Genomic DNA, 264,553 nt, shown 5'->3' on the forward strand with positions numbered 1-264,553 from the left:
GAGTTTATGCTAGAATAAATGTGTTAGTTTTTAAGGTGCTGCAAGACCCTTGGTTGTTTAATTTTAAATCAGTATCTAGCAGCTACGTCTTTCCCCCCTTTTTTCTTTACTCTAGAGTAGGTGCAGGGGAAGGCCCCCAATCTGGATCCTAATAGCAACTTACCCCCCCCCCCCCCCGATGCTAGAGTCCCAATCGCCTTGCACCTACTTCAGAGCAAAAATTAGAAAAGACAAAGTTGCGAAACATGGATGTAAAGTAATGTCTGTTTTGGCCCAGAATCTTGTCCTGATACCTAGAATTCTCTGTAGAGGCTCAAGTTCCCTCCCTACCTCTACCGCACTGCTTGCATCTGGAAAAACAACTATCACCAGCATCTCTTTCTCAACTTCAGCACACCTTTTCCTATTCAAAAGGCTATAATCATATTCCTGTTATCCAATTACTGTAGAGCAGGTGCTCACAGTCAACGTGGAATTTGCATGATGTGTTCCACTCTGTGGAAGTGTGTGTGTGTGTTAGCATTTATTTATCACTACATTTTTATTCCACTTTTCCTCCAAGGAGCTGCATGGTTCTACCCTACCTTACAACAAACCTGTGAGGTAGGTTCGGTTGAGAGATATGTTACTAATCCATGGACTGCTTCCAGATAAAGGGTTCCTAGCACTACCCATTGGAAAGCATTGTGCAGCTATTCCAATTTTTTTCTTAACAATTTTTTTGTGATAAGAAAAAAATGGGAGAAGTAGTGCGAAAAAACAAGGAGGGTTACAAGTGGAAGGCTGTATTGTCTGAAGCCAGTACAAAGAGCCAGTGTGGTGTGGTGGCTAGAGTTTCAGACTAGGAGTCGTGAGATCTGTGTTCTAGACTCCACTCAGCCATGGAAGCTCAACGGGTGAATTTGGGTCAGTCACAGACTCTCAGCCCAACCTACCTCACAGGGCTGTTATTGTGAGGATAAAAATGGAGAGGAGGATAATTATATCCACCACCTTGGGTTCCTTGGAGGAAAAAAAGCAGGATATAAATGTAATAAATAAACTTCCATGAATGAGGCAGAGCGATGGCACAATAAACCTCATCTGGAAGCACTCAGGACCACCCAGTTAACTTCATGTCTGAGTGGGTAATCGAACCTGGGTCTCTCGAGTACTAGTCTGACATTCTAACCATGGAGAAGGCCATGCATCTACTCTTTAGACAGTAACCTGTGAGCACGATATGTATGTTATTTTTAATTTCTGTACTGTGGCTAGTAGTACTTTTAGGCATAACAAAATCAACAACCAGAAGAAGCTGTAAAGCTGTCTTCTTGGGCCTTTGCAAAATGTACAGTACACTTGACAATACAGACCCCAGACCCTTCACACAAAACATGCAATTTAGCCTGAACAAACATGTTAGGCTAAGTGTTCCAACTATAATGTTATGGGGGGGGGGGGAACTCTGCAGTTCCTGCTTTGAGATTTTTAACAGAAATGCCACGCTCCAACCTCAAGGTTTGTGCTGACTTGCTGAACAATAAATTACTAAATTGCTATCATAGAGAAGTGGAATTGTAAACATTAACAGACCACAAGAAAGAAAACCCGGCATATACTGTTTAGATAAAACATAGGGGAAAGGAGCACTAAACATCTCTCTCTTTTTCATCTCAGGATTGTTGCATAGTGTTAATAATGTAATCTGTACCTCTTTACAGTAAATTCCAAGCTCCCCACCCCGATCACCCTCAACACTCAAAATGTAAAATGTGCCCACCAGCCCAAAATGGTTCAAGCTTCTGCTCTTGACATCAAAAACATTACCAGTTGGGAGGAGTTCTGTGAAAAAATAAAGTTGAACGCACACCCAGGTTCTATTTATTGGTCCTCACCATTACTGCAAAGTATTAGAGCCCATCTATTTGTGCACAGGATTTCACAGATATTAACTTGCTGAGCACAGCTTTCATGCTTGCCAACAGCCTGTAACCTTTGAAATGGAAATCCAGCTGAGGTCATGCTTCACAATGAAACAGCAGCCTCTGTTCTTCCTACTATTGGGCTATATTCGATTTCTAGAACAGTTATGATGCGTCCAGTGCAGTGAATGGCATTTGGTTCCAGCATTTCTCAGGATTTTGCAAGAGAACTGAATGATGTGCATGATGTAAGGGCTCCTGCAGAAGGAGAGTGCTTTGAAGTGTTGTGTGGATGCTTAAAAAGTAAGTGGGCAACTCTCTGGTTTTTGTTGCGTTTTGCGCTCCAGCATAGAAACAAGCTAGGAAGATCATGTCAGGAAACACCTGTTCTCTAACTTCTGTTGGCTAGAAAATAGCTAACAGAAAACAAACAAATGAGATAAGCACAGAAAACAAACAGGAGCTAGTGCCAGAATAATTTAAGAGCGCGTCATGATTGTTGCAGGGCTCCTGACGGACTTTTGAAAAACAGGCTGAAGATTACAAAGTATTTTTTCTTCTGTTGCAATGCAATGCTTTGCACAACAGTTGCTCTCCCACCTACTAAAATGTTACTACTTCAGTGGTATTGAACTTTGGGGTGTGACAGACTGAGAATGAAAGAATAGGTGTGAATGAAAGTCCCACAAACTCCATCACCAAATGCAACCCCCAGCTCAATGAAATTAGAACTATAGAGGCTTAGACACGAGAGCTGAGTAGGGGGAGAAAGAACTACCTGGATTATTTCTGGCCTCAAAATTGGGATGGGGGAGAGATGGGGACAGGTAAAGGAACCTCATAGAAAAGAATCCATCAATGACATGTCTGCTGCTGCTCTGTGCATTTCCCAACTATGGACATCTTCTCATCAGAGCTGTTTCCTGCTTTTCTGCCATACATAAATTACAGGAGACATGGCTGATTATGATTAGAAGAATCACATTGAAGGGAACTTGAATCAAAGCCAAGAAGAAGACTATTCCAAAGAGTGCCTAAATTGCGAAATGCTTCACATGGAGTATAAAACAAATCCAGAGGCCATTTGACTCAGTTGTACTAAATCGATGCGCTCAGCTGACGGGGAGGGCTCCTTTTAGTTAACCTTTACAGCTGGCATCTGAACTTGTGTGTGATGTCATAATACTAGCTCAGCCCATGGCTTGGGGAAGGGTGAGACATGATCACTGTGTGCCAGATATGGCAGAGGGCAGTTTCAGGGTCTCACAGATCTCATGCAAGCAGCAGGAGACCCAGTGTGTGCATCTCTCTGCTGGGATGTTGAACTCATGGAGCAATGGAATGAGACAAAGGAGCACGCAAGGGCAAATAAATCACCCAGGACTGAAGTATGTTGGGGGGGGGGAGTGGTGTGGTATTTATTCCTACCCAAGGAGGGCATTATTTATTTGTCAAATTTATGTCCTGCTTCTCAACTTGAGTTTCTGAGGTAACTGACAATATAATTGGTGACAGGAGTACATGGCTCCCCCATTTGGGCCACATGGAAGGCCTTCGAGAATCTGGCGGTCTCTGGTTTTTAGTTGGATCACCTTTCCAATTGTGTACATTCCACACATTGCCGAACTATTGCTCTTTCTCGGAAACTCAAGTATTTGCAGAAAACCAAGGACAGACTTCAGGTGTGTCTCTTGCATCCATGGAATTTTACAGCCACATTCCAGAACTCTGACTTGCTAACCTTTGTTGCCAAGAGTAACAATAAGGTGCTTACAACCAAGCATGGATTCAAGTACTGGCAGAAGATGACAATCCTCCTATATGCAATTATGCATCTGATGGACTCTATATATGCATTCTTGTCTGTATACTCCCAGTCTTCTCACTCATTTCCAGGTTTTTGCCCCTATCATGATAGCCCCCCTTCAGGCTTGCTTTGGACTCTTCAAACACTCCATCAAATAACATTTATTGGAGAAAAAGGCAACCTCTGGCCTGCAGGCCTAATCTGGACAACGGAGGTTCCCAATTTGGCCAATGGAAGGGTGGGCACCCTCCATGGACCACTACCAATGACCAGGCTCCACCCACTAGCCTAGAGGCTTAGGGAGGAAGCAGGGAAGAGGAATGCCCATGCTATCTCTGATCAGAGATTGGAGATAACATGAGGATTCCCCTGAACTTTGCAGGCTCTTGCAGAGGCTGGTTCTCTAAGCCCCAGCTGAGTCCCTTCCCACACAGCTTGTGCTCCAATTCAGACACAGACAGCACAGGAAGATGGCACCCAGCAAATATTATTGTATATCCCATGAGCCAGCTTTCTAGCAGCAACTGCAAATGCTACGCTATGCATTATCAGCAAGCAGGCTACAAATTATTTCTTTTGCTGGCCAAACATCTTATATGAAGGAGAGAGTTTATGACTCTCTGTCTATAACTGTAATTCAGAGAACACTATAGAACTGTGTACAATGTCCTAGCAGTTCCCAATCTATCTTTTGCCCACATTTAGTCTGTGACCCTGTTCAGATAACATGCTAAGCCATGGTGGCTTAGCATTTTGAGCTAAATACTGAAAGTATTTTGGGCTAAACATTATGGTTTAGTGTGTTGTGTGAACCATGACTTAGTGTATCATGTGAACCATTCCTTACCGTGGGGGCTACATAACCACAATTTAAACATGCTCACTAACCATTTACTACAAAAGGGTTAGCAGCAGCCTAACCATGGCTTAGCATGTGGTCTGAACAGTCCTTAGATTGTTGCACTCTCGGGGATTGAATGTCCACTGAATATGAATCCAGTCTGAATTCACACACACACACACACAGAATGTCTGCAAGCGGTAGCAAGCACTCCCCACCACAATTCAATATTTCATGCTACCCTGTTTGCTCCCTGAGCTTTCAATCACAGTATATTAATTTCCTATAATGCAGAGGTGTTGAATCTCTTTCAGCCTGGGAGCTGAATTCAGTTTTGAAGCAGCTCTCAGGGGCTGTGTCCCAGTAGTGGGCATGGCTAGACAAAAGGGGTGGAGCCAAAATGCAAACTTTTTTTAGCTTAAAGCTCTCACTGCTGGTAATTAAGCCTTAGGTGAGGTATTTCATCCTTTTAGGATGGGGGTGGGGTTGAGAATACGTGCAAATGGGGAAAATCACCAAACTATCTGTTGTCAACAGAGAGATGGTGTGGCCAGATGGGTGCAGAAGGCGACATGGAATCCCAAGTAGGCCGCATGAACTCCTGAGGGCCACATGGAATCCCAGGTGGGCCAGATTTCACCCACAAGTCTGAAGGTTGACACCCTTGCTATATACCATGGATGAAATACCTTTGCTCTCCCACACAAATTCAACATCTGCCTGAATTGTCCAGCTCAGTGCAGGCAGGAGCAATATCAGTTTTGGGCACCCATAACTGAGGCACCAGGGGGCTTCTCCTACATATGTTATGGCTGGCTGCGTTGTTTAGCAATTTCAGATGGTCCTACTCCACAGCAAAGCACTGCAGAAGGACTCCATTTTTCCTTGCACGGCGCACCCAATGCCGAAATAGTCATTGTGACGTTAACCAGTAGAGGGCGCCTTGGATACGCCTGTTCAAAGTGGAGCTGTGTTTTTGGCCGACTCAGTACCAAAACCTTATGATTGGCTAATTCGAAATAACTGTTGGAAGAGTGAATAAGGAATGACAGACTAGACTGGCAGTTGAAAGATTATATATTATGAAGGAGGAAGACTTCATTCCCAAGCTTGAATGCAGGGCTTTATGTTTGACCGATGACCTTAACATTACATTTAAGATTCCTTATCTCTATGTGACAATAAACTTAACGTTGCTTTTATGACTATTAACTTGTGCTATTAGAGCAGCATAAGTCACTGAGTGAAGGAATTCCCGCTCGAAACTTATAATTTGTATTTTTTTAATGCTTCTCCCTCGTTTTACAGAATCTTGTTCATTTTAATTTATTTTTATCTAGCTTGATCGTGTGGAATATAATGCGTGACATTTGCTAACTGGATTGATTAAACAGCAATAATTTAAAACACACACACACACAAAGCAATCTTTGTATTTATGAGATCTGGCAGAATAATATTTTATGTACAACTATAAAAAGTAAAAAGACTTAGATTTATATCCTTACTGATTTTATTTCGCTTTATTTTAAAGCAAGCAAACAGCTCTTTCCTGTTCTGAACCATTGTTTTCTACTAGAGCAAACTTCATATCGGGGTACGTAACGGTTTTTTTCCCCAAAACGGGTTAGCAGTTCCGTAACAGCAGCTCATTCCTACAGCAATTAGTCTATACAGCGACGTAAAAGATGGTTTCAAGGTTTTCAACAAACATTTGGGTAATTGAGGGAAAAAACTTCTTTGGAGAATGCGGGCATCGATCCCGCTACCTCTCGCATGCTAAGCGAGCGCTCTACCATTTGAGCTAATTCCCCTCCATGAGAATACTATTTCTTCTCAGCTCCTATATACAGTATTACTCAGCAATATGTCTAAGTTGGATTCCTTACCGCCGTGTTAACCCGTTGAGGGGAAATGAATTCTCTCTCCCAATTTAAGATTCCCGATAACAAAACAAGGCACGGGAGTGAGTGCGGGACGGAGAAAAGTCACCATCCTTTGGACACCCCACAAAGAGAGCGGGGTGGGTGGGGACTACATTTCCCATGAAGCTTTACGACACGCATACGTCACACTGTTCCACGCGAGCGCGCGTTCGAGGGCGCGAGGGGACGAGGGCGGGGGGAGAGATTGAGAGAAGAGGGCCGGCTCGAGGCGCAGTTGACGGCGGCGGGTTCCTCCTGCGTGGGGGCTGCTTCGCATTGTGCGAGGCGGGGACTGTTTGGGCCGCCGCTGCCCTTCGGAGACAGCGGCAACATCATCAGTCAAGGGAGGATGAAGAGTGTGGACGAGGAGGAGGAAGGGATTCCAGCCCCTTCAGCGCGCGCCCACCGCACTGCTCTGAGGTAAAAAGAGGAGAGCAGGCGTCGGTTGGCCAGTCGGTGCTGGGGGTGTTGTTGCTGCTGCTGCTGCTCCCCCCCCCCCCCCCGCGGTCCCCGAAAGGGGCACAGGCAGGAGCCGCCGCCGCCCAACGGGCTCGGACAGAAGACGGCGGGGGTTGTGTGTTCTTGCGAAGGGCTGCCTGGGAGGCAAAGGGGACGGACGAGGGCAACCGACTGCCTGGCGGCGTGCCGGGTGTCTGTCTGCTGTGTGCGAGAGAAGGGACTTATCGGCTAATTACATTTCTTGGGTGTATGGAAAGGGGCCGGCCGGCGAGGGGAGGGGAGGCTGAACTATGCGGGAAGGGGGCTGCTGACTGTCGCCGCTGCCTGGGTCGGTGAGCGGTGCTGGGGCTCAAAAGAACAGCGAAAAGCGCTCTCTGTGTTTTAGTTGTGTCGGTTGAGGAGGGCGTGTGGTTACGGGTCTGCGTGGGCGAGACTGGGTGATTGTGTGTATGCGAGGGCAGGAGGGTGTGTGCTTAGTAGTGGGAGTACGGAATTTGTTGTATCTATTATCTAGATGTTGGCGTACTTGGGGGGAGGAGAGGGTGTGTGGTGCCATTGTGTCCGTGTGTATGCGCTGTGGTTTGAGAGCTTTTGTGGGATTCTGGGTAGATCCCATCTGGCTTGGGCTCTGAAGAATGGAAAGCCCGAGGAGGGGGAAGTAAACGGGAGGGGAGCCGGGGGTGGGGTGGGGTGGGGGGTAAAGCGACTGGAATGAATGTAAGTTCATGGTATGATCAAGGTAGAGTAGATGTATCGAAGACAGATGATGTACAGGAGTGCGCTGCGCGTTTCTGATCTGTTACATGGAACCACTTTCAATGTGAGTGAGGACGTAGCTCGAGGGACTCTAGTGAACACAGTAGTTGTTCTCAAGTTGTGCATTTTCTTTGCTGTAGGCATTTTGAGAAAAGGGTGAAATTGTATCTGCGGGTTGTATTGTGGATGTTATATTCCTACCACTGAAATAATTTGTCAGGAGTAAAGAAGAAAGCAGAGCATCATAATGTGCTGACGTTACCTTTGTGAGAAGACACATTAGAGAAGGGAATGCAATACTTTCTTTCCATAAGAAAATTGGCGGTGGGGGTTACAGGAAATAATTTAGTGTCAGCCCCTATCATCCTGAAGGAGTTCACAGTTCAGCTCAAAGCATGTTGTTACCACCTTCTGTAGATGAATTGTGTCTGCAGCTTGTTACCTTTTTACAGAGACCTGCAAACAGCAACGGGCAATTCAAATTCAAACCTCCTGCTATGTTAGAGGGGTTAGTCCAGGTGTTTGTCTTAGTGCCAGAAAAGTCTGTAGCAGTATGAATACATACATTCACACAGTGGAAACTTTAGAACAGCTCATCATCTGTTCTCATGCTTAGTGGGATTTTTAGTTCTTCCTCTGACTAATAGTATGGTTTGTCTTTTCTTCAGACAAGAATGATAATTCAGGATTGCTAAACAGTTCAGTGTATATGATACAGCTATTTTTCTTCTCTGGTTGGAATAACTAGAGATGTGAAAGGTTGGGGGGGGAACAGAAAACTTCAGTACAACCCCCCCCCCATTTTTCCCAAAATCAGAAGGAGATGGAAAACACTTTTTTAAAAAAAGAATTCTGTCCCATCCTCCACATCTTTTCTGTGCTCTTTTTTCCTAGGCATTCACATCTCTAGGAAGAAAAGCACAGAAAAGCTAAACAAAAAAAGAGACCTAGCCATTGTAAACTATTTTTACACAAGGAACTGTTGCACTGTGTTCTAAAACAATTTGATTTTATAAAGCAGGATGAACAAAACTTGCACATTGGAAAATAAAATCAGTGAGCACATTTAAGAGAGCATTTACTGTCTGAAAGTCACATTTATTTTATGGGTACATAAGTCTGTTTCATGCGTTCCTACTTTCATTGTGGAGATTTAATAAACAATCTAGTTACGATGGGAAAAGTATCTCATGAACCAAGATTTATGTGTGAATGAAATCCATTGAATGCTATCCACAAAAAGCTTGGTGTACCTAATTGTTGCTTTATACTTTGGCCCAATCTTGTAAATGTTGGGTGTGCATAAGTTCTATTGAAATCTGTGGGACAAGTTAGGTGCATCAATCTCATGCGTTTTCACATGAAATTTCATTGATTTCATACATTTTGAGGTGTTCTTTGAATCAGGATCTTCATGTTTTAAATGTGTGAAGCTGTCCTTAGGTATACACTTAGCCCTTTACATTCATACATAGCTCTTTGCTCATAAAGTCATAAATATATTTACCCTAATGTAATTGTTTCCAAACAATTGTGTGGTCACATGCCTTGTAGTAGTGCATATAAATAGGTATATTTATTTCATATTACTATCAGCTACTCAAGCATTCCCCACAGTTGTGGAATAGTAACATTATAACACACCCCTTGTATAGGGTGTTTAAAAACAATAAAGAATAAAGCTTGTGTCAGCAATTTGGTGAAGCATCAATCCTCTTGTTAAGGCCTGTGCAACTGGTAATCCACTAAGTGGCAATCCACCAGCCTTGTAAAATGAACCATCTGCTTTCACTACCTGCATGGGACTGCAAAAGATAGTGGAGTGGGGGTGAGAGATTGTCAAGTAACAGGATAAATCACAGTGCATGGCTGATGGACTATTCAGCTTGGTGGGCCACAATTTGTGAAGCCTGTCATAGCTGGTCATCAGCATGTATCATCAATCTTGGGAACTGAAAGCCTCCTTAGAATGGCTTGGTTTAGACAACGTGATAACTTATACTCAAGGGTTGAGTGTTGGATAAGTGTAAGTTGTTGTTAAACTGTGGGTTGTTGGAATGAAGGTTATCATGTTGTCTGAATCCAGCTATTTTAACAAACCATGGTCTGTTAACCACGAACAACCCACAATTCACAACCCAAGAACAACCCATGGGTTAATGGCAACCCATGCTCAACCCTTGAGTGTGGTTTATCTTGTAGTTTGAACCCAGTCATTGTAACTCAAGATACATTAATGTGTTTCTCATTTTGATTTTTTAGTCTTTCCAATACTTTCTGGATTAGTGTATTCTAACTTAATAACTGTATTCTAACTTAAACATATGAGATTGCCTTCCAATATACACCTATCTGTTTCAAGGTAGCTTATGCAGTGGGACTAATAATCTATCCACTGGAAAGAAATTGTTACTCACTCTGGATAAGTAACACAAAGCTGTATTCCAAGAGGAATGTTATCAAAACATGTGGGTGGAGGCATTTCAAAATTTAATCCTATAAGGAAAGCCTTCATATAAACAAGATATAGTTTAAAATATTTTATGTTTTGAAAATTAATCATAGGACACGTTCTTTGTGGTGTTTTTAAAGGTAACTCTTACTCACATCAGGCTAGCCAAGGGTCAAGAGCATTGCTCTTTGTGCTTTCCTTGCCCTTTACTCATTACTTATTATCCTCAGAGAGCCTGCATTTAATCTGTTTCTCTAGTGCTGAAATATTCTTCCCTGCTGAAATATTCTTGCTCAATTTTCTACTGAAAAATTGAGTAGACCTTATTTCCTCAGTGTCCTTGCAATCTCCTTATTTCTTTTTATCTTCTAACCCTGTGGAAGATCTTATAGATTTACTTGCAGACCTCTTTCTTCTGATGCATCAGAGCAATCTGCACATCTTTACTTTTTACATTATACATGGGTGATGTTTCTCTGTTGGTTTTCAAAAATAGGGAATTAGCTTTTCAGTTGAATGGGTTTAATGGAGGAATTCTTTGAGTTCTAAGAAGTCATGAGCACTTGGGATGCATTTTGCTCAGACAATATTAAATTAGGGTGTTTTAAGATAATTACTGTATAATCTGTGTTTTCTATTGCTGTGAGTTCTGCTGAAGTCAAAACTGGTTATATGAAGTGTAAATGTGGCAGGGGACTGAGGCTGTTGCTTCTGTAGCATGTATGACAAGCCTCTGCCTCTGGACTTTTAGTATCCCTTTGGATGATGATGTAACTTCATGCTTAATTTATGGGGTATTTATAGAAAAAGGAGATATAAAATGCAAAATATGTCTGACTGTGCTAGGCTTATATTAATAATTTAGGGTGCAATCCTATGCATTTTTAGACAAAAAAAGTCCTAAAAGTCCTGGTATTCCCCAGCCAGCATGCCTGGCTGGGGAATGTTGAGAGTTGTAGCACTTTTTTCCTATCTAAGCATGCATAAGATTAGTTCTTAAGGGCTGTATCTGACTATGTATGTCCACCAGCAGAATGAATTCCCTATCCCCTCCAGCTCTCCATGCGCCCCCCCCATCGGCGCCAGAGACTTAGGTGGACACCTCAGAGTAGATTTGAGGGGTGCAGGGGAACGCAGGAGAGAAGAGAGAAAAGGGGGAAGTCCCATAGTGCAATTGAAAGTTTGGATGTCATCCTAAATTGGTCTCTCCCTTCCAGTTTCTTTTTTCCTTCTCTCTATGTTGTGTTCCGTAATAATTCAAGCAGTTCTTGTGTGGGATTTGAAACTTGAAAAAAGTAAACAAGTGGTGGTCTTTTTTTCTGTGGGTTGGCACCTTTATTAAGTATTGTTTTATTAAGCAATTATATGAGAAATGGCATAATTCAGGTCTTTCTGATTATTGTAACTCTGGAAGATACCAAATGTGCAAAGTGTAACTTCTTGCATAGCTAACATTAATAGATTAAAATATATGATATGTTGCATGCTTTTTCTGCCAGCATATATGGTCATATTTGTAAAAATGCCATCCTTAGGCATTTTATATTGTTCCCCAGAACAATATAGAAGCATTTTTTAATTTAACTGTAACTGAAGCCCTGAAGCCTTGGTTCTTCTATTCTCTTGAAGATTTGATTTGATTGGACACTGTGGACAGTGGTGAAATTTCTTTATTAAACTTTAAGTATCAGTATAATGTGGAAGTTCCAGGAAAAAAACATACACTGCACCTTTATTCTCTGTATCTACTTCAACTCCAGAGTCTTGTTGCAAACTGTGTTACATGCAATAGAAAAAACAGCATTATTAAATAATATTGGCAAGAGTTATCTTTTAGTAGAACCCTGTAGTTTGGTTCAGAAGTGCACAACTGAAGAAAAATCCACAGATGGGAATCATCTGAGGTTTTTTTCTGTTTGTATGAGATCACGTGGAGTAATTTCAGTTGGAAGGCTACACATACAAACAACCTTAAGCCATTTTTTTCTGATTGAATTTATGTTGCTGCAAAATGTGTCCCATATATTGTGGAAATGGCTCTAGACAATTTTCATGTACAATCCATTTCTTGTTGAGGCGCTTTCACTTGCAATGTGAAGAGAAAACGCGACTCAAATTATATTTTACAGCGAAAGATAATGGGGTATGTGGCTATTGAGATTGGTGTGCTTGATAATATGCTGAGCTGTGAATTTTGTGAGCTGAGAAAAGCAAACAGAATTTTGATGTTATAATCTTCCAGGTACACCATTGACTTGATAAGTTTTACTCTTGCAATTAAGCTGCTTGTTGATAGAAGTTGCCTTTTATAACACTGTGCATTGTTTTGCGCACACACATAGGCAAGAACAAGGGTTGTCCTGGAAATAGTCCCGTCTCTGAGCTTCTGACATAGTCCTGATGACTAAATGCTTTACTAGCCTGTTACTAACCTCCATTGTTAAAAACTGAATGAGGCCTCTAAAAATCATTAGCTTATTAGTTCTGGGAAAAAAAGATTGGTCTCAGAGTATGTGTATGCAAAATAGATATATGATCAGCATCTGATAGTGAAAGGTTGTAACCTCTCAATACTAGATACTACCTTATTAAAAGGCAATGTATTTTGTTATAGGTGAGAGATGCATTTACTTTTTAATTTCAGGATTGTTGGTGACCTTGAGCAGATCACCTTTAATGGTTTTTTTAATCTAGAAAAGGAAGGGTTTACAAACCAAGAATTAATCATGTGCCCCTCTGACCACCTTCTGTGTGCATAGTGAGAATGGCAGTGCTCTTGAAGAGGTGGACCCCTTGCAGTCTTGCATTTCTGATGTCTGAATCTGGCCCAGCTTGGCTTCTTCATGTTTCCAATATATAAATCAATTACTGTTTTTTGTCCACTGTTTTGTAGAACCGCTAATGCTATCAATCAGCTTCTTGCTGTTCATTGCTAAGAGCTTCTAAAGATGCTAACATTTCAGATATGTGGGAGCTTTCTTGTCCTCTAATTGGGCAGGATATGCATGTTGGGTTTTTCCTTCTTTCTGTTGTATGATCATCACTGGCATAAGGTGGTGATTTTTTGTTTCTTGTTTTTTTACAGTGTCTTAGGAGGCACTTACTGAGATCAGAAACAAACTTCTCAAACACAACTAGCACTGTTGAACAGAAAGGTGTATTATATGATCCTGCTACTGTCACCTATTGGCAATGGTTTGGGCATCATCGGTGATGAGCAACCCACTTCCCACTCTCCCATGTCAAGCATCATTTTAGAACCATTTGAGCTTTTGTTTTAGTACGATAATAGTTGAGTGCTTGTTTTTATCATCTTTTTATAGCATGTAATGATTCTTTATCTGTACTGTATATTACAGATGGAATTGGATTGGTACATAAATAAGATTACTTGCCAGTTATTTATTCCTAAAGATGTTTGGAGGACTTTGATAGAACTTGGTTTTGTTTCCTTTGCTTCGGCCCTGGATTTAAAGTTGGATTAAAGCTACCCAGAAAACTACTACCTCCAGATATGTCGTACTGCAGCTTCCAGCATTCCTCAACCAGCTATGCTGGGAGTTGTAGTCCAACATATTTGGAGAGTACCAGATTGGGGAAGGCTGACCCAGGAGAATAAGGGATGGTAAGGACATGAATGTAGTGGCACTAAATATTGGCATAAAGTGCTAAATCTAAACATCACAAAAATGCCTGCTAATCTATTAATGATAGTGCAGTCTGCGTGATATGAGACTAATTACAAGGTAAAATTAAAACTTGGATTTAAACTAAGATTTGTGAGGTTTGGATGATATGCAGGGGGAAAAAGCCACAGTGGCTTCTTTTCCCTGCCCTGTCCATGCCACTCACGTTCCCGCCATTTCCCTAATTACCCTCGCTGCAGCGCAGGTTGCTGTGTCATCCAAATCTGGCAAGGTGCACAGGGAGGTTGACTTCCAAACCACCATGTAACCCATACAACAAGCTTTGGGTTGTGGAGTGGTTTGGAAGCTACCACCACTGTGACAGTGCCAAGATTAGACGACATGGTAACCCTTGCTGTGGTAAGGGTAATTAGGGAAATGGCAGGTGCACAAGTGGCACATGCAGGGTGGGGGAAAGGAGCCACAGTGGCTTCTTTTCCTCCACTGATCGTCCAAACCTAGTCATTGTTTATGTGTTTATGCTCTGATGCTAAAAGAGAGTAACTGTAAGCAGAATTTGTCTAAATCTGACTTTTGGTGTAAATGTTAGTTATGAGAAAATGCTGGCATTGACTTCATTACAAATTCACTGTTCATTCAGTAATAATTCTTAGCAAAGCAAAAGTGGGTTTTTGAATTCTGAGGAATCAGGAAATGAAATGCATGATTATGTACTAATGTCTAGCATATATTTAAAGGAATGGCTTAAAGAAAGTATCAGTTGAGGAAATGTCTGTCTTGGATTTATTGTGTTGTCTGTGTATCCTTGTTAAGGATTCAAGATCCTTTAAAGGTGTTTTTTGCATAAAATAAATAGGGCATGATTCAGCAAAAGTTAAACATTTTAGAATAAGAGGGCATAAGCCAATGCTTAACTTTCAATTTAATAAATAAATGAGATTTAAAGGTGATACATTTAAGCTGGATTTTACCCATAATAAACAGGAGATAATGACTAGGTTCAGACAGCAGAATAGCCAACAGTGGTTTAAATAATCGACAGTTGGCTATTTGACCCACTGTGAGTTATTGTGTTGCATAGAGGGAATTTTTAAACCAACAGTTGGTTATTTGGCTGAAGTAGCCCACACAGAGAACCAACATGTGCAGAGCTGGCTATTTTAATGACTGTTGGTTATCGTGTTGTGTCGCAGGCATTGTTGGTTATTTTGTAGGCCAGTGTTGGTTATTTCGTCAGCCACTGAGTCACAAGGCAAGATTAGTCAAAGCGGTGGCTGCTTCTCTAGTCCATCAGGCAAGGTCATTTTTTGACAGCATTGGCTGATGGAATACCAGTGAGAAGACTGAGGAGGGGAGAGAGGGCGGGGGATAAGTGAATCAACTCGGCATGGACTAATAGTGAACTCAACACTGATCTTAAACCACATCACGGTTGATAATTGTCATGTGGGAAATACCCCCGAGATAAACAACTGTCGATTGATTATTACCCCACCATTGACTTTAGTGTTGTCTGAACACAGCCACTGACATACAGCAGAATTACGCATCTTTCCACTTTTTATTTGTAACTACTGGTATTTTGTGGCAATTTGACAACTTTGTAGGAGTAAGGAAATTTTGGATTGCAAAGGACTGTCTCAGTGCTGGAAATAAGAGCAGAGCATCCTTTTCATAATGAGCAACATGTTGAAAACTTCATTCTAGCCCTTTTGTAACCCATTGCTATAAATCCTTCATTTGAAGAAAATATGTAAGACTTGAGAAGGACTTATATATAAAGCAGCAGTACTCTCCACTGTTGAACACTCATCTCCTTTAGTGCAGTACACACTTTTTTCTTCTTTTGGATGTTACTTGGCGCTAAGCCAGGGGAAATCTCCATGAGGCATGTGGTATCCATTGCAAGAGGCCCAAAGGCTATATTAATCCCAGATGGAATTAATTCTCCACAAATTGTTTAGGTGGATAATGCAAGGGATGTAGACTTGGCTGTGGTTCTGGATAGGTAGAACTCAACCATGTTTTTCTTGGGCCAGTTCTTGATGTTTGCATCACACGTTTGGCTACTGCTGAATCTTCTTCTATATAATCCTCTGCAAATTCTAGCTCATTTTGGTGTTGTTCGTACCCTCTGGTTCTTTCAGAATGGAAAACTCCTAATTCTACCCCCCCCATGCGTTTCCTGTTTCACATTATGAAGCTACTCCTTAGAAAATCAGGGTACAAGAGGCACAGAATTGACAGAAGACATACATTTCTGTTATATCCTGAACAAATGGACCATTTACACCACTTTCCAACTGCTGAAGCTCTCTCACTGGGTCTAATTTGAGTTGTAGTTAGAACCTGGCATGTGGAAGCTGTTCAGTTTCTTCCTTTTAAAGTACAGTCTGTTATACAAATGTTGCATTCATAGAGTGCCAGGGCTAATGCCAACATGCTGCTCACATACCATTTTTTTTAAAGCCCTAGTTTTGTGGTGGTGGTGGTGATGGTGGTGCCAGTTAGATGTTTCTTCCTCCTGGATGGAAGACTTATTTAGTCAGTAAGGTGGAGAAATACTCTCACTAAATTAATAACTGAGGTAGGTGCAGGAACTCCAGTTTCTTCCTGCGTGAGAAGAGATAACTGTGCTTAGGGTGCATTCTGGTCCCACTTCTCAACCTGTCAGTGGGTAATTTAATTTGCGCACACTGACAGCTTTCAAATTGAGGAAAGGGGATCAGATTGCACCCTTAGCAACCAGAAATCCCCAAGACTGTGTGGAACTTTCCCTTGTGGATCCCCCACTTCCATCCCACCCCATTTTTGGAGATCTCTGTTTACTCCAAAAATAGGGTGGATCCTGGATCACACTTAAAACCAGTTGGAGGAGACTTGAAGAGGGGTGAAATGTAAGGGGGGACCCCAAGGGCAAATCCCACACTTTAAAACTTAAGGATAGCTTTGCTAAGAGGAGGATCTGGTCCCTTCCCTCCTTTGACATTTCAATGGTCAACGGCTGTCAAAGTAGCCTATATGCAAATGTGTCTTGTCAGTTACCTTGTATGTTTCCTAGTACACTTTGTTCCCTTGATAGCTAAAATATATAAGGTAATAGACAAGGCAAAGCTATATACTGTTTGACAGCCACAATTGTGCACCTCTGAATTGCGAAAACCTGATCCTCCAAAACAAATTACAAAGACATTTGTGCACATCCCCAGGACCCCCAAAATAATTTTTTCAGACAATTTTGTGCAAGGTGGGTTGTCGTGTTATGCAAACTCACCCACTGACTGGGTTTGTATGATCAGCAGGCAATTAACAAGCCATGGTGGCTTTTTAATTAAGCTGTGTGTGTCAGTCAAATGCCAGGGGGATTTGCATAATTACCCTCAACAGCATGGTTTGTTGTTTCGTATGAACCTGGCCAGGATGCCTTGTTGCCATGGGTAAGAAGCCACCCTGGCCAGTTTTACGTAACACAACAAGCTGTGGTGCCAAGGGTAATTATGCTGATCCTCCCAGCATGTGATTGGCATGTACGGTGGAGGAATAAGGCAAATAAGTGGTTTTATTTCCCCAGCTGCTACTGTGTGAATTGGGCCAGTGGCTTGCTCACAACTAAAAAAAACTGTTCAGCATCTTCAGGAAGCTTTGGAAGACCAGTAGTTTGTGATGTTATTTAGTGGCTATGGCTAAGTGTAAGGTTTAGTTTTGTCTGATTTTATTTATGTCAGTTGAGCAGTAATAATTGCAAAAATGTATCCAGTTCTTAACATTTTTGAAGGCATGCAATTAAATGGATTTCTTCTTTTTTCTCCTTGGAAACCAGATGTTTTGCAGGAATAAAAACAATGGCCATAGTTATTTTCAGGATTTTATTATAAGCATGCCCAGCCTGCTCTTCCCCCATCCCCACCCCAATTCCGATTTGTTGCAGAGTATTGACTGACAGGAGGCTAATAACATTGTCCTTTTGACTGTCTAAGCTTGCTGTATAAATCCTCAATACAGAGTCTGGAGGTCATGAACTATGGATTGCCAAACTATGTAGAGCACGGACAGCAATGAAGAACACTTAGCATGCCATTTGTTCAGTCCTACATGCCTTCAATGCACTTCTGCCAGTTCATCAGAGGCACAGGTTTAGTTGTTGAGCTTGGGGCTTAAAGTTTTGGAAGCAGGTTTTTAGAGGGCTGCAGGACTTGAAGCATCTTAATTTGCAAAATGGGCAATTAGTCATGCTTACATCACATGTTACATCCTTCATACCATAGAAAGTTGTAGTAGAAATATCTGGATAAATACCTGATAAAAAAGTTGCTGTAAGTGCTAAGGCTATTTAAACTGCAGCTCTGGAGGTTTAACTTCTCAAGATTAAATTTAGCTAGTTCCCCATTTCTTCTTCTTTTATTCTTTTTTTAAAAAAACCAAATGTTATACCAAGGTACAACTCTTTTCTATATAAATCTATTTGCTGAAGCTTTTAAATGAAAGGTCACTGGCTTGACAGAGCAAAAATATTAAACTACAAAATTTTATGCTGAACAATGTGATGGGGCACTCTTAAATCTCACATAAATTCAGGATTAAGACCAAGCCTGCATAATGAATTTTCTACAAGTACCACTATGCTTTTGATATTTTGTAAGTTAGAGGTACATTAGTATGATCAACCCAATCAATTAGAAATGGAAGCTCCTACCAGGGGATGGTTGTGGTCAAACCCCTTCTGCTCACATGCTAAATATTTATATGGATCTCTTAGTTTTTGAGGGGCATTGTTAAATCTTGAAGTTCCTTCTGCTTATGGCCTGTTGCACAGAAAGAAGGAACCATGAATGACTATATTTGTTATATCACAGTTTTACATCCATTAAAAGAAATCATGTTTACTGTATCTCTTTTTATGTGTGCCTGTGACAGTAACTGCATTATTGACAGTCTTTATTATCTTAGACAAGTGAGGGTTTCCCATTGTTATCTTGACTAATTATTAAACTTCACTTTTCATTGAAAAAATCTCTTCTGTATGCAATATAGACAATAACAGAGAAGAAAAACATTGTCACAGAAAAGCATATATAGTTTTAAATGTTCATAGAACTAGAGATATACAATTTCTGGAAATTTTGAAGCCATGGGAACTCTCCTTCCCCCCTGTTTATTTCCATTTTTTTCAAGGGGAAATTGATATTTTTGGAAAAATGGAAATAATGCAATATTAGCACTTTTTACAGATTGAAAATCTCTTTGTAACTTTAGGAAGATAAAATATAATTATGTACAAGTTGGTATGGCATAAAATTAACACATTTAGTATATTAAAAGTTCAGTGTATTCAAACAATTATTACAAATTGAATTTTCTTTTTTAATTTTTTACCTTTTTTAGGTAACAAGTGGAGCTACAATCTCCTGAATTGTAAGGTACACCTGAACTGTAAGGAACCTCTTTGGTTTTGCCAGTTTATGAGGAGCATGCAAAAAACATTTTTTTAAAAATCAGTAGAATCCATCAATATTAGTAACAAAGAAAATTATTTATGTCTCCGCTAGTTCTCCACAGTGTCAAGCAGACATAAAGCACCCATTCCCATAAAAACTGAGAAAAGGGGGGAGGGACCAAGTTTCAATGAATATGCATGAAATTTAATCAGACTCATTTTCTGAGCTATCAGTTTCAGTCTCAGTTTGTAACCTAGGACTTGCTTTTCCTTGGTGCACAGAAATTGTAATCTGATACTGGACATAGTTTTTAGAAATCGCTTAGAGAAGTAAATATATTAACACCTTGCCTTAAACATTTTATTCATGGGGGGCGGAGCTTGGCAGCCTGAGCGATGGCGGGTTTCTTCTGAGGCTCTGAACGGCGCTTGCCGGAAAAGGCAATTATCTCTCTTCTAATGGGCATAAATCTTTGAGCAACTGACAGAAAATGATTATAAAACCAACAGGAGCTGGGAAAGTGGAGAGATTTGAACAAGGGAGGTGAGATGAGCTATGATTAATGCAATGTCTGTCTAAACGGCAACTCTATCAAAAGTGAAAGTAAAGTAAACGCTGACTGACGCAGTTTAAAAAGAAGGAATTTACGCTTGCTGGACATTGATTTGTGTTATAACCTTTCATCTTTATCTCACATGGGAACGATTGAAATGCTGGCTTTCTAAGGTGGAAGTGGTTGATTGGATTTATTGGCGTGGCGAGAAGGGGGGGTGAAGGGGCGAAAAAAGCTGCATTTGGCATTCGGTGAGGGAGATGTGGGATGCTGAGAGACTGTGAATGATTAAATCTGATCCCCTCTAGTGAATGCTGTTGTGAACTGGATATTTCCCCCCTCCTCGTGAAGAAGGAGCTGTGAGTGCTATATAATAGAGAAGCCAGCATAAGTTGCTAAGGAAGAGAGTTGGACTCTAAGATTTATGCCCTACCCAGAAGGGACCCATGCCCAACGTTAAAAAAAAAAAGATCAAAAGTTGGGAAAAGCTTAATATACAAAAAAAGAAACCTTCAAATCATAATTTGGCTTACCTCTCCTTCCTGGAAAGTACAGCCCCTGGAGTTGAACAGGAAGAGGAAGATATAGACCCAGTCTCTTTGGATACAATACCAAATAAAGAAAAAAACATGGCTGAAGGGGGAAAAGAAAGTGGTAGTAACCCTCCCTCTTTAATGGAAATCAAGGCTATTATAGCAGAAAATAACATTATTATTTTTAAAAAAATGGATCAGCATATGAGTGAATTCAGAAAACAAATGCGTACTATTGCGGATAAAGCGATGGAAAATTCGGATAAGATCAAAGAGATAGAGGCTAAAGCGGATCTGGACCAGAAGAAACAAGAGGCTTTCGAAAAATCAATTAATATACAATTTAAAGAATGGGAATTGCGTTTGATTGCCTTGGAAGATCAATCTCGTAGATCTTCGCTTCGAATAAAGCAGCTGAAGGAGACGCAAGGAGAAGATCTTAGAGAAATTATCGTGAACTGGTTCAAGGAGCTGATGCCTGACATACCAATAGATGGATCGGATCTGGACCGAGTCCACCGTGTGGGGGGGCAAAACTACAAAGGGACTAGAGACGTATTGGTGAAATTTGGTAACTATTACAAAAAAGAGCAAATTATGAAAGAATTGAGATCTAAGGTTCAGATACAGTGTAAAGGCAGACCAGTGCAAATTTACAATGATCTTTCTCAATGCACATTAAATTGGAGACGTAGTCTTAAACCAATAACGGAAACATTAATGAAGAATAAAATTCCTTATGCATGGGGTTACCCGGTTTTTTTAAGATTTACATATGGGAGGAGGGAACACAGAGTAACCTCATTGGATCAAGGTAAAGATTTGCTGAAGAGGCTGGGTCTGGATGGGGAAGCAGATGGGGCTGGAGTGGGTGGGGGAGGGAATGAGGCTGGGACATCTGGAGAGTAAGAGAATGGTTAATTATGTTTGGAGATAATTGCAAATAAAAATGTTAATATAGAAACCTGCCGGCCAGGCACAGCACTGCCTCCCCCCTCCCCCTTTAAAGTAGATGGCTGGAGTACTAGACTCACGGGGATATGGGGGGGGGATTAGAGTGGGGGGGTGGGGAGGGGGGGAAGGTAAGGGAGGAGGGATTGGGGTAGGAGGGTGGGGGTTTTATGTATGGAGTTTGTGTTTTTATGTAAGCAAGTTTGAATTGCTGAGCACAAGGGATCGGAAGAGATTTCAAAAGGGTGATTATGGATAAAAAGATAAAGGTATCAACACTCAATGTTAAAGGTTTAGGGGCAGTCGTGAAAAGGAAGAGAATAGAACAAATGCTTAATAAAGAGGGATCAGATATTATAATGATCCAAGAGACACACCAAGGCTCCGAGAATTCGAATATGATAAAATTAAAGTGGTTAGCCTATTATGAAAAGTCATTAGGGACATCAAAAAAAAATGGAGTGGCCACTTTGATTTAAAAAAAAAGTGGGTTTACATTAGAAGAGGTAAAAAAGGATGATAAGGGTAGATATCTTATGTTAAAAGGTAAAATTGAGGGAAAGGTCTATACTTTGATTAATGTTTATGCCCCAAATGAGAGGCATAGAGAGTTTTTTATAAAGTTGTTTAAAGAAATAGAAGAATTTAAGGAGGGGTATGCTATATTAGCTGGGGATTTTAATATGGTTATGGATAATAAAAGGGACAGGTCAAATCCCACTAATGCTGAAAAGAGGAACAATATGACTATATTGAATAAGTTAGTAAAAGAAAATGATTATTTAGATTCGTGGCGCTTACTTAACGGGAATAGGCCTGGATTTTCATACTTTTCCCCAGTTCATCATACATACTCCAGGATAGATCATATATTTGTTTCAAAAGACTTTGCAACGAGGATTTGTAAAATGGAAATGGGGGTAATAAAAGTAACTGATCATGCCTTGTTAAGTTTAGAATTTACAGTTAAGAAAGATTATAAAGAGGCATATAGATGGAAGTTGAACACAAAGATATTGAAATACAATAAAATAGTAGATAAAATTCGGAAGGAACTGTCGGAGTCATGGGAAATTAATGAAAAAGGAGGAACAGCTGGGTCAGTCATTTGGGACACCATGAAGGCTGTAGCAAGAGGAATCTGTATTAGAGAAACATGTAGTTTAAAAAGACAACAACGTGCAGAACAGGAAAAGTTAGAGATAGAAATTAAAAACTTGGAGGAAAGATATTGGCGAAGTAAAGATAAATATAAATTAGTGGAAATACAAGCTAAGAAGAAACAATTAGAAAACTTAAATATAGAAGAGATTCAAAAGAATTTAATGTATATGAAAAGGGAATATTTTGAAAACAGTGATAAGAACTCGAGGTTGCTTGCCAAGCTCACACAAAAAGAAAAAGGGAGGAATGGGATAGAAACGTTGAAAGATAGCCGAGGGAATTATTGTCATGCAATGAAAGCTAAAATAAAAAATTTTCAGGAATTTTATCAGGAATTGTACAAGGGTAAAGAAATTCAACAAGAAAAGGTGGAGGAGTATATTGGAAGGTTTATAAAGAAGGAAATAAAATCAGAATATAAGGAGTTAATGGAGTCAGTAATAACTCAAAGAGAAGTTGAAGAGGTTATTGATAAGTTAAAAGTGGGTAAATCACCAGGAGCAGATGGTTTGGGTCCAGAATATTATAAGGTCTTCAAAGATTGTTTAGTTCCAAAATTAATGGAACTTTATAATAGGATATTATCAGGAGAGAAGATACCTGAATCATGGGAACATTCAGTGATAATTCTGATCCCAAAACCAGATAAAGATTTGACTAATCCCGATTCTTATAGACCTATTTCTTTAATAAATCAGGATGCTAAAATTTTTACATCTATTATGGCCAAACGACTAAATAAATTTTTGGCAGAATATATAGGAGCAGATCAATGTGGGTTTGTGGTAGGAAGACATATGCATAATTTAGTGGGTAGAGTTTTAAATGTAATAAATGTAATAAAAAAAGCAAATATTAAGGCAGGTATTATGGCATTAGATATTTTTAAAGCTTTTGATTGTGTGAGCTGGCAGGCACTAAAGAGTATTATAGATAAATTGGGATTTGGAAATAAATTTAAAAATGTAATAGAACAGCTATATTCCCAAAATACGGCGGTAGTGGTGGTAAATGACGGACTTACTGAAAAGATACGACTAGCCAGAGGAACAAGACAAGGATGTCCGCTCTCGCCGGTCCTTTTTGTAATGGTTATGGAAGTTTTGGCGAAGGCACTAAGGGAGGATAAAGAATTAGAAGGAATTGGAGAGGTAAGGGAAATAAAGCTAAACATGTTTGCGGATGATACTTTATTGACCATTAAGAATCCATTAAGAAAATTAGAAAGAATTAAATATCAGTTGAGGGAATTTGAGGAAATTACAGGGTTAAAAATAAATTGGTCTAAATCAGAGATGATGTTGTTTAACTATACTAAGAAGGAAGAAAAGGATTGGGAATTTAAGGGAATGGAATTGAAAGTTAAGAATGAGATTAAATATTTGGGAATTAAAATTACAAAAAATCTAGAGAATCTAGAAAGGGAAAATTTAACGAGGTTAAAGAAGGAGGTACTAGAGAAATTGGAGAAATATAAAAGATTAAATTTATCTTGGTTTGGGAGAATAGCTTTGATAAAAATGAAGATATTAGCTAAAATTAATTTTGTATTTAGGATGCTACCTATAAAAATATCAGAAACCGAGATAAAAAGTTGGCAAAATATTATTAATAAATATTGTAATGGAGAAAAGAGAGCAAGAGTGAATAAAAATAATTGGTACCTAAGCCAAAAAAAGGGGGGAATGGGTCTCCCAAACATAAAATTATACTACGTAGCAAATAGATTAAGACATGTTGTAGAAGCAATTATGGGAGTAGGAGATTTATATTGGATGGAAGAAAAAATCATAAGTAAGGTAGAGATGAATCTGGAGAATGTTTTTTTTAAAGATGGAGGAAGAAAGTGGGTTGGAAGTATAGATAATCCACTCCTGAGGACTCAATGGGAAATTTGGAGTAAATTTAAAGGGAAGCTGCTTCCGAGCAACTCTCCCTTAGCACCGATAATAATGTTAAAGAATTTCCCAGAGGATCTAAAGGGCAGAGTATGTAAAATATTAAAAGAGAAAAATAAAATAAAATTAAAGGATTGGGTAAGAGATATTAAAACAAGAGAGGATATGGAAAATTTGTTAAAGGAGAAGAAGCTATCTTGGTTAGAATATGGTCAATTAGAACAATGGAATAAAAAGTGGATTAAAGATAATAGAATGTGCAGAAAGATGACGAGGTTTGAAGAATTAGTAGTAAGTAAGGAGAAAGGAAAAGGAGGTAGTATAGTTTCAAAAGGATTAATGAGTGAAATATATAAAATATTGTTAGAGAAGGAGTTTAGAGAGAATACAGAGAAAATGATTTGGGAATCAGATTTGAAGATACAAATAGGGCGACAGAGCTGGGAGGGACTATGGAAACAAAGAGTGTTGAGAAGTTTATCAGTAAGAATAAAGGAGAATTATTTTAAAATTTTATGGAGGTGGTACCTAACCCCGGTTAGATTGAATAAGATAAGTGATCAACATTCAGCAAATTGTTGGAGAGGATGTGGGGAAAAAGGAACGTATTTACATATGTGGTGGCAATGCAAATATGTACAAAGATTATGGAAGATGGTGTTCTCAGAAATTGAAGAAATAGTGGGAATGAAAATAGAACAAACACCAAAAATAGCATTGCTGTCACTATTTGAAGATATAAAGTGTGGAAAAGGAACTATAGAGCTGATATCGAGTTTGTTGGTTGCAGCACGATTGATGATAGCTAGGAACTGGAAGATCCAAGGGGAATATTCTATTGAGGAATGGTATAAAGTAGTATGGGACATAGCCATTAATGATAAACTGACATGCAATATTAAGTGGAGAAAAGGCGTAACTAAAATAAATGAGTTCGAAGGAATCTGGAAACAGTTCCTAGTGTTCGTGTTTACTAAGGGAAGTGGGAAACCACCAGCAGAAGAAATGATTAGATTTTGGACTCAAGAATGATCCCGAGGTGGGGGGTGCACTTTTATGTTAAGAATGAAGATGTTGTAGTGTGATAAGGCATATGTAATAGTTTTTGATATTTGTACTCAACAATTATTCAATATGTATGCAGCAGATATTTGATGTATTTTTTTTTCTTATTGTGTTTGTTTCAGTTATATTTTGGAAATGTTTATCTATGTTTATATAGTGTTGAAAATGAATAAAAATTATTATAAAAAAAAAAAAAAAAAAAAACCAAGCATGGATTCAAGTACTGGCAGAAGATGACAATCCTCCTATATGCAATTATGCATCTGATGGACTCTATATATGCATTCTTGTCTGTATACTCCCAGTCTTCTCACTCATTTCCAGGTTTTTGCCCCTATCATGATAGCCCTCCTTCAGGCTTGCTTTGGACTCTTCAAACACTCCATCAAATAACATTTATTGGAGAAAAAGGCAACCTCTGGCCTGCAGGCCTAATCTGGACAACGGAGGTTCCCAATTTGGCCAATGGAAGGGTGGGCACCCTCCATGGACCACTACCAATGACCAGGCTCCACCCACTAGCCTAGAGGCTTAGGGAGGAAGCAGGGAAGAGGAATGCCCATGCTATCTCTGATCAGAGATTGGAGATAACATGAGGATTCCCCTGAACTTTGCAGGCTCTTGCAGAGGCTGGTCCTCCAAGCCCCAGCTGAGTCCCTTCCCATACAGCTTGTGCTCCAATTCAGACACAGACAGCACAGGAAGATGGCACCCAGCAAATATTATTGTATATCCCATGAGCCAGCTTTCTAGCATTATCAGCAAGCAGGCTACAAATTATTTCTTTTGCTGGCCAAACATCTTATATGAAGGAGAGAGTTTATGACTCTCTGTCTATAACTGTAATTCAGAGAACACTATAGAACTGTGTACAATGTCCTAGCAGTTCCCAATCTATCTTTTGCCCACATTTAGTCTGTGACCCTGTTCAGACAACATGCTAAGCCATGGTGGCTTAGCATTTTGAGCTAAATACTGAAAGTATTTTCGGCTAAACATTATGGTTTAGTGTGTTGTGTGAACCATGACTTAGTGTATCATGTGAACCATTCCTTACCGTGGGGGCTACATAACCACAATTTAAACATGCTCACTAACCATTTACTACAAAAGGGTTAGCAGCAGCCTAACCATGGCTTAGCATGTGGTCTGAACAGTCCTTAGATTGTTGCACTCTCAGGGATTGAATGTCCACTGAATATGAATCCAGTCTGAATTCACACACACACACACACACAGAATGTCTGCAAGCGGTAGCAAGCACTCCCCACCACAATTCAATATTTCATGCTACCCTGTTTGCTCCCTGAGCTTTCAATCACAGTATATTAATTTCCTATAATGCAGAGGTGTTGAATCTCTTTCAGCCTGGGAGCTGAATTCAGTTTTGAAGCAGCTCTCAGGGGCTGTGTCCCAGTAGTGGGCATGGCTAGACAAAAGGGGTGGAGCCAAAATGCAAACTTTTTTTAGCTTAAAGCTCTCACTGCTGGTAATTAAGCCTTAGGTGAGGTATTTCATCCTTTTAGGATGGGGGTGGGGTTGAGAATACGTGCAAATGGGGAAAATCACCAAACTATCTGTTGTCAACAGAGAGATGGTGTGGCCAGATGGGTGCAGAAGGCGACATGGAATCCCAAGTAGGCCGCATGAACTCCTGAGGGCCACATGGAATCCCAGGTGGGCCAGATTTCACCCACAAGTCTGAAGGTTGACACCCTTGCTATATACCATGGATGAAATACCTTTGCTCTCCCACACAAATTCAACATCTGCCTGAATTGTCCAGCTCAGTGCAGGCAGGAGCAATATCAGTTTTGGGCACCCATAACTGAGGCACCAGGGGGCTTCTCCTACATATGTTATATTTTACAGCCACATTCCAGAACTCTGACTTGCTAACCTTTGTTGCCAAGAGTAACAATAAGGTGCTTACAACCAAGTAAATTTAAAGGGAAGCTGCTTCCGAGCAACTCTCCCTTAGCACCGATAATAATGTTAAAGAATTTCCCAGAGGATCTAAAGGGCAGAGTATGTAAAATATTAAAAGAGAAAAATAAAATAAAATTAAAGGATTGGGTAAGAGATATTAAAACAAGAGAGGATATGGAAAATTTGTTAAAGGAGAAGAAGCTATCTTGGTTAGAATATGGTCAATTAGAACAATGGAATAAAAAGTGGATTAAAGATAATAGAATGTGCAGAAAGATGACGAGGTTTGAAGAATTAGTAGTAAGTAAGGAGAAAGGAAAAGGAGGTAGTATAGTTTCAAAAGGATTAATGAGTGAAATATATAAAATATTGTTAGAGAAGGAGTTTAGAGAGAATACAGAGAAAATGATTTGGGAATCAGATTTGAAGATACAAATAGGGCGACAGAGCTGGGAGGGACTATGGAAACAAAGAGTGTTGAGAAGTTTATCAGTAAGAATAAAGGAGAATTATTTTAAAATTTTATGGAGGTGGTACCTAACCCCGGTTAGATTGAATAAGATAAGTGATCAACATTCAGCAAATTGTTGGAGAGGATGTGGGGAAAAAGGAACGTATTTACATATGTGGTGGCAATGCAAATATGTACAAAGATTATGGAAGATGGTGTTCTCAGAAATTGAAGAAATAGTGGGAATGAAAATAGAACAAACACCAAAAATAGCATTGCTGTCACTATTTGAAGATATAAAGTGTGGAAAAGGAACTATAGAGCTGATATCGAGTTTGTTGGTTGCAGCACGATTGATGATAGCTAGGAACTGGAAGATCCAAGGGGAATATTCTATTGAGGAATGGTATAAAGTAGTATGGGACATAGCCATTAATGATAAACTGACATGCAATATTAAGTGGAGAAAAGGCGTAACTAAAATAAATGAGTTCGAAGGAATCTGGAAACAGTTCCTAGTGTTCGTGTTTACTAAGGGAAGTGGGAAACCACCAGCAGAAGAAATGATTAGATTTTGGACTCAAGAATGATCCCGAGGTGGGGGGTGCACTTTTATGTTAAGAATGAAGATGTTGTAGTGTGATAAGGCATATGTAATAGTTTTTGATATTTGTACTCAACAATTATTCAATATGTATGCAGCAGATATTTGATGTATTTTTTTTTCTTATTGTGTTTGTTTCAGTTATATTTTGGAAATGTTTATCTATGTTTATATAGTGTTGAAAATGAATAAAAATTATTATAAAAAAAAACAAAAACATTTTATTCATAATGCTAAAATAAAACATTCCAAAATCCATTTTTCTTCATTTCACCCCCAATTTTTTGGAAAAAAAACAAAAAAGGTTTCAGGGGAAAAAATGGGGAAAACATTTTTTTCCAAATTTTTCTGTTTTTCCCCAAGGCGTTCACATCTTTACATAGAACTGACCAGTGCCATACTTGGCTGGCTGAAGTAGTCATCCTTCAATATAAAAGTACAATTTAGCATAAATTGAATTTGTATATTAGTTTTCTCATTATTAAGAATGTAAGAGTCATGCTGGATCAGAATGAACTAGTTAATCATTCTGTTCCCACAGTGGCAGCCAGACACCTATGGGAAGCTCTTTTTTTACATTGCTTCCCAGCAACTTGTATTGGGCTGCATACTGCCTCTGATACTGGAGGTAATATATAGCCTTAATCATTACTAGTACTCATTGACAGCCTTTTCCTCCAGGAATTTGTCCATGAATTTTAAAGCTGTCCAGGTTGGTGGCCATCACCTCATCTTTGGTATCATTGGCTTCCACAGTGATCCTGTAGAGCAGTCAGCCTCTTTTAAGGTTTCTAGTTTGACACTATGCTGTCTTTGATATACAGAATGGCACCCCCTTCCCCAAGTATGCCCTTCCTAGAAAACAAGCATGGGAATGTCCAGTCCATCTGCTTTTTTTTCCAAACCATGCTCTTTTCCAGGCCCTGTTCTCCTGGCAGGAAAAAGCTCTTACCTCCAATCAATAGCTGATAAGAACTTTTCCCTGCTAAGTACCAAAAAAGGTTCCCTTTCTCAGCTCTTTTTGTTTTTTAAATAAAATGAAACAAGTAAGGGGTGTGTGGCTCAACTACTGGGCTGCACTAGACTCCAGTGAATAGAAATCTAGGTTAGTTGAGCTCCCTGGGAATTTTTATCAGGAAAATGGACAGTGGGTATGGGATTAAGGAGAGGGTGTAGTCTCTGTGTTGTGCCTTTGTTTTGGTTTCAGCTGATGATAATAAATTAAATGATTACTTATCTCAATTAAGTAAATGAGTAGCTCTTAACTTCTCTTTACATGGGTGCTTAACTCACTTATATGCTTAACTTCTCTCTACCTTGAAGCTATGTAAATAGAGCTGAGATGCTTCGTCACTGGTGCTCCTTCTCACACTTGGTGATAAAATGTATTATTTTTATCCCCTCCTCTTTCAAGGAGATCTGGGTGGCATTTATAACTCCCAAATCCCTTTTTCTAAAAATAATAATAATCACGACAAGTCTGTGAGGAAGGTGAGGCTGAGAGAGTGATTAGCTGAAAGTTTTCCAGGGAGCTTCATGGTTGAACAGATAGTTGAACCTGTTTCTCTCTTCTGCCTTTGCCCACCACCCAATCCTAAATTAAAAACTCTATTATACCGGCTTTACTAACCATATAGAGCAGGTGTAGCTATAGCAAGATTGTTGCTTTTTCCAGAAAATGACTGGTAGCATGTTACAGGTTGACTTTTTAAAAGCATTCCACTAAAACCAGCGAAGTACTGTATATTTGGCAGCAGAAATTATTGTTGCCCTTGCCCACTGTTACTAAGTGATTCTTCATCTGCTGAGGTGGGGTGGGGGAAGGTTGTGGAATTTTGCCTCTTGATGCCAAAAAACAGTCAAAACTGCTACTTATGATTATGGATTACAAAGTACAGTACTTAGGCCCAGCTAATATAAACGTGCAAATATTTGAGGTGCTTAATCATGTGGCAAAGTAATTCTTAGGCTGCTTTCACAGAAAATATTGGCAAATCACTTTAAGTACCCTTACAGAATTTATCCAAGCATAATTACTTCTTTCCTGCACTGTTCATACACAGAGGAGTGAATACAGATGAACAAAGAATGGGTCCATTTGAACTGTGCTTTCCTTTAGTTAACAGTAAAGGAGATAAAGTTGCTAATATGTTCAGAGTATATGTGTGAATGTACCATAAGTTAACATAACTCAGGGTGATGTGTGGAATATTATTTGGGTCACTGTAAATAAAGTAGGTGAACAGAGCTGCACATAATTTGGAAAAAGATGTATATTAGAATATGGAGACATTTCTCCAGAGTAAGAGAGATCCATTTTATGATATCAGCTTCACAGGTTTTGAATTTGCCTTTTGCGAATCAGAGGAAGTAACATATATTTGCTATTGCAACGTCCTCTCGATCTGAAAGCACATATGTACTGCTTCAGTTGCTTGAGACTAGAAGTGTTAACCAGTTTTAAGAAGCTTTTTCTAAGACCGTGTGCAAAGGGAAGGGTTTACTTCTTTAAAAGATATTTGACTATAATATTTACACCCTTGCAAAATAAAGTTTAAAGCACTTCCCTTCTTGGGCAGGCTTCTTTCTATGAGAACTCCCTCTTTCTGCTTTTTTCCTAATGTAGTTGGAAATCTGGTCCTGGGCACAAGAGAAACAGGCACTCTGTTATATAGTTAGACTTTAATTTTTCTGTAAACAATATACTGCTCTAAGGCTCACATTTCCAAAATGTGGAATGAATGAATGTTTCTACATTCAAACTTGAGCTCTGTAAAGGCAACAGAGAGATTCATTTCACTGACACAGAAAAATTGATTTTCTGCAAGACAATAAATAATTTGCCACTGAAGTGGCTGGGTGAACACATTAGATTTGTCATTCTATTATTTTCATGTTCACTGTGTACATGTGTGCTTGACTGATTCACTGAAGAGTGAACATTCTTACTTCAGAATGTCCAGTTGTGATTTTCTAATGGAAAAAAAGGGCTGGGATAGCCCTTTCTGACTGCTTTCTGCAAGTCTAATTCTTTTTTTAGCAAGGCTGGTAATTTAGAGCAGAAAGAGGAAAGATGGTAAATTATAGTGGAAAGTTTGCTCATAACTCTTGCATCCTGTAGCTTTCCATACTTTTTAAACTAATCTATGAGAGAGTGATACATTCAATATGTCTATAATACATAAACATTTAATTTGGGGAGGTAGTTTCTCTCTGCCACTGCAAGAACTGAATGGAATAAGTTTTTGATGTACAGTCTTTGGCTTAGATCTTAAAAGACTGGTGAAAGGTGACTTCCTTGCTCCCCTCAGTCCCCCAAAATTCTCTCCTGAGGTCAGGGATCCTACTGATTGGGGTGGTCATAAGGGGGGAAGGGGATGTCACCAAATATTGCAAGCTACTTCAAGTGAGCAGAGCTCAGTTTCTCTTGAGAAAGCCAAGAACAGATATGATATTGACAAGAGGGTAAGCTTATCTGCCATGAAACACTTCTGGGTACTATATCTGGGTGTTTTTATGGGGCAGAGGAACAATGTGAAGGGAAAACAGTGGTGATAGATTTTAGATCTGCTGTTTAAAAAAATAACTCTATTGACTAAGCTGAGCCTCAATTCCCAAATAATGTTGAAAAACAGCATTCATGTGTTCCTTACATTAAGGGTGGGCAGAAAGTAGATCTCCAGATGTTTTGAGCGTCAATATCCAGCATTCCAGATCATTGGCCATACTGGTAGGGCTTATGGGAGTTGAAGTCCAAAACAACTGGAGATCTTCCTTCTGCCTGCCCTTGCCTTGCATAGTGGAATTTTAATATCCACTTCCTTAAATAACAACTGAAATAGCCTGACTATTCTGACATAACTTTCTTCTGAAAAATATCATTCAAGTGCTGACTTCCACAGCTTTGTTTATCATGTAATAATTGCTACTTTCCTATGACAAACTGGCTGTTGTGGGTAATATGAACATGGTTATTTAGAGGCAAATTTCTTGAATCTAGTTTATTTATAAACCAGTTTGTTTATTTATTTATAAACCACTTATATCTAAAGATTTCAAAGTGGTGTACACAAATCCTAAAACATACAACATAAAACAATGCCAAAAATAAACTTCTCTACCCCAGCATGTGCTACATGTGTGACCGCCATTGTATAATCTCCCGCGACGCAGTATGGTTTGGCATGTTGCACAAACTGGCATTAGGTGCAGTGGGGGTGGCCTCATACCTGCCATACAACCCACAATGTACAGTAGAGGTTGTGGGGTGACTAGAAAGCTACCCCTGTTGTACCCCACTCCAGGTTTGCATGACATGCCAAGCTGCGCTACATTGCAGGGGATTATGCAAATGGTGGTTGCATGTGCAGCATTCACAGGGCTAGGGAGAAACCATGATGGCTTCTTTCCCCAATACTTCAGCCCAGGATATCTGAGCCAATTCCAACATTTGAAACCTGGCAACCCTGTATATGTGGTAGGGCAGCACCACATGTGTGTGATTCCTCTATTCTTTTTTCAGTATCACAAAGTCAGATATATACATGTATCCAGGTATGCATGTCCTATCTCACCTCTTCATTCAGTGTGTGGTGGAGAGCACACCCAACTATTCATATGTACATTAGGGCTAGATATCATATATTTGAAGTGATTCTTTGTTCTGTTTACTAAGCCTTTGAATTTTTCCCCAGTCCCCCACCATGTGATATTATTTGACACTATGTAGCACTTTTAAGTGTCTCCTTATATTACAGTTAAGGAATGTTTTCTAATATGCAAAGAAGAGGTTTTTGCTTGGTTTTTAGCCTTTTGACTACACTTCTGTGGTTTTGTATACTTTGAACAGGATGTAGCAACTGAACTGATGCAGCATCGGATGAAGTAGAGAAATACCCACAAATAGAATACACTTTTGCATACAGAGTATGCAGTTTGAACAAATAGTAAAGTGAAACAAATGGTATAGATGTCACAGTTGCCTTGTCTGGAGGTAGCAGGAAATGGTTGTTCAGCAAGTGACTAAAAGAAGTTTGGTCTCTTTGCATATGAAGTGTGATTGTTGTTGATTACTGAAAATCCTAGTGCTATTCCAGTTTCACTGCATCTCGTGCCAAAGTCATCACACAACCCAGCCTTTCTGTTTAAATTCTTGTGCACATGTTGTGTTTGACTGTCAGACTGAAAGGTCTAAACAAATTACTGTGCTGCTCATCATATCTGCATGGATATTTTGAGGCAGATTTCCATTTGCCCTTTTAATACTCTAGTATTTTTCATTCAAATGGCTGGCTATAATGTTAAATAATAAAGAAAACTATCCACCCACCATGTGGGACATAAGTAACTGCCTTAAACCACATCAAACTATTTGGTCATCTAGCCCAATATTGTCTACTCTGATTGGTAGTGGCTCTCCGCGATTTGGGGCAGAGTAGAGGTCTTTTACATTACCTGGTACATGATGTCAGGGAGTGAACCTGGCACCTTTTGCATGTAAAACATGTTCTGTACCACTGAGTTACAGGTCTTCCATAAAGCTATGTATCAGAGCCTTATATGTAGGCTAAGATGTACTTGTCAACTTCAGGATGTACCATTTGGCTAAATCTCAAATTACTGGGATGGAAGATGCTCAGAATGGCTGTAATATCAACACATTCTTGTTCATATCTCATTATTTTAGAGGGTGTGTAGTTGGTAGATGGCTTATCCACCCATCACTCTAGGTAGAAGTCCAGAAAACTGAAGATGAGTGCTTTCAAAGGAAGATCTGGGGAAAATATAGAGATTACTTAATTTGTTGCTTTACTTCCTAAAGAGCAGTTACTTCCTCACAGAAGTTGTTATAGGACAGCTTCATTTTCAGTTTACCAGTATTGCCAGTTTACTAACAAATGATGTGTTACTGCAGTGAATTTGTGAAATGGAGCACATCCATTCCATCTTCTCACTCTGGGTATTTTAAATGAATGGATTCAAGTGATGGAGATAGAGGAAGAGAGGTTCTCATTGGCTCCAACGTATGTAGTCTGGCTGCTTAATGTTGTGTGGGGAAAAATTCCATACAGCATGGAATTTTCTAATGCTATATAAATGCTCCCTAAAGCAAATGATGATGATTAAATTAAGCAATATTTCTTGTAAACCTGGTTTGACTAGAAATGGTGTAGTGCACTGAAATTTGTTTTGTTGCAATTTCATATGAGGTGTAGGAGCAGGGTGTGGCTGTTCTCACTTAATTTTTAATGTGATTCATTATTCTGCATCATTCTTAAGCTTGGATGTGTGCTGAGAGCAGAATCAGTTGGAATCTGAAAATGGCTTGAAGAAATATTCTATTTGGGTAAACCTGAAAAGAGAGGCGGGGAGGAAAGTCATGCATTTGTGAGTTCTTTGAGGTGTATTCAAGTTGAGAACAACAGTGGAAAGAAAATCAAAAGAGAGAAGTGAATATTTTATCTAGGTGTTAACGTTAACTTGAGTTCTTGTTGAAATTGTATTGTGCTTCATTCTTTCTTTCTTACCTATATAGCGTAATTTGCTTAGGTGTAGTGCCACCTCTTGTGAAGGAATGATTGGCTTTTAAAATTTGGCTTCTTGTAATTCAGATATATATTATTTATTTTATTTATATATGGCCCCCCAAAAATGGTAGAACTGGAGCATCTCAGATATGCCATAGTTGCCAAGTTTGTCATTGCTTTGTTTTAATAATTCCTGTAAGCTGTCTTCTAAAGTAGCTAGAGATAATTCAGTAGAATGTACCAGGAGTAACTGAATCCTGCCTTTAGGATACTATGGGGACCAGCTATTGGTAACCAGCTTAAAGCAAATGTTCCAAAATGTATTGTCTTTAGGTCATAGGCACCTTTTATGGTGGCAGGTTGGTATCAGGCAGAGTGGCAGGACTGGTGAGGAAAGATGTGGCATAGTTTTTAGTATCTAATAATATCAACAGGCACTACTCACACACACAATTTACAGATCAGTGGAGAGGAAAAATACCCTCAAGTAGCATGTTTGTTTAATAATACTTAAGTGACTGTCAAAACTGCACATTAATTTTAATATTGGACAGGACTTCAGAACATTGGCTAGCTGAAAATGAATTATGCTTTGGATAGGGTGGATGGGAAACCCTAGTTGTGGAGGGAAGGTTTACATTTAATTTCTGGTCATAAGTATCTCGTTGTGAAACTGCATCTTCTTAAAAACAAAAAATGTACATTTAACATGAGAGTACTGGATTCCATGGGATTCACTTCTGTGTAGATTTATATTGGATTATATTGTATGATGCTTAAAAGCAACTTGAAACTTTTTCTCATATGTCCAGTCATGTTTCCTGTCCATGTGTCTTAGTGTAAATTATTTGTAACTTGGGAGACAGTTGTGTGTGGAAACTGTAGGAAAGATACTTGTGTGAAACACTTGTGAATTCTGGATACTTTCTTTCTCTTTTAGAATGTTGGTTAATCATGTTAACTGTTTCTTTTTGCAATCAAAACTGTGCTGTCCTGACCGTGCATGGCTACATATTTACAATGCATTGTTCAAAGAGTGCCAATTAGATGGATCAGCAAGGGACCACTGAAACCAAGAGAGAGGGAAAATTCTTGTTCACACCTAGGGTGAGTTTGCACATCGCGCTAAGCCACCCTCAGAATAAAGCACCATGGATCGGTGGTTTGCTTGCTAACCTGACGGATGATCAGGTGCTCTGCAGCTTGCTGTGGCTTATCCCCACCACCACACACACAGTCCTCCTGCCAGCTCCTGGCATGTATCTCAGGCACCTTTTCAGCAGAAATTCTCATTTCCTTGGTCCCCACATCAGCACCCTTTCTGCAGTTGGTCCACTGGCTAATGAGGCAAACCCCACCTCTGCATCAGATCATCAAATGGAATTAATTCTTGGAGCCCTTATGAATATGGAAACACATTTGCAATTTTTAAAAATCATTTTTTCTGGGTCTTAGACAAGTGATTGCCTGTCCACTATTTAGCCAAGCATACCGATATCCCCCCTTTGTCAATGTCCTTGTCATTGTCCCCTTGTGTGGTTGCTTTGTTAGTGAACACCTCTTTTTTTTTAAGTCTGTTTCACCTACTCCTGAAATAAGCACATTCACCAAAACCAATCCTTCTCCTGCAGCTGCTGGACACTTTTGGTTCCTCCCACACACCTGCTTTCCTCCATTGGCCTCTGTTGTTAGCTGTCAGCTGTTACCCATACATGTGAGTAACAGAGCAGTGAGGTAGGTTGGTAAACATACACAAATTTCAAGGCAGAGCAGTGAAGGGGATTGGTAAATATATACAAATTTCAAGGCAGAACAGTAAAGCTGAGCGGAAAATTATGCAAATTTCGTTGTGATTTGCGCAAGACCAAAATATTTTTTACAAAGGTTGCAAGCATGTTCAGGACACTCTCTAGTGTCCTTTCTCCTTGATTTTTAGGAACATCGCCCCATCTAGACATGCCCTTGGATAAGAATACATGCACTCTCTCACCTACCCTGCCGAGATATGATGTTCAGCATAGGGTTGGAAAGATATGCCAGAATTCCCTTCTGCTTCATACAGTAATTATTTTCTATAGAGATCAGAGACACCCTTAGAAGGGGTTGCAAGTTTTATTACAGCAACATTTTCATGACAAAGAGTTTATCAATACAGAATACTTTTTTTTAAAAAATTGAATGAGAATTCCTACTCCATCCTCTTTCATTCACTTGAAGAACATTCGGTGCTTCTTAGAAGTCGTTCAGCATTTACTGTTTTTGCAGTGCTTTCTTTCACTCAGGGCCAAGCTACACATTATGCAGAGTTCCACGGAACTTTTCTCTGACTCTTTTTCTTCCTTTCTTTTAATGAGAAGCAGCCTCTGGAGGCAGGGTTAGTGGGCCAGCAAGGGAGTTTAACCCTTTCCCTGCTTTTTCCTCTCAGTTGTTCCCAAATTGCTTTTTTCCTCTGTCGGGGAAAATATAGAGGGTGTACAAATTACCAGCAGGGGAAGAGCAGGTGGGGAGGGGCACTTAATTCTTTCTCTTCTCTTAATTGCAGCCTCAAACTTTTCATTTAAAAGAAAATGTTGCTTAAAAATCCTTTTCTTCTAAATGAAATTTACATAGAACTCTGTATAACATGTAGTTTGGTTCTTAACTTTATGGATTACTTTTTGTTAACATCGTATTTGCTAGAAGTGTGTTGGGGGGGCATCTCAGAATCTGCTACTGAGCTTGTTCCCTCTTTCATTCCTTTTTCATTCATAGCAGGAGTTAAAGATAACTAAAGGGGTTTTGACTGAAGTACTAGAGGTTAGAAAGAGAAGTCATTTTCAGATAATTGAACTTTGATCTCTTAACCTTTTCCTCTTTAGCTACATTTTCTAAATGTAACCTAAAGAGAAAAAACACCACAAGTTTCTCTTCATCCAAGGTAAGTTCTCTTAAGTTGGATTTTTCTTTCATCCAAATCATTGGTTTAAATTAAGGCCATACTAGATGTGACATTAATTGTGTGGATGCAATTACTGTGTAGGTGTTTTGTTTTTTAAAAATGTCAACTACAGGGCAAGGAAAGGAAGAGTTTAACTCTTCACCGCAGCACTGTGGTCCCTATGAAAATCACCTCACTGAAACTGCATCAGGAATGCCCAATGCAAATAGCAGCTTCAGGCTGGTGATTTTCATTGGGACCATGGTGGGGTAAGTTATTTCACTGAAGCATTACTCCAAGATTTTTTTAAAAAAACTTTAAATATTGTTACTCAGAGTAGAAGATTAATCAAAACCGAAAGACACTAAAAGCAGCAAATAGCAGGGAAGAAGCTGTTTTCAGATGTGCCAAAATTTATTCAAGCCTGATGCGTTTCAGAAAACAAAATTTCCTTCCTCAGGGCAATTGGCAACTTGAAAAAGTAAACCCCTTGGCTCTCTCATTACTGAAGCAAACTGGCTTGATTGAACTGAGAACAGTTTCTCCCCTGCTCATTTGTAGGAGATGTAAACAGCATAATTTCTTTGCTTATAGTTAGGGTCAGCCCAAGACTTTTTGTTGCCTGTGGCAATGGACATTATGTTTTCCCCTCCCATTCCATTTACAGAAGCAGCTGACTAGACTGGCAGTTGAATCTTATTACACCCCTGATGACAGGATAGTCAGGGCCGGGCAAAGCTGGTAATAGGCCCAGGCCAGATGGGAAATGTAGGCCCCATTTCAAACTGCTCATTAAGTATTTTTTAATCAGTTCTAAATCCATATGAACTAGAACGATTTATAAAAAAGGTAATGGCAATCACTTTTATTCAAGATGTATACAAGACATCTTTGCTTCTACCAGGGGGACTCAGAGTAAGCCCCCTCAAAATCATAGACCCATGCCAACTGGCCCCACTGCCCCCCCTCTGCCCAGCCCTGAGGATAGTGTATTCCAGCAGGCTAGATTAGGGGGCATAAGGGAGCTCATATGGTACATATGGTTTTGTCCACCAACATCCTGGCACTGTTGCATCATTGCCATCTCTGAAGGCCACATCACTAAACCTAATGGACAGGCAGGCTATGCTTATAGTCGTTGCTTTTTCTACATTCTGTAAATAGAAAATTTTACTGTAAATCTGTAATCCCAAAATATTTGACAATAACTATTGCACCATAGCTTCTTCAATAGAAGAGTAAAGCTTACTATTTTTGATTAGAACATTTAAAATGTGTATTTAAATGTCCACAATTACCCTTTCCAACTCTATCAGGTCCATGCTTCCCCCTCTTTGCTCTAACGGGAGTTAGTCTTTCAAGTGTAGAGGCAGGTATGGGTGAATGTTCATTTGAAGCCATACTAGCTTCAGCTGCTAGATTTTTTCCTTCACCAGTCTCATTATCTTCCAATCCCAGGGGAATTCCTGGGCATTTAAGAAAGCAGAAAAGGTAATTTGGGTTCTGGGACACATTGAACTACTTACGTTAATTAGAAACTCACAGGATGGATGAACCTAAGTGCGTGCAGCAACTCGATGTGTAATTGGCTGGAGAACTGAAAACTCTTCCATGGAATTCTCAATGATATAAAAACTCCACTCCTGTCTAAATTCTAGGAAAGAATTTCTCATGTTAATTTTGTGTGTATGTTTAGTAATTTACACATTGCCTTTTGCTTTGTGCTTTCATATCCCAATTTGGTTACAGTTTTTTGGCACAAGTATAATGCCATATTGCTAAGGGAAAGCGTTGTCAACATCATCAGCTCAGCCAAGAAAAGAGGACTCTCCTCCACTCCTGGCAAGCAGGCATACATTCATTCATTTCCTGTTTTCAGTCTCACTTGGTCCTAAGCAGAGGCAGCATTGAAGTGTAATGCCAGTCAAGCTACTTTTCCTCTTGTTTCTTTTTGTCTGCATGCACAAATCCTACAGAGAGGGTTGGCTATTATAGCCTTTGGAAAGCTTCTGTTTAGAACTGTTACTGGTAGTACGGCATACTATCCAGTATGCTAGCCTGTACATTTCACCCTAGATAGCAAAATGGTAAAATCAGCTGTGGAATTGCTCCATGGTTTAATTGGGTAGTATAATGGATACATGGCCCAAAGGTGTTTTTCAAAACCTTTTATTTCATTAAATAACTTGTGAGTCCCTTTTAAGGACTGAGTCCCTTGATCACTTTCCTTAGTTCTTCTGTATTAAGTATCAGTGGCTACTTGTCATGTTGGCTCTATATGGGTCTGATTCATCATGGTTTTTTATGCTCTTAAAGGGGCAAAAGGGGCAAAAAAGTCATATTTTCATGATATTTAACATTTAATTGAATACTCGATTAGGTTTCTACTAAATCACAGGATTGACTTACCAATGTTGAACTGTGTTTCCTACAGCACAGGGTTGAATAAAAAGTTGTTAGGTTGATCCAGCCTTCTAGAAGATTAAATTTACACATTTCATAATATCAGTGATGTTTCTTGAGAATTCTGAATGAAAAGGGCAGTTTATTAAATGGTGTATATTAAGTTCAATTCTTGAAAAATATTGGCTGAGACCCAAAGAGCTATTTTATGCGTGCCAAATGGCCTTCACACAATATGATTTTTTAAAACTGAGCCTTCCATGACCTATGACAATCTGCTTTTGAAAATTCATTAAGTTCTAAAATCAGTTGCTATGTGGCTGATCAAGGAACCCAAGGTTACAGTTGCTGTGCCACACATAATTAATTGCACATGTTTTGTGGGATGAGTGGATTCTGGTCATAATTTGTAAAGTAAGCTAAATCCGAATCCAAAATTAAATATAAGTTCCAGCTTTATACATAAAAGCACTCTTAAGATGATTTTATCTGCCTCCATTCCATGTGTTCTTATAAGAGAATCCATACTAGTTTCACCCTGAAAAGCTGTTGATGCACTAGATTGGAATACAGACTGGAAAAAAGCCATCTTTGAGTTTTTCTAATTGAATATGGTGTATAAATAAATGTTGGATGCAGCATATGCATGTGACTTGCATGGTGATACTGTACATATATGTAGAATCAGAAATTGTGGAGTATTTGATTGTTGTCAGCCCTACAGATTAATTGGAGAGAAGGGAGATTTGAATCTGCAATTGATATTAACTGAAGAAAGGCAGTTTATAAATAAACAAATAGATTTAGTTGATTGATTTCAGTGGTGAAAGTTTGCAGTCCACTGACAGAGCAGTAGCATCTTAATCCTTTATTGTTCTTTTACTCACCTACCTCAGAAATGGTGGTCTAGAATTATATTTGTATGCCTGACTCTCAGAAGGCTTTTCTTAAAGCTGTAGTGACTTGACAGGTCAGGAAGTAGGATTTAACTAATGATACAGCTGGTTCAAGTAGCTGTCTGAGAAGATACTTCTGCACCAAAAAATTCTACTCCCATTTAATTAAACTTGAAAAGCAGTTGGTGAATGAAGTGGAGGTGGGGGAGGCTGCATAAGGAAGACATGTTTCAATAATGTCTGATGGGGACAGTATTTGTGAATATGTGCAATTATGTTAGCTGTGTAATGACTGACCTTTATACCCTGTCATGCCATCTTAATTTCATAAACAGGACATTGTTCAAAGGATCATTACAGTGTCCAGACAAGCCTCCTATTCTGTATAGGCTAAATACTGAGGCCATTTCCTGAATTAAAAATCAAAATACTTATTACATTTTAGGAACCATTATAGATTTTCAGCGGAGCATCTGTTTTTCTTTAACTAAACATTAAATCAGAAAATAGCAATTGCTTGGATATTATTCTTTGCTTATTTGATTTTTGTTCCTTTTAGCTAATCATATTATATTAGGAAACATGCCTTTTCACTATTGGGAATCTCTTCCATGTGTTTAAGATTCTACATCATACTAGGACTAGAATACATGTATTTATCTCAGTAATAATTTGTCTGACTCCCAGAGCTGTTTCCAGCATTTTGCGTCTTAGGTTATATTCTCTCTGAAAGTGTGCATACATTGTTTTTAAAAGCATTTCTATTGATAACATACCCAAGATGGCTAACAAAACAATAAACACACCGATTCAGTGAAGAGATAATAAAATTAGCAATAAATAAAAAGCATAAAAAAGTAAAACACACAATAGCAAAATGATTTAAAACAGTGAATAGCAGCAGACGGACTACATATGCAGCAGCAGGAAGTAACAGGCAGCTGAGGTAGCATATTTCCAAAAGCCTTTAAGAATAATAATTCTAAGAGTCTTTCCTCCTCCATTAGAACATTAGTAGAGAGATAAACGAGTCTTCTGGGGAGAAAATTTCAAAGCCTGGGGGCAATTTTAGAGAGCCCAGTCCTGCCCCATCTCTGACTAGGAATGTTGGAGGAATCTGTTTTGGGGGTGGAGCTTGGCAAGTTTATGCCATCTTGGCACCCTCCCACCACTAACGTCAGCTCGCAGTACCCTGAGCTGGCTTGACTCAGTGTGCACTGAGTTGGGCAAACAACAGATGCCCACATTTTTGTGTGTGTGCAAATTTGCAGCTGAGAACTTTTACCAAAATCGGGATTGGTGCAAAATCGTGGCCATAGATAGTTCAATTTGTGCAACAATGCAGGTGTGCATGGTCCTTGACACCTTCATTTTTCCACAAATTGTACTTTTTATGGATGCAATTTTGCACAAATCATGATTTCAGTAAATATTTCCAGCTGCCAATTTGCATATATCACAACTCATGGACAAAAAGACGCGAGCTCTCACCAGGCACCCATGGACTGTATGGCAGCCCACCCCACATGCATGCCAGGGTCAGGTAACTGATGGGAGTCCGGTGGACAGAGCACGAACAGGTCTCAGAAGAGTTCGCCCATCCCTGTTGAGGGCTGGGAAGGATGGAATTAAATCTCTGACGGTGACCTGAGTTATTGACAGGCTCGTATTTCAGGAGGCAATCCTTCAAATCTCCTGGGCCCAAGCCATTTAAGGCCATCAGCTCTTTGAATTGAGCATAGATATAAATTGGAAGCCTTTGGAGACATTAAAGAACTGGAGCTTTATGGCCCATGGAACAGGTCCCAATAAGGACCCTCGCTCTTACATTTTGGACTAACTTCAAGATTCTGAACATGCTTCAAAAGCAGCCCAAAAACCATTTTACGCTAATCCAATTTGGACATCACCAAGGCACATGAAGTTGTGCCTAAATTGAACCTCTCCAGGAAAGAGCTCAGCTGGCATATCAACCTTTTGGGAAAAGCACTTCTAGCTGGTGTTGCCACCTGTACATTTAGAAGAAGTGCTAGATTTAGGAGCATTCCCAATCAAAGAACCTGTTTTCAAGGAGGAATGTAACCTCACCCCAAACAGGCTGAACACTTAAACTTAGATGGCTCTTGTTAACAGCAACATTTTGGATTCTTTGGATTAAACCTCATTTTGTCTCCATCCAATCCTACACTTACCTCAGAAATTATTTTGTTTCTCAAGATCACTAGGCTGGGGGAGAGGCTTTAACCTTGCCCCCATTGAAGGGGCTTCGGTGGCAACAGCAAGGGGCGAGTACAACAGGCTTTAGGGGTCCATGGGTTATGCACTTCTGATTTAGGACCTGCCTTCCAGAGATAGAATGGAAATCTTTTATTTCAAAGAAAAGCCTAGCTTGTGTGGTTTTATTTCTTTTGGCTTCTGCTATCCAACCATGTCTGTTAACTATGCTACAGTAAAGGGGGTTAGGAAAAAATATCCCATTGTTTTTAGTCCAGAGGGATTCTCAAGAACTGAATCTTTGGCCCATAGTCAGGTAGAGCTGATCCCAAAGCTGGAAATATGAGAGAAGACACTCCCTGAAATGAGAACTCAGGCTATTTAGGGTGTTTCAGTTGTGTTTCAGTTTTTTCAGATTCTGTTTCAGTGTTTTTCCCCTTGTCCAGTCTACAACTGATCTCAGACGTTTGTTCAGGAGAGTCACTGACACACTTTGAACTGATAAAAATGAGAATTATATTATAGGTCAAGTGGAGGTATGAAGTACAGACAGTCCTGGAAATAGATTATTATAAAGATTCCCTGAAATGTTCTGCATAGTTTGTATCAGGAAAGGAACACTTAGCCTGGTATTGTGTATATTTGTGACTATCATGTAAATATTTATTTATTTATTTTTATTTATTTATCATATTTATACCCCACTCCTCAGCCAAAAAAGGCTCTCTTGAACTAGGGCTTCTGGAACATATAGCCTTAGGTGTTTTGGGGGATGGGGAAACAGTCCTATTTACTGCCATGTGCAACTTGTATGTCCAGCAAAAATCAAAACAACTGCCCCCCCCCATCCTCTGGAGAGAATTTTTGATCTCCTATATAAAAGACTCACTACTGTGCCACATGTAGACTCCATGTGCCACATAGTGTGTGTATATTCACCATTTCACATGAAAATGAAAATTCTTTATTGTACTCAAAGTTGGAGTTCTAAGAATTGTATGCATTTGTATTGATGTTCTTTTGAAACAAGGACTGCTAATCCAGCTCCAGGCCAAAGTTTTTCCCTAACTGAAGCCAAGAAGATGAGATCGTTAAACTGAGGCATGTTCTCCATAACTATTGGCATGATAGCTGGAATGTTAAAGTGCTTTACTTTTTCTTTTTTCTTTTTTGTGCTGAACAGGCGAAAATTCACAACAGTGAAGCTTTAAAGGAAAAAAACCAAAAATGTTTCTACTGTGGAATAGTGGACCATTAATATGTTGTGCATGTTTGGGAGAAAGGGTATCTGTTGTTGTGTTCGATTAGCATTATAGAGTTTTCTAAAGATCCTATTTCTAGATGCATGTTAATAAGGGTTTCAGTCTGATTTTGGTACTGAAACTGCCTTGGTTGTCTTGTGAGATAACCTTTGTCAAGAGAGACACAAGGTGAGTATGAACCTGTTGATTCTCCTGGATCCAACAGTGACTTTTGACAACATGCAGGTAGTTATGCTCATATCTGCACAGCCATTTCCAAAAGGTGGAGCTGGGGGAATTAATGTTTGACTCTGTGGTATCTGTGCTTTGACACAGGTTTGATAAACATTGATTTCATTTTACTTTTAAAGATTTTTAAATTTAAAATTGGATTTTTAATTTGTTTTATAAAATTGTAAATTCCAAGGCTCTGTGAAATAATGATGCTAATATTAAAACTGGATATAAATTACAGTTAATCTTTAATCTGAATCAATGCCTCTACCAGATCCTACTCTTTTCTTTTAAAAATGATATCAAGATTTATTTATTTATTTATTGCATTTCTATACTGCCCAATAGCCAAAGCTTTCTGGGCGGTTTACAAAATTAAGACAATTCAAAACAAAAGAACAGTATAAAAACATAATATAAAATACAATATAAAAGCACAACTAAGATAAAAACAGCAGCAATGCAAAAATACAAATTTAAAATACAAATTTAAAACAGCAAAGTTAAAATTAATTTATAGACTGTTAAAATACTGAGAGAATAAAAAGGTCTTCACCTGGTGTCTAAAAGAATATAATGTAGGTGCCAAGCGAACCTCCTTAGGGAGTTCATTCCACAGCCGGGGTGCCACAGCAGAGAAGGCCCTTCTCCTGGTAGCCACCTGCCTCACTTCCTTTGCATCTTTTTATTGTGGTCTTTTAAATTGTTTTTAGTAATGTTACTGTTTGTAATACTTTTAATGAAGGACTAGCTGATATACCCGCATTGCTCCGGCCCCCTAAGATATGTGTGAGGTAATCATCTTAACGTAAGAGTCCAGTGCTAAGCCTCTGAGTTCACTTTTAAATGAATTAAATTAGTTTTTCCCCTCCTCTCTCAACCCGACGTAGGCCAGGGATGCCTTGCAGCTGCAGCTCTCCATGGCCTGCTTGACCATCTTCTCCTTGGGCTCTTGGCAGGAGTCAGGAAGCCTCCAAGGGCAGCTGGGTCAAAGGCCTGTGTCTGCCTTGGCCTGCACTTCTTGCCCACCAAGTGCCCCAGCAGGAGGCTATACTGAAGCACCAGGGCTGGGCCAGGCACTTCCCCCCTTCATTGGGTCTGTTTCTGGCCATGTGCAGAGTGACTCCCATTCCTCCCTTCCTCTTAAGAGTGAAGGCTACGCGCTTGCTTCCCCCAGATTCTGAGAAAACAGCAATATCAGGACAGAGTGCCTTTGAGCATGTTTGGCCCCTCAAAGTCACACTGTTGTATCTAGTTACAATTTTAAAACCACACCAGAGGGTGGGAGGAGGCATCGCAAATGGATACAACCCATTTATGTGGGTTGTTTCCTTTTATGTAGAATTGGGTTGCCTGCTCAAGTCCAACCTTAGGAGTCGGAGTTGTGAAAGACATGCAGCGGCAACCTGCCCATGCACTCACAATAGTGAGTCAGTAAGTCTGGCCTTCTGCCCAAGGCATGCTGGGAGTTGTAGGCATAAGCTAGAAATAAAACAAATATTCATAAACTTCTCAATCACAAAGTACCAAAGCAGCTCAAATCAACTGTTCCAGACTGATTGGGACTTCACCAGTGTGGTATAATATCCCTGGTTCAGGTGAGGCTGTGGTGATCATAGTAGGAGCTTGCTTTGTTAGCTGTACTTGCTTCAATTGGGAGCTGGGAGGGCAGAACAGAATAAGCAGCAGCTGGAGGTAATTTCCTAGTCTCCAGTATAGAATCCTTGTGCTGCCACTATTATTTGTAGACTTCTCAGCCACAAAGAACCAAAGCAGCTGATGTCAACTATTGCAGACCAACTGGGACTTGCCTCCACTATGAACTTTTTAGGTAAGGTACCATCTCTAACTTCACTCCCCTTCCCCGTCTGTGATTTGGAGATTATAATACTGACTGCTTTATTATTGTGTTGATTACTGAGATAATGTATAGGTACTGGTTTGACTACTCTAAAGTCATATACTAAGCAATAATGAATTTTTTACTCCCTGCTTCCTGTACCATCCTCTCAGCAAGAGATGTGAAATCAAGTCTGGCACTCTCCAGGGTGTAGGAGAGAGGGGAGAAGTTCCTTATTTTTTACAAAAAAAAATTCTAGTCATCCGGTACCAAGCCTTACAAAGTTACTAGCCTTACAACCCTTATTGATACTCCACTCCAATACTCTACCTATGCCTGATAACGTGAAGATGAATTTCAGCTTAAATAGAGTAGCTACCATATTCATTTGTAAATGTAATTGCTAACATGTTGTGTTTCTAAGAAACAAAAATTGTGGTTTTGTTGTGCTAACAGTGTTCGATCCCTTGAGGCTGTGCTGTTGAAAGGAACAGATCTGTATATGACAGGCTAATAAGTATGCAGTAGAGAAAACAGACAGAAAAACACAGGAACTTGAGTCATCATTGAAGTAGCTTGGAAAACCAGAATGAGCAGAGATGAGTGTATCCCCCTTTAAAGCTTTTAACCTGATCTAGTTATCATGGATATGTATAGGGAAAGAAGAAAAAGGAAGAAGCCACTGGTAGGTAATGACATTAATTGGATTTTGCAAGTAATTCCTGGGAAGAGGATCCAAGGAGTAGAAAAGAACAACATATTTTGAGGACTCCAGTAAACAGTGTCTGAAGTTGGTTTAGCAAAAACTTTGGTTTCACTTATCAAGAACCAGGGGCTGGCTTGTGGGATGTTTAAGTTGGGGTTGATGTTGCAAATGAATAACCACATTTTGGGTGTATTTACATAGAGTTTGCACCATATCTTCAGGACCCCTAGTACACCATGGGTAGAAGAAAAGTAGAAAGCTCATCAGTTTCCTGACCTTCCTCCCGCAAACTCACAATTTGCCATGACCCTGTGCACTTGGAAGTGTGTTCTCCAAGTCTGTGCTAGCATAGAGAATGGGAAGAAGGGGTGCGGTGCTTCTCTCCTTCTAGCTCAGCTTTTCCAACCTGGTACCCCCAAATACGTTGGATTACAATTCCCATCATTCCCAGCTAGCATAGTTACTGGTTATGTTGGCTGTGAATTAAGGTGTTGTAATTCAACATATCTAGAGGGCACCAGATTGGAGAAGTCTGCTCTAGCTCAAGGCTGTGGTTAGGACAAGGTGTGTGTTTGGTCTTCTGCCGAAAGGCAAACTCTTTCATATACTTTCTGTAGAGATTCTTTAGCATTGCTTAGGAAGTTTGTAAACATTGAGATTACAACTGATGCAAAGAAAAAGTTTCTGATCGTTATACAGCTCTTGTCCTTTTGGTGAAATACCAATCAGTGATATGCCCGTTTGAATATTAATGATTGAGGTTTGGCATAGAGAAGAGATAGCATAAAGAAGCACCTTTTTTACAGTCCTTAAGGCACAGCTTGCATTTGCATTATAATGAACAGGGCATGTGCTGGTAGAGTCCCTTGAGCACTGGAACATTAGAGCAAATCCAGATGTTACCCAAACAGCTGCTTCCTCAATTTCAAAGTGTGTTTGTGTATGACTTGTTTGATACTGTCCACATGTTTGAATAATTTTTAATCATATGAGCTGGGGAGAGGAGAAAGCTGTGCAAGGAGACATGCATGAACGCACATGTATGATAATTGGAGAATTTGCAGTTGTGATTGAAATATTGTTCAAATGATACTGTTTCACACAATTACTTACCTATACAGGTGCCTAGGATAACATAAGTATGGCCTTATGACCTATAGAATACATAACATAGGAAAAACATAACGTAGGAAAAACATAACATAGAAAAAACAAAGATGGGACTAATTAATGGAAATTAGACATATTTTATATTTTGTAAAAGTAACACAATCCATCAAAATATCCAGCATTATCTAAATAGTTAGATGGAAAAATTTGAGTAATTAGCTTAATTTAAGCAAGACATGATTAAGGTCAGTTCATAGTCCAGTCAGGAAATTATGTGACCATGGACTGCTGTTGCTAGTTTATCTTTGTCCAAACATGGCCATAGCTACTGAACCAACTGTAGGCTTATGGTCAGCAAAGGTTGGTTTGCAAGTTACAGCGCCAATTGTGACAATAATATATTCCCAGTTGGACTATTGCAATGCTCTCTATGTGGGGCTTCCCTTGAAGTTCTGAGACCTGCAGCTGGTGCAGAATGCTACTGCATGTGTATTTATTTATTTATTACGTTTTTATACCGCCCAATAGCCGAAGCTCTCTGGGCTGTTCACAAAAAATTATCCACTCGCAAGCGGCATCTATATACCACTTGTTCAAATGTTGATAACATTCTTAAGTCCTCAATCCATTGCATTATGGGAGGTGAACATTTATACTTCCGTGTAATAATATCACTCTTTTAGCTGTCTTAAGGGCTTGGAAAATCCATTTGCAGTGACCATATGTTAACTTCCAAGAAACCAGTAGGTAGTTTAGGAGGACATGCACCACCTCTCAAAAGCGGGCAACTATTGGGCATTGCCAAAACATATCAATAAAAGAAGCATTTGGTGTGTCACATCTCCAACAATTTACAAATTAGGTAGACCCTTATTAAGGAGGCATTGTGGAATCTAGTAAAACCAAAACATTTTTTTTTGCTGAATAAGGCATACCCTTAAGATCAGTTGAAACTTCAGATACAGACACTAAGACAACAATCCATTGATTAGGCAAAATAATTTGTCTAATCAATGGACACTCCAATTCTCTATTCCATTCCTGTCTTAGACCTTTATATAAGGATCGTAGGCATGTCGTTGTCGACATGCCTGTTCAACAACTATAAGTGTTTCCAACCGTAATGAAGTCTCTGAAGCTGTAAAAGTGGCCGGACCAAACCTAGATTCCAGCAGGTGTTGCAGTTGCAAGTATTGCCATTCATCCATAGTAGTTAAATTATATTTAATATGTAAATCAGAAAATGACAAGAACTCATCATCCAGACCTAATAATTGATCCAATGTAAAAATCATCCTATCTGTCCATGTTCTCCACAAGAACACTTTCTTTCCAATTCTTAGGTCTGGATTTTCCCATAAAGTCAATTTTGCATGAGAGAATGGATCGAACTGTAATTGATGTGATACTATACACCACATCTCTCTAGTTACAATTTTAATATTTATGTGGTGTACTCTGTTCTCTATAGGCTGTTAGCTGCCCTTGGGTGGGACAGGATATAAATTAAATCAAATAAAAATTAAATTATAATTATATATTTTCCCTTAAATTTAATGTTTTGTATGTTCCTTTCTCTGAATTTTAATACCAAGGAGAGCTAATATGTTCATTTTTGTATATATGCTCATCTTTATTAATTATGACAAGAGTATATGTATTACTTTAAAATTTATTCTGCAACCAACTGTGCAAAAGGGCATGATTGTATAATGGTAAAGGGTCCTGGCATGGATGTGTCTTAAAATTCAGAATTGTAAAAAAAAAGTTGCATGGCTGCTAAATTTGATCTTTAAGGCTGCAATCCTATAGTTCTTCTTCGTGGTCTCTATGCATCACACATATGGGCTTTGCGCCTGCGCAGAGACCAGACCGGAACCTACTATAGCTGAGTGGAACGTTTTTGGCGGGAACCCCTCCCCCACGCTACCGCGCATGTCCAACGGGGTTCCCGCCCTTACCTCAGTTCTTCGTCGTCCGCCATTGTGCATAGACATAGAACCAACCTGCTTAGCGTTTTCTCTATTAAAAACCTTTTTTTCTTCATTCTTCTTCTTACCTTCGCTCCTCACTTTAACTTGCCTTTCTCAGCCTCTATTCTATCTAAAAAAAAAAATAAAAAATTTTGTAGTTAGATTTTCCTCAGCGACTTCGGTCGCGTGAGGCCTTTATGGCAATCAAAGCACCATTTAGAAAGTGCGTCAAGTGTGGAGCAAAGCTTCCTCCGTCGGACGGACATTCTTTGTGTATTATTTGTTTGGGAGAGGGGCATGTGGTAGAGACCTGCCACCATTGTATGTCCTTTACCAAACAGACCAGAAAGAACCGGGCAGACCGACTCCGTTCGATACTCTGGGAAAAGGCTCTTAAGGCCACGGAGGCCCCTTCGATGGAAAGAGCTGCGGTTCAAAAGTCCGTTGCCCATAAAACGGCAGTTACAAAGACTGTTACGGGAAAACCGCCAGACCGCAGCACTGAAGTGCAGGCCAGAGCAAATAGGGCTGAGATACCCCTCACGCCTGGTCGGTCTTTATCGAGTTCGATGGCTAAAGAGGTTTCTAAGAAAGCCAGAACTCTGATACCTTCTTCTGAAATGGAGAAGAAAAAGAAGAAGAAGAAAAAGAGGGACGCGGAGAAATCCACTATAGCGTCACCTCGACAGCGGGAATCGGCCAGGAGCCATTCCACCCCTCCTGCCGCGCCGACTACTTCGATACCGAGGTCACCTTCGGTATCGAGATCGATGTCGGTACCGACGGCCACGGTACCGACATGCCCTCCAAGTTTGTCCGAGGGTGAAATTCGAGATTCCGTGTCGGTAGCCTCCGCTCGGCAACCTATGAGGCCGCAAGAACTGGTACAACCTTCTCCAAGGCGGGCCTCAAGAAGCGATTGGGACAGAGTATCGCAGTATTCTGATTCCCAGCCTAGATACAGTACTTATGACTGGGAAAGATACCGTCCTCAACAATATTTTCAAGGGGATCAAGGATACTACCAGCATGAAGGTTATTATGCTCAACCTCCTCCAACAACAAGAGTCTGCCAGTTGCCTCTGCCTTCTCCTTCAGCTCAGTTAATGTCGACGGTATCGACGCCTCGACACCGTGTACAGCACGCAGTACCATCTGCTGCATCCGCTACTGTGCTGCCGCAAGACGAACAACATGATTTGCAAGTGGTGACGTTATCATCACCAGAGGATAACTATCCTTCTGATTCTGAATCTCAACATTCAGTTGCCCCAGCTGCTCCTTCACCAGACGATGCAATCGAAGATGCAGATCCGTCCTCGCCTTCGGACGATATGGTACGTTTTTCGGACCATATGCTTAGGATGTCCAAAGCATTGGGACTTGACATACAGGAAACAGATGAATCGGTAGTCGACCCAATCTATGATGTGTTTCAGTCGACAACGAACCAACGTTTGGCCATTCCTGTTCCTCAAGCCTTGAAACAAACGGCTCAACTGTCATGGAAAACCCCTGCAGTAACACAGGCAACATCAAAGAGATTGGAGACACTCTATAAAGTTAAGGAAGAGGATGCACAATTTTTGCTTCAGCATCCTAAGCCGAATTCCATTGTAGTGGAATCGGCACAGGGACAGTCACAAAAGACTCATTCCGCACCTGTCGACAGGGAGGGGAGAAAATTGGACCAAACTGGCAGAAGAGTTTACTCGTCCTCATCCTTGGGCATCAGAGCGTCGGCGTATGAGGCAACTATGGCGAGATACCAGATTTTCCTTTGGGAAAAGATGGGTTCCCTATGCGAGCATCTTCCTGAGGATAAAAAGGAGCTCGCAAGAGTCTTTCAAAACGAAGCGACGGCCATAGCAAGGCAGCAATTGTCTACCGCTCGACACCAGGTGGATTGCCACTCAAAATCAATGATGGGGGCCATTTCTTTGAGGAGGCACGCTTGGCTCAGATCAGCCAATCTTACTCAGGAAACAAAGTGGAGGATAGAAAGTATGCCTTTCGATGGCGAAGGTCTATTTAATACAAAGACCGACGAGACGCTGGACTCTATCTACAAGGCGAGAACAACAGCCAAAAAGATGGGGTTTACTGCTCCTCCTCCGCAGACTCAATACAGGCAGAAAAGATGGACAAGGCCCCCGATGCAGCAACAGCATCGACCACAATATCAGCCTCAACCTCGGCAGCAGCAACAACAGCTGCAGAGGAAGAGGCCTTACCAAAGCCGATTCCAGCTGGACAAGAGGCAACCTGACTTCAGTAAGAAGCAGCGTGTTTGACTCTTCGGCCCCAGATCCACTCCCTTTTGCGAACCGCCTAGCACCCCATTACCATCAATGGGAGTCAATAACAACAGACTCCTGGGTGCTCACTATCATCAACTCGGGCTATGCCATCGAGCTCGATGCCCTTCCTCCTTTTTCCGGCGTGAAAGTAACGACTCCATCCCTTCCTCTGCTGCTCGAGGTACAGACCTTACTATCGAAGGGAGCCGTCTCTCCCGTACCTGCAGAGGAAATCATCCAGGGATTTTTCTCCCGATACTTCACGGTCCCGAAGAAAGATGGAGGTCTTCGACCGATCATGGACTTAAGACAATTGAACAAGTTCATCACCCCGAGGAAGTTCCGTATGATAACGGTTACTTCGATTCTGCAACTTCTACAGAAAGGAGTTTGGTTCGCAGTGGTGGATCTGAAGGATGCGTACTTCCATATTTCCATCAGGAAGTCGCATCAAGCTTACCTTCGGTTTTCGATCGGTACATCCCAGTACCAATTCACCGTTCTTCCGTTTGGGTTGGCCACGGCACCGAGGGTCTTCACGAAGGTCATGGCGGTGGTGTGCGCCCACCTAAGGCAAAAAGGCATTTATGTTTATCCATACCTGGACGATTGGCTCCTCGTAGCGGACAACAGCGAGGCGCTCCAGTTAGACATATTAACCACCCTCAACCTGTTGGACTCGTTGGGGCTGTGGGTCAACCACGAAAAGTCCATTTTGACTCCACAGCAGAGATTGGACTTCATAGGGGTAACCCTATCCTCTCGAGACGGGAGGGCATACTTACCGTCAACCAGGGCGAACACCTTACAGCAGTTAGCCATCGATACCGAGAGCCGCCGAAAGGTTTCGGCATGGACAGTCCAGAGACTATTAGGTCTGATGGCGGCTACTACGGCAGTCATCAGATTTGCAAGACTCAGAATGAGGGTATTGCAACCCTGGTTTTTGAGGACTTTCGACCTCAGGCACAATGCTCGACGAACTTACCTTTCGATACCGAAACAAGTGAGAGCATCTCTGAAATGGTGGTTCTCGATGTCGACTCTTCTCGAAGGCGTTCCATTCCAACAAGACGCGCCTTCGGTAACGATCACAACGGATGCATCCCTAGAAGGATGGGGAGCCCATTGCAACTCCCTCACCTCTCAAGGTCGTTGGTCTCTATCCCAAAGAGAACATCACATCAATCACCTCGAACTCCTGGCAGTAGAAAATGCAGTAAAAGCATTTGCACAGATGATCGAGGGCAAGAATGTCTTGATCGCGACGGACAATACCACCGTAGTGGCATACATCAACAGGCAGGGTGGAACAAGATCACACCCTCTGAACCGTTCTGCACTCAGGGTATGGAACTGGTGCATAAAGAGAAGGACTTACCTGACTGCGATCCATGTAGCCGGCAAGGAGAACGTCTTTGCGGACTCTCTCAGCAGGTCCTTCCATGTCGACCACGAGTGGGAGCTCGATGTCGAAGTGCGAGAAAGTCTTTTTCGGTACTGGGGCCGTCCTGTTGTCGATGTCTTCGCTACCGAAGACAACGCAATTTGCGCCAAGTATTGCAGCAGGGCAGGAAGAGGAAAGCGCTCTCTAGGAGACGCCTTTACCAGGACTTGGAGAGGAGATCTCCTGTACATGTTTCCTCCCTTCCCACTGTTGACAAGGGTGTTAGCCAAGATCCAGATAGACAACTCCAACTGCATCCTCATCACACCGTGGTGGCCTCGACAGACGTGGTTCTCTCATGCCCTTCGGTTATCGAGAGGGGATTACATCAGGCTCCCGTCGACACCGAAGCTACTGTCCCGACACCAAGGCAAGGTTCGACACGCAGATCTGTCGACCCTCAAGATGACTGCATGGAGAATACCAACCATTCCTCTGCTAGAACCGGAGTTTTAACTGTGGACCATATTATGTTGGCAGCACTAAAGCCTTCCACGAGGAAGGCTTATGCAGCAAAGTGGCAAAGATTTCAGAACTTTGCATCGGAAAACGACCAAACACCAGAGTCTTGCCATTTATTATTAATTCTCAATTATTTATTGACACTTTTCAAGCAGGGACTTAAGCTCGCATCTATCAGGGTTCACCTTGCTGCGATTACATCTTTTCATCGGGGTGTGGATGGTTTTACACCTTTTACCCATCCAACAACCAAGAAATTTTTGAAAGGTTTGAAGAACACGATACCGACTGTGAAGAGTATCGTGCCGCCATGGAGCCTGTCAGTTGTGCTGCAAGTACTGACACGCAAACCTTTCGAGCCCATGGCTTCGACAGACCTTAGGCTTCTTACTTTAAAGACTGTCTTTTTAGTAGCCATCACATCGGCAAGACGAGCAAGTGAGCTTAAAGCTCTTAGAATAGATGTCCCGTACACTATTTTTCATAAGGATAAGGTTGTGCTACGCACAGATCCAGCCTTCCTACCTAAGGTAGTGTCAACTTTTCATCTGTCCCAGCACATTACTTTGCCTGCTTTCTTTCCCAATCCGACTACACCTCTTGAGTCTTCCTTGCACACTCTCGATGTAAGAAGAGCTCTTGCTTTTTATAAAGACAGGACAGAGACATTTAGAAAAACAAAACAATTGTTTATTTGTTATGGTGAGCCTTCTAAGGGACTCCCTGTCTCTTGCCAGCGGTTGTCACGCTGGATAGTGGAGACGATTGAATTGGCCTACTCTATCTCTAAATTAGAGTTAGTGAAACCTGTGACAGCTCATTCCACCAGAGCTGTCTCAACTTCGGTGGCCTTCACCAGAGGTGTTCCCTTGGCAGAAGTCTGTAGAGCCGCAACGTGGTCCACTCCATCCACGTTTGTCAAGCACTACAGTTTGGACACCCGTGCGAGGCAGGACTGCTCATTTGGGAGGACAGTGCTCTCCGAGATCTTCAGATGATGCACCAACCCACCTCCAAAGGTATGTCAGCTTGCTACTCGCCCATATGTGTGATGCATAGAGACCACGAAGAAGAAATGCAGGTTGCTTACCTGTAACTGTAGTTCTTCGAGTGGTCATCTATGCATTCACACAACCCACCCACCATCCCCACTTGGTGGTGTGAGATTTATAAATGACACTGTCATATTGTGGAATGTACTTTATTTATTTACGCTTATGTTTATGGGGGGCACAATGTCGGACTCCTGTAAACTGAGGTAAGGGCAGGAACCCCGTTGGACATGCGCGGTAGCGTGGGGGAGGGGTTCCCGCCAAAAACGTTCCACTCAGCTATAGTAGGTTCCGGTCTGGTCTCTGCGCAGGCGCAAAGCCCATATGTGTGAATGCATAGATGACCACTCGAAGAACTACAGTTACAGGTAAGCAACCTGCATTTCCTGTGAGGGCATCCTCTGACCTCACAAGCCTCCTCCATCCAGAGCTGGTGCTTCTCCATTGGAACTCCTACATGAAGAACACAAAAGGAAGATGCTTGGACAGAGCTTGTAGATCTACAAAATCCAAAGCCTTCTTGTGCTCTTAATATACACCTGGAGAAGAACTATATCAGCCCTGGAACTGGTATAGTCCATTTTCCTCCAATTGGAATCAATGAGAGTGAAAAGTAAAAAAGAATTCAGTCAAATAAAAAGGGGAAAAAAGCTCTCCACCTACCCTTCTAGTGTGAAACATCAGGGCATTGGAAATGACAGTTCTTCTGCTTCTGTTCCCCAGTCTCCCTTCTTTATAGCAGTGATCTTCAGCTGTTGGGCTGCGAACCAAAAGTGGGTCACGAGATCAGTCCAGGTGGGTCGCTACACAGCTGTTGCCGCCATATTGGACATGGAGAAAATTGTGAAAGTGAGTCCCATGTTGCAGGTTGGGAGTCGAAGGTGACTCTCAGGTCTGGACCAGTTGAAGACCACTGCCCTATAGGGTTGATCTGCCCATAGATTCTTTATTTCTATGGTTAGATTTAGAAACCACCATTTATGATTTTGTCCATAACAAATTCCATAACTTCCTCCATACTGCTAGGGTTCTATTTGCATTATGGATGCCCCTAAATTCAGATACTATTACCATGACACCAAAGAACTCCATTTTAAGATATTTGCTCTATCCAAACCTAACTGGACTTGACTGAATGGAAGGTTCCTGGGACAGCTGTAAGGGTCTTCCTGCCAATCATGCATTCACTGTGTTGCTAAAGTGACTTTTAGCACTATACCTCTCCCTTGGGACAATGCCTTATGTCTAATCCTATCTGTGTCTTTTAGAGGTGCTGCTTCTAGCAGGCAGATATTGGGCTGCAGCAAAAACATTTGGGGACTTAATAGGAACCATCAGGGAGAGGATAGGGAATTGCATATAGCTTCCAAACCCAAGGATACAGTTTCCTAGTATTTATGTTGGGATTTACTTGGAATCTTCTGATACGTATTAGTAATTAAAGTAAAAACCTTCCCATGGGCAAAGTAGCTTTGAGATAGCTTTTAAGTTTTGCTCTGATGTGGTTGTTGTATGATGTCTAAAGAATGGATGATCCATTGGTACCATGACTCCTCAAAGAATCCACAAAGAGACTGCATTTGCAGCATAAAGTGTGAAGTCACAGAGAGATGGTTATCTGAATCCCCTATAACTGAAAAATATCCCACAGTTAACAGAATAGCCAGTCTACCAGACATTAATTAAGAACAAAGAGGCTCAGTGGTTTGCTTACAACAATTCAGATGGGTTAAAAAAAAAGAAAACATCTGTTACACACTGTGTAACAGGATAGAAAACACCAAAGCTAATCCAGGGCTTAAATGGTCTGGTTGCCTGCTATTATGCCAGAGTCTTATGCATTGGGCAGCTTGCTAGCTATACCTGTGTAAAGTACACAGGAAAGAATGAAATGGATGTGTCTTGAGAACCTTGCTTACAATTGCTGAGCTTTTCATGGGTTAACATATCATCCACACGTGTTAAGCTCAGATCACCAGCAGCAAGAAAACCATGATTATCTGGACCTTCTTAGGGACGTGCACACACGCAAATATCTTAGATTGATGGCTGTCTATCTTGTATAAATGCTGGTGTGCTATATTCCTTCTTTACAATCCCATGGAGACAGTAAAGAGCTCTATGAATCAGGTGGCTCCTGATGTAATAAGAGAAAATAGAAGCCTATTGCATTCTTCTATGAGAAATATATCTATCAGGGCCATCCCATGAAATAAAAGCTGGCACTATATAAAATGTCCTCAGGCTTGGATGCTTACCAGTAAGCTTCTCCACTTGAATAAAGCTGTGGCTGCACTAGGGATATGTGAGAAATACACGCCACTTAATTTTTTGTTTGGTGGGGTGGGGTTGGATTTCTCCAATAGCACCCAGAAATGGACATGCACAATTTATGTCTGGAAAGCTGTACATTTCCAGATTTGCAATGCATTCTGCTAGCTAGGAAAAAAGTGTCTAAAATGTTTATGTCTAACAGTGTACAAAAGCAGGCTTTAGTAAATGGGTAGTTGCATGCCAGAAATACACACAATTTAGAAAATCCACACATTAAAAAATGCACAGATTTCCCCTGAAAAACCACACTATCTGCACAGAAACAGCGTAGAACAGACTTGAAGATGGGAAAAGAAGGTACACCCCGTGGAAATGAACTTGACATATCTGCCCATTGCTACTTTGCACTAGCTGATTTATGTAGCCTTATACCAATAGCAATCCCCATCAGTCCTGCTGGGTATCCACTGAACTATATAACACATCCTGCCTGCATCTGTCTTGGCTTGTCTGTACAGTTGCAACTACATAGATTCTCTCCACTTCAATTAACCTTAGGAACCCTAGAAGCAAGCACAATCAAGTCCGAACAATTCTGTAAACCGCCCAGAGAGCTCTAGCTATGGGGGTGGTATATAAGTGTAATAAATTAAATAAATATAAATAAATAAATCCTAGCACACACCTTGAGAAGTTTCCCTTTGCCAGAAGAGATTAACAGAAACATTAGAGCCGGTGTGGTGGTTAGAGTGTTGGACTAGCCTTGGAGGATCCAGTTTCTAGTCTCAACTTGGCCATAAAGGTCACTGGGTGACTTTGGGCCAATCACTGACTCTCAGCCTAAACTTACAGGTTTGTTGTGGGAATGATACGGAGAAAAGGAAAACCATATAAGCCACCTTGGATTCCTTGCAAGAGGAAAAAAGGCAGGACATGATGATGATGATGATGATGATAAAAATATGGCAAAGATTCAAAGCAAGCCCAGATTTAATGTGTTTTTCAAATTGTATGATATGAAGGATTGGGTCATGGGTCAAGATGCTTCCAACTTATAGTTAACCATTCCAGCGTAAAACCTGATGCCCAAAATATGGCACCCTACTACGGGGCTCCTGTTGCTAGCTGTGAGTTGGAACATTTTAGAGGAATGGACATACAGATGGTTTGACTGACAGTATCCTTGTCCTAATACCAGATAACTTTATGCTTGCACAGTAAGGGGCGTGGGGAGACAGAAGGAAGTCTGATTTCAAATAGTGCTTATAGCATTTGTTCTGTGGAGACTTTTTTCATTTGTTCATTAGGATAAATTAAAATCTGTGTAAATAAATAACTAAAATCTCCCACCATCTCATAGATGTGGAAGAGCAATACTTGAGCCAGCAACATGTCCTGGACCTGGGGTTGTCAGGAAAGAAGTCAGCCAGTGTCACCACCCACTTTTGGTTTAAGGGGGAACTGCAGAAAGATGAGTCAGATCACTAAGGAAACTTCTTAACAAAAAAAGGGCCGGAATGAGTCAGGTGTTAACTTCCTGAGCCCCTATAAAGGCTTCTAAGTCAGGCTTACTCACTAGTATGAGCAGGTTGGCAACTCTACTGCTGCTGACTATAAATCTCCTGTGTCCGTTTAGCCTTCTGTCCATTCTTAACTTTGCCTCACTTTGCCCCTCCTCCCTGGCATCTCTCTCACACACATGCACACATACCTTGATTGGATCTGGATCTGACATTTATTGATGGTGTTGTTGTTTTAAAGATGAGTGGCAGTAAATGCAAAATGTGTCTTACCTTTTAGCATAAATCTAGATTTTAAGGGTGGTTTGGGATTTTCAACAAAGCAATGTTGATATTTTACATACATATTAAAGCAGAGTAACAGGGTGGGAGATGGGACTATTTTCATGCATATGTGTTTCCTTAACAGCTATAGAATAAAGCAAATTAAAAAAATGAGGGAAAAACAGCACTGATGTTTTAAGCGTGTGCCAAAATATTGAGTACTCCTTATAAAGAAAAGTTTGTTTGATCTGCCAGCATGAAATACTGCCAGCGCATGGAGTTATAGCATACAGCACAGACTGCTTGTATTGGCTCTTCTGTCAGCTCTCATTTTCACACAGCTCAGAGACCATGAATAAACAGATCCCACTGACAGGATGTCCTGGTTTTAACAGTTTCAGATGGAAGATTTGTCTGCCCTGGAGCATAAGATGCTTTGCATATTGTGCCTTTGCAATAGGATGAGCAGATCCTGTTGTATGGAGGGGATTCTGTTAGCTCCATTTAATGCCCCCTCCTTATATGCCTTTATTCTAAACCTTTAGACAATTTGTGCTTATGGTTTGGCATTTGTATGCCTGTTTGTAATTCCCTCCCCACATCCACTGGTCCAGTGCAATTCAAAAATTCCAACTAGGTTTCCCCCCACCCACCCCCTTAGCCCTTTGCTTCTTGGTGTAGCCTCAGAGACCAGCCAGTGGAAATCAATCAAAGGGATTTGGTTTTGCCCATTATACTGAACTGCCTATGTGCAGCCCTGTGTGTTAAATAGTAAAAAAGAAAAGAAAAAAAAATATTATTCTCTGACCTGGGGGCTGAGATTTACTCAGTGATATGGATTTTCTGGATTTTTTTGTATTGTCCTAAATCAATGGAAATCTGATTTAGCATTTTTATTTGACTTGCAGTAAGTAAAACTAAAATATGCTGTTGATTTTACATGCTAAATAAATTTCCCAAAAATATTTTTTTTTAATTAGTCAGAAGTAGTTGAAGGGAGGGGGAATGAGTTTCACTAAACAAGCCTGTACAACTTGTGTTGCTTGCCAAGCTGAATACAGCCATGCGTGGTGGCCCACTAACCTCTCAATGTTGGTGATTGACTGAATGTGCAAAAATGGACAGAGGATTGTCAAGTATCTAGCACACCATGATACATGGTTGGTAGGTTATGTTTGACTTGGTGGGTTGCAAGATGAGACCAAGTGGTTTAGGCAGATCCCATTGGGAGGGCTAGGTACAGTAGCTTACTCTTGTTTAGCCAACATATTTGGAAAAAGAGAAGCAAAATCGTTTGTGTATATATTCTCTGGTTATGGAGTTGGTATTTCAGATGTGGGCATGATTTCTTTTCTTTTTTTAACTATAGTTCATAATCACAGGAGTCCGCTTTCATTTAAACCTGTGTGGTCAGCATGACAATTCATATTTCTTCTTCTTCGTGGTCTCTGTGCATCACACATGTGGACTCTGCACCTGTGTGGAGCTTCGATTCAGGAACCTTCCATAGCTGAGAATTTTGGCGGGAACCCTTCCCCACCATCCTACTGTGCAAGTACCAGGAGGGCTCCTGCCCAATCCCTCAGTTCTTCTTTGGCCGCCATTCCGGCTGCTTCATTGGAGACATGGTCATCTTCAGACTGCTTTTTTGGATAGCTGAGTCAAACAAACTACATTCTTTTAGTCAAACTTTATCTTTGTTTGTTTTTCTGCCTTTTAAATTTTTGGGGGGAAGGGGTTAATTTGGCGATCTCTGCGATTGCATTCCATGTGGGGGGGTGCATGGCCCTTAGAGCTCCCTTCAGAAAATGCACCCGGTGTGGGAGCAAATTACCGCAGTCTGAAGGGCATACTCTCTGCTTACGTTGCTTGGGAGAAGGACATGAAGTAGAGGCTTGCCAAAGTTGCCAAGCCTTTTCTAAACAAACATTGCATGGATTGACTTAGAGCCCTTGAGGCAGTTGAAGTTGGGAGCCACACCCGGAGTGTGCACTGAGGAGGTAGGTGGGGCTCCGGCATAAAAGTTTGTTTGGCTCTAGAATGTTTCAAATGACTGTTCTGCACAGGTGCTTAAGCCATACATGTGAGTTCACAAATGAACACTCAAAGAACCACAGTTATAGGTAAGCAGCCTTTCCTTTGTGGTGAGGAATTGTCACCAGCAGCCCTTGAGAAGGGTCAATGGCATACTAGCCCCAATCTTCAGAGCATTCTAAGTGAGAAGAGCAGGCAGCAGGATCCTGCCGCCCTACTCATGGATCCAATGTGAGAAGAGAGCTACAGGGGAGAAGGAGCTCAGTTGTTAAGCAGTGGGGAAATGACTGGAATAATGTGATGTGAAATTTTAATATCAGGCAGTCAAGGGGTTTAATATGAAAACTTTGTGTGTACGCTGCAAACTCACTTTCTTCTATATCGTTCAGTGTTGATGTATTGAATTTTGAGCCTAAAATTTTGATATCTTCTTATCTGCTTCTTCCTATATTAAAGCGAATTTAGGCAAATTGTTGAATTTGCACTGGTCATGGAATTCACCACAAACACAGAAGAATTCCTATTCACTAATCTGTAGGAATTGAGAGAACCAAAGCTCCTTGTATGGAAGACTTTTACACTGTTTGTAAAATAGAAAGTGTCCTTCAAGGACACTCTCTTATCAGCAGATCTCTGGTGTAAATCATCTTGCTTGAGTGTATACTTTTCTGTATAAATTTAAGCTGTCTCACTTAATTGGTTCTGAAAAAACAAATTACTATGTTGGGGTTAGCTTGTAAAATTGGCATCAAATTTGAGAACTTCCTTTTCTCATATAATCCTTGCAAAGGCAATCAACACTAATGCAAATTAAAGACAAGTTTGAAGACAAGACTTTCCCCCCTGAAAAATAAAATGGAATCTGTGATATTCCTAATTTTGGTAATCACTTCATAAAAATACTGACAACTTTCACAATTTTTTTTAACAATCCTACCTTAGACTGCCAAATCCTTAGTTTGAAAGACTTAGCTGCTAAGTACTGCTATCTGCATTGTGTAGGCTATGATGAGCTTTTTATGGTTTGGGATATTAAGCAAAGTGATGACATAGTGGAAAATCTAGCCACTGTAACTCAGAGCTAAGTTCCCACAGGAAATCTAGAAAGGTCCTTGACTATATAAATACTGAGCCCAGAAATTGACTGTGTTTCTTCACCACATAGATAGATAGATGAATATTGAAATTTCATAGTTGTATAGCTTCCTACCCCCCTCACTGCCCCCTAGTTTTTGCAGTACAGTTCTGAAGAACTGTAGAGGTAGAATCTGTGCTTGTAAAATATAAATCATTTGTTAAGGTTAAGGTTAACCCTTTTATAAATGAATTGATCTAATGCTGGTTTTTAGCCTCATTCACACAACACTAAGAGCTCCATTAGATGAGTGTTTTATTGCTTGCTCATTACTGGGCACTCACAGATTTTTGCGGGTCCCTGTCATGACGTCGTCTGCCTCCCGCCCCTTCTAGTCTTCTTCACGCAACAGAAAAACACCCCAGTAAGTCTGACTTCTTTTTTGAGGCAAAACTTGCCACTATCTCCTGCTGTGTGCAGGAGAAGCGGCACGATAAAGACGCCCCCTGAATGGGCTATGTGCACTTTTTTTACTTCCTCTTTCCTCTCCCTTGAGAATGAAGAAGTAATGAGGGACAAATGCACAGGCGGAGAATGTGATTTTCCTCTAAGCCTCAGCTTCTGTACTCCCCCACCCACCCCTCATTCCACTTACATCTTCTCCTCCAGGGCAACTACAAGGTTGAGTTTGGAGGTATCTGCTTCCATTTCCAACTAACTAAGGTTTGTCGTAATGTCTGAACCTGGACAACCTGTGAATAGTGTTAACTTCAGTTTATTGAAACAAGTTTGGATCATAAACCATGGCTTGACGTTGGTGTATTTCAATAAACCATAGTTAATACTAACCACTGTTTCTCAGGGCTAATACAGAATGACAAACTGCAGTTAATTGAAAATGGAAGCAAATGCTTTGCATCTCCTCATTGCGGGGGGATGGGACCACATCAGCCTGATGTGCACATAATCCTAAATCAGCCTTCACCTTCCAGATATATTGGATTACAATCCACATAATCTCCAGACAGCATGGTAACTGGCACTGGTAATGCTGAGTGGAGATGATGGGAACTGTAGCCCAGCACATCTGGAAGGTGCCATGTTGGGAAAGACTGCATCAAACCATGGTTTAGCATTACATGCAAACAGAGTCATTGATCTGGTTTGCATGACATGTCACTGCTCATAGTTTATTTAAACCACAGTGAGCCATGGTGTTCATGGGTGCCCTTTTGCATTTGCAACCCCTAATTGGGGATCATCATGTTATCCAAACCGGCCACTGGGGCTTATGCGAAAGTTGTTTAACCCTCAGCTTGTTATAGGATTATGTGAGGGTTGTTTAGCCCTCACATGACCCCCAATTAGCAGTTGCATATTCAAAATAGCTAACATGAACCGCAGCTCCTCAAGGGTTAATTAACCCAAGATGGGCTGTTATATCATGTGAACTGGTCCAAATTCTCCTTTTATACAATGGTTATTAAGTTGTTTTCCTAAAATTGTTTTGCTATACTATTTATCTTGGAACCAATGATAGATCGTGTGCATGTATAATTCAGAACTACCTCACTCCCTAAGACAATGCTTTTGTCTTTTTGTTTGTTTGTTAAGGCAAAGCTCAAGTACATCTGCTTTCCAGCTTTGGAACTATTAATTTTTTTTGCTCCTTTTCTTTCTCAGTCTTTTCTACATGGCATAGACATGTAATCTGTATACCAAACCAATTAGAAAAAAACCTATATAACTGAATTTTACTGCTGTTGCATTCAGCTGGCACTGGTTTCTGAGTGTTCATTCATTGGAGTATAGCCTAAAGCAGGTTTTAACAACCCCTGGAAATTACATGCATTATTGATATCGTACAGCTAGCCATCTGTGTTTTGAGTCATATATGCTTTGTTCTTGCTGATATCATTTACCTTTTAAAGCTCGGTATTACCAATTCAGAGAGATCTTGCAAACATAATGGATGGCATCCTGCAAAGTTCAGGTCAAAATGAGGCATTTATTAAACTAGCAAATAAATATTATTGGGGATTAATAGGAATGTGAGATTAAATAATACATGAGGTGGGATGCTCTATCCTGATGTGGTAGGGTTTCCCTAATACCTTTGAAATGCAAGTGGAAAGGAAGATGTTGTAGGGAATGGAGTGTACGGATAATGTTGTATGTTGCTAAAGCTTACTGAAGTGTCCATATATGTCATGGAGACTGGATGCTGAATTGTGGACGTAGAGGTAATATGGATGTTTTTGTCTACATTAAGAAGGAAATCCCTATGTTGAAATTGGTTTTTATGTTTCATGGGACTCCAGAGAAGATGGCATTTGCAGAATTCAACATGAGAATAGCTCCAAGGATTATACAAAAAGCATAGTCTGCAGTTATTGTAAAAGTTGGCAAGAAATGTGTTTTTCTCCCCAGATGAATAAATTGGAATTCCAGCTTCTTGGCTTTTAATATGTGGCTTTATATTTTAAAATTATATCCTGTCTTTCGTAAGAAACTCAAACAAGCTAACAACTATCAAATAAAAGGCTGCCACTGTCCTGTACTGGTTGTTCATAGCTAAGGCTGCTTGTTCAGAGGTACATTCCTATTATATATCTGTGCCATGACAGACATGATCATCAGCTGTGCAAGTATTTACAGCCAGAGCTGGTTAATTCATGCTTTATTTTACTTGTACTGATCTATCTGTCTCTAGGAAAAACTGTTCAACAGTTCCTAATTGGAAGGTCTCATTTAAACTGCAAAGTAAAGGGTGATTTGGCTGTGAAGATCTGACTACAGAAGCATTTAAATTAGATTAGTCTGTGTCAGGCACTTTTGGTGACAAGTGAAACAAATTCCTCTTCTGAAATGCCAACAATGAACTAATGTCTCAAATGAATTATTTGCATTCAGTGCCTTCTACTGTCTCTGTGCAGATTGTCAGTGTCTCCCCCCTCCTTCATAATTAATTATAGAAATATATTGCTTCTGGGGTTCAACACAGTCTCTCCAGATGCCAAGGCGCCAATCCAGCTTCTATGCCAAAAGTGACACAATTTGATAGCCTAGAGCAGTATACTTGTAGAGAAATGCTGAAGGTAATAATAGCTCATTAACTTCCAGCTTAGTTTCCCCATTCTGCTTCCCCCCCACCCCCTAAAGCAACAGGAAGTTTGTTTAGCTACTTCCTATGTTAGAGAATCACTGAGCGGGGTCATCAAGTCCAACTGCACATTCACCACCCTTACTGAGTAATCTCCTTTCTGGTTTCCAGACCATAGTGACAATGCACATATTTAGTAATATATAGTGATAATGCATTATTCTATTCTCTAAATTTTTGTACTTACTTCTTCAGCCCAATCCCTTGTGTAGCTGGGAAATACACTAGATAATATACTGTGGGTTTATCTTCTGCTGCTACAAGAGTGAGACCTAGTCCACTAGTAGTCATACACGGATTACTTCCATTTTAGACTACTGCAGTGTGCTCTATTGGGTCTGCCTCTGAAGACAGACTGGAAACTTGTGTAGAATGCGGCAGTCTGCCTGTTGATGAGTGCAGACTGACATTCTCATGTACCACCAATTTGAGGCAACTCTGTTGGCTGCTAATTAATTCCTGGGCCTAAAGGTGCTTGAACTCCCTTCCAAGAGAAGTTCAGTCAGCTGCCTCTTTGCTTTATTTCTGGAGGTTGATACACTCTTCTTTTTTCACAAAGCCATTGGGAGCTGCTGATAACAGACTGTTGTATTCTATGATCTACTTAAAATACAGTTACTACTGTTGCTGGATTGCTTTCTGTGCTGAACTAGTCTAGCTATGTTTTTGTTTGGAAATGAAGTAGTAACTATGAAACCTAGCAATAATGTAGGCCTGATCTAATGAAAAATCAGAACAATGAAAGTTGTGGGAAATGTAATTTCCCTGTATTTTCCCCGCTTTTATCTTCTATTCCTATGTGCTCTTCCTGATCATAATAAGGTCTCCCTTGGTAAAGTAAGATTTGTACAAAACCTTGTACAAAACCTTGTAAACGATTATACAAAATAGTGTACAAACATATCCTTATTTGGATTAATCCATTACTAGGTAAGGGTGGAGGCACAAACACACACTTACACACACATCTATCCAGTTGCATATTGCTATTTAGAATGGTGTGTGATAATTTAGCAAGCCAATACTTGCCATGCCTTAGCTCATCAGTCAGTGACAATCAGGGCTGGGGTGGGATATATTATGCTAAAAAGTGAAATTTTTGCCCCAAATTTTGCCCCCTTATCAATGGAAACCTTTTTGAGACTTTTCCGGTTTCTGAGCCTTCACAAGACGCTTTCAAGCGTATCCATGATTACCAAGGGGTAAGAAATTTGCTTTTTCAAAAATTAAATCTTATTTATATATTTATTCTTCATTAAGATCTTTATAAACCACCCTTCACAGCAAAAGATATCGGAGTGGTGAACAATAATGTAACAAATAAGTTCATACAACCATAAATCGCAATAGAAACAATAAAATTCAGCACAATTAAAAATAAAAATACAATATGACAGACTGACCAGCTGGCTATCTTATATTTCAAGTATGTTGAATTCATGCTCAGTACCAAATTCCATGCTTTTATTGCATTTCCTTGGAACTGTGGAATACACAGAGTCCTAACTGCACTGTAAGGCTTGTTTGTTACATTTGTTTTTCAGGGCTGAAGTAAACATTATACACACAGAGATGTACATGCAATTTGCCCCCAACAGCTATTTCACCCCCAAAAAGGAACTTTGGGAAAAGCTGAGAAGCAGAGAAGCACCATGGTGTGTTTGAATGCCTAACCCTTTCCTTGCCCACCGTCTTTCTTCACTAAATCACTCCCGGGATGCTTCTAAATGCATGTTTTGAGGAGGTTCCAAGGCCTGTATGCACGCTTTTATACTGCCTGGCAGAAGGCTGTTTTCTAGGAGATGGAGGAAGAAACTGGATGGACTCAATGCTGTGCTATTAGCACAGAATAAAAGCAGTAGGAGAAGAGAAGTGGGACATCTCCCCCTAAATAATTACTTGGAAGGCTTCAGTGGAAGGATATGTTTGAAGCTTGGATTGCATTATCTCCACTTTATTAGAGCTTGTATATGATTGCATTATCTGTCTTCCATTACTTTTGAAAATATTATCAAGCTGCATATTTGTGCCTCCACCTTGTTACAAATTCTATGTAAACTTCAGTCTTTGTTTCACTTCCCCTTATTTCTTTATGGCTGTTGTATATGGAAATATTCCCGTAAATCTTTAAGAAAGATAAACACAAACTGATCTTTGCTGTATGCTTAATATGGTTAATCTAATGCTGCCTTTGCTAAATGGCTGACTTTTTTTTCAAATAATGTGTTTAGGATTAGTGTATATCCCATCAGTTTCAATGGCACTGCCAAGCACTGTGATGTCAGAGGCTTATTTTACAGTGCACTAAAACTATTTTCTTTATATTAAGTATGCCACAATATTTACAATCCAGTACACTCCTCTACACGAGGCATAGGAATGCATTGTGTTACTTTCTCTCGGGTCACACAAGCTGTTTAGTAACAGTTTGTATCCTGAGAAGGGTTCTCTGCTTTCATAAACAATAGTACACAAAGCAGTAGAGTTCTATAAGATATTTGATCAGTTTCTGCTCTAAAAATACCATAAAAGGCTGTGTCCTTAAAAATTGGGCATGTGATTTTTTCCCACCCACATTATTGCAGCATGATTCATTTGGCTGCTGGAGCAGTTTCTCTTCTCTGGTGGATATCCCATTAGCCATAAGAATATACTGGGTTATGTGGGTGAAAAGGGAGAAAGGAATAATTCAGAAGAAGTGGTCATAGGACACTAAAAATACTTCTATAAAATTCATCTTAAAATGGTTGTTTTTTTCCATCTAACCCCACCCTGAGGGGGAAAAAACCACCTCTTGGCAATAGCTCCTAGTGCAAGAGAGCAACAGAATTTTATCTTCTACTATATGAAATATTAAAAAGACTTTCTCTTTTGGAAAATGTAACTATTTTTATTCAAATGTGCTCCCCTTTAACCATCTTTGAATAGTAGTTAAAATAAGTTCTTGTTTGGGTTCTTGTCTTTCTGTCTGCCCCGCCCCGTATCAAGCCCCTTAAAATAGACCATTTCTTCCCTTTTAAAAATGCCCCTTTCTGTTTTATTTGGATGCTGGTTCAGTTTTTATGGTACAGTCTGATAATCTGAGATTAGTTGCACATGTATTTTGTTTCTCTGTGTATGTGTTAGGTAGATTTGGCTTTCGAGATAGATTTCACCGAGGATGAAATGTCTGGTTCTTGGGCGTGAGAATTTTGTCACAGGGGAAGTCAACTGCAGTATTTCCTTAAATGGGAGGGGAGATTACTCTAACTAGAAAAAGCATGGGGAATATTGAAATGAATATTTCAACAAGAGATATAGTTTTATGTCTGCTAGTCTCAAATTCCTTTTGTATGAAATAAGCTGTAATTGTAATTATAGGAAACATTTTGTCATGGGAATTTTAAATGCTGCAGAACTTTTGTCTAATGGTCATTTTATCTTAGCATTCATAGGAATTGATCTGTGTAATACTGATACTGTCATCTGATGTGGGCAAAGCATCAAAAAGGGAAAAGGCAGACCAGGGTTTTATGAATTCAGCAAAACCACTCAACACATTCTGCATACTGTTTTATAAAGTGGTAACAAAAAACTTGTGGTCTCTATGATAAAAAGCTCATGCTCACAATAGCATGAAATAAGTATAGTTGAACTGGAAACAAGTATGACTTTCTTATCTGTGATAGTGAATCCACTATTTTGACATATTCTTCTATGGATAATTCATTTATCTATAATTAGATTTTTAGGCTGTTTCTTGGTCACAGCCCCTGCAAAACTGCTTCCAGCAATAATGAAAACTGTGTAGCAGCCATTATATATATAACTTGAGAAAGAATCTAGACAAGCTCATGTGCCCCACAGATAACAACCTCACCTCTGGCCTTTTTGCTTACTTTTTGCATTATACACTATTTGTTGCATTATACACTGATCGTCAAGATTGCAGACTCCTATTGTATAGTTAAGAAGAACATTGTAGTCTTGTTGATCAGAGTGAATGAGACAGAGATAGTAATGCAGTAGATGTAACCAAAAGTTCACCTTGCAGAATAGTGTAGCTCAGGAACTGCACTCTGGAGTCCAAAGACTTTTCTATATTAACAAGCAGAAATTGGTCTGCCTGGCTCATGGACCATTAGAAACTTCTCTCTCGCTCTTTAAATACTTTTACTCCATATAAAACCATATAGGGGTGGTCCCTTAATTTTTCTGTATAACGTTATCTGCTTTCTTGTGTCCCCTTCTTCAAATAGTGTGTAAACAAAGTATACCTTTGTTTTACTTAATCATATTACATGCAAAGGAGGGTAATGCCAGCTTCACTATGTTTTGGACTTCAACTCCTATCAGCCACAGCCAGCATGGCTAATAACTAGGAATGCAGGAAGATGTAACCCAAAACAGGGCAGCTTCTCAGTGGTTGCCCCCCGACTGTGGAATGATCTTCCTGATGAGGCTCGCCTGGCGCCAACGTTGTTATCTTTTCGGCGCCAGGTCAAGACTTTTCTCTTCTCCCAGGCATTTTAACATAATTTAACAACGTTAAGTTTGTTTTTAATGGACCCCAGAATTGTTGTTTTTAAATGGATACTGTTGTTTTTATACTGTTTTATGTTTTTTAATTTTTGTATACTTTTAATGTTTACTATTTTTAATTGTTGTAAACCGCCCAGAGAGCTTCGGCTATGGGGCGGTATATAAATGTAATAAATAAATAAATAAATAAATAAATAAATAAATGCTACTCTAGCCATTGTTAGTCTGCAAAGTAGTGTAGATAGACAGGTACAGTTCCCAAATGATGATTTGCTGAAATGACATGGCTAGCAAACAGATTCCTGTATATAGCTTTTGATATGATTCCCTATATGTTTCCCCATCACAGTTAATAGCTGCCTTAGAAGGCTATTTGTATCAGAAAGGGGGGGAGTTGAATCCCCCACCACACTGCAGTCCCAATCAAACTGTCTCTACCCACTGGTGGCTTTTGGGATAAGAAAAAGATACGAGAGCTCCAATCACAGAACTTTGCATTCCACTCTAGCTTGGCCCTAAGTGTCTACTCAACTGTTAAGTTGCTATGCCTCCCTTTTTTTCTTTAGGAATATGAATAATAATCAGATTGTGGGTAGCAGATTTGGGTGCTAAATATCTTGTGAATAAGCGGTGATTAAATAGCTTTTCTAAGTTAGTGTAGTGAATGAACAAATACAAATGATCTCAGACTTCATTCATATGATGTCAACCCGCCTCTTCCCTTCCCCTCATACTAGCTTCTGGTTTTTACTCTTATGCTATGAGCTGTCAGTAGATGAGCCCTGTTCTTATCAGTTTGTGGTTATTTAACAGGAAATGGTTGTACTTCAAATATAAAAGTAAACCCAGCTTAATAACTTCTATTTTTAAATCCTCCTGTGTTTTAGTAGTGTAGTACTGTTAAGTTTCCATTAAGTTTCCATGCTGAGTTTTTAACTGACAGAGTTTAAATGGATATTGTTTTTTTAATACTTTTTGTGGTTTTAAATTTTGTATATCTGTTTTTAATGTTCATTGTTTTTAACTTTTGTAAACCGCCCAGAGAGCTTCAGCTATGGGGCGGTATATAAATATAATAATAAATAAATAGGTTGTATACTGCAGCTTACTCTTGAGCAGCAGATCAACTTTAAAAGCTTGAGCTCATGCATATTTGGTATTGCTACCTTAAAATGAAAGCGTATTGGATGGATATTGGGTACATTAAACATATAGCAGGACATGCTATTCCAATGAATCCAGGAAAATTACTACAAAGCTTATATTAAAGTCAAACTATCACTCACTTGAGAATATTAACTATAAAAAAATATTGCAGTTAAATAAAAATTGGACATGGTATCTTTGATCAGTGAATGGTTTAATAAAATATAGCACATCACAAATATTTTTTTAAAATGTGCCAAATAGGTGCAAGAGAAGAAAGTAACTTCTTTATAAGTTTTGGGGGAAAGCAGCATAACCCCAGAGCACCAGCCCCTCCTGGATCTTGTAAACCGCCCAGAGAGCTTCGGCTATGGGGCAGTATATAAATGCAATAAATAAATAGTAATTCTAAGTAAAGAGATGTATCTGTGGTGAGGTTTTTTAATGGTGTTATGAATAGTACATCTTGTTAAACTCTTCCAGGAATAAGAGGTTCTTTATGACGTACAAGTTTACAAAGTCTAAAAATCAATGGTCAGGATGCAAAGAACCATTAAACAGATTTTGTGACACCAAAGAGGCTTTAGATCAGGAAAAGTGAATCTGTGGGTCTCCTGACATTGCTGTACACCAACTTCCATCATTCCTGACCATTGGCCATGTTGACTGAGGTTGATGAGAGTTGGAGTCCAACATCATCTGGAGGGCCACAAGTTTAGAAGTTGTATTTTCTTAAACTTCAGATCTTCCCATTGTAAAGCACTGGGGGCGTCTCAAACAACACCTTACACCCTTGCAGTAGAGGGAACTATTGGCCTAATTGCTGCTGCTCTGGAGCGCTATTGCAGTAGCTCACTAGAGAATGTACTGCTGCTTTCAAACCCAACTGGTTCAGATGATCTGAAGACCCAAAAACATCCCACCTGGGCTTGTAGAACACCTGTCCCTGGCCTGGCTCCAGGCTGCCATTCAGTGCAGGTAGAACTCCTAACAATCTGCATGTAAACTCTACCAAACCACCTACCAGCCCCATGTCCAGCTGCCTTTGAAACTGAGAGAGTTTGAAAATGTTAGAAAAATAGTATGAGGATAAGCTGTTCAAAGGGAAGAGAAAGTTCAAAAGTGCTGCTGGCATATCCCCCTGTATGAGCCTAAATAGTTCATTGGATCCTAGCCATTGTATGTATAGGGAACTTTATGCTGTGTATTTTTGATGCAAAACATTCTAATATTTATTTTAAGGTATGTGAATCCTGATCTTGTGTTTGTGGTTAACAGGAAATAGTTGTACCTAGAACAGAAAAGTTAAAATTAACCTTAATAACTTAGGTACAGGTGCCTTTATTTTTAAATGCAGGGCACCAGAGGTGCTGCACACCAGGCTGGGGAAGGGGGCAGATGATTGGGCATGGGGAGAAACAGGAGAGAGAAGGTACAGCTGCCTCACCCTCCAGTGTAACAAGGAATTTACAGGTTGTGCACTGATCTCTGGGTTGTGACCTAGCATGCCAAATAAAGAATGTGCCCTTTAATTCCTGTCTCTTTCCCTCCCTCAATTGGCAGGATTAGGGAGATATAGGACAATATGCTCTGTCCTATTAAATAGCTTTACTCTGACTAGAAGTTCTAAATTTTGATTTTAGATGTGCAGCTATATAATACAGTGGTGGCTAACTTTCACAAATGGCACTTTGATTATTATGTGTCTTGCATTCTCATATTGAATGTCAAAAGTATAAGTATGTACTTTGGATTTTCTTTCTTTTTCTTAAATCTGTTTTCTATCCTGAATGAATAACATTCACAAGTATTGCATTTTTCATGAGACTAAGGGCAAGACAGACAAGAAGTCCCATTGCCCCTTATAGATGTACAAATGTATTATTATGGCATACGCTTTTATGGGCTAGAGGCCATTTCATCAGATGCTTGAAGTGTTATCCTAAGTTGGCAGGTATATTATGCCTATAGTGTTGTTTTTTTGGGGTGGGTGTGTAAGCAGTGAAATGCAAAAGAGGTTCAGAGTGCTGTGAAAGTGTGATAGCCAGGATGGTGTGGTTAGATTCTCAGACTAGGATTGGGAGACCCAGGATCAAATCTCCATTCAGCCATGAAGTCTACTGAATTACCTTTGCCAGTCACTATCCCTCAACCTAACCTGTCTCACAGGATTGTTTGGGTAAAATGGAGAAGCATGTATGCTCTCTTGAACTCCTTGGAAGAAAGGTGGGGCATCAATTATACAGATGAAATGAACGAATCAATACAAATTTTAATGTATGTGGGTCTATAGCATGTTAACTAATCAACAATAGTCTGCTAAAGACTCTAGCCGCTCTGTTGCTTCATTCTCCCTGTGTTGGAACAAAGCATCCTGGAGCTAGTTTCCTGAGATAGGAGGAGGTTACAGCTGTAGGGCCCTTTTCCAGATGCAGCAAGTGGGAACAGAGGAAGGGAGCATTTGAGGAGGTAGCTCCCTAGACTTCCCCATTCCTACAGCTGCTACTACTGTTCCTTAGAAGAAAACATCTCCTTTCTTAGGGAATAGGCTGGAGGGGCAATGGAGCAGCCAGGTGTAGCAGACCACAGCACTGGATTCACTGGTGTGCTACAGATGCACACACATTTTTTTAAAAAAGAGCTCAAAACACGTTCACAGCATGTCTGAGTTTCTCTTGGATTTATGTTAGTATTGGCTATAAAAGGCATTTGAGAAAATGCCCTTAGTGGCACATCTTAAATCTACAATGTCTACATTCTTTCACTCATCATCACTGTACACAACTGAGCTAAAAGTCTTGTCTGTGCTAATAAAGTTTAGGAATAGCATGGGCATTGCCTCCCCACTCCCCGTCATGTTTTATGAGATTTGAGTAACTCTGTTTAGAAGTCTCCTCCAAGCACATTCTTACCAGTACTATAAAGAACAAAGTGGCTTTCATTTTCAATCTCCATGGGTGTTTTTCCTGCCCCTGATGCTTTCTGATGTGCCCACGGAACTTAAAAAAAACTCTTCAGTCATACTTCAAAGCTTAGACTGTTTCTCTTAATACAAAACACATTTTGTCCTCAGTTTAATTTTTTTTAAGCTAGTGCTTTCTTTCAGGTTGCTAAGCAAAATCCCACCTATTGTAACCAGTCACTTCACTTGCTTGGTAGCTATGGTCATATCAGGCACTCTGAAGCTACTTTGCAATCTTTAGTTTGGAAAGTGAAGATCCTGGAAACTGGCAATAATTAGAATAAACCAAATAGGAGATCCTAATTAATGTCAGTAGGCTACAAATGTAACTCAGGTGATTGTCCATGGAGGCATTTCCAAGGGCAAATCAGTTGTTCCAAAATGGCAAAGAGAAAAGCACTACTCCCTCCTTTTCCCCACACCCATAGTGGAGAGCAACTTCAGATAGCTCTCTTCAGCTAGAAAATGTGTCTTAATTATTAATTACAAAAGAACATTTGGTGTTGTTTTGATGGGGCATCTAGTTATTCTACTAGGCAAACTCTTGTTCCCAATTTGTGATTTCCTACATTTATTAGAGCAGTAAGAGGGACAAGGAGGGTAGTCTATCTTACACCATATATGACCAAGTAGAATACCACTTGCCTCTAGGTGACATTTTTCAGCTTGCCATAAGATGCATGTTTTCCCTATGTCTCACTGTTGGAATTTCCCTTTTCTATTTCTATATTCATCTCAGTGCTTGAATTATGGAAGAAAAGTTAGGAAGGTTTTTAGTTAACTCCACATGTTCCATCCCCCAATCCTTAATTTTAGCTTCCCCCCACCCTGTAGTCTTCCAAAAATAAATGGTAGCAAGGGGTCCAGGGCCCTTCTGGGCCTCTGCAATTCAAGCACTGGTTTGTTCAAATATTTAAATATTTTCTATATTGAGCAATTGCGTGAATGGAAGGTCTACTTTTACGTTAAGTAGAAAAGGCTAGTGCTGCTCTACTTCTTCCATCATGCAGTTTGAAGTTTATTTAGTTGCCCTTTTCCTCAGGAGGCAATTGAACATGCCATTTTATAGAAGCTGAATAAACAGCCATATGCTCTGTTTGTACACTTTCGTGATTTCTCCTCTTTTGTGTTTTGGATGTTTGGAGTTCTAAATACAATTTCATCTTAGGGACTTTTCCTGTGTTCATAAGCAAATTTTTATGTTCCTTCTATGATGTTGACTATGCAGTGTAAAAATACAAGGAAGTTAAATATGGGCTCCTTAAGACAGGGAAATCTCTTATCTGAATAAGTGCACCTTGTTTTATGTGGCTGACTCCCCTACTGTTCTCCCATTGCACTGATTTTATCCAATACTTATGATTCATGAATATTTTAGTAATGTAAGATAATCTCAGAATAAGGAATGTTGAAATAAAAATCAGTCCTCCAACTCCTGATCATTCTTGGCTCAGTTTTTTCTACATAATAAATAGTGTCCCAACCACATTTTATCTTTAATGAGTTTTTTCTGTTAGCCAATGGTATGCGATTCCAACTTCATATAATGATGTGGAGGAGGGTTTTGTTTGTTATTCATCCACTTCTTGGGGATAGGCCTTGGCGAACAGTCTAGTGCTGGGTTTGCATAGCTCCAATTAAATGGATTTATAATAATAAAATAATTTTAAAATTCACAAACTGACATTAGTCAGGGGGTAAGGGGAGAATCACTAATGCTGCAATCACAATACATCACTAACATTTCAATCAATATCCTGTTACGTTCCAGAACATACTAAGCCACATTCTGTGTGACAATCAGAATAGCAATGGATGTCAGTGTGGGACAGGTGCAAAGTGTGGTGTTACTTTAAGGGGCAAATTAAGAGTTTTCGTCCTTGCTAACTGCAGTTTGCACACTGTTTGTCCTTGGAGAGACAGATGAAATACATTATAATGCTTGTTATCCTGAGCTCAAATGCATGCATGTACACGCGCATACACACACACCCCTACCCACCTCTCTACCTGCAGGGAACCTAAAGGATGTTTGGTAAGAAGACCCAACTAAAAATTGCCAACAAGTGGAATATATATGAAGTCAATTTAACTGGGTTTGGTTAAGGGTTGGGAAGGGTTGAAGTCCTGTTTGACTGTGGAGCTCAGTGTAGTGGTTTTGGAAAAGTCATATTTCTGTCTAATCAACTTTGCAAGATGGTTGGAAGGATAAAATGTGATTAAGATATAACCTGTCCTCAGCCCTTAGGTTAGGGTGGAGAAGAAGAATAAAGTTATGTGCCTCTGATGTACATAGACAAAGACAGGCCAAGCCGAAAGGGCATCACTGGAAGATAGGCCAGCAAACCTCTTGTAATACATGTGTTCAGTTGTAGTACCTTTACAATACAGTTGTGCAAAGTAAAAACTAATTTTCTCAGTACCTCCTGTTCTAAAAAACAGCTCAAAGACACTCTTGAGCTTCTATTCCCCAGGGGTTGGCTTCAGAGAGTCTCAAACCCTTGTTAATTCCCAGTCTTTTATTTAAATGCAATTAGTGAATAATTTATACCTGGCAAGCATAGATGGCATTTCTTCCAGTGTGTGCTGTCCTATGGGGGGCTTCCTTTCCTTTTGACCATCTTAACTGATAATATTTGTGGAATGAGATGTGTTACTTTCCTTTGCCGTGTGGCTGCTTAGTATTTGGCAACAGTCTGTAGCTAAGTATTTTGTGAGAGCAGTTCAGAGAAATAGACTGGGTTTGAACGACATGATAACCAAGGATGAGTTTAATAGTCAATGGTGGGTTAAACAGTCAGCAGTTGGTTATTGTGTCACCTGTCAGGACTTTGTCACACCACAGTTGGTTATTTGGCTGAAATAACCAACTAAATAACCAACGCTATGCAGAGTTGATTATTGGAACAACTGTTGGTTATCATGTCATGTGTCGGGCACCGTTGACTATTTCGTTACACACTGTTATTTTCTGCAACTACAGAGACCCCTGGCAAGAGCAACCTAAGTGACAGCTGCCACTCTAGTCCAGCTGGCAGAACTCACAATGGCTGATGGGATACCAGCGGGAGGACTGGGGGGGAGGGGGGGATGTGTCAATCAAACATGCCCTTCACTAATAGTCAGTTTGATGCTGGCCTTAATCTACACCATGGTTGATTATAATCATGTCATGTGGGGAGTACCCCCTCGATAATCAACCATGGAGTTGACCATTAACCCACCATTGACTGTTAAGACAGCAAGAAAGATGTGATCTTGTATCTTAGGGGCATTGAAACCTTTTAAGCACAGGCTTCTCCCCAAAATAATAATCTGTGAGTTACTGAACATTTGGGATCCTTAGCTAACTGTAATCAAGATACTATCAACATTATTAATCTTATGGAAAAAGCTACTACAGTTTTTGTTCTTTAATTTCAAAAGTGCTTCTAGCAGCTTAATTATTCCAGTTGACTCATAAACACCCAAGTAAACTGAAGGAAAAAGTTGTTAACAACTTTGGAACAATACAGTTTTTTGCGTTTATGAAACACTTCCAAGGGAAATTTACATTTATTTGATCCTTGTTGCACTTAATGTATATAGTACAGAATGATGAATTGACTTGTAAAATTTGTAAGAAGAAGGGCTTAAGGAATATTTGTGTTCTTCAAATATTTTTCTTGAATTTTCTGCTTTTTTCAGTATGGTTTGTATATGTTAATATGGGTCAAGCAAAGGGATTTTAGTGAGTTTTGTTTTTAAACTGAGCCTAAAAAAGAAACTTGTGTATCTTGAACTTCCATCATCTGGCAAATGAGTTCCAGGCTAAAACAAAACAAATGTTTGTCTTAATTATGCTTTCCAAGGCCTAAAAATAGCAGATGTTGAAGAATTGTTGCAGAAGTCTTGAAAGAATATGTTAACACTGAAAAATTAGTTTCTATTTAAAGTAGCTTGCCTCCCCCAATATCGCACCTACATTTTAAGCTGCTTTTTTCTCCATTTTCAACTAATGCAATATACGCTTCTAATATGTTGAAGCAACACTAAGCTTCCCAACAAAGCATAGAAAATAGGAGTAGGAGTGTAGCCATATTGGTGACTAATCCCAAGTAGCTGCCATGACTCTGTCACATTTATAATTGGGCTGGGAGGGGTGGCAGGTTAGCCCTAAAAAAGGAGTGCACCTGGAACATCATAATTAATGAGTGGACATAACAGCTTGGAACCTGGTTATATGAAGGATCACCTTCACCCATACAATCTACTAAGATCTATCTCAGGGGGTGGGGGAGTGTCATTCTGAAGTGCCCACTGTTAAGATCAATGAGTTTGGTGTGCCCTAGAGACAGGGCCATCTTAGTGGTGGCCCTAGTCTTTGAACAGAAGAAAATGAATGCTGAGGCCATACTGTATGGCCATTATCTTGATTGTGAGTGTCTAGTTTGTTTACCTACCTACTTAGGTGCCATTTTTGGCAGAAAGGAGGAATATAAATTTAATAAATAACTAAAACTTAGTACAATGGGTTGATGCTGAATCCTACTCTCCCAGTCACTTTTCTCAAACCTGGGCTCACATTTGGTATCTTATGCGGCAGAGTCTTGCTATTTACTGTTTTACTCTGTACAGCACCATGTACATTGATGGTGCTATATAAATAAATAATAATAATAATAATAATAATAATAATAATAATAATAAAGTTATCTGAGGAGAGCCATGGGTGAATTCAGCCTCTCTTGCCTTTTGTTCCCCTTTTGAGTGTTTAAATTGCATCTCCACTTCCTGCTTTATACACCATTGGGGGAAAATATGCTTTTAAATATACCCTTGCATATAATTTTGATCATTACAAGTATGGCTTTATTTCACAGGACTTTTTGTTCCCTATATTTGTGTTTCTAATCAGATTGCTGGTTAAAAATAATCAGAATTGAATAAGTGGTGCTGTGATTGCCATCGTAATTGCCATTGTATAAAAGGATGCTGGTTTAAGAAGAAGAAAAACCCTGAAAATCTTACCACCTGTTTTCAGCTATCTAGAAATAACATCTCAGTTGGTTCTATTAACTGCTTCTATTAACATGAGCAAAGCATTGGTGGGGGTTTGTGGAGGGAGAGAAACAAGATATTTTATTAGGGTGTCTGAGACCCGATAAGGATATATAGCACTTTTTTAAAAATGACCATAGCCTGAAGATGCTGGGGATGGACATACTTGATTTGGGGAGCCAATCAACCACGTTAAAAAAATATATGAAGGACTGTGTTGAAAATCAGATTCAAGTTGAGCTCTCTTACATAAGCTACTTGCAGACAAATCAAATCATGGTGCTATAGAAATGCTAGTTCTCATGTTTCATTCTCTCCCCCCCCCCCTCTCATTTTTAAAACTGCATGCAAGGCATCTGCTAAAGTGACTACAAAATTCCACCCGTAAACAAAATGCAGTTCAGCAAGAGACAACTTTACAGATATAATCCAATTTAGAATAATTTTTCTGTGGCTCGGCAAGAAATATTATTGATATCGCAAACCAAACAATGTGGATAGTTTGGGTAAATTTGATCTACAGTTCACCATATGGAGTTTTATATAAGGAGTAGTTTGCAAAGAGTGTGTGTCTGTATTGCCTCTGTGACCTCTGAACAAAACAAACTCATCTCATAAAAGTTCAGCCTTTCGTAAATTTCCCCCACCAGTAAACTGTCAGAGGCTGTAAAATCAGCCTATAAGTCTCCCCTTCAGTTAACTTGTATGGTTGACTGCTTAAACATACAAGGTATCAGACAAGGCAACCCAATTCAAAAGTCTGACCCCCTCAAAATAAAAATTATATATATACAAGGACATTTGCACACATTCCAGCCTCCCCCCACCAATTTTAAAAATGTGTTCTTCAGCCCCAATTTGTGCAAATGTTGGGAGGGGGAAAGCCAGGGTTCCAGTTCCCATGGGGAGGGGGACTTGGTGGCAAACGAGACGGGTTCTGCCGCCAAGTCCCCTGGGATAGCTGTCAGGGATGGCAGAAGAACTGAAGGAGAAGGAAGGGGAGAAAAACCCATGATAAGCCTGCTCATCTGTCAGGTTCACCAAGGGTTATTCCAACTACAACAACCCATATTGCATGGCTTATTTTGCAGGGTAGGTTGTCATGTCATGCAAACTCAGCTGATAATTATTCACCAAAACACAAGTATCAGCAAACACCAAAAATTTAAACTGATAGTCAATAAATAAAATTAAGCAACAGCAGAGCCCAATGCTTTTTTTAAAAAAGAAAGAAAAGGAAATGACTTCACTTGCCGATGAAACACAGGTGAAAAGGAAGATGATTTAACTTCTCGGGCAGGGAGTTCTACAGACGGGGCTGCCATTGAGAAAGCCCCTTTGTGCATTGCCACCAACGGTGCTTCTGAAGGCAATGGCACACAGAAGAGGGGTGCAGAAGCTGATCTTAAAGAACAGACAGGTTCATGTGGAAGGAGACATGAACCTGGTAATTTGGACCAAAGTTGTTTAGGGCTTTAAAGATAATAGCAAGCACTTTGAATTGCATTTTAGAATAACTGGCAGCCCATCAGCAGATACAGTAATGGGATTATGAGGTCCTAGTATTGTGCCTCAGTCAAAATTCTAGAAGCAGCATTCTGCACTAGCTGTTGAGTGCATTTCAGGGGCATCCACCATTCAACTCTTATCTATAGAAAATTCAGAATAAAGCTGTGTCTATGGACAGTAAAGCAAGTATGTAATACACCACTTCTGCGAATAGTTCCAAATTCTTTACTTGATGAAAGATAGGTAACTTGAGATTCAATTTGCCTAACTTGATGTCATGTTAATTTAAGTGGTACTTAAGTGCACCTGGTATGATTCTAGTGTATAGACCAGTTTGTATCTCATTGATTCTCACCATGGAGCTCCTCTCCTTAATATAATTTTTGGAACTTTATCTTCTTTCAATTATCGTGGAAAACATTGTGAGATCATGACAAATGAGACTAAGCCTTAAATTGTAAGTATTCTCTTCAGGTAGTCTAAAAAATAATGAAGACTAGACTTCAAACATTTCATTTTAAGACATGATTTAAGATGCATGCAGTTATAATAAGGGGTGGGTGACACCTCTCGATTTCCCAGACGAGATGCATGTTACAATTCTAGAGTGGATGTACACGGTCTCTGAAAAATTCAGGCACATGGAAGGGTGCACCATTATGAGATGTTGAAAGGTTCGGATGATGGGGTACTTACAAAATGTAGTATATGTGCACAGAGGTGCTTGTACTGTGATTTTCCTTCTTCTAGTTCCTGGCAGGCCATACTACAGAGAAGGACCAATCAAGCCACAATCCTAGTCCTATTTTCAAAGTGGTGGAATATATGCCACCAGTATTGTACAATTGTTCCCATGTATATTTCATGTGATTCTAAGGTAGCACTTATTGTTAGCTTGTAAATACCTACAGCAAATACTTCTCTTTAGTTGAATGAACAAGGCAGCTCTTGGACATTAGGAAAAAAGCTGTCTCTTTATTTTTCAGGCTGTGTCAGTGTGTTAGAAATTGCCAGGACAAAGGTGTGTGGACATGCAGGGTAGTCAACTTTTTCATGGGTAGCAACTTTTGTGAACTTATTTTCAAGGCAGATAATCAAAATCAATAGTATGGAAAGCTGCCATGCAGACATGTCTTTAGTCTTAAGGTAAAGTAAGGGTAAGTCTGTGAAGAAAGCAGCGACAATGGTGGTGGTGCAGAATGGCCACAGCTCAAGATGCTAAAAATAATATTTCTGTTGGTGTTTTTTCCCCCAGTCAACCTAGTGGAAGAATGTGATTATCTGCATAGGAAGAGCTACTACAGCGGTATTCCTTTCAACCTGACTAATGACCAACACTTGTGCAGAAAAACAGCAAAAAAGGCAAATAAGTTTTCACTGACTGTGGAATGCATGGGCAAGGCTGAGAATGATCAGGCTAAGAACTGCTTGAAAGAGTTGGCTGCAAACAGAAGAGCCAGTTGTGAAGGCATCCGTCGAGCATTTGGAATGTTTTCTGTTCGGTAGCATTAAGGAGGAAGAGGCTACTGTAGCTTCAACAGGTGCAAGGCTAAACATAATAGCCATCTCAGGTAAGGCTCATCATGTTTTGGTTTGTATCAATCACTTGTTTCATTTTCTGAGGGATGGTTATGTGAATTTAGTGGTTTTGACAGAACAAAATTAATGCTGAGGGCAAATACGTGGATGGCCATGTTTGGACAAGAGGCAGTGTTTTTTTCTCTTTCTTCTCACTAGACTCTGCCACATAGAAGACCAGCTCTGTATGGCCTGTCTTTGACCCAAAAGGCTGCGCTCAGGTTTTCTCTGTGCATGTTCAGATTTGCTTTGTGTCTTATGACTAATTCACACTGTTTTTACTGCAGTGGAGATCTACCCCAGTAAGTCCAAATTCTGAAACAAGTCCATTTTGTGTTTTTATTAATTAGTTTTAAAAGCTTTCCCCACTTTTTTTTAACCAGGTATTATTATTTATTTATTTATTTATTTATTTATATAGCACCATCAATGTACATGGTGCTGTACAGAGTAAAACAGTAAATAGCGAGACCCTGCCGCATAGGCTTACATTCTAATAAAACCATGATAAAACAATAAGTTGGGGAAGAGAAAGCAAACAGGCACTGGGTAGGGTAAACAGGCACTGGGTAGGGTAAAACTAACAGTATAAAGTCAGAACAAAATCAAATTTTAAAAGCTTTAGGAAAAAGAAAAGTTTTTAGCTGAGCTTTAAAAGCTGCGGTTGAACTTGTAGTTCTCAAATGTTCTGGAAGAGCGTTCCAGGCATAAGGGGCAGCAGAAGAAAATGGACGAAGCCGAGCAAGGGAAGTAGAGGCCCTTGGGCAGGCGAGAAACATGGCATCAGAGGAGCAAAGAGCACGAGTGGGGCAATAGTGTGAGATGAGAGAGGAGAGATAGGAAGGAGCTAGACAGTGAAAAGCTTTGTAGGTCAACAGGAGAAGTTTATATTGGATTCTGAAGTGAATTGGAAGCCAATGAAGAGATTTCAGAAGTGGAGTGACATGGTCAGAGCGGCGAGCCAAGAAGATGATCTTAGCAGCAGAGTGGTGAACAGAAACCAACGGACTGATGTGAGAAGAAGGAAGGCCAGTGAGAAGAAGGTTGCAGTAGTCCAACCGAGAAATAACCAATGCATGAACAAGAGTCTTGGCAGAAGAGACAGACAAAAATGATCAAATCCTGGCAATATTATACAGGAAAAAACGACAGGATTTAGCTACTGCCTCAGTATGAGGAATAAAGGAGAGCGAGGAATCAAATATAAAGCCAAGACTATGAGCTTCCTTGACTGGAGTAAGCGTAACATCATTGACAGTAAGAGAGAATGAGAGATGAGGAGAAGGTTTAGGAGGAAAAACAAGACTTCAAGTGGTTCAATTTGTTGCCCTTGGGATTCCTGCTTCATCTCCTAAACATGGAACCTGTTCCACTATCCTTGATCTTGTGAGGCCCTTGGCATTAACTGCTGGGCGGGGAATTCATCTGTCCTTTCCAGCCACAGCACAAAATTTATTTTATTGATGGAAGTAATCCTCCCCCTGCCACTCCACTGCTTTCCTTTTCTTCACAAAGCACCACTCCTTGCTTGCTGTATATATCTGGTTGGAAGGCATCATCATCATCATCATCATTTTCTTACCCATCTCTCCGATTGGATTGAGGCGGGGAACAACATTCAAGGCCCTGGAATGTCTTCCAATCTCTCATCTACTTTCCAAGAAACAAGAACATATCAGACTGTAGAAGAAAAAATTATGTCCTGTGGCTTATGACCTCTGTTTCCTATTTAACCATTATACTCAGTGGTATTTTTGTTGTTGGTGGTGGTGGTGTATGTGTGTGTGTGTGTTTGTTTCATACAACCTTTCTGGAACCAACCAAGGCTGTTCACAAAAATTCAGAAAACAAAATTCATATCCTAAGTATATATAAGTGAGCCTGTTAGTAACTTGCACAGACTTATTTGCATATACACATACAAACACATAAATGTATGTATGTATGTAATTTATTTAAGAGGCAGAGCTTTGGAAGCCAATTAGAACTTGGTCATAATGTACATTAATGTACATAATGTATATATTCCTTAGTCAGCTATGGAAATATCAGCCAGGTTTTCTAAGGAATTGCTGACATTGGTTTTGTAATTGTAATGAGAAAGACAATCACATGTTTTTAATTGGATTTAAAAAATTGTGCACTGAAACACCTTTCTAATGTTTCTAATACAAAACAATTGCTTTCCTCTGTGACGGGACACTACAAATGAATGGCTTCCCATATTATTGCATGTGAACCACATTAACAAGCTGAAAAAGGCAGTAAACAATTGTTAGAAGGCACCCCATGTCAACAGATGTATGTGTCTGTATTTGTTGGAGAGGCCTTGTTATTATTTTTTTATCATAAGTTCATTCTTGCTCCTTGCTGTCCTAATCATTTAGTCTTAAAAATGTATAGATATTTGTTCTCTCTTTACTCCTGGATATAATTCCAATTAAAGAACTAACTAAATGTAGTAGCAGGCTCTTGTGTTAGAATTGCACTCCACTACCGCACCACTGTTTTTAGGCTGGTTTCATAATTTAAGCTGCTAGTTGTTTTATTCAGTCTTTACTAAAAGGAAAGTTTTACACCGTATTTTAATTATTGTAGTTTTAATACTGTATTTGTTTTTGTTTTAATCCATCCAGAAATTATTTTTTGATGGGCACTTATTGTTCCCTTTTCTTACAGCTTTTGACATGAAGAAAGACATAGATGCCTTTATAGCAGAGGAAAGAGCAGAAATCATTGCTAAGTATGAGAAGGTAAGGACCCCTGGTTTGTTGTTGGGTTAACCACTGTGTTGTTGTTGTTGTTTTTGCCCCTAAACAACCCAGCAGTCTGGGTTCATATGTCATGCAGGCAGCACATCTGCTCTCTCCTGCTTGTTCCCGACAGCCCATGGATTGCTTAACCATGGGCTATAGTTACGTGCAAACTGGCCCACTGACTTGTTGGTACTATGTTGCCACAAGCCACTGCCAGGAGCATGGAATAAGTCAATTTCATAGAATGACTTGCTTTTTGGAGCACTTCCACATGGATGTAATTTCATGAGTCTTCTACATGGCAGCTATATCATAAGATGCAAGCCTAAGTTTTTCAATGGGGAGCGGTATATAAATATTCTAAATAATAATAATAATAATAATAATAATAATAAGAAGAAGAAGAAGAAGAAGAAGAAGAAGAAGAAGAAGTTGTTCAAGGTCATACGCAACAACACATAACTTGCTGTCAATGTGGGCTTTTATTTTTGTTGGTCTCGGTAACCTCTTGAGATGCCTCATTGTCATCAGTCATGGATTCTAATATAACAAAGCTAAAATGATCACAGTCTACCCAGCTGCTTAAGATTATTGGATTCTAAAATCCCTTTCTGTATCATTTCAATCTGTCAGATCTGCTCAGAGCATCCTCTTAATTATTCGATTGATGCAGCAAGTCCTTATGATAGGGACATGGAAGTTTTCTGTGGATGCTCCTTATTTGTTGCCAAAATCTGAGCCAAAGTCAAGAAACTGTGCAAAGCCATTTCAAGCTGTTTTTGGCTGACCACATTTTAGATGCTATTGAGGTATACCGTATTATTTGTAGAAAAATGTATTTTACTGGTTTAAGAAGGATGATGAAAGAAAATGGTAAACAAATAGAGAGATTTCTGAATGCATGTATTCTGCCGCTGAGCCATGGTCACGTACAGTTTGGTTTACATGCATTTCTTGTGTTGGAGAGGCCATTGGGTCTTAATGAGAGCAAAAATAGTTGGCTACAGTGTATTCAACTTGCTTTGACTATATACCCTCTAACTCTACAATCAAAGAGGCATTCTTCCAATATTCTTCAGGCAGAATCCCCTGAAAGGATTTTGGATCTGAAAACAAGAGCAGGAGAGTTACATATATTTCATTATGGTTTCCCATTTATGGTGCTTGTTCCTTCTTATCCAAAATGTGTAGTCTCTTAAAAGGTCCTTCCCAGTTTGATGCTGAAGCATGCCAGCAGTATAAGACAGGAAGGAGAAGAATGATGACATGTTCAGTGCAGTTTCTATAGAACTGGGGTACTTGCACATTATGTTTTACTAAAGTGAGAACGTACGTTTTGTGCAGTGTGTGCATATTATAAGCACGTAGCAAAATGGCTGTTACATTGCCTTATTAGCTATCTTACTTTTGCAGCATATACCTGGTATGTAATCAACCCAATAAAAATGCCATAAGTACATACACTGTCTTCATATTTTCTTGTATTGCTTCTTAATGTGCCATCAGTTTACCAAAGTATTTATGCTGTTAAGTTCCACCATGGTGCATTTTATTGTTGTTGTTTTTTACAGGGAAGGCAAGAAGGGGCTCAGATTGATCCATGGGAAGATGCTGACTTCACTCTCTACAAAGTTACAGACAGATTTGGGTTTTTGCAGTGAGTTCCTCTTTCCTGCCCTTTAATCTTTTGCTGAAAATAGCCTTGAGGGGTTACTGTTGCACTCTTTTCACTGATTTTTGGCTGTGTTGTTCAGTCTCCACTCAGCCATGTGCCTATGCTTACCATCTCAGTCCACTTGTGCAAATGAGAAGCATAGAGAGTGCCTTTTCGTTGATAAAGAAAGTTGCAGCCATGGTATACAGGAAAGGTGTGATAGGATTTTGTCTCCAGAAATTAATGTATGTGTCGTCTGCCTACAGGCATGTTATATAGTTCTGATGTGATCAGAGTTCCTGAAAATCATGAACATCTTTTAAGGAAATCCAAAAGTGTTCCAATCTGCTGCAGCTTCCCTTTAAAAGGATTCAGGTGTTCACACAAGGGAACATCACAAATCCTCTACTTTGGGATCTCCATTGTGTTTTTTATGTATAACGCATCCATTATATATGTGAACAGGAGCCCAAAAGAGATATCCCTTCTGATACTGCTTCCCCATATTTTGGGGGTGGGTGGGTCAGGAAGTCATTCGGAAATGAGATTAAATGTGAAATAAACAAATGACCAACTTAATAGGAAACTCCTTAGCAAAAAGGACCAAATTGTTGCCCAACTTTTAGGGAATAACTTCAGGCTTCTTTTCTGTACGGCACACTTTGCTTGTACACTCTTGTATTGCATATTGGTTCGATTAATTTTTTTTACTTTTTCAGCGAGCATGAACTACCAACCCGCAGTGCTCTGGAGGAGAAGGTAGGAGATGGAACCTTTATTTTCTGTGGAGGAATTGTGGGGGGTGGGGTGAGGTGGGTGGGTGTGAAAGCTGCTGCTGGCTTTGCATTTCAGTAGCAAGTGATGAAAGGGCCTGCAGTTTTTAACATAAGAATCTAATTTATTCGATAAATAAAAATACCTCTTGCATCCCTATCCTAAACACATTTACTTGGAAGTAAGTTACATTGATTTCAGTTAGACTTACCTCCAGATGATAGTGCTTAGACCTTCACCAGTTATGAAAATAATGGAGCATTATCAAAAAGAAGGTTTAAAGAGATTTCCTCTATGTATTCTAAAAAGCAACACGAAAGCTATACTTTACAATACTGTCTGATTGCTTGTTGCAGTTTAGCTTGATGGTGCTATATAAATAATAATAATAATAATAATAATAATAATAATAATAATAAACAACAACAACAACAATAATAAGCAGAGGGGACAGTTGAGGATTTCTTGTAAATTCTGGGAGCAATTGTCAGAAGGGCAGTTGGACATTATAGATAGAGCTTGGGGGTGGGAAAGAGAGTGGAATAACAGTTACAAAGGCATGAAAGGTAGTCATTAATTCTGAAAATCTGATTGACTGAAGGAGACTGAGCACTCCACTCTTTGGTATCCATGTTACCTCAAAAGCCACAAGATCTGATAACTGTCATTATGTCATTCAGTATCTTAATTGTGAGACTTACATGCCACTATCAACTGGCTGGCTGGTCCTGTTAAAGGTAAAGGAGTTAATGCAGCATTCTGCAACTTGGTGCCCTCCAGGTGTGTTGGAATGCACCTCCCAGCACTCCCTGCCAGTATAGCTGACTGGGGGAAGGTCTAATTAACAGTGTTGAGCTTCCTTTTTGATGAGGTTCAAGACACTGGTACTGTGTCAACTACAGGAGAAGAATATAGGATACATTTTTCTTTGAAAATAATAACTTTCTAGGATAGAATGAGTTGGGGAAAGGGGGATTCCTTAGATTTTCTGGGTCTTATTCAAACCATATGACACCAGAGTGTGCTGACCTGGATATCCAGATCTCCCTTTCTATTTTGTTCATAAAAATTGGAAAACAATCCTCTAAACTTCACTTTCAAATGATTTTCCAGCAAAAACTTCAAGAGATTGAAAGAGTGGACAAATGGCTGAAAATGTTAAAAAAGTGGGGAAAATACAGAAACAGTGAAAAGGTAAGGATCTTAAGTATGACACATTTTAGTAGAATTATAATTGTTTGTTCTTTATTTAAAAAAAAGTATTATTCTTTGTTGTAAAGAAGACTGAAAAGTATTTTAATCTTCATGTTGTTGAAATCAATGAGTAGGCTGTTAAAGTCTTTATTTATAATTTCACAAGCTACTATTTCTGTCCTCTGGCCAATTTCAGCCCTATGAATTTGAATTATGTGTGTGCATTACTTTCTAGGAGAATGTCTTGAAAGTAGTCCTCTAATTACAACAGTGCTTCCTCTCTGATGCCAAGTCTTAAAATTTCAGTGCCTCACACACAAATTGTTTTGAGTTGTCTACTAACAAGGTTAATGGCTGTAGGAGTGGCTGTATTATCTTTTGCATTCTTGTCCTTAACAGTTGAGAAAGGGAGGGGAAGGGTCAACATAGCATCTACTTTTAAAAACAAAACACTATAATTTTCACAGCAGGTGTGACTGGCTATTTGAGCTCTATCCTCAGATCCTATGCCAATAGCTCTTGTAATTGTTTACAGGATCTCACAGACCTCTTGCAGAAATTAAACTCAATTGATGATCTCCCAGCAAAACACTATTCTTGTATCCATGGAGGTTCACAAAAACCCCATGCAGAGATGGACTACAAGCCACCAGGAATGCTAGCCTTGATGATTTCACAGCACATCAGATTGTTGAGCTTTAGCAGTTTGCCATCCCCATCCCAACTATGTTTCAGATTTGGAGACAGTTGTATGTGTTTATGCTATTGATTTTATTCCTGTTCATGAACAATGGCCACCACTAGATATGTCCCATCTCAGAGCTTCGGCTGTTGGGCGGTATAGAAATGCAATAAATAATAATAATAATAATAATAATAATAATAATAATAATAATAATAATTATTATTATTAATCCGAACTCTGGATGTTTTAACATTTGGCTGGATTCTGGATTCCTTTTAACTCTGCATACTTCTGCGGCACACCTGCTTTCTGACTCCATGAATAGCAGCATGCATGAATACCATGAATTAAAGATTAGGACAATGTTCCCCCCCCCTTAAAACTCTAGCCATTATGTTAATTCTATTGTCACGGGTTGGGGGTGGGGGTGGTTGCATTTAAGATATAAATAAGACACTGAAACAAAAGAAAAAAACCAAGACAAAATAGAAATAAGTGAGAAATGTTGGGGGAATATGGGTTACTATGTGATTTATCTCCACTTTAAAAAAAATTGTTGAGGAGAAACGCCTAGATCCTCCCTCCTTCTGCTAGCATCTCTTTACACTCTGTAAGAAGATGTGTGGCCTGTCATGTTACTCATTGGTTCTGGTGGACTTCAAGTCAAGCTGAGGGTGGGATATCAGCAGATGGTTATGGAGTAGTGGTAGGAATCTGACCCTATATTGATGAGTCATCTGAGCCTTAAAAGATAGTGGTGTCAGGTACAGAAGTGAGAAACCACTGAAAAGGTGGAAGGAGGTCCTTGCAGATCCAGAAGAAGGGCTTCCTCCATTCTCCTCAGTGGAAGCCTGGGGTCAGGGAAGTTACTTCCTATACTCTAAATCCCATTGCATTTGATGTCCTTGGGAGAACTGTACATATGGGGATTTCTCTTGTGAAGCAATGTGGAGTATTATATTAACTATTTTTGATGAATGTTAAGAGATAGCTGACTGCTTCAGATTCCTCCCCCTTTTCCTTTGTTTTGTGTTGTAGTCATTTTGTTCTTAGTTTTGAATGATTCTTCATTGTTTGCTTGCATTGTAACATTTCAGTAAATGTTTTGTAAGTTCAATGTTTATTGCTGTAGTGTGTTTTGAATTTTAAAAGTAAGAGCAATATATTTTATGCTGTATTTTGTGCAGGAAATTTTATTTTCTTCTTGCAGTGAAATGTTTAGTATGTTGAAATAATCAACCTGCCTGCTTGGCTTTCAAAAGTGCTTTTATATTAAATTTAAGAGGAAGAGTTATAGCACAGACCTGATCTTAAGCAAAGAAGAGTTGCATCCATATTACTTTATTTAATATCTCATTTACCATTGTAGTTATTCTAACACTATTCTTCATCTGCATCCTATGAAAGCTTCCATTCCCTTGCTTGTAATGAATTTCTTCTACTTGACGGTTTTTATTGGTTTTCTGGTTTGTTAAATAATATTTTTTAATACAGAGTTTTATTCTTTTATTATCTTATCTTCTTATTTTTATTATTTACTGCTCCAGAATCTATCTAGATGTAGAGTGGTATATAAATGTTGTAAATAAATAAAATAAACAAAAGCTGCCTTTGTGGGCTCCATCACACCAGTGATTTAGTGCACTCTCGCCATGCCTGGTGTGCGGATTTGCAACATGGTATTCACATGATGCTGTGCCTCTCCTGCTAACACCCTGCCTCTTCCCCAGCCTTTCCTAGAATAGTTAAAGTCTGGATTATTTTCTCTAAGCGCATTTAATGCACCTTTAATGCAACTTTCACATTTTCCTTTATTGGGGGGGGGGGTTGCTATAGTGGGAGTCTTACTGTTGGCTTGAATGGATTGCATCAGGTTCTGGCAGGGAAAAGCAATCTCTTTCAGCAGCCATCTCCAAGCCTCAATATAAAACCCAAACCTTGCATCCCAGGCTTGAAAGCATTTTTTTTAAAAATCCTACAATGCCCGAATCTCTGCAGAGCAAGATTGTACTACTCAATGCCCCCAAAGAGCTAGACTAAAGGGTCGTTCCATTTTTATCAGGCAGAAAGGCAGTCGAAGTACTCATCTGCCAAGACCTGCTTGTATATGCCTTGTTAAAGGAGGGGGGAGGAGCAACCAATGAACTGGAGGGAGAAAGAGAAGGGGTGGGGTGAAATGGAAGAGCGAACCAGAGGAAGAGCAGCATATTCAGGTGAAAGGGACCATAAGTTTGATGTGCTTATGCATCGGAGGTAAAAAAAAGCGGAGGCAAAGCAGGGTGGGGGAATTATGTGTGATGGAGCTCATAGTTATCACCCATCTATTCAAGTTGAGAGTGGTAATTTGTTTAATTGGCTTTTTTGCATGTGTCCCAAGTTGTGAAACTTCATTGAAGTTTGACAGCTTGATCACTGAGCTGATAAGCTTCTTCATAGCTTTCAGATTCCATTTCTCATTCGACTGCATGGTCTATTCTCTGATCAATCCAGCCTTCACCTTTCTGTACTCAGATATAAGTACACCAGCTGGATAAGGTTTGCTGACATGAGAAACTGGATTTTCATTGTCTCTGAGCGGATAAATAATGTGTGAATTTTTAGCTTTTTAGATTTCATACCAATTTGAATTTCTTCTGCAGAACATTGAAATTTCACTGATTATCTCAAAAGTTGATTTGGTCCCCAGATTTAGAATAACTACATGCACATAACATCCAAATACTTATCAGTTTGTTTCTTTCAGGTCCTCCACTTTATGTAGACGTCTTCCAAGATAAATTGTAGGATTCTGTACTTAATTTACAAGGGAACCTGTGGCCCTCCAGATGTTGGGATTCCAACGTATCACCCTTGACCATTGACCATGCTGGCTGGGGCTGATGGGAGTTGGAGTCCAAGAACATCTGGGTTAGCACAGATTCTCCATCCCTGATTTACAGCAGAAACACTGGGAACTTCAACCCTGTGAGGCTGATCTCAACATTTTGGTGCCTCAAACAGAAAATCCAAATGACAACCCCCTACCAGCTTAATTAACAAATATGTGGTAAAATCTGCTCTAGTACAGCTCCCGTTCCATTTAATGGAGCTTGCCCAAATTTTCTGGTAGCTTAGGCTGCATGGATTAGAACTGTTTCTCTCCCACACTACTTCCTTTGAATGCATCCAACATCTGCTGCCTATAGTGGCTGCCTCTGATGCCTGATGATGTAATCCTTGAAATTGTAGTTTATAGAATTGGAAAGAACCAAAAGACTACCTAGTCCCATCTCTATTAGACAGATCTCCCCACATTCTAACTGCCTGCTCTTGAACTTTCACAAAGAAGGTCATGTTATGCTGTAATCAGAGAGTAAGTGCGCTGCACAGTAGCGCTGGCAAGCCAAATGGTGGAATGTTCATGTTGTCACACACCCGAGGAATGGAGCGGCAAATGCTTAATGCCAAGACAAGCCGTTTGTAAGAATGGATCTTTCAGCCAGCTGTGCCTGAGACTTAAAGTCCGCCAGCATTGAATGCACAATCCATATTTCTGGCAGCATTGAAGCATCCATCATACTGGCGAAAGGGCTCAAATACTGGCACTCCTAGTCAGAGTTGTTTGACACTGTCTTGAGCATGAAAGGTAATCAGCAACATGCATTTGGCACAAAATTCTGGTTGGATTATACCTTTCAGGGAACGGTGGAGGGGGAAAGATAATTATTGTTAGTAGCATGGCAGTGCCTAACTGGCAAAAGTCTATTTACAGAGTTGATTGCAATACAGTTTTAAGAGTAGTGAGTGTTTTTAAATGGTCTTTAATCACAATAAAGAAAACTATAAATATTTTCTTCTAATTTAGCTCACTCTTGTAAAAAGTAGGGGAGCAGCTGTTTCTGAAGTGCCAAATATCCACAGCGAAGCATCTAAATAGCCTTTGAATATCCTTCCCTATTTAAAACATCTCAGAAGTCAGAAAAAATACACCAGAGGAAGCCGCACAAGCAGTAATATCGCCTTGTTTGGATTATTGTTTTCTCTTCCAAAATAATTTATTGTGAAGTGAAATGATTGCTCTTCAGTGATTAGTGATCCTGAGGCATAAAGGAATTTTGAAACTTACATTTTAAGGAGAGCCTGGATGAGAGAGAACATCAGATAGATAAACAAATTAGAGGCAGGTTGTTAATTGTAATTTCATCTCATTGGGAACGTGCTCCCTACAAGGAACTGAAATGAATCCTTGGCAGAGAAGTAGTGCTGAAAGCTATTTACGATACATTGTGCTGGATTTGCACTAATTAAAAATCTAACTTCTAGAACCAAAGAAAAATCCTCCCCTTTCTCTTCAGAGAAGCCTCTCAGGGCCAAAGCAGGCATTACTTTAAATCAATATCTAGCAGCTATGTCTTTTTTAAATTTTATTTTCTAGAGTAGATCCTGATCTTAAAAGCCCCTCTACCCCAGGGGTCCCGAAGCCCTTTGGAAAGAGCTTTATTTCAACTGGCTGGGGATGGAATGGGATCCTGGCTGTAATTTCCTTTGCAGTAACTCCACCTTACTGCATCCAGGATAAGGCTGACTGAAAATTTATCAGTATCTTTGTGGCTTAATCTTTCCACTTGTTTCCTCGTGTAATGTTTCCCCTCCCCAATCCATTTTATTTTTCTCATTTTTAAAAAAACAAGTATTTTATTTTAGAATCAGTAACATTCCTAGCTAGCTAGGAATTATACACAGAATTCAGAGATCACACAATACAATTTATTTTATTTATTTAAAATATTTCTTGGCCACGTTTCAGGGCAGACGCCAAGGCAGCTTAAAAGCATTTGGTAGTGGGCATGGAATTCAGCATTGAAACCATCTAAGTGTCTCTCTCTCTCTCTCTCTGTGTGTGTGTGTCTGTAAAATGTATCATTGTGTTCACTCAAATATGCTTGAAAATATGTAGGTCTGGTGAAATCTTACAAGTTGGGTGGGAGGAGGGTGGATAGGATTTTCAATGGACAGTTAGTAGGGTTCCAATGCCTTGCATAGTTCCTTGTCCCGCTTTCTGATTAGAAATTAAATAAGTTATATAAAATGAGATAATGACCCAGTTTGCATGTAACAGCAGCAAATCTTTAATCAATTAGCCTATGATTTGCTGTGGCACATTTTGGGTGCGTACTGCTGTCTCTTTAAATATGCAACCTCTGACTGGGACAAGCAGAGGTTGCTCCATGATGTCCAAGCCTTGACACAATGGGTTAACCATGGGTTAAACAACCCAAAGTTAACCTAACTACTAATTATAATTAACCCACAATTTGCTGCCGTTGTGTGCAAACAGGGTCACTTAGTTCAGCCATGCTTAATTTGCATTTTTATCCAGGTCACATAACTCTGCTTTTCTTGATATAGAATTTGGGTTATATTGGTATTACTGGGGTGTTTTTTTTATTTATTTATTTATTTATTTATTTATTACATTTTTATACCGCCCAATAGCCGAAGCTCTCTGGGCGGTTCACAAAAATTAAAATCATCATAAAACAACCAACAAGTTAAAAATACAAATACAAAATACAATATAAAAAGCACAACCAGGATAAAACCACGCAGCAAAATTGATATAAGGTTAAAATACAGACTTAAAACAGTATAATTTAAATTTAAGTTAAAATTAAGTGTTAAAATACTGAGTGAATAAAAAGGTCTTCAGCTGGCGACGAAAGGAGTACAGTGTAGGCGCCAGGCGGACCTCTCTGGGGAGCTCATTCCACAACCGGGAATTTTTTAAAGCATAGGAAGATACCACCTTGATTCTAGAAAGAAAATAAGTGAATATCCATGTTACAGGATCAGACACAGTAGTACTGATTCTGTAACTAGACCACAGAACCTTTTCTATAGATGGGCTATGATACTAGAACCAGACTATTTTTTTAAAAAAAGGTCAGCCATAAGTTTACTCTTCAGAAAGCCTTGTTCCTTTTAGTTTCCCCCAGAGAACCTGAGGGGAGGGAAATGGAGAGAGATCAAATAAGTAGAAATTGTTTGGTTAGACTGACTGTTTCAGTTAAATGGTTCATGGTCCTTGGCACTGTATTGTATCTAATGATGGCACAACGCTCCTTCCTCTTATGGAAACCCCAGTTTCATCTGTTCCACAAATGACAAGTTATACATACATTACATTAATTAGAAGTAAACTAATATATGCATATTCATTGAAACCCTCTTGCTTAAAATATTTTTTGTCCACTGTTGGGACACATTTGTACCCAAACTAATTTCAGTATGACTTAGTATCCTTTTCTATGGATTATCAAGCTACTACAGGATTTGCTGATTTTGAGAAACTTACATATCTCTTAGAAAATTGTGTTATTATTAATTTTATTTTTGTTTAAAACTTTGTAGATGTTTCGAAGAGTTTATAAAGGGATTCCCCTCCAAGTGCGAGGCCAGGTCTGGTCACTCTTGCTGGATGTTGAAAAGATTAAGATGGAGAATGAAGGAAAGTACGAGGTAAAGCATTTTTTGTTGTGTACAGCACAAAAGTGCAAAGCATGTTGGAGCAATAACCATCCAACTTTCCCCCCTCTAGATTTCAGCGTTTTAAGGTACCTTGATTCAAAAGTGAAGGATATCTTTGGTGTTCACCACTTTAAAGACCAGATTACCTCTCCCATGCTCTCATTAAATGATTGGAGAGCACATGAATCCCAAAGAATGAATAAAAGTGAAAAAGAGTTGTAAAAGAAAACCTTATCAGATGCTAGTATCTCATCATTAGTTGTGTGATATGACATGTCATTGACCACCTGACTACTCATGAGTGGCTTTTTCATGCATTCTAATTACCTGTCCTAGGGTTTCCCTTGGTAGCAAATACCTGACCAGCAATGTTTTGCAAATCCTGTGGAACTGTTAGAACTGAACCATGACAGTTTATCACTTCCACCACTGGAAGAATTCATGGAAGAATATCACAGATGCAGATTTCTGGTCTTCTCAGATTTCTGGTCTTCTGAAAGCCTTTGGGCAAGCCCCTTTCCATAGCTTATTCTTGCACCTCTTAACATATTAATTAAAAATAACAAAGACACCTCTCTCCAAAGCAAAGAGACCATTTCCACTGTCAGTTTTTTACTTTTTTAAAAAAAGAGGTAGTGATTAACGAAAATAAATGCAGCTTAGAAAATAGGCCCTTTCGTTACCTAAATTATCTGCATGATTCACCATTAATATGGACCAGGATTGAAAGCTTGAGGGAAAGCATGTGATTGCCACATGCTTTCTGAAGACACACTCACTTTGACCTTCAGCAGATACTCCAGCACAGAGTGTTGCTGACAACAGGAACCCTTCTGTTTCTTTCCGTGTAGCTCTGTTCTCTAGAAGTGTTTGCTAAGTAATATTTAAAATCAAAGTGGTTTCTTTCCTCTGGAGGATGCCTGATGAATAATAATTAGTCAATTTGCCTTTTGAATCCTAAACTACCTTTTATCAGCCTATGCATTCCACCTTGAACATTGGACATAAGATTCCAGTTCACCACAAAAGAATTTAATGAAACCAGCTCTTACAAAAACTTACAGACAGTTGCAGCACATATGCTACCTATAAACAAATGAAAGAATGCTGTGGAAGCAACTCTGGGAACCCCAAGAAAAGTAGGGCACAGGTCCTTGTATTTTCCCACTAACTAAAGAAGCTGTATTTTCAAGGCATCCTATTCAGGAGAAATGGAATTTGCAGCCAAGGATCTGTGTGTGAAAGCTTCTTTGTGCTATTTTCAACAGTTGGAGCTTTAAGGCCAGCCTTGGGTCCATAGGTGACACTCCAAAAGTTTAGCACAACAAAATTAAGTAATGACATCCAATAGCCTCAAGTATTTTTAATATTTTTTTCTGTTAAAGACAATGCTAATACTCATTGCTTATAAATATTCATGCTTGACTAGTTGTAAAGTCCAGCCCATTCATAATGGTGTGAGAAGGAAAAGGGAAATAGGATAGATAATGCTAGCCAGCAGCACAAAATGAGAGGCTTCTTCTTGGCATAATTATCTCGACCACTGCCAGCTTGCTCCCACCTGGCCATGCCTCACAGCAAGTGATCAGAATAAACAAAAGCCACAAGCAGTTTAACTAAGCTCCTGAGGGGTCTGCAATAAACAAGGGACTCATACTATAATAGGCTTTATATGGACATAAATCCCGGAAATCGGCTCTTCCTAATCCTCCTCATCCTTGGTGCCACCTGAGGCCAGCAATTAGCTTTTCATGATCTAGAAGAAAGTTGGAGGCAGTGGAAAGGTTTTCAGAAAAGAAATACAGGAGCATAAGTTTCACGTGAACTCAGTCTCCGAAAATATTTTTAACATCTTGCCATGAGAAACAAGGCTTCATGTTTGTCTTTATCTTGGCTAATGTGTCATACCAAGATCCCACAAGCTCCGCTGCATTCAAAAGTCTTCCCACATGCATCTCTGGATCAGGGCTTATGTGTCTGTCCAAAGCATATGCCTCCCCACATCCTGCTGCTTCTCTAGCAGCCGTCTGTTTTGCAAACTCAGGCTATTTACTTCATTGTGATTTTTCACTGGGAGCAACTGCACATCACTTCCGTCAGTGAAAGTGTGTTTTATACATATGCTCATTTGAGAGGCAGCCACAAGTATGTTGAAAATTTGGGCCCAGGGGGCAGTGCTTCTGGCATGCAAGGAGATAGGATTATATATAATATCGAGAGCTTTCAGGCATATTCCCTTGAGTGAAAATAATAACATGGGAAGTGACCGACAGTTTGAAGAAGAAGAAGAATTTTACTCCTATATAACAAACATGTGGTTGGTGGTGCAAAGGCTCCTGAAATATAATTGATTTGGTAGGTTGTATGGGAGGGGGGATGTATTCAGACTATAACAAATAATAACATCATGACAGTTAGCCTAATCGATAAATATACAGTCCTTCAAAATGTTGTATTTGAATAATGTAATAGCTTTATATACCCTAGGGATAATTGAATGACTGAAGAACATTTTTTCCAAGTTTTGAGTGCTTAATATAGTTTAGTGGAGGGCTTCATTTACGGGAATCTCCTCTAATCAGATTGCTAGATTATTCCAAACTGAGTGTATCAGCATTCATTAACAATTTTTGTGTATGCATTTTTAGAATCAAAAGGCTGCTGCTTTTGGGTATACAATATTCAAGGAGCTTACTTTTTAGATACAAAATGGGGAATTCTTCCCCCTCCCCCAAGCAAATACTAGCTTTAGAAGAGGGATTTCCCTCTGGAAAGCAGGGGAGGAAAAGATAAACGCTCCCCTCCATGCCTACTCTGATTCCAATAATTATCATCACAGGTAGCTTGGCCCTTAGTGCAAGGATAGTAAGCTAATTGTCTGAGACTAACTGGTTCCCAATTCAGTCTCATGACTGGTTTCATAGTGAGAAAACAAATCCACTTTTGTTCTTGAGTAAGTGTACTTCCAGACGAGTTTTTTAATATGCAATCATAATGCATTGTTCATGCAATTTTACCAGGGGGTCCAGATGACATTGTGCCTGGGTTTGGACGACAAGATAATCAATGGTGGGTTAAATAGTCAATGGTTGGTTATTGTGTTGGCTGTTGGGACTTTTCACACCACAGTTGATTATTTGGGGGAAATAACCAACGCTGTGCAGAGTTGATTATTTGAAAAAACATTGATTATTGTGTCGTCTGAAGTGGGAGAGAGGGCACGGGATGTGTCAGTCAAACGCACCATTGACTAATACTCAACTCGACAATGCCTTAATCCACACCATGGTTGATTATAATCATATTATGTGGGGAGTACCTCCTCAATAACCGACCGTGAAGTTGACTATTAACCCACCATTAATTACTGTGTTGTCTGAACACAGCTTGTAAGTCAATTGTAATCTTTGTATGGTTTTCCGGTGCTTTCTCTGTCTTTTTTTATTCCTGCAGAAATCCTTTAAGGAGGGAAAGAGCAGAATACCAATGCAGATATGGGTAGAAAAGTGCAGTTGAGGAGTTATCTCTGGGGGAGGTGGATTATGTATTTGGGATGGCCTTCTTTTCTCTATTGCTTGCTACGCATTTTCAGTTTCAGGGCCATTTTATATCCTGCATTGCAAGTCCTTTCCCCTGATCTACTTGCTCTTTGCTTAATTAATTGCTTTCTGGAATGAGGTTTCCTCAATCCACACTCTTCAATTAGCTATTTAATTAGTAGATTACATTGAAAATAGCAGCACTTATGAGTACAGATGTATAGATTCCAGCTGTAAGGCTACACTCCACTAGCTCTGTGCTGCAGACACTATTTATTAATTTTCTCAGAATTGAGCTATGGTAGAATAGTGCAAGTAACAAGCAGGGAAAATTAAGTTAACAAGTTTTCTTCTTGTGAAACTGATTAAATTGGGTTGTCTGATTAGATCTGGTTATGAAACTGAATAGAGACTCAAATGAAACTGATGGTACTCACTACCTGATCCGTAACCATGTTTTACTTAGAGGTAAGCTTAGCTGGAATCCTCTTGCCCTGTGCTGCAGGCACTCTTTAAACTAATATTTTGTTTGTTTATGATTGAGTTATTTCAAAAACTAAGAAAATATGCACAGAAACCAGGTTCTTTAATGGTGTTGAGAAGTACCCGCTTCAAAATGTTAGGAGAAAGGGGTGGGAAAGAGGAGGCGGCAATGCTGCTCACACGGGTACGCCATGCCCATTGTGTAGACAGAACATTACAAGATGCACACCAAAAAAAAGTGCTAGGGCTCTGAGCTGAAGATGTTCAGTTCCACTTCTAGCTTACCACACAAGAACAATGATTGTATTAGCAGCCCTCTGTCTGGAAGTACCCTAAGAGAATGAAATCCATTTGAACATATGCCATTAGAAATGAAATGGCAAGTGCTGGTTCTTTTTTCTTTTCTTTTTTAAAGGGAGGGTGGGGGAGTTGGTCCCATCTCCTTGGAAATCTGTTACATTTTAAAAGGTTTTGAATGCTTTTACAAATCTTCCTTCATCCAGAAAATGAAAGAACAAGCCAAGGGTTTCTCATCAGAAATCAAGCAGATAGACCTGGATGTCAATCGCACCTTTCGAAACCACATCATGTTCCGGGATCGCTATGGGGTGAAGTGAGTTTCTCATACATGAACCTTTCCCATTTATGCCTCATATTTAAATAAATTTATTTTATCTCTGGGTTGTGTCCCATTTGTGTCCATCTGTCACCAGAATAGACACTGCTGGCAGAACAGATCCCCCTCTGTGCCCGCCAAATCTGTTCCAAAAGTTTGGGGGACCTTCCTGAGCAGATTTGTGGTGTGTGCAGAGTGGAAGAGAAGAAGGGGAAGTCATACTGTGTGAGCAGGAGTCTGCCCAGGCAACGTTGGCTATAGCCCTCCGATCCTTCGTCCAGCTGTTGCAAATGCTTGTTGAAGAATCTAAGGGAAGAGTATAAATCGAAATATAATGAGCAGATCACTGCAGGGCTGGCAGCGGGGTGGTTAATTAAGAACTGTACTAGATTTAGATCTAGGAAAACAGCTTAAGATAAGGAAATGATAAAGCATAGTAAATAAATATTGCCCCATGAAAAAGAGTTAAAGATCCAGACATCTCTCTTCCCTTTTCAGAGGGAGGGAGTAAGGATTAATCTTTGAAAGAAACATTCAAAGATCTTTGGTTCAGACTGTGCTTTATTTCTAGAACATCCAGGTGTGGTGTTTTTTGTTTTTTGTTTTGCTTTGAGGGGATCTGACCCCTGTTCAATTTCACAATTTGTAGAAGGAGAATGATGTCACTTTGGAAGTTTCTTTAGAAGTATCACAAGGACTTGGACCTTCTGTACTCATATGACTGAATGCTTCCCCGTAGGAAATGAAACACTTCCTGCACATGGAATCTAGCATTCCAGGATAGACTAGAACCTTTCTCCCTGACATTTAGTTTTCATGTAGAGGAATGTTTTTGTATGGGGGGAACATTCATTCACGTGAAGTCCTAGCTGCAGGCTGAGGATAACACAGACTCAGGTTTATCACCTCAGAAAACTGGGACTGTCTACATAACTCAGTACATGTATTGGTATCAATATACAATGAGAACATAAAAACGTAAGTGCCATGCTGGATCAGACCGAGGGTCCATCTAGGCCAGCACTCTGTTCACACAGTGGCCAACCAGCAGTCAACCAGGGACCAACAAAGCAGGACATGGTGCAGCCATATTCCCCAGCAACTGGTGCACACTGGCTTACTGCCTTGGATACTGGAGGTAGCACATAACCATCAGAGCTAGAAGCCATTGATAGCCTTCTCCTTCAGGAATTTATCCAATCCCCTTTTAAAGCCATCCAAATTGGTGGCCATCACTACAACTTATGGTAGTGAATTCGATAATTTAACTTTGCACTGTGTGAAGAAGTACTTCCTTTTATTTGTCCTGAATCTCCCACCAATCAGTATCATTAAAATCGTTGTGCAGAATTAGGTTGCCAGATTCTAGTGAGAATGAGTTTTTTTCACTCAGTGATAGCAGGGCACTCTTACTTTGAGCAACAGTCTCTCGTCCCAAATTCATCATAGTGTTTCTGCAATCCACCTGCTCTCCCTCTTTCTTGTTCTAGCTATGTTCCAGCAGGTAGAATGGAAGGCAAGAAATGGCAGACTACATCAGAGCCAGTAACAGTGCTTCTGTTATTTTTTTATTTGCTTTATAGTCACAATGCTCTTCTTCTGAATCACTACCACTAAAGAACTATTGGATTATTTAAAAACTGTTGCTGAAAATGTGACATTGGGGCTGCTCATATGGTACTACAGTCCACCGTGGGTTATTTAAACCAGAGAGAGGTTGGGGCCCATGTGACCACCACTTTGAATATGCAACCCCCACTTGTGAGTTGTCGTGTCATGTGAACCTGGTAAATATGGGTTATGTGATGGTTAAACAACTCTCGTATCACCCATGGTATGTTTTAGGGTTATGCAAGGATGTTTTAACCTTTGCATAATCCATGCTTGCTTGGTTTGCACAACCTGACAATCCTGAGCAGGAACTGGATATGCAACCTGGTGCTCATGGGCACCACGGCTCATAATGGATAAATAACCTATAACAAGCTGCAGCGTGTTGTCCAAATCCAGCCATTAAGACCCCACTCTGTTCTATTCTTACTGTACTCTTCTTTTCTTGTCTAGGCAACAAGCGTTGTTCGATGTCCTTTCCGCCTACTCAGTTTACAACACGGTAAGAAGTTAAGAGATCTAGCTGGAAACTCAAAGGCTCTGTCCCTATTTCTTATTTGGCAATAAAATTGTAATTTTATGTAATGTAATGTAATTTTATGTAATGTAAAATTGTAATTTTATGTAATTACAATTTACAATAAAATTGTAAATTGTAATGTACATTGATGGTGCTATATAAATAAATAATAATAATAATAATAATAATTTAGTATAGAAAAAAATTAATTCTGAGGTGGCAAAATGTACTTTCAGAATGGCAGCGTGATACCCTTTAGGTCATTAAATGCAGAAAAAGAGCTCAATACTGCCAAAAACAATATGCATTGTTTTTTGGAAGAATTGGTTTTTTAAAAGTTACATTCCTACCCTTAGTTGCAGCAGCTACTAACAAAATCCATTGGTGCTGGGTCAAAAAATTATAAAAATCATGATTTTATTTCATAATGAAGAAACTTCAGCAGATTGCAAGCATATTGTGGAAACCCTTTTTGTGTGAAGAGGAGCTCAGAAATACATGGACCTTACTATAGACCTGCTTTCTGAGTAGCTTCTCTGTGATTCTGACCTACCATCAAATGAGGATATTGTCCATTCTCCTTGTGACCTCTTTTGCTGCATTCAGTGGTAGCTTCACGGCTCAAGACTCCAATTTGTTACAGTCAGTTAACTCATTTCCAGCCAAAGGGCATAGAGGAGAGAATATGCTTAAATTAGCTACAGAATTTGTTGTTTCCATGTGCCAGCAGGGGAAGGATTAACCCAGATGATCCAAGCATGGGAAGACACATTTTTCCAGTGTTTTGCAGAAGATGGTTATCCTTTCCTTTGAACTGGCTATCCAGCAAGAATTTAAAGTGGCATTTCTGCAGCTTTTCTCTTATTCTATGCAGTAATGCCTAAACCAGTTGTATTGTTATCTGAATTCACTTTACGCAAAATTAAGAAGTGACCTTTCAACTCAAAGCTAATTTTATATGACATGTTGAAACTCCCTTATGTTCTAAATATAGCTGCTGGAATTTATACAGAATATTTCAGTTTAAACGTCAAGGTTTTTGGTTATAATTAGGGATGGGTGAACAAGCAATGTTCGACTTCCCTAAGATTCTCCAAATATAATCTCATCACTCATCTCATGTCTGATTCCTGCTTGTGTTTGCAATCACTGCTTGCTCGCTCTGCGTGAGCACGCAAATCATGCAGCGATCAAATGTGAAACTTGCACAGAATTGTGCAAATGTCCTAATTGTGCCAATTTCTCCATAGAGTAAAACAGGTCTGATTCCAACTACAGGGAAATAAGTCTACAGGAAATTGAAGTGGGAAATTTCACAAATCAAACAGAAGCAATTTGCGAACATTTTCGGCAGATGCTTGCTCATGATTGCTTTTGGGACTTTGAACAGGGCATGCTTGCGTATTTTGCGAGCAAAATCGGAATTCTCATACATCCCTAGATATAATGATTGCTTTACTTTCTACGAGTGTTTAAACTGCAGACAATATGTTACAATATGGCAGAGTTCTGTTCCCAGCCCTTTCCCATGCAAACCATATGCTTTACCACTGGGCTATGTCCTTAAGGGTATGTTTTTGCTGTTTTACTCTGTTGCTGTTGCGTTTTTAGTTGTTTTAATATATTTACTTATTGCTGTTTTTATCAGTGATTGTAAGACAACCTGAGTGCCATTTTTGGTCGAAAGACATGGTACAAATCAAATAAATAAATAAATTATTGAGGGTTAGCAATTGCATAACTTTCTGAATAATTTGGATAAAACTGTGCCCCAATGAGTGGACTTAGGGGAAAGTTTCATGTTGTGCTTGTGTGTGTGGTGCATTCTGGTATGAAGCTAATCTTGTGTAACATGCATCTATATCCTTGGATGTTTCAGGAAGTGAGCTACTGCCAGGGAATGAGTCAGATTGCAGCTATCTTGCTGATGTATCTAAATGAAGAGGATGCCTTCTGGGCACTGGCACAACTACTTACCAACCAGAGGCATGCAATGCATGGTAAGGTTTCACTGAAAACACTACGTTCCTTTCTTGATTTTATTTATATGTATTTAATAGTGTTTTTATATTGCCTTTCCAATCGTATTCCAAGGGCAGGTGTTCCACAGGTCCTGGGCTGCTGAACTTGGAAATTAGGCTCTGGCCTCCTATTTGCTTCTCACACCCGTCTCATTCCTGGTTAAACATGCTGTGCAGTGAAATCTCTTGGTGGCACCAGAGCTAGCCCTTGTTCTTTGAGATATTGTAGAACTTGGGGTTCTGCTTTAATATCTGCAGAACACAACTCTCAATGCATCTGTCCAGACACTTCCAGAAAAAGTGGTCTGTCATTTAAAACGTGGCTAAATTAAAGCTCCTTTCATGATTCTGGAGCTTTGAGAAGCAGAGAAGTAGCTCTGTACAGACTACATTTTATTGAAAAAAGAGGTCATTGTGTTTAATCCTATATATCTGTTGTGTGTAATTCTATACATAAGTAACAGAAGATGAAAGTCTGAGCAGCCCATTGATCCGTTTACCATATGCGAAGTCTTGAACTATAAAAGAGGACAAAATGCCCTAGAACTATTCAGATTCCCTTTCTTATGGATTAAAAGGAATCTGCTAGTTTTTAGCGATGGCAGAAGGGCATGGTGCCACATTGTAGTGATTTGCTTTGTAGTAGTTATTTCTGTAACTACTAGCAATACTCAGTCAGGTATGAGATAGGCCTGTTCCAAAAGCTATCAAATCAATGTGAGTCCTGTAAGCAGCCTTGGCTAAGCATAAAGGGCAATATCCAGTTCTGTCAGAGCACTAGTGTAAAGTAACACTAGCACAATGTCATTAGCATTGCTAGGGAAAGGGATGAGCCACGTTGCCAATTGGTGGCAAATCACTGCTTTTTCCCTTTGCCTAGCAAGCACTAACGACGTTACGCTAGTGTTGGTTTACACTAGTGCAATATTATTAGTGAAAGCTCTAGGGCAATATTACTAGTGCCCAAGGTATTTTGAGAGAATAACAAATGTTCTGATCTGCCAAATGATCATAAGAAGAGCCATGCTAGATCAGACCAAAGGCCCATCTTCTCCAGCTTTCTGTCCGCACAGTGGCCAACCAGTGGCCTGTGGGAAACCCACAAGGAGGACATGAGTGCAACAGCACCCTCCTCTTTGGTCGTCTCCAGAATTCCAGATCTTGTACCAATATGAAACTGTAAAATTGGTGGCTTGGAAAGAAAAGCACTGCACTTTAATATTATACATGAGTGGCTTTCATCCTTTTTGGAAGCAGCTGGAATTGGGGCGTATTAAGAAATGAAGGTCCACATTACGTACTCACATTAGATGCTGTGCTGCTCAGCTTTCGTTTTAAATTCCTTGTAATTGTGTTTTGGTTGTGTCTTTTCCCTCTGAAGGGTTTTTCATTCCTGGATTCCCAAAGCTACAGAGATTCCAAGCCCACCATGAAGCAATCTTAAACAAACTTTTTCCGAAGCTGAAGAAGCACATGGTAATATTTTCTGTTGTTAAGTAAACATTTACCATATACATTTAACTTTTGAGTAATAAGAGTTATCTTGTGCTCACAAATAGCCCAATATTTGACTATGCACCATTTCCATTTCAAAACTTTCATTGCTTTAATCAGTGGAGAAAGTGCCATTTCTCTAAACAATTTATTTTGAAATTATAGTTGAACAGAGTGGTTAAACATAAATAACTTTTTCAAATCTGAAGGATTTTATAGCAAAACGAGTGACTATTTCAAGATAATGAGTGTGTTATTTAGACACTGACAGGGCATTGCTACTGGTTGCAAACTGTAATACCTGCATTGTTACTGGGCGATATCCAATGGTGTCATTCCACAAACTCAAATAGCACTAATGGAGTTCTGCTGAATCTTTCTGTTTCACAAGCATTTGCACATTACGCTTGCACAACTGACTGTGCAAAAGCTTGTGAATTATGTTTGTACAACTGGCTGCACAACCATACTTGACTAAATGTAACTTCAGTCTCCTCTTGTGCATGGTTCAGAACCTAGTTTCCACTAGTGCAACACCATTTGCATTAGTGGAATGACACAGTTGAATACTGCCCCATACTGACATTTAATGCCAAGGACTCACTTTCTGGAATATGGTGCAGTTTTCTTTCATTTTAATTTTTCATAATGCCACTTGTGAGGAACTTCAGTGAGTCCAAAGGGATTTAGTTACCCCACTATCCTGGTATGTCTTAAAATGATACCTTAAACTGTGTGATGGAAAGAATGGCTAAATCAGCTTTATCCAGTTGTCATCACTCTTCCAGGTAACTAACTTTAACGTAAGCAGTGATGCCTCATACACTGCAAATGGCCAACCTTGACCCAAAAGAATTTGTACTTAGCCTTTATGACAGTGGCATTTCAATTTATTCCTCTAAAACTGAGCCATTTTGAAAATAGCTTGCTGAGTGTAAATTCCAGCATGGAACAGCAAGTAGAGTTCTCCTTTAGATTGCCAGTCTGGTAGCTTTGGTTAAGGACAGTGGCAGTACTTACTGCCAGTAGCAGCAGCTTAAGCCTTGCTTAAGCTCAGTTCATTTTTATTTTTATTTTTTTCAAATTTCTAGATTTTTATTATTCTTTAGTTCCGGTTACATAAGTCAAAATATTACATCATACATATACATTCGATTTCGATACAAATTCTCACCTGGATTTAATATTATTAGTCATTAACTTAAGACATTTTGTTTCCTTACTCCCCTCTCATAAACCCTGGACCATCTTATTGTCTTTTAACTTTGTATAGAACGGGGCTTCCATTCTTTAAATCTATGCTCTCCATTACACTGTGTATGCTGATGGAGGCATTCTCCAATCTTCTTCTTTATTCATGAAATCAAATTTCCATTCATTTAGTTGTCCTCGTGCTATGCTTAATTTTTGAGTCAGTTTTTCTAAGACAGCAATCTGCTATACTCTCTGATACCAATTATCAATACAGAGCCCTTTGCCATCTTCACAATGCTTGGCTATCAACCATTTTGCCGCTAGCAATAGATGACTTATTAATTCCTTACTTAGCAGGTTACTGTCTAATCCTGTATGTAAGTTTAGCAAGGCTAGGTGTGGAGATGAGTGAACTCAGTGTCCGGTTATTGAACTTTCTTGGAACACTGATGTTCAGATAATATTTACCTTAGGGCAAGACCACCACAGATGTATATTCGTTCCTGTGCCTGAACATCCCTCCAACAGCTTAGGCCTAGTTTATACTATATTTCCTCTTCTAAGAATTCAACTAGATGGGTCGAATGCATTGTAGATGGCTACTCAGTATTGTAGAAGATGTGATATGGAGGTTTACTTTTGGGCATCCCATAGGATTCTCCAGCAACTGATCAGAACATTTGTTGAACTTCTAATCCTCTCCTGATCTGTTTCTAAATGGCATGATATAATGCTTAATGTGAAATAAATAATTACTTTCTGGACTTAGATACAAAATGCTATAAATGTACAAACTAATATTTCTAGTATATCATGTTGGTTAAGAAGGGAGAAGATGAATACAATGGTTATCCAAGGAGGAAATATAAAAGACACCTAGTGAATGTATCTGGCAAGGATAGATATTGCTTTTTAGGTAGAATTTCATTTCATTTAGGCAAGGACAAACAAAGAGATGAAAGTGTTATATTTAGGGACCTCAGAAAGTTTCAAGGACATGAATTATAGTTTTCAATGTTAAAACCATTTTCTTTGCAAGCCTCCAGCTTACTTGCCTACTGGAATTAATATTTCCCATATTTCAATTCTCTCTTAGGACAAGGAACAGATGTCTACAGGGATTTATACAACTAAGTGGTTCCTGCAGTGCTTCATTGACAGGGTATGGATCTTGAAGAGCAAGGGCTTCAGCATGCTTACAACTTCAGTGTCTTTATTTATGCTTATAATTTGGGGCTGTTCAAAGTAAATATTGTGTAACCTTTTGGTTGTAAGTATTTTCATTAAGTGGGATGATAGTATACACTAAGATCAACAAAAAGTCCTGTTATGCATGGGATTTTGAATTGGACTGATTTGCTTTTTAACATTAAAGTGCCAAAATGGAAACCATACCTGTCTGAATTTATTTGCTGGATGCCTAAAAAATGCATATTAAAGTGTGCTTAGTCTTGAGTCTAGCATGAAAATATGTACTGGTTTGATAAAGGACACTTCGCTACTGTATGCATGCATTCTGTTTTCTGTGCCAATGTATAACATCTAATTCTTTTAACATTATAAACAGACTCCATTTACTTTAACCCTGCGGCTATGGGATATCTACATTCTGGAAGGAGAGAGAGTTCTGACAGCCATGGCCTACACCATCCTTAAATTGCATAAAAGTAAGATGTTTGACTTTACTGTTTAATGTGAATGATGTCAAGACCCTGGGAATGGAGACTTTTAGTAAGAGAGCCTGCAAAACTCCCAAAGATTTTGTGCTTCTTTCATGGGCTCAAATATAGCATGGCTACTTTCAGGCTTTATATTGCCTTTTGTTTTCATTTAAATCAGGGATGTGCAACTTGCGTCTCTTCAGATGTTTTGGCCTACAGCTCCCATCAGCCCTAGCCAGCATAGCTAATGGTGAGAGGCAATGGGAGTTATAGGCCAAAACATCTGGACAGACTCAAGTTGCCTATCCCTGATTTAAATAGTTTGCTTTGTTTACTATTAGTGAGCCACCATAAGTTGTTTTTCTGTGACATCAGATTTGCTTATGTGCGCTTCCACAGCAATACTTGAAATACCAATTAATGGTGCATCTCCTAGACCTTCCTAAAAACGCAGCCAAAGCAAGTAGGAAAACATCCATACAGAATTCAATGACCTCTAAACTTGGAGGAAATCTGTAAAATCCTCCCATTGCCTTCAAATTCTGCATTCACACCATAGAGAACATCACACACCTTAAACCATCTCTCTACCTGCTGCATATTATGCAAATAATACATTTCAAGAGATTTTTTGAGAACTAGTTTAGCTGCAGTGAATATTTGTTTTGCATCATTGCAAACCAACAGAGAATATAGGAACATAGGAAACTGTCTTATATTGAGTCAGAACATTGGTCCATCTAGTCCAGTATTGTCGACACTGACTGGCAGTGGCTCTCGAAGTTTTCAGGCAAGATGCTTTCCTTGCCCTCCCTGGAGAAGCCGAGGGTCAAACCTGGGACCTTCTGCATGCAAAGCATGTGCCCTGTCTTTGAACAAAAAAAGACAAATCATACCAGAGTTACTATACTAAAAACTAAGGATAAGAGTATTTTTCACAATTTGTGTCAGTATCCCTTGCATTATTCTCATATTTCTTAACCACAATTAAAAACAAAACAAAACAATATTTATAGATTCCTTGCTTATCTAACTGGTTCAACAAGACTTGCTTTGCATTTGTGATGGCTTTGGTTATAAACAGTGAGCAGTACCATCTTAGATTTGGCTGTACATTTGGTTGCCCCTATGGGCACCACCCATAGATTTGCTTGCAAAATCATTCTATATCTGCTGTACAAAGGCCTAAGTTGGCACACCCATACCCCCATATTAGAACCCTCTCAGCAAACTGTAATTTGGATGGAATTCACTTGCGTCTAGAAAGTGAATAAAGGTTACCAGATGTCTCCGCTAGCTGCTACTTTGTGGATTTTTTAAAAAATTGCTCCCTTAAGCTTGGCATTCTTAAACAGATTAAAAGCAAGTTGGTTTAGAAAACTAAATGACTGTCATCAATTCTAAGGGAAGACACAAGATGTTGTTTTCCTTTCTGGATTTGTGTGTGCATGTGTGTCAGGGGGAGAATGACAATAATAGAATGGAATAGAATAGAACTGGGAAGAGTAATGCTGAAATGTTTTCCTGACAAATTCAAGAACGGGGAGGATGACCATGTTAATCTGTTATAGCTAACACAAAGAAGGCTTGTGGCACTCTAAAGACCAGCAGATTTACTGTAATGCTTTTTTGATGTTCTGATTCGTGGAATTCACTATCTACTGACTCAAATGCAGCCTGTGGGTCATGTAAGGAAATCCGTTTGTTCAGAAGTGACAGTAAGTCCTTAGGACAAGTATATGTGTGCAATGTGTGACAGAGATGAACAGAACAAATGAACTGTGCACAGCTGTAACGCAGTCAGTGTTTATAAGTAGCACTGCTGTGTATGTGTTAGAGCAAAGCATATGCCCCATCTTTCATTTACATTTGTGAAAAGTAATGGATTTGTGCTCAGAAAGTGTTCTGAGACTAGAAATGTAACTACAGATGCTTTTATATGGAGTCATTCTGAACACATGGCCATAGAATTTAATGCCTGAGGACTATGCATTTGCCGGGCCAAACAGCACTGTAAAAGACTGAGGTGCTGCAAACTGCATCATGTTATAGAATGTAGTTCTACACCCCCTGGAGGTGTAACATCTGAATGGCCTGACTGCAAACATCAATGCGCCAGGCATTTCTTTGCTCATGCAAGAGTTTCTGATTAATTTAAATACCATAATGATGAAGTTCTGCTTTAATTTTTGTCAGGCAGAAAAAAGCATATAAACAGGAAAGCATAATGGAACCGTGCTTATCGTAAAGGTTATGTTTTATTCTCTGCACTGATAGCTGCTAGTTCATTGTGATCAGCATCATCCAGTAGAAACTGTATAAGAACCCTCATGATATCTTTAGTGTGGTGAATTTTCTGCTGTCTGCTTAGAGCGCTTGTTGAAAATGACCCTGGAAGATCTAAGGGAATTCCTCCAGGAAAAAACTGCTGCTTCCTTGCAGTTTGAAGATGATATTGTAATTGAGCAATTGCAAGCATCCATGGCTGAACTGCGCAAAATGAAATTTGACCTTCCACCCCCAGGTAAGCAGAAATAGAACAGCTGTGTTATTTTATTAAATATTCTATCATGAAACTAAGCTTTAATTCTCTTTTTGGCTGAGCAGATTTCAGTTGAGTAGCTCACATGCTAACACCCCATTCCATATAGGAACACTATGTGCATTTAGAAGTTCTATATGATAGCCCTAGCTAGATGGGGAAGCTATGAGCTTATAGCTCTTTCAAAGGCTTACGTTCCACCAATTGGCTTTTGAGGAAGGGACCAGGAGGCTCAATCTGTTACTGGAGGGGCTGTAGTTAAATGGTAAAGAACACGCTTCGCATGCAGAAGTTTCCAGGTTCAGTCCCTGATATCTCTAGGCAGGACTGAGAGAGACTTTGGTCTAAAACCCTGCTGTGTCACTGCCAGTCAGTACAGACCAGGGCTGGGGAACCTATGGCCCTCCAGAAAGGGTTGGACCAACTCCCATCAACCACATTTCAGTGCCACCAAGGTAATACAATTCCTAGGCTCTCAAGGCAAGCTGTGCAAGCTCATGTTTCTAGAATGAGCATAAGAGGAGCCCTACTGGATCACACTAAAGGTCAACCCAGTCCAGCATCCAGTTCCCCACAGTGGTCAACCAGATATCTCAGGAAACTGATAAGCAGGGCTTGAAGTCACCAGCCTTCTCCCACTGTTGCCCCCCCCCCCCCCCAGCAACTAGCATTCAGTGACAGGCTGCCTCTAAACCTAGAGGCTTCCTATAGAAATCATAACTAATAGTCATTGATAGACTTCTTCTCCATCAGTTTGCAACCTAAGCTAGTGGCCATCCCCTCATTCTGTGGCAGGGAGTTGCATTGTGTGAAGAAATGCTTTTTTTCTTCCGTCCTGAATCTAGTGCCCATCTATTTCATTAGAAGAATCGGAGTTCTAGTATTATGAGAGAGGGAGAAAAAGTCTCCCTACCCACTTCATCCATACCACATGCTAAAAATCTTCACATGTTTTAGCCTTTCTCCATAGGGAACATGCTACAAAATAAGGCATTTGTGGATGTAAAGCATCCTCTGGCATGACACTAAAAACATCCCGTAAGTCCTTCTTGTGCTGCTCACATGTATGAACGTTTACATGCCTGGATGTTTTTAATGCAGGGTAGGATGGAACCATTATAAAGTCCAAATGTATGGTGTGTGTTTTTACCAGTTAAGTTTTACATCTGAATTAAACTTCAAAATTACTAAATCATGTGAATTTGGAGGACAATATGTACCTGAATTGGACACACTGGACTGGTATCAGATTGTTAGAGTTTAAGTGGCACATTTTTTCTACTGAAAAGAGATGACGAGTCTTGTACTTCCTTATGCTATGCCTGGCTCTGGCCTGCTGTTTTAGATGGTCATTTTGCCTGGCCCCTTATAAACTAGACTAAACAAAGTTTGGGTCCCTTTCATCTGCCCATTATGATTACACTTGGATTCAAAATAAGAAGCTAATGCATGCCTGTGGCTTTTTGTTGCAGCAAAATCTGAAGAATTCCCCAAGAAACCCTTGGGGCTGGATCTCTCTTTAAATCTGGTGTCCGTGAAGCCCAGTGTTGCAGCTAACGGCCAGAAAAATGCTGTCAGTGACCTCAACGAAGACAAAGATGGTGTAATACAACCTTCTCCAGATAAAAGCCCTCTTCACCTGAATGAAATGATTGGTAATTCAAATATGGCAATTCATGAGAGACAACCCAATGGACCACCCTTGCAAGCCGAACCAGCTGACCTGCACCACAATCCATTCCAGAATCATCAGCCAAGCCAAATGTTTGAAATTGAAGAGCAACAAGTGGAAGCCAGTGCCAATAAAAAACCATCAGAGGATAATCCTGCAGTGCTGGATGAGATCCAGGTTACTGGAGAAAGTCCAGGTGTGCCTACAGCCAGTAAGGAGGCTGATTCATTAGAGAGCAGCAGAAGAGAGGAAAGCAACCCCTCTCTTTCTATAGATGACAAGGACCATGTTGTTTCCCGGGTTCTACAAACTGAGACCGGTGGCATGTCAATGGACAGCTCTCTGTGGGAGCCTGTCTTGCAGAGTCACACCCTAGAGGCAGACCCTTCTGTCAGTCACAATGATGCAACATCATTATCAGGGTCGGAGTCGCCCCATCAAGTGCCATTGCTTTCATCCCTTGAAGACCAAAGGTCTTCGGAATCGCCATCATCTGTGCAAAATGCAGCAGCTCTTCAACATGGGAGCACCACCTCATCCTCTGAAGATTTATTATCTGAAGATGCTACACTGCTTCTAGGTCACCAGTGCCAGCCTCCAAGTACAAATTCTTCTTCTACACCAGGGCGCAGCCTGTCTACAACATGTGACTTGCCAGAAAGCACAGTAGCTCCATGTACAGTCAAAGTACTTGCTGCTCTTTCTCTTCCATTCCAGGATGGACAACGACGGCCTTCTAATGCATCTCAATATGACAACCTGTCTGAAGATGAGGATGGGGAAGAGAAAACTCCCACAAAGGTGTCCAGTTCTAAGAAACTGGAAATTTTGTTAACACAGACTGAGCTCTGTGCTCCAGCATTAAAGCGTACAATGCCTAAGTCTGCTTCAGTTGGGGAGATGGACAATCTGCAGAGGCAAACTTGGGAAATGGTAGATTTGGTACAGCAGCCGAAAAGACTTGGCCAGCCCACCTCATTCACCACACTGTCCCATCCCAAGAGACTATCTGGAGGAGGCAGTGTGCCTGTTTTATCTGAGCCAGATTGTGATGTACTCTTGCTGTCAGAAGGCTTCCATGCCCGGCCCACTTCATCCCCAGTGTTGCAGGAGCAGCACAGCCCCTTCAGAATAGTAAAGACCACCACCCCTCTTCACTTGGCTCATGCTACAGAGCAAGACTTCTTGAGCCAAAAGCAAGTGGCTCTGCCTTTGCCAGAGGCTGCTGACCACGATGCAGCTGGTAGTGACAAACTTGTTCCTGCAGCTGTGGAAGCTGAGGAGGGTGAAGCTGCCAGTGACTGTCTTCCAAAGTCAATAAACGCTTTGGGTGGCTCACCTGCCCTTCAAAGGCCAAAGCCAAAACTACCACCCAAGGTTTTCAAGACTTATTCAGATAACCATTTCTATTTAGGCTGCCCTCCCATGCCAAAAATGTCTAAATCAGTCACATTCTAATAGAACTGAGAAAGAGGAGATTAAGGTTACACGGTGTTTGTTCATGAGAGATTGGAACAAAAACGTGCAGCCTAATGCAAGACCAGGGAAGCAATTACATTGCCACTCATGCTGTGTCCAAGAATTCAGGATGACACTTAGAATTCAGGCCGGTCTTCAGGAGACCTTGCCTGTGAATGGATTCTTTAAAAATGTGGGGGGTCTCCTCTTCAGACAGCTCCCAAAGTGCTTTTGAATCTTGCTTTTCATATCTCCTCCCTCACAATTGGGTAGATATCTAACAGATTTAACCTGGCAAAATCATTTGTACTGTTCCAAACCCTTATAGACAAAAAATTAAGACCATTAGAACAAGTGAGATGGAAGGAGTGTTTGAGGAAGTAGGAGACTACTCAATTACGGATTTGGGCCAGTAGTAGCACATTTTTCCATAGCAATAGTGTTGTTGTTTTTCTGTTTCAGCCAATATAGTTCTGTAAATGAGGCTATGGATGCTTCATGCCAGGGAAATTAGCTTTCACAGCATCTATGCAATATCCAGCACACATTGCTTGTGTGTGTGTTCTTGTGCAGTAAAAACAGGCAATTCAGCAAGCCTGGTCTTAGTTCTTTAGCTCCCTCACTCGTTTGCAATGGTGAGGTTTCTCAAAGATTAGTAAAATATCCCATGCAGAGGAATGATTTTTCATTCAGTTGAGCTACATAATGTGCTACATAGAAAGCAAGGGTCATTGCTGAGGGAAGCCAAGTTGATCTAGATTGCATGCCAGTCACCAGCATTGTGCCAATGTGCTGAATCCCTAACAGCTTTGTGTGTTGGAAGGATGGCAGTAGCAGACAGAAAAAGAGGTGTAGCAAGGTCTCTACATTCAGCAGGGTTTGCTTTTTGTCTGCAGATTCTGGAAGTGAGCTGGCTCACAACTCTGCAAGTGAGTAAAAGGAAGCGATAGTGAGAGGCTGTGCACTTCAGCAGGAACTAGAAGTGCCTGGGCTGGTATTTGGCTGTAGCTGGTAAACCACGTGAGTACCATGGGATCAACACTAAATGATCACCATGCCCAGTTTCAGTTGTTGGAAAGCATCTTGAGCCCAATCCTTTGTATGTTAACTTGCAAAGTTTACTCAAACATGTCCCACCAAGTGTACATAGCATTGCTTTCCTAGAGCCTTGATGCCACCATTCTTTGCATTTTGCTGACCGCGCACAAATCGCGCAGTGGCCAAGGCAGAAAGCATAAGTTTACAAGCTAGTCTTTCCTAAGCACTTAAGAGGTGCTTTAAAAATGCAGGTATTACCAAAAACTTAGCTTTAAAAAGGAAATTACTCAAGGCCTGGTTCTTCAGATAGAAGTTTGTTGTTATTGGAGCTTCTCAACTGCTGCTTGGCATGAAAAAAATGCTCAATCTTTTCTCCAGTCCTCAAGGTTGAATTGCTATAGTAAAAGTTATGCAGGGGCTGTTATGAATCTGTGTTTGCATCCACACGTTTTAATGGATTGTCCAGTTTCTCTCTAGAATTGAGAGAGTTAAAACTGAAATGGAGCCCCATAGCAGGCAATTTGAGCTTCCCTTTATCATGCACAGGGAGAGACTACCTGAGCATAGAACAGAGAGCCAGGAACCCCTTTTCTGAACTCACTTCAGCTTCCTTTATAGCGTTAGGGAAGCTTGCATAATATCTTGCCTGCCCACTCCTATCATGCTTAATCCTTATCTCACAGGGTTGTTTTGAGGATTAATGAGTAGTTAATAATTGCAGTGCTCATGGAGGAGGAGAAAGAGTAAAGTCATTGCTAAATGGGGGTGGTCAGAAACCCCTCACAAGGAAGGACAAAGCTCATACTTGAGTGGCGTTTTATGTGTTACATCCTTATCTGTTGCACCATTGCTGAAAAATCAACCATCTCTGTGTATATCAACCCTTCCAGGATAGGATTTTAAGGCTAAAGATTAACAGCCTTTGTTTTGCTCATTGGCTTCTAGAGCACATTGAAACAAGCAGAAGTTTTCCTCAAAGTGCGCACAGCTCCTGTTTGTTTTATTTGGAGTTAAACTTAATAGGGACAAGATGGGGTCCTGTTCAGCCAAGCTGCCTCATTCATTCTGCCAGCCTGACTTTTCTGTCCTGTATCTCTCTGTACTTGTATCTCCTTTATTTGTCTAACAAGATGGGATCAGGCACTCAAGAGTGATTAAGGTAATCCTATAATACATTCTTTTCAAAGATACTTGTCTAGGGATTTTTCACAGCTGGCAAATGCACATCCTAGTAACGCCTACTACCCCACAGAAAGGACAGCTAATGGACAATATATGCTCTGATCAGTTGAAGCAGGTGAGCTGTGGAGTTAGCTTAAAACAGAAAGAAAGCAAGGTCAGGCCCCTGATAAGCTCCTAGAGCATTGCACATCATAAACTAGGGGTGGCCCTAATTAAAATTTAAGATTTTTTTTTAAAATTAATGCCTGTATTCTTTCTAGTGTCACATTGTTCCTTATACAAATCCAGACAATGCCTGGCTTTAAAATGTCTGTTTTCTGGAGTTCATGGTATTGCTAACTTGGAGAAAAATCTGTTACACTTATGAGGAAGGATATGGTTCAGAAATAGATCAGTGTGATGGGAAGCTGCAGTGCCTATCTATGTGCAAATAGTTTAATTCAGGCAGCAGAACCAACTTGGCTTGTTCTTTTGTGTTCCTGCTCATCTCTGCGCACATAACTACTGCAGACTTCCAAAGAACTGCACAGGAACAACAAGGGGTGCATCAGAACAAAATGAATTGCAAAAGCGCAGGCTCTGGACCAAATATAATCTGAGAACGAGTCATTCTCCCCCAGTCCATATGTTTGCCTTTTGGATTCTCATTCCTGTCAGTAAACGTATTTCATGTCAGTGGACAATAAGAAGGCAGCTCTGCATGTTGGAGCGTTTCCCTTTCTCTTGGTCTAAACTGGAGCATTCTTGTCTCTCCCGACCTCTATACAGTCTCTTTGGTCACAAACTGGTGACGTTAAAGTAGGTGCTGCTTTTAAGGGCTTTCGTATGGCTCTTTGGTTGCCTTTTCCTCCCCAAGTGCTGTACTCCCTCAAGTCCTCCCACAGAAATAATAATATGCAAAAGGGGACCAAAAAAACCACTGTCCCTATTCGCATGTAATGGTGGCAAATCATGGGTTAATTAACCCACAGCACGTGCCCGGTGCATGCTGCCACCATTCTAAATATGCAATTGTCAATTGGCCCAATCAGAGGTTGCTCTATGACATCTGAACCTGGACACTATGACAGGCATCCTCTGCAGAACGGGAAGAGCACAGAGGCAATCGTCGCCTCTGCAGTTCTCCCATTCTGCATTTTTGCTAGATGGATGTTTTGGCCCATCTAGCTAGGGTTCTGCAGAGCGAGAGGGAAGGAGGCTGGGGATAACTTGCAGCTCTGCCTCCCTAGTCCCCCTCTGGCAGAACTGCCCCCTTTCCCTCCTCTCCAGGATCACTTTTGCAAGGGAGAGGGGAGCTCAAATCCAGGGATCCAAACTATTCTATGGGGTATAGGATTGCTCTCTTAAGCTAATTAACTCACAATTTGCCACTGTTATGTGTGAACTGGGTCACTGGAGAGGAGGAGGCATCTGTGGTGCTGCCCCTTCCTTTCTGTTTTTGGGATTTTTTAAAAAATGTAACCTCCAGTACAGATGTAAGGGAACATTGCAACAGTGTCGAAAATTGAGATGATGTTTAAAAAAACAAAAAAATCTCTTGCACCACCATCCTGCATCTAACAATATGTATCCACAACATTAACTCCCACATTTCACACTATTACCTTAATTCTGATTTATTGCATCATCAGCTGACCAGAATCACATTTTCCCAGCAACAAAATATTCATAGTTGAATGCTCAGAAAATGTGATGTCCCTGCATCAGAAGTTCTACTACTTTGAGGGAAAATATTAACCTCCAGAACAAAAGGAATTAACAGTGTATGCATTGCTCACTAAATTCATCATGCAAGGCTGTAAGGCAGGGGTGTGCACCTTATAGCCCTCCAGATGTTTTGGCCTACAAATCTCGTCAAGCCCTTGCCATTGGTCATTCTTGCTCTGAGGCTCTCAACTTTTCCTTTGATGGAATATTTGCTAGAATATAACTTTGAGCTGATGCCAAGGGAGCTCTTAAACAACAGTTTTTGGCTGGGTTTGCTGTGGCATTTTGGTCCATGGAAGATTTGTCTCCGCATGCAATCAAAAGATGCAGGATTCTTTGGTCATCTAGTCTCCTTGAAACACAACAAGATCTTGAAAGTTTCTGTCATTTCATCAACCTGCATTTAAAAAAAAGAAAAAGAAAAGTGAATCCCAAGCGAGAAACAGCCTTGGCGTCTTTCTCAAGGCATGACACTTGCTCTGTAATGTTAATTAAGCCAATAACCTGAGCAACCCAGAGTTCACCACGCAAAAGCTCTCAATAGAGAGTTTCAAGAGATTTGAATGATGGGTAAGGTTGACTGGGGAAACCTCTAATTGGCTCCATGGTCCTATCCAAAGTAAGGCAGATGCCATCTAGAGGACAAGACAGGATTTCCACCCATTTGTTCGTGCATTAGGGGTGCCACTGTCTTATTTACATTAGGAATGCAAAATGTAGTTTTACATAGAGGCTTTAGCTACACTGCATAGCGTACTACGAAAAGGCTTTCAGATAATAATAGTTGTGCAGGTGCTAGTAAAACCTGAATGAACTAGATAGTAACTAGTATTAGATGTCTTTAAAATGTAGCATTTTCCTAGCAATATAGCCGCCAAAGTAAAAATTTAAAACTGGTGTTAAGCCTTCCCAGTATAGTCTCTGTGCCAGAGGATGGTTATAGTTCATAGGTGCAGCATTCTCCAACATGCACAATGTTCTCGTATTAAAACCTGGATGGAAGCAAATTCAAACAGTTTCTGAATCATCAGTGCTTTTCCTGCATTATCTCCGCACTTATTGTCTAAATCCTGCTTCATCTGGGGAATTTGTGGTCAAGCCCATGCAAACATCCAGACCCCCTTCTCCACCTGTGACCTGTTCCAACGCTGCTATTGCAAATGGAAGATGGGGATACGGGCAGAGTACTTTCTCTCCTATGATGTCCTACTCCCTCCCACACATACCCTTTAATTCAACCAGCATATTCCATGGAGATTGTACTGGCACCAAATCAAAAGTCCAGCGTCCACTTTAGAATAATGAATTCTAAAGTGGACTGGAGTACTAAAGAATTCAGTTGAGATGCCTGGAGAATGAAAAGAGGATTAGGCCGTGCCAGAGAGTAAAATAGCCTCTGAGTAGGATGCAAGCGGAAACCAGTACAGCATGACTTATGTGGAAAGGGTGTTCTCTCTTAAGTAGAGGCGGTGATGTTTCATCACTGCACCTTTATTAAGTTGTGTCCCGCTTCCTGGGTTTTCTCATCTGGAGATGATCTGTCAAGAGTTAGAAGAGGAGCAACTTTTGCTTAGTATTCTGGCAGTTTTTGAGATGTTATTTGATTTACATAGTACCCTTGTACAAACTAGATTGCCATATGCAGGAAGCTACTTGGATTTCAGCTTTGTCTAGCTTAGGCTCTGTGTTACATGAAATTTCAAGAGGTAAATACTTTCCACTTTTGGACAGCAAAGTGTTTACCCACTTCCAATTGAGACATAATGAGCTCTACAGCGGTTGGTGGTGTATTTGTTTTGTTCTGATGCTATTCTTTCCCTTTCGGGATTCACCACCCTTTGGTCTATGAGCAGACTCCAATATCTGCCTTGAACTATGCTTGAGCTTGGTGAAGAACAACTTGACCTGCCCTTCAGCAAATAATATTGAGTGGCACCTACAGAACATTCCTACGTAGGGGAAACAGAGCCAGTATTATTTCAGGAACTCAGGAAAATGACTCCCCCACTGGATCCCCAAATGGGGTGTGTGTAGCCGAGATGTATTTCGTTTTAAGGTCCAGTGTTAACTAGGAGTTGGATCAGATCCAACCCTCTGAGCAACGACAGTGCAGTCTCTGGCAGGAATTCAGCACGGGGGGTTCTGGAAACTTTCCCATTGTTGAAACTTGTAGACTCTGCAATTCAGTACATTGGTCTTTTTTGTGCACTTTGATAGCTCTGCTGCCATTGTCCTTTTTTAATTTTATATTTTAATGCTATTCTTGTTTACACTTTCAAGAGCTTATTCTGTAACTATGTATTGTATTATTGCTTTCATACATTTTTATGTACATGCTTGGGGTGGGTGGGTAAAGGGGTACAGAGAGCAGAACAAAAACCATTCATTTTTTAAATTATCCAAACGGATTGTACATAGTGTTTAAATGCTGTGTTTTACATGGTTGTAATAACAGTTAAAATTTAGCACAAACTGCTGCAACTGGAGTACATATTTGACATATGGAAATTTCTTTCTTTGTTGGCTGTTTGTCCCTTCTTGTACTGTGCTTTTGGACTGGGTTGGGTTAAATTGCTCAGCCAGGTAATATCTCAAGTTGCCATGGGCCTCTCTGCCATGCGGTATGCTGTAATCTGTGACGCCATGAATGGGTCTTCGCATTTCTACACCAGTATATGGCAGAAATGGAGAACTGGGGCCTCAAATGCACAATTGGGTTGTTGGGTCCAAGGTTTGAAGAAGTAAAATGTCTAGACTAAACAGACACAGGATTATGGCAGTGATTTGCAAATTCTTTAGTTTTGTAGATTGCCCTCTGGTGGACTGTGTCAGGTGTTTCATCTCCATATGCCTCTTGGATAGATTTGGTTTCTCTCACATAAGCAGCTAATTCCAGCTTTTGTTTTTATTGCTGATACCATTAGGAGATAGTTGCCAATATAAAAGATGAGAACAATATGTCAGGTTCCTGCTGTATGAGGTGAAAGATGTACCTGAACCTGCCTGTTATGTCTTGTGCACATACTCTGTAAATAGTGGTTGCCATGTTGGTCCCAAAGGATAGAAAATCAATAAGGGTAAAACGGCAAATGACACTTGACCGAATTAAGTTATATAACTGCATGCAAGCTAAAAGGAAAATGTTTGTCACTGCCACCTAAAGGCCACTTGAAACTGCTTCCACAGCAAGACATTTCAACACTCACCATGCGTGGTTTTGTCCTCACACTGTTACCACGCTTGTTGGCAGCTTTTGTGGGCATGTAAACAAGCCATGCAAGTAGGAAGCATAATTAGGGACCCACCTGTAAATGGCTTGTTGTGTGTGGGTTAGCAGCCAAGTTACCAGTCTGACAGGTAAGGCAAAGACACATTGTGTCGGTCTTATGTTTAGCTTAGAAACAAGTGGAGTAAGGGGGGCTGTTAACAAAGCAAAAGCCTTTGGAGGAAAGAGAAATTGTTCTTTGTGTCCACTGAAGGTATGACACAAGCTGCAATAGTTAGGAAGGTAAAGCTGGTCTACAATGCCAGGAGAGAAATATCCCTTCTGTGAAATCATTTCACCAGGGGCTGCTCCATATGACATTTTAGCGTATATGTAGTTGTTTCCAAACTCATTTACCTTTGGTAGACTCTTGATAACTTTTCTCATGCGTGTTCACATTTTCCCATTCATAGGTATACAGAGGTGCAGGAATAAAACAAATGTGTGAAATGTTCTAAACTGCCTGGGGAGCTTATGAAATCTCCCTTCATGAAGATTTTCAGGAAAGGCATTCATTGAAAAGATGTCATTGGCCTCAATAGGATTTTTTTTTTAAAGGATAGAGGGCTGAACAAAAAGCCCAGAATATATTTTCAACACAGTCTTAGCGCCTACAAACAACCAATAAGGTGCCAAAACTCTGTCTGCACTTCAGACACAGGTGGGGCAATAGTTTCCTGTACATAGAAACTAGATATTTGGGGGGAAGGTAGGACATAATCATTCTCCTTGATGTGCAAGTGTGTGTCGGGTTTTTGTTTTTCTCTATGGGGGAATATACCAGCTTGCACAGACTTCCATTCTAGTTCAGAACTAGAACTTTCCCTGTAAAAGTTTCAGAAAAAGTGTTTGGGTTAATAAAAATAACCTGCTAGGTTAAATTAAAAGATAAAACTATTGAATTCTAGTAGGCTTACTGTGCTTGGTGAAGAGTTTTATGTTTTACAAGAGTAATTTTGAAACTGCTTAATTATCATTACTTTATTATAAACCAGTTTCTTGTTTGCCAGAACCTTTCCAAACCTGAGCAAGATGCCTCTGTTAAGCTATCAGCTTTTCCTATTCCATCACCAATATGGGACATCATTAAAGTTTGCCTCTTCTCAGTAAGCAGACGACATCAGGCAGTTCCCCTACACAAGCTGCACTGAAACCAAGGACTGTGGAAGAGGCATTCCTACTGTTCATTTTGGTAAGCTTTGAGCAAGAAATGTTCCACAGTGCTAGAACCAATGTGCGAATTTAACACCTCAGTGTGTGTTTTCTCATGAAGTGTATGTAGAAATAGAAAAGAGTCATCCAACAGTGGTGCTTTTCGTACCAAAAATAGGAGATGGTAGAGACACCTGCAACCTCCACCTACCAGGCCAAAAATACATTCAACACAATGCGGCAGTTGCTTAGAGGACACCTAAAACAACTTTATGGTGCTTTAAGGGGTAATAGATTCATTGTGCTCAGCTTTCATAGGGTAGAGCCCAACCCCAATTAATCAGATCCATAAAATGCTAGCCTTAACAGATGTATACATCTAGAATGCACCTACACATACGAATTTCCTGTGTGTAACACAGACACTCACACAGATATTTGTTAAGTATAGCACTTCAGTGCCTGATTAAATCCATTGGTCTATGCATACTTGCCTTAAACTCAATGGGATCTACCTCTGAGTATACATATATAAGATTGAACTGTAAAGTGCTGTAATACTTTTACAACAGCCCAGCATAATTAGGCCTTTACAAGCACAACTAAAGTACTTCCTCCTTATGTTAAAGCAAAGATTCTTCTTTAATATATCAGTGTTTCTTTTAATAAACAAATGCAAAGGTTTTTAAATGATGGTCAAAGGAGAGGCAGCTTTGATCACTGGTAGGACACACCAACAGTACCCCTGTGTCTCAAGGCAAAATGCCCCCCCCCCTGCATTTCTGTAATATCTGTTTTACATTAAAGCAATTAACATGTCTTGGCACCTCTGTCTAAACCCATTTTCTCAGGTGAGCAATGTAGTGTGATGAACAGCCACAAGGGGGCACTGTCTACAGTTTGCATTTTAAGATTGGTTGCAGTATTACTATTTTCATTTACCCTCCCCACTCCCATTTTTCCAAGGGTACAGTGATCTTATTGCCTGTGTTGCTAGTAAATCAACGGATCAGCCCTAAATAATTGATTCTCAGTGGTGCAGAGAGCAGACTCAGGACAAAGAACCATGCTTAAACCTATTTTTAACTTTGGCATAACAGCAGGACACACAGAGCAAGGAACAGTGGAGTGGACCACATGATAGAGCTGTAACTCATTTCTTTCTCCTTGATTGCTGCTGCTGCTCAATGATAGTACTGAAGCTCAATTAATTTAATAAACAGCAGTATGATAGCTGAGCTTGCCCTATAGGCTACATCTGTACCCAGCACTGAAGCAGAGTCAGAAGCAGAGCCAACACGTTCCTGTGTGTGTGGATCATGCATATGCTCTTCACCCTGTAATGATGGCACACCTGTTTATATGCGAGGAGGAGTGTGAACACTGCACTGATTGGTGGTTTCATAGTGTCGTCATAAGGAAGGTTCCTGCTTGTTTCAAGAACGCTTCCCACAACCTGTTCTGAACTCTGAACATGGATTGTTGCTTTAAAGAGTCTCACAGCAGAACCTGTCCCCAATTTCTTAGTGGGTTTGGTTTCTGCTTTTCTAAACTCAGCAAGTGTTCATCAGAAGCCTTGTAAATGGCACTAAAAAGTAGCACATATTTTTCCATCTTCCCCAAAATTTCCAATTTTGTTCTGAAACTCTGGGAGAAAACAGGTTTTTTCCCCTCATGGCTTCAAAATTTCTGGAAATTTTAAATTTCTACACAAGAATGATCTGTCCCTCTTGTGGTAGCCCACTGGAGGGGGGAGAAAGAAAATGGGGTAGCAGAAAGAGAGAAGATTTTGGCCCCACTCCAATATCACTAGCATGCTGCCCTCAACAAATAACCTTTTTTCAAGATGACATGTACCGTATTACAAGTCATCCCCTATTATGAAGCAGCAGCTATTAAAGTGACCCAACCCTCTTCCAAAGACAGCCAGGATTCAAGGAGGTCAGAAAAAAACTGATCAATTTTGGACAAGTTAAAGATAAATCAATCTGTTCTAAGGTGTGTTGTACGTGGTTTGATTGCTGCTTTCCAGGGCGTTTGTTTTGGGGGGAAAACATATGCAGACAAGCCACTTATACCACAGTCAGAAGTGTTAAGTTTGCGTCCTCATCAAATTTAGTATTGAGGAGGCCGCTTAATAACCCATGGGAACTCTGGATAAGAGGCATCAAACAAAGGAGATGTGACATGTGAACAGGCCTGAAATTGCAAAGTAAACACACCTTTGAGAACAAAACACTTTTAATAACATTTAAGGCTAGGTTTGGGTTTTCTTTTACACCCCCAACACTTTTTAAAAATCATACCTGTTGCCTAATTATTGGAAGGGAATGGTTTTCCATCGTTCCACCAGGGCCAAGCACCTGGTTTTGCTCTCTTACTGGAAAAACTTTTAATTACAGCAAATATAATTGGTACAGTCACAGTAATACAGAGGAGCTGCCACATGAAGAGCACGAATCGGAGCTGTGCATGCAGTAGCGTAGGCACAGCGGCTGCAAAGGAAAGAGAGGAGGGCAGAGCAGGAACAAGGAAACAAGCCCCTGGGTCTCCAGAGACCAGCTCCACCTCCAGGAAGTACACAAGTGTTGCAATAAGCACATCAATGAAATCAGCCCAGGCACAGGCAACAAGCGTAAAAACCTCTGCTCAGAAAAAAGGCCAAGCTTACAACACACAGGAGAGCCAACAAGTGACCCCTTCTCACCCACTAGTTATTCCCCCCCTTCCCCACCATCCCATAAGACACAATGGTTTGGAAGAAAGAAAGAAAGAAAATGAAAGCACATCCCCCCCACCCCACCCCAGTGGCCCCAGAAGGTAAAATGAGGGGTTGCTTCACCTTCAGCCCAGCAGGTAAGTAACAAAATAAAAGTTGGGCTCAGTGAAACACATGAATTGAGGGTTGTAGAATCAAAAGGTCCTTCAGTCTCCGTCGACATGTTGCTGTATAGTCATTTATATATTTACACACATACACACAGAGTCCTCCCGGCACCATAAAAGAAAAAAGTGACGTACATCAAAAGAAATCCCATCCCACCCACCCACCCAGCGCCAGGAATTTTTGAGAATGCAATCCAGGCCTGCAGGAAACTTTCACGAGACAGAACTACTTTTCTCTCTGCAAGGACAACCCACTGGGTTATTCTAGCATAGGGGAGAGTAACAGTGGCCAAGAACAAAAGCGAAGGAATCACCCTTCCTGTTTATACCAGGGTAAGCCAACAGGGGGAGTGGGGGAGTGGAACGAAGTTCTGGGAACAGCCATTTAAGGTTAGAATGGAACCTGTTTTCAAAAGAGTGTTTGATTTTTTTTAAAAAAAAGTCTCCCCCCACCCACAGAAAGTGGTTGAGACCACTTGAGAGCATGTAGCTTTCCCTACCACTATGGAATGGCAGGCAGTGGCAGATGGAACATCTTGGCAGCACCTTCCAAAGAGGCTAAATCTTCTGCAGACAACAGGCGGCCTTCTTTCTCAATTGTGGCCATTCAACACAAAAATTACACCTCAGCTCCCTTTCTAAAATGCCCACAGATCAAGCCAGTCTTTGCCCCCTGATAAGCTGAATTCAGGCAGACTGAAGGAACAACCCACAACCCGTTCTGCCTGGGTCTCCCCTCCCCGCTGCCAATGCCTGCTCCAGAAGAACAGACAATGCCAGTCAATCCTCTGGACCAGGGACAGTGATGCAGAAACCAGTGTCAAGACCATCATATAATAATTTACTGCGATTCAATCTGTGGCTTTGTACAAGTTGCTGGGACAGAGAGGAGGCAAAGAGAAGAGAAGGGATTTTTTTAAAATAAAAAGAGTTCATTGCAGGCCTTGGTGAAGTTTTGAGACAGTCCATGCGGAGCTCTTGGGGCCTGCAGACACCATCTTGTCTGTCCCCTTTCTTTGAATCCATTTGATTCTTCTTTCACATCGCCTCCATCTCCGCGCTACACATAGTGGAAACCCCTCCGAGTCACAGTCTGGTCAGCTGGAACAAAGGAGGCAGGAATTAGGACAGCCCACCATTCTTTGTAAGTAAGAACCGAACCGACATCATATGTGATTCTAATATGGTGCAACATAAAGCGGTGGACAGCATGCCAAGCAAAAAACAAATGAACAAGAGTCAACCTTCTATAGACAACAGCCTGTGCTTTATATAAAAGGGGCCGGAAAAGTATTGTTGTGAATGACCCCCCCCATCCCTCTTCTCCCCCCCCCCCACATCCCCGCTGCGACCCAACTACTACACACCACACCTCCTGTGGCCTTATCTCTGGTTGAGTCATTCTCCAAGTCTTATGGGGATCGCTTGCTTTGTCAGAAAGATGCTGTCCAACATAAAGCTGGAACCCATTTGTGCTGCAGCTAATTAAGGGGAAACCAGCTCCCATTTCCTCCTCCACGAAAGGGAACTGGGACCACACCTATAAGCACTTTGCCAAATTATGCTCTCCTCACTGGCAGCTTTCTAACAAGACAGGGAGTTCAGTAGGGCCAGAGCTCTACATTCCACACACACTGTGGGTAGTGCATGGGATGGAATGATGAATGCACACTTGGCAAACCCAGGTCTTTCTGCTCTCCACAGCCCTTGGCATTACCATCTCTCACCGGGCGGCACTTTTAAGGAGTATTTGAGATTCATCTGTGCACTTTCAGCAACAAAAGAACAGGAAATGACCCCCCTCCACCACCCACCCACCCACCCACTCAAACTCACATCCCCGGCCAGAGGAAATACTCTGACATCTGCATTATTTGCACATCTGGAAACCCCCCCTTAATAACAATAGCTGCCCTAGGTGCAGCTCAAGAATTTGGCCTGCTGCGAGATCCCAGCTGACTTATATGACATCCACTCACTTCTCACTCGTAACGTTTTGGGTGGAGTGAAGTGTAGTCCTCATTTTTTTTAATAAAGAAACAAAAAATGCTGTTTCCAGAGAAGGAGGAGTAGGAGGAAAGACCGCCACTTATTTGCTCAACTGCTAGCTTTTATCTGTCAGAATTTCTAGACTGTGCAGAATAAGCAACAATGCCACATTTTTAAGGTTTTCTTACTTCCTATGGGTCTCAATATTCATGCATACAAATCCAAAGGCCACATCTCTGGCCAGGAAAAGAGATTCCCCAAAACACACAACCTTCTTCAGATGGTGCCACTAGCATGGTCATTTGTTATGGGGCAAAGCTAAGTTCAGTAGCTGAAGCTGCCTTTCCACATTGCCAAGGAGCATCTAAACTGTAGGCAGCTGTATTGATCCATTTCAACAAATCACTTCTAGTAGTTTTCATCTGCTAGGAACAGGTCTTTTATAAAGCCAATGGCCTTAGGGTGACCATATGAAAAGGAGAACAGGGCTCTTGTATCTTTAACAGTTGTATTGAAAAGGGAATTTCAGCAGGTGTCATTTGTATATATGGAGAACCTGGTGAAATTCCCTCTTCATCACAACAGTTAAAGCTGCAGGTGCCCTGCCCTCTTTTAAATCTGGTCACAGTATAGCTGCAGTATAGCTCCTGCGGCTTTAACTGTTGTGATGAAGAGGAAATTTCACCAGGTGCGACATGCATACAAATGACACCTGCTGAAATTCCCTTTTCTATGCAACTGTTAAAGATACAGGAGCCCTGTCCTCCTTTTCATATGGTCACCCTAAACTTAATCATCCATTCAAGACCAGGCCACCCCCAAAAAACTCCGAGCATTACTACGTGGATGGCGCACATTGCTGAAAAAATTCAGCTCCCAGCCCACCCCAAGCTACTGTAAGGATTAAAACTAAGCTCAGAGAGAACTGGAAACTGGGGGGGGGGGGGGGCTGGCAGATGACACAAGTGTCCTTGATAATCATGACATCTTGGCACAGCGTCCCTACAAACCCCACTATACCAGTGGCAACAGGAAGCATCATTCAAAGGCTGCCAGTCTGAGGGACCAGGTGCAGGGATGTCAGGGGGGGGGGAAGCACCTAGAATAAGGAAAAGAGCTTAAAAGGGCTGAAATAGATACAGAAACTCTGGTTCTAATCAATACTATTTATAAAAGTGAACAGCCAATCCATACCCATTCTTGCTAGTCTCATTTAAAGCATCTCCTCCCAAGAATCCTGGTCCGCTTGAAGTCCATGTTTGAAAAGCCCCATCCTGCCTTCCTAAACATTTGAATGACATCTAGTTCATAAAGGTAAGTAGCTAAGAGCAAATACCCATTGGGAAAATAACTAAGGAACTGAGCTCATTTGCCTTTAATTCTTACTGCCTCTGCCTGGCCCCATTCAGCAGGCAAAAGGAACTTTGCAGACACTTAACTGATGGGTATAATTTTGGAGGGGGCATTCTCCCCCCACCCCCACCCATGACTTACCTTGGTCATGATATTACACATTTACAATTCATGCAGCCTGGGCCACTTTCATCCGGGGGATTCAATTTGCGTAGTTTGTGCTGCCGGATCTCCCGCACTAAAGTATAGAAGGCATCTTCAACCCCCTGGAAGAGAGCAACAGAGTGTCCTGAACACAAACCATGCATGAAAAACAAATGTCAAAGGGTCTATTCAAAAGGGTTGCTAACAATACCTTTCCCACTGTTGACGGGTAGTTTTGAATGTGTGAATGTAGCATGGAAACCAAGTAATGTAACTTTTCAGTGTGAATGATGAAGCTTTGTAAAGGTGATTGTTCCAATTCAAAAGATTTGGAAGACACCCCCATATACTTTGCTGTGAACTGGTACAAATGTAAGCTCAACCAAGGCTGTTCACACGCTCATTTCTTCACACAAAGCAGTTGCACTCCTGTCTTTTTCATGTGTCCAATGAAGTGTAATCTAGGTCAGGGGTGGGCAAAACGTAGGTCTCCAGAGGTTTTGAACTTCAGCTCTCAGCAGCACCCCCATCACCTCTGGCTGAAACTTCATCTTCACGAACCTGCACAAAGGACTTGAGTACAAGGCAGAGGTGGGGTCTGAGGTACAACACATTAAATTACTCCTTTGAACCTACAGTTTTCAGTGCCAAAAGAAACCTATTTCACCAAAGGCAAACGCTGCATACATACAGGCGTATACACACATTACTTTGAAGGCATCCTTCCAGTAACAACATGGAAGGGTAGGACACTTTGGTGGGCACAAAAAAAGGTGCCCACGGGCACTACATGGCCTACCCCTGCTCTGCAGAAGCTAGCTTGATTTTCACATGAAAGAACTTGAGAACACACTATGACCGGATTTTCATGGAAGTATGGACACAGAGGGCCAGGATCTCTTCTTGATCATCCCAGAGTGCAGGACACGGAATAATGGGCTCAAGTTACAGGAAGCCAGATTCCGGTTGGACATCAGGAAAAACTTCCTGACTGTTAGAGCAGTATGACAATGGAACCAATTACCTAGGGAAGTTGTGGGTTCTCTCACACTAGAGGCCTTCAAGGTGCAGCTGGACAGCCATCTGTCAGGAATGAATTAAGGTGGATTCCTGTATTGAGCAGGGGGTTGGTCTGAATGGCCTTATAGGCCCCTTCCAACTCTACTATTCTGTGATACTTCTCCAAATTCTGATGATAGGGAAAGGGACTTGGTAGAGACTTTCATTAACATGTACCATCTACATACCTGTCTAGTTTTGGCTGATGTTTCTATATAGGGAATCCCATAGCTTCGAGCCATCTCCTGGGCTTGCCGCGTTTCCACAGTCCGGGCTGGAAGGTCACACTTATTTCCCACCAACACCATGGGGACATCATCAGAGTCCTTCACCCTCTTGATCTGCTCCCTTCAGAAAAGAAACCAGAAGTGAGGCACAACAGTAAAAAGCTGAATGGGGGACCTTATTTTAGGAGTATAAACTGAGAGGATGAAAAGACGTAGAGCAGTACCCTAGAGACATTTCTCTGTCTGATAATTAGTGAGGAGGACAAGCTGCAATCAAGGCCACACCTTGCTCATCAAAGTAGATAAAAATGATTGTTGTTTTTAATTAAATAATAATAATAAAAATCTAATCAAATACTAAATTCCTCTCATTTAAAAATATAACAAAGTTACAATATAATGTCATGATAAACATGACCTTTATCTAAACCTACATTTACAATCTCATAAAAAAAATAAAAATCTGTCACACTCACATACACTAAATTACCTACCAATCAAACATGGACAATAATTTCAGCATTTCCATCTCATGGAAATGTCTCTCTCCAGCCTAACTACCAGTTCTTGCTTCTTGAAAGTTCTGAACTTTCAATTTCTCTCATTAAAGTGACATTAGCAAAGACACAGCCTGGATAGACGGGTTGTACTGCGTTTAATGTGGTGGCGAACCTGAGCCAAGCAAGGACGAGGAGTTAGTTAAGGCAAAATGACAAAGTAGGAGAGTGAATAAAAATCATTTAAAAAAAAACTATCAGAAAAATATTTTTTTAAAATATATAAAATTAAGTTTCTCTAAAATAATAAGTTAACATTAAATAATCTCAAAATAAACATGTAAACCATACAATTAATCTCTAAACTGAATCAACACCTCTATTTGATGCAGTGATCCTGTTCAGATGTAAATAGCAGCACCCGACAGCAAATCATGGGTTGATTAATGACTTATTCTTGGGTTAATTTGGGGATATTTAACCCACAAACCACCCCAAGTCGCCCTGTTTGGATGTCATGGAAAGAACCCTCAAATGCAGCCTTTGATGGTTAATGCAAGTATGAACCAGTTTCTTCATATTAATCCATAATTTGCCACTGAACAGGGCCAGTGAATTGAACGAGGCTTTTCTATGGAAATGACCAATCTGATCACTTTTCAAATATGTATATTTACAGTCTACCTACCAATTATATTAATTTCATTTTCAGCTGATGAAATAAACTGTTCTAGCCTGCCCAGTAACTATCAAACCATGTTTTGACTTATCATTTTTGTTGCAATTTCCTGTATTCCTTTGCTTAGGCTACAATCTTATAACCACTTGACTGGGAGTAAGACCCATGGAACTCAATGGAATTTATTTCTGAGTAGATATGTATAGGATTACGCTGTTAACCTCAAAGTGTCATAGATGCTGGTCATAGGAAAGATCCTATATAGGAATATTTTAAAGACATTCTTTCTTGGAAAATATATACAGCGAAACAAAGAGATGCAAAGCCTACTTGTAAGAATGAAATAGACAGTATAAATACTATATTTAGTTGTCAATGAACATGGTTTAGTAGTCAGATTTGCACCATTATTCAGGAAATATATGAAAACGTTTCAGGTGGAAATTTGATTTAAATGAACCTTTTATTTTTTTTATTTTTTGCTAATCTAAATCAACCTACCCTACTGCCAAAAAATTCTCAGACCAAAGAAATCCAAATTCTGTACTTAGAATAATTCATGCAGGAAGTTATCAAGGGCACGGTGTTCACATTAGCACTTTACTACACTGTCTCTTAACGCATTAGCAATCACATCTAAACAGTGTTTGTTCAGTGTTAAAAGCTGGTTTTGCTACTGTTGGAAGAACCTGGTGTCCCAAGGGAAATAGGGCTGGCATAATTTAATCTAGCACAATATTTGCTTATGCAGATCAAGAGACGTTTGGGCAAACACTGGAGTAGTAGAAAGGTGAGGAGTTGTGGAACCGCAAAGTTGGAAGAGACCAAAAGGCTACTCATCTAACTTCCCCACCCACAAAAGGCAGGATCATTCCCACCTCATCCCTCCCAGCAAATCAAAACCACAGGGGTGATGCAAAATAAGGGAACAGGAAGATACCTTCAGAACAAATAGAAAGAAGGCAAGAGAAACTGAGGCTAGGGTACAAACAAAGGGGATATCCTAGAAATTCTCCTAGTATCACCCGAGTGTCAAATCCCTGCCCAAGACCCCCAAAGCTCTGGGTTCTGAGGACCCTTTTTTGAACTTTATTTTACAAACTTGGAAAGCTGAACTTCCAGAGGGTTTGTTGTGTCATCTGCTGTGTGGGGGAAAGCAACAAAGATTCTTGAAACAAGTTAAAGACTAACAAATGCACTGTGGCATACGATTGCATGGGCTACAGTCCACGTCATCAGATACTAGTGGATGAAGTAGACCAGAGGTTGGGAACCTGTGGTTGTTGGTTTCCAACTCCCATCAGTCCCAGTCAGCATGGCCAAAGTAGATTCTAGCTCATGAAACTGTATGCCATGAACCATGTGCCAGTCTTTAAGGTACCGCCAGAATCCTTGTAGTTTTCAAGGAATAGAAAGTGCCAGCTAAAACATCACACAGAATTTCTGATTCCATATCAGCCATCATAGTGTGTATGATGAACACAATCCTGTGTCTGTATGGTGAAGAGGGTGGTGGGGTGGGAAACAGCTCAGTAGTAAAGCACATGCTTGGCATGTATAAGCTCCCAGGTTCATTCTTTTCCATCTGCAATCAAAATGATCTCAGGCCTGAGAGCCAAGCCAGCGTACTCTTGAGAGCGGTGGCCATTTGGAAGAGGCAATCCTGGGTCATTAGTGTGACTCTGCATGAAGGCAGCTCCTTCTGTCATAATACAAGGAACGTGTACAACTAAGTCAATCTGAATTATTTAAAAGGACAGCTTCGGCCATTAAAGCCGAGGTTGTCCAAGTGTGAGGCAGGCTGCCTTTCTGCAGGAGCGGGTCAGTGCAAGCCCAATGGCTGCCACATCCTGAAGGATGAAATAGACGAGGCCCATGTCCCCTTGACAGAGGTGGCTGCTTTATCATCTTTACTTGCCTCCCCGAGAGACACCTGTGCTTTCCCCATTCATCTGTCAGGCCTATACCCAGGGTTGTGCACGTGCTGGACTAAGGTAATATTTTCTTGCCTAAGCAATCCAGATTCTGCCTCTAGAAAACCTAGATTCTGTATACATCATGCAAATTAAGGACATTTGTATAGTTTCCATAATCTGTTCTTCCGTCTTTCCTTTTTTGAATAGGCATAGGCAGAGCACTGAAGTCCTGCTCTCAAAACCAGGTAACTTTTTCTGCTATTTCACTGGTTTTCAAGATCTCAGTAGGCATTGCGTACACCAGCCTTCCCCAACCTGGTGCTCTCCAGATGTTTCACACTACAACTCCCATCAGCCCCAGCCAGCAGGTCCAGGGGTCAGGTGTGACAGGAGCTGTAGGCTAAAACATCTGGAAGGCCCCAGGTAGGGGAAGGTAGGCTTACATGCTTTCAATAATATCTTTGCAACCATAAGGACTAGAAAGTTCTTGCTTGTTAAAAAGAAAACACAGAAAGCAAGCTGAGATTCTGAGGAAGATCAATTTGTACACAATTATCACTTTCCCTGTTATTTTCTACACTCCCACAGCATTCACAGAGCCTTGCCTGTACCCAGCACAAAGAGCCTCTCTTGCTTTATGTTTGTGAATGCTCAGAAGAGTTTCCCTTTTTCTTGATCTTGGGACACTCTGCTAGGACAAAGTTTGAGAACTCCCACTGCAGCATGGTGAACAGGGCCCCACTGTGCTGAGCAGGAAGAACTGAGCTCAGGGTGTGAGCACAAGCCCTTTGTCAACAACAAACTACAGCCAGGCTCAGTGCCATAGCCCAAGCCACTGGGCTGCTATCCAGGTGCAGGATAGTTTCCTTGTGTCCCTCAGGAAAGAGCCAGGCTCTGTTGCTCCAACTGAAGGCTGCTGAACTCCCTGCTTTGAAAGAAGATATAAACGCTGAGGACACTGAACAAAGAGATGCACGAGAGCTCATCCAAGTCCCATTACTCTCCATCAACTGCAGGGATTCCCAATGAGTTTCTTCAACGAAAGCTATAACTAATGTGCATCTCTCTGTAATATATTATATAAGTTCTTGCACCATTTTCAGTAATGAACATCAGAAAAAGCCAATAATATTTCATGGATAAAAGGAGAGAGAATTCCTGACTTATTTTCTACTATCAGAAGCAAGCAGAGGTGCATTCATAATTGAAGAGTCATTCTAATTCATTCTTGGCTAAATATTTTGTACACAGCACCTTGGGGATTCCCCACACACACACACACCACTCCCACACCATTTTTGGATTGTGACTAGTTCAGTTCAATTGCTCATACATGAATGCTGGAGGAGCCAAATTGGGAAAATTCACATAACTTTTAGCAATTAACATTCCCTGTACTCTGTTCCCTGATTTAGATGTTTATCAGGAAGCAACAGTTTGTGTGTGATGGAAAAGCAGTCTGGAAGCCTCTCCCCTCTACCACCCCTGAAGCAATGAAATCATGTAAGCAGGCTACAGGGAAATGTATGCAAATGGCCCGCAATTTCCACAATTCTTTCTCCTCAGAATTGGAGTGGGGGGAGGAAATTTCATGAACAGAGTGATGGTGTATACAGTCCTCCTTGTCGAACATCCATTTCAGACTTTACTTTAGGTGTGTATATTTTAAAGCAAACTTGTACCTTTTTGCTGCTGCCGTGCCACCAAAGTTTGGCAGCAAACCACCTATTTACGCTTTTAAAAAGGATCTATTTAGAAGTTTTTCCCCTGCTGCAGTGTGACTGAATGGTGGCAAATTTAGTGACGTGATGAGACCGGGGGGGAGGGGGGGCAATGCATCCCCCTGACCCCCACACATGGCCCACTCTATCTGCTCTAAAATGTCTTGCAGCACCATAATTAACACCTGATCTGTCACTGCCCTTTCATTTTTGTGAAGCTAGTCTAGGAGTTCCAGTGAGCTGTGCCCTTTCTTAATATGTACCAATTCACTGCTGGTAAAGCGGGAATCTATACATTTTTCTAAACCAGGTCTTTAACCACTTCTGGCAAACAGAGGAAGTGACAAGACAAGCAAGCTACTGTAGCCACAGAGCTATCTTGCACCTGATGAAGCAGGCCATAGCAAGGCACAATCATGCATGTCCTGAAACATAAGCCATAGGAAAAACTCCAAAAAGAGAAGTGGAACGGGGTGTGGGTGTGTGCACACACACACACACACACTCCAGTGATGACCTTGTGATCACCCCTGATGATTGCGAAGATGGGTGGGGAGCACTGCAAGTCAAAGACCCTACAATGTGTGGCTTCCCCTCAGCTGATTCACGCACATGGCTGTTTTCCTTTCCTTTTTAAAAGAAGCAGAATTTCAAGAAGCAAAGGGCAGGGGAGATGGTTTAATCCTCCCCTCCTAGTGTGTGCTGGTCCCAATCCAAATTGGGGCCATGCATTTATTCTCAAGTAAAAAGAGAAAGGCTCAGCTACACGCTGTGCAATTAACCTTTCATACACCGTGACCACTTGAACACTGCTAGTATTAGAGGTACCACAGCAGAACACTAGCAAAGCCTCAGTCAATTCTCCTTGAAGTAGCACACAATCCCTTCCCTCCCATGCAATAAGCACCACAAGATTCCTTTCAGTAACAGCTCCATGGAGTAGAGAGGAACGGTGGCTGGCTCTTCTTTAAGCAACCATAAACACTAAAATCCTACATTCATTGAGTCCCCACACCCGGGTCAACCAGCTTTACTACTTTCTCTTACGTGGTTCGAACTATTTTGTGACCCAGAGAGTTGCTCTCTTCGCTCTTAAAGCAGCCAGCATAAGGAAAAAAGAATTAGAAAAAATGGATGAATAGTTTTTACCAAATGTTGTTAATATACAAGGGGTCTTATTAACTGCCAGTCATATATAATATATCATATATGAACTGTATATTGTTTTATAATTTTAAATGATAAATTTTAATTAATGTCTGTTTGTTCTTAATGATTATGTGATTTTTTGAAATGGTCGGAAGACTTATTCAATAAAGGTATTCATTCAGCAATCCTCTTGGATGGACTTTCACCCAAGTCACTGATATTAGCTGTGTGCTTAATTTGGTCCTCAGGGAAAGGCTCCTCTTTGTGGGGACACAGAAGCTGCCACCTGGGTTGGTCTTAATGGGGCACCAGTAGCATGGTCCCTTCCTCCAGGCCTTCCTTTTCCTTTAAAAAAAGAAACAAGGAAGTTTACAAGATGCCCTCCATTGGCAGGGTTTATTTTCTGCTGACCTGTATTGATGAATATCTTCGAAGGACTTGGTGTTGTTAATGGCAAAGACGCAAAGGAAGCCTTCTCCTGTCCGCATGTACTGGTCTCGCATGGCGCTGTACTCCTCTTGGCCTGCTGTGTCCAAGATGTCTAATAAACAGGTCTCTCCATCAATGACGACTTGCTTTCTGTAGGAATCCTGCAGGGCCAGGAAAGAATTAAGAGTTGTCAGGAGCGGAGGAAACGAGCAGGGATTGGCACGGCTCATCTGTACATGTCCAGCTTACCTCTACTGCTGCAACACCCACCCCTATCCTCCTGGCCTCCCTTCCGCATCTCTTCCCCAATCTGGTGCCCTCCAGATGTGTCGGGGAGGATGAGAGGTGTTGTCCATCCAACATATCTGGACAACAACCAGGTTGGGGAAGGCTGCTTCAGAGGTTCTCTTCTCAGGCCATTTCTCTCTCCTCTATTCATCACTGGCCCTTTTCTTCCTTAAGCTTTTATTTCAGCTCCCCATCACACAGTCTGTCTGCATCAACAAACAGTTAGTCTGTATTTTCATAGCTCTCTGCCTGCGGACCTCATCTGATCTCTCCTCAATGCTCCTCCTCCTCCTGGTTGCCCCAAGCTTGCCTTCCACCCACACTCCCTTTCTCGCAGTCCCACTCCCAATTCCATGCTCTCTTTTTGTCAAGACACTCTACCCTCCTCCTTAAGGTCTCTCCACAAGCCCCATTTCCGGAACCAAAGCCTATCCTGGACCACCCTCGTTTCGCTTTTCTTGCACACATCCCACCTCCCCCCACCCCCACGCCACCCAATGTGCTTACCCTCAACCCCAGGTTGCATCTGCCTACTGCAAGCTCCTCAGGCCACATATGTGTTCCGTACATCACCTAGCACATCGTTTGGGGCACTCTATATAAATGTTAACTAGCTTTTCAGCTAAAATTCAAATCTCAAGCTGTTGTGGAACACCATGTTCAGGTGTAGCCCAGAATGTGAGAGATACTACATCATCCTATCGGATTCAGTAGCTTCAAGTTAAAAGGGGCCTTGCTAGGAACATAAGGCCCACTGGACAGAAAGCTGCATCAAGGTTCCATATGTTATTTTATATCTATATATGCACATGTAAAAATAATTGCTAGGAATTGTTTTAACTTCACAGAAGCCAGTCAATTAATTTCTCGTTCAAACCACTTAAAATAAAATAATTTGCACCCCACCTCAGATCATTTCAAATCATCCTTCCTCTTCAGTTTTTATGTTACTTACTCCATTTCCCCACTCCCTTTGACAGCTGAAATATACAAAGAAATTGACCAGGCAAGTCTACATATATCAGACAGCCTTAAGTGTGGACTTCGAAAAGACAAAAAAAAAGTTTGTTTGTTTTTTAAAGAAGTATGACCCTATCTGTGCATTTCTGAGGCTCCAAAACATTAAAAGCAAACAAACGGGAACAAGTGACAGTCCTTCCAATGTGCAGTTTGGGTACTGGCGGAAGGGCAGCCACTGGCGATATTGCAAAAAAGAACAGCCTTTTTTCCCACTCTTGCCAAGTGGCAACCCATGACAGAAACAGTCTCCCGGGTTCGGACAACAAACCAACTCACCATGGACACAAACAACCCTACAACATGGCATGGATCCTGGGCATGGGTTGTTCGGGAATAATAAGCACCTCGCAGAAAATGCTCTAGGATTGGATGTCCATGACAGTGGGCTGTCATGTCGTGCAAACCCGGTCTCTCTGTCTGACCCGATTTGCATGATCACAAGGTGGTTAATAAGTCACTGTGGCTGGATGGTGGCAGAAGAGATACAGGAAAGGGGGGCAAAGAACATTAGGAAAGAAAGTAGAGGTGGAGGGTGGAAGGGACAGATATTTTTGGAGGGGGGGGATCAGAAGGAGGGGACAGGTGGAGCAAGGAGTGGGCAGCATGGAGGGAGACAGAGGGAGCCCAGAAAGAGAAAGCAGAAGGAGATAGAGACAGTGGGGTCTGGAAATCTGTCTCTCTCCCTTCCTCTGGTCTGCAGTTTCTTCGGTTGTCTTTCCATGTGCTGGAGAGTTGTGGAGCCCCTGACCCCCCCCCCCCAAAAAAAACCTCCTACCCATACATATAGATGCACACAGAGGAAGACACAAGCAGAGTGGGCTTGGAAGCTCCACACTAAGTTCCACCTCTCTAGGCACCATAACACATACACACATGCGACCAGGATCTAACCTACTCTTGGGGCACCTGAAGAAGGACCTCCTAACCAGATTGTTCAACCTTTTAGGAAGGCGATAAACACATCTTCTCTTTTTCTCCCCACTCATCTCATTCTGTTCCCCTCCCCATTTCTCTCCCTCCCTCTCTTTCCCCAGAGGAAAATTGTCCCCACCTCACGCAATTAAGCATAGTTGGGGGAGGGGGAGCTTCTATTAGCACTAATGGAAGGTTTTTGGGTTTTGGTGTTGTTGTTTTTTAAAAAAGCTTAATTGCCATGCTAGGAGGGGGCACAGCACTCAGGGGGGAAGGTTAACCTTTCCCTCCCCAACTGTAATTCCCCTTCAAAACTGCCCCCTGAATATCAATTAAGCTGATTGCCAGAGCCCCCACAGTGGCTGCCTTCAACCATACATAGAATTACGTAGTAACCCATGGGAAGCTGCAGAGAAAAAACAGGTCACAAATGCAGCATATTACTATAGTCATCTCTGTCTCTCTGTGAAGGAACCATATTGCAAGTTCAGGACCGTTACACAATGTATCTGTGGCGGGAACTGTGTGTGGACTTTTCTCTCCAGCAGGCAACAATATTTAACCCCTGAACTTAAAGAGCATTCAGTGTTAAGAGCTCAGGAAGCCATGTCAGCTGGAGTGGATCTGGACCAGTTACAGTGCCAGCCAAAGCCAGTCTCTTTAAGTAGAAGGCAGAGGAAGATTCAGACAGGTTACACCTCTGGTGCCAGCATAGCTACTAAGACAGCCAAGGCCCTGTTCTTGGAACTGACAGTGTTGTGTCCTGCAGACAAGCCTTGCCTTTGACACCAGAGCTACCCAGCCTTTACACACCTATTTTCTAAACTTTATTTAGTGTACACCAATCCTTTTAAAAGCAGCTTGGCTGAGAGGTGGGTCACAGTCATCTCCTGTGGCCGCACCACATACAGGCCAGTGAGTAAATATTGACATGGGTGGAGTTTGTGTGCAACATACACACCTTCCTGTTTGCCTGATCCATAATACTGTGCATCAAGATCAACTCACAGTTCTGAAAATACCCAAACGTCTATTCTAGTCAGTGCCTGGGTCCTTTGTTAAAGCACCCTCCATGGGCCCCGTCGTCCCTCAATAAGTCTGCCTTCTCACTGCCATTGTCACCAACTACTCTTGTTCCTCCTCCTCTTTCACATTATTGCTTCTACTGGCTTGACAGGCAGAGAGCCAGTGAGCTAGTGTGACCATATGAAGAGGAGGACAGGGCTCCTGTATCTTTAACAGTTGCATAGAAAAGGGAATTTCAGCAGCTGTCATTTGTATATATGGAGAACCTGGTGAAATTCCCTCTTCATCACAACAGTTAAAGCTAGAGTGGCCAGATTAAAAGAGGGCAGGGCACCTGCAGCTTTAACTGGTGTGTGGAAGAGGGAATTTCCCCAGGTTCTCCATATATACAAATGACACCTGCTGAAATTTCCTTTTCAATACAACTGTTAAAGATACAGGAGCCCTGTCCTCCTTTTCATATGGTCACCCTAAGTGAGCAAGTAGGCAGTGGCATCTACTGCTGCTCCTCCTCACCACGACCATTGTCAGGGCCAGGCAAGAGGCAGGTGAACAACCAGGTTGCAAAGGTGAGGAGAAGGAGCATCCCCAGGGGGCTCTTGGGTTGTTGTGAGCCCTCTGCAGGTGCCCAACCATGCTCACGCTTGTGGCCAGCTCAAATTCTAGTGTTCAACTCTGCCTGGCTATAAAAATTCTAATTTGAAGGGCTTCCTTCTATTCCCAAAGGTACTATATATGTAGATGTCTTTATATGGTTAATCTCAAATCCCCAGAGTTGTCCCTAAAATCTCTAGTTTAATAACCCCATTCTCCAGCATCAGCTGTTCCAAGAAAGATTTTGAAATGAACTATATTAATTTTTCAGGGCAGCTTTTAAACAGTGTGGGGTTTGTACTAGAGGAGAGACATGATAGAGGTGCACAAAATTATGCATGGTGTGGAGAATGTGGCTAGGGAGACATTTTTCTCCCTCTCCCATAATACTAGAACCCGAGGTCATCCCATGAAGCTGATTGGTGGGAGATTCAGGACAGATAAAAGGAAGTACGTCTTCACACTGTGCATAGTTAAACTCTGGAATTCACTACTACAAGATGTGGTGATAGCCAGCAATTTGGATGGCTTTAAAGAGGGGTTGGGGTAAATTCCTGAAGGAAAAGGCTATCAATGGCAACTAGTCATGATGGCTAAGTGCAACTTCCAGGATCAGAGGCAATAAGCCTGTATACACTAGTTGTTGGGGAACATGGGTGGGAGGGTGCTGTTGCACTGTGTCCTGCTTGTGCTTTCCTGGTCAAAAACTGGTTGGCCACTGTGTGAACAGAGTGCTGGACTAGATGGACCCTTGGTATGACCCAGCATGGCTCTTATGTTCTTATGACACTTTCTAAAATTGAGGTATCACCCAGAAAGCTGAATACTGAAAGGCTGCTTCTAACATTATGAATTCATACCCACAGAGGTGTACAAAGATATGTGTACTCTGCAACCTTGAGAACATGCAGGCAGCACACGTGTCTTTTCCTAACCACTCCAGCCCAATATACACAATTGGAAGCAGAAAGACAGGTCAGTGGCTGGATATGCAACTATGCACAGTTGAATTCTACCTCCTTTTATCTTCATTTGATGACTGTGGAACCTAGTGTTATGCACAATTTTATAAACCTCTATCACCTTCCTCACTCCATTACTTACCATTTATCTAAACTAACTCCCCCCCACAGATGTTGCAACCTTTCCTCAAAGGGGAGTTACTCCAGCTCCCCAGATATTTTTGGTTGCCTTTTTCTACATTTTTTTTGGCTTTACAATATTCTTTTTGAGATGTAGCAACCACAACTTTACAAAGTTTTCCACATGTGGTCACACCACAGATTTGTGTAAGGACATTACAATATTGGCAGTTAAATTTTTGATTCCTTCCTTATTATCCCTAGCATGGAATTCACCTTTTTCACAACTGCTGCACACAGGATTATCCCACCCCCTCCAACCTGGCAGGGTAACAGTTTTTCCTCAATTGCACTTTACATTGAAGAATGTACACAGAAATAGACCTACAACATAGTCCTCTCATAACATTGTTGGGTTCTGTCACCTGTACATTGTCTCCAAGTTTCAGCTTCTTACCATTTACCATTTTCTTTCTGGAAATAAACACACACCTGGGGCATAAAATATCCCAAGAATCTATTGATTTTGTCATTGGGTTGTCTTTATGCCCCAAATGCAAACAATGCACTGAGGTGGAGAAATGACCCATGGGTTTTACCAAAGAAAAATGGTCTAAGAAAGCCGGATTAAGTACGCAGGCCTTAGCTAGACCTAAGGATTATCCCAGGCAAATGGAGGGGTTGTCCCTGCCTGCTCCCAGAATCCCCTGTGTGTCATTTGGATGCACAGGGATGATCCCAGGACAATCCCAGGATATAAGCCTGGTCTAGCCATGGCCTCAGTGTCAGTAGTTTGACACAAGCCATGGGATTTCCTTGGGGGAATATTTACCTCACCAGAAATGGATGGAGTTAGAAAAACATGTTTAGAAAAAGGGTTGCTTAAAATGTTACCCATGACAGTTTGTGATACTTGTCTAATATTTCTAATACTTTGAGTTTAGAACACACTTCTTACGACCCCATGGACACATTAAAGTTTGTGGGGCATTTTATCATCACAGGATATGTTGGGAAATGGCCTGGGTAGTAAAATGTCCCCAAAACATACTTGTGACCATTTTGGGGAGTTCTTGGATGAGGGTTACATTATACATCATAATCCCAAGACTCCTTTCCACCAGGTCAGTTACTGTAGCTTAGATCCCATCACTGTATAAGTTAGGATTTTTTTTCTCTTCCAATGTTCTTCATTACACTTATTTACACTAAACTGCATTTACCATTTTATTATCCATTCACACACTTTGGAAAGATCCCTGTAGAGCTTTTCCCAATCCTTTTTGTTTTGTTTTTACTATCATGAATAATTTGCTACTGTCAGCAAACCTGGCCACCTCATTGCCCAACCTCTAATTCTACAGCAAGTGTTGGCAATTTGTGGCCCTCCAGAGATTTTGGCCTACAACTCCCATCAGCCCTACCAACATAGCCAACAGAGAGGGGTCATGAGTGTTATAGGCCAAAACATATAGGCTGTGTTCAGAAGACACCTTAAACCACGGCTTTAACCATGGTGAAGGCAAAAAGCCTTATTCACCATGCTTAAAGCTGTGAACACAGCCACAGAGGGCCATAAGTTGCCCATCCCTGCTATGGCCCACATCCAGCATCACATGTGGACTTCCACTCACCCAACAGGACATACCCCTCCTCTCCTTGTCCCCCCAAAATCTACTTTGGAAGGTTCCCCCAACCCCAGTACCTGAGTCACTGTCGAGTCACTATGCCTGACTGCACCTTGCCTCTGAAGGAAAACCAGGGAGCAGGAAAAAGAACACTTTAACCTCAGAGAAGAGCCAACCTTTAAAAAGTGGCCTCCAAATTCCTCTAGAAACCAGTAGTGGACTCAGTAGTTCAACAAAGTGCCAAGTCTAAGTTGGCTATCAAGCCATTTTGACAGAAACCAAGACCATGGTCTAAATATCTGAACTGCCAAGACTAAAAACAGAGTGGGTCTAGATAGGCTTCACTGTGATCATCCTAGTAACCAACTCTGAAAGGGGGACCCGGGAGACAGAGCAATAGCCGAAAACCCCATGAACACTGAGTGACTATTTGGCTAGTTGCCAACTGCTTTCAAGATGACTGGCATCTCCCTCTCTCATGAGAGAAAGGCATTTATATGCTCCCATCAATAATGTATCACAAACCTCCCCAGTGGTTTTTCACAACCATGATGGAAACCATCTCTTTGGTTGCTCAAGCACTATATTCTGTCTTTGTATACAGTTGCTTCTGGCTTCTCTGTTGCTCACTGGAGCAGAAAAGTGAAATGGCCATGCTAGTTCAGTTCCAATTACTCCCGATACGGGTAGCAAATTCCTATTAACATGCACGTCTCTGACCAGTTGCCAAGTTAAAACCCTAGATTTAACACACTCATGGTGCCAAGCGTAGTCTAACAAGTATACATCTGAAATTCGAGGCAACAGTTACTTTGGGCCTGGGACTAAGAAATATTATGCTCCGTCACTGCATACAGAGAGTGTGCACATGTTGTATTGGAGGTGAAATGAAACCTCCCAACCAGAACACTCGAAATTCTGCAATCAGAGCAAATGATCTTAAGCGAGACCACACAAAGGAAGCATTTGCAGACCCTTCCTGGATTCTAAGGTCAAGATCACACTTGCATGTTCATCTGTAAATGACAGCAGCACCTAACGATGATGAGAATATAGTGCAAGACTTTTGACACAGATCAAACACACTACACACACACAAACACAATACTTTTCAATTAAGGCAGCTCACGTATTTAGCTTCCAGTCATTCATTAATGAAATCTTCAGAAACAGCAGCCTTTAGTCTTTAAACAGGCCAAATTTAGCACAGAGTTAGAAACCTGGATCATTTTTTAAAAATTAAATACTAGATTCTGCACTTGCATCCTGAAATATTGAATTCTCCAGTGCATGATGAAATTTGCAGATATACCTAATTCCTAGATCACTGATTTACAGGAGTCAGCCTTTTGAAGTTTACATTAGGTTTTTATGGGGGGGGGGCAGGGTGTGGATAAATACATATGAATCCTTATCACTATATTTTGCATTCCAAAAATGCCTGAGTGAAGCACCCACTTTTTACAAAACTATCCAAGAGGCCTCTCTTAGCTCCCTGTGCTCAAAATCAGAGCTCATCAAATTTGCCATTACTAAATCATATCCATTTTAACCATCCGTATAATACTGGTGCAACTGTTATTCTCTCATTGTAAGCAGTCACCATTTCCACAGATATGACTAGTTCCATCTTCTAAATGCTGTAGAAGGATTTAACTGTGTTAAGGAATTAACATGATAGCAGATCCTGGCTTGAAATCCTGTGACTGAAGAGAAAAGTGCAGTAAAGAATCCAGCTTTTTAAAAACAAAAACCCTTCAGTTCATATCAGTCAAACTACTCCAAAGGAAGAAAAGATTCCTGTAAATGACCAGTGGACAAGGTCACATTCACATCATCATCATCATAATCGTTTCAGTGTCTTTCTTCCCTCTTCTAATTTAATGTCTGGTGCTAGGCAGCAGCTGGAACGAAGGTGATCATGTGCTGTTTTCATCAACAGCACATCAAGTGAAAAAATTAGAACTTTTAAAGTGCTTCTGGGGTTTCAGGTGTAGAGGACCTACTAAAGGTATGGAAAATAAGAAGGCTGAATGAAAAAACACAAGTACACATAGGAAGAGAAACCACACCAGTAAGGGAAGAAAATTGCCTACAATACTGATTACCTCAAAGTTGACGCAATAGAAACATTCTCTCTTTGGCCTCAATGGCTTAACTAGAGGAGCTAAGCACATCTGGAATAGTGACGCACAGTGGCAACTATGAATGTATATGAAGGGCGGTGGGGAGGGGGTCAGAGGAGATAGGTCCCTGCCCCACAAAAGTCAGTCAACGACCAACTGTGCTCTCACACTTCAAAGTGTATTAACAGAATGCTTTATAAGAGCTCCCCCTCCCGTCTCAATTTCCTCATTTTATTACAGTCCCTCCCAAATGACCTTACGGAGCACAATGCAAGCTCCTGTTTTGCGCTTTGAAAATGACAAAACCAGACACTGGAGCTACAAAGCAGAGGCCCCAGCGCACACACACACAAACACACACTCTAGCGGTTCTTCCCTGGACAGACAGCCGATGGCTAGCTGGCTTCATTTTCAGTCTGGCTTGTTTCACCCTTGATTCCAGAATACCAAAGAGAGAAATTCTGTAGAGGGATGGTGCAAAATAGCCGTTCAATAGCTGTCTCTTTCTAAGGAAAATCAGGAAAACACACTCACAAAGACACACACAGGCAATAAGCAGGGAAGCCTCCTAAGGCAGTAGGATACGCAGGGCCAACCTGTTGCAGAAAGAACAGCTGTTTGTGGCAAACACAGACATGAGCAGACAGGCCTAACTATGGCACAGAGCAGCTTTTTCCAACCTCAGTTTCCCAGATGACTACAACTCCCATCATCCCCTGCCAACTTGGGGTGATGGGAGTTGTACCTCCAACATTATCCAGGCATCCATGGTTGGAAAAAGGCTGGTACAGAGTCACAGCGACACTCTTTGCTGTTCTTCAGCTCAGCAAACTAGAGGCTATAAATGCACTGCAGCATGCACTCATACAACTATCGTGGCTTTAATATAATAAAAGAATATTTTTTGCTCCTCCTATGTTAAAGACACCTTGGCAGCCCTTTGAAATTGGACAACCATCTGTCAGGGATGCTTTAAGCTGTATTTCTGCATTGAGCAGGAGGCTGGACTTGACGGCCTTATAGGCCCCTTTCAACTCTACTATTCTATGATTCTATGAACGTCCTCCAAGCTTATTACTGCAAAATAAAGAGTACACCTCATCAGCGGGTCCGGGTTTGAGAAAGGAGAGAGAAATGAAGGGGGAGGAAATGCAGGTGGGGAAAGGAACAACCCTTCAAAGCATGGATGGGCAACTAGTAGAAATCCAGATGTTTTGGCCTACAACTCCCATGATCCCTCACCAATGGCTATGCCGGCTAGGGATGATGTGAGCTGTAGGCCAAAACATCTGGAGGGCCATAAGCCCTTGCTTTAAAGGTATCATCTCGACAACATTAGACCCAATTCATACACCAACAGCAGATGCTGAAATAAAGTTCTTGGACTGTACCTCTCAAGACTGAAGGCAGGAATTTGCATGAGTGGCTAGTGCTCCCTATGAAAAGCTCCATGAATACAGAAACCTGGAAGTTCCTAAGAAGAGGAGCACAGTTTTCCCCCCGGGGAGAAGCACTCCACAATGCAATTCCCCTGTACAAATGGTTCACTCCAGGAATAGTCTTACTACCTTGTTTGCGGCTTGCGTGAATTAGATGTTAGAAGATTATAGGATGAAAGACTGTCTAAGGTTGAAGCGTGACAGGAGTGGATTTTTTTTAAAGGGAGTGATAAAGGCTTTGACTGGAGAAGCACAGGGGCCAGCAGCAGTGAAGAGTGTTATTTACCAGGTTAGGCTGATACACCATCTGCAGCCTATCTTATAAGGATGGACATCTAAGCTGGACTATGTATGTGCTTTGTGTGGGGTCTGCCTTTGAAGATGTTTTAGAAGCTTCACCTGATGCAGAACGTGGCCACCTGAATACTGGTAGAGGCACGGGGGTTGGATCCTGTGGCACCTATACTGCACCAACTGCATTGGTTGCCAGTGAATTTGAGGACCCATTTGAACCTGTAGAGCCTTAAACAGTTTTGGGCCAAGTTACTTGAAGGGTTGCCCTCGCCCCCATACCACTTGCCTCTGAGGCTATCTTTTGAAGGTCTCCTGAAATACCTAATCATGAGAAAAACTAGGCTGACAAGTAAAAGGGAGAGGGTTGTGTTTTTTGGACAGTGGCCTGACAGAATACACTACCTCTTGAGGTGCGTCAAGGCCGTTCATTCCACGTGATAAAAACCATCAGGTTGTATTCAATGTTCATCCTACTTAGGGTAGACCTATTAAAATGAATAGAAGTTACATTAGTTACGACTAACGTAAGTCCCATTCATTTCAATGGGTCTACTCGAAGACAGATCAACATTGGATACAATCTTTAAAAACTTAACTATTCTCAGTGGCTTTCTCTTAATTTGGTTTATTGGGCTGCTAAGTAGAAATGATTTTAGCTGTAACTGTTAAAGAGGTTTAAATATTTGCATTAGTGGTTGTTTTTTGCTGGCTCTTATTGTTTTGAAATTGTATGTGGTTAATGTTTTATGGACGAGTTTCACTCTTAAAGGCAGGCTATAGGTTTTAAAAATAAAAACCAACAATTGGGTGCTGCTGCTGTCCAAATGCAGTTCATTTCATAGACAGACAGACAGACAGACGGAAGCCTGATTCAGGTGTTGAACACCTGAGAAGAAGAGGTGCTCCAGCCGTGCCCCTCTCCTTCCTCACATTTGTCACCGTCTGAAGAAAAGAGCCTCTGTTTCTTGTGGAGGCACTCCACGCAACTGAGAATGCTGGAAAATTAGGTTTCTCAATCACGTGAAGAGCTCCCACGGATAGAGGAGACTTTTCTCTTCAGATAGCCACTCTCCATGAGTAGAGGGCCAGAATGCCAGGGGCTACCATGCTCCTTCTCCTCATGTGTTCATTTTTACCCTTTTTTGAAAGATTAAATAGGGTAGACAGACAGTGCAACTTGTCCTCATCTTCAGTTGTCCCTCTGATCAAGTCTGAAATCCCACAAAACTGGAGCTCCTGGCTAATGTGCTAATTCCCTTAATTCATTCTTAATACCTTTCCCTCATATAGCTGTGCCAGAACATCTGCACAATATATTGCTATGCCAACCCCCTTTCTTCCTCCTAAAGTACAGCAAGTCCTGTCACGCTGACGGCACATCATTGCTGTCACTGCAAAATGAAGGTGAACCAGTTTGTTATTGTTTTGCAAAGCAGGCCATTATTCACTCTCAATAGTAACACAGCTGATTGAGAAGGGCTTAAATCGCTGGCAATGGTCTGCACAGATGCAACCCCCCCCCCCCCCCCCCGCTTCCTCTAAGGCTGTGCACGGCAGTTGTAGGCATGTGCCAAACCAATTTACATATCGTGAGTATGCAATTCACTTTGGGGGGCACGTTGTGCAGTGTAAGGCTTCACATCAACTGTGAATAAGCCCCAATGAACACAGGGGTACTTCTTTCTGAATAAGCATGCATAGGATTGTGGAGTAACACTGCAATTATATGCACACCTATTTGGGAGTAACTCCAACCAAACTCAATAGGATTTGCCTCTGGAAATATTCAAAGGGTCAGACTAAAAAAAAAAATCCTAACCAACTAGTAGCAAGATTACCTCTTTAAGCCTTTAGCAGAAACAATCCACCAGCATTCAAGGTTCTCTCTTCTTGGAGGACTAAAACATGGAGAGTTTAAAAACAATGGCTGGGTCCAGAATCTGCCTCCCATGGACAGAAGGGCTCTGCTCACAAAAAGTGCCTCCACTTTACTTTTGGAGATTCACACCACAGCTGATCCCATTCAGCAGGGTCCCCTGAACCTCTGTGGGGCATTGTCAGGGAACTAAAGGGGCTGCAGTGGGGAGCAGGGGCAGGGAGGTCGGCTTCTGCCAGACAGTTGCACAAGCCTAAATCTGGATCCAGGATAATAGCCATAATTTCTTGATCATTTGTTTCCACATCAGCTTTTGTGATGTACTGCCATAGTAGAGCATAGCTTCATCACCACCATTTCATGAATAGCAAGCCGACTGTAGATGGTGGTGGAGCATTCATATTATTATTTTAATATCACACACACACACCTTCCTACTTTCACACAAGCAGGCAATTTTGCTCTCAGCTTTTTACATGATGGAGCATTCAATAATGCAATCTCCCCCACAGCCTGAAGTGGTACAGTTTTGGAAAGGCTCTAGTTCAGCCTTGCCCAAGCAGATTCTGAGACTTGTAGTTCAACACACCTGGACGGAACTAGGTTGGGGAAGTTCATGGTTTTGTTGAATACCTACATTGGCATGACGTTGCACACAAAGCATGTGCCAGGTTTCCAAGTTCCCTAAACTAGTGCCTTATCCATTAGCAGAAGACACGGTGATGATAGAAGATTTTTCTACCCGCCACGGCCGTTCAAGCAGAATTTACCACCATAGTATGTTTCCTTCTGTGCTTGTTCCTCCTTCGGAGGATTTGTCAATGAGCAAAGATGGAGAGCGCTCATCTGTAGCAGGGTATGGTGAGTGGATAAACTTAATACTTGACCTCTTTTCAGGAGCCCACGCAGTAGACAGAGGCAATTAAGGCTAAAACAAAAGGAGTAGACAAAATGGGATTTTTTAAAGGGATTTTTCTCAAAACAAGCAGGCTGCTCACCTCTATCGTAGGATCATACTCATCAACAAAATGGTTCTGGATAAGCTGAATGGTCAAAGCACTTTTCCCAACGCCTCCTGCACCAACCACCACCAGCTTGTATTCAGTCATCTTCTGGCCAGCCCCAGCTCAGGGTCTCCTCACGACACCGCTGGCTGAAAGAAGAAAGAAATGCATAAACACCATGAAGACTTAATGAGCCTTTTCTTCCCGTCACAACTATTTGTGCAGTAAGAGAACCACCGCTTGAGGATGGAAGAACCATTGAGACAACACAGGAACAACTATAGCAGTCGTCTGTCACCTGATGCCCTCCAGTTGCGTTGGACTGCAATTCCCACAGTCTGTCAGCCAGCATAGCGTAGTTGCCAGGGGGCTGCGGGAATTTTAGTTCGCACACCTGGGGGGCACCATTTGGGAAAAGCTGAACTATAGCAAAGGCACCTGGAAGATGGGGTTACAGTCACTGATGTTCAGTTTCTTCTGCTGATCCAAGACCCCAGCCAGTTAGAGATCGTTTTCATTACATGGACGGCCCTCAACACCCAGCAGCCCTAAAGGGGATTACAGCCCTCTTAAGGCATTGCATAAACTCAATATAGGGCAGGCAAAGTGAAGTGCATGCAGGAAGTGGGGAAAGGATGCTATTCATTATTCAGGCCCAGTTAATCAGTGCTTAGTAGTTCACTCTAAAATATATTGCCAGCCTGGTGCAGCAGAGAGTGTGCTGAATTTGGACACGATTCAAAGCCCGGCTCACTCATGGAAATTCTCCCACCCACTCTGCCTAACTTAACCTCAGACGGCTGATGTGAAGAAGATAAATGATAGCAACACTTTGTATGTGGAAATACGAATGCCTGCTCTGCCCTTCCACATGTCAGGATGAAGTTCACTTTCTCTCAGCAGATAAAGGATTATCAATGCTGGAAATTAACTGTCAATGTTGGGTAGATTTCTTAGAAGACTTTTTGGATTACGTGCGGGGGGGGGAGATTTCTTTATTTTTTAAAAAAATCACAAGCTTGGGGCCAATTCACATGTTTTGCTACACACACAATGAGTCCTGATTGCTTCTTGCATTGCTTCTTGTGTAGATAATGTAACATCAGAAACAGGGAAGTCATGGATACAGCCAGCAACAATTCCCACAACCAAAGGGACTAGAAAAGTGCTGCCATAATCCCAGGAATTGGTGCCAGCTATCATCACACAAGCCTGGGCCTGGCGGGGATCCTGACTGCTCCTGTGTAGAACAAAACATATTTGCATGACACACAGGGCTAACCATGAATTATTTAACATGCAACACCCAATGGGGCTGTAACATGTCATCCAAACCCGGCCAGCAGGGGTTATGCAAGGGTTAAACCCTTGGCTTGTTGTAGGGCTATGCTGGTATTGTTTAACTCTTCCCCAACCCCCAAATGCTGGGTATGGATGACACACCACAACCTCACTGGGGGTTGCATATTCAAAATGGCACGCAGTGTGTGCCACAGTTCATCGTGAGTTAAATAACCCATGACGAGCCCCCCCAGTGTGTCATGTGAACTGGGTTGTCGTCTGAACTGTCCCTTATTCATAAAAGCTTCCCTTTCTCCTGTCCTCTTTGGTACTTTTGAGAGAAACTGCCTTCATCCTGAACTTAATGCTACCACATGTATGAGCCATGAATATATTTTGTCTAAGGATAGTACAAAACAATAACAGAAACTTGTAATCGGGGGGGGGGGGGAAGAGCCAGAAAAAAAAACAAATGTATTAAAAGAAGACACAATCACTTAACAGCAGAACTGAGACATAACAGCAACTGGTGCCCTTTATTACCTTTCTCTTTTGTTTTTCAAGTAAAATAAATGACAATGGTCCTGCTTGGACCATCATATGGCCTAAGCGGGGCCTCAAGGCAGCTTATACAACTTCATAAGAAAATAATTTAAAATTAAGAACTGTTACAAACATCAGTGTAATGTTATAATGTCTAACTAATACTACAGGCCTAAAAGAACCATAGGAAGACAAAGAACTTCATTCAAAATAGCAGCCTTGCTATCACCAGGCTGTATCGCCACTCCGGAACACAGCTTTAAGTCTAAGTGTTGCATCCAACAGTGTCCAGGTTCAGATGATCAGCTGGGAGAAACAACGCAGTGCCAGGTGTTTCCCCCTGCACTTGTCAGCCACGTGACCGGGATTACCCTAATTGCCCACACAGGTCACAAGGTGCCATGCTCTCCGAACCTTGAGCGTGCATGGTAACTTTATACCCACCCTACAACCTTTAGCTTGCAGTCAGAGTTGTAGGGTGGGTGAAAAAATACTATGCCCGTGCCACATTCAGACAACACAGCAACCCACGGCACAAGCAATTAGGGAAATGCCAGCCGTGCAACCAGCATGCGCAGGCAAAATCATCATCTGAACCAGCCAGTGGCTTTGCTCATGATAGTGAGGGCACCCAATTTTCTTCTACCCACCCAAAAAACCCTGCTTCTGAGCACTGGAGTGGGGTGGGGTTCCCTCTGGAATAGAACAAGATATGGCACGGATGGATGCAGTGGTGGGGGGATGGTGAAAATTGCATACATCAACCAAAATTAGCAGAAGCACTTCTCACTAAAGGCAAAGCCACCACTGGATACAGTCCTCTGTATTTTCTGGGGAGCATTATGAGGATATTCCCCAATCTCCCAGAGACAATGTTAAAGGGGGAGCTGAGGAGCACACTGTCCGAGCTGAAGCAAAACACTTCCCATATGTTATGTGGGGAGAGCAAAAACTGCTGCCCAAATTCACTCTGCCATTACCATGTAAGATTTGCCTCTCCAGGCTTTAACTTCTTCCCAATTTCTCTAGACAGCCCACGATCACCTCTGGCTGGCAAAGAGGTCAAATGCTGATGATTTGAAACCATGTAGCAACCAAATGCCAAGACTCTTGCCTGGATGGCTCATTTTCATCTCACTGACTGGAATTGCTCAAATTGCTCACACAGAAACACAATGGAAGAGTCACAGTCATGCTTCCTTGTTAGTCAATGTTCAGCAAAAAATAAAATAAAATAATTACAATAAATAAGTCAGCTAGTAGACACTGGCCAAGCAGCATAGGCATCAAGGTCACACAGACACCCTATCATGTACTTTAATCCTAGATAGCTTTCTGTTAATCTTAGCCCCAGGTTCACTCTCAGTTTAATTTTTCACTAAGTTTTATCACAGAAGAGAGGCTCAGTTACCTTTTCAGCATCAATGCCTGGTACAATAATTTGACCACAGAATCTTGATGGATTGGTTCTGTATGGGGGAGAGCAATACAGTTCTGCTCCAACCTGCAGGACCATTTCCAGAAAGTGGCATTGGGGGATTTCTGCTTGACCCCAATGCATTCATGTTGTGAAATCCTGCAGGGTTCCACTCTATCCCCCATGCACTTTAACGTAGTTGGGTGAAATCACCCAAGGATTTGGAGAGAGGTGTCCTCACAGTATACACAGTACAGCTGAGTAATCGCTCAGCTCTATTTCTCTTTGACATCCAACTCAGAAGTGGCTGTGCAGGTGCTAAACTGGTACCTGGATTTGGTAAGGGGCGGATGAAGGCCAATACATGGAAGCTGAATCCTGACAAGAAGGAGGCACTGTAGGTAGATGGTTCTTGGATCCAGGGAAATGATGCTGGATGTCTTTTGGATGGGGTTGCATTTCCAAGCACTTTTCATACATTAACTCCATAATCCTTACAACAGCCGTGTGAGGTAGGCTGGTATCAGCCCCATACTGCAGATGTTAACAGAATACAAAATTGCTATAAACTGCCACGGAGACTCAAAGTGCTGAGTGGAATGAGAGCTTTAGTCACAGTAAATTTAAGCTTGTCTGTATGGTTCTCTTGGCTATTTTAAACTGTTGTGTACTTTTATAGTTGTATGCTTTTCTATGGATGTATTTGTCATGGCCTTTGGCTAGCACAATAAACTGATGATGATGATGATAAAACAGAATACTGATCTGCCTAAGGCAGCCGGTCCATGGCTCTCCTGGGCCAGACCTCACATCCTTAGTCACCACACCAGCTCTGAAGATCCCATATTCTACTGTGCAATATTAGTAGGTATTCATTATGATTTATTCAAGAAATGTATCTCTTGCTTTATTTCTAAAAAAGATTCGAAAGGGGGCAAATAGTAAGAAAATTATAAAACCATAAAAAACATTAAACAAAAAATGCCTCTGCATGATTTTGGAGGATCCCCCATTGCACTCGCACGTCCTGCCCCAGAACTCACCCCATTCCACAGGATCCCCTAAACCTCTGCATAGCGTTTTCAGGGGGCTGGAGCGGCTGCCACGGGAGGAAGGACAGGGAAGTCCACTACCAATCGCCCAGTAGCATGTGCTGAACTCTGGATCCAGCCCAATAAAAACAGTAGCCACTAGGAAAGTTAAGAGCAATACAGTCATACCTCAGGGAAGTGATAACCTCTACCACCCAGAGGAAGGACAATATGTGCTGGTTAGGGAAGTCTGCCATCTAATGACTGAAGCCAGTACTGCAGGCTTCAAACACAGACACACATTTAAATTTATGAATGCATTTTTAAATCCAAATAACTCCAAGGTGTGCACCCCTAGGGTCCTCTTAATATCCACGCCAATTTTCAGATGCCTAGGTTCCGTGGCCTTGGCACTATAGGGCTTAAAGACAAACACACCCTTCTTTTATTATTACAGATTAAGCATCCCATCTCTATCAACATTAACTAAACTAAATTCACTTCAAACCTTGATTTTAAACTCTGATTACAAAGACAAGCCTGGTTAACATTAGTAACCCATAGCTGGTGCTGAAGCAAATGTAATACTGCACTTTGGTTAAAGTAAAATATAGAAGACAACTGAGACTGGGGTTAGGATAGAAAGGCGGGAATGCACCTATCTATCAAAATCCTTTCTGATCTCATGGTTAAGAGATTAGAAATGTTACATAAACCATACATAGATTGAGAGGTAATCACCACTTGGCAATCCATCCCCCTCATAAATGGCTGTACAAATGATACATGCCAACATGCATTAGAATCTGCTCTAAGCCAGCCATGAATGGCATAAATTAATGAATTTAGGGAAGAAAGCTGCTACAATCTAGTTCCTCAGTAACATGTTTCATTCCAAAATACAAATTCGTTCACAGCAAGCACTCGTTAACAACAGAGACCACTTGCGACTACTGAGTGCATACACTCCCACAATTATCTCTATTGTACTGGCGTGAAAACACAGTTGCATCAAAGCCCTAAAGAAAGTCAGTGATAGATCCAAAAGATTTCAGGATCCTGAATTCTTAAGAGCTGTATGTTGACATTCATCCATACTGTACACACAATCGTCTCTCCATGAAAAGGCTCCACATACACAGTGAGTAGGAGACTAGTTTCAGTCTCATTAGAACTGACAGCTTCCCTCTAGTGCCAAAGTTTCTCTGGGCAATGAAGGAAGAAAATCAAGGAGCAAGGACAAAAGGCTCATTTTGAGGAGAAGACCACAGCTCTCCAATTATTCCAATCAAATCATCACCTCGTCACAAAAGGAACAGAGGTGAACATTACAAGCAGGCAGTCCTGGTCATCAAAACACACAAAAGGAAGGAGCAGCAAGGAAAAGATGTAAAAGAAAGACATGAACCAGAAGCAACTCATTTGGATGTTAATAAAACAATCAGAAGCTATAAGCGACTGCGTGCGTTCAAGCAAATGTACAATATCCATGTGACTGGGAAAACACCAACTCTATTTTAAGCAGGACATATTATCTGCATTTCTAATAATAAATTAGCACTCATAACAATAATAGGCTGGAGTCTACCAAGTAGTGATCTAACACATGCATCACATTTCAGACTTGGGGAATAAGCTCCTGAAAAGTTTATTTTCAGTTACAACAGAAAGTATGGTATCCAGTGCCAGAGAACTACAAGTTTTGGCTTGCCTTAGTAGCTGGTGATTACTTGTGCGCTTACCACAAACCTCACTCCTGTCCCAAGTTCTGTGGTGCATGTAGAGCAGCCTTCCCAAACCAAATGTCCTCCAGATGTGTTGGACTACAGAGGGCACAAGGTTGGGGAAGGCTGATGTAGAAGATTGTGGGGAAAAGGAGAAATCAGTTTTTCACACCATACCCTGGAAACAAGCAGAAGCCATGAAAAAGGTTTGCTCTCCTTCTAAGTATCATCCGCGCTTGGTGCAAAGAGAAACTGAACCCAACCCTCCCTTGAATTATCTTCTCGGGGGTACCTGCTAGCCCTCTTCCTCTGAGGTCTCTATGATGCACACAGAACTTTAGGGAGAGTTCCTCCACTTTATCCTGGGCACCTAGGAAGAGATGATCTCCATAAATTTTATGATTGCTGCTGACCAGCCACTGTCTTCCTGCAAAGGGGCAATCCTCATTACAATTCTCCCCTTTTCAAAGAAAAACATTTGAAAAAGCCATGTCAACCACTGGAGAGAGGAAACAAAACTAACATTTAAGGAGGGTGGAGAATAGAAAGAGCTGTTCCCCATCATTAGTCATATCACATGTGCACGTGCACACACACACACACACACACACACACACACACACACCACCAATAACACTTAGGCAACCACTTTCCTTGCACCATTTTCTTCATGTACAAAATACTTTCCAAACACTTGAGCCACAATGAGAAGCTCATCCTTGAGGCAAAAGAGGCAGACTGTGTGCAAATGAGTAACAAAAGGTACATTTATTATGCAATGGACCAATTGTGCAAAAGGCCCCAAGAGCAAACATAACAAAACATGCTTTAAACAAATGCACATTTAGAGCACACCACAGCCAAAGTTAAGCAACTTTTAACATTTATTGATATCAACAAGAGGATTAAGCACATGTCCAAGTTTCCCATTGAAATAATGGGGCTTTACACTGTCTTAACACAGCCTGAATCACACTGCTCATTTAATCAGATTTGCTTTCTACTCTTCCCCCAAGAAGTTCAAGGCTTAATATGTGGGGACATTCCATTTTATCCTCAAAACCCTATAAGGTAAGCAACCTACCAAAAGTCAAGTTTGGGAGCTTCATGGCTTAGCCGGGATTTGAACCCAGGTCTCCCCAACCATCAAGTCTGCCACAATGCTTCACATCGTGTCCTGAAGCTAAGAAATTCCTCAGCAATGGTTTAATGCAAAATGCAAAACAGCCAACTGCTGAGGTATTGAATGTACCTTTCATGTATCTGTTAGAGAGATTCATGCAATCTCTCTAACAGGTATCAGGTTTTCAGATAATGAACTAATCCAGCCAGCCATTCTCCATTCACCCAACCTCGGTCAGACCTAGCTTCAGGCGCAGATAATGCTCAGAGCCACTGTCTTCCAGATTTGCACGGGTGTAGAACTCAGTCCGACAGTCAGTCACAGGGCATCAAGCAATGCTACGCTGCCCACTGGAAACAGGCTGGAACTTGATAAGAGAAACCTATATTCAAGAAATGCTTTAACTCAGCAGTTTTAGTTCCATTCTGTATACAGCCCGTCTACATAAGCCACAACAAGCTGTTTTCTTCCAATGTCCAAATTATTTTTTAAAAAGTTCTTATGGATATTTTTTTTTAAAAAAATCATTTATCATTTTAACTATATATACTCAGAAGTATAAAAATTTGATGCACATAATTACTTTTCATTTTGCAAGTGTCAATAGAAAGGCATTTTTCCCCCAGTAAATGTATCTCTTGAAATACATTCAAGAGAAAGAAAGAGAGAGAGAGAGAGAGACAGACAGACAGACAGACAGACTGAATTACTTTTGGTCATGCCTAGTCACTACAGCCCCCTGCATGCCCTCCAAATATGCTCCAGAGGGGGTGCATAGGAGCTGCAGGGGGAGGAGAACAAGTGGAGATCCCACTGTGTGGGCAGAGGCCCATTGGCGCATTGGATTTAACCCATAATAATTTACAGAGAAAAGGGGAACACTACAGGTTTTACAGCTTGAGCACTAACCCTGTTAGTGCAGATCAAGCTCATCTTCTTCTGTAAGCTCCCCAGAGAGCTTGGCTACTGGGTGCTACAGAAAAGTAATAATGAACAATAAAATCATCATCATCATCCAGTTAGTTGAATACTTCTCTGCAATACTTCCTATGTCCAGAGAGAGCCAGCTTGTCAGCATCTGAGCGGCTTGCAAAAGACGATGCTGAGGAACTCCCAAACAGCCTAGCATCCCATGTACCAAGGATATGACACACACACTCTTGTTACAGGAGGAGAAAACAACCACCAAGTACCAGTCAATACCCAACTGCACTGAAAAGTCCAAGGAACAACCACCAGACTAGAGATCAACCTTACATTCATTTTATAGAATCTCTGTCCTGCCCATGGATCTGGCTGCACAATGAAGGGGAAAAATCCTGGTAGTACTATTATTAAAAAAAAATTGCAATGAGCCATTCTAATAAATATACAAATACCACCCACAAGGGGGGAAAGTAGTGCTGTGTGTGTGTGTGTGTGTGTGTGTGTGTGTGTGTAAAAAAAGAGCAGTATTTTCAATGGAAGACATTCTGTGAATTTTACCATATGGAGTGCTTTAATTAAAGGGAGCAAAAAGTAACCCCAGAAGAATTAAATGAATTTATTACATTTCCTTGAAAATGTGGACCATGTAAGCTCACCCTCAATCTCACACAAACATATGTGCCCCGCATTGACATGATGTTTTGGAATGTCCAGGTCAAGAGAACTCCGGATACATCTCTCAGACACAACTAGCTTCTTCTTGCTAGCTTGGCCAAAAGTCCCAGATCAGCACATAAGGGAGGAGCATGTGTGTCTTTCTGCAGCATTAACAAAGACAAGGGTTAATCAACCTGGCAACCAGGCAAGCTATTAAGCAGAATTTGATATGCTGTATTTAAAGCTCTTTACATTCATAAGTAGCTTTGTGTCTGTGCAGCAGGCCTGGAGCCACTGCGCTCCCATCTCAGATTCAGCTTCCCGACTTCTTGACTGCATTTGTTTACATCCTGACCCATCCTCCCCTTATGCAGCAGAGCATCAAGAATCTCAGCACAACTATGAGCCAGCACACTTCATTTGAGTGGAAACCGATCAGCACAGCTCACTCAACGGATACCCTGTTCGTCATGAACAAGCTCTCTTTCCCAACATGGGCATTGTGGGATATCTTTAAGACAGAGACCATCTTAAGACTGAGAACGCAACACAGCTGCAACTCAGCTTTTTCTAGAGTTAGGAAAATAATCTCTGTAAATGTCTTAATGCTATTTCTTCCTAGAGCAATAATCTTGATATCATGTTTGCTAACAAAGCTGTATCAAGCCCTCCACCTTAGAAACAAAGATCTACTGCATACTTGCCTATTTTACATGTCCTTTTCCACTGGAAAACATGTAATTGGTAAGAGATGGAGTAAGGCAGTTGCAAAACACTGCAGAGGCAATATATCTATATATAGCAGAGGTAGGGACATAGGCACTCAGGATCAAGGAATTAGGAACATCGGAATCAGCCTTATACTGGTCCATGTAGGCCAGTACTGTTGACACTGTCTCTTCAGGGGTTCAAGCAGAAGCCTTTTCTACCTTATACAGAGATGTCAAGGATCAAAACTGGGACTCCTGCATGCAAAGCATGTATTCTACTCTACAACTGAGCTACCAATCCCCTGCTACGGTTAAGAGGGATGGGGAGTTGTGTTATTATTATTTATTATTATTATTTATTTATATAGCGCCATCAGTGTACATGGTGCTGTACAGAGTAAAACAATAAAACAGCAAGACTCTGCCGCATAGGCTTACATTCTAATAAAATCATAATAAAACAATAAGGAGGGGAAGAGAATGCACCAAACAGGCACAGGGTAGAGTAAAACTAACAGTATAAAGTCCGAACAAAATCAAGTTTTAAAAGCTTTAGGAAAAAGAAAAGTTTTTAGCTGAGTTTTAAAAGCTGCGATTGAACTTGTAGTTCTCAAATGTTCTGGAAGAGCGTTCCAGGCGTAAGAGGCAGCAGAAGAAAATGGATGAAGCCGAGCAAGGGAAGTAGAGACCCTTGGGCAGGTGAGAAACATGGCATCAGAAGAGCGAAGGGCACGAGCGGGGCAATAGTGTGAGATGAGAGAGGAAAGATAGGAAGGAGCTAGACAGTGAAAAGCTTTGTAGGTCAACAGGAGAAGTTTATATTGGATTCTGAAGTGAATTGGAAGCCAATGAAGAGATTTCAGAAGTGGAGTTACATGGTCAGAGCGGCGAGCCAAGAAGATGATCTTAGCAGCAGAGTGGTGAACAGAAACCAACGAACTGATGTGAGAAGAAGGAAGGCCAGTGAGAAGAAGGTTGCAGTGTTGAGTGCAAATATCCTGTTCCTAGACCACTGTGAGTTAAGCACTGTAGCAAGCAGTATGCAAGAAAGCCTCTTCAGATAAGGCATCTATTAACCTATTTAATGGATAACACTTCATGGATGCCAATGTGAGCCTCCCATATGAACTGGCCCAAGCAACAAGACTTTCTTGGAGGTCCTTCCCCAGGTCTCAACTACCCTACCCTGCCCACCCCCTGCCTTCACAGGAGGGGGGGGGAAACAACCTTTTTGACCCAAGCTCTAGAATTTTCTTCCCAGGGAAGTTCACCTGGCATCAACTTTTCATTTTAGATAAAGACTGTTCTACTTGCCCTGACATTTTTGATATTCTGACCTGCTACTTTTAAATCTCCATATTCAGGCTGAATGTGCTCAGATTTTTTATTTTTTGCTTGGTTTAGTATTATTTTATTTGCTTACCACTGCTTTAAACCCCTTTTGCAAGCAGCTCCGGGAGTCCCCTCAAGACTGTAGAGTGGGATACTAAATACCCTAAATTAAATTAAATAGAGCTAACTGGAGGCCTTCAAACCAAACCCAGAGAGCTATCATCTGTTGGAATGCTCTACCTCTGTATTTCCTGCTCAAGCATGAGTTGGACTAGATGCTCTACAAGCCCCCCTCTAACTCTATTAAGATAAATGAGGTGTCTGCCACTCTGGCTGCAAAAAATCACCCCAGCCCTAGAACGTAGCCCACTCCTCTGCAAAGGGTCATTCAATCACTGATCCCACCCTGCATAAGGCCAGGCACCACCACAACCCCCTCTCCATCTTGTTCCCGATACCTGCCCATTCTTACTCCTCCCTTTCTCTGCCTGAAACTGCATGAAGGGATGAAGCCATCTTGTGTCTGATCCACAGCATGGACAACTGACGTGCCCCTCTCTACCACATATGCACTCTGACTTTGTGCCCAAATTCAGATGTTGCCCAAGTAGCAGTGGTGCCAGCTCTGCAACCAGTCAGTTTTAATAATGCATGAAATTGTGCATCCCACAAGTGGGGGAGGTCAACGGGAATATGTACTGCTAAACCTGATTCAGTGCTGGGGTTGAAGGGGTGTGTGTGTAGCTCAGCAATAGAGCCCATGCTTTGCATACAGAATGTCCCAGGTTCCAGCCCTGACACCTTGTTCCTTTTTGGAGGAAATCTCTGCCGGTGATCCTGGGTTAGACAGACCATGATTGGAGCACATGATTGGAGCACTGGGAACTTTCCACAAACTCCAAGTTCTCCCCACCATCACCACCCCTCATTTCATACATTTTCCAAGCAGCATAGGATAGCGCCTCAGGGAAGCAGCCTCCAAGGTGCTCAACATATCATAAGAATGGGTCTGTGATGACTCGCTTAGACAAACATCTTTTCAAGACTTTCTCAGCAACAAGGTTAGGAAGTTGGCAAAGAGTGGCTGTTACACTGTTGCTGTTTTATAAATAAAGTCAGAGATTCTCTAGAAACACCTACAAATGTTTTGGAACAGGCAAAATTAGATTTTTGCGCAACTAATGCAAGACTGCATTGGCTGTGATGCATGCAGAACCCCATTTGATTAATGGAACTTTAGGAGTGCTTGTTTTCCTTGGGCTGGATCCAGAATTGCACTGAGTAGAACTGAGCTAAGTGGATGTTCCTGCAGGCAGACAGGGAAGAGACAGCGTACACCCATTTCCCCTTCTCCCCTGCCTCCCACAAATCTCCAAAATAGTATGGGAGGTGGTAACTGGGCTCATCTCCTTCCAAAGCAGCACATCATGCCATTATGCAGCCTCTTCTGAAGATGAGTTACTTTGGACTCACATCATGCACTGAGCAGTTCTTTTATGCTACAGAGCTTGGAAGTTACTGAAATAATCCTTTCCAATTCTGCCTGGCATATCTACAATTCATACATAAAGCCACAGACCACCACCAGCCTCAGATACTACAAAAGATTTGAGCTCTTTACTAACAGCTGCTCTTCTGTTCAATCTTGCATAGACCATGAGAAACACTACTCTCTGATCTGTAAGCTGAAAACATTGGGACAAACCTTTTAAAGTAGTTGTCTGATTTCTCTAGTGTTTCAGGGCCATGTTGATTTGCTGTACGAAGCCCCAATTATCTTATTAAGGGGAAATAATGGTGGGACTGGAATTTTAACATTGCAGCAGCAAGTTCAAAACTTTGCGGTCTGTGCCTCTAGGAATTGTTAATATACACTGGAAACTAAAATTTAGGATGTGGATAGATAATCCTTTAAGCCTTCACATGATATACTGTTACATCATGACATAATTAAAACCTGGGCTGCATACATTCCATGAAGGGATTTCAAACTGATTTCTGGCTTATGAGAAAGGGGTGCGTGCATGCATGCGCTAACATGCAATGGCGTTCCAGGCAGGCAAAAGGACAAAGTGTGCCTCAGGGCAAGTTTAATGCGCACGATGTCATGAGTAAAGACAGTTTCTTTGCTTGCTTGCTTGCTTATATTCTCTACTGTCCACAAAGCTACTTCACCACAAAGTAAGATAACCATGGTCTATGATTATTATACTGTTGCCATTTTATTTGAAACTGTAGAACACAGTATTTCCCCCCCCCCCCAAGGATTAGAAGCCTATGTTTTAAGTTCCTCTAATTCCATCCCCATATTTGTTGAGAAGTTGTCCTACATTCTAACAGTGAAAGTCTTGAAGTTTACAAACCTGAGAGTATTAACATTTTTACAATTTGGCACTCTGATTAGAAAAGCACAATGTTTCTAGAGAAGCAAGATTGTTGGAATTTCAGCTGCCAATCTCCATCTCAACCATGGTTAAGAGATCAGGAGCATGACAGGTGCACTATTAGATTGTAAGCCTATGCGGCAGGGTCTTACTATTTACTGTTTTACTCTGTACAGCACCATGTACATTGATGGTGCTATATAAATAAATAATAATAATAATAATACTAGGCTCTGATGAGCATATAAATTTTGGGGGTCAGAGTTATTCATGTCAGGATTTAGCACCAATCTTCTAAGGCACTGATGCTCTTTTTTTCAGGCCTACCCAAATTTTAAAATGTCTTAAAAGATTTTAGGATTCTGATAATGTATTGGTTTGATGTTTTTAATCAGTTTTATGTATTTTATATTTTTGCATTCAATGTAGTTCCCCGACTTGATCCAAAGGGAGAGGCAGAATCATCATCATCATCATCATCATCATCATCATCCTAGATTAAAAAGAGTAAGAGATAGTGCTGTGTGATCAGCATAATTTTCTCCTATTCTTCCTCTCCTGCAGAGCTTCCACTCCTGAAAGTTATTAAAGTTTGGGTCACAGATACTTCCTGAGTACCACCTTTACTGCACGATTGGAGGATCGAGCTTCCAGGGTTTTCTAGTGTGAGATCTCTATGATTTCAGGCACCAGGAGAAGCAATTGGAATATCATGATTTTAAGCACCCAAGCTTGATATCAAAGTCATCTGGTAGAGCAGTGTTTGGTTTCAATCGTCCCTCAGTTCAGTCTTGCTTTATATAGTGTTTTATTGCGAACAATAGAATCAAAGAATAGCAGAGTTGGAAGGGGCCTACAAGGCCATCGAGTCCAACCCCCTGGCTCAATGCAGGAATCCACCTTAAAGCATCCCTGACAGATGGTTGCCCAGCTGCCTCTTGAAGGCCTCTAGTGTGGGAGAGCCCACAACCTCACCAGGCAACTGATTCCATTGTCGTACTGCTCTAACAGTCAGGAAGTTTTTCCTGATGTCCAGCTGGAATCTGGCTTCCTTTAACTTGAGCCCGTTATTCCATGTCCTGCACTCTGGGAGGATCGAGAAGAGATCCTGGCCCTCCTCTGTGTGACAACCTTTTAAGTATTTGAAGTCATTTGCTGAGCAATGACTCAAATCATGATCCAAAATTTGAAAACGTTTTACTTTCTTCATACAAATATTTATCACCATCTGTACTCAGCGAGGTCGTTAAAACAAGAAACACTCTCCCACACCAAACGTGGAAACACCTTTCTGACAATGTCTGGGTTCACACAACATGCCAACCCACACTCAAGGTTGAGTACAGGCTGAATGTGGGTTGTCATTCAACCGTAGGTTGATGTTGAACCATGAGTTGCTTTGCTGTGTGAACCCAGCCACACAATTAAACCATGGTTTGTTAACCATGAAGAACCCACAGTCCACAACCTAACAACAAACTATGGGTTCTCCTCATGGTTTGTTCATAGCTAATCCATGGTCTGTTAGTGCAGATGGGTTCACACAACACAAAAACCACCCATGGTTCAACAACCATCCACCCTTTCCCCATACTTAAACGAGTGTGAATTGTTGTGTTGTGTGAACCCTGTGGATGTGGCTGTTCACACAAAACGATAGCCCACTGTGTGTTACTTAACCCAAAATGAAGCTGCAGTGCGTGCAGCTGCCATTTTGAATACACAGCCCCCACTCGGAGATTGTTCTGTGAACCTGGAGAGCATGGGTTATGCGAGGTTTAAACAATTGTCTGTTTTTGTTTAACCCTCACATAACCCATGCTCACTGGGTTCATATGACACAATAGGCCCTGATCAGGGATTACATAATCAACCTGGCACCAATTGGCACCATGGCTTACCATGGGTTAAATAATTCATGATGAGTCTTGGGTGTTATTCAAACCCAGTCATTGGCAGAGTATAACCAAGGTCTTTATCTTGTAGTAAATGTTCAGTTTCAGGCAACCAAGATTCTGAAGGAGATTTCAGATGTGACCCACCATCATAATGCTCTTCCCCAGGGCAACATTAGAAGCAGCCTAAGAAGCCCTTTCATGTGCCACCGTGGGAGAGCATGATCCCACAGAGAGTTCTCTCCCATTAGACACCAGCTTTGATTAAAAGAACCTCTCCCCATCCGGAGCTTTTCCAAACAATTAAAAATATATCCTGAACTTGACATATTACATCCTCTCTGAAACCATTTCAAGACTAGCCTGTTTATGTCTTTACCCTACTCCCCATTTTCACTGCAAATACAACTATTAAAGAGTGCTTCCATACCAATTTTTCTAGTAGTGTAGCTTCACATTACTTATGAGCACTCTTCCCTTGACTTTCCATCTGTAGTTGCATGAGGTATGGTGAACAACTACACTCAAAACAGAGAGGCTACCAGGTCTGGCAAATTATGCATGGTATGGAGAATGTGGACAGGGAGACATTTTTCTCCCTCTCTCAAAATACTAGAACCGGAGGTCGTCCCATGAAGCTGATTGGTGGGAGATTCAAGACAAATAAAAGGAAGTACTTCTTCACACAGTGCAGAGTTAAATTATGGAATTCACTACCACAAGATGTAGTGATGGCCACCAATTTGGATGGCTTTAAAAGGGGGTTGGATAAATTCCTGGAGGAGAAGGCTATCAATGGCTACTAGCACTGATGGTTATGTCCTACCTCCAGTATCCAAGGCAATAAGCCTGTGTGCACCAATTACTAAAGAACATGGGTGGGAGGGTGCTGTTGCACCATGTCCTGCTTTGTTGGTACCTGGTCAACACCTGGTTGGCCACTGTATGAACAGAGTGCTGGACTAGATGGACCCTAGGACCGGTCCAGCATAGCTCTTATGTACTTATGAGTATTGCTCGTCACTTAAAAGATTCAGGGCCCACTCTTTCCATTGATATTAATGGAATTCCTTTTTAGCTTAATTATCATACAGAGGAGAGCCTTTGGGGGGCTCTGAGGGTGAGCCTTCCCTCACCATGGTAATGAAAATCTACCCTTGCCCCGTAAAGCAGCTGAGCTAAAGAAAAATATCCCATTATGCATCCATGCAGGGAGAAGGTTGGGGTAGTTGCAGTATGTGGGATGGGGGAACCCTTCCTTCCCCAGCTGCAAGCCCCCTAGGAAATTGCCCCCTGAATGGCAATTAAGCTGAGAAGAAAGCCTTCCATTGGTATCACTTAGGTCTCAGGGGAATAGATCCATTTAAAGCCCTAAACAGCTTGGGGCCAGGTTATCTGAAGGAACGCCTCCTCCCGTATATACTTGCCCGGACCCTAAGGTCATCCTCAGGGGTCCTTCTCCGTGAGCCCCTGCCAAAGGAAGTGAGGGTGGGAGGGCCTTCTCTGCTGTGGCACCCCAGCTGTGGAATGAACCCCCCTAAGGAGGTTCGCTTGGCACCTACACTATATGCTTTTAGACGCCAGGTGAAGACCTTTTTATTCTCCCAGCATTTTAACAGTCTATAAATAAATTTTAACTTGGTGTTTTAAATTCATAATTTTGCATTGCTGCTGTTTTTATATGGTTGAGCTTTTTATTGTATTTTATATTATGGTTTTATACTTTGAATGTTTTTAATTTTTATGAACCGCCCAGAGAGCTCCGGCTATTGGGCGGTATAGAAATGTAAATAATAATAATAATAATAATAATAATAATAATAATAATATAAAATAAATCCAGGACCTTGGGAAATAGATTTGGGTCCGGGGACCCAGGGGCCAAGGCCTACCAATGTCCCTGCCTACCACCCCTGCCTAGGAAGAAACTCCAATTTACTCACACAAGCTGCAGAGGAACCACCAGCAAGTATTTCCCCTCTGCTTGGATGCAATTGGCTCTTTGAGGATGGCATTTCCTTATACCTTTCTGCAGCCTTTAACAGCCACTCCACCCAGCTCCAGTCCAGAGAACTTTACCTATAGCCTGCTGATGTAACACACTTATTTTTTCTTCCTCTTTGTCATCTTGCAAGAAGCAATACTCCACTTGGAAAAAATTAAAAATTTAAATCAAGCTCTATTAATGTGAAGCTGGAAAGACATACAGTCCCCTTTAAGAACTCTATAGGCAAAAAGAATTTATCCATTATACATTGGGGAAGAGGACATTTCTTTCTCTCAGTTTTGGTATTTCTAAAACTCATATTCATTGAGCATCTCCTTGTTTTACTTTATGCTCTGTTTTCCCTTCTGGTTCCTTCTTTCTACTTAGGGTTGCACAGGTAAATATACACATAGCTATTAATAAGATTTGGCTTCAACCACAAAAACCAAAGTTGGAGGCCTACCCCTTCAGTTATTCTCCATATATGCTATGAAAAGGTACAAAAGGAGGCAGAGACTTCACCAACTGAAAAGCTAAACAGATCTTCAGTCATATCATACTTTAACTTGAGTACTACTGTATTTCTTCGATTCTAAGACACACTTTTTCCCCCATATAAACATCTCTAAAAACGGGGTGTGTCTTAGAATCGCAGGTCATTTATTATTTCTTAGAATCAAAGCTTTTTTTATGTTGGTGGTACTGAAATTAGTGTGCGTCTTACAATCGATGGCGTCTTAGAATCGAAGAAATACGTATATCTTAACAGAATATTTTTGTACTGGGTATTTTAATTATTTCACTTATTCTGTGAACCACTTCATTAGTTTCTATTAACCAGAGATGTGACCCAAATCAATCAACCTTCAAGTGTTCAATGACAGCCAATAGTGACAAATGAGTTTTAAGAAAGAGTTTATAGCAAAATAGGTCAGATCTTAGCAACTAAGAGATGGTGCCATTCCAATGACATAAAGCTGTCACAACTGATACACATTGAATTTTTAGGCACCAACATTCCCACTTGCACAATAATGGTTTATAGTCCAGGCCATCAATTAAATCCATGTAATTCATGGCATGTAGAATACAACTCCTGAGATTATGATTTTTAAAGAGATGCTTTCAAACCCTCACTGATGTCCTAAAATCACATTTAAAGTAAACAACAAAAATGATACACGCACGCAAATAAGAGCTGGGTGTAACTTCTAACCACCAAGAGACGGTTGCTTTATTTCACTCAGGACACAGCCTGGTGGTGCTTTCCCCAACCTATGACCTTCCAGATGTGTTCGACTATAACTCTCATGATCTTCAACTAACACTGGTGATGCTGACAGAGGATGATTGGAGATGTAGTCCAACATGTCCAGAAGGTGCCAGGTTGAGAAGTCTGAACTAGTGTCTTCCCATAGTCACATACATGTGATTATCCAATTTTATCCTCCCAAACGAATCCTTTGAGATAGGCAAGGAAGTCCCACTTAATGCCAAACCATCCAGCGAGTTTCATAATAGAGTAGGGCCTCTCTAGTCAAAGTCCAACATGCAATTATACTGCATGTTAATTGCATTAACAGTTTCTTGGCATCAGTGAAGGGGTCACGCCAACTTGCACTGCATCACAGAGAATTATGCAACTGATGGCTGTGTGCATGGCACATGTGGGGCGGAGGAGAAGCCACGATGGCTTCATCCCCCTGCACAATGTTTGAACATGCCCAATACATTAGAAATTAATGAAGAATGGGAGCTGCGAACTCCACCATAAGCTTTGGGCTACCTGAAATCAGAGAACCATTACTCTGCAGGGATTCAGAGAATCCACCACCACTCCTGCAAAGTTGAGCACCAAAATTCTGAGCCCTGCAACAAATCTAGATTATCTCACAACTGCCCCAGACTTAGGGAGAACTATGTCTTGATATGAAAGGCTCCTTTGCACAGGAGAACTCCACAAAATACTTTCTTCCCTAAAAGCCCTGAGTAAATATATTGAAGGGAATGGACTTGGCCAGCTGTGGATAGAAGCAGGCATGTCCTCTCTAACAAGAGTCCATCAAATGCTGGAGGACAGGCAGTTCTACTATTCTATGAAAGCACAATTGGTAACATCAGTGGCACTCTGCTCCTCAATGAAATGTGGAAGAAACACCCCACTGAAGAAGCACATCATCAAGCAGGTAAGTAGGCCATTCATGATCAGTAGGATGAAATGTCAATGGAGATACGTAAGAGCATTACATGCACAACAGAAAGGGCAAATCTACCTGGCAAGATGCAAGGAGCAAGAGCCAAGGAATGGTAAAGTTTCTGCTGAACTACAGAAGGCAGTTAGAGATCATCCTATGACATGCAAGAGCTTCAAGGCAAGCAAATTAGAAACTGCATTTTTCAGACCAGGAAGAACTTAACAAATATTTCCCTGCTCACGACCATACAAACTAGGCCCATCTGAGTCCAGTGTGTTGTCCAGAGATAAAGAACCTTCAGCACACCATTCCCAACCCATGGTATGCTCTTCAATTGGGAGACTTTTGTGGGAACTAAAGTGACAATTCTTTCTGCTCCATTGTTCCTGAACATGAAATAGAACATGAGAACAGAGACATGACAGTGATGAGAGGGACAGACTGGTTAAAGAAACTAACCATCTGTGGTGTACAGACATAGCAACAAGAAGATGAAAGCACCATGAATTCACTTGGTCCAAATGTTACAGAGTGTTCACCAATGTTTCAAAGATGAAGGATATCATTTTAGAACATGGGGTTTCATTTCATGACAAGTCATGCAACATAGTTAATGCTGTGACAAAGGCAATAACGCCAGGAAATATCCAACATGACATTTCTAATAAGGACTTCATTGGGGCAAAGCTACACAAAGCATTCACGTATGAAAGAATCAGCACACCACAGCAGCCAGTGCTGTCCCCAGTTTGAAAAAGCCTCCTTGAAGCAATTTAAAGATTATTTCAAATGAATCAAGACCTATGAAGGAAAATATTTTTGTGTTTCAAGAAGAGAGAAATCTTCTAGATTCATAATTGTAATGAAGTCAGTTACAGAATGACCTCAAGGAGGCACCAGGGGGGAGGGGACACGAGTTCTCAGCTCCCCCAAGATCTCTCTTCACTCCACATGATCCTCACATCAGGCAGCCAGGCATGCCCTAGAAAAACAGATGAAAACTACTCAGCAACTAGCAGATGTCAAACATGTCCCAAACCCAATCTTAGAAAAGGATCCATGCAACACAGAAAACTGATGCTATGAAAATATGCAGGGATTTTGCTGAATGTTTTGTAGCAAGTTTTATTGCCCAAGTATCATAATGTTATAATGAAGTGAGACTGGCTTCATATACAAGTGTCTCTGAAAAGAGAAGATGAGGAATAAGCACACAGGTGGTGAGGCACAGAATACCATGTGCCAGAGACAGCACAAATATTAAGGACATTCCATTGAAGCAGTTTCAGTGTCACATTGAAACAATGATTGAACAAAGTATCTGGCTGAGACTATCCAAGTTAACTTTTCAAAATACAATGACACAATTCATGGTTGTCAGAAACAGCACACTGCAACCATGGCAGGTTGTCTGAATGTCTTCATCAGCACAACCAGGAGGAAGCTGACACAATAACTATTCTTCATGGCATCAATGCCAGTAAAAATATCCTCTTCTGAAGAGTTGGACATATATTAATTTTGCACTAAAGGTGCAGTCCTATGCACAATTAGACAAAACTAAGTCCTACAACAATGGCCGGCTGGGTAATAATGGGAGTTGTAAGATTTCCTGTCTAAACTTGCATAGGATTGCACCCAAAATGATTTAGCCTACAGAATAACAAGAACACGATAGTTTAATGTAAACATTTAGTGTGCATGGAATTACACAGCAGCTGCCAGTATTACGGTTCCAGTTATGATGCTACAGAACGTAATCAGATAATGATATCACACCGCCTCTGCATATTATATAATATCATTTCTAGTCTACATGTACAGAAGAAACTCCAGAAAGAGACAAGCTAGAGAGGGAAGTAAGAAAAAGTGTGTTCATTTGAGGATTGGAGTGGTGAAAATTACAGAAAAGAATCCACGAAAAAAGCTACACCCAAGGTCACGCAATGGCAATCACTGCTGTAAGAGCTTGCTACCAGACACAGGTATGAATTTTATTTTAGTTATTAATCCAGCTTTCAAGGACACATTGCCATCACAAGGCAGTTTACAAAAAAGATTTAAATACATTTTAAAAAACATAAAACAAGTTATAATTTCAAAACCGCTAAACAGCAACAGCTAAAATATTTTCTCCAAAGTACAGCATGTTAATCAAACACTGACTGGAATAAAAACATCTTCAGAGTTTTCTTAAAAGTCAACAGTGACAAGCCATATGGACAGACTTCTCTAGGGAAGGAGTTCCAAATATGCAGGCCACCTAATATCTCCGAATCTAGCATCTCTTACTGGCAGGCCCAAGCTCAAGACCTCCCAATGCCAATATCCAAGCTTGGGGAGGCTTATGTGTGTGCAGGCAGTCCTTTAGACAATCCCAAACTGCTTAAAGATTTAAAAACTGAAACCAGCACCTTCAATTGTGCCAGGAAATGGATAAGCAGCTACTGCAACTGGCACTGAATTGGTGTATATTAGCCATAGCTCCCAGAAGAGTTCTAGCTCCCATTTTCTGTACCAATTGCAGTTCCAAACAGTCTTCAATAACAGCCCCATAAAGAGCATGTTACAGTAATCTAGCCTGGATATAACCAGAGCATGTGTCACCGAGACAAAGTCCATTTTCTCGAGATTCGGAGCACAGCTGTCAAACCAGCCTAAGCTAGTAAAAAGCTACCAGTACCACCCATGCCTCCATAGATGGTCTCGATTTCTTCTAGACTTGGTCTGATTTACTTCATTCTTCAAGGGAAGTACAACACCATCAAGAACTAATTACAAACCTCCTTCCAGATCAACAATTTCCACATCCACAGTACTTCAGTTTCCACCTTACCTTATTCCTGGCAACAGTCTCACCAACATTCTATGACATTTGTGTCATACAGGACAGTAGACAAAATTTCAACCAGGAGAATCAGTCCCATCCCTACCATAAATGGTTTACACCATTTTCCAGGTGACAAGAGTGAACCCAAATTAGCCTTAACAGTGTTCACCACATCAAGTCCTATTGCGACATTTAGCCATGTTCTATGGTTAAGGCCAAGGTGGTATGGCCAACCAGAATCTGCATTCATGGTTATGCACTAAGGAGCATTATCTGTGCACCACCCTTTGAAACATTTAACAAGGCATTAAGCAAATCATGAAATGGACATCAACACTTTCTCCCTTAGCTCTACATACACAGAAACCACAGCCCTTCCTGGAAAGCAGCTTGTCCTACTTTCCACTTCAGTTGCTTCCTCACAAATTCACTCCACCTCACTACCTAGCACAGCAAGTAGAAATCTTGTGAGTTTTCAAATATACAAAAACAGAAAAAAGACGAAGTGAAAAACAATGGAGGTAGGATTACACTGAGGAAAGACACTGGCTTTCAGCCTGGGCATGCTCTGTGTATGCTGAAGTCTCTGATTAGTCATGTTTCACAAAGGCTTCAGAAATGGCTGTTCTCATCCTACAGCCTATTAGCCAACAGTGGGGGTTGAAGAAGAGGAATGGCAGGATTATCCAGATTCAGCAACTACCTTTTAGCAACATTTACTTGCCCATGTTCTTCAATCAGGCCTGTTTCCTTAGGTACTGAAAAGCTATTTACTTATCACCCCAGTGTGGATTTACACAAGCCAATGATTATTTCTTAGGTAGGAAGGAATGCCATTCTGCATTTCTACAACCCATTTCTAGGTTTACTCTCAGAAGTCCTAATAAGTGTAAGTGGACTTAGTCCCAAATAAGTGTGTATACATGATTACAGCCTTATAGACCTAAACTAAGATATCAGCCAAGAAGCTTACAGGCAGTTTCAAGCAAAATGAGATCAGCCCCAGGGTACTGGAGGCCAATTTGGGGGGTATGAATTGAAGAAAAGGGTTTGATCATCCATACTTTGCAACTGTGATTACCAAATTTATATATAAAGTTAGCCAATACTAAGCGGATCCTAATGTAGGATGAATGAAGTAGTAATATCATGAATAGCTGGGTTAAGTGCCTGGATGTAGGTTGCCTGCATTCTCACACTAGCAACACTGAAATATCCAAATTTGTTGTATTCAGGGTTATTAATCATTCACTTAAATGACAAATCTTTTAAGAAATTAGGTGATCCAACAGCAAAACATTAACATAGTTATTTACAAATATTGTCTCCTGTACCCTTGCATCCTCATGTTAGTATTTCTAGAGTGTGGAGAAAAATCACATGGTATTAAATGAATAAAATGATCACATAAATACTGGAGCCTTTCCCAAACTTTGTGTCATTGCTCTGAAGAAAGTAGGTCTCTCCTGTTTCACTCTTACATACACTAGGGCAGTCTTCCCCAACATGGTGCCTGCTAGATGTATTGGACTATAGCTCCCATGCTGGCTGACATTGATAGGAGTTGTAGTCCAGCACATCTGGAGGGCACCAGGTTGGAGAAGGCTGTGCTAGGGAGTTTTCAAATGACCAGCTTTAAAGTACAGGAAACCATCATGTATTCTGTTCCAATGCCTTCAAGAGCAGCCTGATGTGCAGAAAGCAGCAGGTAAAGCTTTTCACAGCATGGAGATAAACACTACCACAGGCCAATGTCTGCAGAGCAGACTGCTGTTAAACTCAGCCCCTTGAAGAATTGACAATTCTAACACATGCTTAACCTATGGAGAGGATGTAACCATGTAGACTGGAGATGAACAACCTGGTGCCCTTGATATGTTTTGGGCAACTCCCATCATCCCTAACCACTGGCTATGTTGGCTGGGCCTGATAGGAACTGTAATCCAAAACACCTGGAGGTGACTGGGTTGTCTAACCTGATGTATACTAAGTCCTTGCAACTGCTTGGTTTAAAGAATAATTCTACTCTGCTTAAGTTACCTCTACAGTCCAGGCAAAGAAACTTAAGGAGGTTCAGGAAGTACCCAGTGTTGGTGAAGAGGCCCCATATCCCTCCCAGCTTACAAGGCCAAAAAGGAGATAATGGGTAGGTAGCTGGCTCAGGAGGCCAGGGCAACACTATCATTATGAACAGATGGTTCTTTGAAGGGCTGCTGAACAATACTGGGCTAAATATGTTCTGACATGTTGCTTGTGCAAAACTGATAGGGCTCAACTCATGGTTTACACACATCCACTGAACCAGTAATTCTCTGTGTACAGTGAAGCAGCAGGTACAATTCCGTCATTTGTGATATAATATGTAAGAACTATCCTACAAATCAATACTATGCATTTCTTTCTTTCTTTCTTTTTATTTAGAACATCTATATTTCCCATTTAAAAAAAATCCTGAAGCAGTTCACAACATACTACAAAACATCATTAAAAGTAGAACCCCATTTAGATACGATATTGATTGGGAAAAGCCAAGTAAAACAAGTAGGTTTTTAGTAAGCATATGATTGTCGGTGCCTGATTATCGCAGAAGGGGCACCCATCTCTGGGCACCCACAGAGAAGGCCCATTGCCATATTGCTGCCAGATGGGACTCTGCAGAGTGTGACACAGTGGCTGGGTGGGAGGGAAAATAGCAAGGCAAAGGGGAAGAAAAAGAGTGAGGCTAAAGGCAAGGAGAGGGGAGAAACAGTGAGGTAAAGAAGGGGGAGAAATAGCAAGGCTAGAGCCTGGAAGTGGAGAGAAAGAGCAAGAAAAAGGGGGTGAGTGGAAGAGAAAGAGCAAGACTAGGGACTAAGGAAGGGAGTGAAAGAAGAAAGCTAAGGACAGGGAAAGGAGAGAGAGACAGGAGGAAAGGGTTTGGATGGAGAGAAATAGCAAGGGAGTGGCGAGAAAGAGGGAGCCAAGGGGAAAGGTCTGTGTGGACAAAAGAAGCCTGGGTGGAGCCAGGAAGGAGCTCTTTCCTTCTCTTCCTGCTCACTGAACAGCTGATCAGCAGCAGGTTCAGGAACAGGAAGAAGAACCTGGCACCCTATGTTTTTTAATTAAAATAAATTTTTAAAGAGAGCAGGGAGTGAAGAGCTTCGCAGGTGCTGTTGGAAGTCCCCATGGGTGCTGCACTGGGATTCCCCAGTCTAATGGGCCTATATAGGGGGGGATTATTTTTCAAGTAACTTGGTCCTAAGTTGAGCCACCCACACATTGTAGAAAATTGACACATCACATTAAGAGTGCATGAACCAGCCATGACAGATGAAGCTTGGCTTGCATGACTGAAATTCAAACCTGGAGGTTGTGGGGGTCTCAATAATATGAAAGGACATAAGGGAAATGATTGAGCATTATGCTGAGGACAACCATTACTAAAGGGATGCTGCAGAAGAACAACATTAAAAGCTCTTTAAAATATCTAACTTCAGAATATCACTGATACGTTGCTCAGCAAAAGATGAACCCGAATTTGGGAGACTAAACAAATAAAATAGAATTCAACCAGCAAAGTTTCTGAATAATCAAAACTGCTCCGAGGTGGTCAAAGGAAAAGACCTTTTAAGGTGCAATCCTATACACATTTAGAGAGGGAAAGGCTCTACAACTTCCAGCATTCCCCAGTCAACAGTATGAGCTTGGGAATACTGGGAGTTGTAAAACTTTTTCTGCCTAAACATGCATAGAATTGCATCCTTGTTTATTCATTTATTTATTAATTGCTAAATCATCTTTTGTCCTCTCCCCTTCACCCCCTCCCAACTGCAGTCCTCGGCTCCTTTCTACACAACCCCATTGACATATTCCCATTACAGTAGAAAAGAGATGGCACAAAGCATTTCTACAACACTGTCAAGTCCACAAAACTTTAATGAGAAAGTCCCTTAGGGATGCTATGTGTTTGGGTCAGTTTACAAAGGCCACACAGCTGGCCCTGCTCCCATCTAACTACAGCCCAGCTGCCTTTGAACACTGACAGAGTCCATGCAATGACTTGCATTACAGAAGCTGCAAACGTTCCTGTGCCAGGTCCTGGTTAGGGACTGAAGCTCTAATCTTGGGTAGTGTAGGTAGTGTGCAGTCTAATCTCATGCAGGGCAACCTGGACACAGGAGAACCAGAATGTGACATGTCTTGTCAGTACCAACGATCTGCATTCAACATAAAATATTCTCCCTAAACCCTTCCCTACCACTAAAAAAATCCAAATTGAATATTGAATTTAACAAAGGTTGCTAAAGCAAATTGTTGGTAGCAAATATCCTAGCTGGCTACATGTAATGACACAGATATCTTGTTTACCATGAGGATGAGAAATGAGTATAGTGCTTCTACAGGTCAAACACTTGTTTCTGCTTGAAGCAAATTGCTTCTACTACAGAGATGGGCAAACCTGTCAAGATCTATTTTGCTCAGGTTCTCATTTTTCCAACATTAAGTTCATTCTGTCCCAATTCCACATAGGATTGCAATTTTTTTTAGTCTGCACAAAAAATAATGAATAACGTATCTTTATGTGCATTTTTGTAAATATACACATTTATGTGAGCATTTTTGAAATATATTTATTATTTATTTTTATTTATTTATTATTACATTTCTATACCGCCCAATAGCCGGAGCTCTCTGGGCGGTTCACAAAAAATGGATTTGTGTCCAGTTTTTAAATGCACGCATTTTGGAGGCAGTATCAAATGGGCATTGTGCTCCTTCCAATTCTCTTCCACAAGTGAGACCCACCACTTGTGCAACAAAGATTTAGCACTTCCAGGAGCAAGGCAGCAAAAGGGTAGGACAGCAAAACACATATAAAGAATCTCTGCATGCCAACCTGTCCTGATCCAAAAATAAGCATTTCTACTTGTTTCAGGGCTTCCTATAGGAAATGTTCAATCTCCATTGAACAAGCAAAAGATCCGCTTGTACAAGGGAATCGGTGCTTGCGCAACAACCCTATTAAATATGGCCCTTTGTACACTTAAAAAAATCTTGGAAATGTATGGATTTCCATACATGCAAACGGCATTCCAGTTTGTGTTTAGATTCAAGAACTGCAAATTTAGTAAGCTTGCATTGAAATGGGAACCAAACGAATTTCTCATCTATTCCTATTCTATTTTGCTAACTGTCAATCAAACCAGTTCTGCTGGAGAAGGGAAAAAGAGAATGGGATCTTACTTGAAATCTATATAGCCAGGATTAAGATTCTTCTTCTTGCCTCTGAGCAAGATTTGAAACCCCTACAATAAAGCACCAGGGCTTCCCTACAGAAAATAAGAAGATCCAAAGTCAAGGAGTGGGCAACTTGTGGCCCTACATATATTGTTAAGAATGCAACCCCCGCCAGCCCTAGCCAGCATCACCAATGGTGAAGGCTGATAGGAGTTGCAGTGCAGCAACATCTGGAGGGCCACATGTTGCTTACCACTATGCTGGGAGTACATTAGCTTCTCGTGTAGGTCTCCATTTTGAAAGGATTAAACATTTCTCATCATTTCAGATCTTTGCTAAGGAAGGAAAACGAAAAACAGAAGTTTTATACCCATGTTCTCAAAATCTGCACAAGTGCTCAGAATCCCAACAATACAACAAATCAAGCAGCATAAATTCCCTTTGCCATTCCAGACAAATGAAGTCCCAGAGCTTTCATATATGCAACTAAACAGCAGGAGAGACCTATGGGAGAACTCAATCTCAGACAAAGATGTCATTTCCGTGAACAAAGATTGTTCAGTTTACAGAACATTTGAAAATAGGAGAAGTGATAAAAACTTCAGCCATTTTCAGCTCAAGGCTTAAGAGAGCTTTTGCTCAAATCAGTCTGCAAATGTGAAACTTCAACTGCAATGTACATTTATATTCTCTCCTGCATTAGCAACATCAGACGACACAATAGTCAACCCTGTGCTAATAGTCAACTCCATGCATGACTATCTGCATTTTGTCTTGGGTATCCCCCTAAATAGTCATCCATGGAGTTGACTATTATCATGGGATTGACTATTTAAAGGTTACACTCTATTTGCAAGTTTTAAAACCAAATCAGTGCCAACAAGTTACCTTCAGCAGAGCTCTTGTGCTATTCCAGTGAGCAGAAATGATAACCGTCCTGCCCCTATTGCCCATCCCAACCCCCTCTCTGTCCTCCCCACTAAATAGTGGCACTCATTCCCATGAGAATCCCCCTTCGTGGTGGGTCCCCCCACTGTCAGTACCTGGCACCAAGCTCTCCACCTCCTGTTCCGATGGTGGGGTGACCCAGCATGAAGGGGGATTCCCATGGGAACCAGTGCGGCATAGGACAATTGTGGTGCCCCCATCCCTGGGTGGGGCGCCTCGTGCACGTCCTGTCTCTATCGCCCCCGCCATGGCAACAAGGAGGGGGCAGGGTGAAGTGATCTCATCCCCTACTTCCTCCTTTTGCCACCCTCCCCATAGCAACAAGGAGGAGGCAGGGAAGAGTGATCTTATCCCGACAGGGGATGGGATCACTCTGTGATGCCGACTCCTTTTGCCATTTGTTGCTATGGAGAGGGCTGCAGAAGATGCTGTCAGGAGAGTTCTCCTGACAGCATCTTTCATCGCCCTTTGCCATAGCAACGAATGACGAAAGGAGGGCGTGACGCAGGATGCAGGTGGGCGCTCTCATCCTGCATCTAGTCCTCCTTCGCCACAAAGTGTTGGTGAAGGGGACACTAGGAACTCTTGCCACAGTGGCAGGAGTTCCTAGTGTCCCCCCGCCCCATCCCCAGAACTTTGTGGTGAATGAGAAAGGCAGGGTGCAGGAGGGTGCTCTTGGCAGAAGGATCTCTCATGCAGTTTGACATTACATGCCAAACCACAGGAGACATCCTTCATCCCCCACCCTGCAAACCATTGGGATATCGGCTCAAGGGGATGGAAGGAGCTCTTTCCATCCTTTCAAGCCAATATCCAGATGGATCACATGGCAGGGGGGAAGGGATGTGCACGTGCCTGGGAACACATGGGGCACTGCAATTGGTGGTGCCCCACTCAGGGATGGCATGATTGGCTGCTCCCCAAACACTTCCTAGTTGGGTATTATTTCCCATGCCTATAGAGCTGCACTGGGCAAGAGCAGTGAGGGTTTCTGCCGCTCTTGCCTCGCAACTCTGTAGGCATGTGAAATAATCATCGGAACCCGCCACACAACACAATAATCCACGGTTGTGCAGATAGTCAACTCTGCACAACATTGATTATTTGCGTTGGTTATTTCACAGAAATAACGAACTACGGTGTATTTTTTTGCCGGACAGACAACACAATAGTCAACGGTAGACTATTTAGTCTATCATGCACTATTTAATCAACCTTTGAATATTGTGTTCTCCGAACCCATTCAAACAACAGAAAGAGACAAAGCAAGGCTAAAACTTGCTTTTTAGAGATGTGCGAAAACTGTGGCTCAGTCTGATCCTAAACATATTTACTGAGAAGTTCTACTGAGTTAAATAGTATTTACTTCCTACTTAAATATACCTAGAATATACAACACTCAAGAGAATAATGAGATGAAAGGGAAGAAGCTTTCCAAAAAAGACACATAGAGAAACACACTGGGGTAATAAAAATGACAGCATGGGAAAAGTGAAGGTTATGATAAAAGTAAGGAGGAAATGCACTCCAAAAGTAGCAATTTAACATAACAGTAATGTTCTCACTGAAAAATAATGCAATTATCCACCATAGTTTACAGTTTAGAAGCAATGCAGAATAGGATTCAATATATTATTTGACAGTGTGAAAGAGATCAATTAACTAGCCTAACATGTGTTTATGACTTTCAATGATCTCGATAAGTTTATGAAAATGCCATAGGACATGAACCACTGTATTGAAAGCAAATGAAGTTTAAATATGTTTGACCCTTTTACACTTTTCATCTTCTGTTAACTGTGTCCTCTCCTAAAGTGTCTACTGGTGAAACACCTCCATTTTATTCCTTGGAATTCTTGTTGGTAATGTGTGAAACTCGCAGTACAAACTATTTTATCCCCTGCAAGGATATAACTGCAATCCTATGCACAATTGCCTGGAAGTAACTCCCCTTATATACAGCATTGCTTACTTCCAAGTTAACATGCATAGGATTGGGCTGTATGACTAAATGTTTGCAAGACGTTAGCTTTATACCCTTTCCTAAATCATTTCCCAAGATTCCAGTGAGTAGAAGAGAGGAGAGATGGAAGAGTGAAATGTGGCTATGAGAAGAAACATTCTAAGTTCGAAGCACTTTAGATTTTCAGATATAAAGTTCTCTTGTGCATATCCTAGTGTATGATGTCATCTCTCTGAATACACAATAGGAGCGTTTCCAAAGATACCATTCTGTGGCTGCATTGGCTTGCATTGAAAGCATTACCCTTTCAAGAAAGATTATTTCTAGAAACTTAATGTATGTCCTAAATGCACTAGAAACTAAAAATCAATGGCTTAGATTTCCTAGGAATTATACTAATCCAGCCAACAATTTCCACCTGGCTGTCTTCTCTCATTCTGAGAAACATCACCTACAACTGTCAGTGCCACATCCAAGATCCCCTTTGCTATCATTTCAAATGTAACAACAGGAGGCTGTAGGAGGCTAGGGATCAAAATTCCCACAGGGCAGAGAGATTCACCATCCATCAACTCTCCAGTCTGCTCCCAGGACTGGCTCTCCCTACTTCCTTGCTGCAGAAGTTCATTGTGGTTCCTTATAATTCTTTAAGGTCATCATATGAGGGGCAACATTTAATGGCCACCTTTGGTATCTACTCTGTTTATGGAGGACTAGTATTAAATTGGGAAGGGAGGGAAATTCAGTGCCTGTAAGGTTAAATAAAAAAAGGGCAGGTGAAGGAGCATGGAAAGAATGTTTCTTTCCATGGTTGACAACATGATAAGTAAGGCAGAGTAGAAGGGGATGTTTGGTGTGTGTGTGTGTGTTTTAAATGCACCTCTATTGTAAAATATAGAAACAAGACTTACAGTGCAATCCTATATACATCTACTGGAAAGTAAATCCCATGGCGTTCAATAGGATTTACTCCCAGATAAGTGTGTTCAGCAGGGATGGGAAACATGTGACCCTTCAGATGTTGTTGGACTGTTACACCAATCCCTCCTAGCCAGCATAGCCAACTGTGAGGGATGATGGGAGCTGAGGTCCAACATCTGGAGAGCTACACACTCCCCATTCCTGGTGTATACAATTGCAACCTTACGGACACTATGAAGAGATGGGACAGTATGTGAGTTAAATTAACCAAGTTTGGTATAGGGGCACTTTGAAAATGTAAAGTGTCCATGGCAGCCTTCCCCAACCTGGTGCCCTTCACATGTTTTAGACTTCAATTCTCATCAGCCCCAGCAAGCATGTAAATGATCAGGAGTGCTAGGAACTATAGTCCAAACATCTGAAGGGGACTAGGTTGGGGAAGGCTGCCTTAGTTTATGGAATAAGGGAGCACAATTAGCTGGTTTAGAGAATCATATAGGTGAACTAATATAAAATTAAACATTCAATCATATATTATTCTTTCACTCAACAATGAAAGTATCATTTTCTAACGTTCTTTCTAGTGCTATTTTTTTTTTAAGAACACCCTTCTTTTGAAAATAAGCCCTTCCATGTCTATGGCAAAAGGAATTGGAAAATACTTCAAATAGCCTTGGGAAAGGCATTTCAACCTTTTAGAATGGGAGAAAAACTGCATGGAAGCCAAGAAACAATCAAATGATTGAGACCTGAGGGAAAGGAGGCAGAACCCAGGTGGGCCAGATTTGGCCCTCGAGCCTGAGTTTCTGCACCCCTGCTGTAGAGCATGGCAAACAGCTATGCTGGGTAACTAATTACCAGCTAGAAAAAGTTCATTTCAGGCCATAGTTCTCCAAAATAGGAGTGCCCAAATCCAAGTGTGCAAGAAAATATCATGGAAAGATAGCAGGCCAGCCCACTTCTGAACAACACATGCCATGCAGGCCTCCACTTTTTCTTCTGGTCGGACTCTGTCCTATCTTACATTTCCACCCATCCATTTATTTATTTTTAAATGCTACTTATGGAACTTCATTTCTAAGAAAATTATTCAGAACAAAGCAAAATGTGTCTATTCATTAATCATATCCTGATTATGGAAAAAATTAAAGCATATATTTAGTGATGGTGGTAGACTTTGATACCGGAAACAATAATATGAACGCAGGATCTTTTAATGTCACTTTGAGAATTTATTTTCATAGAAATGAGTCTAAGATTACAATTCTATACATGCTTGCCTGAAAGTTCAATTAATCTCAATGGCACTTTCTTCTGAGTAGACATGCATAGTATTGAACTATAAGGATTTTAAATAAGAGAGGACACACCCTTTAACCTCAGCTCCTGCCCATTTTTTTTAGTGTAACTCCACAGCTGAAATGAATGAAAAGAATATGCTGAAAGAATATGATAGCACAATCCTAAAAATAATCTACTCAGAATTAAATCCAAATGAGTTCTTAGGGACTTAGTGCCTAGCAACATGCTCACAATGGTAGGTTGAGAGAGAGGAAAATATATTACGTAGCCAATTAGGTACCAAGACCTCATTAAAATTCAAGAGACATTCAGAAGTTCCAAGAAAGGCTGCCAAATCGAATAATAATAATAATAATATGTAACAAACTATTTTAATACACATTTATCAATAAAAAGTTGTTTGAAACAGTCTCCATGTTTTTTCCATTACCCAAAGTTCCCCTTTTCCTCCATTTCATTGTAATTTCAACCTTCCACAAGAGCTCCTCCCTATTAAAAACTTTTTATCTTGTTATGAACTCTTTCCAAACCTTGAGCACAAGTCATTTAGATTTATTTATTTATTACATTCATATCCCACCTTTTTTCCTCTTACAAGGAACCCAAGGCAGCTTACACAATCTTGCTCCTTTCCATTTTATCCCCACATTTTATCTTGAGCTGGGAGACTCAGTGGGCCTGTTCAAACAACACACTAAGCCATGGTTAGGCCACTAAACCTTTTGTAGCAAATGGTTAGCGAGTGTGTTTAAACCGTGGTTATGGCCACCATGATTAGGGATGGTTCACACAACAGGAGAAGTCATGATTCACATGACACGCTAAGACATAATGTTTAGCTCAAAATGCTTAACCACCATGGCTTAGAGTGTCTGAACAAAGTCGGTTACTGGCCCAAACTGACCAAGGAAGCTTCATGGCCAAGTGGGGGCTAGAACTCAGTTCGCCTGAGCCCCAGTCCTGCACTTTAAACACTACACTACACTGGCTCTCAATGATGCCAGTAAAGTGTAATAAACCCATCCTCATGGTAACATCCATCCACACACAAAATTAGTAGAATACCTTCGCTAGCCTCATTTCTCATTTCCACCATTTAAAAAAATACTCTTGCTGTTTTGAAATGCTGCATCAGTATATCTCAGCTCTGCCTTACAAGAGAAAGAACTTTCATTGCCTAGGCAAGATTTACAGCCTCTTCAGACAATATGCTAACCCACCATAGATCACTCAAAAACATGATCCATAGTGGGTTATCATGGCGTGTGGTGGGAGAATTCCCTTCCCACAGTGGGTCTGCTACAAGATGGTTAGCAGGCATCCGCAGTGCTTCCCATGTCATATGACAAGAACCTCGTGGGTTTGGGGGCTCAGAACAATTTTTTTTAAAAAAAATATGGCAGCAACCATAAAGCCCACCCGGCAAGAGTGACTGCCACTTCCAGCAATTCTCTTACCGCCATGGACATTTGGTGGTGGTGGCAGCTGGGGAGGCTATTGCAGCCTGAGTCGCACTGCAGCGACCACTTGGAAATGTGGGCACTGTGGCAGGAGGCTCTGAAGTTATGCACAGAATGGCAAGGGGTAAGTAAACCATGGGGCTCTGTGGGATAACGGCCGTGTGTAGCATAAACACATCATGGTTTTTCCACCCCTTCCCACTCCGTGGATAATTTACTTTCCCTTCCCCCATGATCATGTGAATGAGACCTTAATTTCAGCCAGAGCTCAGCTGTTGAACCTGCTTTGCAATGCCAGGACTTTATCATATAAAATATAAATAATGTGTGTTCTTCCACATATACAGCATGAATTTCCTTCCCCACAGAAAAACTGCAGCCAGTCTTTACCATCTGGGATTAAGGGGCAGGATTTTGAGGGCAGGGATATGGCTTCTGGGTAGATTCCCGACCCAGCACCTCTCTTTAAAAAACAAACCACTGTTTCTAGGCCAAATTATTTATGAAGATGAGTTCGTCACCACTACCTTATAGTATCTCAAACAATTATTATTATTATTATTATTATTATTATTTATATCCCGCCTTTTCCCCAGTACTGGGACTCAAGGCAGTTTACAAGATTAAAACATGTACAATTAAAACATATAGTCAGTAATTTAAACTATTTCAGTCTGTAAGCACAAAGCTATGCTTTAAAACTTTTGATTTTCAACTATTTCCCCATTAATCCATTAATCAAGAGAAAGGGACCTCATAACTGATTAACGTAAGCGGAAGAACAATTTTTGAAGCCTAACAATGCCACTACATTAGATTAACAAATACAACCCTATGCATGTTTACTCAGATGCAAGTCCTACTTATTTCAATGCGACTTGCTCCTAAGTAAGTGTGCATAAGGCAGCAGCCTCGGTCCATCCCCAAGGAGAAGCTGCAGCAACACGCACATGTATTTGAGTAATGGCTGCATAGCTCAGCCTTTTCTGATTCTTAACAATCAGATATATTTAGTATGTTAAACAACTGCTTATTTTTTCTAGATGATTTTCAATTCGCAAATGAAATGTCACATTGGACAGCCCCGCCAGATTAGTGGATTGCTGAAAGCCAAATGTTCAGAGAGAGCAGCATGACACCAGGGGCCCCAGGAGCAGCATCCGCAACATCCGCTTTCATGGGTGGGGCTCACAGGTGGGTTCTGAATAAGAAGACAGTGTTCCATTGGGAGCCACTACACACTTCGTCAGTGGCCAGATCCCACTGCCTGGAACAGCTTTTGTCTTTAGCAACAGGATGTGAATCTCTCATACACTGTTTCTAGAGGGAATAAACACATTCCTCTCCTGGCTCAGTATAGGCAGACATTATTGCTTAGCCCAAGCAAGGATGGAAACCTGTTTCAAATGCTTAGGCAGTGGCAGAAGCAAATCTCAAAATCCAGCAGGCAACATTCATCACAAAGGCTCTTGTGGGGAGGTCACATTCCTAGGCACGCAGCATGACAAAGTTAAGTTCCTGGACAACTAGGCTCCTAGGATTTCCCCCACCATTAACTAAGAGAACTGGAGTCCCAAGGAACTATTCTCCAGTGACAGTTTGGGAGTGGCATCAACTAGCAAGGAAAGAAGCCATGTTAACCCCTCCTCACTCAGTGCACAGTCATACCAAAAGGCTACCTACTACAGGCTGGAAAGCAACCCAGATCAAAGGGAAAGATTAAGAACCTCCAAGGCAGGAGAGACAGAGACAGCACTGGCGTTAACCAAGTCCTTCTCCCTTCAAGCCTTTCAGAACTATAAATGGGAATCAAGAGTCAGAGTTGGTATTTTCATATGCCAAAGAGATCAGCACCCACCTAGATCTGCAGCTGTGGATAAACTTACTTCACTATAATCTCAGACCACTCCCTAAACTGGAGATGGATGCCAGAAAAATGAGTGATAAGAAATGCAGAGGTATCCATAGGCCTGGCAAAAAGCCAAGAGGACAAAGACTCTGGAAGAAAAAACAAAACAGGCAAAGGAAGTGTCACAGCTGGCTGTGGGTTTCTTCTGGAGGATGCAATGCCCCTCCCATTCCCCCCCCCCAATGTTCGCTGGGCTGACAGGAAGTGTTTACAGAAAGCAGAGTCACTGTAAACGGAGTTAGGGAGACAGGAGAGCAGGTGATTCTTAACCTTCCCACCCCCTAATCCCAAACATGGTGGCAGATTCCAGAGAGCAGCATAAAAATGTTACCGGGGAGCAGAATGCCCTCAGGCAAACAAGTGCAGGTCCACAGCCATTAGAGCCTGCAATAAAGTGGCTACTGAAATGGGGCACAGGAGGCAAACATTGGCCAATCTTGCCCCATAGTTCTATTAAGTATGGAGCCAGTGGACAGATAGCTGTGAAAAATCACGTTTTAAAAAACAAAAATCGAATTTTACAAGTGAAGGCCCAACAACAAAGGGGAGGAGTCAATAACCAGAGAATGAAACCCACATGTCTGAAGAATACAAGTGGCTTCTTCCCACCCCATCCTCTTAGCACATTACTGCTGCCCCACCCTTACACCAAGTCTACATACAGTCAGACACACCCCACTGTATACCGATTCTCTCTCACTCACTCACTCTTTCACTCACACACACACACACACACACACACGAGGCCATTTCCCTCACACCCGCAGCCACTGTTGCTTTCTCGTTAGATAGTACGACCCCTCCCTCCCCTGAGGATTCCTCCGTCCAAAACGCCTTGCTATCCACCCACCCCAAACTGCCATCTCCACCCCACCCTCTCCTGAGGACTCTGGGGGACTCCCTTCCAGTTGAAAATAAAGAAAGCTATTGGGGTGGGAGGGATGGCCTTCAGAGCTCACTTTGGAGACTCGGGATTACAGCTGCTGCAGTTTCAACCGAGTTACAGGAAAAAGCCCCCCCCCCCCGGCTCAGGAAAAGCCCAGCTCTGCAACGCCAGGCTGCGGCTGGCTAGCAGCAAGCACAGCAGCTCCCCACGGTCGACACACGCTCCCTGGGACACGCCGCCCGTGCCACTGCAGTGCCTCCTGCTTCTACAACACCCGCCGCCCCTTGAACATTCCCAGCAGGGTGAGAAGAGTCGGGGGACGCCCACAGCGCGCTGCCTTTCCTGTTCTCTCGCTCGCCGCTACTAATGAATTAGTTTACAAGCAAGAGGAACCAGCCGTGGGGGGGGGGGGGAGGAGAGTGTACTCCCAGCCACCACCACCCCAAAATAGCAAAATTTAGGGGAGGGGGCTTACTCACCAACTGTCCGCTCCCCGCGGATCTGCTTCCTTTGCAAGGCAGAAGAGCAGCGCGGCGCCTTCCGAGGGGAGCAAGTTGGGCGTCTTAAAGGCAGCCTGGGGGAGATTGCAAACTTTGCATGGGGTGGGGGCTGGAAGCCTCCGCGTGGATAGATCCCTGAGGCGGGGGCCCCTTCGCCTGCAAGGAGGCTGCTCGCTCTTCGTCAGTTCCCCGTTGCCCCGGCGCAGGGATGAACTTTCCACCTCGGCGGCGGCGGAGCCCACTGCTTGCAGCGCCCTCCCCGCATTGGCACCCAACGCCCAGGCGCCCGCCCGCTCGCAGGCTGCTGTGACCGCGGCGGCGGCGGCGGCTCCTTGGACAATGTGTGTGCGTGAGTGCGTGTGCAGCACAAGGCGAGCCCCAGGCAGCCAGCAGCACACACCCAAACCCCGCTCGCCGCCCACTCGTCACTCACAACCTCCCGGAGCAGCTGATAGGTGCTTTGGCGCAACCTTCGGGCGCCCGGCCGCGGCTCCCCCGCTACTCCGACCTCGTGGTGGGCTGCGGGACCTGCCAATCACGCCCAGAGCTCGCTTCTCCCCTGGCCCCGCCCTCCGCTGCCGCCGCCGCTGCTGCTACCGCCGCCGCCTTGGCCTGGGCGCTGGGAGGTCTGTGGGGGCTCGAGTGAAGGAGGGAGGAAACGGGTGTAGCGCGGCGAGCGAGGGGAATTGCCTCTCGTGGAGCTTATTTTTAGAGCTCGCCGCTTCCTCCAGTCAAGCAAGGGCTGCTTTCCTCGCCCTATCCTCCCTCGCTAGGCGAATGTTTCCCTCTATCCCTGGCTCTCTCCGTCTCCGTCTAGGCAGCTCTTCGCTCGCTAGCCTTCCCCGTTTCCTTCCTCTATCTTCATAATCATCAGAAAAGGCTCTTTTCTGTACGGGGCCTGGCTGCGTCGTGTCTGTTCCCGCTCTCCCCGCCTTTTCTCCGTTTCTCAGGCGGCGGCTCTACCCATGGAGGCCTGTTTCTGCACTGTCGTCTCCTCTCTTGCTTCCTTTCCCTGCACTGGGAGGAATGAGGCGAAGTGCCAGACTGCGAAATGAACAGAGTGTGAGAAGACCACACCCGCCTGATTGGAAAACGGGGTGGGAGAGAGAATCGCACAAAGGAATGAAACTTAGAGGGTCGTTCGCAAGATTCCCATTCACCTGGTCCCTGATGATTTAAAACAGCCTTCCCCAACCTGGTACCCTCCAGCTATGCTGGCTGGGGGATTATGGGGGCTACAGTCCAACACATCTGGAGGGCACCGGGTTGGGGACAGCTGATTTAAAAGATTGCCTCCCTCCCCACTGAATTATATTCCTGTGCTTTGGGATGTATCAGATGGTCAACAAAAGTGGATTTTGAGAGCATCTATGGTAGCAAAAAGACATACTTCAAAACTGGAAGTCCCAAGTTCACACTACACTCTTCAATAGACTGAGTGCCTTACTGACCATCCCATATTTGAACACGCAGCTGACTACAGACAACAGTCCCTAGACACATATTTAGATATTTGGTATCATATGCAGATACACAATATGCTTGCATATCAATGAGAGCTTACATATGTCTTTGAATGTGTTCCAACTTAGTCCCAGCCCCCTATTTTATTTGTATTATGTAAAAGAGAATATCTAATAAAAAATATGGCCTCCTACAAGTACTATCTCACAAAAACATCACAATCGTTCTTTAGAGCACATTCTCAAAAGTGATTGAAGCTTGGTAAATTTGGGGGGATGGAGGGCAGGGAACACCTTTGAGCTTTGCCACTGTTTAACCACCACCCTCCTGTGAGAACATTGGTGTCATTAAAGAATTTGGAATGAATTAAGTGTCCTTGAGCATGAGTGGTTAAGGCGTAATAAACACTGGGATTTTTCTACACTTTCAAAGCATGAAAACATTCTCACTAAGTATATATTAGTATCAAACTGCCCATCATCACGGTGGTCAGTGTGCACAGCAGAAGCCTGTGCATGTTACACACACACCCATAGATGGATACTGGGCTACTCCATGTTGGGATGGGGATTATCCTCAAGGTTGCAACTTTAAATTGAGCATATATGTTAATGTTAGTTACCTGTCAGAACACAGGAACTCTGTAACATGACTGATCTCACACCACTACAAGTATGTGTGTGTATTGGCTAGGGCTTACATTTCCCCATAAGAATGAATGGCAGCCATTCACAAAAGGGTGTATTCAGGGGTGGGCAGCTTGTGACCCTCCAGATGTTGTGGCCTACAATTGCCATCAGCCCAAGCCAACAAAGTTGGGAGTTGTAACCAAAACATCTGGAAGGCCCCAAATTGCCCATCCCTGGTGTACTTGATGGCACCATTGAGATGGGAGTTAAAGCTGCTCCCAGTGACTACATTGTCTAGGCTTTAATAGTGGGCAACGTTGTATACTTTGGCATACAAGTCCCTTCATTCCTCACCATTGGCTATGCTGACTAGGGCTTATGGAAATTTAGGGCAAATTATCTTGAGGGGGTGGCATAAGTTGCCCACCCCTTTTCTAAGGGGAGGTTCAGCTTTTGCTCCCTTTGCTCCTCATACAGAAGCACTGCATAGTTGCTTCCTCCCTGAAGGGTCTCTGTCACTCAGCAGAGACCAGATTTGCTAAGCCTCAGGGGTGGGAGGCAGATTTTGTCCCATCCCAATGATGATGTCTCTAAGCACGCCTAGGCTGTGATCCTATACACATTTCCCCATACGCGTTTTCCTGAGTAGAAGTGCATAGGATTGAACTGCTAGTTACTTTTTATAGGTCAATGACAATGGCCTATTTCTATGGCAGAAGGGTAGCCTCTGGCATTAATGGAATAGAACAAACACCATGGTGACCATAATGTCTGGAGTAATAGCAGACTTTGTCCCCAGCTTAACAGCTCTCTGGATGGTGTACAAAGTACATTTATATCCCATCTTTCTGTCATCATAGAAGTCATATCACTTTAGGCATCATCTTGAGCTCATTGTTGTCGGTGCCAGATGTAGATGTTTTCATACCTGAAGCAAAAAAAAAGGTAAACACGGTACCTCTCCCACACTTAAAAAACACACAACTTATGCAGACATTCTAACTGAACTCATAAGGAGGACTGGGATCGTGCCAGCACCACTCCCTTCCACAGCATATATGTCATCCATATCCACTGAAACCTACTCATTTAGACCTCCAGTGTGAATAGGCTTCAGTTCTGTTGTGAACTTTAAGTGTAGGGCCCTGTGCAAACCTGATGTCCAACATTTGGCCATTGGGCATGGGCACACCAATGGGTAGAACTGGCAGAGTGTCATGATCACATCCACCAAAGCTGTACAATTTAAACATCTGCATAGCATTACAGAAATTGAGAATAAAGGCAGGGAAATAGCAGTCCTTCCGGAATCTCCGGCCTACTTCACTTTACTCCATTGATAAGTCTGGCTCTTACTTAGTTCTACTAATTATGTATCTTTCACATTTTTCATGTAATTATTGTGTACAAATATCTGTTCATCAAGTCTCGAAATACAGTGCAAACAATTCCAACTATGATAGCATGCTGGAGGTAAGGTTTCCACACTTTGTTAATGTGGATAGCTATGCCATAACTTGTACAAATCCATCCACTTTATGTAAATTATCTTGGTTTGCCTAAACTTTCTTGTTTTGTAGGACTTATGCTTGAACCCAACTAAAAAAAATCTAGATTTTTTGGCAGGGAGTCATGTAGTTTCCAAAGGAAAGATCTGAAGAACAGCAAAATATTTGAGTCAGGGAACGTCATCACTGGAGGCTATAACTGAAGGGTATATAGCCATGTAAGGCACAGAATTTTCTGAACAATGGAACTTTCCACAGACACGCCAATATATGTATGCAATCATGGGAGCTAGAAACTTGCCTTTTGCTTAATGAATGCTGACCTGAGATGCTAAGGCTGCAGTCCAATTTATATAGGATCAGAATGCCCAATTTCTATGCAACATGCCTGATTTGGTGACACAGAAGATCTATGGCTCCAATCTTATTTTACAGGGCTCAACATTAACAATAGCTCCTTCCAGTGAATATGCAATTACTAGTGTGATAAAAGCTGTTTAATCTGTGATAAACTCTCCTAGAGGCTACATGAGAAAGATTTAAGAACATGTTATGAAATGAACTCCTGATGTTACACCATATTATTAACTGTATTTATTTATTCTAAAAAAATCTAAACTGCCCTTCATCCAAACATATTCCACTTCAGAATTATGAATTATAAATTCAGAATTATGAACAGAGTACTATAAAAACAGTTTAAAAAATGACCAACACATAACACTGAGAGCCAACAAACAACAGAGCAACACCACAAGCAGAAGCAATACTATCAGTTAGAATGCCTGGGCAGCAGTGCTAGGGTTGGACCTCTGGGCAGACGTCCAGGGCCCCACAGCATAATTACTTCCTATGTTCCACAAATGCTGCCTCTAATATTGGTACCAGAGAGTGCTACACAAGCTTTTCCATTGGCTAGGAGTTAAGTCAAAGGAAGCTTTCCTTCAGCCTAGGATGTAAAGGGGAAGGAAAAGGACCTTTGAGAAGATGGGCCATAGCCCAGTGTTTTGGATGCAAAGGGTCCCAGCTTCAGTTCCTGGTGTCTCCAGGTAGGACTGGGAAAGACTGTCTGAAACCAACCAACATTCAATGAAGAAGACAGTACTGCATTAAATAACTTCGGCTATTGGGTGGTATCAAAATATAATAAACAAATAAATAAATAAAATGGACCAACTCAGGATAAGACCGTTTTCTAATTTCCTATGGGAGAATTGGTCACATCATCTGAATTGGAGCATCATCAGGATCCTATAAAATATAAAGGGAATTTTGAAATATAAAGGTTTTGCAAGGGAAGTGGGCTTGGTTGTGGAGGATGCATTTCCTCTGAGGTCAGTTCCAACAGATCCAGCTTGATATCCCCAATTGCAAATGGAGTGGGGAACTAAAAAAAAATAGTGGCTATTTGTTTTTTTTAAGTGCATTTCCAACCCTTTGGGCTGTAAAGATGGGGGTTAAAAGCATGTGAGCAATGCCTAGCAAAATCTCAGTAGCCAGAGCAGGGGAAGGGTGCACTGATTACAGTGCTTAGAGGTGTGTCTTCTTCAGTTCCTTCAATAGCGGCTTGCTTCTCCAAAAGGCTAACAAAGCAAATTATCCAAAGATAGGAAGTTTATGCAAATGTGCACAATCTGTATAATTTGTTGAAGTTGCAAAATTCAGATAATTTTGCTACATCAATTGAATTGCCTTGGCATAGAATTTTTATTTTATTCTGTTTGGGTTTTATTCTGTATTAGGGTTTTTTTTTTAAAGTACAGTATACATACATACACACACACTGGTGAAAAGTGCATTTTAAAAGTCTTGCATGGTTTATCTGCAATGTTTCACAAATGGGATACATCATGCTTCCTGCTCTGAAACCAAATGGAGGGCTTTATGAAAGATCCCTAAGGAACCAAGCAAAAATAATAAGGTCAGAATGAATTGGCCCTGAACAAATCTGTCACTTAAATCCAGTGTTTTTTGGATTTCATAATTTTATTTGTTTGGCACATTGTAAGTGTTTAAAGCTGCAATCCTACATACAGTTTTCTGGGAATAAGCCCCACTGAACACAATAGGACAGGTGTAGACAACATTGTGCTTACAGGCACCAATGTATGCCTGAACACTTTTCTTGGTGCACATCAAGGTGTCCTACCCTTCCCACTTTTAAAAAGAAAATTAATACATTTTCCTACTGGCAGCTGGGATTGCTGTGAAATAGTTCTCTGTTGGTGTTGAAAACTCTGGATTCAAAGGAATTGTTTAGCCTGCTGGGCTCAGATCTCACCTTTGCCATGTACTCAGTCCTTTGGACAGGTTACATGTCTTTTGCCACACCTCTCATGGCAGCCAACAGTTTCTCAAATTGCCAAATGTGTCCACAGACCCAAAGGGTTGCCTTCCCCTGCATTGGCCTTGCCTCTCCATAGACATGTATGTATTTATTTATTTATTTATTACATTTTTATACCACCTAATAGCCAAAGCTCTCTGGGTGGTTCACAAAAATTAAAACCATGCAGAACATAAAAAACAACCAACAATCTAAAAACACAAATACAAAATAAAATATAAAAAGCACAACCAGGATAAAACCACACAGCAAAAATTGATATAGGTTAAAATACGGAATTAAAACAAGGTTTAAATTTAAGTTAAATTAGGTGTTAAAATACTAAGAAAATAAAAAGGTCTTCAGCTGGTGACGGAAAGAGTACAGCCAGGCGAACCTCTCTGGTTTGCTCATTCCACAGCCGGGGTGCCACAGCAGAGAAAGCCCTCCTCATAATAGCCACCTGCCTCACTTCCATTGGCAGGGGCTCACTGTAAAGTAAATTCACATAATCATCTCAGTAGTCCCTTACAATGGGCCAGCATTCATGTGCAGAATGTGGAGGGAACAGTAGTGATTCATCTCAGGCCACCTAGCAAATTCATGGCAGAGCGGAACTTCAACCAAGGTCCCATAGCTTTCTTAACCATGATAGTAGAACAGCTTCCAGATCTACACCAAGCAGGATATGACACTTTGAAAACAGTTTGAAAACTGTATATGGAGTGTGTCCTGGTCCCCAACACTTCTCACTACTGTTATAAACTGTTTTAAATGGTAGCATAGATCCTGTCAGGTATAAATCTCAGCAAGGCCAGAGGCCCTGCAGGTTGTAGTTAGATTTTAATTAGAACTAAGTTGGAATGTCAGAATCTGCACAAACTTATCTCTGTCAGAGTTCTCATGGGAGTAGCTTCACTCACTCCCTGTCTTGTCCTTGACTCTGTAAAACTTCTCTGGGAAAAGGATGAAGTGTTTAGAAAGGTGGTGGGGGCTTGTTGAAGGAGTCACTCAGATTGTAGCATCATCTTGATGGGCTGAGCAGTGCCGCCTGTTTGGGCATGGGCATGACTTATGGGCCAGAGCCCCTGTCTGTCAAGTGGTTTTGAACAGGCCTATGCCTCCCTTTATAAGCTGGAGCAAAGGCAAAGAGCCTTTGCTAGAATCATCTTTCAACTAATGGCCCGAACCCCCTCCCTGTTTGGAGATATCTCTGTTTGGGACATTGAAAGCACTCTGCACATGGACTCTCTTCTATTTGGACTTTGGATTTCTGTGCCATGAAAAGTACTGTAAGGATTTTCATAGCCTTGAACTCATATTTCCTGTGTATTGTCTGAGTGCAAGGGTAAACTGGGTTTGATTTTTATTGTTGGACTTTTTCTCAGCAGACTCAGGTGGCAGAGAGTTCCCAGTGCTGAAGTACTTGCATGGAAGTTCTTGTGCCTGATCTTTTTAATCTTCCCTGTGATCTTGTTTAGGCTGTGGCCATGTTCCTTGAGTTACTGATGTTTGGACTAGCTCTCTAGGCATGGTTGGTTAAGCCTTTCAAGAATGTCCCATTGTGATTGCCTGAAGGATCGTATCAGGAATCTTTTCCTCTCCCTTGGTTGGGTTTGGAACCTGTTTTTGGAACCGTTGAGATAGCAACTGGGAAACCAGGTTGTTATTGTAGTGAGTAGCATTTTGACTGTATGTTATCTTGGAGCCTGAAGCTTTCTGACCATCAATCAGCTTTAAGTATTTCTGAAGTGTGTAACCATTAAGCCTTTTACCGTGGGATTTTCTCCAATAAAAGAAGACTCACTTATTGGGTGTCCTGTGTCAGTTTGCCAGCATGTGTGAATGCCGGAGGGAATGGGAAACACGACATATCCTGCCCGGTGCTCCCTCGGAAAGATGCTACTGTAGACTTCTGGTGAGCAACTGTAGCAATGCCAAGGAGTGGGTGTGTTTCTTCACAAGCATATGCATGCACGTCATACCACCCAGCCACTATGCCAGTCTAGCCTTGCCCTAGCCATTTCTTGTGAGCATTCAGGCTGCCATATATGAATTCTGCAGGGCAATCTGAGAGTGATGTTAGCACATAGTTATTTGTCTGGTCATGCTTGACAAGGAGAAAGATGAATAGGACAGAGGGGAACATCTACAAATCCTTGAAAAAAGGGTGTGGTGGGGAAGAATGCACAGAATCTGGCTCTTGGTTGATCTCTTGCCATTGACCTCTAAGAAGGAGAATTAAAATATTTATACTGAAATCACCCCAACATATTCCATGTTGTCAGGTTATACTGGCACATATTGATGCATATGTATCTGACTGCTGCAGTTTGAGCCAAGTCACTCTAATAGGTTCTCTCTTCTTCTAACACAAATCATTGCCCAGAACCTGGACTGAAAGCACATGAGGCAGATACCTTGTTGAAGCTAAGTAGGCCTAGGTCTGATCAGTGCTTGGAGGGGGGAGTTCCTGGGAACCATATTAGCCACCTTGAGTTTCACATTGGAAGGAAGGCGAGATATAAATATAAAATATTTTTAACAAGACATGTCAGTCAGAATCACACCTCCCCGGCGAAGTGCTAATTTAAGACTTTTTACATTGATGAACATAATGAAAGATTATGGATTGCTACCTCAGAATTTGTTATTTCCTGTAACAACCACCATCCAACACAAACAACTCAAGGAATTCCAGGGTATTTCAACCACAGCCTCTTGTATCCTCTTGTATTATTCACAGGTATTTCTTTGTAAAATTATAAACACCACACAATAGGAATAACAAACCTGCCATTGTATACATGGTCATTAATCTGCTTTGCTTATATTCCCCATGTGATTTTTTTCATACAACTCTGGTTTAGCCTGTGTCCATGTGTTGGTTGTTTCTATAGCAGATTCTGATTTGATTTTCTGATTGGGTTCTGGCATCAATCAGGCTATGATAATAACCTGTTTCCTCTTTCTTTATCAGATTCCCCAACAGTCTCTCTGTGGACTACATCCCTAACAACTAGTGGTGTAGTGGTAAATTTTGAAGTGCAGACATTCAACATGACAGTCCTCACAGCCGTGCCCCCAAGGAGAGTCCATAAATGCAGGCGGCTTTGTATGTATGATCCACTATCTATCTATACACAGACATCAAAGAGCAGCAATGCATAGTATAATATCCAGTTTATTAGAATCAGCTGACAGTCATAGAATAGTGAACTGGAAAAAGGCAATGTAGTGGTTAGCATATTGAACTTTGGTTGGAGAGACCTGACATTGCACAAGAAAGGGAAAGAGGGGGGATACAATGACCTAGTCCATATGTAACAAGAAGCCACCGTGGATTGCAGTTTTTTGTTGCAGCTGCTGCTGCTGTTTTGAATATTTGAACCATGGTGGGGCACCCCATTGCTTGTTGTAACATATGAACTCAGCTAGAGTAGGTTGCTGGGGTGGATAAGCCAGCCAAAACCTATGGGCTGTTTTAGGGTTGCAGGTGGCTTGTTAACCACCCAACAGCACACCCTTGCTGGGTTCGCACATAACAACAAGCTGTGACGTATCCCCACTGTGGCTCAAATATTCAAAATGGCAGCCACTACTGCAACAAGAAGCCTCTTGGGGAAATTCACTCACACTAGTTTCTATATATGTGAACCAGTCCAACATATCCCCAAAGAGCATACTACCACAAGCTCATGTCTTTCCAGGAGATAGATAGATAGATAGATAGATAGATAGATAGATAGATAGATATCAATAGAGAGGAACTCTTTATTTAAAAGTTAACAAGCCAATTCTAACAGTTTTCATCTCCAGCTAAAACATGTCTTTTGCAAAGCTAGCGGATCTTAATTGCCCATTCAAGTCCAAGCCACCCTAAAGCACTTCGCATTACAATGGGGATAGGTCACAACAATATAGTGATGCTGGAAAAAAATCATTTTGCCACAGCTATTCTGAGGATTGCAGCTAAACTCAGAGGGAACAGGGAATCCTGAGTGGGCTGGGTGATGATGCCATTGCCCCTGCTCATCAAAATGTTACGCTGCTTCAGCCCTGGTTCTACTACACCAATGCAAACAACACGTGCTTTCACATGTGAAGTTAAAAAGCACCTTTGAACATTCCCCCCACCATTAATTGTGCTATGTGTGGGGTGGAGGACAGAAGAAGGACATTGAATGAATATTCATTTTACACATGAAAACATCCTCCCACTTTCCATCTCTTTGCTGTCACACATCCACTTGTAAATGAAGCTCTATGATAAGATCACCTGTGGTTACTTTACCCTAGGGCTGGCCCTCCCATAAAGCAGGCTGAGGTGACCACACCAGGTGGCGGAATGGAAGGCACAGCAAACTGCACCCAATACCGCCCCCACCAGGAGGGCCTGCTGCCACTGCTCCACTACCTCCAGTGGATGCCTGGGAGAGCCCTGTCAGCTGCTCTTCCCCCATGGGATTTGCTGCAGAGAGGGATCAGCCATCAAGGCTCTCTGTACCAGCCACCTGCCCTCAGTTTCCCTTGATGAGCACCCTCCCTTACTTTGGTGCTGTCACATCAGCTCTATAGGGAGTAACAAGACCTGGGTGGGTTCTCATGAGAGCCCAACAGCCACTTTTCCAGCCATGTGACTCTCCATAGAGCTGCTACGGCAACAGGAAGGGGTGTGGATGACAGGGGAAGGGGCACACAATGTGGCAATGTTAGCAGGAAGGGGCATGATGCGATGGGAAGGGGGACAATGTGGTAGCAGCAGCACATATTTTCTCCCAGCTCAGTGAAACAGCTTCCGCAAGGGCTGCTTTACCCCCCAAAACGGTTGGCAACTCTATTTATGAGTTGCTCCAAGCAGGTAAAAATGCAGAGCTGCTTCTGAGATCAAGTTTGATAATTTTGTTGTGTTTTTCTTCTGAAGATAAACAAAGTACTTCCTTTTATCGCCCAACAATATGACACAAGTACTTTGCCATGGCAACCCAGCCCATGAAACAGAATCATGTTGATCATAAGGTATTGGTTGCTATGGTGAGTGAAGCTGAAACTGGTGGCTTTGCATCATTTAGCAAGCAGGGTTGCCAGGATGCACCTGAGATAGGGGTCAAGCTAAAAGGCCAGTACCAACAAGAAATGATGTGCATAAGGATGGGTGTAGTGCAGAACAATTAGGGCATGTTTCCTTGCTAGGAATTCATAATTTGGCTCCTGCAGAAAATGTAAGTTGAATAGGAAGTTGCGGCGGCGGCAGGTGGGGAACTTCTTTGAACTGACATGACATAGGAAAATGATGTGTGATGTTATACTGGTGAATGTGCAGTCTCCATTCACTGTGACGACAATACAATGGCACCAGATTGCAGTGTGTAATGCAGCTTGTGTGATTTGGATTGTGTAATGCAACCCTGCAGCGTTGCATCAGTGGAGATTCATCTTTGGAAACCAGGAACAAGTTAACAAGGTGAATACTTTGCACTTTGAGCATTTCCCCCATTAATTGGTGTGTTTGTGTGTGTGTGTGTGTGTGTGTGTGTGTGTGTGTGAGAGAGAGAGAGAGAGAGAGAGAGAGAGAGAGAGAGAGAGAGAGAGAGAGAGAGAGATTGATTAATGCAGGACAGAATGAAGACACTGAACGAATGTTCATTGTTATGTGTGAAAATACTCCTTTACATTCCAGCCTTTTGTTATTACACATCCACTTCCAAATTGTGCTCTGTGATCAAGCATGTGGTTACGAAACTCTTGACAATGTTCCCCAACTTGGTGCCCTCCAGATGTATTGGACTATAATTCCCACCCAGGGGGCTGATGGGAGTTGTAGTCTACCCCATCTGGAAGGCATCTGGTTGAAGAAGTCTGGTTTATGGATTGCTTCAAGGAGGTTAAAAACTGTGCTGCTTCTGAGATCCGATCATTTCCCTGCCCTTTTCTTGTTCCACAAAGACGAGCCAGTGTGGTGTTGTCGGTGGAGTGTTGGACTGACAGTCCAGGTATACGGGTTCTAGACCCCACTCAGCCATGGAAGCTCACTGGGTGACTTTGGACCTGTCACTGACTCTCAGCCCAATCTACTTCAAAGGGTTGTTGTTGTGAGGATAAAAAGGAGAGGAGAAGGATTATATACACCACCTTGGGTTATCTGAGGAAAAAAGGTGGGATAGAAAGATAATAAATTTAAAAAATGTGGCAGCTGGGCTGAGGTAGATAAACCAGATTTCTCACCAAAAAAACAAAAACAAAAAACTTATATAGGGTAGGATTTTCATCCATTCTTCCCAGATGATAAAGGATATTAAAATATGTTTAAATGGCTGGATCAAATTTTAATGAAAGTGGGTGTTCAGTATACTTTGAAAGTCAATGACTCTTTGAATATTAACTTTCTCTTTATTCAGAGTGTTTGCACTTGCATTGTTCCTACTGAATGAAAAATATACTTAAAATAGGTGAATTTATAATAATGTGATGGTCAAGCCATCCTGTTATTTAAAGCCTCCCATTCGCTTTTGGCATAGTTTATTCATGAACAATTTATTCTTATGAATGGGCAATCTTTTAAACAGATCATATTGCCCACTTGAATGGCCAGTAGCTGCAGGGTAGGAGGAGGTTGTGAAACTGGTTTGCCTAGTTGGCATCTGAAGCTTGGATCAAGAGAACTGGACAATGAGAGAGTTTTGAATTTGGCCAGAGAAAAAGAAAGTGCTGCTGAGCTAACTGGTAAAGGTTTCTAAAGGCCTTGCTAGATGGTGGTTTAGCCCAGTTCTCACCCCGGGCTCGCCCCTGTGCATCCAGATGAGGCACAGGGGATCCCGGGGTCAGGCAGGGGTGAAACCTACCTGAGCCCAGGGTAATTGAAACTCCTTTTAGCCCAGTTTTTCCCGCCGCCCCGGCCGTAGGTTAGGCTGAAGCCGGAACCGCGGGCGTGTGGACCGTTCCGCTACTTTTCCTGGCTACTACACTTATGTGCGAGTAGCCGGGAAAAGCAGCGGATGGGCCACAGCGCTCCTGCCCCCCACCCCCGATTCCCCCCACCTCCCCTGGCCTCCGATCCCCCCTACCCCCATGTCCCCACCTGCTGTTTGCTGCCACTGCCGCCGATGTCCCAAGCCACTCTGTGCCGCTGCCGCCGATGTCCCAAGCCACTCTGTGCCGCTGCCGCCGATGTCCCAAGCCACTCTGTGCCGCCACCGCAGCCGATGACAATGATGTCCCCAGCCGGCGTTTCCTGCTTTCGTCATGTCCCCCAGCCTGCAGGCATCACAGGCCGGGGGACAGACAGCAGGAAACGCCGGCTGGGGACATCGGCGTCATCGGCTGCGGTGGCGGCACAGAGTGGCTTGGGACATCGGCGGCGGCATACAGCAGGTGGGGACATGGGGGGAGGGGGGATCGGAGGCCAGGAGAGGTGGGGGGGTTCTTAATAAATATATATATATATATATATATATATATATATATATATATATATACTTACCTGGCCGTTGGTGCGCTCCTGCGCACGCGGCCGCTTTAAGGGGGGGGAAATGGCGGACGCGACAGGGCTTCCCTCGGCCCCATCACACCTCAGGTGTAGTCGGGGCCGACAGGCTGCGCTACTTCTAGTGCGGCCTGGCCCCTCCTCACTGCCGGATTCGGCGGTAGGTCTAGCAAGGCCCTAAGTCCCAAAGGCCACCTCACAATGCTGCACTTTGATGAAGGACCCCTCAGAGTGATGCATTTGGGTCTCATCTGGAAGGGGAAGAGTGAGGAGGGGGCAGCCAGCTCTGTTGCTGTGATGTGGCGGCTGTGGCAGTGGTAGCCCGTGTCCTCCTGCCTCAGGTAGCAGAACATCTGCTGCTATTAATAAGTAATTTACAGAGCAATCCTGTACACATTTGCTCAGAAGTCCTGTTGAATTCAATGGGGCTTACTCCCAGGTAACTGAGTACAAGACTGCAGTCTTCACTGAGGTTTGGTAGCATGTTTAATATATCAAAATGCATCTGTTGGATCATTATTCAACACCCATATTAACCCCACACCAAAAAGTTGAATGTAGTCTACAAAACAAACAGGGCTGTTCTTCCTGCCTTCAAGAGACTACAGGAGACAATGGGGGTGTCTATACGCCACCGCTTTGCAGCTGCTTCCCCTCAAAACCCTGCAGCATCACTACTGAATGCCAAATCTAGATGGCAGGAGGGAGCATGGGCTATCCAGTGGCCATCCCAATTGTCAAGCCCGCCCCCTGCCCAATGCCCTGCTTTCTTAGGCTTACCCCTGCACTGCAAAAAAGGACACCACACCGCAAATAAGCACTGTTTTGAAGGTAAAACAAAGATTTGGCTGCAAGTTGGCAGCTGCGTCGTTTAAACAATGCAGTACCACTGCACAGCCAACAGAGCATAGAGACACCCCCTACATGGAAACAGAAAACTACAAAACATGTCATGGTGGTCTGCATATCTGGGTGGGTCACATGTTGTACAGGCTTGACCCTATATTGTCTACGTGCTAGCCAGTCTTAGCTCACTGTTCTGAACTTCATAGTTGTACCGCTTTGGGATAGTTGCCATCCTTTTTTGCGTATGTAAAATTCACACATGACTGTCAACATTCAATGTCACTGTAGATCTTCACTGCAGATCAAGAGTTATTTGTAACCATCTGCAAAGAGCAAAGCATCTATAAAGCACTATTTGCTTTGACGTATCTTCTAGTGGGAAACCTCTGGTCCGCCGGATGTGGTTAGACTCCAGTTCTCATCAGCTAGCTTGGTCAATGGTTGGGATGATGGGAGCTGTTGTAAAGCAATGAGAAAACAAGGCCAGAAGCCTTGATATACCTGCTCTGTCTGTAGTTCGGTGTGAATTGCATGATGTTATTAGAATGTATGTGCCTGAATGTGCTGTAATGTTAAAACTGTTATATCAGCAAAGAAATACTAATTGGAATTTCTAACTGTGAAGACCTCTTGATATAGTAGAAGACAAATGAGCTAACTTGATAAGGAGGACTCACCATCCAGGTCAATCTGACATTGCCAAAAGAGTTATGGGCCATCTGTTGATAAGGTATAATGAAGTTTTCTTTGATTTGTCTTTGTTTTGCTTTAGAACTTTGCTAACTGCTAATTGGTTAAGATGCTACTATGTATAAACATACCTGCTTTTCACACTGCCAATTGAGAAGTTCTTTGTCTGTAGGACTTTCTCCATACAGCTATATTACGCTCAATAAAAAAGAGTTGCCTTACAACCAAAGTGGAGAGGCAGCAGCATGAAGGCATCAGGTACTCAAAAGTTGTTGGAGATGCTTTCCCGCTCTCAAGTGTCCAACACAAGCTCTGTACCGTATGCACATATTTTCTCCTAATCATGTTGTTGCAAAGTCCCATTTCTGGTATTTTGTTTCTCAGCTGAAGAAGATGAAGAAATCTTCTGGGGCAATTGTGTACTGTGGACAGGTTTTCGAGAAGCTTCCACTAAAGGTGAAAAACTTTGGTATCTGGCTGCGCTAGGTAGTGGCTAAAGTGTCAGAGTGGGAGTCGGGAGATGCGGGTTCTAGACCCCAATCAGCCATGGAAGCTCACTGGGTGACTTTGGGCCAGTCACAAACTCTCAGCCCAACCCACCTCAAAGGGTTGTTGTTGTGAGGATAAAATGGAGAGGAGGAGGAGGATTATGTATGCTGCCTTGGGTTCCTTGGAGGTAAAAAAAGGCTGAATATAAATGCAATAATAATAAACTGCTGGAGCTGTTACAAGTGTTATCGCAACATAGGAGTCCTTCATAAGCACCCCATGCTCACTCAATTGAGATCATGAAGGTTGAAGAGATTGCTGCTAGCAAGTGTTGCCGACCAGCTGCCAAGCAGTTCCACGATTCCAAAACCAAGTTCCCTCTGCCACACAGAGTTCTGCGTCGCCAGCATAAACATCTAGAGGGCCATGGGTTCCTCTCTCCTGTTCTAGCACCTGTTTTTTAGTTTCTTTAGATCTGCAAAACTCCTCCAACACAAAAAGAACCTTGTCAATTTGAGGTGATGATCAGGTTGCTGCAGCCCCTTATAAAACATATGACTAAGATGTTCATCTGATGATGCCGTCATAATGCCTGAGTGATTTCCCAGCACTCATTAGTAACACTTTTTATAAGAAGACAAAGTATTGGCTATAGTTTTTCCTGCAGTAAGCTCTTGAATCATCACAGCTTACTAGCAGAAGGGTTTGTGCAGTAGCTTATATGATCACAGAGACTTAAATGAATTATGTTTTCTTTGTATCCTTCTATATGTATCGTGGAAAGAGACAGGGACTGTTGGATTCCTGTAAAATCGGATGAAAAATGTGTGACATTTCAGACTTAATATTCATGCACTATTGGAGAAGAATTTAGGGTGGTGTTACATAAGTCTCATACTGAGTCCATTAATCTTGCAACCAATACACAGGATCCTTCTTGTGTTCCTGATTTCTAGGTAGTTGTAAGTTTCTAATTTGGAGGGTTCCTGTCTCCTCTGTAGAAGTACAGCACTTAATAGGTCTAGGCCAGCCTTCCCCAAACATAGTGCCATGATGGCTGGGGATGATGGGGACTGTAGTCCAACACATCTGGAGGGAGAAGGCTGGTCTAGGTTGTGGGAGCATCACAACCATGGCAGTGTTTTAACAGCACTCCTTTTTCCTGTACCGATAAGTCACCTACCTTGACAACTTACCCTGACACAACAGCAAATTGCCTGCTGAACAGAAATGTTTGTTACCCTGATAGCACTAAAACAATACTTATCAACAACCAGTCAGCAACCTAGAAGTGAAAATTATCTCAGCCTGATACAGTGCCAGTCCTCACCAAATCCCTGAGCACATTTAAGAGAAAATAAGCCCAACTGATTTCCAAGGAAAGGTGTTTAGAATTACAGCATTTCTCAAGGTCAGACAAACCCTTTTTATTTATTTATTTATTTATTTATTTCACTTATGTACCGCTCCCATAGCCAGGGCTCTCTGGGCGGTTTACAGAAATTCTAAAATTAAGATAAAAACGAGTATACAAAATTTAAAATTCTAAAACACAGAACATACACACATAAAGCATTAAAAACCGTTAAAAAACTAAACATGTTTTTTGGTAGAAAATGCAAATGACACCACATACTAAGTTGGAGCACAATCTACTAAGTTGTTCTTATGCATTCCTTGATGCTAGGGAATTTCTTAGTGGAGGGGACTCTATTGGCCAAATCTCTCTCTCTCTCTCTCTCTCTCTCTCTCTCTCTGTTACCCTTAAGTGTCCAGAGTTTGCTGTCTATTGTGGCCCCATCTCTTTGCTTCATGGGAAGGTTGGCACTGCTCTTTCTCACACTAGAACCATCTTCCCCAACCTGGTGCCCACCAGATGTATTGGGTCACAACTCCCAGCATTCCTGACTATTGCCCATGCTTTTGGAGGCTGATAGAAATCAAAGTCCAGTGCATCTGGAGGGCACCAGGTTTAGGAAGGCTGCTCTAGAAAATTCTTTAGGCTAGCATACAGAATAGAACTGTTAACATGAATAGAGACACTCAAAATTACCCTACCTATTAACAAACATTGATCTGCAGCCCTCTGAAAAATGCAGAGTAGTTGTTCATTTCATAAGATGCAGTTGTGTTTAGTAGGCACCTATGAAAGGGCAATTATACACATTGAGACAAATAAAATACTCCCACATCTCAAGAATGCTGAATATATTTTTCTAAATGTAATCTAAAGCTTTTGCAGATTTTATACTTAAAAGAACACAATTCTACTCTAAACTGTTCTGCATATCCTGGATGATTCTATATTAATAGATGATCTTATACTACTACTAATAAAAAATTCTCTGAGCGCCAAATCTTATGTAGCCAAAATGGTATAATCCATACAGTAGCAGGCTTGGGGGAGCCCCATGGTTTGCACAAGTATTTTTAAAAGGTTGAGAAAAATCCTACGAGGGTGGGGAGAATTCCCAAAACAATGCAATGAGAACTGAGCATGCTGAATATCCTCAGAACACTGAGACCTGGTTCGCATAATCATTTTCAGCCATTTGTGAAGGGTGGGTTGCTAGTGTGGTTAACAAGCCATCCACGACCCTATAACAGTCCATGAATTCTGGGGGGCTTATTAACCACACCAACAACCTACCCTTGCCATATTTGGATTACATGACAAGCATCGATTGGGTTATGGAACAGGTGCCTGTGGGCTGAAAATGATCATGGGAAACAAATGGAGTATCCTGGAGGAGAGCATGGTTGCCTAACTGGAACCTTGGACAGGAGCATTACACTGCAACATTTTGTTAGAGGTCACATTTGCAGGATCCAGAATTTGGTTTAGTAGTCTAATCACATTCCAACAGGTTTAAGTCTGTTATTTCCTCCATGCCAAGAACTGTAAAACCCTGCATAATGTTTAATCATCACACACACACACACACACTTTTAAGATTTTCAAGAATCTTATTTTGCTGCCTTATATTTTCAGATAATCAGAACTGGCCGTTCATATCTCCCAAGCCCCACCTATCACATGCAGTCATCTGAGAATGAAACATTTTCTGTCCTTTGTTGCAGCTCAAGGGGGAATTTGCTTCATCAGCGCACAACCCCACTGTCTGCAGATCTAAAAGGCTTCTGCATTCCCTTGGAAAACGCCTCCCTGTGGTATTACACAGTGGCAATAATTCAGAGCATAAATGACTCCTTCGGGACGCTGTGCTGGCAAGTTACGTCTGTTTCTTGAATAGGCTGCATGGAGTCGAGAGGGAGGCAGAGAGAGAGAGAAGAAAAAGAAAAGAAGCATATCTCAATGTTGTGTTTGTAAGCACTTTGGAAGAGTTGTTCAACATACACCCCAGAGGGCTCCCATATGGCTTGGCAGTAATTCCTACCTAAGGATTACAAACAAAATGCTATATGTGATTTTACTAGGAGATGTTTGCTCTGAAATGCTGTGGATTCATTAATAGGAAGTTCAGGATGAATTTTCTCATTATAGTTTGCGAGAGCTGGACCATAAGGAAAGCTGAGAAGGAAGATAGATGCTTTTGAACTGTGGTGTTGGAGGAAAATTCTGAGAGTGCCTTGGACTGCAAGAAGATCAAACCAGTCCATACTCCAGGAAATAAAGCCAGACTGCTCACTTGAGGGAATGGTATTAAAGGCAAATCTGAAGTACTTTGGCCACATAATGAGAAGACAGGATACCCTGGAGAAGAGGCTGATGCTAGGGAAAGTGGAAGGCAAAAGGAAGAGGGGCCGACCAAGGGCAAGATGGAGGGATGATATTCTGGAGGTGACAGACTTGACCTTGGGGGAGCTGGGGGTGTCGACAGCCGACAGAAGGCTCTGGCGTGGGCTGGTCCATGAAGTCGCGGGGAGTCGGAGGTGACTGAACGAATAAACAACAAATATGTAGGCACACATGTGTAGTGTGTGTATTTTATAATGTGAGAATGACCATTCTAACACATGTCTTTGCTCTAATAAGAACATAAGAATTGCCATGCTAAATCAGACAAAGGGTCCATCTAGTCCAGCACTCTCTACACACGGTGGCCAAAAAGTAAATGCTTTTTCTTGTTCTAAACATTTTAACTGTGGAGATTTTATATTTTAATGTTTGCTGTTGTAAACCACTTCGAGATGTCTTTTTAAATATAGTAAAACCATCTCTAAATTCATTAAGGCTGCAATCCTATGCATGTTTGGACAGAAAAAAGTCCTATAATCCCCATGTTGGCTGGGGCACAAAATTTGAGCCTTCTGTCTATATCCTATGCCCTGCCAGCAAGAGCCAGACAAAGCGGGAGAAATCTAGGACACAATTTTGCCTCCTGTTCCTCCTAAAAAACCCTAAAAGACAGCTTGATGGTCGAGGAAGGACTCACTTACTGGCAATGGGCAGGGATTCTCCTCTCTCCACTACCAGAACATACCTTTCCTCTCTTTTTGAGATCTTCTGAGGACATTGTGGTGACTTTGGAAGAGCAGCCATCACAGCGGCTGTGGAGGAACAGAGGAGGGGGAACAATCCAATTCCAATTGGGAGCAGAATCCATTATATCCACGGGCCCTGGGATCAGGATTTCTCTATAAATTAATACTAAATTAGTTTTGATGCAAAAAGTTCACTAGTACAGCCATTCCATGTTATAAAATACATATTTAAGTGTCTGTATACAAGTGCAAGCATTTGAAAGTGTGTGTGAATTTCCTACATGAAGCTTTTATTGTGTGCTCATGATTGCTCACTCACAGTAACTTGCAGGTCCTTTACACAACAATATAATGCTTGAGGGCCTTTCCTGTGCTTTGTGCCCATTGCTGCAGGGGAAAGTGTGGTATTTTTTCTGAATGGCCCCTATAATACCACAGAAATTTCATGCTATTGTGCAATTCTGCCAAACCACAGCACCACCTAGTGCTTGTATAATGGAACATATAGAAAGACAGAGAAAGACCCACCCACCCACCCCCTCAAAAGTGTAAATGAGCCCATTTTAATTCCGCAAAGAATCCAGAAGCCGAAGCCCTGGGTATTTTTGGGAAGAGAGTTTCTGTAAAACCCATGCCTAATGTTTAATCGCCACACACACACACAATGTGTAAAGGAGCCGATCTTAATTCTGCAAAGAATCAAGAAGCAGAAGCCTCAGTTAAAGTAAAAAACTTCATGTAGAAAAGCCCATTATGTGTATACATGTGTAAGTTTCTCCCAATGCCTTTTTTAACACTAAAAAACAATCTCAGTAGGTTGCAATCAGGGCAGAAGAATGACTATCCCTGCCAGTTGTTTTCCCTTTCAAAATTACCCCAAGGTGCTTTCCCCTATAGTAACTTCCCCATATATATTCCTCCATTTGTCTGTGGATGAGAGATTGACCCTTTTTCTGCTCCAATGCAAACACACACACAAAGCAATAAACAAAATGCTGGGAAAATATTTTGCTTTGGCACTGATGAGAATTAACAATGGTTATCTATAAAACAAAAACTCAAGATGACTTATTTATATATCTATACCTCCCAATAGCCAAAGTTCTCTGGGCAGTTCAGTTACATTAATACACTGATTTTGTTTTGTTTAATTTATAGAAGTTCAGTAATACATATTAGATTTGTAACAGTGACCCATAAGCCTTAAGATTATAGGAGTCCTGCCAGGAGAGGTTGTGGGGAGGGGGAATAGGTGGGGTGGGCTGAAAGATGGCCTTGATGTGGGTTTTGGGTTTTTTTTGGGAGCTTTTACAGCTCCGTGATCCTAATGGTGGGTGAAAGCATAAATACATGGTGAGGCTGACCCACAGCAGGTAAGCCTGCCTGCTGGTCAGCAAAGCAGAGTAATTGATTTGAAAGATCTTCTAGGGGAACTATGGGATGTATCCAATGTTAGTCCTACTTTGTGTAGACCCACTGAAATGAATGAAGTTTACATCAGACTAACACGGAACACAGGGATCGAATAAGACATGCTGAGGCTCAAAGCCATGCCAAGATTCAAAGACCCCATACTGTAAAAATAAAGAGAAAAACAAAAGTATTACATTAGAACGGAAAGAGTAATGAAAGGGTATCCCCTATCATGGGGGGAGGTTATAGTTAAACAGTGTTAGACAGCCTTCTCTAAAGGAGTGCATAAAAGCAGTAATAACTTGATTTGAACTTCTGGCTCTAATCAGCGCTTCTAGTACTAAATGCTGTGTTGCTACACTGTCTCTATATAAGGCAACTTTGCTGTAAGTCACACCCGACTTCCCAACATATTTAAGCCAAAGCAATTTCAATCATAGTGCCAACATATTTAGAGGCCCTTTATAACATGAGGCCCCAAGCCATGGCTCACTTGGCTTGTCCCTAACTCCTGCACCGACTGAACACCACCCATTGGATACAACCCTATAAGGGCAAACCCCACCCACTTCTTCGATTAAAGGCTGCAGTCCCATTTATCTGCACTACCCCATTGGCATCAAAGTCACACCCAACCCGGAATACACTCATTTAGGAGGTGGGAAATGGCCATGCTGTCTGAGGATTGTGGGAGTTGTCGTTCAACACCTGGAGGGCACCACGTTGGACAAGGCGGCTCTAAGACCAAGCGTTCTCCAGCATCTAATCAACGACCACCCCACTGCCGGGGGCTAAGGGAAGGGGCGGTGCCGTTTAAAATAGGCGCGCCACGCCAATCAAGCCCCGAGGCGGTACTTGGCCTCAAGGCCTCCGGGCTCATGACTATGCAACGAGCGTATTCAAATCAGGCTGTTGCCAGGGTGACCTGAGGCCCTGCTGCTCACGCGAAACCCTGGAAGTAGCCGAGGCGGCAGCGGACCAGGGACCGGAGAGGCGGCGGCGCATGTGGACATTAAAAGCACCGTCTCCTTCGCTGAGAGCTTGGGGGACGAGAAGAGGAGGGGTCTTTCTCGGTCCCTTTTTTACGCTGGGGCTCACGGGAAGCCTGACGGAATCTCTTCCCATCTGCTTGCAACTGGGCGAAATGAGAAGCAGGTGGGTGACTTTCTCCCTCCCAAATCAGGAGATCCTCTATAACTAAGAACAGGGCGGCGAGCAAGCCGGGAAGGTGGCATGAACCTTGGGCGAGGTGGGGGTGGTACCACTGGTCTCATTGGTGAACAGCTTTCGAACTCAAGTCTACGTAAAAAAACAACAACCTCTCCCTCTTTCCTGGAAGCTCTGCTCCATTCCAAGTGATGATGAAACGCACTCTGTTTATGTTCAGAGGCTCCCTCTAATTTTTATCTGTTTTTAGAGCTGAAGCCGGGCATTGTTTAGGATCAGAGTGTAACTGTGTAATGTCCTTCACCTTGATTAAAGCTGTGAATATAACAATCGGAGGTAGCAGTGATTTCCTTGCCTGAAGCTAAAATCCTAAACCACGCTTATGAGAAATTATCCTTCGTTAAACACAGTGGGACTTATGTCTGAGTAAACTTGTCCGGGATTGCACTGCATGACTACTATCCGATATATGCTTATCTAAGAGTAAGTGCCGTTGAACTCAGTTGGACTTAATTCTGAGTAAAGGTAGATAGGATTGTATGCATCATGTTATGGCATAGGAAGTGCCTATTCAGATATTTGTACTATTCACTCAGTGTGTACAGTTATTGAACACACTGAAAACACTAGGCAATGATTCCATAATATTAATTTATAGTTATTGCCCATTTTATAACTTGGTTGTATATGAAACAAACATGATTATATTCAGAATAAGAAGACAGGTTTCTGAGGTAGAAAAGCATGTCTGAAAAATCCTGTTTGTTTTTGTACTCAGAACTTTGGATGAAAAGTTTGTGTCCCATCTGTGCAGTTTTACACTTCTGCAGTTGTTTACTTGGAAGTGGTGTACTTGTTGGTGTTGTTTATTTCTCCCTAGCTGATGTGCCTCGTGTTGCTTGGGTCCGTGAATAATGTTTATAACATTTATTTGATATATAATAAATTTCTATGCAACTTATTCATCTTTAGGTTGGTTGGTTTTTTTTAGTTTGGTTGAGTTAGTCAATTGTTTTGTTTGAATAAATGGAAAACTGTGTTAATAAGAAATTAGAGCTTTGTGATAAACCACAGTTTTTGTTTTACCTGAAAAGCCTACACCTCCCATCATGCCTTGACCGGGGCAGCTGTTTAAACTTCAAAAACAATCAGGGTGCACAACACCCTTTCTACCAGCTAAAAAAGATGCAAACCTAAAAAGATGTTTTCAAAATATACCTGGCATTGCCCAGATATCTGAATAACATCTAGTAGGGAAGCAGATCCACCACCTTATGGTGCTGGTGGCATTATGCCACTGCTATGGAGCTACATAGATGGTGAAGCAATTTTAAGTATCTCCAACTGAAGAAATTGTATTTATGGAATGTCCTGAAGGAATAATAGCAATTTGTAGTGGTCATGACCATGAGTCATAGTTTCGTGGCAAGAGAAGACTCTTGGGAGTTCCACCCAAGGCACGCTGGGGGTTGTAGGCATAAGCCTTGGTGTGTGTTTTTAAATTAAATTCTTTTAAAAAATTTAAAATCCAAAATTTTATGTTTTAGATTTTTCTGGTACATTGTACAGCCAGACCTATCAGTGTGCCAAATTTCAAGTTACTACCCGGCACTGCTCAGCCCCCCTATGTCTGCGAGGTAATCATCTTAAAGTCAGTCAGTCAATTTATTGAGTTACAAGCAGTTAGCCATCATACACAAGCATCTTAAAGTAGCAGGCTGGTGGTAGGCCTTGAGTTAACTTCTAAACAAATTAAATTCATCCTCCCCTCTTACCTTCACGACAGCCCTGCAAGGTAGGCCTGGCCCAGGCCTGTGAGGTAACTTTAAAACAAATTAAATTAGTTTCTTTTCTCTCTCTCTCTCTCTCTCTCTCTCTCTCTCTCTCTCACACACACACACACACACACACACTCTCAACGCCTGGCCAGGGCTGCCTTGAAGCTGTTGTGATGCCAGTACTACACCTCCCAGCATGCCTTTGGTGGCCCTCAGGTGCCGATGTCCTCTGAGACATGCTTTCCTTCTCCCATGGCTGATGCTGCTCCTTGACAGAACATCCAGGTGTAGCATCACCAAGGAGGGGAGGTAAGCGGCTGTCAGTGGACGTGCACAACTCCAGCCAAGTCCTGCTGGGATTGCCTCAGCCTACACTTCTCACCCATGAAGTGCTCCTTCAGGAGCCTGTACTGAAGGGCCGGGACTGGGCCCACTTCATCACGCCTGTTTCTGGACATGCGCAGAGTGCTTCCTTTTCCTCCCTCTCTCCCTCTTAAGGGTGAAGGTTGTGCTTGTGCTTCCCTCAGTTTCTGAGAAAACCGATATCAGGACTGGATACCTTTGAGCATGTCCAGAGTTTGGCCCCTCAAAGGCATGCTGTTGTATCTAGTTATGATTTTAAAATCATACGTGGCAGGTGGGAGGAGGCACCACAAATGGATGCAGCCCATTTATGTGGGTTGTTTCCTTTTACCTGGAATTGGGTTGACTAACCTTAGGAATCACAATGGCCACCAAAGGCCAGTAAGTCTGGCCTCCTACCCAAGGCATGCTGGGAGTTGTAGGTGTAAATCTAGGTTTTTATTAAATTCTTTAAAATTTTAAACCCCCAAATTCATGTTTTTAGATTTTTTTCTGATCCATGTACATGAAGTCCTGTCTGGGTGAACAGCATTAAGGCAGTACCATATGTGGAAGCGGGTAAACATTTGGGGACATACGTGACACACACATACTTTCCAATTTATAGGTAGAGATGAATGTGCATAGGCCTGTGGTCTTAGGGTTAAATAATGCTCCATATATTTACCAGGAATCCTGAGGTCCAGTGAACTCAAGTAGAAAATGTTGTTGTTGTTTATTCGTTCAGTCGCTTCCGACTCTTCGTGACTTCATGGACCAGCCCACGCCAGAGCTTTCTGTCGGCTGTCGCCACCCCTAGCTCCCCCAAGGTCAAGTCTGTCACCTCCAGAATATCATCCATCCATCTTGCCCTTGGTCGGCCCCTCTTCCTTTTGCCTTCCACTTTCCCTAGCATCAGCCTCTTCTCCAGGGTATCCTGTCTTCTCATTATGTGGCCAAAGTACTTCAGTTTTGCCTTTAATACCATTCCCTCAAGTGAGCAGTCTGGCTTTATTTCCTGGAGTATGGACTGGTTTGATCTTCTTGCAGTCCAAGGCACTCTCAGAATTTTCCTCCAACACCACAGTTCAAAAGCATCTATCTTAATTCATCAGAAGGCAGAAATCATAATGAACTTCGAGCCTTATTCAGGAAGTTATCACATTTTAATCAAAATCTTAAGTGATCTTAATAGCAGTGTACAGTGGTTTGATTCCAAATGCCCTTAAATGTAGATGAGAGACTCATCTTGTCCCACCATTAGGGGAAGTACATTGGGTAGTGACACAAGATAGGGCTCTCTCTGTGGTGGCACCCGGACTCCGGAAAGTCCTCACCCAAGAGGTATGCCTAGTGGCAGCTTTTGTGGCATTTGAGTGTCAATTCCATCTCAGCCTTCTGCAGTCCACGCCCTCCATATGCTTTAGTCTTCAGTTTGGCCCCTGCTAGCATGTCAGTGGTCCAGAATGTTGGGAGTTATAGTTGAAAACAGTAGGAGTGGAGCAAGTTGGGGAAAACTGTTCTATTTTCTAAGGCATTTATCAGTTGTCAATGAATATGACTGGATCTCTGTTTTGTATGTTTCTCTTTGCTGATTGTTGCTGGTTTTATTAGATGTGCATTTTATTTTAATGTTACCTTCTCTGGAATTCTTTTTTATAAAGGTTGGGATATGAAAATAATTTAAATAGAAGTGTTTTGGATTGTGGATCAACCTTTTCAGGTGAAATCCTGAACAGTAGGGGCGTTGAAAATGGTGAGGCTTACTTCCAAATAAACACATTTGCAATTAGGCAGCAGCTTTTGTTTGCTTATCAATCACAGAATTTAAAGGCTCCATGGTGCTTGCAGATCAAATAGCTACAGAGTACTCAAGCAAACAAACCACATTATAAAAGCAAGACAAGCACATACATCCTGCCCTGGACCGCTGGGCAATCTACCCTGGTGAAAGAGCCCTTACAGATCCCATATTTGGCATCAGTTAGCCTCTGTAGGTGATCTCATGGAGTTAAACCTAAGGAAATTTAGGTGGATTCCAAGACATCTAGCATTCTCTCTTTATTTGATGTTAATATAGAAAATAGAGTATTAGTTTAATCCAGTTAAATGTTCATGCTGCCCTATTTCAGAGATTTAGAGTGGCCAACGACATGTTTCCAAACTCATGAGCATTTCTTAGACTAAAATAGCAAATGTAAAAGATGTTAACGTTTTAGAAACTTACAATATAATCCTATACATGTCTATTCAGAAGTAACGCCCATTGAGTTCAATGGGGCTTACTTCCATGTAAGTGTTTATAGGATTGTAGCCTTATTTATTTGTTACATTTATTTCCCACATTTCTCCCAAGAAGCTCAAGGTAGCATACATAGTTATCCCCTCCCTATCATTTTGATTTTTATCTGCACTGCAATCCTGTGAGATATAATAGACTGAGAAATAGTGACTAACTGAAGATCACTCCGTGAGCTTCATGGCTGAGTGGGGATTTGAAACCAGGTCCCTACAGTCCTAGTTACAGCATCCTGACCTACAGCATTATTTCTAGAGGACACATTTTATCCTGTTTAAAGTTTATCTGTTGTAAAAAATGTGAAATGATTTCAGGTTTCCCCCCCTTCCCCATCAGGGGACAGTTCTCCATATGTAGCTTAGGTATTCTATTGTAAGAAGATAATTTCACTTGCTTGTAAATCATTCACCTGGTTGTGTTTCTGTCGTTTTGTTCTTGTTACTATCCGAAAATATATTCTCCAGTTATTTGGTTTATTTGTATGTTGTTGTTGTTTTTAATAAGTCATTAGCTGTCTTTCTTCTCCAAAGGTACAAAAGATAATATAAAACAGTAAAATTATATGCAATCCCACCCCGCCAAAATCGAACTCATTAAGAATTAGCCAATAAAAAATTGCCCAATTAGTCAAGTTAGGAACCACTATCAATAAAAACACAATATAAAGAAGTAGCATTCTATTTTTTCTGTTCCACCGGCCCTCCTCTTAAAGACCCTTCTGCCAACTGCAGTGCTAACTAGGGAGGTGGCCAGGGAGGTGGCCAGGCAGCTTTCTTGGAGAAAATTCCACAGACTTTATGTCAAAATAAAGGCAGCCCTACTCCTTATCCACATAACAACAGCCTGTGGGTTAAGTAAACCATGGGCTGTTGGGGACAAGTGGGACAGATTGGGCGCACTGGGTGCAGCATTCCCTCCAGTTTCACTTTTACTCCACAATGCACACCACACCATTGGCTCCTTGGTAAGCTGTGAAATGTGATGTCTGAACCTGGACTACCGGGTTGTTTAAGGCTAAACCCACAGGGTTGTTTAAGGCTAAACAACCTGGTGGTTAATCTGTCAATAAACCATGACATGCAAACTTTTATTCCATCTAGGTAAAAGCTGGAATATAGAGCAGAGCTGCAACAGCAGATCTTGTGGCAGAAGAGGAGAGTAGGTGCTTCATAGGATATGTGGGATCCAGACCATTTAAGGCTTTAAAGTTAAATACCAATACTTTGAATTGAGTTTGGGAGTTCAGCTAAACTTGATGTTTTGCTTCTCTATGCCCCATCTCCCAAGTGGAGATGATTTAACAGGACCATCTTTACATGTAGCCCAGTGCTGAGTGTGTTGTAGTACCCAAAACAGTTGATTATGTTTGAAATAACTTAATATATTTGTTGCAGATATTGACTGATTATGCCTTAGCACCTGTCTATCCATATATATTTATATCTTTCAGCATTTTTTCTCTTATTTATTCCAGGAAAACTTTTTAATGATATTTCAGGAAGATAAACAATCAAACCAGTAATCTGCAAGTGGATTTGTTGTTGGAGACAAATACAATGGATAACATAACAAGTAAATGGAGATAGAATAATAATAATAATTTAAGAGCAGCAGAAATATTAGAGAAAATGGATCAAGACAGACAGAAACCATAGCATGTGTGTCTAAAACCTAACTTCCTGCAAAGACCAAAATACAATTGATTTTAATTCTTGCTATCATATTGATGATATCAACATTATGACCACGAAGAAGAAATAACTGGAGGTAAATACAACTCAGTGAATTTTGGGTAAATGCCTTACTACTGAGGCAACTATCTTCATCTTATTTATTCAAAGGGGTTGTTTGCACATAATGGCGGCAATTGTGGGTTAATTTCTTGCAGTATGTGCAAGCTGGGTTACCACAGTTAACTGTCGGTTGTTTAACCCATAATTAACCTATAGTATCTCGGTTCGGATGTTACATGGCACCCCCTGTTGCCCCGATTGGGGGTTGAATATTCAAAAGGACTGTGGAGCGAACCCAGCAAGTGCTGTAGTAAATGGGGAATGTTGGGAGTTGTAGGCCTTTTTTCTATCTAACTATGGCTTGGATCCTAAGATAACTTAACTTAGGGAAGTTCACAGAAAGAATGTTTCCTTTCCCCTCCTCCCCACAATAGCCCTCCAAGCTCCCAAAAGGCCTCTCCAGAGGGTGGGGGGGCTGAACAATGTAGGATAAAGGCTGAGGGAATGAGGCAATGGGAAATTTTCCTATCAGGAACTTCTTTAATTTATCTTACGATCAAAGCCTATGAGTTGAGACAATATTTCCATTTCTAGATGTTAAATCTGATTTATAAAAGAACAGCATTTTGGAGATAACTCTTCCACTATAAAGGGACAGGCAAAGTTCAAATGTAAAAAGTTCTCATGGCTAAGACATTTTATTTTATTATAAAGTAATGTCCCAGACCTTTTAATTGTTGGAAGTGGTGCAACATTTTTCACTTTGATAAACGATCATGGGTGTGGGAGATGAACAATAATCCATATAACCCTATCCTATTTTGTTAATCCAGAGTGCTTCCAGATGAGACTTTTTATAAGTCATGTCTTTCCACCACTTTCACATCATCGTTCTTACCATTAAAAAAACAGTTACAGAGAAAAAGAAGGAATAGCTGCACAATCGTTTGGTTGGTAGGAGCTATCCATATCGAAACACCCCCAGTGGATGGAGAGCTTTCTCATTTAGAATATCCTTCTATCATTCCTTTTTCTCCTACTGGTGATGGTGATGTCTCTAAGGGATTTTACTTGAGACTGCAATCCTGTGCCCAGTTACCTGAGAGTAAATTCCATTGAACTCAGTGGGGCTTACTTTTGTGTAATGTGTGTAGGATTGCACTGTTAGTGAAGGATCAAGTAGTAAAGCTCCTTTAGATCATATCATCTTGGTCTTCTAATTTCCTGCTTATATTCAGTGCCAAGAGCTGAACATCTGCTTCCAGTTGTTTGCTAGTGAAAAACAATTTGCTTTACATTCTACAACCTGTACAACTTTGTTTAGTCTTGAAGGATGAATTGCTCTCAATATTGGAACTCTGTAGATCGCTAAAGAAAAATAATTTTAATTTGTTTATCTTTTGAATGCTTTAATGATTTCTGTTTTTAGTCTAAAGTTTTGTCATTATTGCAGAACACATTCAAGAAAGCTATCAAGACTGATCTCTTCCGGCAGGCCTATCCTTTTTGTATTTGTGCTTTTAACCTGTTGGTTGTTTTATTATGGTTTTAATTTTTGTGAACCGCCCAGAGAGCTTTGGCTATTGGGCGGTATAAAAATGTAATAAAAAAATATCCAGTAGAATTTTAGGATATTTTTAGTATGTTTTTAGGATGATTTTAGGATGTTTTTAAACAGTGTATGCCATGTTTTAATCAGTATTTTGTGTATTTTATGCTTGTTGTTTTTCCTCGCCTCGATCCTATCGGAGAAGCGGGTAAGAAATAAATTATTATTATTATTTGGCTATTATCTCTACTTTGAACTATTTCCTCAGAAGTACTTCAAGATTATGAGAGAGAATTTTCAGTGCTTCTCTTAAAAAAGGATCTAGCCATGTTTTGTACACATTGCTTTGATAAGAGATGTTTTAGATTTTTTTTTTAAAAAAAATATTGCTCTGATCTACAGACTTTATCAGTAAATGATACACATATCAGAATAATGGGCTTTAAAAATAATAATAATTCAGGTCTACCTGAATCCACAGAGATAAATTTTATCTATATGAATATCTCATCTGATTTCCCAATGACTAATTTCTAGTGTAATTCTACTAGTGCACAAAATATCAACATCTGCATTCTGTCTAAATTTATTTAGGGTATAATCTTATTCATGTTTAGACTGAAAGACGCCTTACAATTCCCAGCATTCCCCAGTCATCCAGTCTAAACATGCATAGGATTGCACCCTTATAGATTAAAAAAATGGAATTGAGGCCTGATCTATTGCAAATGCTTTATTTTCAGAAGATCATATTTCTAGGCCTAGGTGTGAATATTGTATCAAGATTTTCTAAAGTGGGTAGATAGACCTACAAGATCTACTTTGTGTTTTGCAAGAACCCCGAGGCCCACTAACTTGAGGCAAGTGAAAAAAGTAGCTCAAGTTGGTAGACTTAGACTTGCAGAACAAGATGACTCTGAGGACATATCAGAGTTTTCAGTACCAGATTTGGAGCTTGCACACAAATCTTCTGTTCCTCAAGCTTTCTTGATATCATCAGCCTGATTTAGGAGAATTGCCATTGTTAATCCACTGAGCGTTGGAATCCCTTGCTGATCCTACTTCATATAAGTTGGAGATCTTCTAGAAGATCCCCATCTACCTTCTGCTCATTTCTGTACTAGAAAAGTTGTATTGCTGCCTCTGATATAGTTTACAAAAAATCAGGAGCTGGTCACTCATTTCCTGATCCATGATGGAATCTCCATTCCACCCACAACTAACAGCATTTAACCCTATGAGTGCTTACCTGATGTAGTTATTACTGTTTTTAATGGAGCTTTTCCCCAGGGAAGTCTGCATACGAATGCAGCCTAAGAAGTGGGAGGGGAACGGAGCAGTTGCTATTAGCTCTTCTCTCTCTCCCGCTCTTCCCTCACATTCTCTCCTCTTCACCGCTAACAGTCTCTTCCACTGCACCTAGAAGATAGGGAGGAGAGCCAGGAAAGGCATCTGCTGCTAGCTCTGTGCTGTTTTTCCAGGCACCGTGCTAATGGTAGTTGCTCTTTTTCATCTTTGCGAGCTTGGAGCCTGCAGTAGCCAGGTCTGCAGTATTTGCATCCCACGCTCTCTAAGGAAAACAAAGGTCATACCCCAAATCACCTTATATCTGGAGGAGATGGTACATCTCACAGGCAACCAGGTGGGTTTTAAGACTGTTCTATTCTGTGGAATCACATACACTGAGAATGCTATAGAATTCAGGCTGTCATTTTCATGACCTGCGAAGTTGTCCAAAAATTAAATTATGGGCCAGTGAGTGAAATGATTTTTCGAAGGCAGCCTTCCCCAATCTGGTTCCCTCCATATGTCTTGGACTACAGCTCCCATCATCCCAAAGTTGCATGATGGGAGTTGTAATCCAACACATCTGAAGGACACCAAATTGGGGAAGGCTGGTTGAAATGCTGGTATTCATAATACAAGCTCCTCTTTGTTTCTCAGCTTTTTGTTTTATTTAAATAACAGGCTTGATATAATAGGGTAGAGTTCCGTGAGATGCAACATAATACATAAATGTAAGCTGGAACATAATGCATAAATGAAAGCAAGGATGGTTTTTACCAGTAGGGATTGATTGATGTAACAGTAGTTTCCTGGTGACATCATTGTAAATCTCAGCTGTCTAAAGATTTTTTTTCCAGAAGAGGTTATCTACAGGGCACTTTCACAAAATTACACTTAAAATGGCATTCATGGCTCCCTAAGGACTTTCAAAACCAAACTCTGCATACAGCCTTTATCATGCACGTGTCCTCCCTCCCTCCGCTTTCATTTATTGGTGGTAGTAGTAGCACTTGGATGGCTGCTATTGTCTGAGAGTGTGGCACTAAATAATTATATAATTGTAGAAAAATCAATAGATTAATTTTTGGTACTGGGTAACAAAAAGAGAGCAATGGGCTTTCAAAGTTATATTTTAAAGTGGAGGTGTAGAAAGGAAATGTTTGATTACTAGTCTGGTTAAAATAGATATCTATATTTCTCTGACAGAATGGGAGCTATATTACTGAATGACAAATTACTACTTTAAAGTTGTTTCACGCCTTTTCAGGAACAGGAAGAACGTTTAGAACAAAAAACATACTACAGATCCAAATCCAGATTTGGCTTGTGCTGATCTGTGGCGCTTTGAGAACAAAGGAGATATTTGGGTAGATAGCTGTGTTGATTCAATTATAGTTTATTACATGAACTGGTCTTTTTTCAGAGATTGACCTTGTGGGAAGAAAGGTATGTTTGTACTGAAAAGGGAAAGAAAGCTTCCAAACTGGCCCAAATGTTACATCCGTCTTCATTCTTTTAATTCCTTATGTGCCCAATAGGTAGAACCTTGTAACAGTTGACAAGTTCAACATTTTTAAAAGACCTCACCGTGGTTGTTCACACCTTATTCTTGGCCAGGTTAGTCACTATAATGCAGTTCTACTCAGGGCTGCCCTTGAAGACAGTCTGGAAACTTCATTTGGTTCAGAACGCTGTGATTGCAGTTGTGCCCGAGGTTGGCAGGATGGACCCTATCAAACCAATGTGTTTCCAAGTTCATGGACTTCCAGCTTGTTTCCAGGCTGAATTCATGGTGTCGGCTTTTTCCTGTTAAATCCTTAAATAGCCTGGAATCAGCTTGAGCTCTGTGCTCAGTTTTAGCCAACAGGAGTGTAGCTTGTGAGGACAAGATAAAGAGGGCTTTTTCAGTTGTGACACCTAAACTCTGGAATAGCCTCCCAAGATGTGAAAGGTACCTTAGCAAAAAAGTGAGAGTCCTCTTTGGAGAGGTTATCAGGCATCCTCTTTGCCTGCTTTTAAACAGGTTCTTAAGACAATTTTATTTTAGCAGGCATTTCTTAGTTAGCGGCTTCAGAGATGGTTTTGGTCTGTTCCTATTGAGATGGAGATTTTTAATTACTTTGTTTTGTTGATATGGTTGTTCTTTTTAATTGTGGTTGTGATTGATTTGTTGTTATTAATTTGTTTTTTTATTTGTAAACTGCCTTGATTTTTTTTTATCTTAGAAAGGAGAGGAATAAATTAAATAGAGTAAATAAGCAACAATATGGGCCAATATCTAGTGTCAGAAGTAACAGGAGTTTAGAAGTAATATTAGATAGCTGAAATTGAAAATGTCTTTACAAAGTTCACAAAAAAAGATAAAATTTTGACTTATTCATACATATTTATCAGTGAATCTTTGGCACCTTGCCATTTCACCAGGTCTTAATTTCAAATACTTCTCTTCTGCCACTTTACACTTCGGTAATCCTACTAGAAGGAGTTTTATTACATGTATTATTACATGTTAACAGTATTCTATTGTCATGCTACAATCCATACTAGAAAGATCCTTCTTGCCATCAAGAATCTCACCCTCAATTTTTTCATTCTTACCTGTGATCAGTGAAGTTGTATTGAGAAGAATAAAGTAGCCTTCATATAAAACTCTTGTGGGCGTGGTTCTTTGTACAGCTGTTTTGTATAACTGGATTCTAATTTCAGTTGTCTTCTAATTGCTTGCTGCTAACTTTATTATTGCATGTTTAGTTTTGGAAATAATTTTCTGTTTCACACATAAGGGGTAGGTCATGAAATGTTGTTCTGCTTGCTAATTCAGTTCTCCAAGAATTACAAGTAACAGATCAATAATGGGAAGTATAAAATCAGGAGTATAACTTTGGATATTAAACCACAAATTGATCTTCTTGTCAAACCATAAGTAAGTGCTGCTCTAAGACATGTTTCAGAGATGAGAGGACATTTTGCTACGCAGTATGCTGAAGCGGTGAGATAACTCATTTTATTCCACATGTGTTGATTAACTCTTCGGGAGCTCTGTCTGGCTATTCATGCTATCAACACTATTGCATTTTGTCTTCTTATTACACAACAATAAAGCACTTCTTCCAATCTAAATGACTCAAATCTTCTTTTCCCATCTGTAAGCAGAATGACAGATCTCATGCCTATTGCTAATGTTTGTGTTCCCATCATAAGACTTTGTAAATCTTTTACTTTTGTAGATGACCTCACTGTTATAATTGATTTTACTAACCCTAATCCATCACTTCCAAAGACATCATAGCTCCCACTGGCAAGTCCAGGAGGTGAGGAGGAGGCAGCTTTACTGTGCTTTTCACCCAGCGTATTTTTGTTAGTCAAAATCCCCCCTCCCACTAAAACCAGTTGACGGGGGGGGGGGGATTAGCTATGCCACTAAATTGAGAGGAAATCTGGATCTTTCTTCAGGGAAACAGAGTGTCCATGGATCCAAAACCAAAAAAGGGGAAACCCCACAAGAAATGCAAAAAAAAAAGAAAAAAAGAAAAAAGCAAAGAGGTAGAAACAAGGATGTTTTTAATACATTAAATAACTCAGATGCATTTTAGACCCTTTGGTTCTTCCTCAGGGTAATTTGTTAGAATGTAAGGGATATCATTTGCTTCATAACCACCAGTCTCCTATAGCGTTGTATTAAAAACATCCTTGTTTCTACCACTTTGCCTTTTTTCCCCTTTTGTTTTTGGGATCCAAAGCCAACTCCACCCAAGCCCTGGAATGCCCCATTTTGAGACTTACCACTAATGGAAAGAGTGCTGGTAGAAGATTGACAACCACAAAGCTTTCTTGTGGGCATAACAGGAGCCCCTGGGGCAAGTGCCCCCGCCCCGCCCAGCAGAGCTCCTCCGGCTGTTCTTGTCACATCCTACCCCCCTACTCCCCGTGGCTGAGGGGATTAGGATTGCTGTGCCCATTACTTTTGTTTTTCCTCCAAGTAGGTAAAGATTTTGGTGCTGCATTCCTTCCTAGACTGAATATAGAAGATCGGCCTTATAAAGATAAATATTTATTTCTTGTTTGATTTCATAATACTTCGTTTCATGTTAGGACCTTCTGACATTATAAATAACCGACTAACATGATTTAATTTGTTACTGCTCTGAACTTAACTACATTTGCTTAGAATTTAAGTTTCATTACAATCAGGCAACCTAGAAAGGAGTCTGGTGTTGAGTGGTAACAGAAATCTTGAATGTGGCTCTATGCATTTCGGAGTTAAAAAAGCAGCTTGCAAGAAAAATGCAGAAATTCCAGAAGTAGGATGCTTACTTGCTCTCTAAATATATACAAAACCTTTAAAAAAATTGATTAAGAAAACTAAAAGAGCAACTCTTTATCCCCCACCCCCCTACACTTGTAAATAAATAAATACATACACATATACAACAGCCATTTAGCCATGGTGACTAAATTGAGCTTCTATGTCCAAAATCAGTATACCTCTGAATACCAGCTGTTGCTAGGGGCAAAAAAACAGAAGTAGGCTGTTACTCCATGGCCTACTTGTGGGCTTCCTGAGTGCATCTGACTAGCCATAGTTGGAAACAAGATGCTGGAATAGATAAATCTTTCTTTGGTCTGATCCATCAAGGCTGTTACGTTCTTATGATCAAGGAGCAAAAATGTTATTGACTTCTTATGTGTTCCTAAATTGCTCAGTGGTTTAAAAATCTGTTTTCTTGGTTTATCATTGGTTTCTGGATTGACAAAGCAGTTGTATATGAATATAACGTTTGCAAGCATGAAAGGAGCTAAAAAGGATAACAGCGGTTGGATGAGTCTCTCTTTAACCCTAACCTTAAAACACTGATGTCTCATGGTAATATGCATGTAAACTGAAATGTGAGCTCCGTGGTATTTGGATTGTAGATTTTTACAACAGTTTTCGATGTCATTGCAGAATACAACAAACTAATTTGGGGTTAAGAATGCATGAAGTAAATACTGGAGTCAAACACTGTGTTTTGAATATTTAGGGCACTCTGAGATGGAGCTAAACTGGAAGTTAGTCTCAAGACCAAGTTCTGCAACAGTTCGGGTCACAGATTTGGGTTGGCAAGGCCTGAATCCCAGTCCATTGATTAAAGATGATGATGAAGAGCTACTTGTGGATGAATATCTTTCTCCCAGTAAGTTGGTGAGTAGGTGCTATTTTACTGCATCTGTAATGAGAATTCTAGAATGTAGCTAGTCCTGTTAGCCTTGCTAGTCAACACTGCATTATCATAGCATATCTGTTAGGATTCCAGTCAGATGGGTCTGTTGAAGGATGTTTTGGGGTACTCTTGGCTATTTCTTAGTCTCACGCACTGGTTTGACCAGCGTGAGCGTTCGCTTGTACCCACAGAATTAACACACGGGACCTATTGTACAGTACATTGATTTATGTTTAATATCAGAAGGATTAAAATTGTGTATGTTTTAACACTGCAGATATAATTAACATTCCTTAATGAGAGAAGCAGAGAGCTGTATTAGTATATGGGTTGTATACTTTTGGCATATTATAAATGGTTCTGTTTGCCATCTAGTGAGGTTCATCTACTCTGGTATAGTCAACTCTGAATATCAATCCACTTTCCCCAATGTTTCGGGCACTCTTTTTTTTTTTTGCTAATTGCTGTCATGGATTGCTCCTGGGACCTAACATTGAATTGAGATATCTTCCTTATTCACCTTCCCTTGTCCATGAGAGAGTCAATTACAAAACTGTAGGTGAGATTCAGGTTCTTTCCACTGGCATGAGCGTTTCCTGAGCAGAGTTTCACTCAGAGCAGCCCCACCAGTGGAGGGTGGGTGGGGGAACATTGATTCTCCCCAACCCTCTGGAGCAGATTTTCGGAGGCTTGCAGGGGTGGGGAGATTGGCAAGGTAGCCTCCTCCTCCTCCATTCAGCTAGTGGAAAAGCTCCACTGGATCAAGAGCCTCCTGCTAAAAGAAAGGAACCCTTTTATCCATGGGAAGCTTTTGCTGGATACAACCTACTATTTTCTATGTGTTCAGAAATTCCCAACATATTCTGTTAATATTTGAATGCTGTTTTGTGTTGATAAAATAACAGTGCTATAGCCTCATGGAAGAGAATGAGGCTGGGTTCCCTTGTGGTTCTTTCATTTTTATGTTGCAGCATGCATTATTTACTTGGTTACTAATTAAGGGCTGAGAAAGGCCTGAGGTGCACTGGAAATGGCTCACTTCTGTTGGCAGGGGGCTAGCTAGATGATAGGCTGCATTTTGAAGGGAATGAGGATAGCTGGGAAACTGGCAGCAACAATCATTGTACAGCACTGTCTGTGGGAAAGAAGCTTCAGCTAGGCTGTGTTTGGGCTTTTCCCTTTCTGTACAGCTGTTAAAGAAAAAGTCCCTTTGATTTTAAATGAAGTATGGTGACCCTCTATCTGCAGTGTGAAATGGTACATCCACGCAAGAGCTGTGTCTGATGAGGCTTCAACTCCACTGGTTTTAGCTCTGATTCACACTCTTCAAGGTTTCATGTGTCAAAAAACTGCTATGTTAGATTAATTACCTCTTGCAGTTACATTATTTTCTGCCAAATATGGACTTTCATTTGGCCTAGAAAATCAGTTTTGAATGAGTATTGTTGGAGCAGACTCTTCCTGCTTTTTTTTTTAAAAAAAGATTCAGCATTGTCAAGGAAACACTATGTTTGCAACAAGCTTTAATAACAAGTCTGATGTGCCTATTATCTGACCTCTTGTCACTCAGGTTACAACGGCTGCTTCCATACGGTTTCTTCCTTTAGTTTATTCAAGTTTATAAATAGTACTGCTGTTTAAACAATTGATTACAAACAAATGTTCATTATGTCTTTTTAGTGCTTAGATCTCTTTAATGGTTCAGTAGCAGGAAATCATTTTCTCGTCAGCACGTTTACACCATCGTTCTTAATGGTTTTGATATCTGGGAGCAGTTTTTCTTGCCTGTTAGCATTTCAAAAAGAGTAATCTTTTAAAATGGCTACTGTGTGCCCCTGATTTCTTCTTTCAGCACAGTAGGGCCAGATGACCTGCTTACTCTTGGGTGCAATGGTGTGGCCATTTGCAAATGGGTGTACTTTGCCTTTTTTTCTATAGCATTTCTTGATCTTTCCTGCGGTGACTTAATTTTTTTTTAAAAAAAAAAGTCTCCATGGTGTAGAGGATGTTTTGATCCAGAGAGTTTTGTAGGAGATGGACTTTAATTCTTGTAGTAAAATCCTGCTTTCATAAATCAGTGCCAATCCGGTTTAAATAGGAAGCATAGTTAGTATTAGTTGATATGTAGGGGCATGACCAGATGAGGGTGGTTGAGGGGGATGATCTTGTGATTTCATGCTCGTGAGATCGTCTCCCTTGTCTACATGTGGCATGCGACATTGCTGCCACCATTTTGGATTTTTTTTTTTAAAGGTAAAAGAACGCACAAGTGCTTGAATCCACCCCACCCCTGATGGGCACAGAGCTCCTGAGGAGCTCCATGCCTGGTTCCCAGCTCCTCGCGTTTACTTGCGAGGAGCTGGGACAAAACAGTGATGGCAGGCCACATGTTCTGTGGTCTTGGGATCATCCCAAGATTGTGGAAAAATCAGAATTGAAGGGTAGGGCGATATCCCGGGCCAAGGGAGGGATCGTCCCTCCCTGCTCCTAGGATGCCCTGTGCGTCATGTGGACGCACAGGGATGACCCCGGGACAATCACCGGGATATCGCCCCGTCTAGCCATGCCCAAAAATTTGTTTAAAAGGCGTAATTTGACCAGAAATATTTGCAAGTTTAGTTCAGAATTAATGGAAGTATTTGTCAATCTCCATCACACTCTGCTTCTCTCCCCACCCACCAGCAAGAACCTACAAATTTCTGCCCTCTGATGCCACATCTGTCCCTTTTGGCTCGCCTGCTACAGTTTCCTTTGCTTTCATACCTTCTCTTTGTTTATTCTGAAAATGGAAGATGATGCCAGTATGTGGTATTGTTTTACAGTTTTTCAATTGTAAGTCACCTTTTGGCCCTAAAAGCCCTCCCCCATTCTCAGTGGCTCATAAATAATTGTATAAATAAAACTATGCAAGTCCATGCTAAATTAAGGGCATCCATTCAGTTCTTAAGCATCCCAGATGTAATGTTTCCCCCCCCCTCTTTTCTTTCTAAAACGGGTAGGGAACCTGTGGCTCTCCAGATATTGTTGGACTTGAACTCCCATTGGTCAGGGATGATGGGAGACCAACAATAATATCACTTCTAAAGTTGTTGCAGTGGTTTTAATTGTACGTGCATTTTGCATGTTTTTGTGGTTTTTAATTTTTGTATATCGTTTTTAAATGTTTTATCTTATGTGAACCGCCCAGAGAGCTTCGGCTATGGGGCGGTATACAAATGCAAATAATATTAACAACAACAACAACAATAACAACGAGAGTACCACTATTTCTAGTCCTCATAATTTTGGAGATAATCTTAAAAGGTAAAGATTCTAAGGCTAGTGGGGCTTCCAGTGTTAGGATCTCTTATCTCTTCACAGCTTCCTGTCATTCTCCATGGAGCTCAGTCACAACAACCCTTCCCTTATTTATTTCCTGCTATTGCTTTTGATTCATTAGTACAAAGAATTTGAATGTTGTATTTGGATTTATATACTAGAATATTTGTAAATTATGTTTTTGCTCAAGGCTAGCTTGAAGTAGTTGGATTACTGATTTTCAGTAAATGGTGGCTATTGGATTTTAGATTCCCCCCTGCCCTGCCCATGATGATAGAAGTAATGGCTTTGCTAGCTTGCTGTGGAAGCTGGAGATGTGCACTTAACTGTGCTATGTGATAATCTGTAAGGAAAAATAATGTGGGACCTGTATCTGCCATTTAGATCTTTATTGAATCACTTTTCTTTCTTTCTTTCTTGGCAGAAGATCACGTTTGAATAGTAAAGGTAAATTAATTTGACAGGGAGGCCGCAGACAGAGTGAACAAGTGTAAAACATGCCAGACAACTGATGGAAGTTTTATGGAAAGAAGGTGGGGGAACTTGGTTCATTGATGAATCTCTATTTGTTTAGCTTGACATATGCAATCTGAGAGTCACAACATGGCAACAGGATGTCAGTGCAGCTGAGATTTAAAGAATGCTGAGTGGCCTTGGGGAGAGAAGAGCAAGAAATCAAAGCGTGTTTGCCCAGCATTATAGCTGAATAATATGTGGAATAACAGAAATAGTCAGTGGCTTGTTCTGAATCAGGTTCAGCAAAATATAAAAATTTTTGCCTGGGTTTTAAAGTGCTTAAATAAGTCCATTGCTATTAAATTGATATTGTTTGGTGAAAGATAAATGAGGAAACGTAGGCTCTGAAAAATATTTGATTATTGGGAGTGCAATCTTTTAACTGGTTTATCTTATATTGGCTGTCTTAAGCATAGGTTTTGACTCAAACTGTAAATGCCAGAGCAAGGAGGGCTTGACGTCAACAAATGGATTTCAACTTAGCAGCTGAGACAGTCTCTGAGTGCATTTACTGTAGCTGAGAAGTAGTCTGCATGCAGCCTTCTTAGACTGCCAAGATGTCATTTGCACCTCTCTCCTGCCCTATTCTACCCTGGCTGTAAATTCTTGTATATTTGTGTATTCTCTTTAGCTAGCTGTTCTGGCTTACACAGGTCTGTTTCTTATTGCTGCTGATGGACCTCTGTACATGTCTGGTTTAGACCTTTGCTCTGTCTAAATCAGCCTTTCTAAACTTGGTGCCCTCCAGATGTGTTGGATTGCAATTCCCGTCATTCTCAGTAAGCATGGCCATCTTGGCGGGGAATGATGGCAGTTGCAGTGTAACACATCTGGAGGACACCGGATTGGGGAAGGCTGGTCCAAATGATACTAAGATGTGCTTGAGAGTTGTTTACTATAGAATATGGATTAGCAGCATGAAAAATAGCTCAGGCCTGGCAGGAACAGAAAGTAGGTCTTCAGATGTTTGGACTTTGGCAATGCTGGCAGGGGCTTCTGGGAGTTAAAGTTCACAATCTATTGCTTTTTATACTGTATTTTGTATTTGTGCTTTTAACCTGTTGGTTGTTTTATGATGGTTTTAATTTTTGTGAACCGCCCAGAGAGCTTCGGCTATTGGGCGGTATAAAAATGTAATAAATAAATAAAAATAAATAAACATCTGAAGCTTTACCTTGTGCCGACCCCTGGCTTAGGTCACCATCCTACACATACTTGTACATTGATGGTGCTATATAAATAAATAAATAAATAATAATAATAATAACTGGGAGTAAATCCCATTGAACTCAGTGGGGTTACTTCTGAGTAGACATGTTTAGGATTACACTGTCAAAATGCAGATGTATACTATTGTTAACTGATGATCTGAGGTCAAATAAATGTTTAGCAATGTTAGCATTTGGCTGGGGTATGTATGTAACAGTTAGAAAATGATCTCTCATTTCAGTGAAGACAAATACAACTTGAAAATGCCAGTTCCTGCATCTGCTTGCAGGTATAATGGGTAGTAACAGCCAACTTTTTTTGAAAACTGTTGCTAAGAAGTTATGAATTTGCTGAACTCTAAAAGATGGATAATGTGAATGCACATCTGGAGACGCTTATGTGGTCCCCACATATGTAGTCAGTTTATTTTAGAGCTTTGGCACAATTATACATACACCTTTTATTATTTATTTATTTGATGGATTTGAACCCCACCTTTATATCAAGAAAAGTAGTTTACTTACAGAAATAAAACTTGATGAAAACAATAATAAAACTCTTACATTAAACCACAATGAAAAGCACAACAGTAACAAAGTTGTGTTGTGCGCATGGAAAAGTCTTGTCTTGGAAAAGGAACATTTCAATCCTCCCCTCTCCGCAATTTGTTTTACTGCTGTTGATTATAGGTGACTGACCATTGGTGTGTTTTCTTCCAAAATTATCCTCAACAGCAATTATTATTGGGGAGATAGACTAGCTTTCAAGCAATATTCTCTTACATAGTCATTCATTAGATGAACTTGTTTTTCTTAAGTCTGATCAAGTCAGGCTTTGCTCTCTCAGTGCAAGATTGCATCTTCTGCATTGAGCAGGGGTGTTGGACTTGATGGCCTTAGAGGCCCCTTCCAACTCTACTATTCTATGATTCTAGATTGAACAGGGTGGGCAGGGATGAGGGGAGATTATAAATCACAGGTAAGTTAGGTGAGCAATCTGAGCTTCCCACTGGATCTAGCAGTGCACTTGGACAATCTGTTCTCTTACCTGGAGGAGGGGATCGAGCAACCACAATCTATACTTTCATAAACTCTAGGATTAACTGCTGCAGTGCTGCAGAGCATTTGACTTTAATCTGTTATACAATACAGCAGCCTCTCCGGGCACATCTGAGAACATACAAGTGTAGAGAGGATCACCCACCCATCCACCCCAGCATCAATGGTGATTTGGAAGATGAGTCACCGTTCATGGCGTGTGCACTTACACCTCTTTTGCTTCTGCTAAACAGATTTTTGCATTGTTTGATCAGAGCTGACAGTGGCACAAAAGAAATGTGTGTACACCACAGGAATGAAAAGCATTTTTAAACCACTTTAATCTCTCTAGCAACTACTGTCTGTTTTCAGCCTTTTGTCCTGTGCTGTAGCAGTTGCACTACCTAGTCGCTTTCACTTCCAGCACGATTGCACTTGGAGTTTATCTTTCTTGCATATCTTAGGGTGAAAGCGCATGCTATGCGTAACTCAATTATTGTTATTTGGGACTTCTTAAATAAACAGTGCAGCCTCTGAAGCTATCATTTGAAGTGGAAGACTGGCATGCGAAAGGGGTTTCTTAATTCTTTCCCCATTCTGCTATTTTTCTTCTACCTCTCCCCTTTGCTGCTCTTATCCCTACTAGAGAAGAAGAAGAAGAAGAAGAAGAAGAAGAAGTTACTATCTTTTCTCCAGATGCAGTAAAAGCAGCAGGAGGGCAGTTTTCAGGAGAAAAATGGCACAGCGCCATTCTTCCACTTCATTGAAAAAACACCCTAAATAAGAATCACGGAACAACATGAAATACAAAATGTTCCTTTTAGAGAACTTGCTGACCCACTGAGATCACCTGAAGGCTCTTCTCCATTTTGTGTTGCTGATATCTAGCAGAATGAGATGTAGATTTTTTCCATAGTGGCAGCTCTAGAGTTATGGAACTTTCCTCCACACCAGGCCGATTTTGAAGCAACAACAGTGTTGACAACGTCCTTTATTTTTACTGTCAAACAATGATTTTTAGTTGCATGGAGTTCCAGCTCCTAAAACTAGGAATGACAAATCAAGGGTACAATGTAGCTGTCCTCCTTAATTGACAGATAGAAAATTGAAAGGTTTCTTTGTGAGGTCTGTAAATTTATTCTATTGAATAAGATACCAGCTTTCCTCTTTTTACAGAAAGGTATACAGTTGCTGAATCCCTGTAGAGTTCAAGGACTTTGTTGCTCTGAAGATTGAAGACTGAATTGTTGAATATTTTTGCCTTAAAGCAGCCCAGGGCCAGTGTAGTATATTCCTACTGAGGGGCAAATGCTCTTTTATATTGAATCAGACCCAAAATTTCATTTCTGCCTACTTGGATTCCCTTGCTGAAGCAAAACAGCTGGAAACAACTGCTGATAGCATTAGCATGAAGGAATCCCCCAGGTGGAATGGGGCATACTTTTTGTACTATGTCATGCTATCTCTTTGCAGTTTGGCATAGCAAAGGTCCATGGAAAAGAATTGGGTGCTCCAGCAGTCTCCAGCTGTCAGGTTTGTTTTATTTTATGATCGAAAAGTATAACTTTAAATAACTTGGAGATCATTTTAGCACCTCCTTGGGAAGTGGCAGATTGCAACAATGGTTACTTGTCTCTTGACCCTATTGGACTGGGCACTGTAAAGGAAATGATCCATTTAGTTAATATGGCCCAATGACAGAAAGAGTTTTGGTACTTTATCTAACTGGTTTACTGCTGCATAAATATACATAGCTCACCAGTCATTATATAGTGAAGAATAGTTCTAGTTCATTCCTATTAATCCTTGTATTATGTAGCATCATTAAAGGTATCCAAGGTTTGCCCAGTTACACAAGGATTGAGATTTGTCCATTTACACAAAGATAGAATTTGGCTCACACTGAGTAAATGGGCTGCTTTGGACAGTACAATGACAGGCTTTTGGGAAACCTGGCTTACCAGGATTGAGCAGGCATGCTGATGCATGTGCTCCAATCACTCCCACTTGGCTCCTCCTAAAAACAGGACGAGCTAAACAAACCACAGACTCTCTGTCTGTGGTTTATCATGACATCTGCACCAAGAATTCTGGCTTGGCTCCCCACCCAAACAAGCCATAGTCATAATGACAACAGCAAACCATGGCTTATGACTGGCTTGTTGTGGGAGATGTCAGTTCAGATGTCATGATAAAGAAACCATGGACTGAGAGTCTGTGGCTTCTCTGGAATCTGGCTTATCTTGATGTCTGAACCAGGCCATGAATCCCAACACTTTTTATTCCAAATTTCCAAAAAGATGCCTCCCCATGTATATACCCTCTCTTCTGAGTCATTTTTTACTTTGTTAATTTTTTGAACGGAATATTTTGGTTTAAAAATAACTTCATTGTTCAATGCCTTTTAAAATAGCATTCTAACTTCGTGTGCTGATATTGGGTTGTAGAGCAGAATTCTCACATGAATGCATATGTGGACTACTAGGGATTCATATTATATCTCAAATGGTACTCTAGTTGAAGTGTTCTATGATTTCTGTAAAGCCTTAAACTCTCACTAATATTGGATTTGACTGCAACCCCGAGATGTCTAAAAAGGAACAATTAGTAACATTTGTCTATTTTCTGCCTCTGGCTGATAATGTGTCTGTGTAAAGAGATTTGGTGTCTTTTAATGCAACTCAAGTTGAGCATTGGCAACTACTTGTCAGAACTGGGAAACCTAGCCTTTAGCCAAACAGCGTGGCTATAGAACAGGTGTTTGTTTTTTAAAAAATAGCCTTTGGTATTACTGCATGCATTTCTCCTGAGATGCTGTAGCACTACAGTTGAAATTGACTACTATATGGAGGTTTAGCACAGGAACTGGAACTTAAAAATCAAGCGTTGGGCCTTCTGAGAGCTTTTTACATAGGGTTGAATTATGAGGAGACTATGGAATACCATAATAAAAGGAAGCAAGTTTCATGCTAACTTTTTGCTTGTTGTCACAGAGAACACTGACAGGACTGGATGATCTGCGGCAAGTGAAGGCCCTAGAGATGCGTGTAGACACAAGAGAGAACAGCTTGGGAAACTTTGGTGAGAAAAAATTGATTCTGACCGAAACCCTCTTTGTTAAAAAAAAGAATTTTAAGCAACAGAAGCTCCCCAAATGGAGCAGTCCTCTGTGTGTGTATGTGCGTGTGCGTGTGCGTGCGTGTGCATGTGTGTGTTAATTTCTGAATGCTGACAAAACAGGAATTATATTCAAAGTAAGTCTGAAAATAATTGTTGGTAAAGTCATTCATAATGCTACCAGGTTTCTTTATGCGAGAGTCATAAATCAAGTTATCCACTGTGCACCCTTAACTTATTTGATTTTTGCCTTCTAGCAGATGCTCTAAGTTGATTGTATGTCTGAGGCTGCCTTCTTCTCTGGGTTAGAAACACAACAGAAAGTGGTCTTGAATGTTTCCGACAAAAGAAAAGTAGCCTTTGTCAAATATACATATGTAGGGGGAAATATTTGACATACCAGTTTTTAGAACTGATTTGTCCTGTAATTCTCCCAAAACAGGCTCATGTAAACCTTGCATAACAGTAATCACCAATGGACAAACTTGTTCAACAGCATAAGACTTATTGAACTACTCGGAAACTTGTTCATTGATTTGAACTTGCATTTTCCACAGGCAAAGCTAACAGCACTGCAAGATCAAAATCGACACCTTCTACACTCCCATTTTATATATTGGAGGAACCAAAAATAATACAGAAAACACACAAGTAGGGACCTGCAACAGAATGTTGCAGTCTGGAGTGCTTAAGTTCAGGATACTCTATTCCATTTCCTCTCCGTTTTCCACCCCCCCCCCTGCCAACAGTCAGTCAGCATCCTATGATTACTGATAACATTTAGTCTTCTTTGAGCTATTTTTTGGGTTCTGTCCCATGGGTTCCACCCCATTTTTTATTCTGTATTTCTGCCAACCTTGGCATTGCCCCATGCCTGCTGTTACCTCAGAGTAGATGTATGGATGGTGTCGTTTTGGCTACGTAAGTGACGGCATTTTGAGAATTGAGATCGCTATTCATATATGCAAGTGGAAACACTGCACAAAATGTTGCAGTGTGGAGCTACTCTTTTCAGTTCTATTTTCCCACTGGTCTGCAGTCCCCCCCTCTCAACTGTCAGTCAGTATTCCATGGGCATTAAGCACACTCTGGCCTTATTGAACTATTTTTGGATGTTCCCCCCTGATGTTCTTTTCTAAAGGTTTTTCACACTTCTGAAGATCTCAAGGTTCCCTTAAGTCTGTGGATACTTTCCTCTTGTGTACGGGTGGTACTGTTTTGGCTACAAACATGCATGGACTCTCTGCTGAAGATGGGTATTGGTGGTTCTTCAATAATATATACCACCACTGGGTGTGTATTCTACTAAAACACCAGTAACAAGATAATATCAAATATGAAGCAAGTCTCTTTATATTTGTTCATTGGAGTTGTTTGTGCGCTATGACTTTGTCAGTGACCGGCAGAGATTATCTAGCAGTGAAACCTGCAGACCCTGATCCCTACTTCTCTGCCTTCCTCCCACCTGGCCAGGGAGTGCAGCACCCTACATGACTCCTGCCACAAATGCTGCTGCTCGTGCTCTTATTTTTGCTGTTTGGATTTTTCCTCCTTGGAATTCTTCCTTGGTTTGGATTTAGTATAAATGATTATTAGATTGTTTAATGTTGGTGTATATTTATTAATATAAGATGTTTTGATTAACCGATGTGTGCACCTATTTAAATCTTGTTATGACTTGTAAGCGTTAGACAATTATCTGGAAGTGTTGCTGTATTGGGTAAATTGTTCTGATGTTGCTGTAAGCTGTTTTAAGCTTGGGTTACTGTGGAAAGTTAGCATATAAATAAGTTGCTGATGATGATTTTGTTGAAATATTAGCACTGTGAATGCTTACATGGGAATCCCACACATTCACTATTCCTTACTGCTCTCCTGATATCTCATCCATTGATTTTAGTAGTTCAGATGCATGCAGGGGCAATTATTTAAATTAAGTTCTAAATCATCAGGTGGGCAGCTTCCAGGGGGAGCACTTTGCCCCCCACCTGGAATTATGCAGGAGCTGCACCCTTCCCCCACTGGGGGATTTTTGCTGAGAAATGGGACACCTCAACAGAATTGGGCTCCCAGCAGCCTGTCAAACAGCACGAGGAAAGCCATCCCTGTGAGCCATGTTTCTCTGCAGACGCAACGATTCTGCTCAAAAGCAGCCCATGTGGGGAGCGGGCACCCTGTGCCCCAGCAGAACTGCGCTCCCAACAGTCTGCCAAACAGCTGTTCGGGGGACCGTCGGGAGCCTGAATCTGCTGGAAACAAGGGGTGCCCTTTCTGTGCACCTTGCTTCCCAATAGAATGGCTGGTATTTAGGGGCAGCCACAGTGCGGATGGGGATCAGGGGCTCTGCCCAACTGGCTATGGCAGGATGCATGTGGCCCACCCCTGTTCTAAATGAAAGTTAACAGATATTGCTATGAAATGACACAAGGTTGTACAAGATGATGAAAGAAGTTTCAGGTTTTTTTAGTTGTGGTACTGTTAATTAGTTTTCAAGTTTAGGTAGTGAAGCACTAACCACTATTACTTATTGCAGAGCAATGACAGTAAGGGGAGGCCTCTATGGCTTATCTAAACATGCTTGTTTAAAGAGTCCTTGGGTTCCCCTTCTTCTCCTAAGATATTGATTGTGCAGATTTTTGTAAATGTGTATATGAATGAAAGCAATAGTTTTGAGAACATTAACAGATATTGACCTGGTTTGCATGTAACACCAAATCATGGGTTGTTTAGCCCAACAACAAACCCTGTGTTCAAACCCTGGGTTGTTTGTTCCTCAACATCGCAGAGTTCTAGGTTTGCATGTTGTATCAAACAACCCAAGAACAAGATGTTCCTGACATGAAAGCTGATGCATTGTATTATGACAATAGGGAAAACACAGCCACTCATGAAACTTTAACAGGTAAAAAAATGTATGGGGAATCCTGTTTTAAAAGTGTGGATTGTGTGTTATTTACAGAGACGAAAATGCTTTCAAAAATAAAGAAGAGACATTGTGTGGATAAGCCTGAAAAGAAAGAGAGATAAGATGCATAAGTGACAAAACATATGATGGATACTGTCTTTGAGAGTGTTGGAAGTTGTTTGAAAGGGGCTTTGTGGTGTACTAATTTTCGCCTGCTATTGTCTCTAATCAAACAGGTGTTTTTTTTAAAATACAGAAACCTCTTTGACCATAGGTGAAAGCTGGATGAGGGCATACGCCACAGGCAGCAATCCCTCTTTCAAACCTCCTTTCTGAAAAACTTGACTCAGTAGAAACAGATGTTGGACATAGGGAGGTGTTATCAACATAACTTGTAAAATGTCAGTTACTGGTAGTGTAAAATGTAGTCAGGCTGTCTGTGATCCATTGCAGGCAAGCCTTGTCTTAGTATGAGTTCTTCATATGGCATAAGTAAAAGAAAATATATTGCACCACAGGAGTCAACCAAATATTATGGAGAACAAATATATAAGCTGTAGTAGTAAAACAACTGAAATTGTACGCCTGAGGGTCACACACAGACTACTGCGTTAGCCTGTAAATTATTCTTTTTCTTTCCTGTTCTTACAGGTACTTATCTCCCTAATCTAAAACAACTGAAACTGAACAACAGTGTGCTTGCATCTGTGAGGTAAGGAGCTATTACTCAGAAAGTAAAGTCCAGGATGCTTTTTTGCCCTCTTCTTCCTTCTCTCCATAGCACCATCTTGCACATTTTTAAAACGTCTTTATAACCCATAGAGGTTGACTTGGATCTTCATCTTCTGCACACTGGGAAAGCTTAATGGAGACCTATTGTTCTATTGCATGATACAAGTTAGAAATTAAGCACTGAAAACAGCTATGCGGCCCTCCAGATGTTGTTGGATGCTTCTCCCATCATCCCTCAGCATTGGCTATGCTGGCTGAGAACAATGGGAGTTGCAGTCCAGCAACATTGAGAGGACCACATATTCCCCATTCCTGACTTCAAATGTGCAACTCATGTTATGTGATTTACCTGTTAAATGCATCTTGCAAAATCACAGGGAGCTAGTGCTTGATCCTTGGAGCAGAAATGTCAAAATTCTTCCTTCCAGACAAGCAGCCTTGTTAGTCTGTTGGGTTTTGCTGCAAAGGGTCTTTGTGCACTAAACCCCACTGCAATCAGAAGTATTATTCCTATCTTTCATATTGTTGGGCCCAACAGGAACATGATCAGGGTGCATGGGTGGGTTAGATGTCTGTATACAGGTGAGAAAAAAACCTTCCCAGGCTGTAGTCACAGTAAACTGAGCGAATAGTCTTAAAAATAGTCTTCTTTTAATTTTGTTCCTTTATTTGTGTGTTTTCATTTACCAAATTTTCCCCTCCAGAATGTGGAACTTTTGGCAAGGATTACACAGATAGAGGACACCAATCACAGCAGTCTGGAGAAGGGGAATAATAATGCATGGGATGATGTAGGAGGAAAGAGACTGGGGGAAGACAGGGAGATGTGAAGAGCTTGGCAGTACCATCTTCAGACCTGTAGAAACTCCACATAGACAACCTTTGCTGTCTGCACTTTTCATATACCCTGCTTGCGTATCTTTAGAGTTTCTGCAAAATCTTTGAGGTCTATGATAAATATGTTCTTTTGTTTATTTAAAATGGTAGAAATCCCTTTCCTGCTTGTGCCAGGATCTCGTTTCAGTGCACAGCCATGTCGATCTCGGGATCCCCTAAAAATGATTGAGGTATGGATAAGATTCTGAGAGTTTTGCCTACTGCCAGTTGCAGTCTTTGGTTGCACTCTGCAGGGCAGTGCTTTCCATCAGTTGGCAGGCACAGAGGCACTGCTAGGAGCCACACCAGGCTTCCTTTTGGCTAACTTTTCTTTCTGTATATTAGTAAAATAAAATTGCAAGGAGTGGACAAACGGCAGGGACTAAAGCCTGGCAGCTTTCCTAGGCTAGGGTTGCGTCAACAGTTTTAAAGCAGCTGCTCAAGGCAGGCGTGGCTCCTTAGGATACATTCATAGTGTTACGTGCGCTCCACTTAACCACCTGGGGAGAAGTCCCAACGACAGCACTCCAGGGTGTAGCTTGTTTGCTTGGGTTTTTTTTGTTGATAGTCTATATTTCACATCCATCCCACTTTGTCGGTCAAAAAACTCTCACAGAGATTTACAAGAGATGAAATTACATAAAACAGCCTAAAATTACTCAATCACAATCAATGTACAAATCGTTTTAAAGAGCATAACTTGGCGAAGGACAGAGTACTTAAAACTATTTTTGGCACCAGCACTGTCACATTTGCTACCCATTAAATCAAAGTTCTGAAACAGGATGCAGCCACAAGGGCTGGTATCATTTTAAAAATTAATGTAGCTTAATCCGTTTTGTGCCTAATCCTTTGTTTTCAATCATTCAGACCCATGTTTAGGTTGTCTGTGTGATTTGGGTATTTGATCCCAAAATGTGTGTGTGTGGTGGTGGGTTTTTTCATGTGCATGAATATGGGGAGAGGAATAGAGGGTCAAGGACATGGTCCCCCAGGGCAACCCCCTTTAAACTTGCCTCCTTTCTGCTCATGTCTCAGGTTTTATTTCCATCTCCATTTGCACTCACCCGGCCTGAAATGAGGTGTAAATTGCAAGGCCGTGAATGAAGTGCAGACTACACCAGCTGAATTGTATTCAATGTCAGGTTCAGACCCCCATCAGGCAACGTTCAGAGGAAGAGCTGATTGTACCAGTGGAAGTAGGCTCTGCAGAGAGCCAGTTTCGGAGGCCTGTCAGTTGCTTTTGGGGTTCTCTGTAGTGCTGCCTGTTTCCCATCGGTGCTGCTACCATCCCATCCCGCAGGATTAACAGGGCAGCAAGGCCCTCCGTGCTACAGGGCCCTTGCTTGCCAGGCCAGTCGCCAGGTCTAGCAACTACTTCATGGCTGTGCATCTTTGAGCAAGTGAGGCCCATTCTGCTCTCTGCCAGCAGCAGATAGCCTACGTGGTACCTAGATCCAGAAGCAGCTCCCCACTTGTGAGCATTAGGCCATGGATTTAAGAAATAAATTGTGATAGCCTTTTGTCATTAATGCTGGCTCACCTGGTAGTCTTTGAATTTTGAGTGATTTCAATTCCTAGTGGATCCATAGCTGTTTTCGCCAAAGAGCAGGTCAATTAATTTTCTTTGGGTTGTTCTGGCACTGCGCTGGGAATGAAAAAAGGCGTGGGTCTAAGGGCTGCTGTTTGTATTACTCTTTTACAATATTAAGTGGAATCTGCTTTTGCAGATCAATCCTTTCAGTTATTTCTATAACTTAAAACACCACATGGAAAGAGCAAAAATGCACAACCTTTTTAGGGGGGGGGGGAAATGGAACAGTTATAAGTGACAACAATAATATTTTTCTCAGTAATAGTAACTAATCCCAGACCATATTGCTAAATGTGGTGAGCTGCAGGGCTTTATGGCCGAGCTTGACAACAGGATGTCTGACAGGCACACCAAAGAAGAAGGCCTAAGAAACTAGCGTAAAATGGATATGAGACACACCAACTGTTCTTTTCCATCATGTGAGAGGCAGTGGTTGTGTGAATCTAGCTCTGAAACTCTATACAAGAGCTTTCTGAATTCATTGTGTTCTTTGACATCTCCTGTTAATTTTAAGGTCAGACAAAGCCAGCTCACAGCATTCAGTGGGAGAGTCCCTTTTGGTTTGGTAGTTGTGAGACGGGAAGCCTTGTTGTTGTTGTTGTTGTTGTTGTTGTTGTTGTTGTTGTTCTTATTATTATTATTATTATTATCATCATCATCATCATCATCATCATCATCATCATCATCATCATTTATATCCTGCCTTTTTCCTTCAAGGAACCCATAATCTTCCTCATCTCCATTTTATCCTCACAACAACAACCCTGTGAGGTAGATTGGGCTGAGAGTCTGTGACTGGCCCAAAGTCACCCAGTGGGTTTCTATGGCTGAGTGGGAACTAGAACCCGGATCTCCCAACTCCCAGTCCAACACTTTAGCCACTACACCACACTGTTTTTCCAATTGCAGCAGTATCAAAGCCTGTGAGTATTTTCATGTAACTCTGTGGGTCTGCAGTTTATTTCTCAAATATCTAGAGGTTAGCCCACTGATTCTTTTCTGGTCATGTGGGAAACTATATACACAGCATGAGATGAAAAGGTATTGCTTTAGGTCCTTGTTAATTTCCTACTTTACACTTCTTTTATGAGGCTTTTACTCTATTGCTTCCATCTATCTATCTCCAGCCAAGTAATCTCAGATTTATGAAGTAATAATTGAGGGAGAAACATGGAACATTCTCTGAAGAGAGCAAGTTAAAAAACTATTTTTTACTCTTCCATGATGACATATGTTACTTATCTTCCTAATGATTCTGGCAAAAAGGACTATATTTCAAAGCTAATGGGTTATTCGTTCTAGTCTGGCTAAGAGCCGCAATTTTTAATCTAATTGCTTCTGCTTTCTAATTTCAGGGATGAGTAAAAGGATATGTGTAAAAACCAAGATAAATACTTTCTTAAAAGGCGGGCTGTTCTATTAGATGCAGCTTATGTAGCTCTGCTTTGGGCATAAGCCATTGTCCCCAATTGATGAGTGGCCTATCCATTTTAAAGTATCACAAAGCTGCCTGTTTGTTCTGAGTGGCCTTTGCACTGCTTTAGCAGCTAATGTTCTGGGGCTGCCATTTGTCTGGCGGCCTAATGTGGGAAATGCTTGGGGGTGAGAGTAACAAAGAATGTAGCCTGTAGGTTCCAGGAGGAAACCTTTTCTACGTGGGCTAGGATCTGTAAGACCAATATTCCCTGGGTTCATGGAGTTCAGTGCTAATCATGCAAATGAAGCAAGAGATGGCGCTTTGGTTTTCATTATGCAATTGCAAACACTTTTTCATTTTAAGCATGGTTTTTTACATGGGGATTTTTTTTAAGGAGTATACTCTTTGGAGTGTTGTGACGTGGTTCTGGAGAAAGATGTTTTTTTACAGATGTGTTTTCAGTAGTGACAGATAACAGGGAAAGTATTTTACCAAATGCTAATAGGTCTAGCTAATACTCATCCTTTTGCTAAAATTAAAGGGCATGCTTGATAAACATGATCATCTATTTGTTCTAGGCATAGCTTTGAAAGCCCAGGAAGAGATCAGAGTGTAACATTTTGCCGAACACAATTGTTTGCTTTTATTATAAAGTAGGGGAAGAAATCTAGTATTTCTTATACATAGTAAAATAATTTCCGTGTAAGCTTGCGTATGTTTGTTTATAAATAAGTACCACTGCATAGGATGCGTGCTTACTTGGAAGTGAGTCCCATTGAATTTAATAAGGGTTACTTCTGAATAGGCTTGCGCATAGGAACGTGCTGCATGAATAGTGAAAAATGCTGCACTGCATTCAAAATTTTGAGAGCAAATCCACTTATCGTTTTCATTATTATATCAGCCCTTTCAAATTTGAGATGAAATTTCTGAATCTTGCTAAGGCATTGTTAATTTTGATGATTGGGTTGTCTGAATTAGTATTATATGATTGGGGTTGTTCAAAAGTATCATCATCTTCAGGCTAGCAGAAATTGAGTTCTCTGTAGAAAAGCAGTGTGGTGCCTTCTCCATGACACACCACAGCCCTATGCAGGCTTTTTTGGAAGTAAGCGCCACGAAGTTCAAGGGGACTCACTTCTTAGTAAGTATGCTTCCAAAGCGTCGGTCTTTCATTGCCAGGGAAGTTGCTGATCTGAACTTAGTTTCCTAAACTGTTGGTGGTTGTTATTGTTCTTAAAAAATTCTTATTCTCATCACACATCTTCCTGCACTTGCCTGTGTCGGTATCTGATTTCAGAGGAGATTCCGTTACTCACCAGCCTAATTAGAAAATTAAAAATTGCCTGAGTAGTTCCAGCTACTAAAAAGATTTTTTAAAACAAACAAACAGTGGCCGACCTGTTTGACGGGATTATTTCATTTCATAGTTTCTATATCTGTCCTTTTATTGTGTCTCAGATTTCAAGATGATTTGACCTGGCTTTTGACACTACCCAGAGAATGTAAGTAAGTCATTTAGTTTTAGAGCCAAGGGATTTAGTAGTATGTGAACAACCCAACCCTGATTCAGCCAGCTATGGAAGGTTGGTGTCTGATAATCAGTGACTCCAGTAGGCAAGGAGGGGACTTTTGTTAGACTTTGTAGTGCAGATTCTTTTCTCCTCCAGGGAATATCTGAGATCTTTCTCATTTCCCCTTCTATGCAATGCGATGGCTACTCTGTCTTATATTTCATGTCCTCCCTTTTCTCTGCAGTATTTAGGAATATAATCTCACTTTGTGAGCCTCCAGATTTCTATTACAACATGGAATATGGTAAATAATTTTGTCTTGACTGAAAACAGATACTTAAATATGTAACCAATTTTAAATGCACCTGCAACATTTTGCTCCCACGGGTTCTGAATGATTGATTTAGTCAGAAATGAGAAAGGAGCAATTACCATTCACCTTTGAGAAAATGCAAAAAATTGCATGTTGGGAAATAATAATGTAATTAGTCAGCTGCCAGGAGAGTTGCCCATCCTTATCAGTCTCCATGGCAGCAGTGGTCCAAAGAGTCATCAAACAGTTACAGAAATGAGTTGAATATAATCTTCAGCAAGAGCAATATCTATGAAGAGTTGTTTTTTTCACTCTTGCCTGTCACTTGGCAATAGCTTTAAACTAGAGGGCAATTGCTTTTAAACAAGAAAGTATATATAGGGAGGCAGTGGCTTAAAGATAGTAAATGCACTGACACTACTTATTTATTTATTTTATTTTTATTTATTTTATTGCATTTATATCCCTCCAAGGAACTCAAGGCGGCATACATAATCCTCCTCCTCCGCTCCATTTTATCCTCACAAAATGTCATTCGATAGATTTTGGAGCTTGAAAGTGAGTTTATACAGTGTCTTTTTATGTTGACCCCAATTTGTCTATAAATCGTTAGTATACTTTATATTATTCACTTTATAGGAGTTATTGCCAAAAGGAGAAGTTACAAATTTGGGTGAAGGTCCTATTGTGAAATTGGGATTAGGGGTAGGACAACGTTATCTAAAGATTAATATATTGTAGTACCAAAAGACATAATACTGAAAGCTCATCTGGTGTAGTGATTAGAGTATTGGACTGGGAATGGTGAGACCTGGGTTCTACTTCCCACTTGGTGATAAAGCTCATTGGATGTCTTTGGGCCAGTCGCTGACTCTCAGCCTAACCTATCTCACAGGGTTGGTATGGGGATAAAATGGAGAGGAGGAGGATCATGTACCCCACCTTGGGCTCCTTGGAGGAAAAGGTGGGACATAAATGTAACAAATAAATAATAATAAATAATAAATTAATGTGTAGCAAGTTAAAAGGAAATATTTCTTTCATGCATTTTCTAGAACACACTGAAATAAGAATGAGATAATGGTCAGTAATTTAAATGAGCTGAGGAAAAAACTCTCAACAACTTACTGCACATGGGAATATGAATGACTGTTGACCAAAATGATCAAAATTGCCTCCTTGGGCAGGGAGCATCTGTCAGTTCAGAATACTAAGCTACCCCCGGGGGATTCCCATGTGATACTTTCAGATATTAGGTCTCTTCCCACATTAGGATTGCTGGCTAATATGAAGTGGCCCTGTGTGTTTTAAGTTGTATAGAATCTGGTTGTTGTTTTTAATTTTAGCTCTGAGCAAGTTACCCTTTCTTCCTGTGTACTTATGTGTATTAAAGTGCCATAATTGCACGTATGGCACTTGTAATTATCTTGCATTCTAAAATATATAGGCTTGGATCCAGAGAAGTGCCTGCAGAAGAAGTTTAGTGGAAGGTGATCTTCCCTCCTCTGTCCTCAAGTCTTTTGGGGAAGAGGGCTTTGTGGGAGGAGAGTTTGGGGAAATCAACCAGCCCTCTTCTGCTGGTGCTTTTCTGGATCCAAGCCACCATTCTTTATGTTGTTAAAACTTTGAAAGAAGCCACTGGGAATATGTTTTAATACCACTTTTTTGCAAACTTGCTTTGGGAGATTATTGTAGATGCTTGCATTGTAGAAATCCTCTCAGCGTCAGGATTCCCACTCTGCTGCATTTAATTTCTTTCTGCTGAAGTTATAATCAGACATAATTCATTTCATCATATTGTAGTTCTGGGCTATATAATCAGCCTCTTTGCTGAAGAGAATATTGAATTCTAACTTCTAGCCTTTGACTTGTTCCCTCTGGGAGCTTGCTAAAACTTGTCTTCTCTTCAAAATATTGTGAAGCTAACACTGTTGACAAAGGTACCTCTTTTCAGACTGTAATTATGGAACTTTTTTCTTGGGATTCAAATTCTAGGAAGAAAATAAGCAGTTGGAAAACATTCCCTGCATCTTTCTGCAACTTGAAAATCCCATTTTTAAAAAGATTGCTTGGGTCTAGAAAATATATCCAGTACTAGCTACATTTTTTTTAGATATGTTACTGTTTCTGATCCAGTATTTCAAGGGGGCAGAATTATGCTGACATATGGGACCATGATACTTTTTCCAGGGGTTCATTCAGTCTTCACAATTATCCACTACTATGAGTGAGGGAGAAAAAATGTATCCCTATCTACTTTCTGCATAGTTTTGAACAGCTATATAATGTCTCCCCTTACTATCCTTTTTTCTAAACAAAAAAGTGCCAGACATGGGCTGGGTTCTGATGATCTCAAGGGCAAAAGAACCCATTGTGGGGGCTGGTTGCACAACTGCTATTTGCATAATTACCCACAACTCAGTGCAGTTTGCCATGTCATTCAAACTCCAGAGCACAGCTAGAGATATAAAATTTCCGGAAATTTTGAAGCCATGGAAAACAGTTTTTTTTCTTGGGGGTTAGGGTTGGTGGGGGGGGAACAGATTTTTTTGGAAAAATTGAAATAAAGCAATATTAGCACTTTTTACAGATTGAAAATTACTTTGTTACTTTAGGAACATAAAATGTAATTATATCCAAGTTGGTTTGGCATAACATTATTACATTTGGTATATTAAAAGTACAGTGTATTCAAACAAGTATTACAAATTGAATTTACTTTTTTACTTCTTTTACTTTTTTTGATAACAAATGGAGCTACAAGCTCCTGAACTGTTAGGAACACCTAAACTGTAAGGGGACCTCTTTGGTTTTGCCAGTTTATGAGGAGCAGGCAAAAAAATAATTAAAACCAACAACAGAGGAAACCATCAACATTAGAAAGAAAGAAAATTATTTATTTCTCTGCTAGTCCTCCACAGTGTCAAGCAGACATAAAGCACCCATTCCCATAAAAAGTACTGAGTAAAAGGGGGGACCAAGATTCAATGAATGTGCATGAAATTTAATCAGACTCATTTTCTGAGCTATAGCTATCACTATCTGCTTCAATGGCAGTGCCCCCTAGAGGCAGAAATGCTTCTTGCTCTTCCATTTGAGAGTTGTAGTCTAGGTCTTGCTTGTCCTTGGTGCATAGAAATTGTAATAATCTGATACTGTACATAGTTTTTAGAAATAATTTGGAAAAGTAAATATCTGAATACCTTGTCTTAAACATTTTATTCATCATGCTAAAATAAAACATTCCACAATCCAATTTTCTTCATTTTTTCCATTTTTTTTTAAATAATCAAAAAAGTCTTCAGAAAAAACTGGGGGGAAACCATTCATTCTCCCCTAATATTTTCCTGGTTTTTCTTCCAGGCCGTCACATCTCTAAGCACAGCACAGTGGTTTCTCACCCACCCAACAACCTCTACTGGATCGTCCAAACCCGATCACTGTAACCTTTTCTCAAAGAGGAGTTGCTGAAGTCTCTTGGTCATTTTAGTTACCCTTTCCTGCACCTTTTCTGGCTCTACATTATCCTTTTTAAGTGTGGTGGCCAGAACTGTACATGCTATTCCAAGTGTGACCTCAGAATAGATTTGCATCCTGTTCTTGCTTTGAGTAGCTTGGCCTGGGGAGGACCAGGTTACTGCACACTTTAAGATGAGGTATAGAAGGCATTGGCTTGATATTAATGGCCTAGTGCTTTAGAGTGTGCCCAGTGCTGGAGCAACATGCCAAGAGAGGAGGAGCCTTACATTGGAATCCTGTGAGGAACCCCTTCGATCCTTTCTCTAGTGTGTGGAGGGAGCAGGAGAATAATCTGTGTTTGAAAAAGGAGCGTATGTGAACATGTGATCCTCAAATTCTTTGCTGCAATCCCTGTTAGTTAAAGAGGAGATTTTCTTTCTTGCAAAGGGCGGAGAGCTAGGGTCATTGACATGACATCTGGAATTACTTTAGGTTTATGCTGGTGAAGCCAAAGGGAGACTTCTCCTGGTATCTATCCAATTTTTTTTGGCTTGAATTGATCTATTCTCAGTGGTTGTAAATCAAGGATTTATTGAATTAATTCTTCTTCTTCATCATCATCATCATCATCATCATCATCTTTAAAATGTCTCTCTGTGTTGCACCATACTTTCCCCCTTGTTTTTAAGAAGTGTCACCAAATTAGATAACTGGAGTTCATGTATATATTGTGGAAGCCTGTGTGTAAAAACAGGAATTTTGCAGTGTCGAATATTGAATTCTGGGACATTACTAGTGAGTGTTCACTACTCTGAGGCAGTTTATTTTAGGCTACAGCCCTAAACACACCAGGGAGTAAGCCCCATTGAACACAGTGGGAATTGTTTCTAAATAATTGTGCATAGGATTGTGCTGGTAATCACTTGCTCACAGAAGCTGAAGTACGTTTTCTTTGTGTTTCCTTCTCCTGTGTTACACTCTTCACTTGTTTTGAGCTCTTAAACACAAGTGAGCTAGTGTGAAAAGTAATTGCTAAATGTGGCCTTCAAAGTCTCAACTTTTGTTCTTTTAAGGGATCTTGGAACAGCCCTGTCTCATCTCCAGGTCCTGTGGATGGCTCGCTGTGGTCTTCCAGATTTAGATGGGATCTCTTCCTGCTGCTCTTTAAAGGTAGGACAATCAGGGATTTGACATGTTCCCAAAGTTGACATGTTTACTTAATGTTCAGCTTCTTTGCACTTCTTAATAGCCTTTTGAAGGGAGTTGGGCATCAAGTTGATGCTTCGTATCTTATATATATATATATGATACTAGATCTAATTAAATATTAATTTTAGGTCTGATTCAGATAAAACTGCCATGTGTTGTACATAAAAAGGATCGCCATCATAATTTATCATGTATTATGCATGTGAAATATGGCTCTTGAGAATTCAAAACTTAGGTGATCTAAAAATATAACGTTGTACAATTTTAAAAATAATAATAATAATAATATGGAAGCCATTAATTCAGTTTTGTTGCTTAATGTACCATGGTTAGAACTTAACATTGATAAGGTCCCTTGATTTCCTTTAGGAACTCTACGTAGCCTACAACAATATCGCTGACCTAGGTCAAGTGGGCCAGTTGGAGCATCTTGAGATTCTAGACCTAGAAGGAAACAACATTGAGGACCTGAGTCAGATTCAGTATTTGGGGCTCTGTACGAAACTGTCTACTCTTACAGTGGAAGGAAACCTTATTTGCTTGAAGCCAAGCCCACAATCTTCAGAGGTGTGTGTGTGTTCAGATTTCATCACAGAATGTGCAACTTTATCTTTATCTAAGCAGGTTTAACACAGCATGCTTTCCCAGGGGCAACTACTACTCACTCTAGATGAATATCACTAGTGTGAACTAGACCAAATGACTCACATCGCTAGTGTGAACTAGACCAGATGACTCACACTTAAATCCATTAAGCTGAAGAGAACCTGGGATTTTAATAAGCATTTGAAAGATTGAGTACTGTAGAATTCAAAGCACAGTTGTTTGGAAGTAAGTTCCATAGAAATCAGTGGGATTTAACTTTGTATGAGGTTGTTTGAGTAAGAAGTAGAAAATGTCTGCCTATGTTGTATTTTAAGAATGACCACTACTCTTTGAAACACCATTGTTGGTGGCTGCAGTTCAGAACTCGGTATCCATGCAAATGTTCTTCATTTTTAACACAGTGGCCCTCTTGTGCGTCATTGCAAGCCACTTCTGGAATTCTCAAGTGCCTCAAAGACAGTTTGCAATGTCATGTGGCGCACTGCTGTGCCGGAAAATAAGTAGAGCCTTTCTGCATGCACAACTGGGATGTGCTCCTCTCCTATGTGGGCAATCGTGTATTGTATTGCACTTGTGACAGTGAAGTGGTGTCTAACATCAGTGAAGCAGTGGATGAAAAAACTGAAATATAACTTATACAGAATGGAGTTACTAAAGTAGTGTTAGTTGAAGGTTCTGCTGATATGGGGCTGGGTGTATAGCCTGTGTTGCCTTGGGTTGTACTCCCTCTGATTAAAGTTTGTCACTTAGGGGTTCTCCTGGATTTATCATTGCTCTTGAATGCTCAGGTGGTAACTGTGGCCCTGAGGCCTTTTCATCAGCTTCAATTCATTTGCCCTAATGAGCCTAGCCATGGGCATTCATGCTTTAGCAACTTCCAGACTGGATTATTGTGAAGTGCTCTGCATGGGGCTGTCTTTGAGTGGTTTTCAGAAACTATTCATTCAAAATACAGCACGGCCCCATTTCAAAGTATTTTCATCAATCAATAAATAACATTTGTCTTGTGCAGTAAAATTATGACAAGATTTTATTTAGTAAAGTTAAGCTAATGAAGTCAAAGCCTGGCCTGCAGTCGTAAGCTTAACAGCCGTAGAAACTGGGAGAGCTCTCAATGTGGACATGTTTACTTTGTTTATTTAAAACATTTTTATATCACCTTTCAGCCTTTTAAGCTTTCAGGGTGGTGTTATCATAACAAAAATACAATAAAGCAATCAGTAGTAATCAATAGAATCAACTCACAAGAAATTAAACTCCCTAGGTAAACAAAAATATTTTTGCCTCACTTCATATTCCCATAGTGTCTTTAACATGGAAGAAGTACAAGTATATTTATAGACATCAGCTAAATATTACAGCCACTAACTCTGAGCAGCCACTTCCATGTAAAAATAAAAAAAATGAAATTAAAATTACATGTACTGATTCAACTAAATTTACTGCTCTCTCTACAGGCTGTCTGTTTGCTCAGTGTAATTTGATTTCCAGATGAGCTCATCCCTTCCTGACATCTAAACCAAAAGCAACAACCTAATGATAAATGTGGAGGTCTCTGTCACAGCTGTTGTTGCAGTAGCACTGCATGTGTATATGTAATGTGATGCACCTCTCAACCAGGACAGCATTGCAGTCTGGAATACTATAGCTTATCCATCATGCAAAGTACATGCACTACGTGAGCAGATGATTTTGTCTCCTGTGCTTCTTGTGGGAAAGAATATTGGCTGAAAATTAGTCAGCTTCTTTAACATTATACAGATAAACAATGCCCCCACATGGAGTGACAATTTATAGTTCATTAAAAAAAATCCAGTTGCATATATTTACTGCTGCTGTTACTTGTATTAGAATTTTCTGTTGCACCAGTTGGTTGCTAGGCCTTATATACAGAACCAAAAGGCGCTGCTGCATTTGCCCAGAGATCTCACAGTGCAAAGGCTGTTTCAAGCACAACCATTTCTAATGCTTGGATCTTGAGCCCTCCAACCTCTAGGGGCATCTCATCTGGCTGTAGCCTAGCGTCTGATCTCAAGGATGTCTCGTTTTGTAGTTTGGTCATTTCTCCCACTCAAGATGAATCATAAGAAAAGAACTCTGACCCTCTCGCCTCTGAAATGAACAGTAGAGGAGGCTTTGCAGAGCCCTGCCCTTGTGTACCCAAGCTGCTTCCACTTCGCCTGTGTCTTGGCTGAGGCCCAGGAGTCAGTACAATGACATGCATAAAGGAGGAACAGAACACTGGCGAAGCCTCTGCTACTATTCACACCAAAGAGAAGGATGTCAAGGATCCCTTTGCTTGTACCCCAGCTTACACAGGAATGGGTTAATAGGAAGAGTGCTGGTAGTTAATCCATTAGTTGCTAAATAGGTCCCTGTGTCTTAAGGTGCAAGAAAATGTCATGCAGGGAAGACAATAAGAGGGAACTCCACTAGTCTAGGTCAGGACTGCAGGATCTACTTTGTCTTTTTACTAGAACCCCTAAGACTACCAACCAGAGCCAAGTGCAAAATAATGGTGGGGATGGCGGCAGGGTAGGACAGAGCAGGAGATCAACAGGCATGCACTTAAAATTAAGTAACAGGGTGTTGCTAAGTACATGTGCACCTGGAATTTGTTCAGTATCAGAACTGATCAGAACAGTCCTTTTGCTCACAAATCCACTCTTGGTGCTCCTGCAAGATTTCTTGTTTCCCCCCCAACCAATTTTAGGACCAAGCTACATGTGATAATGCGGTTGTGTGATTGTTTGGTGTTTTTGTTTAGTAAGTGGTTGTGGTGAGAGGATTTAACCCTTTGCCCCCATCACAGTGTCAGTCTGGATCAAGCCCACATACCTGCTCTGTTTAGTTCTTAGAAAAAGAAACACCATTTAGTTGCTATTGTCAAACAATTGAGAGCCAGAAACTCTTGCCAATTTGCTACAATCGTCAAGAGACCTAATAGTAGATCACACTCTACCCTTTGCCCTCCCTCCCTTTAGATGAATGAGCTAATCAGAGCATGAAGCAAAGTTTAAGTTTAAGCAATAATCCAGTGTAGTGATGAACAGGAAGAGTCTAAGGGCATGGCAATAGCCTGAGGATGGGGAGAGAAGCTGTAGACATAAGATAATGTCAACAGTATCAACTACCTGCAGGCCAGGTAGATGGAGGGCATTGTATGTCTCCAAAGCACAGCAGTGATTTGTGTGTATATAAAAGTACACACAGTGGGACAGTTGATTTAGTAATATTGGGTTGTATCCAATGTTAGTCCTACTTAGAGTAGATCTACTAAATGAATGGGACTTATATTAGTCATGACTAACTTTAGTCTCAATTCATTTTAATGGGTCTACTCTAAGAAAGATTAACATTGGATACACCCCCAGTATCTGATTACTAATAGTTAAATGGGCAGGATGAAGCTGGAATTAATACTTTATGTTTGGGTTGAATGTTTGATACATATGTAACAAAATTGTGCTTGGTTCAGCTGTTTTATTCATCATGAGAGGAAGAAGTGTTAATCTCATACAGGAAAATAAGGAAGTGGAAATATTTTGCTACCTTGCACTTATTTTATTGTATTTAATGCTGGTGTATCAATGTGCTTCATACCTATTTCTCAGGATTATTTCCTGCGGTTAAATGACTGCCCTCAGGAATTTTCTGTTTTGGTACTTTTTCCCCAGGTTCCAGGCTACAATTACAGAGCTGAAGTGAAGAAACTCATTCCTCATTTAAAATGTTTGGATGAAATACCAGCAGACCAAACTGCTCTCCCTTTCCCATGCAAGATGAACAAGGATTGGCTCATTGTCAAGGACTCAATCAAAGAAGGCAGTTTAGTAGAAGAGGCTTTGGGTTCAGGTATGCTAAATTATTTGGCGAAGTACATTTTTACTAGTGATAAAGTCCTAAAGTTGTGGGGGAGGGAAACGTGTACATACATACCTACACGGACTCTTACACACACCTGTGGCAGGCCAGATTATCAGGAATAAGAATGGGCAGTCATTTGCTTTTGCAGAGAAGGAGCATCAGGATAGAACTAGATGCAGCAGCAGCAAAACCAGTTCCTCATACTTGGGATGAGCCGCACTGCTGTAAGGCAGAGAGGGACATGTGTGGTCCTCTTGATGTAGAGATGTGGCAGAGGTACGAGAGTGCAGAACTCTTCCTCTTTGCCCCTGCCTCCCCCAGCTTCCTTTCTCTAATCTTTGCCAAGCGAAAAGTATTTGTGGATGGGGAGGGAGCAGCAAGCAATAGAAGGTTTCAGCGTTCCTCCACCTCTCGCTTCACCACTTGAAAACTGCCCACCCCACTTTTCAGCTGCTCAACAGCAAACCGACATTTGAAGATGCAGGTTGTCGCATCTTGTTCCAGCCTAATTCTACCTTGAGATGACTTTGGGGACCATAGCAGGAACTGTGTATGACACTGGCTCCTTGATAAATGCTTGCAGCCCACTGATGATATGGCTTGTGGTGAAGTTCATTGCATCCTGAAAATTCTCAGAGCTGGGTAATCACTGTATTTATTTCAAAAAACCTTTTGTCTCTCATTCCATTCAGGACTTAATGACCTGATGTTCTCAGGAAAACTTTAGAGAGACCATAGGTCTCTGCTAAGCTACCTTTATTTTGGTTTGAAATATCAATGATGGTGTTGCTACTTTGATAAGCCAAACAATCTAGCATGTTCTATGTTGCAATATCTCACTATATCATCTCCCCTCCTTAGGTTTAGATTCTCATTCAGGAACCATAGCAACAAGGCCCTGCTCTGCCTTGAGACCTTCCACAACACAGTTCTTATTAGCTTCCAGACCTCAGACTGCACAGAAACCTCCCAGCGCTCATTTGATTTCCGGTTGTAGCACCCTCCTGGAGTCTACCGTCTGTGATGAGCTATTGCCTGAAGATGATGCCAGTGACTTGACCCATGGTAATGCATGAAGCCACACATCTTTTTAATTCAGTCTTTTAAATTATGTAGTTTTAACGTTATAATCTTTTACTAATCTTTTTTGTGAACCGCCCAGAGAGCTTCGGCTATTGGGCGGTATAAAAATGTAATAAAATAAAAAATAAAATAAATACTATTTTTAATGATCTTACTTTTATTGTGTTAAGATTGTATTGCTTTAAACTGCTGTGTGCAGCCTTGATGATTTATTAGCAAAGGGGAGAGCAATCCTATGTTCCCTGGAGAACATCTCAGGGCCATAGAATTTATCAGAGTTCTCTTCTCGAAGCCGAAGACACTCCTCCAAGCTCAGGAAATGGGCAACATAAGCTGATCTCTCTCCCCTGCACTGTTCCCTCGCACCTGCCACAGAAAGAACCATGCTTTCCAAAGTTGTAAAATTGGCTTTGGAGGACTTCTAGAGGTCAAAAAGAGGTTGTTGTAGTGGGCAGGGATCCAAGGGAAGAAGCCAGGATACGAGAAATCCTATGCTTCTCCAGCCCTGGTGCCACCCGCAACAGTGTGCCTCCACTAGATAGACTCAGAGGTACCTCTGGGGAGGGGGGGGAAGATGACAGGGAGGTGAAAATGGCCTCCATTGCTCCTCCTGCCCTGCTGGCAGCAGCCTGGCAGGGCACTTGGTACTCGGAAGCCTCCGAGATCAGAGGCTTTTGTCTAGCAAGCAACAATCTGATGAGATTGTGCCCTAAGATGGTATATACGTGTCAATAAATAATAATAAAAATAACAACTTACACTATTCTTGCCCACTTCCTATTCCCAAACCTCTTTAAAAGTATGAGTGAATGGACACAAGGGATGATGGAGCATTCTTTCTCCTTTTTCTAGATATGGAAAGTCAACGAGTATCTGTATCATTGCATATAAGCAGTCTGAATGTATTGGTACAGGAAAGAGGTTTGGGAATGCCATAGACACAGTCTATCTTGATTTCAGCAAAGTACTTGACAAGGTTTTCTATGATATACTTGTTGACAAAATGGCAAAATGTAGGTTGAGCGCTACTATGGTTAGGTTGATCAACAGCTGGTTGAGCAACCATATGTGCTAGGCCTTGTGCTGTTCAGCATTTTGTAGAAGGGTTTTTTAGAAGATCTCAAAGCTAGTAGGGATAGTCAACGCCATAGAAGACAGAATCAAGTTTCAAAAGAATTTTGACAGGCTGGAACATTGGTCTGAAACTAACAACATGAAATTAAACCAAAATAAATGTAAATGCTCTGTACGGAAAATTAAAGGCATGAGTAGAGGATGAGGGAGACCTGGCTTGGCAACAGGATCTAGGTGTCTTAGTGGATCATGAACTGAATATGAGCCAATGCTGTGATGTATCTGCTTAAAACATGAATGCAATCTTAGGCTGCATTAACAGAAGCAAAGTGCCCAGGTCATGGAAAATAATAGTTCTGCTCTTTTTGGAGATAGTCAGCCCACATTTGGAGTACTGTGTTCAATTCTGGGCACCACATTTTAAGAAGGACATTGAGAAGTGGAGTGTATGCAGAGAAGAGTGACCAGAATGGTGAGGGGTCTGGAAACCCAAGTCCTATGAGGAACAGTGGAAAGAGCTGGTTGTCTTTAGCCTGGAGAAATGAAGATTAAGGGGAAACATGATAGCAGTCTTCAAACATCTGAAAGGATGTCATGCAGAAGATAAAGCATAATTATTCTCTGTTGCTCCAGAGAGTAGGACTAAAACCAATGGGTGGAAATAGGCGAAGAAGCAGATTTTGGCTAAACATTAGGCGACATTTCCTAATGATGAGAGCTGTTCAGTAGTGGAACACACTGCTTCAGGACATAGTAAATGCTAAGCAGCCATCTGTCAGGGGTGTTGCAGCTGCATCCTGCATTGAAGAGGGGGCTGAACCGGTACCTTCCAGGGTACCTCCAAGGTACCTTCCAACTCATGTTTTTAGGATTGTGAAATGGTAAACTGGAACAAACCCTTTTCATTTTCTTTTTGCAGGTGTCAGCAGAGTTATATGTGGGAATCCCATCAAAGCTCTTCATGCACGGAGACAAAAACTAGGTGTACGTTTTCTTTCATATGCTTTCTTTCTTTTCTCTCTGTGTGTGTTTGGCTGTGTGGGTGAGGGCAGTTGAGCAAGACAATGTGACATGAAATCTAAAGAGAGAAAAGCTAAGAGTCGAATAGAATTTTATCAATTTCTACTGTTTGTAGAAAACCACTATCAGAATAAACAAACTTGGTGGGGTGCTAGAGCATGAGAACTAGCAGATATCTATCTATCGATCATAAGCTCACTGAAGAATAGAATTTAGGGAATGGGTGTATGGGTAGATGTTAACTCAATTCTCAGTGGCTCCCATTATTTTCTAGGAGACAAATTACATAGCTGCAATCTGGGACAGCTGCGAGGAGAAACCTTTGACTCACACACCAGACATTGAGGTCATTGAGGACAGGCAGTATATTTCCCTACCTCCATCACTCCAAGTAATGCTCCTGAATGCATCCATTTACTTTCTCCCATAAAGTGAACTGCTGCCATCTGCTTTTACAGAAAAAATACAGCATTGCACTTAGGGACGTTGCTGTAGGGAAGGGTTATATCCCATCCACTGACCTCCACCAACAGGGATTTCATGAGGAGTACAATGTGTCTCTGTGCTTGGAACATGCAGAAGTGCATTGCATACACACACACACGTAGGGTCTGCTACACATAATCTACTCTGTTTCTTGTATATACATCCTTCAATGCACACTCTGCCTGTCATAATTTATCATAATAAAAACTACCTTGTGTCTTGGTCATGCTGGACCTGAGGTGAACTCTCCCCATCTGTAGAAAGGAAAACCATGCATACACACATGCACACAGAAAGCCCATGGGAAAGCTGACAGAGACATTCTGAGGAGAGACACACATAAGGGCACCCTTCTTCTCCTAAGTTCCTTGTGAAATGTCTTATGATGAAGGCAAGCAACAGATGGGGCTTGGCATGAAGGTTGCCTGACTCTTCTTCATCATCATCTTGCAAGAGTCTGCCAGTCCATCTCTCTACACACAAACACCAAACTCTCTGTGGAACAATAGTTTTGTAGTGGTGCATTATGCACCAGGCATGATAGGAAGAATTCTTCTAAATAAGAAAATGATTGTGAGAGAAATGAACTTGTAAAAAATCATACTCCACAATCCTTAAGTCCTTAAGATTGAGGCCTTAGCTAGACCTAAGGATTATCCCAAGCCAATGGAGGGGTCGTCCCTGCCTGATCCCGGGATCCCCTGTGTGTCATTTGGATGCACAGGGATGATCCCAGGATATACGCCTGGTCTAGCCATGGCCTGAGAAAGGTTTCAGTGAATAGAAGATGTGTTCTGAAATAATTCCACTAATATTGTAGTCTGCAGTAATGAACCTGTTCCAACCACCATGTCATCTGTCAGAACATACCTATGACTTTGAAGACACTGCTTGTGCAAATGGAGAAGATATCTTTGCTGAGCTGAAACTCTTGAAAGAGCATCATTATCAGTAAGAATTCAGATTTATTCTCCAAATAAGGGTGGCTTTTTAAAGAGTTTGTCAAGTGAGCTTCCCTAGATAAAATAATGAGTGGTTTTAACCTCCCTATAAGGAATTAATACTGAGTAATAAATTGTCTTACATGATATATAATTCTATAAAATCTCTAAGCGAAGAAAAAATTGGGAACATCACCAGTACCCTCTTGGCCAAACCTGTGTTGCTCCAATTGTAATAGAAGAAATGGGTCATATCCATACGGTGTCTCCTGGTCTATTCAAAACTTCCACAAATCTTAGGGGCTGGGGCTATAGAAACTTTTCCCCACCATGCCTACTTCTTTCTCGGAGGGCCTTGCTCTAGATTATAGGGGTAAAATGGAAGTTCAGGTTTCTGCCTGTTCCCACTGACATAGAATCATAGAATAGCAGAGTTGGAAGGGGCCTACAAGGCCATCGCGTCCGACCCCCTGCTCAATGCAGGAATCCACCCTAAAGCATCCCTGACGGATGCTTGTCCAGCTGCCTCTTGAATGCCTCTAGTGTGGGAGAGCCCACAACCTCCCTCCTTATAAAATAATAACCTCCTTATAAAATAAGCAGTTCAGCCATCTCGTGGCTGTGCTGAGGAATTGCCATTCATGGGTAAATTCAGATGTACATTGATGGTGCTATATAAATAAATAAATAATAATAATAATGTAGTCTATTACCAGAATTGATTTTTTAGCTTTAAACCAAGTCACTCTTTCCTGTGGATGGGATAGTCGATTACTTATTTTCACAGATTGAAAGGAAGAAAAAAAGGGTTTTGTGATCAAAGATTCCCAGGAGCCCACACTGCTCACTTTACTGCCATCTGTCATTATCACAGTGCCGATGGTGGCAAAGTGTGGTGTGCCAGCACAAGAGCCACCGTCTGCATAGCTGGAAGGAATGTGTGATGAGGTTTCTCCTGAATTGTATCGTTTTGTTTATTCCAAAGGATTTGCCCCAAGTTCTCCACGTTAACATTAATGTGAAATTTGGAGAAGTTCTATGCATACGGTCCCTGTCCCCATACACACCCACCCATATCTGTATGATGGGATCTCACACAGAGGGATATCAGTTTATTGTATGAATATATTTACAAAATGTCTTATTTGCTTTTCCATTGCGGCTTCCAAAACAGCTTACAAAACTGACATTTTTTTTAAAAAAAAAGAGAGAATCAAAGCTAAAACAATGAGAACACATAATAGGGCTAATTTCCAAAAGCAGAAGAAAATGTAATGGTCTTTACCTGCTTCTGTAATGCCATGAGAGAGGCAGCCAAATGCGCAGTTCACAAAAGGGAACCCCAGAGCTCTCAAAAGCATTGTTGGTGGCAGCTCCCTAATTTGTAGCATTTCTTACCAAGAGGGACTTGCAAAAGCCCAAACTTCAACATCATCTAAACATGCTGTAAGGTTTCAATTTGCCTTGGGACTTTGCCTTTAGCCAGGGTTAATGCTCCTATCAGGAAGTTTTAATGTGGGATTTTTATTCTTGTTTAGATATGGTCACTACGTATCTTGACTTCCAAAGAGATGCGTTACATTTTGGTTTTTAAATATGTTGTAACATGCACTAGGGCATGAAAATCTAAATAGATAAAACCTCTGGCAGGCACCTTCAAGCCCTCCAAAGAGAGAGTTCCCCCCAGATACTAAAAATAAGACACAGTGATGAGGAGGCAGAAAACTACAGCCTGAGTGACAGCTGCGATGAAGACATGAAAGAAACCACTCAGGAGGACATCCGGGAAATCACACCACCAGATTCTTCCTGTCAGTCCCATCTTTTCCAGTTACCTTCAGGTACAGAGCTAATAAGACTTGTCCAGTGTGTTGCAAATGTTTGCATAATAATCATACAAACTCAGATTTGAAAATGCAGTATCTATTCAGTGGCAGGGTGGGGGTAGGCGCATGGGAGGTGCTCCTTTTTCTGCTTATCTGATCAGAGTTGCTGTGCACTTAGTACCTGAAAGGGGGAGAGTGGCTTTCAATAAACCAGTTCAAATAAAAACAATTGACAAATCAGAGTGGGAGGAGGGAGTGCTGAGAGAAGGATGTAGCCTCGCCCATTGTGTTCCTTGCTTGTCTTTTTTTCTTTTCCACGGCTGCATTAGCATTTCTTTGAAGTGGTACAGTAGGAAGGTTTTTTTACTTGCACCTTGTTTCTTTTAAAATGTATTTTTAATGTGTTTTATTCTAATTTTATCCTATTTGTTCACGACTCCAAAATTCTTGAATAAGGAGTGGTATATAAATATTGTAAATAAATACATAATGGCCCCGTTCAGAAGACACCTTAAACCATGGCTTTAACCACGGTAAATAAGGCTTTTTGCTTTATTCACTGTGGTTAAAGCTGTGGCTTAGGGTGTCTTCTGAACACAGCCTGGCTTAACCACTGTGGTTAAAGCCATGGTTTGTTTGTTTGTTTGTTTGTTTATTTATTTTATTTTATTTATTACATTTTTATACTGCCCAATAGCCAAAGCTCTATGGGCAGTTCTTCTGAACAGGGCCATCATAAAGTAATTTTGAAAGGGCTACAAAATTGGAGGGGAAATTGTTCTGCTCTTTTCATGAACCTCCTTCATGCATTACTTGCATGAAGGGGCATCGCATGATGAAAAGGACTGCAGGGCCACCCATCTTGCCCTGGCCCCAATGACTTGACGTAGCCCAGGCTCCGCCCTCCTAGAGGTGGGGAGAAGCCTGTGTCCATGGACCTCTATGGTTGATGGTGAACTCTGCGCTGCCACCATGAACCATACTAATGTTTGGATGCCAGGGCTGTGGCCATGCAGGCCCTTGAATCGCACAATGTCTCTATTATATGCCTACCTCAGGGTTTGTTCTTCTAGAGTTCTCGTGATTTATTTTTATTTTTTGCTTTGGCAAATTTCCACTTTATATGTCAAAATATGTGCATGGAGTTATACTACATTGTCAGCTATTTTCTCCTGAGGTATACTACACATGGGAATGTTACTAGCTAATGAAAATGAGTGACTTGAGTAATTATTCTGCCTAACTTCCTATTCAAGACACCTGTACTCAGAAGAAATAATGATGCTAACTTGCATCAAAATAATTGGTTGGCATTAACTATCCAGTATTTCATTCTCTTCCCCGGGTGTGCAGGGTGTGCTATAAAGGAACAAACTCAGGCTAGAATGGCAAAGTGGCAGAGACCGGGAGTCACGGAGCATCTGGCAGTGAGCAACCAGATGCTCACTTGAATTGGTGGAAGCCCTGCTCAGGGTTCACTTTGGTTTTTCAAAACTTCCACAGTGATTGCCTGACTACTGTCAAACTTTCCAGAAGAATTATTGGGGCTTGTAACAAATGAACAGAAACCAAGATTCACAGACTGACACGTTGGGTTGCAGAACAGACAGCTTTTCCCCCCAGTTTTGTGACTTGAATAGTAACAGAGTTTGACTCGTGCAGAAATTGTAAACATCACTAAGCAAGCTTAGGGTTATGCTGTTGGTCCTTTAGGGGGTTGGAACGCCTTGCACCTAAATCGATGGGAGTTCAGGCCATTCTTCTCCCTGTGGTAAGAGCAAGAGTTCCTAATCCCAAATCCACTAAAATGTATGGAAGCCTCTTGACTACAGTGCTGTGCTTCTCAACTGGTGTGACCTTCCCTTTGCATTTCAGATTCAGCACTCATCCAGGAAAATGCACTGCCCACTATTATAAAGCCTGCTCTCGTACCCTCTCCTCCGAAATCTCCCTCGCCTGCATCTATACAGGGTGTGACCACTGGGCTTGTCAGAGCCAGATGCCTGAAAATACCCAGTTCGAAAAAGGCAGTTCAGCTGAAGCCACAGTCTCCATCATCCGCGAACAGAGAGGCCCTGCAGCATATGGCTGAGAAGACGGCTGTTCTGAGTCTCAACAGAAAATCAGATTCCTCGTCTAATGCATCGTTCTTACGACAGAGGCATAGGACTTGTAGCACTGACAGCAAGCAGGTCAGGAGACCCATTTCAGGACTGGCAGCAATTGGACCAACAAACAACAGGTTTGGCTACTTAGGCAGCTGTTTTGCCGGGATTGCTAAACCAAATACCAAAAGGCTGCATGAGATAAAGACTGGTTTATAGTTGTAATTCAGGATTGAGTTAGGCATTGCTTAAGCCCACTGGTGTTGGCTTAAGCATACTTAAGCCAACATACCTTTCTATTCATACTATCCTTCTTAGTTGGCTTTTGTTTCTGAGTGATGTTGCCCTTCTGAAACGGAGAGTTCCAAGCAGCTTCACAATCAACTTGTATCCAGGATTAGCTGCTGCCTCTCAGCACAGGTCCACTACACAGTTCCCTTTCATGCCTTAATAATTGATTGTGCTTTTATCCTGCTTTTCAGACAAAAATTGTCTCCCAGAGTGGCTCACATCAGTTTAAAAATTCAATATGGTGCTGGAGACAGGCACTGTACACTATCGAAAGTAAAACCTAGGCCCTGCCCTCAGGCTTACCAATTAAAAAGGCAAGATTACACAAGGGAAGGGACTTCCAGAAAAAGATAAGAGGAGGGAGGATCAATTTGGCAGTGCCAGGATGAAGCGGTGAGTTGTAAATAGGCATTTATATCCAGTTGGTCCCAGGCAGATCTTCCTTTGCGGGTGTCCTTGCTTGGATAGAAGTGGCGCTACTATCTGGCAGACCTAAATCCTCCAGCCTGGTAGAGGCTGGGGTGACTTTTCCCTTGCTTCTGCAGTTCGAGGGCAACTGGGAGTTGGAGCAGAGTCTTTTCTGGCAGGGAGCAGGGAAGGGAGTCCCTTTGCCCCTCTTGCTTTGGTGACCTTCTTTGGAGGCAGGAGGAGGTGCCCTTGCTCCCCGTGGCCCTTGCTCCTCTCTAACAGGTGTAGGTGTAACTCCTTTTTCTCTGGCAAATCTGGTTGCTGAATTAAAATGGGAAGCATCTGTATTGTACTTTTCCCCTCTGAAGTTTTAGAGGATCGTAAACGACTCACGTTTGGCTGTGGGTGGCCAATGAGCAGAGCTCGAGAGCATGTTTTGAATGCCATCTCTTAGGACCAAACTGCAGGTCACGCCAGATGTTGAGCTGCTTCCAAATGGACTCGCCATGTCTCATCTTCCCCTCTCCCCCTGTAACATGTTTCATTCATCTGTGACATGTTTCATTTAATGTTACATTGTGCATTTTTCTGCTGCCGCCACCCCTACTCCTCACCAGTAGCAACTAATGCAATAATGGGAGCAGAGAAGTACATTACGTAATATCATGTCACAGCTCAGTGAAACACTGCTTCGGGTGGGGTGTGTGTGTGTGACATGGGAAGACAGTTCAGGAGTAAGACCCATAGCTGCTGTACTGGGTGATATTGTCCCTCCACCTGGCCTACATGAAGTAACGTTAAGTATGTCCGTAAGCATGTGGAGATTGTATTACCCTCACCAAGGAGTCATCTCAAATCCATCCCCACAGACCTGGCCTTAGCATGACTTCCAGGAAGCGTTCACTTTTTGGCATCTTAGGCATTAACCACGATGTTGGCAAGCCTCCCTTCCATTTTCTGTCTCTTGGACCCTCCCACCCACCCATTGACAACTCTGCCACAAAAAGGCATATTCGCTGTACGACTAAGAGCTTTTGAAGGAATCAGCTGCACTCGGTTCAAGTCTATTTACCCTTCTGTATTCCACCTGCTATAGCTGAATATTTCACATTGCCAGTGCTAATGGGGGTGTGGGCATAAGGGGATTCCAGATGAATAGAAATAGCTCTGTTCCTCTTCATGGCATCCAATGCAGGGGCTCTTCGGGTGGATATAGAATGCCAGTTCAGTCTCTCAAACATATGTGTGCCAACTCACTGTACTGTGGTGTTTCTTTTCTTCAGAGCCACTGTGGATAGAAACCTCCCCAAGATGATCAACACCCATCAACCTGTTGTCCGCTCATGCACAAAACCCCCCGAGAGATTTGCTGTGCTGAACGTGGTCCGCCCTCTGACCGCCAAGGCGGCCCTGCAGAGCTTGCCAAACAGGCCGGATATCTCAATGACGGCTCAAAGCAAGACTCCCAGATTGTAGGAAATGCCCTGAGCAGCTGTGCGCATGCTGTTGCCAAGTCACAGAAGCCTTCAGCTGCTTTCTGTGTTTCCCGTCTTCCTATGAGCAACACAGGCTGGCTTCTCTGATTCATCCTGAGCGCTAAGGACAACAGGGCCTCCAGGCAAGCAAAGCAGTTTAAAGAAACAACGTCTACCTCAAACAAAACTGCACCTGTGGAGAGAGAGAGAGTCTGCAGCTCCAATTAGCCACTTGAGCAGCTTTTGTAAGGAAGAGCAAGCTTGTGCCGTCACAGCCCCTTTGAAGTGATTACACACATACCTGGTGTTTAGAGCAGCCCCATGACTCGCCTCGTGCACTGGGATGGCCCCCTTGGCTCAGCCAGTGGGAGGGAAGGTACGGGCGATCCTTCAGCATTCCCTCAGGTACCCAGCTGCAGCTGTTCATGTGTCAGCCTGCTGTCCAAGGGATGCATTCCTACAAGTAAAGAACCACACAGACTGGGAAAGTTGTGAAGCTGCAACAATCTTAGACTGGGATTGAGTGTGCTTTCCTTTTTCTTTGGGGAGGAATTTCACCCAGGGAACACATCCTTGATTCAGGTACTAACCTTGATTCCACACTGATGTGTAAACAGCCCATCTTGCTCGGATTTATCCATTTCCTCAGGGAATTACTGAATAGCTCATGGACAGTTCAGGAGGGTTTGATCACGGCACTTTGCTTTGTTTGTGCTCAGAAGAAACTCATGGCATTCATCCACAATTGCTGTTATACAGATATACCTAAGTGGGTGGGTTGTGTTTTCTTCAAGCCAGATGACTGTTGTAAATATCAGCATTAGATGTGGGTGGTTCCCAAAAAAACCCTCATTTACTTCATCTTTTCATGCCTTTTTACAACCAATGTACTGAAAATCAAATGTTCTATAACTTTTTTCCTAGATCACTTTCAGATTGAAGAAGCTTGTAAAAAAATCTATATCAGAGACAATAGTTGGAGAAGGCTTACCCTCTTTTTAGTAACATATTTATTACGCATTTGGATGTGAAGTGCTATGAGCTGTTGTAATCTGGGCTGTTTCACATAAGTAAGCTCTTGTCAATGCAAGCCCCAGGTATGCAGTCAGATGGATAAAGTTATCATATGAACCAACGACTCACATATATGGCCAGCTGCAAAGTTTGCAATTGTGGCAGCTGGAATAAATGCTGCTACACTCATGGGAAATAGTGCTGGCCATATCTGGAGCTGCCAAGATTGTATTGTATCTTTGCCCACACAAATCCCAGGGATAGTTGGGATTGCTTGTGAGTAGAACAAAATCTTTGTGTGAATTGGCACTCAGAATGATACGTGTGGAGAATTATTATTGTGACTATTTTGAAACCAAGTACTATAATATATATTCTGTTTAGAATACATGAATTATGCAGCAATCCAAGCTCTGGGCCACGTCTTTCCAGTCAGATTTTTGAAATACGTAATAGAAAATACTGTATAGAACCAAGAATAGAACCAGGAATATTCAATCAAAA

The 264,553-nt window shown here is 41.3% G+C and overlaps 3 protein-coding genes and 1 non-coding gene across 5 annotated transcripts; 2 read left to right on the top strand and 2 right to left on the bottom strand.

Annotated features, from left to right (window-relative positions):
• Positions 1–6,293: 6,293 nt before the first annotated feature.
• TRNAA-AGC (transfer RNA alanine (anticodon AGC)) lies at positions 6,294–6,366 on the bottom strand. Its single transcript has one exon. It is a non-coding gene; the product is annotated as a tRNA-Ala (tRNA).
• A 345-nt stretch (positions 6,367–6,711) lies between these two features.
• Positions 6,712–121,598, top strand: LOC134392613 (USP6 N-terminal-like protein). Its single transcript, XM_063117077.1, has 15 exons — positions 6,712–6,897; positions 82,460–82,775; positions 85,462–85,535; positions 87,110–87,195; positions 87,912–87,951; positions 89,080–89,160; positions 96,236–96,343; positions 100,878–100,987; positions 103,055–103,103; positions 105,001–105,121; positions 106,524–106,618; positions 108,927–108,992; positions 109,398–109,497; positions 111,863–112,015; positions 113,506–121,598. The coding sequence occupies exons 3-15, from the start codon at positions 85,470–85,472 to the stop codon at positions 115,161–115,163; spliced, it is 2,733 nt and encodes a 910-aa protein (XP_062973147.1). The 5' UTR covers positions 6,712–6,897; positions 82,460–82,775; positions 85,462–85,469; the 3' UTR covers positions 115,164–121,598.
• A 5,615-nt stretch (positions 121,599–127,213) lies between these two features.
• Positions 127,214–188,361, bottom strand: HRAS (HRas proto-oncogene, GTPase). Its single transcript, XM_063117071.1, has 6 exons — positions 187,967–188,361; positions 150,840–150,994; positions 137,539–137,717; positions 131,127–131,286; positions 129,877–130,001; positions 127,214–127,494 (listed from the first exon to the last, which is right to left on the bottom strand). The coding sequence occupies exons 2-5, from the start codon at positions 150,948–150,950 to the stop codon at positions 129,882–129,884; spliced, it is 570 nt and encodes a 189-aa protein (XP_062973141.1). The 5' UTR covers positions 150,951–150,994; positions 187,967–188,361; the 3' UTR covers positions 127,214–127,494; positions 129,877–129,881.
• A 22,008-nt stretch (positions 188,362–210,369) lies between these two features.
• LRRC56 (leucine rich repeat containing 56) lies at positions 210,370–263,205 on the top strand. Of its 2 annotated transcripts, XM_063117081.1 has the most exons (13): positions 210,370–210,436; positions 224,458–224,618; positions 233,711–233,798; positions 237,391–237,451; positions 247,718–247,814; positions 248,223–248,420; positions 252,137–252,314; positions 253,188–253,391; positions 255,403–255,467; positions 256,810–256,940; positions 258,581–258,771; positions 260,632–260,998; positions 262,844–263,205. In XM_063117081.1, the coding sequence occupies exons 2-13, from the start codon at positions 224,469–224,471 to the stop codon at positions 263,034–263,036; spliced, it is 1,923 nt and encodes a 640-aa protein (XP_062973151.1). In that variant the 5' UTR covers positions 210,370–210,436; positions 224,458–224,468; the 3' UTR covers positions 263,037–263,205. The 2 variants fall into 2 exon arrangements, with proteins under 2 accessions (XP_062973151.1, XP_062973152.1); XM_063117082.1 differs by lacking the exons at positions 210,370–210,436; positions 224,458–224,618 and having other exon boundaries at positions 233,785–233,798; positions 247,749–247,814.
• The last annotated feature ends 1,348 nt before the right edge of the window (positions 263,206–264,553 follow it).

The sequence above is a fragment of the Elgaria multicarinata genome, chromosome 2, assembly GCF_023053635.1.
Source record: "Elgaria multicarinata webbii isolate HBS135686 ecotype San Diego chromosome 2, rElgMul1.1.pri, whole genome shotgun sequence".
Lineage (NCBI taxonomy): Eukaryota > Metazoa > Chordata > Lepidosauria > Squamata > Anguidae > Elgaria > Elgaria multicarinata.

What these genes read in the sequence shown, in the direction of transcription:
- LOC134392613 (XM_063117077.1), top strand. Translation starts at nt 85,470, where the DNA reads ATGAAGAAAGACATAGATGCCTTTATAGCAGAGGAAAGAGCAGAAATC. An exon ending in CCAGAGGCATGCAATGCATG is followed by an intron (nt 105,122 to 106,523) that starts GTAAGGTTTCAC and finishes TTCCCTCTGAAG; the next exon opens with GGTTTTTCATTCCTGGATTC. An exon ending in CATCCTTAAATTGCATAAAA is followed by an intron (nt 109,498 to 111,862) that starts GTAAGATGTTTG and finishes CTGTCTGCTTAG; the next exon opens with AGCGCTTGTTGAAAATGACC.
- HRAS (XM_063117071.1), bottom strand. Translation starts at nt 150,950, where the DNA reads ATGACTGAATACAAGCTGGTGGTGGTTGGTGCAGGAGGCGTTGGGAAA. An exon ending in AGTATGATCCTACGATAGAG is followed by an intron (nt 137,718 to 150,839) that starts GTGAGCAGCCTG and finishes CTGGCCCTGCAG; the next exon opens with GATTCCTACAGAAAGCAAGT. An exon ending in GAAGATATTCATCAATACAG is followed by an intron (nt 131,287 to 137,538) that starts GTCAGCAGAAAA and finishes TCTTTTCTGAAG; the next exon opens with GGAGCAGATCAAGAGGGTGA.
- LRRC56 (XM_063117081.1), top strand. Translation starts at nt 224,469, where the DNA reads ATGGAGCTAAACTGGAAGTTAGTCTCAAGACCAAGTTCTGCAACAGTT. An exon ending in ATCTTTCTCCCAGTAAGTTG is followed by an intron (nt 224,619 to 233,710) that starts GTGAGTAGGTGC and finishes TTGTTGTCACAG; the next exon opens with AGAACACTGACAGGACTGGA. An exon ending in AGAAGAGGCTTTGGGTTCAG is followed by an intron (nt 252,315 to 253,187) that starts GTATGCTAAATT and finishes TCCCCTCCTTAG; the next exon opens with GTTTAGATTCTCATTCAGGA.